General features: G+C 43.2%; 2 protein-coding genes across 2 annotated transcripts; both read right to left on the bottom strand.

Moving 5' to 3' along the window:
* Positions 1-12,219: 12,219 nt before the first annotated feature.
* Positions 12,220-194,251, bottom strand: LOC139279487 (signal peptide, CUB and EGF-like domain-containing protein 2). Its single transcript, XM_070898615.1, has 23 exons — positions 194,149-194,251; positions 192,765-192,887; positions 186,461-186,586; positions 170,538-170,672; positions 129,733-129,858; positions 129,034-129,150; positions 126,088-126,177; positions 123,205-123,321; positions 117,592-117,714; positions 111,021-111,137; positions 109,408-109,530; positions 108,732-108,848; positions 78,979-79,068; positions 69,613-69,735; positions 68,349-68,516; positions 67,594-67,797; positions 52,032-52,202; positions 32,597-32,764; positions 30,799-30,960; positions 21,278-21,475; positions 19,605-19,757; positions 17,370-17,449; positions 12,220-12,372 (listed from the first exon to the last, which is right to left on the bottom strand). The coding sequence occupies exons 1-23, from the start codon at positions 194,234-194,236 to the stop codon at positions 12,220-12,222; spliced, it is 3,072 nt and encodes a 1,023-aa protein (XP_070754716.1). The 5' UTR covers positions 194,237-194,251.
* A 76,052-nt stretch (positions 194,252-270,303) lies between these two features.
* Positions 270,304-280,567, bottom strand: sinhcafl (SIN3-HDAC complex associated factor, like). Its single transcript, XM_070898616.1, has 6 exons — positions 280,482-280,567; positions 279,428-279,585; positions 277,944-278,043; positions 276,984-277,107; positions 275,996-276,146; positions 270,304-270,457 (listed from the first exon to the last, which is right to left on the bottom strand). The coding sequence occupies exons 2-6, from the start codon at positions 279,553-279,555 to the stop codon at positions 270,304-270,306; spliced, it is 657 nt and encodes a 218-aa protein (XP_070754717.1). The 5' UTR covers positions 279,556-279,585; positions 280,482-280,567.
* Between the last annotated feature and the right edge of the window lie 7,791 nt (positions 280,568-288,358).

Genomic DNA, 288,358 nt, shown 5'->3' on the forward strand with positions numbered 1-288,358 from the left:
GTATCTGTCTTCACGGTAGAAGACACAAATAACAAATCTGGAAATAGTGGGGAAGCAAGGGTCCCGTGAGAATGAGAAACTTATGTATAGTAAAGTAATTGTACTGAATAAATTAATGGAACTTAAAATCTACAAATCCCTCGGCCTACATCCTCGGGCTTTAAAAGGGGCAGCTACAGAGATAGTGGATGCATTGGTTTTGAGCTTCCAGAATTCCCTAGATTGGAAGGTAGTAATTGTAACCCCGCTAGTCAAGGAGGGAGAGAGAAAACAGGGTACTCTCATCCAGTTAGCCTGATATCAGTAGTAGGGAAAATGCTAGAATTTATTATTAGGGATATGGTAACAGGGCAATTAGAAAGGGAAATCATGTTTGACAAATCTGTTAAGAGTTTTTTGAGGTTGTAACTAGCAGGGTAGATAAGTGGGGGCGATTAGTGGATGTAGTGTGTTTGGATTTTCAAAAAGCATTCGATAAGATGCCACACAAGAGGTTATTGCACAAAATTAGGGCTCATGGGATTGGGGTAATATATTAGCATAAATTGAGGATTCATTAACGGACAGAAAACAGAGAGTAGGAATAAATATAATTTTTGGGTTGGCAGGCTGCAACTAGTGGGGTACTGCAAGGAGCAGTGCTTGGGCCTCAGCTATTTACAATCTTTATCAATGACTTAGATGAGGAGACCAAGTGTAAAGTAGCCAGTTTGCTAATCATACAAAGTTATGTGGGGAAGAAAATAGAGAGGAGTAAAAGAGACTGTCAATGAATAAAGACAAGTTCAGTGAGTGGACCAAGAACATGCCAGATGGAATATAATGTGGAGAAGTGGGAAGTTATCCACTTTGGTAAGAAAAATAGAAAAGCAGAATATTTTTAAATGGAGGAAGGCTGGGAAATGTTGATATTCAGAAGGACGGATGTGCACTTGTACACAAATCACTGGAAGATAATATGCAGGTACAGCAAGCAATTAGAAAAGCAAAAGGTATGTTAGACTTTATTACAAAAGGTTTGGAGTAAAAGAGTAAAGACATCTTACTACAATTATATAGGGGCTTTTTGAGACCACACCTGAAGTACTGTGTACAGTTTTGGTCTCCTTCCCTAAGGAGGGATATACTTGCCGTAGTGGGAATGCAAAGAAGGGTCACTGGACTGATTCCTGGGATGAGGGGATTGTCCTATGAGGAGATCTCGAGTAGACTCGGCCTATATTCCCGAGAGTTTAAAAGAATGAGAGGTGATCTCATTGAAACATATAAAATTCTTAAAGAGCTCAAAAGCGTAGACGCAGAATGTTTCCCCTGGCTGGGGAGTCTAGTTCTAGGAGTCACAGTCTCAGAATAAGGGATCGGCCATTTAGGATTGAGAGGAGGAGAAATTTCTTCACTCTAAGGGTTGTGAATCTTTGGAATTCCCTACCCCAGAGGGCTGTGGATGCTCAGTCGTTGAGTATATGCAAGACAGAGATCGATAGATTTTTGGATACTAAGGAAATCAATGGATATGGAGATAGTGCAGGAAGGTGGAGTTGAGGTCGAAGATCAGCCATTATCTTATTGAATTGCGGAGCAGGCTCGAAGGGCCGAGTGACCCACTCCTGCTGCTATTTCTTATGTCCTTATGATCAATGACAGACCTGTAACTACAAATAAGTAATCCTATTTATAACATAAAATTCACTAATTAATATCCATATTTGGAAAGATAAAATCAATCAAGATGTTTTTTTTCCCAGATCAAATGGACCTGAATCAAAAATTTCATGTGCCCACCATTAAATCTTACTGAAATTCTAGTGTCAACACTGATGAAATGAATGTATAATTGAAGTGGGTACAATAAAGAGAGACCTGGTATTTTCAAACAAACCTAAATAAAGTGTGTAATAATCACCAATACAACAGTTTCAAGGTAAAAATTTGTATTTCAAGTGACAGTCAATATTAAACTTTGTCGGACAAACATTTGACAACTTTATACATAATTTACAGTTTAAAAGCATAAGGCGGCAGCATCTGTTCCAAATTAGAGCTGATTAAACAATATGCGTAGAGCACAAATAAGTCACTGAAAAGATGGAATGCATTTTCTTAAATCAGTATTAGATAGTTTTATCTATTGTATTTGGGCATTAAACTAGCGACATGACCTGCTGAAACCTTTCGAAGCAGAGCTTTTTGTAGAAACCTGGGATGACTTTCACAACTGAAACAGCTGGGGTCACTGTGACTCAATAAATATGCCATTGTTTCCAATCAACTAATCAAATTCAATTGCCTTCTTAAGCAAATTTATGCAGTGAGTTGGTGGTGGTCTTGTGCATCCCGGACTTCCGATGTTCCACTATTGCCAGCCAAGCCATCAGCTGTCTAGGACTTAAGCTCTGGAATTCTCTCCCTAAACCTCTCCGCCTCTCTCTTCCATTAAGAGGCTCCTTAAAATCTACCTTTTTGACCAAGCTTTTGGTCACCTGCCCTAATACTTCCTTGTGTATCATGTCATATTTTGTTTGTAAACGCTTCTGTGAAGCCTCTTCGGGTGTTTTACTGTGTAAAAGGCGCTATTTAAATTATAGTTTTGTTGTTGTAGAAACACTTTTTTGACTGTGATGTTCTTTCAGGGCAGGAGTTGGATTGCAAAAATAAAGCAATAAGCGCAACACGGTGCTTTCCATGATCTGCCTCAGGTACCAAAACATGTAGATCACTAATGTTTTTATCACACTTCCTTTTGGAGGTTTTGCAGATAAATTATTTGTGAAGTTGAAGGACATTTTATGACGTGCCTTGACCAGGAATTCATATATTTTTCCAGGTGACTATGTTATAAAGGCAATTTAAACAGATACACTCTTCTCACTGAAAACGGGAACAATAGTAAATGACAACCTATCTGGAGCAGATTCATTTTCCTGCAATTCTCACACATCCAGTTTTATGGTGGGAATATACACTGGGATGTAGTTTTAATGGTTTAATCTAACTTGTAACTGCAAAGATCACAATTTTTTTGGAAGGCTAGGGGTGGTGGAAGAGAACTACCCAGAGAACAAATATGTTCAAGACAACCAATATGGAACTCAGTGATGGAGAATTCAAACAGGCTGCATTTAGACAGGTTGAGAAAACACAGACTCCAATGACTACGTGCAGTTCAGCATGTTGCATTAAGTCATCAATCAACTTGACATTTTAGGACCCTTGGGTAGCGAGCCAATTAAAAGGTTAAAAGACGATTAATTGAGCCAATAAGGTCAAAGAAGGCGAGTTCTTTTCTGTAAATTGATCCAGGTATAAGTACAGCCATTTTGACCATGTGGTCTCAGAAGGACAAAGACCTGGCTTAAAGCCAGAAGCTTGTTGCTCTCTGCCAGAAATAAAGTTACATTAAAACTACAATCGGAGTTCGTATTTCATTGGAAATTAAGAGATCTAACACTCAGAAAATAACCAGATACTACAATACACTAGAACAATACTAAGCAGAAAAGAACTTTCCTTAGAAACATTGTGAAATATAAACAATGAAAGTACAAGTGCAAACATATTCATTGCCACATGTATGAAATTATTTTTTAGAATGTTTAACCAGTGATACCTGATGTTTTATGATTCAGTTTGTGAAAGAATCAAAGGGGGGATTGATAGAGAATTCAAACAGGTTGCATTTAGACAGGTTGAGAAAACACAGACTCCAATGACTACGTGCAGTTCAGCATGTTGCATTAAGTCATCAATCAACTTGACATTTTAGGACCCTTGGGTAGCGAGCCAATTAAAAGGTTAAAAGACGATTAATTGAGCCAATAAGGTCAAAGAAGGCGAGTTCTTTTCTGTAAATTGATCCAGGTATAAGTACAGCCATTTTGACCATGTGGTCTCAGAAGGACAAAGACCTGGCTTAAAGCCAGAAGCTTGTTGCTCTCTGCCAGAAATAAAGTTACATTAAAACTATAATCGGACTTCGTATTTCATTGGAAATTAAGAGATCTAACAATTTTGGCGTCACGAACACGATCGCTGAGGAAAGAAACTGAATTTTGGGCATCGGACCTACATACTGAGGTAAGGACTCCTCTTTCTAAAAAAGTCCTCGGTCAAAAGTCTAAATTCGCCTCTCCTTCTACGCGATTCCGAAAGTCTCCGGTTTGCGAACCCTCCGGTTGGTAGTCGGCTCGAGGTCCCATAGACGTCTAAACTTCGACGGTGTGTTAGTTAATTAATCACCGACCTATTGATCGGCTGGAAAGCCTACGACTCGAGACCCCAATAAAGAAATCAGTATTATGGCAGCAGGAGACAAGAGCAAATAATTGGCTACAACTGTTAAAGGTGGGCAGGCACCACCTGAAGTTTCGCTAGATTTAATTCTTGAACAGTTGAAAGAATACATAGAGCAACAATTCAATTTATCTAAAACCTATATTAAGATCGAACAAAAGTATGGAACCTCCAAAGGACAATGGTCCTTGGACGAGATTAAAAAGGTCTGGGGAAAAACGACCCGTATGAAAAATAAAGAGTGAACTAGATGGTCCCTAGCGGTTATGGGAAAGATCCGAAACCGGAATGAAATTATAACGCGTTCCCAACATGATCGAGAACTGACCAGTACAAAGGATCAATTGCAAGCAGTTTGTGCGCAGTTGCGACAGAAAATGCTTGAACTTGAAAAGCTGGAAGCGGAAGTTAAAGATCCTAAAGGTGAAATTAAAGATTGCAAAAAATCATTAGGTCAAGAGGCAGTAATAGGAAAAGGAAAATGTATCAGTCAATTCCCAGGGTACCCATGTTTGGATAAATTAAAAGTGCAAACCCGAAGACACGACCGAGGAATAGATACGAATTCTGAATCCTCCAACGATACAGGGTCGGAGGATGAAGAATTAGGGGTGCGCTTTGCCCCGTTTAAAAAAAGACGAGTTGTAGTCAAATCAGAAGAGACTGCGGATGAGGGCGGAACCAAAAAAACGAGGAAAAGGGTGTATGCAGAATACTTATTTCATGATCCGGCAGACCCAGAGAAAATTGATAAATGGTCCAAGGAATTGTCCAATCCAAAGAAAGGGGGAGTAAAAACGTGGGACCAATGGGACCGCTTAAGAAATATATATCAACTTCATCCCTGGGACGGAGTGCAAATTTTGACCATAATGGTGCCAAAAACACAGAGAAGAAAATTGCACGACAAGGTAGAAGAAGCTTTGGGGCAGGATGAGCAAGAATTAGATGCAGGATGGGAGGCGATTAAACAATGGCTGCAAGCCTTCAGTCCAGCTAAGACAGACTGGGGAAAAGTTGCAGCCTGCCAACAGAAAGGAACAGAGGAGGTCCTGGAGTATGACGAACGTTTTAGATGCACGTGGCTAGAACATTCGGGTATGAATAATATGGATGAGGAAATGGATGAACAATTGTTTGGACCCCTGAAAGCAGCTTTCGTGGCAGGTCTAAAGCCAGAACTGTCCAAAATGCTTAAGGTAGAGTTACCGGACTGGGAAGGTAGAGGAACTACCTTTGCAGCATTGGTGGATCGATGTAACCAATTAGATCGGGATATGGGAGCTAAAGTCAGCTATGGGATGGAAATCCCAGGATTCTGATAAACAGTCATTAGGAAAATTACCCGGAAAATGTCATTATTGTGGGAAAGAAGATCACTGGGCCAAGACGTGCAGGGCAAAACAGAAAGGTCGTGGCTGGGGAAGAGGACGCAGCCAGGGATACAATTCAGCCAACAAACCAGGCTTGTCACAAGATAACGACCTCATAGAAGCATTTAAGCAACTGACAATACAACAACAGAAGGAGTTACTTGGGATAGCAAAAAACGATTAGAGCCCACCCTGGCCCCCCTTCTCGCACTAATACAACAAAGGGGAGATGGGATATATATAACTGTGAGGGTGGGCGATAAGGATGTGGACTGTCTTTTAGACACAGGGGCGGAATTAACATGCTTACCCCTACAATATGGAGACTTTTTGTCGTTGGATGGTAGGGCACGTACAGCCTATGGAGTTGGGGGCTATAAAATAGAAATTAAAAGGACAACACCGGTACTTATAGGGCTGGGTCCACATGAACTAACCACGCCAGTCTGGATAGGCCCAGTAGATCAACCCCTTTTGGGAATGGATGTTCTAATCCAAGTAGATTCATCGTTGCATTTCGAGGATGGTCGGGTGACATGGTCAATTAGAACTTTGAAGAAAGAAGAATTGAAGGAACACCCGATATGGGCTAAAGATAAGAACGATTGTGGCCTACTCCAGATGGAGCCTGCGTCATTTACCGGGACCAAGCCTCCATGCACTAAACAGTATCCCATCAGTCCAACTGCTATCTCGGGAATCTTACCGGTTATTCAGCAATTGGAGAAACAAGGGGTGCTTATTAAAACGTATAGCTCCTCCAATAGCCCCGTGTGGCCGGTACAGAAATCTAATGAGACTTGGCGTTTGACTGTCGATTATAGGAAAGCTAACCAGTGTATTGATCAAAAAGCTCCTTGGTCGCAGATCCCTCCACCATTTTTAATGCCCTCAAACCGGAACATAAATATTTCTCGGTTATAGATATGGCCAACGGATTTTGGTCGGTGCCTCTGGCACCGGAGGTTCGACAGTGGTTTGCTTTCACGGTCCAAGGACAACAGTATACTTGGACCCGGTTACCACAGGGTTTCCACAACAGCCCTACGGTATTCCACATGGCTTTACAAAGCCATTTGTGAGAATTACCTCCCCTGTCATCCACAGTCATCCAATATGTAGACGATATCTTGCTAGCTTCAAACACGGAAGAACAACATGAACAAGATTTACGAGCTTTGCTGGACCACCTTCGGCTGAAAGGACATAAAGCCAGCATCGACAAAGCACAAATATCCCAAGAAGAGGTTGTATACCTGGGACAAAAGATTTCACAAGGAAAGAGAGAACTTACCCAGGATAGAACTGCAGCCATTCGGGCTGCTAAAAAACCCACCACTATTCAGGAACTAAGGTCTTTTTTGGGATTGTGTAACTTTAACAGAAATTGGATTGACTCCTTCACACAGCTTGCTCAGCCATTGAATGATATTTTAAAGGGGAAATGTGCCTCTAAAGAAGCCATCACCCTCACTAAGTAACAGCAAGAGGCCTTCCTGAGTTTGAAAAAGGCTTTGTGTTCGGCACCGGCTCTGGGAATCCCCGACAGTGGTAAGCCATTTACCCTGTTTGTCCATGAGAAAGAAGGATATATGACAGCTATACTGACACAAGAACATGGGGATCGGCAAAGACCTATTGGCTATTATTCGGCAAAACTGGATGCGGTAGCCCTCGGATGGGGAAGTTGCCTAAGGGCCATGGAAGCTACATGTCGAGCGGTAATGATCACTGCGGGTCTAGTCCTCGACCAAAAGCTGATTGTCAAGTGTCCCCACACCGTACACGCTTCGCTGTCTATGAATAGAATGTCTCAGGTGACGGCAGCTAGATGGACCCGCTGGACAGTAGTTTTGGAAGCTCCGAATCTCCATATCTTCCGGGCCAGCCCGATTAATCCCGCAACTATGCTCCCGATGTCAGAATCGAGGGAGCAAGAGCGGGGAGAATGTGAAGAGCATGACTGCGTGGAGATTTTAAAAGAAACAGAAGAAGCAGCCTTAGCAGCAGAGGAGCCTCTGCACAACCCAGACCTCATCCTGTTTACAGATGGTTCCTCCTTTGTTGACAATGGTACCAGAAAAGCAGGATGGGCAGTTACAACCTTATATGAGGTAGTGGCAAAAGAATGTTTACCCTCAGGAACGTCAGCACAACAGGCCGAGTTACGGGCCCTGTCAGAAGCATGTCGAATAGCAGAAGGACAGACAGCTAATGTCTACACAGATTCGCATTATGCTTTTGGAGTCGCTCACGACTTTGGTCTGTTATGGCAGAAAAGAGGGGATTCCTCACTGCTGCTGGTACACCTATCCGAAATGGAAAAGAAGTCCGAGACTTACTGGAGGCCATACAATTACCTCAGGAAGTGTCCATCCTGAAGTGTAAGGCCCATACCAAGGAAAATACCACAGAAGCACAGGGAAATGCCCGAGCCGACCAGGCAGCTAAAGATGCCGCCTCACAGGGCGTTGCCCCAGAAGAATCAACACAGATGTGCAGATTGAAAGCACTCAGGACTCTGACACGTGACCTTCAAACAATGCAAGGCGAGTGCTCCCGAGAGGAAAAATGGACATGGATTGAGGCAGGAATTAAGCTATGTGAAGATGGTGTCTGGAGACAAAGAGTTACCGACAAGCCAGTTGCGCCACAAGCGCTTATGCCTTTTTTAGCCCAACAGATCCACTCGTGCGGACACTTGGCCTCACAACAGATGACGGCATGGTTCCAGAAAAGCTGGTGGGGTCGAGAATTTAATAAACATGCCCAGCTGGTAACAGACCGCTGTGTGGTCTGCCAGAAAAATAATTCTGGACCCATCACGGTAATGCCCCAACTGAGGCCCCCTGCTCCTGTCGGACCATTCCAGCATCTGCAGGTCATTATATATCTCTTCCTTCATGCCAAGGATACACTAACATTCTTGTCATGGTCGACAGATTCTCCAGATGGGTAGAAGCTGTCCCAACTAAAAGAGCCACAGCCAATCACACTGCAAAGGTCTTGTGTAAGGATTACATTCCCCGATGGGGAGTCCCGAGTAGCATTGACTCAGATCAGGAAACACACTTCACAGGTGCTGTCTGCCAAGAAGTCTGTAGGTTACTGAACATTATGTGGGATTTACACTGTCCTTATCATCCACAATCATCAGGACAAGTAGAGCGAATGAATCGAACTCTGAAACAACGGCTTGCCAAATATCATCAAGAAGGAACACCATGGCCCCAGGCACTACCAATAGTGCTATGTAGCATTAGGGCAACCCCGAACAGAACTACAGGTCTAAGCCCATTTGAAATTATAACAGGAAGACCCATGTCGCTGCCAGGAACTATTGATTTACGGAAAGCTGATGTTCACTTAATGAGTGACACTTTGTTATCATACTGTCAGAACTTAACCAATGCTATTAGTTCTGTTTCCCGACAGGTATCGGCAGCTTGGGTAATCCACCCGAAGGAGGACACGACATCATCCCGGGAGTCTGGGTGTATGTGAAAAAGTTGCATAAAGAACCTTTGAGTGCCAAGTGGGAGGGACCTTATCAAGTGTTATTGACCACCCAGGCAGCTGTTAAAGTCCAAGGAAAGAAAGCCTGGATCCACGCTTCACACGTTAAACGAGCACCCGTAACTGAAGCTGAAATCTAATAAGGACAATTACTTTTTGCGAAAATGTATAAATTTACTGTATTTTTGATTGTAGGTATTCTAGGCATAGGCCTACTTCTTACTAGCTGACCCTCTGCACCAAAGGGAAATAGTAGGGTAGCAAGGGAATTACATGTAAATACCTTTTTATATATGTCATACATTTATGTCAAACAAGGTAACATTTCTAGTTGTTGGGTGTGTGCGCATATTCCTATTCATTCAAAGGGAGGGGTTCCCTTGAGGCCAGTTCCCTTGAATATCTCGGAATTGGCTGAGTGGATAATTAATCAAAACAAAACAGGCAATGCGTTTCAGGATACGGAAAACTGGGCACGTAAATGGAAGTCAGCAGGTTACAATCTGACTACCTTTGAAGGGTGATACTAACCGTGCTACAATAATTCCAAACGGCCCCCATTTTTTGTTGTCACTAATACAACGGGAATAGGAAGACCGGGGGAATCGGTCTGTCTGATTAGAAACATCAAAGGAGGCCAAAATATAGGGTATAGTAACTGCTCCCGGAATTATAATATAATCAAGCCACGGAACCGTCCAAACTGGGCCGATGTGGGAATTTTTAACGTAACGGGGATTCTGAATAAAACAGATGGAAAAGCCTGGACAGGCCCAGGAGTGTTGCTGACAAAGAAACAGCTGACATTCATTGCATATAATGGCACCTATTGGGTGTGTGGCCACAAGGCCTACCCTTGGCTGCCCCAGAATTGGACGGGATCCTGCTATTTAGCCTACATTGTGCCCTATATGTATCATATAAAGTCACTGTCGGAACATTTACACCGTCCTAAGAGAGCTATCACAGAAACAGAGAGGTTCTTTGCCATTCTGATCCCCAGGTATGGGACCGCCAGATTGGCAAGGGAATCCATTAACATGGCATCCGTTGTGGAACAGGTAGCCAATGGTACCTCAGAGGCCCTAGTTAAAATCAATGCAGAAATGGTAGCAATCCGCATAGTAGCCCTACAGAATAGACTGGCCCTTGATTACATCCTGGCTGAAAAGGGAGGTACTTGCACCCTACTCGGAAGTGAGTGTTGCACATATATCCTAGATAGCTCCGAAGAAATTACCTACTTAGCGGAGCATATCCAAAAGGAGGTAGAAAAACTTAAGCAACCCCCATCATTCACTTTGTGGAGTGGAGCCACTGAATGGCTAGGTTCAATAGGAACTTCATTGGTGGAAGGTTTAATTCTATTTGTTGTATTTGTTTTACTTTTATATTGTTTGTTTATGTTGATTAAATGTTGTTGTGACCAGGTGGCTGTTGCTGCTGTCCCGCAGGTGAGACACCTTGCAGGTCCCAGCAGACCATCTGTACATGGCACAGGGGTATGTTATGCTGAAGGGAAGGTTGTTTACTGGTTGAATCAAGATATTGATTTGGATTAAACTGGAATAAGGTTAATTAACCTACTAAAACCAGACTTCCATTGTGTGGAAGCTACTAGTCCGGACATGTGGCAAAACACATGAACAAATTTTGGAAGGAAACTCTATTAACATGTATGAAATTATTTTTTAGAATGTTTAACCAGTGATACCTGATGTTTTATGATTCAGTTTGTGAAAGAATCAAAGGGGAGATTGATAGAGAATTCAAACAGGCTGCATTTAGACAGGTTGAGAAAACACAGACTCCAATGACTACGGCAGTTCAGCATGTTGCATTAAGTCATCAATCAACTTGACATTTTAGGACCCTTGGGTAGCGAGCCAATTAAAAGGTTAAAAGACGATTAATTGAGCCAATAAGGTCAAAGAAGGCGAGTTCTTTTCTGTAAATTGATCCAGGTATAAGTACAGCCATTTTGACTATGTGGTCTCAGAAGGACAAAGACCTGGCTTAAAGCCAGAAGCTTGTTGCTCTCTGCCAGAAATAAAGTTACATTAAAACTACAATCGGAGTTCGTATTTCATTGGAAATTAAGAGATCTAACACTCAGAAAATAACCAGATACTACAATACACTAGAACAATACTAAGCAGAAAAGAACTTTCCTTAGAAACATTGTGAAATATAAACAATGAAAGTACAAGTGCAAACATATTCATTGCCACATGTAAGTATAATGACATAGAGACCATTGTGATATCCAAGTGGCTTAATTGATATATCATGTTCAATAAACATTGGAATGCAGAAATAAGGTATTTGTAACTTACAAAAAGCTGCACAACACTGATTAAGACTTACCACAATCTCATTTTACTGTTTTAACAGCAGAGGTTAAAATTAACAATAGTTCACCAGAATAAGACCACCAAATGTAACAAAGGACAAGTGGCTGTGACAGTGTGTCTGATCTGCTGGATCAGACAATGCATTTTGATGGCATGCAAGCTCTCTGCAGTTGGCTAGCACATAATGGAAGCTTCCTATGTATGTTTTACATGTCACTTCCAATAAACCCCTGTGTTTATGCAAGGTTTAGTTAGTTATTTGTAATTCTAATGATGGACAACCAGTGCATTTTTGCTATTGCAAGTCAGTGATCTTTGGCCAGCCACTGGTCCCATTGTTGAATGGTCCTCCAGCATTAATTTTCAGCTCTGCAACACTATTACTTTGTCAAAAAAATGGCAAGAGTGACTGTGTAGATGCAATATTTTTGTTGCTTAATGTAAATTAAAAAAGAAAATTAATATTGTCTTTTTTTCCCAATTGACCATATATTTCTATTCCACCATGAATGATTTACAGTGTTCAATGCTTCGGATACTTAACAGAGTGCAATGATGTGGGACATCCAAACTTTATGTTCCTATGTAAAGGAGTTCATACAAACTGCAGGTGAACAGATTAAATGGAACATTTTAAGTTTTTCTAATGAAATACCAAAGTGTTCAAGGGTGTCAAAAATGTTCCACTATTTGTATGGCCGTAGAAATCTGGAAACTTTTGAGCGCAATAGTCGAATAAATGACCTTGGAAACATTTCCCTGGATTCTTGTGCTGTGTATTTAAAGTAATTTTGTGGATGTGCTAATACGTCAAACAGAGCCTTGATGAGTTTCTTGTCCTGAAAAAATAGATTTATATAAGTGTTAATCAAAATCCAAGTTTTGTAATCGTTAACAGATAAAATAAAGAACATGGACTAATAGAGCATCCGATATGTAACTCTGATCTAAATAAAACTTGCGATTACACTCTCTAACTATGCAATTTTTGTACATTTTTATATATTGTAGCAAGTTTATCAGTTTCTTAATGTTCCTGGGCTTTTTAAAAAATGTATTTGTTCACGAGTTGTGGGCGTTGCTGGCAAGACCAGCAGTTATTGCCCATCCTTAATTGCCCTCGAGAAGATGGTGGTGAGCTGCCTTGAATCGCTGTAGTCCATGTGGTGAAGGTACTCCCACAGTGCTGACTTTGTTGTAGCGGTTTGGTATAATTGAGTGGCTTGCTAAACCATTTCAAAGGACAGTTAAGAGTCAACCACATTGCTATCGGCCAGACCGGATAAGGACGGCAGATTTCCTTCCCGAAAGGACATTAGTGAACCAGTTAGGTTTTTCCGATAATCCGGTAGTTTCATGGTCACCATTACTAGCTTTTCAAAAAAAAAAACCCAGATTTATTTAATTAACTGATTTTAAATGGAACTTGGTAATGGTAGCCCTCCAGCTTAAATGATTGCTGTCAGAAAAGGTTAAAAATAAATAAATCAAGGTCATTGAGAGCTTGGCAACACAGTATCATAATGGACTGATATTTTTGCAGAATCAATCAATAATGGCCAAATCTTCCTACAGAATAACAGTGTGTTAACAACGCACACCGTTAATAATGCACCAATCAAGCAGCATGTTCAGGGGAAGAAGAGATAAGCCTCGAGTTGCAAATCTCCTGAACTTGCTGGTCGATTCATGCCACTCCGCCGTCTGCCTTGCACAAACGGCATCTCACCATTAGCCTCTCCGTTACTTTTAAGAACTTGATGGATTTGCACATTAATTGCCTCTAAAACTTGCGGTAGAAAATTAGGGCTCAATGAACACTACCCTTTTAACAACAAGATAATTGTACGTGATTGCAAAAGACAAGGCTGAAGCATTTGCAACCATCTTCAGCCAGAAGTGCCGAGTGGATGATCCATATCGGCCTCCTCCTGAGGTCCCCACCATCACAGAAGCCAGTCTTCAGCCAATTCGATTCACTCCACGTGATATCAAGAAATGGCTGAGTGCACTGGATACAGCAAAGGCTATGGGCTCTAACAACAACCCGGGTGCAGTGCCAAAGTGGTGTGCTCCAGAACTAGCCATATCTCTAGCTAAGCTATTCCAGTACAGCTACAACACTGGCCTCTACTCAACAAAGTGGAAAATTGTCCAGACTTGTCCTGTTCACGAAGAGCAGGACAAATCCAACCGGCGAATTACTGCCCCATCAGCCTACTCTCAATCATCAGCAAAGTGATGGAAGGGATTGTCTATAGTACTATCAAGCCACATGTACTCACCAATAACCTGCTCACTGATGCTCAGTTTTGGTTCTGCCAGGACAACTTGGATCCTGACCTCATTACAGCCTTGTAATGAGACTAGAACTCGGGGGCACAGCCTCAAAATACGGGGGAGCCAATTTAAAACCGAGTTGAGAAGGAATTTCTTCTTCCAGAGGGTTGTGAATCTGAGGAATTCTCTGCCCAAGGAAGCAGTTGAGGCTAGCTCATTGAATGTATTCAAATCACAGACAGATAGATTTTTAACCAATAAGGGAATTAAGGGTTACAGGGAGAGGGCGGGTAAGTGGAGCTGAATCCACGGCCAGATCAGCCATGATCTTATTGAATGGCGGAGCAGGCTCGAGGGGCTAGATGGCCTACTCCTGTTCCTAATTCTTATGTTCTTATGTTCGTGGTCCAAACATGGACAAAAGAGCTAGATTCCAGAGGTGAGGTGAGAGTGAATGCCCTTGACATCAAGGGGGAAACTCTGGCTGAAGTCAAAGGAAGATGGTTGTGGCTGCTCACATCAAGTCCTGTTCACCCATCACCCTTATGTTTGCTGACTTATATTGGCTCCCCTTTAAACAACATAGAAACATAGAAATTTACAGCGCAGAAGGAAGCCCATCGTGTCCGCACCGGTCGACAAAGAGCCACACGGCCCTTGGTCAGCAGCCCTAAAGGTTACATATAAACCTATGAACAATGATGGAAAGGCAAAGACATCTAGCCCAACCAATCCGCCTCACTACAACTGTGACACCCCTTATACTAAAACATTCTACACCCCAACCGGAGCCATGTGATCTCCTGGGAGAGGCAAAAACCAGATAAAAACCCAGGCCAATTTAGGGAGAAAAAATCTGGGAAAATTCCTCTCCAACACATCCAGGCGATCGAAACTAGTCCAGGAAATCACCCTGGCTGTATTCTATTCCCTGCAGTACCATTATATCTGCTCCATCCAACAAAAGGTCATCCAGTCTAATCCCAATTACCAGCTCTAGGCCCATAATCCTGCAGGTTACTGCACTTTAAGTGCCCATCCAACCATTTCTTCAAAGTGGTGAGGGTTTCTGCATCCACTACTCTTCCAGGCAACGAGCTGCAGATCCCCACGTGAAGAAGCGCCCCTTCAAATCCCCTCTAAACCTTCCACCAACCACCTTAAAACGATGCCCCCTCATAATAGACCTCTCCACCAATGGAAATAGACCCTTACTATCCACTATGTCCAGGCCCCTCAATATTTTGTACACCTCAATGAGGTCTCCTCTCAACCTCCTCTGTTCGAATGAGAACAAACCCAACCTGTCCTCATAACTAAGATTCTCCATTCCAGGCAGCATCCTAGTAAATTTCCTTTGAACCCTCTCTAGTGTAATCACGTCCTTCCTATAATACGGCGACCAGAACTGCACGCAATACTCCAGCTGTGGCCTAACCAAAGTATTATACTATTTAAGCACAACCTCCCAAAAACGCCTCAACTTTAAAATTCTCATCCTTGTTTTCAAATCCCTCCAGACACCTCTCCCTATCTCTGTAATTGAACATTCCTGATTTGAATTACTCCACCATTAAAAAGACTTGCTTTTATATTGACCACCGGGTGTCCCAAAGCATTTTACAGTCAATGAAGTACTTTTTCACTGTTGTAATGCAGGAAATGCGGCAGTTAATTTGCACACAGCAAGCTCCCACAAACAGCAATGTGATATTGACCAGATAATCTATTTTAGTGATTGAGGGATAAATATTGACCATTAACTCTCCGGCTCTTCTTTGAATAGTATCATGGAATCTTTTATATCCACCTGAAAGGGCAGACGGGGCCTCAGTTTAACGTCTCATCCAAAAGATGGCACCTCCGACAGTTCAGCACCCCCTCAGTACTGCACTGGAGAGTCAGCCTAGATTTTTATGCTCAAGTTTCTGGAGTGGGATTTGAACCCACAACATTCTGACTCAGAAGAAAGAGCGCTACCCACTGAGCCACAGCTGACACATCGGCAGCTGTTCCTTCAAGCTCTAGAATGCTCTCCCTAAACTTTTCCATCTTTCTACCTCGCTTACATCCTTCAAGATGCTGCTTAAAATCTACCTCTTTGATCAAGCTTTTGGTCATCTACCCCAATATCTCCTTATGTGGTTCGGTGTCAAATTTTGTTTGATAATGCTCCTGTGAAATGCCTGGGGAGGTTTTACGATGTTAAAGGTGCTGTATAAATGCAAGTAGTTGTTGCTGATTAAGTCCTCCCCACACTCTCCCCTTAAATATGGGGGCCATATAGCTTAAACCAAAACACCCTCCTAGATCAAATAGTCAATAATCCTTAATTGTGACACTGAATAATACAGCCCAACAAAATTAACAGTATAGGCTTACAAACTAAGGAGGCAAAAAACATTTAAAGTGCCATTTTTCCCTGGGAAACAAGCGAGATAAACAATTTTATGATAAGGTTAGTATAAAACAAGCTGTGACCACCACTGCCAATATAGAGGGTGCTGAATAAGTAATGCATCTAATATCTGATTGATATGAATTATAATAGTACATGTTTGTGTACAAAGATGTGTACAAAGATACACAGAAATGACAATAAATTAGCAATGTTATCAGATTGAAAAATAACGGGGGGAAATGCTGAAAATTATTTGACTTTGGGGAAATTGAGCAATAAACAGGAAGCGAAGATGAAATTGATGAAGCAAATGGAACTCATTGCATTTCATGTTAGAGTATTCCATGATTGTGAGAAATAATTTAATTGCCAATCAAATTAATATTGCACACTTATAAAGATCTACTGATAATTCACCTGTCAAATTTTGTTTGATAATTGCTCCTGTGAGGCGCCTTTGGATGTTTTACTATATTAAAGGCTCCAAATAAATGCAAGTTGTTGTATGAAATTAGACATAATGCTGATTCAGCAGAAGTGAATGCAGAATGCACTCTAAAATAATTCACCAACAGTTCTACCAGGATCTGTGCAAAAACAAATTTAAAAACTCCATCTTCCACTAAAACACATTATAAAGTTCTAAGAACTCAGTGCTCAACTCCACAGGTCATATTTTATAGACTGTTATTCCTCATAGCAACGTGACTCATTGTAGCATGCAGAATACTCAGTTCCCAAGGATTACGTTATAATGAGGGTTAAACATTTCTCTTCAATAGCCACAGGTTCTCCCAGATGGTTCTGATGTTTTAATGTTAAAATAAACATTTTAACAATTCATAGTGAATGCCATAACTCACTGCCACCTGTGAGGTATCTTATATTTACTTATTTCAGAAAATAAGATTTGATGACGTGCTACTCCTAGCCTAGAAAGTATTTTCTAGTGCACCAGACTGAAAAATTGGACAGAATTCAGAGGTTGAAAATAAAAGTTATCACAAAACATATAAATGATTAATTATCATGATTCCACTTAACAAAGAATGCTGTTAATTATGAATGATGTGTGTAGCAATATTGTAAAATGAAAATTGAGAAAGCAGTACTTTCAAATACATTTTACTCCAATATCCATTCTTTGTAATCTACCTTCAGTATTTCTTGATGATTCTCAGATGCATACAACCGACCATCTCGAACTATATCCTCAATCAGCTCTTGGTAATCCTCTGTTAACAGAGAAAAAAAATCAGGGTTATTATGAAGTACAATTGCAAAAATATTCTAAACAGAGGTGATGTGACTGGACAACAGAAGATTTACAACATAATCATCAAAATTAAAGCACATTGGACTGGGGGTAATGTACTGACGTGGATAGAGAGAACTGGTTGGCAGACAGAAAGCAGTGTGTCGGAATAAATGGGTCCTTTTCAGAACGGCAGGCAGTGACTAGTGGGGTGCCGCAGGGTTCAGGCTGAGACCCCAGCTATTTACAATATATATTAATGAATTAGATGAAGGAATTGAGTGTAATATCTCCAAGTTTGCAGATGACACTAAGCTGGGTGGTGGTGTGATCTGTGAGGAGGATGCTAAGAGGCTGCAGGGTGACTTGGACAAGTTAGGTGAGTGGGCAAATGCATGGCAGATGCGGTATAATGTGGATAAATGTGAGGTTATCCACTTTGGAGACAAAAAGACGAAGGCAGAATATTATCTGAATGCTGGCAGATTAGGAAAAGGGGAGGTGCACCAAGACCTGGATGTCATGGTACATCAGTCATCAAAAGTTGGCATGCAGGTAGTGAAGAAGGCAAATGGTATGTTGGCCTTCATAGCTAGGGGATTTGAGTATAGGAGCAGGGAGGTCTTACTGCAGTTGTACAGGGCCTTGGTGAGGTCTCACCTGGAATATTGTGTTCAGTTTTGGTCTCCTAATCTGAGGATGAACATTCTTGTTATTGAGGGAGTGCAGCGAAGGTTCACCAGACTGATTCCCAGGATGGCAGGACTGACATATGAGGAGAGACTGGATCGACTGGGCCTGTAGTCACTGGAGTTTAGAAGGATGAGAGAGGATCTCATAGAAACATATAAGATTCTGACGGGGCGGGATAGGTTAAATGCGGGTAGAATGTTCCCGATGTTGGGGAAGTCCAGAACCAGGGGACACAGTCTTAGGATAAGGGGTAGGCCATCTAGGGCTGAGATGAGGAGAAACATCTTCATTCAGAGAGTTGTTAACCTGTGGAATTCCCTGCCGCAGAGAGTTGTTGATGCCAGTTCATTGGATATATTCAAGAGGGAGTTAGATATGGCCCTTACGGCTAAGGTGATCAAGGGGTATGGAGAGAAAGCAGGAAAGGGGTACTGAGGGAATGATCAGCCATGATCTTATTGAATGGTGGTGCAGGCTTGAAGGGCCGAATGGCCTACTTCTGCACCTATTTTCTATGTTTCTATGTTATCCTTTCCTCATAAGTCAACCCCCTCAGCCCCGGAATCAACCTAGTGAACCTTCTCTGAACTGCTTCCATAGTAAGTATATCCTTTCGTAAATATGGAAACCAAAACTGCACGCAGCATTCCAGGTGTGGCCTCACCAATACCCTGTATAGCTGCAGCAAGACTTCCCTGTTTTTATACTCCAGCCCCTTTGCAATAAAGGCCAAGATTCCATTGGCCTTCCTGATCACTTGCTGTACCTGCATACTAACCTTTTGTGTTTCATGCGCAAGTACCCTCAGGTCCCACTGTACTGCAGCACTTTGCAATCTTTCTCCATTTAAATAATAACTTGCTCTTTGAATTTTTCTGCCAAAGTGCATGACCTCACACTTCACAACATTATAATTCATCTGCCAAATTTTTGTCCACTCACTTAACCTGTCTATGTTCTTTTGCAGATTTTTTGTGTCCTCCTCACACATTGCTTTTCTTCCCATATTTGTATTGTCAACAAACTTGGCTATGTTACACTCAGTCCCTTCTTCCAAGTCATTAATATATATTGTAAATAGTTGGGATCCCAGTGCTGATCCCTGCGGCACCCCACTAGTTACTGATTGCCAACCAGAGAATGAACCATTTATCCCGACTCTCTGTTTTCTGTTGGTTAGCCAATCCTCCACCAATTTCACAAAACGGATGAAAAGAAAAACAGATTTAGCTGGGTTACTTGGGAATCAACAGGTAAATGTGGCTACACCACTCATCCATCCATCTTCGTGGTTTCAGCAAGCAGTCACATTGATGGTATCAATGGATCTGTCAGCTGGGTGGGCTGTTCCGCCTTCCTGATTGTGGAGGATAATGTGGAGCAGGAAGACAAATCAGACACATATTAAAAGAAAGTTTTATAAAGGAGGTATCTGTATTTACCATCATATGTTACATATGGAACCTGAAATCCTTTGCCACTATTCCCTTCATTGGACTTGAATTGAATCCATAATTTTCTTGATCTTGAGGTGAATGCTATGGGCCGTTCATAGGTTTGACAGGTTTCATAGGTTGTCACTGAATTAGACAATGCTGGTCAATTACACAACAAGAACAGACTTAGTCATTGATATACATCATTTTTGAGTATAAATCAATTAATTCAACACTCAGATCAAATTCTATTACTAAGCAATTCTGTACTATTAATATCGCTATAGTTAGTGTCAATAGATTAACTGAGACAACTATCATTAAAGAAAGGCTAGGTATGCAACATTTTAAACATTACATCTAATATTGTTGTGTTTAATTCAAAGCTCTCAATCAATTGCAAAATCTAACATTTGTTCCATTGGAAATTCTATGCGGTTGAAATTCCACTGTGCTATATTTACAACACATTAGTTAATGTATTCATGTGACATTCTTCATTATTTTAACAAAGTTGTTAACCCATTACACATTTCACACAAAAGAAATTCAAACCAGCTATGAAATTTCAATATCAAGTCAATTACTATTGATCAGTCAACTAGCTACAAAGTATGTAATTTCTCAGTAATCAAATGCAGATTATTTTTCAATAATGAGATTATAATCAGTACTGCATTTATGTGGCCAACATCATACCTGAAAGAGATGGAGTGCACTGAGAGTTAACATGCACAGGGACTGCATGGGAAGTGATCGGGGCCCAGGAGAGGCATGAGTTTGGGGCCCAGAAGAGGCAAGGGCCCAGGGGCAGCACGGGCCAGCCCACACTGCGATATGTGCGCGCACTAGGTCTGTGCAGCAGAGCTGGTCTCCCGTCGTCTTGGGTAATCCTTGCCACTGAACCAAGACCTAGCTGTCAAGCCTGTGTGGTGGCTGGTGTGCAACGGCCACCACACATTAAAAAAAATCCACGCACAGGCATCTTCCACCCTTCAAGATGCAGTTCAGGATCTGGAATATTAGGTCCTTCATTGAAACACCTGTGAACTCATCCTTTTTTGGTGTGGAAGCAAGTCATCCTCGCTTCGAGGGACTGCCTATGATGATGATGATATCTGGCAGTGATTTCATGTTAATAATCTAACACTGAAATGCACAGGACAGTTTGAATCTGCTCAAATTGCACTCTACTCTTTGTCAGCCAACATTCCCCAGAGACCTCAATGGTGAAATGTGGTATCGTACTGAGCTATACAGACCAGGAAGGTTTTAAGTTTGATCCTGCTGAGTTATCTGATCTCAGCTGAGGTGGCAATGAGGGGAGGGAAGAGGGGGGACTACAATTCGTCTCACTGCTTCTCTGACTAATCTCCAAACTCTGCTGTCTATGTGTCTGTGCATGTGCATATTCCAGCACACTGCATGAGCCTAGATTGAGCCCGACTGTAATGCTGGACTGAAGATGGTAATGTATTGTAGGGCTATAATCACCTATGGAACCATATTCCCATTGTGAATCCATCATCACCTTCAGCAAATTGCGAGTTGAGATTACAGCCTTGAAATCACTCAAAGCTATTGACTCTTGGATAGTGAACAGATAAGTGCACATTTATTTAAAAAATCTAATTGTGAAACATTATAACGTGAAGAAGTTTATTGCTGTTCTGACTTACAGCTTTTTCTCATGACCAAGTAGTCACCACACTCATCATCAATCGGTAGGAATATTTCTGGGACAACAATGAGAATGCGGCGCTTTGGAGGGGGGCTTAAGTTCCAGGTACATTCAACATTTGCAGGGTAGTCTCCAGGGTAATTTGGAGATTCAATATATCCAGTATAGTCTCCAAGTTCTCCTCCACATTGTCTGTCTGATACACAATAACCACAAAGAATGTAATTAAGAACAAGCCATCTCAAGCTAAAGAGTCAGCAGGCATTCCAAAATACAGGCAATCAAATACATGAGCACAAATACAAGCTCTTTGGGTGACTAAGAACATTAACCCATTCCCCTTCCCTCATCTGGACGGCTAGAAAACAAATAAGACTCCTGATTATTCAAAATTTTTCAAGTGTTTGTTTATCTTTCAGCATTTTCCCAGCGCACTTTTCTTGTGAATGTCAAAAGCTTAACATGCCAAATAATCACCACCACAATTGTGATGCAGTTAGTAAATAATAAATACTGTTTGTTCAGAGTGAAAGGGCTGGATTTTCAGTTTACTGCTGGCCCTCTTCGCGTCCCAGAGGGGTGGCGGCAATCACGCGCCCAGGCGGCCAGCTTCCAGCGACCCGCTGGGACATTCGGTGCCGGTCTATCGACAGGGCGCGGAGCATTAACGCCCAGAAGTGGCGAGCCGGTGTGCCGCGCCCCTGGTTGTGACACCGGCTTGATTTTGGCTTGCCGCCCGACATGTAGCGCGCCCTGGTGGAACACCTGTGAAAACAGGCGTTCCAAGTTGTAGCGGCCGCAGTGAGGTAAGTAATGCCGACATCAGATAAGTGTGATTGTTTAAAATATTTTTTTTTGCGATTTATGTTGTGGTGGCATGAGCTATGTTTTGAGAATGTTTTTGGTGTTTTCTTTTTTAAAATGTTTTACTCCCCCCGGCGCCCCCCTCCCCCCACTCCCCCAGGCCTCTGTAATGGCGCCCTGAGGCCACCTGCTTAGCTTGGGATTTTCCTTTGCTCAGCTGGCCCAGCGCCCTAAAAAAGGCTTGCAACGCCTCCCTTAGCGCCCCGCTCAAAACTCCGGGCTCAGCTGATGAATTTTGCGGCGGCAGACGCAAACCATTTGCCGGTGCAAAATTTACCGCTCCGCCCGGGACAGCGCCCCAACTGAGGCGCCACCCAATTTCTCCCCCTTAAGTATTTACAACAACAACTTGTATTTATATAGCGCTTTTAACGTAGTAAAATGTCCCAAGGCCCTTCACAGGGGCATTATCAAACAAAATTTGACACCGGGCCACACAAGGAGATACTAGGGCAGATGACAAAGCTTAGTCAAAGAGGTAGGTTTTACAGAGTGTCTTAAAGGAGAGGTGGAGAGGCGGAAAGGTTTAGGAAGTCAATTCCAGAGCATAGGGCCTAGCAGCTGAAGGCACGGCCGCCAATGGTGGAGCAATTAAAATCGGGGATGCTCAGGAGGCCCGAATTGGAGGAGCGCAGATATCTCGGAAGGTTGTGGGGCTGGAAAAGATTACAGAGATGAGGAGGAGCGAGGTCATGGAGGGATTTGAAAACAAGGATGAGAATTTTAAAATCGAGGCGTTGCTTAACCGGGAGCCAATGTAGGTCAGCGAGCACAGGGGTGATGGGTGAGCGGGACTTGGTGCGAGTTAGGACATGGGCAGTATTTAGTCACTGTTCATGGTTAATTTACAATAACAGATACAATTAAGTTTAAAAGCACTAGTAAAATATAAATATTTGAAGTTCACAGACCGACCATCATTTCACTAGCTGCCCATTAGACAGATGTGACAGTCTGTTTATCAATTCAATGTAGTGGAGGAAGACAGTTTGGGTGGTGGTGTAATATAGGAGCTCCTTAAACAATGGTTTAAAGATTGCTTCAAAGTGATGAAGATAGAATATATAATAAAAAATTATACACCACAACAAATGATTTTAAAAAATGCACAATGCAGTACATATGATACGCCTCTACTGTAATCAGTATAGCAACAAATGGGTTTCACGGATTGATGCAACATTCAACAAAGGTATGAAGGAGGGTTGATCAATCATTGCCACAGAATTATCATTGCAAGAAGACAAGCTCCTTCACATTGATTAACTACTGTACTGACCCATTGATGAAAATGGACACAATACTAATTCTTAAATTAATGGAATTTCACATGAGTAATATGTACCATAGAGCACATAAGCTGCATGCAGTATGCGAGTAGGCAGCAGCACAAGGTTGGGATGATATCAAGAATAACATGCCCTAAATCCATTGATTTAGCAATATAATTTCAACCACAGTCGGTGTTATGTCCTTGAAACACAATTTAATATGTGCTATGCTGCCTGTTATAATACATACAGCTGTTGAAACAAATTTCCTCCTTTTATGGCAAGCTCAGCAATCACAGATGACAGGCTACCACGATCGAATCATGTAATTTGAAGGGAATTGCTATTATATTCGACAATTTGAACTGAAATGCTATTGCACAGAGTGATCTACATTTCCATACAAAACAGTTTTTCACATTCATACAGGAAGAAGTTGGTCTCTGACGCACCTGATTTATGGGTGAAAAATAGTTGTTGGTGGGATCAATTTCTGGGCACAATCATTTCCTCGCCAACTTCCAGTGTTCCCTTTACGAACCGCTGGTTTCGTACTGGACCCAGAAAAACTGAGTGCCTGTATTTGTCGAATTTGGCATCGGGATCCTGAAACAGCTTTAGGTCGCTGGTTCGCCTATTCAAGGGACCCAAGGCCTATTCCAGGTGGGAGCTACAAGCACTCGGAGTTTAGCAGTCAGTGCATTTCTGTGGGGAGCGGGTGTGCGACAAGTACCTGGTCCAGTTTGCATGGGGATGCAATCATCACATCTCCAAGTATGCTATCATACAAGTAGAAATAAGGCAGTGCTGTGTGGCGGGGTCAGGTTGGTGGAGGACCTTTGTCTTACGGATGTTTAGTGAAAGACCTATGCTTTCGTGCACCTCGGTGAAGATGTTGCCGATGGCTTGGAGTTCAGCCTCTGAATGTGCACAGACGCAAGCTTATGGTCTACTCATCATCATCATAGGCAGTCCCTCGAACTGAGGATGACTTGCTTCCACGCCAAAAAATGGGATGAGTTCACTGGTGTTTCGAATGAAGATTCCGAACTACATCCTCAAGGGTGGAAGATGCCTGTGCGTGGATTTTTTTTAACATGGGGTGGCCGTTGCACACCAGCCACCACACAGGCTTGACAGAGCTAGGTCCCGTAGCAAGGATTACCCAAGACATCTGGAGACCTGCTCTGCTACACAGACCTAGTGCGCACACATATCGCAGTGTGGGCTGGCCCGTGCTGCCCCTGGCCCTGAACTCACGCCTCTCCTGGGCCCCGATCACGTCCCTCCACAGTTTACAGAGCAGTAGTGATACCCGCCCTCCTGTATGGCTCAGAGACGTGGATCATTTACAGTAGACACCTCAAAGCGCTAGAGAAATACCACCAGCGCTGCCTCTGCAAGATCCTGCAAATCCACTGGGAGGATAGACACACCAATGTCAGTGTTCTCGATCAGGCCAACATCCCCAGCATCGAAGCATTGACCACACTCAACCAGCTCAGTTGGGCGGGCCATGTTGTCCGCATGCCCAACACGAGACTCCCAAAGCAAGCGCTCTACTCAGAATTCTAATACGGCAAGTGAGCCCCAGGTGGGCAGAGGAATCGTTTCAAAGACACCCTCAAAGCCTCCTTGATAAAGTGCAACATCCCCCACCGGCACCTGGGAATTCCTGGCCCAAGACCAGCCTAATTGGAGGAAGATCATTCGGGAGGGCGCTGAGCATCTTGAGTCTAGTCGCCGAGAGCATGCAGAAACCAAATGCAGCCAGCGGAAGGAATGTGCGGCAAACCAGACTCCCCACACACTCTTTCCTTCAACCAATGTCTGCCCCACCTGTGACAGAGACTGTAATCCCGTCATCTGAGAACTTGCTTTCCCACCTATCTTTTAGAGTGGAAGCAAGTCTTCCTCGATTTCGAGGGACTGCCTATGATGATGATGAGAAATAGGGCAGTGTGAGTCAGCTCCTATAAAAGGAAGAAATTTAGACAACTTAAGGGTGCCATTGAATCCAAGAAGATATTTACCAAGAGATGTTAATCTGCATATTGCCAGTTATGTCCTCATTATAAAAAACAGTACTGAAAGAATAATTGCAAATATTATATATAATGGTGTAGTTATATATAGCAAGCTTGTCTCAGGGATACCTCGTATTCCAGCATTGCTGCGATCTATTGCACTAAATACAATGCTGTTGGTTTCAGCAGACATTGGCAGTTTAGTTCAGCTGTGAGATCACTTTGAGGATGAAAAACTGGTCTTGATGTCAGAGTTTATTTCACAATCATGCTCTAATCATGTTCTTTGAGGATATAATGAGTAGGGTGGATTAAGGGGAACCAGTAGATGTAGCGTATTTGGATTGCCAAAGGCATTCGATACAGTGCCACAAGATAAAAGTTCACGGGGTTGGGGGTAATATATTAGCATGGTAGAGGATTGACTAACTAACAGAAAAGAGAGTTGGGATAAATGGGTCATTTTCAGGTTGGCAAACTGTAACTCGTGGGGTGCCGCAGGGATCGGTGCTGGGGCCTCAACTATTTACAATCTATATTAATGACTTGGATGAAGGGACCGAGTGTAATGTAGCCAAATTTGCTGATGATACAAAGATAGGTGGAAAAGCAAGTTGTGAGGATGACGCAAAGAATCTGCAAAGGGATATAGACAGGCTAAGTGAGTGGACAAAAATTTTGCAGATAGAGTAGAATGTGGGAAAATGTGAGGTTATGCACTTTGTTTGTTAGAAAAAATAAAAAAGCGAATTATTATTTAAAGAGGAGATTAACGCATATAAAGGAAGGACATTAGCGTGGATGAGGTTGAATCTGTACGGGTAGAGCTGCGGAACACCAAAGGGCAGAAAACGCTCGTGGGAGTTGTGTACAGACCACCAAACAGTCATAGTGAGGTTGGGGATGGCATCAAACAGGAAATTAGGGATGCATGCAATAAAGGTACAGCAGTTATCATGGGAGACTTTAATCTACATATAGATTGGCCTAACCAAACTGGTAGCAATATGGTGGAGGAGGATTTCCTGGAGTGTATAAGGGATGGTTTTCTGGACCAATATGTCGAGGAACCAACTAGAGAGCTGGCCATCCTAGACTGGGTAGTTTGTAATGAGAGAGGATTAATTAGCAATCTTGTTGTGCGAGGCCCCTTGGGGAAGAGTGACCATAATATGGTAGAATTCTTCATTAAGATGGAGAGTGACACAGTTAATACAGAAACTAGAGTCCTGAACTTAAAGAAAGGTAACTTTGATGGTATGAGACGTGAATTGGCTAGGATAGACTGGCGAATGATACTCAAAGGGTTGACGGTGGATAAGCAATGACAAACATTTTAAAGATCACATGGATGAACGTCAACAATTGTACATCCCTATCTGGCGTAAAAATAAGACGGGGAAGGTGGCTCAACCGTGGCTTACAAGGGAAATTAGAGATAGTGTTAAATCCAAGGAAGAGGCATATAAATTGGCCAAAAAAAAGCAGCAAATCTGAGTACTGGGAGAAATTTAAAATTCAGCAGAGGAGGGCAAAGGATTTAATTAGGAGCAGGAAAATAGAGTATGAGAGTAAGCTTGCAGGGAACATAAAAACTGACTGCAAAAGCTTCTACAGATACGTGAAGAGAAAAAGATTAGTGAAGACAAATGTAGGTCCCTTACAGTCAGAAACAGGTGTAATGATAATGGGGAACAAAGAAATAGCAGACCCATTGAACAAATACTTTGGTTCCGTCTTCACTAAAGAAGATACAAATAACCTTCCGGAAATACTAGGGAACGAGGGTCTAGCGAGAAGGAGGAACTAAAGGAAATCCTTATTAGTCAGCAAATTGTGTTAGGGAAATTGATGGGATTGAAGGTCGATAAATCCCAGGGACTGATAGTCTGCATCCCACAGTACTTAAGGAAGTGGCACTAGAAATAGTGGATGCATTGGTGGTCATTTTCCAACATTCTATAGACAGTGGATCAGTTCCTATGGACTGGAGAGTAGCGAATGTAACCCCACTTTTTAAAAAAAGTAGGGAGAGAAAACAGGGAATGATAGACCGGTCAGCCTGACATTGGTGGTGGGAAAAATGTTGGAATCAATTATTAAAGATGTAATAGCAGTGCATTTGGAAAGCAGTGACAGGATCGGTCCAAGTCAGCATGGATTTATGAAAGGGAAATCATGCTTGACAAATCTTCTAGAATTTTTTGAGGATGTAACTAGTAGAGTGGACAAGGGGGAACCAGTGGATATGGTGTATTTAGACTTTCAAAAGGCTTTTGAAAAGGTCCCACACAAGAGATTAGTGTGCAAAATTAAAGCACATGGTATTGGGGGCAAAGTACTGACGTGGATAGAGAACTGGTTGGCAGACAGGAAGCAGAGAGTCGGAATAAATGGGTCCTTTTCAGAATGGCAGGTAGTGACTAGTAGGGTACTGCAAGGTTCAGTGCTGGGACCCCAACTATTTACAATATACATTAATGATTTAGACGAAGAAATTGAATGTAATATCTCCAAGTTTGCAGATGACACTAAATCTGGGTGGCGGTGTGAGCTGTGAGGAGGATGCTAAGAGGCTGCAGGGTGACTTGGACAGGTTAGGTGAGTGGGCAAATACATAGCAGATGCGGTATAATGTGGTTATCCACTTTGGTGGTAAAAACAGGAGGGCTGATTATTATCTGAATAGTGACAGATTGGTAAAGGGGGAGGTGCAACGAGACCTGGGTGTCATGGCACATCAGTCATTGAAGTTGGCATCAGGTGCAGCAGGTGGTGAAGAAGGCAAATGGCATGTTGGCCTTCATAGCGAGAGGATTCGAGTATAGGAGCAGGGAGGTCTTACTACAGTTGTATAGGGCCTTGGTAAGGCCACACATTGAATATTGTGTACAGTTTTGGTCTCCTAATCTGAGGAAGGACATTCTTGCTCTTGAGGGAGTGCAGCGAAGGTTCACCAGACTGATTCCCGGGATGACAGGGCTGACATATGAAGAAAGACTGGATCGACTAGGCATGTATTCAATGGAATTTAGAAGAATGAGAGGGGATCTCATAGAAACATATAAAATTCTGACGGGATTGGACAGGTTAGATACAGGAAGAATGTTCCCAATGTTGGGGAAGTCCAGAACCAGGGGTCCCATCTAAGGATACGGGGTAAGCCATTTAGGACCGAGATGAAGAGAAACTTCTTCACTCAGAGAGTTGTGGGCATGTGGAATTCTCTACCACAGAAAATTATTGAGGCCAGTTTGTTAGATATATTCAAAAAGGAGTTAGATGTGGCCCTCACGGCTAAAGGGATCAAGGGGTATGGAGAGAAAGCAGGAATGGGGTACTCAAATGCATGATCAGCCATGATCATATTGAATGGTGGTGCAGATCGAAGGGCTGAATGGCCTACTCCTGCATCTATTTTCTATGTTTCTAAATGGAGAGAGATTACAAAATGCTGTAGTACAGAGGGATCTGGGGGTCCTTGTTCATGAAACACAAAAAGTTAGCATGCAGATACAGCAGGTAATTAGGAAGGCAAATGGAATGTTGGCCTTTATTGCAAGGGGGATAGAGTATAAAAGCAGAGAAGTCCTGCTACAACGGTACCGGGCGTTGGTGACATCACACCTGGAGTACTGCGTACAGTTTTGGTCTCCTTATTTAAGGAGGGATATACATGCTTTGGAGGCAGTTCAGAGAAGGTTCACTAGGTTGAGTCCTGAGATGAAGGGGTTGTCATATGAAGAAAGGTTGAGCAGGTTGGACCAATCCTCATTGGAGTTTAGAAGAATGAGAGGTGATCGTATTGAAACATATAAGATTGACAGGGTAGATTCAGAGAGGATGTTTCCCCTCATGGGGGAATCTAGAACTAGGGGGCTTAGTTACAGAATAAAACAGAGATGAGCAGGAATTTCTTCTCTTCAGAGAGTTGTGAATCTGTGGAATTCTCCACCCTAGAGATCTGTGGAGACTGGGTCATATTTAAGGTGGAGATAGATTTTTGAGCGATAAGGGAGTCAAGAGTTATAGGGAGCGGGCAGAGAAGTGGAGTTGAGGCCAACATCAGATCAGCCATGATCTTATTGAATGACGGAGCAGGAGGGCCGAATGGCCTACTCCTGCTCCTATGTTCTTATGTAATCAGCATCGGTCCAGAGAATTATCATTAGGATTAAAAAGTGGGAGAGCATTGACTGTCCCACCATTTGTTTTTCTATTGCTGAACAGAGTTCTAAGCATATGCACACTTTGATTGCCCTAATTCAGAAAAAGCTTCCGATACCATACCATAGGAACATAGGAACAGAAGTAGGCTATTTAGCCCTTCGAGTCTGTTCTGCCTTTCAATGAGATCATGGCTGATGTGTGACCTAACTCCATATGCTTTGCCCCATATCCCTTAATATCTTTGTGTTGTGTATCTGTAAAGCATGCACTCCCATGTTCCGCCACCAGGGAGCTCATCCCCTGAAGTCCCAAGGGATCCCAGCATCCCTTGGGAGCACTGTATATAAGCCGGCTCATAAGGCCTGTTCCTCACTCTGGAGTGTCTTATTAAAGACTGAGGTCACTGTTACTTTAACCTCCCTGTGTGCAGCCTCATCTGTGTTAGGAATACAATACTTTGGTTAACAAAAATCTATCATTCTCAGATTTAAAATTAACAATTGATGTAGCATCAACTGCCATTTGCAGAAGAGAGTTACAAGCTTCTACCACCCTTTGCATGTCGAACTGTTTTCTAACTTCACTCCTAAAAGGCCTGGCTCTCATTTTTAGACCGTGTCTCTTAGTCCCCAACCAGCGGAAATAGTTTCTCTCTACCCCACCAGTTCCCCTTAATATCTTGAAAACTTCAATCAAATCACCTCTTAACCGTCTAAATTCCAGGGAATACAACTGTAGTTTGTGTAATCTCTCCTCATAAATGAACCCTTGGATTGTAGGTATCATTCTGGTAAATCTACGCAGCACTCTCTCCAAGGCCAATAAATCCTTCCTAAGGTGTGGTGCCCAGAACTGCTCTCAGTGCTCCAGGTGTGGTCTAACCAGGGCTTTGTATAACTGCAGCATAACTTCTACCCCCTTATATTGTAGTCCTCTAGATATAAAGCCCAGCATTCTTTAGGCTTATTGATTATTTTCTGTACCGATTCCTGATATTTTAACGATGTACAGGGATTCCCAAATCTCTTTGGACCTCCACTGTTTCTAGCTTTTCTCCATTTAAAAATTATTCTGATTTATCCTTTTTAGGTCTATCCCAGTCCAATAACTCATCTAGAAGTTGCACCAAAACAGATGCCTACAGATTGCAAATATGTATTATGTGTATGATAGATATTAGCACCTACTTTTACATTGAGTAATATTAGTTGATCCATCAAAATCTGTTGTAGTATTTCCAGGACAAGCAACGCAGTGATTCTGGCCAAACTCTGGCTGATACAACCCAACTGGACATCGTATGCACCTGTGCGTGTTTGTATCATAAAAATGACCAGGCGAACACTGAACTGTGGAAACAGAATGGAAGATCCAAACAAAATCTTAAACATTTAGCAAACGCAAAATTCCATGACCCTGAATTTCATGGAGGGTTCCACCGCACTCACATCATAACTCTGGCAGAATCCACTCGAACACCCACCTGGTTATGCCAGGAGTTCCCCGTCAGACTTTTAAGAGGTGAAACCACCATCACCCCCACCCACCCCTGCCCCATGCAAGGCCTAAGGGGACAGAGTTAGGGATTTTGTGACTCGGGAGGGAGGCCAAAAACACAGAAATGAGGCTTAGCGACTTCCAAATAGGTGCAAGTGGGCCCCACCACACGGGCCCAGGCAAGGCAAGTGGTGTGAACTCCCAAAAAAAGAGTTTTGCAAATACCCTTTTTACACAGAGAGTCAAGGGGGAGCTGAATGGTGTCTCAAGGGGACAAGGGGCTGGGCAGGGTCAGCACTTGAGGACACCAGTGGGGGTAAGGGTCAAGATCACGGCCTGTGGAGATTAGGGGCCTATATCTTCTTTTCCAGATTGTTCAACAATAAACATCTCACAATCCTTTAAGATGAGAATCCATTCCTAACAGCACTGAACATGATCTGGTACATGTTTTGAAATAAAGCAATTGAAAAGAAATTTATTGCTTATTTCCATCCCCCATCATTTCACTGGGCTGAAACTGAAATGTGGAATGGAACTGTTTATGAATTTTCACATTAAAGGTAGTATAAATCTGGAATTCTCACCCCTAAAATACTGTGGATGCTAAGACAATTGGAGCTTTTAAGATTGATAGATTCTTTTTAGCTTTTGGATTTTTATAACATGGCTTCAGACCACCTGAAATTCAGTGAACCCAAAGCTAAAGGTAAAACCAACTTTCAGGATTTCAACCCTGTTGGGTGTCAGTGTGAACAGTGCAGGTTGATTTGGCTTCCATTGTCCCCAGAGAGTAAACACAGGAAAAAATGCTCTACCAGTTCACTTTAATCCATCCAAAAATCTCCTAAAGCAGAGAAGATAGAGTAAATAAGGAGAAACTGTTTCCACCGGCAGAAGAATTAGTAATCAGAGGACACAGATTTAAGGTAATTGACTAAAGAGCCAGAGGTTAGATTAGGAAAATTTATTTTACACAGCGAGGTATTATGATCCGGAATGCACTGCCTGAAATGTATGGAAGCAGATTCAATCGCGATTTTCAAAAGGGAATTGAATAAATACTTGAAGGGGAGAACATTTCAGGGCTATGGGGAAGGACCAGGAGAGTGGGACTAATTGGATAGCTCGTTCAAAGAGCTGGCACAGGCACAATTGCCCGGTGGCCTCTTTCTGTGCTGTAAGATTCTAACATTTAAAAATATGATTCTAAAATAAATAAAAATTAGTTGCAGCAAACACAAAGATATTAATGTATCTGTAAGCACTTCATTGTGCTTCACCGTGGGTTATAAACAAGATGAAGTGTGCTGCAAAACTCTTGACAATGGCACTGTTCTGATAACTATAAGGGTGGCATTATTTTTTTCTTTAAAATGTTATTTCTCAACATTCACAAAGAAACACACGCCAAGCTTTAAGTTTTTAACTAATACATTCAGCAAGCCTCATCAGGATTAGAGGACATAGCTTACAAAATGCTCCTACCTTTAGTTTCACAATCCTGAAACGTTGCTGCTCCTTCACGTTTTGTTGTTAAACCTCCACCACAAGAGAAGCATGATGTCCGCCCAACCTCTGGCTGGTATGTTCCAAAAGGACATGGTTGGCATGGCCTGAATCCATCAGAAGAAAACTCTCCATCAAAACACTGCCCTGAAAACAAAAACACAAATCAACTATTTCAAGCTAAAATGTGCGTGCAGCAAAGACCATTTCACTAACCGAATTAAGTTACACAATATTGTTTCACACAAGTAAATTGCCTTAGAGGCTTGACTTCAAGCATACATTCTTATTTTTTGTTTCTTTATGCAAGCGTGTGGATTGCCCTAGTGTAATCAAATTAAATTCTGGTGAGAACAATCTGAAATTGCTGTACTTTAATAAATACGGCCCAAGTTTTGTTCTTTCTTCTAAAAAAAACTGGAAGAGAAACTGCACCCAAAGGAATGACTGAAATTGTGCTCAATGTGGATATATTCTTTGATTGATAATGTAAACATAGGAACATAAGACATAGGAGTAGGCCATTTGGCCCCTCGAGCCTGCTCCGCCATTCAATAAGATCATGGCTGATCTTCTACCTCAACTCCACTTTCCTGCATTGTCCCCATATCTATTGATTCCCTTAATATCCAAAAATCTATCGATCTCTGTCTTGAAGAGACTCAAAGACTGAGCCTCCATGGCCCTCTGGGGTGGAGAATTCAAAGATTCATCACCATCTGAGTGAAGAAGTTTCTCCTCATCTCAGTCCTAAATGGCCGACCCCTTATTCTGAGACTGTAACCCCTGGTTCTACAATCCCCAGCCAGAGGAAACATCCCCCCTGCATCTACCCTGTCAAGCCCTAAAAGAATTTTGTATGTTTCAATGAGATCAATAGTAAAGATGAAGAATTCCTGCTGGATCAGTCCAGAAAAGATGAGTGATGAAACTGCACTGTTTTGTGATGCCACATGTCTGAGTTATATAAAAAAAATTAACATGAAAATATATTTACTATTTAAGTAAAAGGTCCAGGAAAAATAAAGTATCTAATGAGTATTATTCAAGATTATACAGCAGAAGAATAGCATGAAACCATTTCCTAAGAATGTCCAGACTTCACTAAACAATAATGTACAGTTGAACAAAGCCCACAGCATACAATGAATAAAAAATGAGTTGATGAGTGAGTGGGAACAGCAGCAGTTTATGCTGCTTTAAAAATAAGCATTCTAAACCAAAATTTTGCTCCCCTAACTTTAAATAAGTAAATAGGGATATTTAATACAGAACTGTTTGGCATAGGGTGATGAGTGGTATTTTATATATGTTTTATGCACAAAAAACACACAAACTTCTATAAAAATAATGATTCCTTTTTCAAATTTCAATCCTATAACAATTCTGAAACTAGATTTAATCTTGGATAGGAAGGATATTAGAGTCAATTTTAGCTTGCCGAAATCGTTATTAAACGGGTGGTAACAGCCATGAAATCATTGACTTACGAACCCATTAATGCTAACGCTCTTCCCGCTGTCATTTTTAAAGGGGCCTATCGTTGGGTAACCAAAGTGCCTGCCTGTTTCAAACAGTAAACCCCTTTTAATATGAATATCGGACCCCAATTGTCACTTTTAGGACAGAATTCGTTTAAGTGTGCGCTGTGCTCTCTTTGACCAGTTATACTGACAATGCTTCCGAAGAGGCCCCAGAAAAGTAAAGTTTTAAATTATTTTTATGGGACCAGGAGGAGCAGGAGTCCATTGTTTCTAGTTTAATTCTTGCTTGACTGAAAATGTAAAACTAATCTAATAGGCAGGTGGCGGGGGGGGGGGGGGGGGAGGGGGTTGGTCCATGATATATCACGTAGTTACAAAATCTGACTAAAACATTTCATAGTGGTCTTAACAGCTAATATCATTTTCTGTCAAGCTGCAATTATTTCTGGTTGCAATTTTTCATTACCCTTTGGCAATGAGCTTTGGCAGTTCTCAGCCAGACTGCTAGGTGGAGCACTTCACCATGCAGAGAAGCTGACACGTGCAGTCTGGCCCCGTGGCCAAGCACCTTTCCTCACAAACTCAACAATCAGAATATTCGAAGCAATGGTGAAATTCAAGAGCTGATTTCCAGTCCCCAAGCTGGAGGGGGTGCATGTGGAAGCACCAGTAACAGGAAAAATATATAAATCAATGAAGATAAATTCAAAATAAATCAGTGTACACTTAAAAGTATCCGTACATATAATTTTATATCAGAATTTGTGATATGAAGATGGATAATATAGAAATTGCCAATGCATTAATGAAAATTCACTTTCCAGTTTCCTTCACAGGCAATGCTCGGGATATTTGCTAACTAATAGCTCAATACCATCTTCGACTAATTTCAGTTTGAATTGATTTCCTCTACTACTTGCAAATAATGCTTTGCAGATAATGCAGGAAGATGGTGGTAGCCAAAACCTTGACCACTAAGAACAAGAGCAGCAATATCATATGAATACAATCACCGACACATTCGCTTCCAAGTCACACACCAGATCTACACATCTATTGCCATTGTTGCTGCGCCAAAATCCTGGAATTGCTCAAGTAAAACCATCGTGGGCGCACCATAACCACAAGGACTGCAGCTGTTTGAGGCCTTGTCAGTGTCACCCACAGTGAGCAATTTTTAAAAAAATCCTCAGCCAGATGAGCTATAGGCCAAGTTCTCTGGGCAGGTTTTTCCTGAGTCTGTAGGGTCATTCAATTCAACTATGAGAAAGTAAGAACTTTATATAGCGCCGTTCATGACCTTGAGATGCCCAAAGCACTTTACAGCTAATGAAGTACTTTTGACATTTAGCCAACATTGTACTGTAGGAAATGAGCCATCCAATTTGCACACAGCAAGGTCCCTCAAACAGCAATGAGACAAATGAACAGGTAATCTGGGAATTAAATTAATCACTGTTATAACATTTGGTACTTTGGTAGGAATGTGGTTTTATAGCAGCTTCTGAGTTTATATTGTCAGTAAAACGCTTTGAGATGTCCGGTAGTCGTGAAAGGCGCTATATAAATCCAAGTCTTTCTTTCTTTCTGTCATTGATATAGAAGTTGACGAGATCAATGGGGAAGGTCACGTTTTGTCAGCCCTGGTAAACAGGGCTCTGATAACTTGCTTAATACAGTGGTGTACTGCAGAGTTCCCCTATAGCAGACCGGAATGAGCCACTGGAAAAGCATGACCCCCGCTCCCCCCCCACCACCCCACTCCAGTCCAACAGGCAGCAGGTCCTTTTGCAGGAGGCTGCTGAGATCTGCAACAGCCTACTTGAAGGAGGGCAGCCTCCTGATGCACTGCTTTTCAGATAGTTCCAAGAAACCCTGCTCTCCCTGGTGCTGGGTACGGCCTCCTATGAACAGCCTCACATCTGTCCTCCAATAGGCCCAGCTGCTGCTGCTCCTTTTCCGCCAACTGTTCCTCCATATAAATTAAACTGGCAATATCAGCGCCATGATAAGCAAACAGAGCTTACTAAGGCAATAAAGCGTGGGAAAGAAACAATCAGGAAGTTGGAAATTTAAACAGCACAATGGTACACAGATCCTGTGATCCAGTAACCTACAGCTGAGTGCCCTCCGAAAGTAAATGGATAAGTGTGTTCCCTTCTGGCTGGTTTTGCTGTTTCATCGCTGTAAGATGGATTTTGGTCAGTAATGAGTTGTAGAGGAGGTGAGGGGATTCCTGTTCTCCAGCAGTGTCAGAGGGTTGCCAAACACTCTGTCCACCAGGCATGGAGAGGCCGTCAGCTCCATGTGTCACCCTCCCAGGACCTGGATACAGTACAAGAAACGGGAACAGTAGCATAGTGGTAACGTCACTGGACTAGGGGTCATCAACCTGAAACGTTAACTCTGTTTCTCTCTCCACAAATGTTGCCTGACCCGCTGAGATTTCCAGCATTTTCTGTTTTTATTTCAGATTCCAGCATCCACAGTATTTTACTTTTGTAGAAATCCAGAGACTTGGATGAATGATCCAGAGACATCAGTTCAAATCCCACCACGGCAGCTGAGGAATTTAAATTCAGTTAACTAAATTAATCTGGAATAAAAAGCTAGTATCAGTAATGGTGACCATGAAACTATCGGATCGTCATAAAAATTCCATCTGGTTCACTAATGTCCTTTAGGGAAGGTCCTTACCCAGTCTGGCCTATATGTGACTCCAGACCCATAGCAATGTGGTTGACTCTTAACTGCCCTCTGAAATAGCCTAGCAAGCCACTCCGTTGTACACAACTGCCATGAAGAACAATAAGAATAAAATTGGACGGACCACTTGGCATCGACCTCGACACCGGCTACAGACACAAGAACGGCATACCCAGCCCCGTCTACCCTGCTAGAGCTGTCCCACAGACTAGTCAGCAATGGCCTGACATAGTCATACTCACAGATTCATACGTTCCAGTCAATGTCCCACTCTCCTCCATCACCATCCTTGGGTATGTTCTGTCCCACCGGCAGTGGTAAACAATCGGGAGGGAGTGGCCCTGGGAGTCCTCAACATTGACTCCGGACCCCATGAAATCTCATGGCTTCAGGTCAAGCATGGGCAAGAAAACCTCCTGCTGATTACCAACCACCGCCCTCCCTCAGCTGATGAATCAGTACTCCTCCATGTTGAACAGCACCTGGAAGAAGCACTGAGGGTAGCAAAGGCCCAGAAAGTACTCTGGACGGGGGACTTCAATGTCCATCACCAAGAGTGGCTCGGGAGCACCACGACTGACCGAGGTGGCTGAGTCCTCAAGGACTTAGCTGCCAGACTGGGCTTGCGGCAGGTGGTGAGAGAACCAACACGAGGGAAAAACCTACTTTACCTCGTCCTCACCAATCTACCTGTCGCAGATGCATCTGTCCATGACAGTATTGGTAGCAGCGAACACCGCACAGTCATTGTAGAAACAAAGTCCTGTCTTCACACTAAGGACACCATCCATTGTGTTGTGTGGCACTACCACCGTGTTAAATGGGAGAGATTCAGAAAAGATCTTGCAGCTCAAAATTGGGTGTCCATGAGGCGCTGTGAACCATCAGCAGCAGCAGAATTGTACAATCACTACAAACTGCAACCTCATGGCCCAGCATATCCCTCACTCTACCATTACATTCAAGCCAGGAGACCAACCCTGGTTCAAAGAAGAGTGTAGAAGAGCATGCCAGGTGCAGCACCAGGCGTACCTAAAAATGAGGTACCCACCTGGGGAAGCTTCAACACAGGACTACATGCATGCTAAACAGCTGAAGCAGAATGCTATATACAAGGCTAAGCGATCCTACAACCAACGGATCATCTTAAAGCTCTGTAGTCCTGCCACATCCAGTCATGAATGCTGGTGGACCATTACACAACTAACGGGAGGCAGAGGCACCATGAAATTCCCTATCCTCAATGATGGCAGAGCCGAGCACCGGAGTGCAAAAGACAAGGCTGAAGTGTTTACAACCCTCTTTAGCCAGAAGTGCTGAGTGAATGATCCATATCGGCCTCCGCCTGAGATTCCCACAAATACAGAAGCCAGTCTTCAGCCAATTTGATTCACTCCACGTGATATCAAGAAGCGACTGAGCACATTGAATACAACAAAGGCTATGGGCCCCGACAACATCCCAGCTGTTGTGCTGAAGACTTGTGCTTCAGAACTAGCCATGCCTCGAGCCAAGCTGTTCCAGTACACCTCCAAACTGGCAAAAATCGATTTGACAATGTGGAAAACTGCCCAGTTATGTCCTGACAACAAAAAGCAGGACAAATCCAATCCGGCCATTTACCACCCCATCAGTCTACTCTCAATCATCAGCAAAGTGATGGAAGGTGTCATCAACAGTGTTATCAAACGGCACTTACTTACCAATAACATGCTCACCGATGCCCAGTTTGGGTTCCTCCAAGACCACTTGGCTCCAGACCTCATTACAGCTTTGGTCCAAACATGGACAAAAGTGATTAATTCCAGAGGTGAGGTGAGAGTGACAGCCCTTGACACCAAGGCAGTATTTGACTGAGTGTAGCACCAAGGAACTCTAGTAAAACTGAAGTCAATGGGAATCAGTGGGAAAACTCTCCACTGGCTGGAGTCATACCTAGCACAAAGGAAGATGGTTGTGGTGAATGGCGGTCAATCATCACAGCCCCAGGATATCACTGCAGGAGTTCCTCAGGGCAGTATCCAAGGTGCAACCATTTTCAACTGCTTCATAGAAACATAGAAACATAGAAAATAGGTGCAGGAGCAGGCCATTCAGCCCTTCTAGCCTGCACCGCCATTCAATGAGCTCATGGCTGAACATGAAACTTCAGTACCCCCTTCCTGCTTTCTCGCCATAACCCTTGATCCCCCGAGTAGTAAGGACTTCATCTAACTCCTTTTTGAATATATTTAGTGAATTGGCCTCAACTACTTTCTGTGGTAGAGAATTCCACAGGTTCACCACTCTCTGGGTGAAGAAGTTTCTCCTCATCTCGGTTCTAAATGGCTTACCCCTTATCCTTAGTCTGTGACCACTGGTTCTGGACTTCCCCAACATTGGGAACATTCTTCCTGCATCTAACCTGTCTAAACCCATCAGAATTTTAAACGTTTCCATGAGGTCCCCTCTCATTCTTCTGAACTCCAGTGAATACAAGCCCAGTTGATCCAGTCTTTCTTGATAGGTCAGTCCCACCATCCCGGGAATCAGTCTGGTGAATCTTCGCTGCACTCCCTCAATAGTAAGAATGTCCTTCCTCAAGTTAGGAGACCAAAACTGTACACAATACTCCAGGTGTGGCCTCACCAAGGCCCTGTACAACTGTAGCAACACCTCCCTGCCCCTGTACTCAAATCCCCTCGCTATGAAGGCCAACATGCCATTTGCTTTCTTAACCGCCTGCTGTACCTGCATGCCAACCTTCAATGACTGATGTACCATGACACCCAGGTCTCGTTGCACCTTCCCTTTTCCTAATCTGTCACCATTCAGATAATAGTCTGTCTCTCTGTTTTTACCACCAAAGTGGATAACCTCACATTTATCCACATTATACTTCATCTGCCATGCATTTGCCCACTCACCTAACCTATCCAAGTCACTCTGCAGCCTGATAGCATCCTCCTCGCAGCTCACACTGCCACCCAACTTAGTGTCATCCGCAAATTTGGAGATACTGCATTTAATCCCCTCGTCTAAATCATTAATGTACAATGTAAACAGCTGGGGCCCCAGCACAGAATCTTGCGGTACCCCACTAGTCACTGACTGCCATTCTGAAAAGTACCCGTTTACTCCTACTCTTTGCTTCCTGTCTGACAACCAGTTCTCAATCCACGTCAGCACACTACCCCCAATCCCATGTGCTTTAACTTTGCACATTAATCTCTTGTGTGGGACCTTGTCGAAAGCTTTCTGAAAGTCCAAATATACCACATCAACTGGTTCTCCTTTGTCCACTTTACTGGAAACATCCTCAAAAAATTCCAGAAGATTTGTCAAGCATGATTTCCCTTTCACAAATCCATGCTGACTTGGACCTATCATGTCACCATTTTCCAAATGCGCTGCTATGACATCCTTAATAATTGATTCCATCATTTTACCCACTACTGAGGTCAGGCTGACCGGTCTATAATTCCCTGTTTTCTCTCTCCCTCCTTTTTTAAAAAGTGGGGTTACATTGGCTACCCTCCACTCGATAGGAACTGATCCAGAGTCAATGGAATGTTGGAAAATGACTGTCAATGCATCCGCTATTTCCAAGGCCACCTCCTTAAGTACTCTGGGATGCAGTCCATCAGGCCCTGGGGATTTATCGGCCTTCAATCCCATCAATTTCCCCAACACAATTTCCCGACTAATAAAGATTTCCCTCAGTTCCCCCTCCTTACTAGACCCTCTGACCCCTTTTATATCCAGAAGGTTGTTTGTGTCCTCCTTAGTGAATACCGAACCAAAGTACTTGTTCAATTGGTCTGCCATTTCTTTGTTCCCCGTTATGACTTCCCCTGATTCTGACTGCAGGGGACCTACATTTGTCTTTACTAACCTTTTTCTCTTTACATACCTATAGAAACTTTTGCAATCCACCTTAATGTTCCCTGCAAGCTTCTTCTCGTACTCCATTTTCCCTGCCCTAATCAAACCCTTTGTCCTCCTCTGCTGAGTTCTAAATTTCTCCCAGTCCCCGGGTTCGCTGCTATTTCTGGCCAATTTGTATGCCACTTCCTTGGCTTTAATACTATCCCTGATTTCCCTAGATAGCCACGGTTGAGCCAATGACCTTCCCTCCATAAAGGTCAGAAGTGGGGATGTTCGCTTATGACTGCACAGTATTCAGTGCCATTTGCAACCCTTCGGATAATGGAGCAGTCCATGACTGCATGCAGCAAGATCTGGACTACATTCAGGCTTGGGCTGATAAGTGACAAGTAACATTCCCGCCACACAAGTGCTAGGCAATGGCCATCTCCAACAAACGAGAGTCTAACAACCGCCCCTTGACATACAATAGCATTACCATCGCCGAATCCCCACCATCAACATCCTGGGGGTCACTATTGACCAGAAACTTAACTGGACCAGCCACATAAATACTGTGGGAACAAGAGCAGGTCAGAGGCTGGGTATCCTGCGGCAGGTGTCTCACCTCCTGACTTTCCACCATCTACAAGACACAAGTCAGGAGTGTGATGGAATACTGGCTGAGTGCAGCTCCAACACCACTCAAGAAGCTCGACACTCTCCAGGACAAAGCAGCCCACTTGATTGGCAGCCCATCCACCACCTTAAACATTCACTCCCTCCATCACCGACGTACCGTGACTGCAGTGTGTACCATCTACAAGATGCACTGCAACAACTCACCAAGGTTTCTTCGGCAGCACCTCGCAAACCCACGACCTCTACCACCGAGAAGGACATGGGCAGCAGGCGCATGGGGACACCACCACCTCCATGTTCCCCTCCAAGTCACACACCATCCTGACTTGGAAGTAGATCGCCATTCGTTCATCGTCGCTGGGTCAAAGTCCTGGAACTCCCTCTCTAACAGCACTGTGGGAGAACCTTCACCACATGTACTGCAGCGGTTCAAGAAGGCAGCTCACCACCATCTTCTCAAGGGCAATTAGGGATGGGCAATAAATGCTGGCCTTGCCAGTGACGCCTACATCCCAGGAATAATTTTTTTTAAATGCTTCAATGAGGGGAACAATGGTGAATACTGAATTCCTCTCTCTCTACAACACATGGCCACATTCAGCCCCCTCCCCCAGCACTCAACAATTCCCTTCCCTCCATTACATCCTTGATCACCCAGCACGAGCACATTCCCATTACCAACACACACTTGCATCTTCCTTTCTCCCTATACATCAGCCATAAATAAGCCCCATTCTCCTCTCACTTGGCAGCCTTTGCATAATCCCCAACTTCTGTCAGGACTCCTTCCTAACTTCAAACTTCAGTCACTTGATTCCCATTCAATATCTAGTCATCCTGCTTGCATATTGTCTCTTCTCCTCTCAGCATATGCTTGTATACAGCCACTCTGCTTAATTCCCATATTTAGAAGCTTAAAGTGATTAAATGGGATAATCCTGTCTAGATGTAAACAATCCCTTGACCAGAAAACCAAAATAGGCTATGAAAGAATTAAACAGAAATTTGAGAAAAGCCAAAAATGGTCTCTTTTATTATGGAAGACAGTATATTCAATAAAAAAAATAATGGAATACCAAAACTTAATTAACAGGAAATACTTTTTCAATCCGAGGGATGTATTTATAAATGAAACAGAAATGAATAAGGTGTTTAGTTAGGACAGGAAGCAAACCTTGTGAAGCATGATAGAAGCTTTCTACAGGGAATAACTGAAGCTGTAACACACGGTATCTAAATATGGCAACTGAGCAGAGTGGCTGTGTAAAGCCATCCTTCACCAATTATGGGAAGCAACGGGAGAAAGAAAAGCAGGGGCCACAACTGTTGGAGCAAGCAATATTTTTCAAGGTGATTCTTTAAAGAAAAACTAACTCAATTATTACCATCTGGACAAAACATTTACTTATTTCTCGTAAAAAATCCTTGGAAGAATCGCCTCCCCGTGTAATAAACCTGAAAATCAGAACTGGACAATCCTGAGTTTCCATGAGCAGCAGAGAAGAAAGCTTGGTCACTCATGCATCAATAATGTTCTTTCCTCATTTGAACAGATAAAGGGGAAATTTGAAATTCCTAAATCACAATTTTTCCAGTATTTGCAAATAGGACAGCACTTAAGTGTGTTTGAGCCTTAAGCAGGTTAAACCGGACAGATCAGATTTCAAGGAATGGATTCAGGCCACAAAGGACAGGAAGAAGCAGGTCTCCTGAACTTTTGCATTCCTCATTAGCAAAAAGCATCCAGAACAAAATGTTTTTTTTTAAGGCAACATTGGAAAAGGAGTTGGATTACCAACACAGCAGATGTCCAATAGCAAGTAGGACGAGGAGAGCCATACATATGTTATAGTATGAGGTTAAAGCTCTGACCCAATCTAAAATAGTCCACCAAGTAGTTTTCCTTCATAAAACAGTAGCCTGATATAACCTGATGAGCCACATTTATACATATGTTGAGGGCATGGAACCAGTGAAGAGTGCACTGGATAAATACTCCTGTACATGAAATATGTATGAAAGACAATGAAGCAGAGTAATACCCATTAGATTTCAAGTGAATTAGTTAGACATCTGGGTCGGTTTCACAATCCAAATGAGAAAACAAAAAACAGAAGTAATACAGCAGAGCGCAAGGATTTCCAAAGAGGCACAGCTTAATTCAATATGGAATGTCACAGTAACAACAACTTTTATTTATAGAGCACCTTTAAAGTAGTAAAACATCCCAAGGCGCTTCACAGCAGTGTTGTAAGACAAAACAGATAAATTTGACACCGAGCCACATAAGAAAAAATTACTGCAGTTGATCAAAAGCTTGGTTAAAGAGGTAGGTTTTAAGGAGCATCTTAAAAGAGGAGAGAGGTAGAGAGGTGGAGAGGTTTAAGGAGGGAGTTCCAGAGCTTAGGACCCAAGCAGCTGAAGGCACGGCCACCAATGGTTGAGCAGTTATAATCAGGGATGCTTAAGAGGGCAGAATTTGAAGAGCGCAGACAACTCGTGGGGTTGTGGACATAAAGGGTTTCTAAAACAATAACAGAGATTAAATTATATGATTATTGTGTGTGCAAAATGAAAAATCGCATAAAAGTGTTAATTGCAAAAAAAATTGTATCCGCCTTTTCTTTTCTTACTCCTGTACTGAAGGTGGTGACTTGTTCTGGAAGTTATGGTTTCATGGGTATTAAGAAGTTTCCTGCACTTCATACAAGTAGACCTCGGAGTGTATGTCCGCAGATCCTTAAAGGTAGGACATGTCGATAAGGTCGTTAAAAAGGTATATGGAGTGCTTTCTATTCTATGCCAAGGCATAGAATAGAAGAGCAGGAAAGTTATGTTAGAACTGTATACAACACTAGTTAGGCTGCTGCTTGAGTACTGCGTGCAGTTCTGGTCACCCTATTACAAGGAGGATGTGATTGCACTAGAAAGGGTGCAGAGCAGATTTATGAGGATGTTGCCAGGACTGGAAAACTTTAGCTATGAGGAAAGATTGGATAGGCTGGGTTTGTTTTCTTTGGAACAGAGGAAGCTGAGGGGAGATTTAATTGAGGTGTATAAAATAAAGATAAGAGTGGAAAGGAAGGACCCATTTCCCTTAGCAGAGGGGTTAATAACCAGGGGGCATAGATTTAAAAGTAATTGGTAGAAGGATTAGAGGGAAGATGAGGAAATATTTCTTCACCCAGAGGGTGGTGGGGGTCTGGAACTCACTGCCTGAAAGGGTGGTAGAGGCAGAAACCCTCATCACATTTAAAAAGTACTTGGATGTGCACCACAGGACTACGGACCTTGTCATGTATTCAACTATCATTGTAACCCATGTATAAGCTGACCCAAGTTGTACACCTTGAGAACATTGACCACATGGGGGTGAACTTGTGGGAGACACTCCTAACCTGGACCTTCAGGTATAAAATGGGAACCTCCACCCACCTTCATTACTTGAGGTCTTGGTAATAAAGGTAACTGGTCACAGAGTGATCTTCTCTCAAGTATGGGCCTCGTCTGCATTTATACTGTATAGTAAGGACGTATCATTGGCGACGAGAAACTGGGATTTAAACCACGTGAGCATGGCAGCACAGAAGAGAGGTACTGTGTTGGTGATGATTGGGACGACTTTATTGAGAGACTACAGCAAAGTTTTGTCACTAAAGAATGGTTGGGACAGGATTTGGCCGACAAACGCAGGGCTCATCTCCTGACAGTTTGTGGATCCAGAACGTACTCCCTGATGAAGGACCTTCTAGCGCCAGAGAAGCCGACGGACAAGACGTTCGAAGAGCTCAGTAAGTTGATCGGGGAACACCTTAAACCGGCGAGCAGCATGCACATGGGCGAGGCACCGGTTTTACACACACAGACGGGGTGGCGAGAAGGGCAAAGCGTTCCAGACTTCGTGGCAGATCTTCGGCGACTGGCGAGCCCATGTAAGTTCCCAGATGCATGCAGAGCGGAGATGCTGCGAGACTTTTTTTTATTGAGGGCATCGGGCACGCTGGGGTTTTCAGGAAACTGATTGAGATCAAAGACTTGACCTTGGAAGCGGCGGCTCTGATAGCCCAGACATTTATCTCAGGGGAGGAAGAAACCAGAATGATGTATGACAAAAATCTTGGCTCAAATGCGGCAAACAACCAGGAAGTCAACATTGTTAACGCGGCACACAGTTCTCTAGGCAGACAAGGGCAATCGGACATGCCCCAGCATGTAGTCGAACCCAAAGGGGGAATTCAACAGAGACAATGGCTTGCTGAACGGCGATTCATGCCATCGCAATGGACAATGCGGCCAGTAATGGGGCCATCAACACCTGTTAATGGTGCGCTTAAGGACAGTTACAGAGACAGTCTTGACGATCGACTGGTAATGGACCTTTTGTTTCCAACAACGGGGCCTCCAGCTCATGCTGGAGGTGTGGAGGCAAACACCCAGCCAGAGCTTGCAGGTATCAGCAATATACCTGTAGAAACTGCAATGTCAGCGGTCACTTGGCGTGTATGTGCAGGAAGCCTGCAGCCAGGTTGATCAACGAGGAGGAAGGGCCCGATGTAAGCCCTACGAGGCCAAATGAATGCTGGGGGAAATCGCTGGAAGCTGAAGTTCAGCGAGTTCATGTGGAGCACATATACAGTTCATATACCAGGATGCCACCGATAATGATGAAAGTGCTCCTCAATGACACCCCAGTATCAATGGAGCGAGACACGGGGGCCAGCCAGTCCCTGATGAGTATCAAACAGTTCGAAAGGTTGTGGTGTCCAAAGCCAGGAGGCCAAAATTATTGCCGATTGACGCACAACTACGGACATATACAAAGGAGATCATTCCGGTGTTAGGCAGCGTCACGGTAGTCGTGACCCACAAAGATTCGGAGAATAGGTTGCCACTCTGGATTGTCCCGGGGGACGGTCCCGCACTGCTGGGGAGGAATTGGCTTGCTGCCATGAACTGGAAATGGGGTGATGTCAATGCAATTTATTCTGTGGAGCGAGTATCATGCTCACAGGTCCTGGACAAATTTGACTCATTATTTCAACCCGGCATCGGCACTTTCATGGGGGCCAAGGTAGTGATTCACATAAACCCGGACGCCAGGCCAGTGCACCACAAGGCCGGAGCGGTGCCGTACGTGATGCAGGAAAAGATAGAATGCGAATTGGACCGCCTGCTGAGGGAAGGCATCATCTCGCCAGTCGAATTCAGTGACTGGGCGAGCCCAATCGTGCCGGTGCTCAAGGCGGATGGGTCGGTCAGGATATGTGGCGATTACAAGGCCACCATCAATCGGGTGTCATTCCAAGACCAGTACCCGCTCCCGAGAGCGGAGGACCTCTTTGCGACGCTATCCGGTGGCAAACTTTTTTCAAAATTGGACCTGACCTCAGCTTACATGACCCAGGAGCTGGCGAGTGAGTCGAAGAAGCTGACCACTATCACGACACACAAGGAGTTGTTTGAGTGAGTACAACAGATGTCCGTTTGGGATTCGTTCGGCCGCCGCGATCTTTCAGCGAAATATGGAAAGTCTCCTCAAGTCAATTCCAAGGATGGTGGTTTTTCAAGACGACATCCTCATCACGGGTCGCGATACTGAAGAACACCTCCACAACCTGGAGGAGGTGCTACGCAGACTGGACCGGGTAGGGCTGCGACTGAAAAAGGCGAAGTGCGTCTTCTTAGCTCCAGAGGTAGAATTCCTGGGGAGGAGGGTAGCAGCAGACGGGATCAGACCCACTGTGTCCAAAACGGAAGCGATCCAGAGAGCACCCAGACCCCGTAATACGACGGAGCTACGTTCATTCCTGGGGCTCCTGAACTATTTTGGTAACTTTCTTCCCAAATTGAGCACGCTATTACAGCCGCTACATGTGCTCCGACACAAAGGTCGCGATCGGGTCTGGGGGGAGAGCCAGGAAAGGGCTTTTGTTGGAGCATAACAAATTGCGTGCTCCAACAAACTATTAACGTTATATGATCCATGTAAGAAACTTGTTCTAATGTGCGATGCATCATCCTGTGGGGTCGGGTGTGTGTTGCAGCATGTGAATGCCAATGGTCAGTTATAGCCGGTAGCTTATGTCTCCAGAAATCTGTCCCAGGCAGAAAGGGGCTACAGGATGGTAGAAAAGGAAGCGCTAGCATGTGTATATGCAGTAAAAAAAATGCACCAGTACCTGTTTGGCAGGAAATTTGAGCTGGAGACAGATCACAAACCCCTAACGTCCCTTTTGGCCGACAACAAGGCCATAAATGCAAATGCATCAGCCCGCATACAGAGGCGGGCACTCATGTTAGCCGCCTATGACTACACAATTCGGCACAGACCAGGCACTGAAAATTGCGCCGATGCACTCAGCAGGCTCCCACTAGCCACCACTGAGGGGGCAACTGAGCATGCTGCTGAGATGATTATGGCTGTTGAAGCTTTTGAAAGTGAAGGCTCACCTGTGACAGCCCGTCAGATTAAAGTCTGGACAAATAAAGACCCGCTACTGTCTTTAATTAAGAAAAGTGCCCTGAATGGAGACTGGGCAGCCACATACGGGGCATGCCCTGAGGAATTTAAACCGTTTCATAGGCGCAAGGATGAACTCTCGATTCAGGCCGATTGTCTACTGTGGGGAAACCGAGTAGTCATGCCCCAGATGGGCAGAGGGGTGTTTATCAGAGAACTTCACAATGAACACCCGGGCATTGTCACGATGAAGGCAATTGCCAGGTCACACGTTTGGTGGCCAGGGATAGATGCAGACCTGGAACTTTTGTGTTCGCAGGTGCAACACATGTGCTCAGCTGGGCAACGCACCCAGGGAAGCCCCCCTTAGCCCCTGGCCCGCCAAGCCATGGTCACACATCCATGTGGACTACGCAGGTCTTTTCATGGGAAAAATGTTTTTGGTTGTAGTACGCCTACTCCAAATGGATTGAGTGTGCCATTTTAAATTCAAGCACATCCACTGCCACGGTAGAAAGTCTACAGGCAATGTTCGCTGCCCATGGTCTACCGGATGTCTTGGTCAGCGACAATGGCCCGTGCTTCACAAGCACTGAATTCCAGGACTTCATGGCAGGCAATGGAATCAACCATGTCAGAATGGCACCGTTCAAGCCGGCCTCAAACGACCAGACGAAATGAGCAGTGCAGATAATCAAACAGGGGATGGTCAGAATCCAAGGGGGTTCCCTAAAAAGCTGCTTATCACGTCTCCTGTTGGCCAATAGATCCCGACCACACTCGCTCACAGGGGTTCCACCCGCAGAGCTACTAATGAAAAGGATGCTCAAAACCAGATTATCCCTTATACACCCCACTATGAAAGAAATTGTTGAGAGCAGGCATCAGTCACAATGTGACTACCATGACAGGAATGCGAGGGCGCGATGTATTGATGTCAATGACCCTGCTTTTGTCCTTAATTAAGCTGACTTGCAGGCACTGTGATTGCCAAAGAGGGGAATAGGGTTTTGGTAGTTAAACTTACCAATGGACAAATCTGCCGCAAACACGTGGATCAAACTAAAAGGAGGTTCAGCAACCCCATAGAAGAAGCAGAGGAAGAACACGACGTAGAGTTTACTCCACCACAGGTGACCGAACACGGAACGAAGTGGAGGAGAGCCCAGTCACTGTGGGCAGTCCGGACAGGCCTGAGGCACCGCAAACAGCAGACACTCAAGCCAGTGCCCAACAACCGGAGCCCCAACTCAGGCGCTCTACAAGGGAGCGTAAACCACCAGAGAGACTTAACCTGTGATCCCAATAAGATTTTGCGGGGGAGGTTATGTCATGTATTCAACCATCATTGTAACCCATGTATAAGCTGACCTAAGTTGTACACCTTGAGAACATTGACCACAATGGGGTGAACTTGTGGAAGACACTCCTAACCTGGACCTTCAGGTATAAAAGGAGAAGCTCCACCCACCTTCATCACTTGAGGTCTTGGTAATAAAGGTAACTGGTCACAGAGTAACCTTCTCTCAAGTATGGGCCTCGTCTGCATTTATACCGTATAGTAAGGACATATCAGACCTAGTGCTAGAAGGTGGGATTCGGCTGGGTAGCTCTTTTTCGACCAGCCCAAACATGATGGGCCAAATGGCCTCCTTCTGTGACATAATTTTTCTATGATGATATCCTTCATGAGTGAGGCTACGTAGTGACTGTTGGTAGGCAATTTAACTATTGGTGTGGGGGGGGATAATTCTCATCAACTCTGATTGTCACACATGCACATTCTGGAGGGGGTCACAAAACAGCTGTCTGACAGAGAACTCTGGCTAATTTTTGCCCTCTCTAGCCCAGGGACACAGGCCAACAGCAGTACCCCACCACTGACTGATAATAGGAAACAACGTGCCTTGATTGTAACTACAACCTTCCTGTTCTCTATGGCTCACTAAGACACTACATAGCACATTTATGAACTGAACCACAAAAAATGATTTCTACCATTAATTTTCTGTTTTATCTTTCACATTTGTTGTGGTCTCTGTACGACAGAGCTGCCAAATCAGTTTTGGTTTAAAAACAGCTACTTTGTGCATGCCATTCGGAAGAACAAGCCTTTCTCCATATGGTTAAAGGGGCTTGCATCCAATCTGTCTTGTTAATCACAAATATGATTCAAAACAATTCCACAATGTTGACAGTTCTGATACTGTTATGACACTGTAATGGTTTGAGTGTTGCATGAGGAGGGTGGAAGTAAAATAGGTCCATCATTATGCTAGCTCAGAATCTGCTTCAGCTCATTTGAATAGTCATTGCTGCCCATGCAACTGTGGCCTTCTGGAGGGACCAAGCCCAACAGGGGAACTATAAATTCTCACCAGCAGACCCAAATCAAAAGGATGTGCACACTTAAAAGTATACAGGGACAACTAATTATTTCATCCTTGATCAAACTTCAAAAATCATTTTTAGATAATGGTCAGCATTGGCCAAGGCTGGGGAGGGGCCTGGGGGAGAAGGGACAGATTTAAATGAAGTGGAAGGAAATCCAATAGGGAGGCATAAATGAGAGTGAAGGAGTGGCATAACACCCAACCCCATTTGATGATGGCTAATTAGACATTCAGTGAAGTGAGTGAGAGGAGAATTGCTCAATTTGGCACTTCAAGGCACTGTCCCCAGAGGACAACAGTGCCCCATTGCTGGAGCTGGTGGTTAGCAAGCTCAACACCATGTATAGTAGCTGCAGGACCTGGGAACAGATGCAGAAGGAGCTGGCAGGGTTAACGGAATGTGGCAAGGAAATGCTACCCAACAGTGCGATGGATCGCATGTTGACCCAAAGATTGCTTTCTGCAAAGTGCTGCCTGTTTCATAAATACTCCTCACCCACACAAAGCCCTCACACAGCCTTGAAGCCAATTCTCTGCATCTCCTGCATACCCAGGAGATGCAACGTAGAATCAAAAACCTTACCACTCTCACACCTTTTGGGACCTTAATACCCTTAGTTCTTTTAAAGCAATCTAGCTGCATGATACACATTCACTTACTGACACCCCTGTTCCAAGCAGGTTGTGCACACGTCTATCACAACTTCTAACCACAACGTTTCTGCTGGTGCTACCATGTCCACCTCGAGGGCATAATTCCAAAAGGTCTCAGTGGTTATTCGTAGCTGCCCAAGGCACGTCTCTGCTGACATGTCCAAGGAACTCGGACAGAGTCTTTGGACCCACCTACATGGGTGCCCAGCTCAGGTAATGGCAGAGCTCCCTGTAATGAAACCTCTGAAAATCCTTGCTGTTTTCTAGCTCTCTGAGGGTAAAAAGAATTTCAAAAGGCGTTTCAATGCTATCCAGAGGGTACTGCTGCCTAACTCAGGAAAACTGCTTTCTCAGTGCTGCCCAAGTGCAAAACCCTGGGCTTTGAATTCAAACTGTGCTCACGGCATCTGCCCCAAGTCTGCTCTCCACCTCATGCCTAGTGTGTGCCTGCACCAATGGTGCACTTCAATGGAATTTCAAGTCCCACCTTTATAATATGTACTGCAGATTATCTCTGTCATCTGTGGTCAAATATAAACTATTTAGCTCAAGTTGTTTTTTGTCCCCCAATGGTACCTTTGAGAGCTACCCTTGAAACCACTCAAAAAAAGTATGAATAAAATTACATTAAAAATGTAAATTTAAGAAACAACTTGCATTTATACAAGTGTCATTGACATCCCAAAATGCTTCACGGCCAATGAAGTAGTTTTGAAGTGTAGTCACTGTTGTTATGTAGACATTGCAGCAGCCATTTTGTGCACAGTATGGTCCCACAAACAGCAATGAGATTAATCACCAGATATTCTGTTTTTGGTAGTGTTGGTTGAGGGGTTAATGTTGACCAGGAGAAGTCTTTTTTGAAAGTACCATGGGAGCTTTAACATTACCCGAGCAGGAAATTGGGATCTAGGTTCAATGTCTGAACTAAGAAATGACACCTTCATCAATGTGGCACTTCTTCAGTACTGCATTGATGTGTCAGCCTAGATTATGTACTCCAATCCTGAAGCAGGGCTTGAACCTACAACTTTCTAACTCACAAAGCTCGAGCTTCACTCTCATGGCATTTGAAAGAATTACTTTTAGGCTCTAATGAATGTTACACTTGAGATGACAATCTATCTTTATCTTTCAGAAGCCGAGAGACCTGCTGTGCATTTCCAGCATTTTAATTGTACCATATTTTATCACTGTTCCATTTGTATTAGCTTGTCAAAATACCTCACCTCCACATTCTGAAACATTACGTGCACCAGTTGACCTTTGGTTCCCTTGGCTCTCAGGGTTTGGGCAGGGCTCACACGAAAGCTGTCCTTCTTCATCCTGATATGTGCCAGCAGGACATAACATACACTTCTCCTGTTCGCCATCATAGTACGTGCCAACACTACAACTAACTAACAACAGAAATCAGAAGGAACAGTCACTATATAGATGGAAGAGAACACGTTTTTCAGATTTGACAGGATAATCTGCACACCTCATACTGACTTGTTGAAAAGCGTAAAAATTGCTTTTATGGAGCTATGTAAAAAATGCTGAAAGATAACTACAGCAGACTGCGAGACACCAGTAAATGTAATTGCAAACAGATTTAAATCTGCTTCGCATAGAGTCAAAAGCACATCTGACTCTTCATGCTGATTTTGAATGTGCTTTTATCTCAATATAACATTAAAGCTTAAGTTATTACATGCTGAATGTTTGTACGACAGTGGTACGCTTCTACTGTTTAATTTAATTTGTATTAGTTGTGTATGAACTACTAACATTTGACACAGGCTTAGATAATATCATATCTTATTTTAAATAACCAACCGATTCATTAATCGCAGCTACACTGTAATATGAATTGGTTGACTGCACATAGTGAAACTTAGGTTCTATTTGATGTTATTTACTATTCATTTCTACAGATTTATTTTCAAGTAGCTTGAACTGGCAATATTTTTAGTACTCCAATCACTATACAGTGAAAACATGTGGCAGTACATGCCCAAGAGATCCCACAAACCTCAATATAAAGATATCAAATGCAATACATATTTTTGATACATTATAACTTTTGATCAGAGACATTCTACTGTATTTGTGTCACTCCTCAGCAGAGAGAAAAAAAACATACATTTAGTATGTGTGCCCTTGACTATAATTACAATTCTTCAGGCTCCCAAAGACAGTGTTATAAAACGTTATTTTATATTTTGTATACCACAAGTGGCCTTTTAATTTTTATTTTACAAAGTATTTATTATAAACAAATGCATTCCTAAGATAACATATTCTCCCATAAATATATCTGACCGTACTTCGGTCTAACCATTCAGATTAGTTAGCAAAAGGAATATAGCCCTATGGGTCATCTCGTGACGATCTGAATTGGTGTATTGAATACTGTAATTGAGTCGGATTTGATATTGATATTAGCATTTTTAATATCAAAAGCACTCTGAAGATCACATCATTAATGCACTTCAATGTGATTCCACATAATGATTAAGTCCAATTGAGCCGGCATAGTACATTGATGCTTGTGTGCTAAGCTGTGCTGCAAAGTAACAGGATGTGAAATCACACCCGCAAATACCCATGCGCCAAGTTCCTGTGATCTTTGACAAATTGTCAAGCAAGTGACACCAAACATACTGAGCACTTCTTCACAAGGGTGGAGGAAAGGAAGGAAAATTAGAGGATGAGAAACTGGATCACTCTCATGCAATTCATAGTTGTTGACTCAAGTGACACTGCTATAAAGCCAAGGAGGAGGTTATCATGTGAAAAACTGTAAAAAAAAAAAAAATGGGGCTAAAAAATACATCTGTAACTTATGTTTCTACTTCCCTTTTTACAAGTGGCATGTCCACTTTTCCTCATTGTCTGTCTTCCATGCCCTGGAATATCAGTGTTGCAAATGCATCTCATGGAATTTTGTTTAATTAACTATATTCTAAAGAAAATAGTCTATTAAATAGTTCTACCAGAGTGACAAGCTGTATTAATTAATTTGGCATGATACCATTTGATGTAATTTCATGCTCCTCACAGTCAATGTGGTTACTGTGTAAATGGTACACCAAAATAATTAGCTTGTTCTGAGAGTTTGGTGTAAAGCAAACGTCCGTATTGGTATAAATTCTGCACCATATTCTTTTTTCTTCATTCTTTTTCTGAAAAAGTTCTTCCATTCCCAGTTGTCCTCTCCTGAAGGCATCACTCCTTGGTTAAAGAAGCATTCCAGTGTCTCACTCAAGTGGTCAATCTTCATGTGTTCGCAGGATAGTCACCCTGCCGTTTAGGCCAGCAAACCATGTGAGAGCTTCATTTTAATATATTCATATGTGGTAATAACATGGAAATCAATGCATGGAAATCAATGCATGGAAATCAATGCACGATTCCTCACCTTTTCAATAGAAATGTGCTTTGCGTCCACAAAGAAGCTGCTGAGCTGACAGCAAGTTAATGTTGAAAGAGGGACCAGCTTGTAATTTTATTTGGAACATGTACAAGCATAGGCTTTAGCGTCTGGTTTGTAAGAGTTAAATTTTTGTATATTATTTTTGTCACTTTTTTGGGGGGGGGACTTTTGTCTCTGATTTTTACCAACACAATAAAAAGTCTGGATATTATAACCCCAAGGGATATTACTCTCTTATATTCTTTGGAAGGGGAAGAAAAAGATGAAAGGAGAGATGTGCATTGGACTCAACTGCACCAGAGGCAGGAGAGAGAGAACAAAATAAAGAGAGAAGAAAAGTATATTTTATGCCAACTGAGAGGTTTAACATCTCATCTGCAGGATGGTAACTCTGACAGTGCAACGCTCTCTCAGCACTGCAGTGGAATGTCAGCCTAGAATATATGCTCAAGTCTCTGGAGTGGGGCTTGAACCTTCTAACTCAGAGGTCAGACTACTACCACTGAGCCAAGGTCGACACTTATCCATCCTTATGCCCCCATACCCATACAGCTGTCCACGTGACCCTGGCACAACTACCTTTCCGTCCAATCCTTCAGCATATTGAAGCTGAACAGGACAGACTCTCGAAGACTAGAGCCCAAGGCCTCTATATCAGCAGTGGGAGCATTCACAAGAGATTCTTCTACTGTTTGAAGGTCCGGAATCTCTCCAAGCTCTAATTTAGATGTCACTGGAGTTCATGGTAGACTGCAGTTGAACTAAGTAATAATGCACATCTGCAGACAGTGGACTCCTCCATAGCCATTGCCAAACCTTCCAGAATGTTTGACATGCTCTCTAATAATATTGTTCAGTTAGCATCCTTCTTTTAAATGCTTGCCCCATGAGATTCAAATCCCCATGCTTTGAAGTTGAGAAGGGCTTTCTGACCACGATGTTTCTAGTCCTCCACTATCACAAGCAGATAACAAAATGAACTGAGGAAGCACGATGTCCATGACGCCATCTGCAGATGTTTATATTTTACACCGCGCGTACTCAGAGATAGAACGCACCAGGAAAAACTCCTTCCAAAGGGCATGTTGATGCCTCTGACAACATGACCATCACTTTGCTTACTTTATAGGGTTGCCTTCAATGCTATTCCTGTCATTTACTATAAAGTAAATGGAACATTATAATCTGGCTTCTGACCACCTGAACTGCACTGAAAATGAATTTTTCATTCCTAATCAGCATAGACCTTTGCAAAATTATACTGAGTTTACTTTCTTATTATTCATTCCAGGTAACCACTCAGAATTTCTGCCCCTGTTCTAGTTCCTCAAACAGCGTTTGTTAAAATTTAAATCCATATTATGCAAAAACAGAATCTGCTCGATGGCATGATTAAGGCTTATAAAAAATGATTAAAGAACATGTTATCCCTTTTTCAGCACTTCAGCCTGCCCATCTGATGATATAGACACACACTATGGCATCACACTGATTGGAGATGAACCAAATAAAAGAGGTCATGGTCTAACATTTTACCACTTTCTTAATAGGAATCACACCTCGACGCGTCAAGGAAAATCACAACAGCTGATGCAGATTAATGCAGTGTCATCAGAGTCACCCCATCTGAACAGTTCACATGCTGAGGACATGCTGTGTAACCATGTGCGCAAGGCATCAATCACAAACTAGTATGAATGCAGAACCATTTAAAATTTTACATGGTCAATAAAAAAAATATATATCACATTTAACTTTGAGCATAGGAACTCTCAAAGAACAGACACTACTGCATTTAGAATAAAGGCCAACATGATCACTACTTGAACCGATGACAGAATCTAAACAGATTGAACAAAACAGGAAATTCATTATGTAGAATAATGAATGGCACATTATTACAGTTAATGCTTGCGAGATTAAGTACTTAAAATATAAACATTTTCTTTGGATTAAACCACAATCTTTTGAAGGAATGAGCCATTGCATTGGTTTGTGTATTAAAATGAATGCACACATCTGTATTTTCTTGAACCGAACCAACATTAGAAGGCCTCTGTAGTCTATTAGTCACAGTTATTCATTCATAGATAAACAAACATGGATGAAAAACAAGCACACCAAAGGCTACTGGAGACGATTCCTTGCACATTATTAGTATCTTGGGAAAAAGCTGGTACCACTCCCAAGGCTTGTAAAACAATCCTAAGCTCTGTAATGTTGTAGAGCTAAATGTAAATCGACCTTATTGAAAACATACCCTAAGTAAAGTTGCTTTAAATGGAGTGCCTGATGGATTGGCACATGATCTCTGATAAATCAGTTGCTCACAGCATAATATCCCAATAAAAATAGGTCGGCTTGGGGAAATAAATATCTTAAGACTGAATTGTTGTATCTTGTGATTCTTTCTAGAATTACCAGTGCTGATGTCCATTGTCTGTCAATACCTTAAACCATAATAAATGCAAACCACTTGATAATTATAGATTAAAACACAGATTGGAGATTATTAACATTATCTCAACTCATCAATGTGTTCCTGTTTTGCAACGTACTCCAAAGCGCATAACTGTATATATAACATATATAATTGTCGTGATTTCTTCTTTTCTCTGCCTTTCGCCCTGTTGGCTGGAGTGTGCGATCAAATTATAATTTGGCAAAGCAGTGATATTATAACTGTTGAAGTGGATTTTCGGACATAGCAAAGCAGGATGGGGTAAGCCACCACTAAATGAACTTTGTACCAAGAAGCCTATCTGCTGTCTCTGATATGAACTCTGCAGCAACAAGTGACTCCTGGCCAGATGCAGGCCACTGTTTCATAGAAAGCTTTGCAACAGAATAACTAACCACAAAAGAAGATACAGAGGAAGGGCCCCCAAACTCGTGCCATGCTATCAGGTTTCACTAAGACTAAAAAGTTGTATGTAAATGAATTGCGTTGCCATATGGATTGATTGGTTGTATGTAAATGAATTTAAATGATTGTATTCCGCCCCCTGTAAACTGCTTATAACCCCGCGGCACAAGGCACTCGGGGAGAAGATGTTCGCAGATCGCGGGATCTCAACTCTTCTCCCAGAGCTCTGTTAGCAATAAAGTTGTCTCTCTTACTTTACTAGAGTCTATGTGAATTTATTTTCATTAACAAATTGGCGTAGTCGGCAGGATACCGCGGAGCTGGATAGTCGTATGACCAAGTAGAATGGGACAGTAGTCAATTTCTGACCACCCAGAAATTATACTGGGGGAAGTGGCTGGCCGGCGAAGTGGTATCGAATGAATAAAATAGATTAAGTAAGTAAAGAGACATAACTTGATAGTATGTGATAGCATGTGATAGTATGTGATAAGAGTTAAGAAATTCAGACTGTAGTGGCATACAACGAAGACTGAAAGTAACGTAATTAGTGATGCGGGGGTTGATTATTTTAGTCCAATGTTCATAGAAGGTGATATAGAAATCGGTGCAGAAGGGAGTTGATCACTCCAACCAAGAGCCGGACTCCGGTGGTAAGGAAACACGTTAATCTTCGCAAGCAAGACAAGAGGTCTCTGCGAGGTGAATCGTGGCCGTAAGTATTTAAGTTCGGAAATTCCATAAACTAAAGGTAAATACAGGAACATAGAATAAACATCTTCAATGGCAGGTAAGGAAACGGACGTTACATGTGGACCGCCCGGGTCCCTAATTAACTCTTACATGACCGATCGACAAGTCTTAATTTAAAAAAATGCAGAAAGATGGCTGGGATGTATCCCAGACATTAGAACAACAACAAAATTGGATGGCAAAACAAAAGAAAGATAAAACCAAAAAGGCCGGAGTATTACTAGTACATCAGTTAGCAGGACTAATTGAGCAAGTAAAGGACGTTAGAGAGAAAAGGGAAGAGAAAAGTAAACAATTAAGTCAGCATAAGGAAAATGTAGGGAATGGGAAAAGAAATGCCTGGTGTTAGAAGATTCAGAACCGTTCCCAATGGTGGGGGGGGGGGGGGGGGGGGGGGAGAAACAGCCTCACTGTCCCCTTACGAAGATTACCAAGGTGAGGCAACAGCCCCGGGTCAGGAAGATCTAGAAACCTTCCCAGCGGCGCCAGTCACCAGGGGAGGAACTGCAGCGAATCCCACTGCAACCTATAAACCATTTACCCCCGGCGAGAGACAGCAGATAATGGCATCCCTGGGCAAATTATAACCCCGATGTGCGAATACCAAATTTTGGGCAGAGCTGGATACAGTTTGGATGGGCCACCAACTACACCTCAGAGATATCCACCAACTAGTCCGAGCGGCTTGCCCGACAGATCAGTGGAGAGTAGTGGCCGGAGAAGCCACGCTAGCAGCCAATGCCGACTTTTCAGGGGGACGTTGGACACACGCGGTACCTTTAACCACTGAAGTAGATGGTCAACAGGCGGCCTTTGGCCCTTTTAAAACCGAGATCCAACGAGTTTTAGGTAATGCCCCTACTAATTGGAGTAAAATTACTACAACCAAACAACAAAAGGGGGAAGGAGCCTCAGAGTATGGGGAACGATTATTCCAGATATATCAAGAATGCTCTGGACAGGGAAACCCGAGCCGCGGCGACCGAGTATTTATCCAGGCATTTAAGGATGGACTATCCGCTGCACACCAGACCATTATAAAAATGGGAGTAACTGTAACCCAGGATTATGATGAACTGGTCGAGTGGGCTCGTGGCGTCCAGGGAGGGGGCGATGAAAAATCCCAAACAAAGATAAAACAAGAAAGGGTTTTTGCAGCAGGGACGGGGGGAGAACAGAAAAAGGGGACATGCCATAACTGCGGGAAGGTGGGTCACTTTGCCAAAGAATGTAAGGGGAAACGCATGGAAAAACAATGCACATATTGCGGCAAAAAGGGACATTTAGACGCGACCTGCAATAGTAAAAATGGCTATCCTAATAAGGCAAGGACCCTGTCAGAACAGGAATACCAGCAGTGGCAGGAGTACAAAGCCACCCTGTGATGCCTGGCGGCCCCTGTACAAAGTAAAAAGGAGGGAAGGATATATGTGTCTGCACTAGTAGGGGGCCGACAGTGTGAGATGCTAGTGGACACTGGAGCCTCAATATCCATTACTAATCTACCCCTTCCCGTAACCAACAAAAAGGCTTTAATAAACGGAATAGATGAACGGCCAACACTGGCCCATCTGAGCACCACCCAAGTGGTGGAAATTGATAATTTATGTATACCCATGAGATTTTATATATGCAAGAATCGTGAGGGAACAATATTGGGGAATGACGTAATGAAGGAATTTCAGGCCCTGATTGATTGTGGCAAGGGGAAATTGGCCAAAGGCAGATGGCAGTAAGGTAGATTTGGGACAGATAGCTCACCATATGGAAAGTTTAGGTGTAGCAACAGCCACAAAAAACAACTGGCATACCGAGACTGGAGGATATGGCGGCATTTGTGCCTCTGTGCCCGGGGTTTGGGCACAGACAAAATTGGATACTGGAAAGGCAGACATGGACCCTATTAAGGTCCCTGGACCATCTCATAAACCACACCAGCAATACCGTATAAGACCCGAAGCCAGAACAGCAGTTGTAGAAATAGTAAAGGGACTAGTGGAAAAAGGTATCTTAAGAGAAACTGTTAGCACCACTAACTCCCCAACATGGCCAGTAGGGAAGCCAGATGGGAGTTATAGACTAACCATTGACTACTCCGCACTTAATAAGGTCACCCCCAAACTATACCCGATAGTGGCCAGTCCCTCCACAATCCTTAATGGATTATCCCCTGAACATAAAATCTTTACAGTCCTGGACATAGCCAATGGCTTCTGGGCACTTCCCCTCGACCCAGAATCACAAGAGAAATTCGCCTTCACGGTGGAGGATAAACAATATACTTGGACCCGATTACCACAAGGGTTCCATAATAGTCCTGCCATATTCCACCGAGTCATGAGCGACGTACTAAAACAAATGGAAGTACCGGCAGGAAATAGTATTTTACAATATGTCGATGACATATTAATAGCTTCAGAAACCAAGGAGGGACATCAGGCAACCCTATACCTGGTGTTATGAGCTTTGGAGACGGCAGGCCTTAAGGTCAACCCCAAGAAAGCCCAGGTAGGGAAAACCCAAGTCCTATACCTAGGGTACTGCCTTTCAAAGGGGTTGAAAGAAATGCCCTCAGATAGGAAAAAGGCTGTCAAGGACATGCCTAGACCAGTAACGGTAAGGGGGGGGTGAGGAAGGTACTGAGTCTCTTTAATTACAGCCGGAACTTTATCCCTGAGTTTGCAAAGATTGCCGAGCCTATACAAAGACTAGTAAAGGGAGGAAAACCGGCCCTAGACCTTATAGAGTGGGGCCCTGAACAAGAACAGGCGTATAATAAACTCAAGTCAGAACTAGTCTCCGCACCTGGATTGGGACTGCCTGACATGGGTAAAGATTTCCACATCCACTGTACCAATGAAGCTGGGTTCTATACGGCCGTGGTCACCCAAGACCATGGGGATAAAAGGAGACCTATAGCCTATTACTCCACCGCCGAAGGTCCGGTGGTGACCGGATTATCCAGATGTATAGCTGCGTTAGATTGCGCAGCTTGGGCAGTAAAAATAAGCGAGCCCGTGGTCATGACCGGAAACATCATTCTCCACACCAAACACACGTTGGTAGAAATGTTAAACACAGAAAAACTGATATGAGACGGGCAAAGTGGGAAGCAGTCCTCTTGCCACCCAACATAGCAGTAACTATAATTAGAGATGTAGGGGAAAAGCCCGCGGAGGGCCCCACGATTGCGGGGACGTGGATATGGCCATGGAAGAGGATAGAATAAAAGACACGCCCCTTCAAACCGCAGAACAAACCTTGTTTGTGGACGGCTCGCGAAAATACGTAGCGGGACTACCTCGTACAGGATGGGTTGTAGTTAACCAGGATCTAGAGACAGTCGAATCAGGGCGAATTAATGGGGGGTCGTCAGCTCAGGTGGCAGAATTGGTAGCCCTCACCCGTGCACTGGAACTATCAGAGGGTAAGATCGTTAATATCTATACGGACAGTAGATATGCATTCGGAGTAGTACACGATTATATAACACCATGGGGGAGGAGGGGTTTTATCACAACCAGCGGACATCCCATAAAACACCAGCTGAGAATAGAAGCTCCCTTCGCAGCCAGTAATAAACCAAAACAGGTAGCGGTCATTAAAATTAAAGCCCACCAAAGGGAACCGGACCGAACCAGTCCAGACTGGCTGAGTCACCAGGAAAATCAAGCTGTGGACTTAGCTGCACAAGAGGCATTAGAACAAGGGGAGTGTGAGGAAGCCTCAGTCAGCGCCGCTGGGGTCCGAGACGAACAGATAAGTATCGAGAAACTACACCAGGACACTTCTGAGGAGGAAATAGGTATGTGGACAAAGCAGGGCGCAACGCAAGGAAAGGATAACATTTGGAGACGAAACGACAAGGTAATGGCACCTGAATGCATACAGAATACCTTATTGGAGTTGCACCATGGCCTGTCCCATTCGTGACGAGAGGCCATGATCGGGAGTCTTGGAAGAGATTGGTGATGGAAGGGGATGGGGAGAGATATTGCCAAACATTGCCATCGATGCGTTACGTGCGCACAATATAATCCAGGCAGGCCCATTAAAATTAAAATAGGACACCAACCCCATCCACGGGGGCCATGGGAACATTTACAAATTGATTTCACAGGTCCTTTGCCTCCATCCCATGGAAAAAGATATTGCCTAGTTATTATAGATCAATTTACCCGGTGAGTGGAAGCTTTCCCCACACGTGATTGCACTGCCTCAACAGTGGCAAGGATATTGACCGAGCAGGTGATTCCCCAATGGGGAGTGCCTCTTCCGACAGGCACCCACTTCACCGGGAAGATTGTAAAAACAGTAGGCCAGCTGATGGGCATAAAACAAAAATTCCACATCCCCTACCACCCAGAGTTCTGGAATGGTAGAGCGCATGAACCGTACCCTTAAGAACGCCCTGGCCAAGGCCATGCAAACGTCAGGAAGAACGTGGACAGAAGTATTACCTATTATATGAATGAAGATAAGAGTCACGGTAAACCGGACAACCGGATTAACCCCTTATGAACTAATGACAGGAAGGACGATGCAATTACCAGAAAGCATCATCACAGGTGGGGCTGACGTAGGCCCATTAAAAGACAAAATTAAACGGTATGTTTTGGAACTAAGCACTCAACTCAAAGGGATGCGTAAATTGGTAAGAGACAATCAGGAAGAGAGAGATGCTCAGAAAGAGCTTGAAAGGCTCCCTGACGTCCCGATGGCGGGACGTCGCGTCATGGTAAAAACATTACCTGAAAAACCAGGGTTTGCACCAAAATGGAATGGCCCATATGAGGTCATAATCAATGGAGACACCTGTGCCTGTCTGGACATAAGAGGGAAGAGTGTATGGAAACATTGGACCCAATTGAAATTGTACAAAGAAACTAATGAGTAAACATAAGACATCTGATTTACGATAATGTAACCAGGATACTTGTTTATGCACCCCGAATAGGTGACGACTGCAAGCAAGTCCAAATTACGGCTACTGCTAATGTGTAAATATTGTATTGTTTGAGCGTAACAAACATTTCTAAGATAGCGTATATAATCTATGTTGTCACAGTTGTAAAGCTAATAGGATTAGAAGATAACTTGTTTTTCAAGCCCCATATATGTTTACACGGCAATCGAACCATGTGTTACCCACTAGCCCAATCAGTAGAGGCCCTGTTCGTGGCCACCCCTGGGTGGACCCCCTGTGACTTATATACGGCGGATACCTCGGACGCACCCTGTGAGGGACAAACGGGCGAATATAGAAGGGGTATACAGGGAAGATGCGTGGAATTAATAAATCCCACAGATCCTGTGTGCAGGGGGTCCCGGGAAAGGATGAAACCCGCTTTGCTTCTCGGGGCAAGGATGGGGGTGTGTATATGCCCTGGTCCCCGAGAACGCCACCTGAGTGCAGACACAGTGTGCCCGTCAGCACTGTCGAGTGCATAGAGGCCAGTTTACTTGCACCTGTAACGAGCAAAGATGCCTGAACGTGACCGCAGGGAGGCAAGTTATCTGCGGTCAGTGCAACGGAACTCATGTCAGCTCAGAAACATGGGCATACCCGTTTGATAGGATCCTACCCAATTGGTAGGATCGGGCTCAAATTCAAGGGAACCGAGAAATTGGTGGTATAAGCAGTTCACGAGTGTTAGCAACACTGATGTAGAGCTGGTTCAATAATAGGAGACAAATGTATAACGCATGTTACGGATGAATCATACAATATCACCAAAGCCATTGATGCCATAAGAAAGCAGCTTGACGAGTTCAGACAAGGTCCAAAAAGGGGGAATAGCTGGCTTGACTGGCTATTAGGGGGATCCTGGGGGTCCTATTTAACGCATGGAGCAGTTATTCTTGTTGTAATAATAATTACTTGTGGCTTGATTATCGGATGTTTTAATATCTGCTGTAAAGTCATGATGGCCCGACTAGTGCCGGTTGCCAGCGTGATCACCGGAAAAGAACATCTGATGGGAACACCCGGAGAAGCCGAGGAAGACGGAGTGGACGACGCAGGCACAGATCTCTACCTATGAAAGGTAGGCACTGAGCCACCTTCTTTGTGGTCATCTGGATTTCCTGAACATCCTCCAGGACCAACAGGGGGAACTGTTGGAGTGGATTTTCGGACATAGCAAAGCAGGATGGGGTAAGCCACCACTAAATGAACTTTGTACCAAGAAGCCTATCTGTGTCCCTGATATGAACTCTGCAGCAACAAGTGACTCCTGGCCAGATGCAGGCCACTGTTTCACAGAAAGCTTTGCAACAAAATAACTAACCACAAAAGAAGATACAGAGGAAGGGCCCCCAAACTCGCACCATACTATCAGGTTTCACTAGGACTAAAAAGTTGTATGTAAATGAATTGCGTTGCCATATGGATTGATTGGTTTTATGTAAATAAATTGCGTTGCCATATGGATTGATTGGTTGTATGTAAATAAATTGCATTGCCATATGGATTGATTGGTTGTATGTAAATGAATGTAAATGATTGTATTCCGCCCCCTGTAAACTGCTTATAACCCCGCGGCACAAGGCACTCGGGGAGAAGGTGTTCTCAGATCGCGGGATCTCAACTCTTCTCCCAGAGCTCTGTTAGCAATAAAGTTGTCTCTCTTACTTTACTGGAGTCTATGTGAATTTATTTTCATTAACAATCACACATGAAATTACAGCAGCGAATTTATTGTACAGCTTCAGTTTTATAAGTAGGGCAACCAACATGGCACATCCTGTAAACGGTTACAGTTATCACTATAACACTCATAGTTTGGTGCCCAACGCATTGTAATTTTGCATTAAAAGTTCTGGAGGCCATGAAAATATCAGTTGCCTTAATAATGAATATATATTAAGTGACTAAGTAGCTTTCCACACCACAACAGAAACCATTTTCCTATATCACCAGAACAAGTATGAATTGAGAAGACAGTGGAGACCACCCCCCGCCATTCATATTTCAATTGAACGTGATTAAATTCGCTTATATTATCTGGAAAGCTGCATCCATACGCCCTCCCCATGATGGCTCAGTGCGTAACGGCATCACCCGGTGTGGCACTTGCTGAGCCATGTGGATCAAAGGGGTCCCAAGTATGATCCTTGATCTGTGCTGAGTTAGCTGATCTCTCAGCTGAAGCACTGTGCTGGTACCTCAGTATCCCCGAGCTAGAGGGTTCCTGTTCTTGATCTCGTCGTGACTCAGGAGTAAAGAAAAGGGGAGAAAATATGAAATAAAAATGGATATAAAAATGGCATTCGGCATGCAAAAGGTTAACTGAGCATAGCCTACCGAATGGCAACAGTGAACTACTTTATTGTTGCTATAAATCGGAAGTGGGGGGAGGGGCCGTGGGAGGCAATTTTAAACCATTCTGCTCATCAGTAATGGGGCAGCTACTCAGTTAAAAGTGCATCTGAAAACTTACTACCCTGTATCTGCTCGATTACTTCCCAGCACTTTGTTTTAGGTGGTCGAGGTGACCACCAGAAGCAGGCAGGCACTTCATGAATACTTGCAATACGGTCATTTTTAACTCGAAAAATCATAAGTCCTGCCCAGCAGCCAACTTACCGAGTAAAAGCTACTTTCAGAGGTCCATTGGAAGCACTATTTAAAGGACACTCAGATACAGGTGCTCAGATCATGGGGATTCGTGCACTATTGTGCTCTTTTGGATTTCGAAGGGATTTTTCAGCTTGTTTCTGATTTTTTTTTAAACTCACCCTGACAATGCACTCACAGCTTATCATGGGTGCCATTCTTGCTTCTTTGCCTTGGATGGAGGAAGAGGAGCAACAACAGCAGCCCCAACAACCAGCTGGAGCAGCCGGTGAGCCTGTTAGAAGACAGTAGGTTAGGGGAGGGGGGGGGGGGGCGGGGGAGGGAGAGGGTGGTGCACGTAAAAGAACTTACCCAGCCCACAGGGTCTATAGGTTAAGAGTGAGTTTTCTGAATATCTCCGAGGAACAAGTGCATGACAAGACTGTCACTGCTCTCTGCGACGACCTGCTGCACCAGGTGCTCGTGCTTTGCCAATGGCTGTGAAAGTCACCAACGAACGTAACTTTTTTTGCTTCCGGCTCCTTCCAGACTGTTTCAAGGGACATTCCTGCATTTCCCAGTTTGCATTGCACAACTGCACCAAGCAGGTCATCAATGCCCTATTTGCCAGGGACAACCGATGGTGAAGGAGTGGATGTGCTGACATCCTGAGAGAGGGCATCACATACCGCTCCCCTGGGTCAGTGGCTCATCACTGCCACTGATCTGCGGGAGAGTGATGCCTTGAAAGCCCGATCCATGTGGACCACCAGTCTCTTCCAGGTGGAACACACATTATATCACTCAATATTCAATATAAAAAAAACCTACAACACAGAGAATCTGGTCAAAATTCGGCAACATTCTGTGATTCTATGAATGTGGGATTTAATTCAAACATTCAAAATTATTTTCTGAAATCACTAAAATCTACATTTTCAAAAATTATTGCAACCTCTGCCAGGCACAGGATGTTTGTGCCTTTGTTAAAATCTGCTCCTCTTAAGCCAGTATAACATCTCATCAAAAATTAAAACTTGCACTTTTTACCAATTGTAAAAATATTGGCCCAGATTTTCTTGTCAAAATGAGGCTAATGGTGCTCGCTGTTATTTATGTGCAAATTATACAGTAACTTCAGCCGAGGAGCAGATGCACAATTAAACGCAAAGATCCAGAAGTTGCTATCCGAGTTGCTTTGAAAAAACGGCATTTCGTTGTCTGCCTCACCATTGAAATACATTGAATGTCGTGAAGTTGCAGTATTTGTGTGGTAAATACGTACTAAACTTGCCTCAGAAAGTTAAATCTTGTACATTCCCGTCAAAAGCCCTTTTAACAGCAGGATAAGTGTTAATTACTGCCAATAAACCTCTCTGGTACTGAAAATTAACTATTCCAAGTGTAGATTTCATTCCTTCAGGTTTCATTGTTATTGGATATTTTAAAAATATAAAAAAACATTTTTACTTTTCCTTTCTGTCTCTTTCTTTCTCTCTTACTCCAATCTTTCTTTCCCTCTTTATTTCTCGCTTTGTATCTGATTTGACACACACTCTAATTCACTCTCCTTTTCAGTCCTTGTGCTGTTGATTACACAATCCTTCAAGTTGACTGTGTGTCTCCGCAACCAGTTGCTTGTCCTACTCACTCAGGTCCTGGATGCCCAGTTTCTCTCGCTCCGTCATTATCAGCTCACACTTTCAGTAACTTGCCACACACAAAAAAGTGTAAAACCAAACCTGTAACCTAAAGGCTAACTAATGGCAAATGCCATTAGATGATCTGCTGTAGCAAAATGTGGCCCATTAAATCTGGTCTATAATGCAAAGATGACTTTATGTATGCAATTAATAAATATAAACAGTTTGGTAAAAGGTCCATATGAGCTTCATATAAAAATGTCATAATTATTCCATACATGAGTTAAAGTTGATTAATACTGTAAATACATAGAAAGAATAGTCAAAACAACCATAAATCTGAGAATTGCTTGGTTTAGTGATAGTGATAGTGATAATACTTCAATATTTCAAAAAGCTACTTCAATTATATTGTGATTCTTAGACCAAAGTATTCCCCCTCTGTGCTGACCAGGCCATGAATGTCCAGCCTTTTTAATGAGTGAACAAATAATTGTGGAGTGGCAAGTGCAGAAGCTGAAAAACCAGGCATTAAGAATTTTGTACCCACCACATCTGTTGTTCTGAAGAACCTGGCCAGTTCCACATGGTTCCAGTAAATCCACTGCTTTTGCTGTTTTCTTCGCCACCTCATAGTCAGTTCCTGCTACACGCAGGTAAAACTGTTCCCGGTTGATTGATTTCCTCAATATTCTCGTTGTTTTTCGAAGTCTTTTCTCAGTCTTCCTCCGTATGCACCCAAAATCACAGGTTTCTACAAGAAAACAAGAGAGCCAATCATACAATTACATGAAATAATAACGGTCTGCTGAACAGAATCCCTGAGAACCGAGAGGAAAGCATCAATTCATCGCCATACCACTGACAATATAAACATGCTTTACTTACATCACCAATTCATTCAAAATACAAGACATAAGTACACCCAACCAGCACCATAGAAATAAGTTATACACAACATGGGAGTAGAGATGTTTCCTTCAGATGTTTGAAGGCAAATTAATGGTCTTCATCTCATTATTTTTTTAAAAATATTACATCCAAATAAATATTGCACATATGAAGCCTTTATTTAGCCTGGTAGAATACAAGATCAATTGTTAAATGAATTCTAGTTTTCTGAATTCAGCTTCTTCCAAGTTGAAGGCTACATCTCTCCTAGCCAAAAAAAACATTGACTTCTAAAAAAAAAAACAGGAGATACTTTTGTTAAGAACAGACAAAGGGGAAAAGAGATGAGAGGAAAATAAATAAAGCTCACAAGAAGAAATATATAAATGCACCTTCTGAATTCTTCAAACCAACCTGTCACCTCCTCGGGTTTCATTTCCACCTCAAATACAGCAGAAATGACTGATCCCTCGGTTCTCACTGCCTTGTGATTCCAATGGTCAGGGCTTTCCTTGGAGGAGCTGCACTTCACATTTACAAAGTTCAGCTGACAGTTCTTTGTACTAGGAAAATTAGGTTTTTCTGTGTATTGACATAAAGGCAAAAGTGCATGATTAGTAAGGGGAAAGGATTTTAATTTATTATCTGATCCATACTTAAGCAAGGTGGATTGGTTTGGAGGAAATTTAACATAATTGTCTGTGGTGGATGTCAGTACGTTTAGATAGGTATATAGAAATGTATATTATATTTTTTTTGTGTACACAGATGTCTCATAAATCATCACTAGCTTACAGGTGAGTTTTGATATTATTTGCTTTAGTCATGCATGGTGGAGCGGGCGAGGTGCGGAGATTGAATGCTGAATTTAACTGGGAGAATACAAATAGGTGCCGACAGCTGCTGCTTTTGCTTCACCTCAAGGGTGCCAGTCACCTTCCAGTACCTTGCCAAAGCATCCTTTCTTCACATATGAGCCTTGACAGTTAGTGATGACAAGCTATTTGCCCTCAGAGCAAATTAGCCAAGCATGATCCTGTCCTCACTGAATGTCTACATATGTACTTTCCAGAAAAGATCACTGGGCGACGAGCAGGAGCAAAACAACCAGCTATTTTTTTTTACGCCCATCCTAACTGAGGGAGGCAGAAGGCAATTGTTGCACCCCAGTTTACCTCGGGTAAGATCATCTAAGTCAGCACAAACCTGGAACCCCCTCTGCTGTATGGTGGGTACTTTCCACCACTACCAACTGAGCTATCAAGAAACTCAAGTGAAATGTTAATTAACTTCCTGTTCTGCTATTATCTGAGTAATCTGCACAACTAAATATGTGAAAAATGACTGTATCTGGTTTGGAGTCACGCGAGTTTTAATTTGAAGGACGATTAGTGAGGGCAATGATGAAAGACATGACATGGTTAATTTCACTTTGCCAGTAAGCAGCTGCACGGAGCAGAACACCACGAATGCTCCAGCGTTAATTACGGTCTTGACTCACTTTGTCAAGAAAAATTTATTTCTATTTCATCTTTTGGTTTTGTGCTTGGGACAAAAGCAGAAATTGTGCAGATGGAGCAGTAATACTCTGAGCAATTATTATCTGGTTTGATCATTAACAAAAGGCTGAACTGGCAGCCAAAAATGACTCATGTTCCTTAGAAATGCAACGATGTACCTGAAGAGACCTGCTTTAGACTATTTTTAAGCTTCTCTTTGATTCCTCTCAACTCACATCTTCCCGCGTTGATTTTAAAAGTTGCTGTTGTCTTTACCGTTGGCAGGTTTGTAGCATTCAACCCTGGAAAGAAAAAGGGCAACATTCCTTCAACAGCTGTTCAGGTAAGTACTGACAGAAATGTTACTATACAACACATGACAGGAGCACCGGGTATGCGCTGAATACTGAATGAAAAACTTCATGCTTATAGAACTCATTTTATGAAGTGTTTGTTTGCACTGGAAGTCAAAAGTGTTAGACTTATTTGAACTACTTCATTGTCTGAGAACATTCAAATAACGAAGTAACTGAAGCAATTAATGGTCTGCATTTTGCGGTAGAAATAACAGTGAGGTTAACATGTAGGTACAGTGAGCAATTAGGAGGGCAAATGGTATGTAGGCCTTTATTGCAAGGTGGTTGGAGTACAACAGTAAGGAGGAATTGCTGCAGTTGTACAGGGCTTTGGGGAGACCACATCTGGAGTACTAAGCACAGCTTTGGTCTCCGTACTTGAGGAAGGATATACTTGCATTAGAGAAAGTGCAATGAAGATTCACTGGATTGATTCCTGCGATGATAGAGTTGTCCTATGAGAAGAGATTGAGCCTAAACTCTCTGGAGTTTAGAAGAATGAGGGGTGATCACATAGAAACATGTGAGATTCTGAGAGGGCTTGACAGATTAGATGCTGAGAGGCAGTTTCCCCTGACTGGAGAGTCTAAAACTAGGAGGCATAGTCTCAGGATAAGAGGTTAACCATTTAGGACTGAGAGGAGGAGAAATTTCTTCACTCAGAGGGCTGTGGATGCTCAGTCATTGAGTACACTTCGGGCTGAGGTCGATAGGGAATCAAGGGATATGGGGATAAGGCGGAAAAGTGGAGTTCAGGCAAAAGTTCAGCCATGATCTTATTGAATAGTGGAGCAGGCTTGAGGGACCGTATGGCCAACTCCTGCTCTGATTTCTTATGTTCTTATTAAGGAGTAAATTGGACAGCATTTCCAGAATATGTACATGCACTGTTAAATTTGGAAATCAGGAAACTGCTGTCAAATTTGCTGTCCTCCTGCAGAAGCTTTGCTATAACTATATCTCGCTGAGAGACTCGACATTCACATACATGGAAGGGTGTGAATTTGCAGTACTTACCCACTAGACACCCACTAAACACACCAGAAAAAGTTAGGGGTGTCCTTTCAAGTGCAAGTAAATTTTTAATGCCGTGATAACTACTGCCAAACAACCTCTCTGGCACTGAAAATTTACTTTTAAAATTGTGGAGTCTCATTCCATCAGATTTTAATTATTGTTGGAGTTAAATAAAATAAAAAAATTAAAATAAAACCTTTTTTTTAAATCTTTTCCTTTGTCTCTTTTATTTCCCCTTTCTTAATCCCATCTTTCTTTCCCTCTCTTTATTTTGCTTTCTGTTCATGATTTGGCATTGAATTAAATATTCTAACTTACACTTCCTGGTTTTGACTGCCCTCAGTAAGAATTCTTCAATCTGATTGGTTAAGGAGAAACACTTTGGCTTGCCCTTTTCTCACAGGTCCCAGATCTCCTGTTTCAGATTCCTAATTACTGAAAGTCGCAATGCAAAAGTCCACAGAAAGTCTGTGGGCAAGTGTAAGTGTAATGAACGGCGATTCTGGGCCATTATGCTGTGTCCTATCCATAATCGGTGCTGAATTATCTAATTTCAGATAGGGCTTCCATTGGGTGCTACAATTGGCCTTAATGTCCCTAGGCGAGGAACGGAAGAATAAAAATTAGTGAAGTTCCTGCACCTGGTCACTGTCCAGTGACAATCGCTGGAAAGTGTATATATTTGGATGCTGGTTGAAGGCAGGACAGGATCAGACTCTGCTGTGGTGCTCTCCTGGTCAAATAACCTGCCAACACTCATTGCCCAGGCTCACAAATGAAGAATGTGATTTTAAGAGCGATACTGGAAGCAGCCAGCAATTTATGTCTAAAACAATCCTGTGCAAATTATCCTTTGGCAGTAGTTTATATCAAAGATCTGTTTTTGTAGATCAAAAGAGAGGATTAAAAAAAAAAAGAGTCAACCAAAGCACAGAAACAGATTTCTAAATGTAACATTCTTTGGAGTCGCAAAAAATAAAAGATTACATTTTGCAATTAAAGTTTGAAAATTAACAATTTTCTCCATTATGAAAAAGCTAATTTCATGACTTAAACAATGGTATCTTAGAAAAATCTCTGGAGTTATACTGAACATTTATATAGGATTATAGCGAATTGACAGCCTCTAATGTGCAAAATAAACGCATCTGTTTTTTGTGCCAATTTGATGTTATTTAACTTCGCTATCTGAAAATATATCTGCTGGTTTGCATACTTTTCTGAATTGCAAAGAGATCAGTTTTCTCTGAAATCTCAAGGACAAATTAATCATTAGCATCTGACAGCTGGGGTCATGCAAGACACGCTTCGGATACAATGGCCCAGATTTCCCGGGGCCCACGACCACATACACGGTGAGTACCCCACAGGTTCCCTGCTATGAGCGGCCTGCAAGTTCCGGGTTTCCACATGCGATACACAGGCGCGAATCCCTGTACTTTTTGTACGTTGGACGAAAAGGCGAGAGAAGATTCTTCATGAGGCCATAAATTTTCAGACCACAAACGGTGAGGAAAACCGTCCTGCGCTGAACTGCGTCAGCCTTTCCCTCCATTTTGTTGGCCACAAAATACTGATCCAGGCGGTCGATAAAATCCGCCCAATCCTCACCATCCGCGAATCTCTCCAGAATTCCAATAGTGCCCATTGTACATGCGAAGGTTCTTAATTTACCTCGTCACCAAATGCAATGAAGATAATGACTCAAAAGATTGTTACTGTAAACTGCCTCAGGTGTAAACCTGATCCAACTTTATTCGCGCCCAAAGTAACCCGCGTGACATGGTACTCGCTCTTATATACCAGTGACTGCGCATACGTGCGTACAGCTCGATGACCTCTGACAGTGGCGCCCCCTGGTGTCTGGTGACCCCAAGCATAAATACATAACAACATCCCCTTTCAAGATCTTAATATCAGTCTTTTTACAAATTAAGACAGTCTGGCACTTTCTGCTCACGAGTTGATCGTCTCAGTTCAACTTCAGTTCTAGGCGAGCGTTCTGAGTCAGTTGTGACTGAAGGCTGAGTAACTGATCTGATGGGAGTGGTAATAACCACATCAGGGACTGGAGATCCAGTTTCAATACTGACAGCAAAGTCCTCCGATAAATGAACAATGGTTGGTTGGTCACTGACTGCATCTTCCTCAAGCGGTTTCAGTTCATCCGTGTGCCACAGTTTAACCTGGTCAAGGTGTTTCCTGCATGTTTGCCCATTCTTGAGCACGACAATAAACACTCTGTTACCCTGCTTGGCGATCCACTTTGGACCTTGATCATAGTTCAGTACATAAACTGGATCATTGACAGAGATGTCACGTGACACAGCAGCACAATCATGATACCCTTGCTGACTTTAAGTCTGTTTTCTGAGGAAGGACGTTCTTGCTATTGAGGGAGTGCAGCGAAGGTTCACCAGACTGATTCCCCGGATGCAGGACTGACATATGAGGAGAGACTGGATCGACTGGGTCTTTATGCACTGGAGTTTAGAAGGATGAGAGGGGCTCTCGTAGAAACTTATAAGATTCTGACTGGACTGGACAGGTTAGATGCAGGAAGAATGTTCCCGATGATGGGTAAGTCCAGAACCAGGGGACACAGTCTTAGGATAAGGGGTAGGCCATTTAGGACTGAGATGAGGAGAAACTTCTTCACTGAGTTGTTAACCTGTGGAATTCCCTACCGCAGAGAGTTGTTGATGCCAGTTCATTGGATATATTCAAGAGGGAGTTAGATATGGCCCTCATGGCTAAAGGAATCAAGGGGTATGGAGAGAAAGCAGGAAAGGGGTACTGAGGGAATGATCAGCCATGATCTTATTGAATGGTAGTGCAGGCTCGAGGGGCCGAATGGCCTACTCCTGCACCTATTCTCTATGTTTCTATGTTTCTGTGTTTCATCACGATCATTCAAATCAGGATGAAGAGAGAGCTTGGTCTTGAAATTTCTCTTCATCAGTAGTTTAGCAGGGGAGACCCCAGTAAGCGCATGAGGTCTGGTCCTGTAACTGAGCAGTATACAGGACAAGCAAGTCTGCAGTGAACCCTGAGTTACACATTTCATACTTTGCTTGATCGTTTGAACAGCACGCTCTGCTTGACCATTAGAAGCAGGTTTGAATGGGGCTGACCTCACATGTTTAATGAACTCTTGAAACTCCAGACTTGTGAACCAAGATCCGTTGTCGCTCACAACAATGTCAGGCAAACCATGAGTAGCAAACATGACACGAAGGCTCTCAATAGTAGCTGTAGATGTACTGGATGACATAATAATACACTCTATCCACTTTGAATACGCATCCACCACAACAAAAAACATTTTTCCCAGGAAAGGGCCCGCAAAATCGATGTGGATTCTCGACCATGGTTTAGATGGCCATGACCAAAGACTCAGCGGAGATTCCGCTGGTACTTTACTTAGCTGCATGCAAGTATTGCACTGATGCACACATGATTCCACATCAGAGTCAATTCCAGGCCACCATACATGAGCCCTAGCAATGGCTTTCATCATGACAATACCAGGATGGTGCTATGTAGTTCACGTACCAATTTTTCTCTACCTTTCTTAGGTATAACAACACTATTACACCACAGTAAACAATCTGACTGAACGGACAGTTCATCTTTGCGACGGTTGTAAGGTTTGGTCTCATCACACATTTCCATAGGTATTGCAGACCAATCATCACTGAGGACACACATTTCACAACTGATAAAATAAGGTCATGGCTGGCCAGATCCTCACTTGTTGAGCAGTGACAGGAGTTCCTTCACTCTCAAAAGCATCTATTACTAACAGTAGATCTGCAGGTTGAGGCGTCCCCACCTCAGGTATAGGCAAAAGCAGATGACTCAGTGCATAGGCACAATTCTCAGTGCCAGCTCTATGACGAATAACATAATCATAAGCAGACAATGTCAATGCCCAGCTCTGGACACAGGACGATGCATTGGTATTAATACCTTTGTTTTCTGAAAAATAACGAAATGAGTGCCTTGTGATCAGTTTCAAGTTCAAAACAAAGACCAAACAGGTACTGATGCATCCTTTTGACCCCATACACAGGCCAAGGCTTCTTTCTCTACCATACTGTAAGCTCTTTACGTCTTTGACAAACTTCTCGTAGCATACGCAACAGGTTGTAGCTTACCTGACTCATTTGCTTGTTGGAGTACACAGCCAACCCCATATGAAGAAGCATCACAGGCCAACACAAGACGGTTACATGGATCATAATGAACAAGCAACTTGTTTGAACAGAGAAGATTCTTCGCTTTTTCAAAGGCTGTATCTTGAGACACGCCCCAGACCCAGTTGTTGCCTTTTCTGAATAGCACGTGCAGTGGCTCTAACAAAGTGCTCAATCTGGGTAAGAAATTACCAAAGTAGTTGAGTAGCCCAAGGAATGAACGCAGCTCCTGGGTGCATTTTTGATGGCCTTGGTTTTCGATGCCATGAGCAGCAATCTTCCTCCCCAGGAATTCAACTACAGGTGCCATGAAGACACACGCCGAACGTTTCAGCCCGAGTCCCACTTTGTCCAGACGATGTAGGACTTCTTCAAGATTGTTCAGATGTTCAGTAGTGTCGAGAGCTATGACCAGAATGTCGTCTTGAAACACGACAGTTCTAGGAACGGACTTCAGTAGACTCTCCATATTCCTCTGAAATATGGCTGCAGCCGAACAAATTCCAAAAGGACACCTGTTGTAGACAAACAGTCCTTTATGGGTGTTGATGCAGATAAGTTGCTTCGAAGTGTCGACAAGCTCCTGTGTCATATAGGCCAACATCAGATCCAGTTTAGTGAATGACTTTCCACCAGCTAGCATGGCAAACAGGTCATCAGCCTTTGGTAATGGGTACTGATCCTGTTTCGAAAATCGGTTAATCGTAACCTTGTAGTCTCCACAAATCCTGACAGTGCCATTACTCTTCAACACAGGAACAATAGGACTGGCCCACTCATTAAACTCGACCAGTGACATGACCCCTTCACATTGGAGTCTGTCAAGCTCAATTTCAACCTTCTCCTTCATCATGTAGGGAACAGACCGAGCCTTATGATAGACAGGCCTTGCATCAGAATCCAGGTGAATCTGTACCTTGGCTCCAGTAAAATTACCAATGCTCGGTTCAAACAAAGAAAGAAACTTCTTCAACACTTGAGCACACGACGTGTCATCCACCGATGTCAACACTTTGATATCATTCCAATTCCACTTGGTTTTCTCGAGCCAATTCCTGCCGAACAGCAATCCATAACGGTAGATTATGAACCACATCATATGACACCTTGACTACTGCACTGCCAATCACCTGTATGAGTTCCTCAGTATAAGTACACAACTTGACATTGACTGGACTCAGCTTAGGCTTCACAGCCTCAGTGTCCCACAGCTTGTTGAATGTCCTTTGGGTCATTATCGACTGACTAGCACCCGTGTCCAGCTACATTGATACAGGCCCGCCATTCAGCTTCACATTAACGATTATCAGCTGGCTCTTGCTCAGGAACGAATACAGTCCATTCACTTTCTCCTCGGGTTGTGTATCCGGGCCAGCACTGGACTGGTCACCACCAGCAATGTGATGAGCGGCAGCACGCTTGCTCAGTTGTGGGCACATACTCTGAAGATGCCCCACATTACTGGAGTACTGTTTAAACCGACACTGATGAGGCCGATGATTGCCCCCACAATGCCAGCAGGGTGAAATCGGATTCGTACCAGTTGGCGGACTTTGAGCAGCTACAGGTTTCACATAAGCAATTGAGTAGGCCCTGCCATAAGCAGCTCTGCCAAATGACGACACAATCTTGTTTACAATACTTGCCGTGGAGCTCCGACTCTTCGATGATATCTGCCTCAAATTATCATCAGTTGTCATGCATGCCTGGGCAGTCGCGATAGCCTTGTTCAAATCCAGCTTCTTTTCGGCCGATAACTTTCAAAGAATCGCATCATGGTTGATGCCTATCACGAAGAAATCTCGCAGCATGTCTTCCAACATGTTCCCGAACTTACACGGCTCAGCAAGATGTCGCAGGTTACCGACGAATCATGGCCCTCAGCACGAACATGCGTGTAGAAGCGATAGCGTGAGATGATGATCCCCTCTTTTGGCTTAAGATGGACACACACCAAAGCACACAAATCCCCGTATTCTTTATCCATTGGACATAAAGGCGAGAGAAGATTCTTCATGAGGCCATAAATTTTTGGACCACAAACGGTGAGGAAAACGGCCCTGCGCCAAACTGCGTCAGCCTCTCCCTCCATTTTGTTGGCCACAAAATACTGATCCAGGCGGTCGATAAAATCCGCCCAATCCTCGCCATCCGCGAATCTCTCCAGAATTCCAATCGTACCCATTGTACATGCGAAGGCTCTTAAGTTACCTCGTCAAATGTAATGAATATAATGACTCAAAAGACTTGTTACTGTAAACTGCCTCAGGAGTAAACCTGATCCAACTTTATTCACGCCCAAAGTAACCCGCGTGACATGGTACGCGTGCTTATATATCAGTGACAGCGCACACGTGCGTACAGCCCGATGACCTCCGACAATGGCGCCCCCTGGTGTTTGGTGACCCCAAGCATCAATACATAACATAAATAGTCTACAAAAGTGTGGTCCAATAAATTAGCCTCAGCCACATGCAGCTAATTGGGAATCCAGATGTTACTAATATAAAATAAGTAATAGATGCTGTCGTTGTGCATGCAATCCCAATACTCATTCACACGATGTATGCATGCAAAGTTTAACCTTATTGTACATTTGTTAGCTAATGCTAAGACAAAAAGAAGAATACGCAAGTAGTTTTAATGTCGTGTGTGCTTCACTTCCTTGGTTACTGCTTGTTGGCTATCTACTAAAATGGAAATACCAGTAACGTTGTTTGGAGAGGAGAACCAATCGGAATAACCACTCCAGGCCCGAGAAGAACGGCAATCAATAACGAGCAGCTCCAACAAGGCATGTCATGGCAAAGAGCAAACATCTTCCAACTGCGTTCTGGATGGAGAGCAGAGGCTGGATCTGCTGTGTCTCACTGTGCGAGTCAACATTCTCAGCAATCACTCTGGTAAAGTCAAAGTATCGCTCGCAACTGCTGGACAAAAACCTAGAAGCTGCACCAAGATGTGATGATAAATTCATGCCCTAAGTATGAACTTTGGTGAAAGAGAGAGTGCAAAGTTTCACACCAAATTGTAGTAGATGTTTACTTAAACATACAGGTGCAGTACTTTTACCTGTATTGTGTGTATGGCGTTTTCTACTAAAATTAGTGCATGTGGCTAAAATGGTTTCGCTGTAGCCATGCCTGTGGCTAGTCAGCAATTTCTATTGGACAATACTGCTTTGCAATATTAACACTCCAATTAAAATCCATTATTAACAGGTTGGAGAAAATTTTCAGCTAAAAATATAATTGTCACCTATATTGTCGATATTAAAAAAGGAAAAAATTATGAATTTAATTTGATGAATTCCTAATCATTATGCTGTGGCTGTCGATTTAGTGAATAGTAGAGTATTAATAAATCTATTACTGAATAGTAGATTCATAAATCTATTACTAATTGTAAGTGGCTTCAAAAACGTAGAAGAGCAGGATCAAATCATCAATACCGACTCACAGATCTCCCCTGGCATTGTTTATGGATATTCTGCAGCACAATTGCAATATTCAGCTGCATTGAACCTGGTTTCCCCCTTTACAATCTCTGCTCAAGTTCTCTCTGGGGGGAAGCGGTGGGGGGGCGGGAACGTGATCCAAAGAGGTAAATCATGTCATTGTAGCTGTCTGTAAACTCTGCAGCTCAGTTTCAGGCAATTGTAGCTGCTTATAAATTACTGGCTCCAGGTTAGAAGAACCTAGCCTAAAATGGCAGACTTTCTCTTTTTAAGGAATGTTTAATCTCAAATTTAAAAGAAATATAAAACTAATTTTCTTGTCCTTTCATTACCAAATCCAAATATAACACGGTTTATAGAGTGTATCTGGGGTTTCCGCCAATCTTCTCCTGAAGCTACGGAAACCAATTGGGAGAGCCACTGAGGAAATTCTTGGCAATCAGTCAAACCTTATGAAAAGCAATATGTCTTCAAAGGAACAAACGGTAACCACATGGAAATCCTTTTTTCACTTACCTGAACAATGCGTAACATTTTTTATGTTCTGGCCAAAGTGTTGGCATTGAGAAGACACGCCACATCTAATTGTGTATGAATCTTCAGACTCTGCCAAATACAGCACATTAAAGACAAATTAGTTCAATTAATAAAACTCTCTTCAAGCAAGAGTAACAACTTCATAACTTAAGACCAATAGGAGATCCTGGACATTTATAGTTATACATATTTCAAAACACTTAACGATTAGCTATTTAACACCTAAAAATAATAATCGGAACTTGTTAACATGGACACGACCAAAATTTGTCATTAATCATGGCGAAATGTCATCATCTGTTCAGTGGCAGTGTAGAAATCCCAAATTGAAAGGAGCTACAGATACACAGAAGAAACACAGGCTCGATTATCATCGTTGGTATACGTCAGACGGGCAGTGGGCAGAGCGATCTCAACATCTGCCTGATGTCGCCAGCAAGAGGCCCAAACCATTCTGCTGGTTGGGCCTCATTTGCATTCAACTGTTGAGGTGGCAGTGCGTGGCAGCTTGGTATTTTTTGGGAGGATGGCGATGGGGGGGAAATGGTGGGGGAGAATTCGGCAGGCCATCCACAGATCACAGGCTTGTGGTAAGGGATTAAAGTTGAGGCCAGGGTCAATCAGTGGATGGGGTTGAGGGGGGGTGCGACACAGAGCATTATTGAAGGGAGGGACTAGCAGTGAGGTGCAGGGAGTGCAATTATGCTCATCTTACTGCCTAAAAAAATGGCAAAAATAAATTATTTGTTTTAGCTGCTTATAGCGATCACTTTAAGGGATGTGATTTCTGGCCATTCCCCGTTCGATGATGCCAAGAGGCTGCAGGGTGACTTGGACAGGTTAGGTGATTGGGCAAATGCATGGCAGATGCAGTATAATGTAGATAAATGTGAGGTTATCCACTTTGGTGGCAAAAACAGGGAGGTTGAATATTATCTGAATGGTGACAGATTAGGAAAAGGGGAGGTGCTACGAGACCTGGGTGTCATGGTACATCAATCATTGAAAGTTGGCATGCAGGTACAGCATACGGTGAAGAAGTCAAATGGCATGTTGGCCTTCATAGCAAGAGGATTTGAGTATAGGAGCAGGGAGGTCTTACTGCAGTTGTACAGGGCCTTGATGAGGCCACACCTTGAATATTGTGTTCAGTTTTGGTCTCCTAATCTGAGGAAGGACATTCTTGCTATTGAGGGAGTGCAGCGAAGGTTCACCAGACTGATTCCCGGGATGGCAGGACTGACATATGAAGAAAGACTGGATGGACTAGGCTTATAGACACTGGAATTTAGAAGAATGAGAGGGGGTCTCATAGAAACATATAAAATTCTGACGGGATTGGACAGGTTAGATGCAGGAAGAATGTTCCCGATGTTGGGGAAGTCCAAAACCAGGGGTCACAGTCTAAGGATAAGGAGTAAGCCATTTAGGACCGAGATGAGGAGAAACTTCTTCACTCAGAGAATTGTGAACCTGTGAAATTCTCTACCACAGAAAGTTATTGAGGCCAGTTCGTTAGATATATTCAAAAGGGAGTTAGATGTGGCCCTTACGGCTAAAGGGATCAAGGAGTATGGAGAGAAAGCAGGAATGGGGTACTGAAGTTGCATGATCAGCCATGATCTTATTGAATGGTGGTGCAGGCTCAAAGGGCCGAATGGCCTACTCCTGCACCTATTTTCTATGTTTCTATGAAGAGGATACTTCCAGCTCAGCAGTTGCCACATTTAATTGCCCGGAAGTGGCATCGGTGTCCTAGCATCATCAGAAATCGGTTTGCATTGAACAATGAAGCTCCCACACATTCCCGGCAGGAGCGTTGGCCACCTAAATGGAGCCCCGCTCAAAAATGGCAGCGGGTTGGAAGTCGGCACTAAGGTTATTTTCACCCATTTCTTCTCACTACTACTTCATCGCTGCTGAAAAATGGAGTGGCAGAGACACCAAATTTGGGGCCTTGTTGTGGGTCTCTCAACAAATTTGCATAGTCAACTTTCAGAAGTCAAGACATTACCCTGTACTACAAAGTGGCTATTGTGAGTTCTCCTTCACAAGTCTATACCAGGTGATATGTTTGATTGGACATTGCTAGAGCTAGCGCTGCAGGATATTTATACTGACATCAGTAGATAAAGTATTGAGTACAGAATCTTACAACGCCTGAGATATTCCTTTCTATCTGGATTTTCCTGAGGCAATGTGACATTGACAGTTGCTAAAAGATTATAAGCATCTGGCACAACCAAATGAAACATTTATTCAACACATCACATGCAGGAGAATATATGAATATTGCAACTCTATCACAGAGAGCATTATTATATCATACTATTTGTTGTCCTGTGACATTGTTCATAATTAAAAATTCTAAATAAAATTTGTGTCTCTCTTAAATTATTTCCGTTTTCTCCAAATGCTTTTCCCTCCTTCTCCATCTTCCACTCTTTCTCTGTGAAGCATTTTTCATCTCCCTATCATCGTGTTCATGCTGAAAAACTGGGCGGTTGGCAGACATTTTTTTTTAAAAACCTACTGCAGACTAGCTGCACGAGTCCTGCCCGACTCAATTATCAAGCGGGTCTTGAAACGGCGGCCAACTTTTCCGCCCAAAACAAGCGGGAACCTCATTAAAAATAAATATTGCCCCTACGTCCCATGACTATTGTCGGGCCCCAGCAGGCTGAGCGTACATTGCGCATGGGCCTCCCATCAATACTGAACAGAGCACAGCCTGACCAGCAGTCCTTAAAAGGAATGCTGTAGGCCGCTCCAAAAACACTGGAAAAAAGCCTGTTACATTGATTATCCACCTGACCCCACAAAAATCTTCCAGCCTGTTGCCAGTCCTTCTTCACCCACCCACACCCCTGTCGTTGCCTTGCCTCCTTTTCCAAAGCACTTCCGCTTGGCTTCTCAGAGTAGCCACCAGATTTCCCGTTCCCTCCCGCGATTGGCGAGCTGTCAGTCAGCGCTCGTTGAGCAGCTTGTCGATATTATACAGATGAGGCCTGACCATGAAAATGCTTCAAGCCTCCCGCTAGTCCTGAGCCACGTGTACCAGACGCCCCCCCCCACTCCCCACAACGCCCGCCCATTGTCACCATATTTGAAAATCAACACCTATTTCTCTCACACATTCTTTTATTGTTCCTATTTGTCTCCAACTCTTTGTGTCACTCTACCTGTTTCGCTCTTTGTATAAAGCTGCTTTCCTTCCATCTCCTATATGAACGGTTCCCAAACTGTGCTCCTTTATTGATTTACTGAATTTATATCTTCGACCTTTCGGCTCAGTTGCCTCCATGCTGGCAGATTGCTCGTTCAATATCAATTGAATGATTCTCAACTCCCTGGAATAACCCTGGAACACGTGGGGCAGAATCTGCGGAGACAATCAGTCAGGTTCATGCAGGAGAGTTCTGAGGAAGGGTCATCGACCTGAAACGTTAACTCTGTTTTTCTCTCCATAGATGCTGCCTGACCCGTTGAGATTTCCAGCAGTTTCTGTTTTTATTACAGATTCCAGCATCCACAGTACTTTGCTTTTGTGCCATGCAGGAAAGTATTGTGCAGCTGTGGGCTAGTCCCAATTAATGCTGTTTATGAACCTGTCCCTAATCTTTCACACACTCACACACTATGTCACTCACTAACATGGCATGCACAAGATAAATAAGCTTTCCATTTGGTTATGTCAAAATGCTTAGAATCTGCACTGACTACATCGTATTTTCCACAGTAAAATTTAAATCTTCCTTGAACCAGCACTATCAGGCAGCGTAATAGAACACAACAGTTTCTTGTTCTTCTTTCCATTAAAGAGTATACCTTGATGTACTTAAGAATGGTAACCTGATGCTGTATTAATAGAGCCGAAAATGGGTTTATCACCAAAATTAAGCATTTTTAATAGCATTGTCCAGTCCTCCAACTAGGAATAACCAATTTAAAATCACTGAAAATATCTTAAAACAAGCTATATTGAATCATTTAATAGTTTCATTGGTGTATGCTAACACTCCTTTACTTCTAGCAGATTGTTTATACATAGAATATACGGCACAGAAACAGGTCATTCGGTCCAACTAGTCTGTGCTGGTGTTTATACTCCACACCAGTCTCCTCCCATTCCATCTGCCTCATCTCAGCCTTTCAGCATATTTTTCTATTCCCTTTTTTCTCATGTACTTGTCTAGTTTCCTTTTGAAAGCATCTAAGTTATTTTCCTCAACTACTTTCTGTGGTACTGAGTTCCACATTCTAACCACTCTGAATAAAGAAATTTCTCCTTACTCCCTATTGGATTTATTAGTAACTATTTTGTATTGATAGCTCCTATTTTTGTATTTCCCACAAGTGGAAACATTCACTCCAAATCGGTCTTGGTCTCGGTTGAGTCGGCATATGTAGTACTCCACTAGTTAGCTGTACTCAGTGCAGCAGAGCAGGTCTCCAGTCGTCCTGGTTCAACCCTTGCCACGGGATAAAGGCCTCGCTTGGTCAAGCCCATCTGATGGCTGATGTGCAACAGTCACCACACGTTAAAAAAAATCCACGCACAGGCATCTTCCACCCCCTCAATTGGAGTTCAGGACTGGAACATCGGGTACTTCATTGAAACAGCTGTGAACTCTTGTGGAAGCAAGTCATCCTCGTTTGAGGGACTGCCTATGATGAAATGACATATTTTTTGAAATAAAAAAAACCTTTCAACACACTTACATTTAAGATTGCCCGCTCTTTTACCCTAGTTCGGCCGATTCCGCCCAGATTGTGCTGATATTACTAGCGGAATCAAGTGGAAACTCCACCACCTTGTCCTTAAGTCTGGTTACTGCCTTAATCTTATAACTCTTTCCTACGTGACTTTTATTCTAGAGATATGTGAAATATTCAAATCTGCTTTTTGTATTACAATATGATGTGCAGTATCCATCTGTCCTCAGTAGACTGTTCATTTTAAAAACATTTCTAAAAGTTGAACTATGTCGGGGGAGTTTTATTCGTTTGTGGGATGTGGTTGTCAATGGCAAGGCCAGCATTTATTGCTCATCCCTAATTTCCCTTGAGAAGAGTGAGCTGCTTTCTTGAACCGCAGAGGGCAGTTAAGAGTCAACCACATTGCTGTGGGTCCGGAGTCCTATATAGGCCAAACCAGGTATGGACGGCAGATTTCCTCCCTTACAGGGTATTAGTAAACCAGATGGCGGTTATGGTGGTTTTATGACAATCCGGTAGTTTCATAGTCACCATTACTGATGCTAACCAACCTTTGTACATGGCCTTCTTTGACCTCACAAAGACCTTTGACACTGTCAATCATGAGGGATTATGGGGCATCCTCCTCAGTGTTGGCTGCCCCCAAAAGTTAGCTACCATCCTCCACCTCCTCCACGACGACATGCAAGCCGTGATCCTGACCAACGGATCCACCACAGACCCAATCAACATCCAGACTGGGGTCAAGCAGGGCTGCATCATTGCACCAACGCTCTTCTCGATCTTCCTTACTGCAATGCTCCATCTCATTCTCAACAAGCTCCCCACTGGAGTGGAACTGAACTATAAATCAATGGGAATCTGTTCAACCTTCATCGCCTCCAGGCTAGATCCAAGGTCGTCCATCCTCTGTCATCGAACTACAGTACGCGGACAACGCTTGTATCTATGCACAGAGGCCGAATTCCAAGCCGTCAACATCTTCACTGAGGCGTACGAAAGCATGAGCCTTACACTAAACATCCATCAGGCATAAGAATATAAGAAATAGGAGCAGGAGTAGGCCATTTGGCCCCTCGAGCCTGCTCCGCCATTCAATAAGACCATGGCTGATCTGACAGAGGTCCTCCACCAACCTGACCCCGCCACACAGCACTGCCCCAGTCAACAAAATCCACGGCATGGCCCTGGACAACGTGGACCATTTTCCATACCTCAGGAGCCTACTATAAGCAAGAGCAGACATCGACGATGAGGTCCAACACCGCCTCCAGTGTGCCAGCGCAGCCTTTGGTCACCTGAGGGAGAGAGTGTTTGAAGACCAGGACCTCAAATCTGGCACTAAGTTTATGGTCTACAGGGCAGTAGTGATACCCACTCTTCTATATGGCTCACAGATGTGGACCATATACAGGTAATGACTCAAGAGTCTGGTTACTGTAAATTCACTCAGGTGCAACCTGATCCATCTTTATTCCAGCCCAAAGTGCGAGCGTGACAAGGAGACCCCGCTTATATACAGATGACCAAGCACACATGCTACATGCGTACAGCCCGATGACTTCCGACTGCAGCGCCCTCTGGTGTCTGGTGACCCCCAAGCATGAATACATAACAACATCTCCCTTGTAAAATCTTAACAACAGTCTTTTTATAAATTAAGACGGTCTGGGGCTTTCCTCTCACGAGTTGATCGTCTCAGTTCAACTTTGGCTCTGGGCGAGCGGTCTGAGTCCGTTGAGACTGACGGCTGAGTAGCCGATCTGATTGGAGTGGTCATGATCACATCAGAGACTGAAGATTCAGAGTCGGTAATGTCAGCAGAGTCCTCTGATGAGTGAACAATGGTTGATTGGTCACTGACTGCATCTTCGTCACTCGGTTCCAGTTCATATGTGTGCCGCAGTTTAACCAGGTCAAGGTGTTTCCTGAATGTTTGCCCATTCTTGAGCACGACAATAAACACTCTGTTACCCTCCTTGGCTGTAACAGTGCCAGCAATCCACTTTGGATCTTGACCATAGTTCAGTACATAAACCGGATCGTTGACCGAGATGTCACGTGACACAGCAACACAATCATGACACCATTGCTGACTTTGACGTCTGTTTTCAACATGGTCATTCAAATCAAGATGAACAAAAGAAACATAGAAACATAGAAACATAGAAAATAGGTGCAGGAGCAGGCCATTCAGCCCTTCTAGCCTGCACCGCCATTCAATGAGTTCATGGCTGAACATGAAACTTCAGTACCCCCTTCCTGCTTTCTCGCCATAACCCTTGATCCCCCGAGTAGTAAGGACTTCATCTAACCCCCTTTTAAATATATTTAGTGAATTGGCCTCAACTACTTTCTGTGGTAGAGAATTCCACAGGTTCATCACTCTCTGGGTGAAGAAGTTTCTCCTCATCTCGGTCCTAAATGGCTTACCCCTTATCCTCAGACTGTGACCCCTGGTTCTGGACTTCCCCAACATTGGGAACATTCTTCCTGCATCTAACCTGTCTAAACCCGTCAGAATTTTAAACGTTTTTATGAGGTCCCCTCTCATTCTTCTGAACTCCAGTGAATACAAGCCCAGTTGATCCAGTCTTTCTTGATAGGTCAGTCCCGCCATCCCGGGAATCAGTCTGGTGAACCTTCGCTGCACTCCCTCAATAGCAAGAATGTCCTTCCTCAAGTTAGGAGACCAAAACTATACACAATACTCCAGGTGTGGCCTCACCAAGGCCCTGTACAACTGTAGCAACACCTCCGTGGCCCCTGTATTCAAATCCCCTCGCTATGAAGGCCAACATGCCATTTGCTTTCTTAACCGCCTGCTGTACCTGCATGCTAACCTTCAATGACTGATGTACCATGACACCCAGGTCTCGTTGCACCTTCCCTTTTCCTAATCTGTCACCATTCAGATAATAGTCTGTCTCTTTGTTTGTACCACCAAAGTGGATAAGCTCACATTTATCCACATTATACTTCATCTGCCATGCATTTGCCCACTCACCTAACCTATCCAAGTCACTCTGCAGCCTAATAGCATCCTCCTCGCAGCTCACACTGCCACCTAACTTAGTGTCATCCGCAAATTTGGAGATACTGCATTTAATCCCCTCGTCTAAATCATTAATGTACAATGTAAACAGCTGGGGCCCCAGCACAGAACCTTGCGGCACCCCACTAGTCACTGCCTGCCATTCTGAAAAGTACCCGTTTACTCCTACTCTTTGCTTCCTGTCTGACAACCAGTTCTCAATCCACGTCAGCACACTAGCCCCAATCCCATGTGCTTTAACTTTGCACATTAATCTCTTGTGTGGGACCTTGTCGAAAGCCTTCTGAAAGTCCAAATATACCACATCAACTGGTTCTCCTTTGTCCACTTTACTGGAAACATCCTCAAAAAATTCCAGAAGATTTGTCAAGCATGATTTCCCTTTCACAAATCCATGCTGACTTGGACCTATCATGTCACCATTTTCCAGATGCACTGCAATGACATCCTTAATAATTGATTCCATCATTTTACCCACGACTGAGGTCAGGCTGACCGGTCTATAATTCCCTGTTTTCTCTCTCCCTCCTTTTTTAAAAAGTGGGGTTACATTGGCTACCCTCCACTCGATAGGAACTGATCCAGAGTCAATGGAATGTTGGAAAATGACTGTCAATGCATCCGCTATTTCCAAGGCCACCTCCTTAAGTACTCTGGGATGCAGTCCATCAGGCCCTGGGGATTTATCGGCCTTCAATCCCATCAATTTCCCCAACACAATTTCCCGACTAATAAAGATTTCCTTCAGTTCCCCCTCCTTACTAGACCCTCTGAACCCTTTTATATCCAGAAGGTTGTTTGTATCCTCCTTAGTGAATACCGAACCAAAGTACTTGTTCAATTGGTCTGCCATTTCTTTGTTCCCCGTTATGACTTCCCCTGATTCTGACTGCAGGGGACCTACGTTTGTCTTTACTAACCTTTTTCTCTTTACATACCTATAGAAACTTTTGCAATCCGCCTTAATGTTCCCTGCAAGCTTCTTCTCGTACTCTATTTTCCCTGCCCTAATCAAACCCTTTGTCCTCCTCTGCTGAGTTCTAAATTTCTCCCAGTCCCCAGGTTCGCTGCTATTTCTGGCCAATTTGTATGCCATTTCCTTGGCTTTAATACTATCCCTGATTTCCCTAGATAGCCACGGTTGAGCCACCTTCCCTTTTTTATTTTTACGCCAGACAGGAATGTACAATTGTTGTAATTCATCCATGCGATCTCTAAATGTCTGCCATTGCCCATCCACAGTCAACCCCCTAAGTATCATTCGCCAATCTATCCTAGCCAATTCACGCCTCATACCTTCAAAGTTACCCTTCTTTAAGTTCTGGACCATGGTCTCTGAATTTACTGTTTCATTCTCCATCCTAATGCAGAATTCCACCATATTATGGTCACTCTTCCCCAAGGCGCCTCGCACAATGAGATTGCTAATTAATCCTCTCTCATTACACAACACCCAGTCTAAGATGGCCTCCCCCCTAGTTGGTTCCTCAACATATTGGTCTAGAAAACCATCCCTTATGCACTCCAGGAAATCCTCCTCCACTGTATTGCTTCCAGTTTGGCTAGCCCAATCTATGTGCATATTAAAGTCACCCATTATAACTGCTACACCTTTATTGCATGCACCCCTAATTTCCTGTTTGATGCCCTCCCCAACATCCCTATTACTGTTTGGAGGTCTGTACACAACTCCTACTAACGTTTTTTGCCCTTTGGTGTTCTGCAGCTCTACCCATATAGATTCCACATCATCCAAGCTAATGTCTTTCCTAACTATTGCATTAATCTCCTCTTTAACCAACAATGCTACGCCATCTCCTTTTCCTTTTATTCTATCCTTCCTGAATGTTGAATACCCCTGAATGTTGAGTTCCCAGCCCGGATCATCCTGGAGCCACGTCTCCGTAATCCCAATCACATCATATTTATTAACATCTATTTGCACAATTAATTCATCCACCTTATTGCGGATACTCCTTGCATTAAGACACAAAGCCTTCAGGCTTGTTTTTTTAACACCCTTTGTCCTTTTAGAATTTTGCTGTACAGTGGCCCTTTTTGTTCTTTGCCTTGGGTTTCTCCGCCCTCCACTTTTCCTCATCTCCTTTCTGTCTTTTGCTTTTGCCTCCTTTTTGTTTCCCTCTGTCTCCCTGCATTGGTTCCCATCCCCCTGCCATATTAGTTTAAATCCTCCCCAACAGCACTAGCAAACACTCCCCCTAGGACATTGGTTCCGGTCCCGCCCAGGTGCAGACCGTCCTGTTTGTACTGGTCCCACCTCCCCCAGAACCGGTCCCAATGCCCCAGGAATTTGAATCCCTCCCTGCTGCACCACTGCTCAAGCCACATATTCATCTGCGCTATCCTGCGATTCCTACTCTGACTATCACGTGGCACTGGTAGCAATCCCGAGATTACTACTTTTGAGGTCCTACTTTTTAATTTAGCTCCTAGCTTCTTAAATTCGTTTCGTAGGACCTCATCCCTTTTTTTACCTATGTCGTTGGTACCAATGTGCACCACGACAACTGGCTGTTCTCCCTCCCATTTCAGAATGTCCTGCACCCGCTCCGAGACATCCTTGACCCTTGCACCAGGGAGGCAACATACCATCCTGGAGTCTCGGTCGCGGCCGCAGAAACGTCTATCTATTCCCCTCACCATTGAATCCCCTATCACTATTGCTGTCCCACTCTTTTTCTTGCCCTCCTGTGCAGCAGAGCCAGCCACGGTGCCATGAACTTGGCTGCTGCTGCCCTCCCCTGATGAGTCTTCCCCCTCAACAGTACTCAAAACAGTGTATCTGTTTTGCAGGGGGATGACCACAGGGTACCCCTGCACTAGCTTCCTTGCACTACTCTTCCTGCTGGTCTTCCATTCCCTAGCTGGCTGTGGACCCTTTCCCTGCGGTAAGACCAACTCACTACACGTGATACTCACGTCATTCTCAGCATCGTGGATGCTCCAGAGTGAATCCACCCTCAGCTCCAATTCCGTAACGCGGACCGTCAGGAGCTGGAGGTGGATACACTTCCTGCACACATAGTCGTCAGGGACACCGGAAGTGTCCCTGAGTTCCCACATGGTACAGGAGGAGCATAACACCCGACCGAGCTCTCCTGCCATGACGTAACCCTTAGATACACTTAAATTGGCAACAACAATGTTAAAAGTTACTGACTGATATAAGAAGAAAAAGAAAAACTACTCACCAATCACCAGCCGATCACTTACCCCCTAGGCTGTGACGTCACCTTTGTTTCTTTCTTTGCCTTCTCCCTGTAGCTGCACCGGTACGCCTCTCGCCGACCCCGTACTCGCGCTGCTCCGAGCTCCCGCCTCCTCGACTGACTGCTCGAACTGCTTGACTCCCGCTGGCCTTTATAGGCCTCTCGCCGACCCCGGACTCGCGCTGCTCCGAGCTCCCGCCTGATCTTGAGATTTCTCTTCATCAGTAGTTCAGCAGGAGGAATCCCAGTAAGCGTATGAAGTCTTTGTTAAGTCCTGACTCTAATGTACTGACTTACATGAGACACATGCTGAAGTCAAGCTCACTCAGGACCTGCACCTTTAATTCCAGCTCTCCAGTGCTGCACTTGCCTGAGACCTCCCTTTATATACCTCAGGTATGGATTGTCCCCTGCAAGTGCACCCCTGGTAGTAAGGTATGCTTATTGTTACAGGTCATATCCAGATACAGTCATGTATAGCATGGTAAGATACAGTAATGTGAGATACATGACATCACCCTCCCCCAAGGTCTTATTGCCTTTATAGATTCAGTCTCTCAGGTGGGTCTGCGCTCTCACGTGGAGCGTCTTAGTTGTGATTCAGTTGTTTGCCTTGGTGCCTGTTTTTCATTCGGTGTGGTTGCTGGTATCTCGCCTGGGCTGTCTGTTGAGACTGCCCTTGCCTCAGGTTGTTCCACCTGTCTGTCCACCAGGTGTGGTGTGATTTCCACATTGTAGTCTGCCTCTGGTTCTTCAGTGTTATCAGTGAATCTACTTTTTACTTGGTCTACATGCCTCCAGCAGGTTTGGCCATTGTCCATTTGTACAACCAGTAGCCTGTTTCCCTCTTTGTCTGTTACTGTCCCTGCAAGCCATTTGGAACCCCGGCCATAGTTTAGCACAAACACTGTCCCCCATCTCATTTCACCCCCCCCCCCCCTCGAATTTCAGTCATGGTACTCAGTTAGCTTTTGACATTTAGCCTCAACAATTTCATGCATGTCTGGGAGGATTAACGAGAGCCTGGTCTTTAAGGTTCGTTTCATCAATAGTTGCGCGGGGGAACCCCAGTCAATGAATGCGGACGAGATCTGTATGCCAGCAGCAGTCGCGACAGGCGGCTCTGCAGCATGGGACCTTGGATTCTGAGCATGCCTTGTTTAATTATCTGCACTGCTCGCTCCGCTTGGCCATTGGAGGCCGGCTTGAAAGGTGCCGTGTTAACGTGATTTATACCGTGGTCAACTATAAAATCGGGAAATTCTGCGCTGGTGAAGCACGGACCATTATCACTGACCAATATGTCAGGAATGCTGTGTGTTGCAAACATGGTTCTAAGGCTCTCCACAGTGGTGGAGGTGGTACTCGAGTTTAAAATGATGCACTCGATCCATTTTGAAAATGCATCAACGACTACGAGGAACATTTTGCCCATGAATGGGCCCGCAGAGTCGACATGCACCCGCGACCACGGTTTGGTGGGCCAGGGCCAGGGGCTTAGGGGGGCATCCCTGGGGGCATTACTGAATTGGGCACAAATGGTGCACCAACGGATGCAGAGCTCCAAGTTTGCTTCAATGCCAGGCCACCAGACATGAGATCTGGCTATGGCCTTCATAAGGACGATCCCCGGGTGCTCGCGATGGAGCTCCCAGACAAACGCCCCCCTGCCTCGTAAGGGCATAACTACTCGGCTGCCCCACATCAGGCAGTCTGCCTGTAGTGGGAGTTCATGCATGCACCCATGGAAGGGTTTGACCTCCTCGGGGCAGGCATCACGAGCCTCTGCCCAGTCACCGGTTAAAACGCATCTTTTAACTAGAGATAACGTGGGGTCGCTGGTCGTTCAGGCTCTGATTTGGCGAACCGTCATGGGCGAACCTGTGGATTCAAAGGCATTGATTGCCATGACTATCACAGTCCTGTTCGTCGGACCCTTCTGTGGTCGCCAGGGGTAGCCTGCTAAGCGTGTCGGCAAAGTTGTCTATGCCTGGTCTGTGCCTTATCGTGTAGTCGTAAGCCGCCAGCATGAGTGCCCACCGCTGAATACGTGCCGAAGCGTTGCCGTTGATTGCCTTGCACTCGGATAGTAGGGACTTGAGGGGTTTGTGGTCGGTTTCTAACGCAAACTTGGCCCCGAAAAGGTATTGGTGCATTTTTTTGACACTGTACACGCACGCGAGCGCCTCCTTCTCAACCATACCGTACCTGCGCTCCGCCCGCGAAAGTGACCTGGAGGCATCATTGACGTGCTGCAATTTACCTGCATCATTGACGTGCTGTAAAAAGCACCGACCCCGTACGCTGACGCATCACACGTAAGGACTAACTTTTTACCTGGGTCAAAAAAGGCTAAAACACTGTTGGAACATAGAAGGTTGCATGCCTTGTTGAAGGCGCGTTCTTGGGCGTCCCCCCAAAACCACTCGCACTCCTTTCTGAGTAGCACATGGAGAGGCTCCAGCAGCGTGCTCAAGTTCTGCATAAAGTTCCCAAAGTAATTGAGTAGCCCGAGAAAGGCGCGCAGTTCCGAGACATTCCGGGGCCTGGGTGCCAGGCGAATCGCTTCAGTTTTGGATTTGGTTGGGCGGATTCCATCAGCGGCAATCCTTCTGCCCAAAAATTCAACCTCAGGCGCGAGAAACAGACACTTGGATTTCTTAACTCTTAGGCCTACCCAATCCAATCGACTTAGTACTTCCTCAAGATTGCGGAGATGAGAGTCGGTGTCCCTGCTTGTGATGAGTATGTCATCTTGAAACACAACCATCCCCGGGATGGACTTGAGCAGACCTTCCATGTTGTGCTGGAATATAGCAGCCGCCGACCTGATGCCGAATGGGCATCGATTGTACACAAAAAGGCCTCGATGTGTGTTGATGGTGGTGAGTAGCTTAGACTCTTCGGTCAGTTCTTGCATCATATACGCAGATGTGAGGTCAAGTTTCGAGAAAAGTTTTCCTTCAGCCAACGTGGCAAATAGGTCCTCCGCTCTGGCCAGCGGGTATTGGTCCTGTAGGGAGACTCTGTTTATGGTAGATTTGTAATCCCCACAGATTCGCACGGATCCATCAGGCTTCATGACGGGGATGATGAGGCTTGCTCAGTCGCTGAATTTCATGGGAGAATTTATGCCTTCCCGCAGAAGCCGGTCCAGTTCGTTTTCAATCTTTTCCCTCATCACATAAGGCACAGCTCTAGCCTTGTGATGACCGGTCTGGCATTCTGTGTGATGTAGATTCTAATTTTAGCCCCTTTGAAGGTGCCCACACCTGGCTGAAAGAGATGTTCAAAACGGCTTAGAACTGTTGAGCAGGAGGTCCGTTCCTCTGACGACATGGCGTGAACATCATCCCATTTCCAATTAAGTTCTGCTAGCCAGCTTCTCCCCAACAGGGCTGGGAGATCCCCGGGGACAATCCACAGGGAAAGTTGGTGCACCATCCCTTTGTGTGTGACCGAGAGCATGGCGCTGCCAAGGACTGGGACGATTTCTTTAGTATAGGTCCTTAGTTTGGTGTCGATCTTTGTGAGTTTTGGTCTATTGCTTTTGTAAGAGAAAAATTTGGCATTAGGGGTACCAGCAGGACAAGGGTTAAAGTGCTGGTTCCTGCACCGACCCATAAGGAGGTAAAAAGGCTCTCTTTGGCCTTGTACATTCCAGTACCAAGGCTCCTGAAGTTACCAATTCAATAATATTCCAACAGGATACGATGTGAGAACCTAAACAGACATTGATAAGACCTTGCGAAGAGGCTCGAGGCAGACTCATGGGCATCAAGGAGAATCAACAAATTCTGACCTAATGAAGTCATTCTAGTCACGGCCTAAGGTGGTCACAAGGGTCTTGGCCTGTCAATCCAAAGTAGCACTAATAAGGTAGTCCAATTAGAGAAGTAGCACTGATAAGGTAGTCTAATTAGAGAGCTAGGGAGGTCTTACCAGGGAACGGAGGGGTTTTTGAAATGTATAAAAGTTGTATGATTGTGCTGTTCGGGGAGCATCTCCACTCACAGGCGGCTGTGATGAGAGGTGTTCCCGGACATTCGTAATAAAGATCATTATACCTTACCATTCATCTCTGTCTGCTAACTCCGGGGGCTGTTACATGGGTTGGGGGCGAGCGTCGACCCTTTACATCAGAGGGTCCACTCGTGGGAGGAGAAGCCTTCCCATTTTCCCCTTACATTTGGCGCTGCGAGCAGGGTACGGACTTCCCGAACGGAACAATGACCCAGCTGTTGGGGCGAGTATGTTTTAATTTACCACCTTCAAGTTAGAGCTGTGGCATTGTAAACCTCAAGGGAAGGACATCTGTACAAAGAACCATTTGTAGCAAGTCCAGGAGGGACGGAGAAGGAGGACAGGGACGATCTAGGGGTGGAAGGGGGTCAAAAGGTGCATCCTAAAACGTGCGCATGTAGGTAGTGCGGCAGTGCGAGGGTACGATGCAAGGGAAGATATAGAGGAAGGTCTATTGACCCGAATCAGTATGAGCGCACGGTGCAAGGACGAGACATATTGACCCAAAGTGAGGCAGTATGAGTGTACGGCACCAAGGGAAGACATATAGATAGATTGAGGACATGGAGACGACATCCCCGCAGTGACGGGACATATTGACCCAAAGCGTGGCAGTACGAGTGTACGGCACCAAGGGAAGACATATAGATATAAATAACGTCCTGCATACCGAACACGAATTAAAGGGAGTGCCCAAGACCCTCATAGCCCCGAAGAAGATGGGTAACATGGCTATTAAAAAGGCAAATAAAACCAATTAATAAGCTTTGTTGAATAAAGAGATTTTTGTGAATATCTGTCGTTGAGTGAGAGTCCTTGTGTGATTTATTGACTGCGGAATGAACTTTTTCTGTGTCTGAAAGCCTGTTTGGAAAAATGGGGGAGCTGTCTGTTTGTTTTAGCTCCACCTACTTTTTCAGACAGGGTGAAAGTTTTTTTAACCTTTGTAGTGTTGTCCTGTATGTAGGAAGTTTTAAGTTAGAAACACAGGTGTAGATTTATTCGGATGATATTAAGAGAAGGCACAGCAAAATACTGAGATGGATTCAAACTAAAAAAAAAAAAAATTAAATCTGATCTCTTAAAAAAAAAGGAGAAATAAAACTAAAAGGTTTGGAAACAATCTAGAAGTACCTTCAGGGATCAGGTCAAACTCCTGGGCGAGTGGCGAGTTATCTGCGAAGGTGTAAAAGGGACTTTTGAAAAAAAAACAATGTTAAAACGGCAAGCTTTAGCAGTTTAGAAAAAAGGACATTGTAACAGCCTTGAAACTGGAACATTTGAGATAACGAAATGCAGCCCTCAAAGCCTACGTGCTAGACTTCGTTCTAGTTATGGAGAAAAGAAAAAAAGATAAAGACGCAGCTTTGAAAGAAAACAAATTGAACGAATTTGAAAGAAAAAGTGTCTTCGATTGTCTGATGATTTTAAATTAACAAATTTATGGAGACACGAGCCCTCCGTGTAAAATACAAAGCCTAATTTGAAGAAAGGAGATCTGAAAAAAAAAGACATAACGTACTAAATAGGTGCTGACAAAAAAAGGGGTGTTTGCGATGGAAAAAAATATAACTTACTAAATATTCGTTGATATCGGCTGTGAAAAAGATATTGGTTTAATTGAAAAAAAAAATAATTGAAGAGATAAAAGACACTCTCCATTGATAATGATTTTAAGTTTCGAGAAAGTTTCACTGCAGTTTGAAAGATTTCCAAGATGGACGTTGTTTATCAAAAAAAGTCCCGAACAGTCTAAACAAGCAGGAGGGTTTTGAAAATAACGAGGAGAAAAGATCTAAGCTATGCGAACTCAGCAGAGAAAGAAAAAAAACTGGGAATTAGAGAATCTTACTGAATTTTAAAATTCTTATAGAAAATGGAACTGGCATGGAAGTTTAGATTTTGTGCTGAGAGAGAAATAAAACACAAGAATTGCCCAGTGAACGGGACCGTAAAAAAAACCCGAAATGGTGGAATGTATACAGCTTGTGTGAAAATTGGATTTCAGTAAACAAAATAACTATTAAAAATGTGTGGTCCCGTTTTAAATCAATAAAAAAAAATCTTTGGCAAGTACTTGAATTAGAAGTTAAGAAAAAATTGGAGTTTAATCTAAAATGCCATCTTTCCTGATGAGAAGACTTTTATTATGACGGCTTTACTAATGATTTCTGCTGTTTTAACGGCTTCCTAGTTTCTAAGCAAGTTTTGAAGGCACAAAAACTTTTAAAAAAAAATTTCGGATGATTACGCGAAGTCACGTAATGACATCAGGCCTTTTTACAAACCTGTAAAGGAGTTAACCCTTTCCATTGACAGCTGTTTTATACTGGACATTATTAATTTGGATTTCTTAATAGAATAAAAAAGACTCACCTGACAGATAGAGGAAATGGTCAGAATTAAAATAAAAACAGAACTAGCCTATGTAATAATACTCGCCTGATACAAATAAAAGAAAGATACTCAAACAAAACAAATTCAAGAGTTAAAAGCTAAGATAAATAAGCTGGAAGAGATTTTTTTTTTTTAAATGGGACCAGACGGATAGTGCAGTGCGCAGCCATAGCACCATCACCTATGGCAATAGAGCCAATGTACCCCACGGTGGGTAAGTGTAGTCCACAAACTCAACCTAACCTTACCTCTGATTTCACAGAGTGACCGCAACATGCATGGATAAAAGATGAGTAGACCAGAACCTAACACCTGGTGACGACCAGGCTATCTGTTTAAAATTTGCAGATAAAACACTCACCGAGATGGGACCGCAGCAGCTACTTCAACTCTGGAGACTCAGGATACTGGGGACCTTGAGGCCCACACAGGCACTGGATAACGCAGCCGGACTACGAGAGATATAGCACACGCAGGAAAGACACAACTACATGAGATGGGGCTTTGTTTAATTTAACTGACAAAATATGCATCCCAACAGCCAAGGACTGGAGCAAGGACAGAACTTATTTTAACGCATGGCTATGTATGGTGTATTAAGTAAGGTTGTAAAGCAGCAGGCTGCCGATGCCATGGGCGCCAGAAGATTCCGAGGACAGGAGCAAGTTCATAGGACCAAAAGGGAAGGGCGCAGAAATCCAACTGGATGGAATTTCAGTTCTAGAAGCTCATGCCTGGGCGGACGAAGCTGCAAACAAGCAGCCAAATCCACCCGCAAGAAACAGAAGGGTGGGAACAGAACGGAGCAAAAAGGGGGGTGGGACCCCAGGATGTTTAGAAAAAATGGCCAGTGGGATAAAATGAAGACCAAGGGAGGTCTCTAGAATATAAAGTGTATGTCCCGAAGCGTGACACGGTAACAACATGGAGAAGCCGGTATTGATCATGCGCAGCGCAAACAAGGAGGAATACAACCTAAAAATGCGGGTGGATGGAGTGTGAAGGAAAGATGACAATGTAATGGACCCGAAATAAAGGTCCGGCTGGGACACCAAAGGAAGCCCCACCGCTGCCCCGACAGCCACCCTGGGGACAATAACTCTTCCCAGCACAACCACGCAAGTCCCCCCCATAAGCCCGTCCATAAAGACTGGAACCAAAGGGGGCCTAGTAATGAAAGAATCTAAAGTAAGGATATAAGTTGGTGTGCGTCAGCGACTACTCATTCTTCTTAACTTCTGTGGGAATGAAACTATAAGTCTATACCAGAACCTGACACAACGGATCCTCGAAGGCCCGGAACCCACTACCCTGAGATTTAATGTCAGAAAGGGAACAGGACAAGGTCGAACAAAAAGGGGAATACTGGAAACACTCGGCACGGGTTATGCGGCAGGGGTTACGACAATGAATTCCATAGACCTGTATGCAATAGACGACCGGGTTAACAACTTAACGCAAATCTTGAGTGGTTTAGTGGGGAGGGACTTGGATAACCAAGCCCTACAAGCGCGGTTGGGAGATGGCGCAGAAGGGGAACTGTTACAGGTGGCCCATACATTACAGAAACATGCCAAGACAATAAATTTGATCCACGCAATGGGGAACGATATAAGTAAACGATTACAAGCTGAGATAGTTTGCTCCGGGTATGGGGCCTGGATATTAAGTGAAGTACAACATAACTTGGAGCAACTCCAGAATGGGGACATACCAGATTGGATCCCAAACAGCATACTTAACAATGAATAACACGTGCAAGGTACGAATGAATAGTCACGCATGGGTGCCAAAATTCAGATGTATTACTGGGCGGGTGAATATGATCGGATTTGTGTTGTCCATACCACAGTATGATGTAACACAGGGAGACCCCTTATACCAGAGCGATAATATTGGTGAAGTAAGAAACCAAACTTGGTTGCATTACCATCGGCCTGCCAGACGGGTGATTAAAATTAAATTAGTACGAAAGGCATTGACATAACCGATTGCTATAAAAATAATCAAGTGATTTTATGTCGAGGTATGCCACGAATGACGAATGATGATTGCAGATTTCACCAAACAAACGGATGCATGCCTGAGTATCACTCCTCTCGAACACGATTCCGAAACAATCGCTGCTCCACAAGGGAATGGAGCACAGGAGCAGCCAACCCGACGATTAAGACCAGGGGAGGAGTCACCCCCTGTGTCATCACCAACCCTAACTTTCAGGCCCATGGGAAAAATAGACATAAATGGATACCACATACATCCCGAGACAACGGAAATCATCCACGGAACGGTCACGGATACCCTCCGAGAAGGGTACAAGGAGGCATAGAAAACATAGAAACATAGAAAATAGGTGCAGGAGCAGGCCATTCAGCCCTTCTAGCCTGCACCGCCATTCAATGAGTTCATGGCTGAACATGAAACTTCAGTACCCCCTTCCTGCTTTCTCGCCATAACCCTTGATCCCCCGAGTAGTAAGGACTTCATCTAACTCCCTTTTGAATATATTTAGTGAATTGGCCTCAACTACTTTCTGTGGTAGAGAATTCCACAGGTTCACCACTCTCTGGGTGAAGAAGTTTCTCCTCATCTCGGTCCTAAATGGCTTACCCCTTATCCTCAGACTGTGACCCCTGGTTCTGGACCTCCCCAACATTGGGAACATTCTTCCTGCATCTAACCTGTCTAAACCCGTCAGAATTTTGAACGTTTCTATGAGGTCCCCTCTCATTCTTCTGAACTCCAGTGAATACAAGCCCAGTTGATCCAGTCTTTCTTGATAGGTCAGTCCCGCCATCCCGGGAATCAGTCTGGTGAATCTTCGCTGCACTCCCTCAATAGCAAGAATGTCCTTCCTCAAGTTAGGAGACCAAAACTGTACACAATACTCCAGGTGTGGCCTCACCAAGGTCCTGTACAACTGTAGCAACACCTCCCTGCCTCTGTATTCAAATCCCCTCGCTATGAAGGCCAACATGCCATTTGCTTTCTTAATCGCCTGCTGTACCTGCATGCTAACCTTCAATGACTGATGTACCATGACACCCAGGTCTCGTTGCACCTTCCCTTTTCCTAATCTGTCACCATTCAGATAATAGTCTGTCTCTCTGTTTTTACCACCAAAGTGGATCACCTCACATTTATCCACATTATAATTCATCTGCCATGCATTTGTCCACTCACCTAACCTATCCAAGTCACTCTGCAGCCTCATAGCATCCTCCTCGCAGCTCACACTGCCACCCAACTTAGTGTCATCCGCAAATTTGGAGATACTGCATTTAATCCCCTCGTCTAAATCATTAATGTACAATGTAAACAGCTGGGGCCCCAGCACAGAACCTTGCGGCACCCCACTAGTCACTGCCTGCCATTCTGAAAAGTACCCTTTTACTCCTACTCTTTGCTTCCTGTCTGACAACCAGTTCTCAATCCACGTCAGCACACTAGCCCCAATCCCATGTGCTTTAACTTTGCACATTAATCTCTTGTCGAAAGCCTTCTGAAAGTCCAAATATACCACATCAACTGGTTCTCCTTTGTCCACTTTACTGGAAACATCCTCAAAAAATTCCAGAAGATTTGTCAAGCATGATTTCCCTTTCACAAATCCATGCTGACTTGGACCTATCATGTCACCATTTTCCAGATGCACTGCTATGACATCCTTAATAATTGATTCCATCATTTTACCCACTACTGAGATCAGGCTGACCGGTCTATAATTCCCTGTTTTCTCTCTCCCTCCTTTTTTAAAAAGTGGGGTTACATTGGCTACCCTCCACTCCATAGGAACTGATCCAGAGTCAATGGAATGTTGGAAAATGACTGTCAATGCATCCGCTATTTCCAAGGCCACCTCCTTAAGTACTCTGGGATGCAGTCCATCAGGCCCTGGGGATTTATCGGCCTTCAATCCCATCAATTTCCCCAACACAATTTCCCGACTAATAAAGATTTCTTTCAGTTCCCCCTCCTTACTAGACCCTCTGAACCCTTTTATATCCGGAAGGTTGTTTGTATCCTCCTTAGTGAATACCGAACCAAAGTACTTGTTCAATTGGTCTGCCATTTCTTTGTTCCCCGTTATGACTTCCCCTGATTCTGACTGCAGGGGACCTACGTTTGTCTTTACTAACCTTTTTCTCTTTACATATCTATAGAAACTTTTGCAATCCACCTTAATGTTCCCTGCAAGCTTCTTCTCGTACTCCATTTTCCCTGCCCTAATCAAACCCTTTGTCCCCCTTTGCTGAGTTCTAAATTTCTTCCAGTCCCCAGGTTCGCTGCTATTTCTGGCCAATTTGTATGCCACTTCCTTGGCTTTAATACTATCCCTGATTTCCCTAGATAGCCACGGTTGAGCCACCTTCCCTTTTCTATTTTTACGCCAGACAGGAATGTACAATTGTTGTAATTCATCCATGCGGTCTCTAAATGTCTGCCATTGCCCATCCACAGTCAACCCCCTAAGTATCATTCGCCAATCTATCCTAGCCAATTCACGCCTCATACCTTCAAAGTTACCCTTCTTTAAGTTCTAGACCATGGTCTCTGAATTTACTGTTTCATTCTCCATCCTAATGCAGAATTCCACCATATTATGGTCACTCTTCCCCAAGGGGCCTCGCACAATGAGATTGCTAATTAATCCTCTCTCATTACACAACACCCAGTCTAAGATGGCCTCCCCCCTAGTTGGTTCCTCAACATATTGGTCTAGAAAACCATCCCTTATGCACTCCAGGAAATCCTCCTCCACCGTATTGCTTCCAGTTTGGCTAGCCCAATCTATGTGCATATTAAAGTCACCCATTATAACTGCTACACCTTTATTGCATGCACCCCTAATTTCCTGTTTGATGTCCTCCCCAACATCCCTATTACTGTTTGGAGGTCTGTACACAACTCCTACTAACGTTTTTTGCCCTTTGGTGTTCTGCAGCTCTACTCATATAGATTCCACATCATCCAAGCTAATGTCTTTCCTAACTATTGCATTAATCTCCTCTTTAACCAACAATGCTACTCCACCTCCTTTTCCTTTTATTCTATCCTTCCTGAATGTTGAATACCCCTGAATGTTGAGTTCCCAGCCCTGATCATCCTGGAGCCACGTCTCCGTAATCCCAATCACATCATATGGGAACCGCAAGAAAAACAGATACCCGAATTAACAATTGGTGCAATATCCAGCTGATGGAAGAAAGAGACAAACCTACAAAGAGACACTAACGCGATGCTGGCCAACCAGCCTTGGTACTCAAAACTGTGCAACATTGGACTTAATATTCAGATCCACCCATGGATAAGAATTATATCACATGCACTTGTAGTAATTCAAGGCCTGGTCCTGATGATACTGGTAGGGCTAATCTATGCACGAATTAAACAGGCCAAACGATATGTCAGGGCACACACTATGATTAAGGCCATAAGGGATGAAAATTTAAGCAGTCCTACAGGAAGGACTTACCTTATATAACTCTGCGGGAAAGGTCTCAGGAGGTCCCGAAGCTTGTGAGGTGGCCACCCAGGTGAACGGACCTATCTGGAACTTGCCTACAGGGAGATAGTTATCGGGAACTATGGCCAGCTTGGTGTATAGCCAAGGTCCAAAAGTGGGGAAATGTAAGAGAAAAATTTGGCATTAGGGGTACCAGCGGGACAAGGGTTAAAGTGCTGGTTCCTGCACCGACCCATAAGGAGGTAAAAGGCCTCTCTCTTTGGCCTTGTACATTCCAGTACCAAGGCTCCTGAAGTTACCAATTCAATAATATTCCAACAGGATACGATGTGAGAACCTAAACAGACATTGATAAGACCTTGCGAAGAGGCTCGAGGCAGACTCACGGGCATCAAGGAGAATCAACAAATTCTGACCTAATGAAGTCATTCTAGTCACGGCCTAAGGTGGTCACGAGGGTCTTGGCCTGTCAATCCAAAGTAGCACTAATAAGGTAGTCCAATTAGAGAAGTAGCACTGATAAGGTAGTCTAATTAGAGATCTAGGGAGGTCTTACCAGGGAATGGAGGGGTTTTTGAAATGTATAAAAGTTGTATGATTGTGCTGTTCGGGGAGCATCTCCACTCACAGACGGCTGTGATGAGAGGTGTTCCCGGACGTTCGTTTAAAGATCATGAAACCTTGCCATTCGTCTGTCTGCTAACTCCGGGGGCTGTTACGCGGGTTGGGGGCGAGCGTCGACCCTTTACATCAGAGGGTCCACTCGTGGGAGGAGAAGCCTTCCCATTTTTCCCTTACACTTTTGTGCGGCCACGGCTGTTCAAATTGTTGAACGCTCATGAGGGATTGACTGGCGCCCGTGTCCAGTTCCATGTTGACGGGTATCCCGTTGAGTAGAACCCTCATCATAATTAGAGGCGTCTTGGTGTAAGAACAGTGGACATTGATCATGTTAACCCGCTGTACCTCGGCGTCCTGTGCACTGTTCCAAACGTTTTCTGGTCCGCTTTCCGACCCTTCCGATTCGTATACCAGCCGAGCTTCTGTTTTTCTGCACATGCAAGCCAGATGCCCTGTGTAGTTGCAGTTTCTGCAAACGGCATGCTGAAATCGACATACCCTGGTTGAGTGCCTTCCTCCACATCTCCAACACAGACCGTTTCCATTGCTTCCGAAGGATGAGCTGTGTCTGGCTGATCTCCCTTGAGCTTCTTTCAATCTGTTGTTGATTTCTCGCATTGTGGGTTGATGAGATGTGATCGGCCGTTCATGTGGCCCTTGATTTTGATGGCTTCTGGTGCCACTATCTGCTGTTGAAGACCTGCTCTCCTGCCTTTGTCTGTGTATGGGGGTAGCGGTTTGTTTCACAATGTGAACCCCTTGTTCCGATGCCTCATTGGTTGTCGTACCCGAAGTATAGATCAGCCTTGTTTCTTCTTCGCCTACCAAGAACGTCTGTGCTGCTGCCTCTAGAGTCAAGTTCTTAGTCTCTATAAGCTTTCGGAATATGCCTGCGTGGCCTATTCCTTCAATAAAAAAGTCTCTCAGTACTTCTCTCTTTAGTTCATCGGGGAGCTCACATGAACTAACCAGTCTCCGAAGTTCCGCCACAAAGTCGGGTATGCTTTGGCCCACACAGCGTCTGTCGTTGTAGAACCTGTGTGTCTGGCCATGTGTAGGCTGCTCGCTGGCTTCAGGTGGTCTCTCACCAGTGTGCTCAACTCCTCAAACGACTTGCTTGCTGGTTTCTCGGGTGACAGCAAGTCTTCCATTTAAGCGTATGTTTTCGAGCCACAGCTGGTCAAGAGATGGGCTCTTCTCTTGTCAGCCTTATCGTCGCCCAGCCAGTCTTTGGTCACAAAGCTTTGCTGGAGCCTTTCGATAAAGTCATCCCAATTGTCTCCAGCATTGTATTTCTCATCTGAGCTGTTGGTAGCCATTCTGTGATCCCGTAACTCATCGCCACTGTTAAGTCCTGACCCTAATGTACTGACTTACACGAGACACATGGTGAAGTCAAGGTCACTCAGGACCTGCACCTTTAATTCCAGCTCTCCCGTGCCGCACTTGCCTGAGACCTCCCTTTATATACCACAGTGGGACAGGTTTGGAGTGTCTTCTGCAAGTGCACCCCTGGTGGTAAGGTATGCTTATTATTACAGGTTATATCCAGTTACAGTCATGTTTAGCATGGTAAGATACAGTTATATACAGTAATGTGAGATACATGACAGTCTTGATCTGTAACTGAGCAATATACATGACAACTGTGTCTGCAGTGAGCCCTGAGTTACACGTTTCATACTTTGCTTGATTGTTTGAATGGCACGCTCTGCTTGACCATTAGAAGCAGGCTTGAATGGAGCTGATCTCATATGTCTGATGCCATTGAGTTTCACGAACTCCTGGAACTCAAGATTTGTGAAGCAAGATCCGTTGTCGCTCACAACAATGTCAGACAAAGCAGGAATGGGGTACTGAAGTCGCATGTTCAGCCATTAACTCATTGAATGGCGGTGCAGCTCGAAGGGCCAAATGGCCTACTCCTGCACCTATTTTCTATGTTCTATGTTCTATGTTCTATGAGTAACAAACATGATACGAAGCCTCTCAATGGTAGCTGTAGATGTGCTGGATGATATAATAACACACTCTATCCACTTAGAATATGCTATGACAAAAAACATCTTTCATAGGAACGGGCCCGCAAAATCAATGTGGATCCTCGACCATGGTTTAGATGGCCACGACCAAAGACTCAGCGGAGATTCCGCTGGAAATTTACTTAGCTGCATGCAAGTGTTGCACTGATGCACGCACGATTCCAGATCAGAGTCAATTCCAGGCCACCATACATGACACCTAACAATGGACTTCATCATGACAATACCAGGATGAGTGCTATGAAGTTCACATACAAATTTTTCTCTACCTTTCTTCGGCATGATTACACAATTACCCCACAGTAAACATTCTGACTGAATGGACAGCTCATCCTTGCGACGGTTGTAAGGTTTGGTCTCCTCACGCATCTCCATAGGTGTGGCAGACCAATCACCACTGAGTACACACCATTTCACAACTGATAAAATAGAGTCATGGCTAGTCCAGATCCTAACTTGTTGAGAAGTGACAGGGGTTCCTTCATTCTCAAAAGCATCCATTACTAACAGTAGATCCGCAGGTTGAGGCGTCTCCATCTCAGTTGTGGGCAACGGCAGACGACTCAGTGCATCGGCACAATTCTCAGTACCAGGTCTATGACGGATGACGTAATCATAGGCAGACAATGTCAGCACCCGCCTTTGAATGCAGAACGATGCATTGGTATTAATACCTTTGTTTTCCGAAAGCAATGAAATGAGTGGCTTGTGATCCGTTGAGAGTTCAGAACGATGACCAAACAGGTACTGGTGCATTGTTTTTATCCCATACACATAGGCCAAAGCTTCTTTCTCTACCATACTGTAAGCTCTTTCCGCTTTAGACAGACTTCTCGAAGCATACGCAACAGGTTGTAGCTTGCCCGATTCATTTGCTTGTTGGAGTACGCAGTCAACCCCATATGATGAAGCATCACAGGCCAATACAAGATGCTTACATGGATCATAATGAACAAGCAACTTGTTTGAACATAGCAGATTCTTGGCTTTCTCAAAGGTTCTATCTTGAGACGCACCCCAGACCCAGTTGTCGCCTTTTCTTAGTAACACATGCAGTGGCTCTCGTAAAGTGCTCAATATTGGTAAGAAATTACCAAAGTAGTTGAGTAGCCCAAGGAACAAATGCAGCTCCGTTACATTCTGAGGCCTGGGTGCATTTTTGATGGCCTCAGTTTTCGAATCAGTGGGCTTAATGCCATCAACAGCAACCTTCCTGCCGAGGAATTCGACTTCAGGTGCCATGAATACAAACTTCGAGCATTTGAGCCCGAGTCCCACTTTGTCCAGATGCTGTAGGACTTCTCCATGATTGTTCAGATGTTCAGCAGTGTTGCGACCTGTGACCAGAATGTCATCTTGAAACACAACAGTTCTCGGAACGGACTTCAGTAAACTCTCCATGTTCCTCTGAAATATGGCTGCAGCCGAACGAATCCCAAAAGGACACCTGTTGTAGACAAACAGTCCTTTATGGGTGTTGATGCAGGTGAGTTTCTCCGAAGTGTCGACATGCTCCTGTGTCATATTGGCAGACGTCAGATCCAGTTTCGTGAACGACTTTCCACCAGCTAGCATGGCGAACAGATTATCATCTCTCGGTAACGGATACTGATCCTGTTTCGAAAATTGGTTAATCGTAACATTATAATCTCCACAAATCCTGACAATGCCATCATTCTTCAACACAGGAACAATGGGACTAGCCCACTCGTTAAACTCCACGGGTGATATGATCCCTTCACGCTGAAGTCTGTCAAGCTCAATTTCAACCTTCTCCCTCATCATGTACAGAACAGACTGAGCTTTGGGATAGACAGGCCTTGCATTGGAGTCCAGGTGAATCTGCACTTTGGCTCCTGTAAAATTACCAATGCCCGGTTCAAACAAAGGAGGAAACTTTTTCAATACTTGAGCACACGAAGTATCATCCACTAAGGACATCTTGACATCATTTCAGTTCAGCTTGATTTTCTCGAGCCAATTCCTGCCAAACAGCGTTGGACCATTACCTGGGACAATCCATAATGGTAGCTCGTGAACTACACAGTCATATGACACCTCGATTGCTGCACTGCTGAGCACCGGTATGAGTTCCTTAGTGTAAGTACGCAACCTGGCATTGACTGGACTCAGCTTCGATTTCGCAGCCTTAGTGTCCCACAGCTTGTCAATTGTCCTTTGGCTCATTATCGACTGGCTCGCACCCGTGTCCAGCTCCATTGATACAGGCACGCCATTCAGCTTCACATTAACATCCATCGGCTGGCTCTTGCTCAGGAACGAATACAGTCCATTCACTTCCTCCTCAGGTTGTGTATCTGGGCCATCACTGAACTGGTCCTCATCAACCAAGTGGTGAGCCGCACTGCGCTTGCTCCTTTGTAGACACATCCTCTGAAGATGCCCCACTTACGAACATCCATTGCACGAGTATTGTCTAAACCGACACTGATGAGGCCAATGATTGCCCCCATAACGCCAACAGGGTGAAATCTGGTTCGAACCAGTTGGCGGGCTCTGAGCAGCGGCAGGTTTCGCGTAAGCAGTTCTGCCAGAAACGATGCCATCTTGTTTACAGTACTTGCCGTGGAACTCAGACACGTCGATGATATCTGCCTAAAATTATCATCCGTCATCATGCATGCCTGGGCAGGCGCGATGGCCTTTTTCAAATCCAGCATCTCTGCAGCCAACAGCTTCCTGAGGATCGCATCATGGCTGATGCCTATCACGAAGACATCACGCAGCATGTCTTCCAGCATGTTCCCAAACTTACACGGCTCAGCAAGACGTTGCAGGTCGGCGACAAATCCCGACACGACCTGGCCCTCAGCACGAACATGCGTGTAGAATTGGTAGTGTGATATGATGATCCCCTCTTGTGGTTTCAGATGGTTACCCACCAACGTACACAATTCCTCATACCCTTTTTCTGCTGGACATACAGGCGAGAGAAGATTCTTCATGAGGCCGTAAATTTTCAGACCACAAACATTGAGGAGAACTGCCCTGCGCTTAACTGCGTAGGCCTCTGCCTCCATGCCGTTGGCCACAAAATATTGATCCAGGCAGTCGACAAAATCCATCCAATCCTGGCCCTCCATGAATCTCTCCAGGATTCCAACCGTGCCCATTGTGCATACGAAGGTTCTTAAATTACCTCGTCGCCAATTGTAATGACTCAAGAGTCTGGTTACTGTAAACTCACTCCGGTGCAACCTGATCCATCTTTATTCCAGCCCGAGAGAGTCTGCTTATATACAGGTGACCAAGCACAAATGCCACATGCGTACAGCCCGATGACCTCTGACCACGGTGCCCTCTGATGTCTGGTGACCCCCAAGCATTAATATATAACAACACAGTAGGCACTTCAAAGCACTGGAGAAGTACCACCAGCACTGCCTCTGCAAGATCCTGCAAATCCACTGGGAGGATAGACGCAACAACATCAGCGTTCTCGATCAGGCCAACATCCCCAGCATCGAAGCACTGACCACACTCGACCAGCTTCATTGCATCGTCTGCATGCTTGACACGAGACTCCCAAAGCAAGCGCTCTACTCGGAACTCCTACACGGCAAGCGAGCCCCAGGTGGGCAGAGGAAACATTTCAAGGACACCCTCAAAGCCTCCTTAATAAAGTGCAACATACCCATCAGCACCTGGGAATCCCTGGCCCAAGACCGCCCAAAGTGGAGGAAGAGTATCCAGGAGGGCGCTGAGCACCTTGAGTCTCGTTACTGAGAGCATGCAGGAAACAAGCGCAGACAGCGGAAGGAGCGTGCGGCAAACCAGGCTCCCCACCCACCCTTTCCTTCAACCACTGTCTGTCCCACCTGTGACAGAGACTGTAATTCCCATATTGGACTGTAAAGTCACTGAGAACTCACTTTTAGAGTGGAAGCAAGTCTTCCTCAATTTCGAGGGACTGCCAAGGATGATGATTACTGATGCTAGTTTTTTTTTTATACCAGATTTATTTAACTAATTGAATTTAAATTCCCCAGCTACCAAGATGAGATTTGAACTTGGGTCTGGATCATTAGTGTAGGCCTCTGGATTACTAGTCTAGTAACATAACCACTATGCTACCGGTGATAAACCCATTTTCAGCTGTACTAAAGCTATATTGAACAGTTACAGGAATCTTTGTAACATCTACTTAATAAACTCACCAGCAGCAAAGTACACATTTGACTGGCAGCTCAAAGAGCACATATCAGCTCCACCTCTTTTACTGCAGTTAAGCAGGGCTTTGGCTGACACTTTAGTTGGTAGGAGCTTCTCTGCTTCTAAAGAGGATAAAAACATGACACACTCATGGGAAAAAATAATTACATGGTTAAGACAATAAGCTTTTAAGTCAGCTTTTACACTGCGTCCAAATTACTTTCAAATCCCATCACCACGAAAGGCAGTATGGTGGCAAAATTCATCTCGCATCAACCATCTTCTGCTGCCCAGTAAAGGAAAGTCAACAAGAAGCAAAGATAAACTGTACAAATTATAAAAGTACTATGTACACAAGAAAATGGTCCACACATATTTCAGAGGGAAAATACCAATGCTAAAGACAGAGAAAAATCACTTAGGATGATTGCTGAGAAATGAAAAATCACAAAGAAATTAGTGAAAAGTATCTCCTGTTCTCCACTCGCTATAAATACTAATGGGTAATAAAAATTACATGAAGAGTAAACATGTTCGAATAGGTAAAACTGAAGATCCATGAACTGGAGGAACTGGTCTGACTGTTCACCCAGACAGGACCCCATCGGTGGCTTCCAATGAAATTTAAAGATTTGGCAAATGAAAGGACACAGCAATAATCAACTCCGTACAGTTTCTTACCAACACAGTCTTTCTTGTTCCAATGTAGTTTATACCCAGGATGACAATGGCACTCATAACTTCCCACTGTATTTATACATCTGTGTTCACAACCTCCATTGTTGATGCTACACTCATCAATGTCTAAAAAACACAAACGATGTATTTTCAACCAAAAGTTGAAAACCATTTTTTCACAATTATAAAACGTAACTTTATACTGGCTCTCTCTTGGTGGCTCGTGGTGAGGCATATAGAACAGATTATATCCTTTGATTGATCTCAGCTGGAGTGGAGATGCTATAATTGGCCTCAGTATTCCTGGGATAGGGAGGGAATAATGATCAGCCCATGGTCCTGCAATTAATTTTTATCCAATGTCATTTGCTACAAAGTACTCATGTATGAACATTTGATGATGAAAGGATGTGATTTAGTTGTACTATTGAAATGTCCTCCATCACTGAATAGCCGGCCACAGATATCAAATAGGCTCACACACAAAGAGGACCACTTGAGCGAGGGACCAGAGGATCCCACAGCCGAGTATGAGCTGCCAAAACCCGGATAGAAGAGAAATTGGGAAGGAAAAATAACAGTTACTTATATTAAAAGTAAATAGCACGGCAAGTTGGTAATCCAACATACAGTGCCATGGAGATTTTTAAAAATTTGTTCATGGGATGTGAGCGTCACTGGCAAGGCCAGCATTTATTGCCTTCACTAATTGCCCTCAAGAAGTGATATGACACCAGTTCATACCCGCAACTCCCCACACAAAGAATAACTAATCTCAGCTGAGTCATCAAGAGGAGGTATCAAGCTTGGGAGGGATGAGTGCTTTCCCAACATAGAGAAAATCTGAACGGTAATTACAATTATTAACTCTTGTATACCTAGCGTCAAGTTATAGCGGAGACTAATTGATGTCCTGTTTCTGACTGCTCCATTTTTGATTGGGACAGAGGAGCAGTGAGAGACCAGGAGCATCATGATCGAGGTCCAAGAGAGGCGAGGGTTTGGGGCCCAGAAGAGGCGAGGGCCCAGGGGCAGCACGGGCCAGCCCAAACTTCGATCTATGGATAGTAGGAGCATGCGTGCGCATTAGGTCCGTGCAGCAGAGCTTGGTCCCCAGTCGTCTTGGTTAACACTTGCCACTGGAGCAAGACCTAGCTCTGTGAAGCCCGTGTAGTGGCCCGTGTGTGCAATGGCCACCCCACGTTAAAAGAATCCATGCACAGGCATCTTCCACCCTTTAGTATGTAGTTCGGAACCTAGATTGTCAGGTCCCTCATTGAAACACCTGTGAACTCATCCCTCTGTGGTGTGGAAGCAAGTCATCCTCGATACGAGGGACTGCCTAATACTATACTATAGCGCAGCATTGGTGCAGCAAATTTACAGTCCTTTCTCAGTCATGGTAAATGCAGGGCACAGAAATCTTGGGAGGTGTAAAGGGGGCAAGATAGCAACTTTAATAAATATGAACAATCACATCACAAACCATAACATATCTTTTCTGTAAACATATTTTCCTAATCTGTGCTCAAATTGTTAACAACATGGTCTAAAGTATTGAAATGAAAATATATGTAATCTGAAGAATATCCTATTTAACACTCATTGTGACGTACCTCCACAATGCGTCAGCCCATACAGAGTATATCCTTTCTTACAAACACACTCAAAATATCCTGGGTAGTTGATGCAAATGTGATCACATGCTCTTTCGAAGAAGCACTCATCAATATCTACAATTGAAAGCATACATATTTTGATAATAAAGGAGTAATCAATTACAATCTAAACACAGTAACTACTGAACAATAGAACAGCAACTCCAGCTCTCAGACAGCTTAGACAATAAGTGCATCATATGGCACGATACTGTGCAATACCAACCAAGGGTATCCCTGTTCTGATCCCCAGTATATGCTGATCACAATGTAAGGTGGCAGGAGGTTACTAGAATTAGTCCCAGCACCTCTGGGCCAGGAAAGGGAAAAAAAAAATCAACCTTCAGATCGCTATCTAGTGACTCCTGCTGCAATATGCCTGTGTTTGGACACAAGTGGGTTTAATTTCCTCTGACTCAACATCGTTTTTAACCATTTTGTTTTATAAGTTAACAGCTGTGTTGAGAGTTCCGACAGGAATTTGTGCAAACACATTAACACCCAAACCAGAGAGGAAATTAAACCCAAGTACATGGACAAAATCTAGCTTGGCTGCAATGTCCTACATGGATGTATAGACTATCAAAATTTAGAGAGGGAATTACAAAGAGAAAGATATCACCAAAATCGGTCTGTAAGCTTGTAATGTTTGTAGCTCCACACTGTGGATGTGGACGTATTGTGTACTGCAACTGCAGAGTTAATAATAAACAGAACCAGGCAGATTCCAGAGGCTTCCAAGAGAGAGCTGCCTGCCATGTAGGAAGCTGTGTGTGTTGTGCTCTGTCAATATATCACAGTTGGTGATCAGATGGGATTTTTCGGATGATTTAAAGCTTAAATTTTGTTGGGGAAGGATTCAGCAAGCCGACAGAGACTTTGGAAGTTTCTGTCTTTGGAAAAAAAGCTACAAAATCAGAGATAAAATACAGCACACGGTGTGAACAGCTAGAGATTAAAATGGCAGGTGTAATCAGACATTTGGGGGAATATAGACACGACCGGGAACGTTTTAAAGCGTATGTGGATCGGCTAGAAATGTATTTCACTGCAAATAACAATCGAAGTTCCAGACAATGCAGTCCAGAACCGGGCTGTGTTGGAATGTAAGAAACATAGAAACATAGAAAATAGGTGCAGGAGTAGGCCATTCGGCCCTTCTAGCCTGCACCGCCATTCAATGAGTTCATGGCGATCTTCTTATCGGAGGCGGGTCCGGCATTGTACGAAACCCTTGTAAATCTGCTTGTGCCTGATGAGCCAAATGACACAATGCTTAAACAGATTTTAATGAAGCTGGAGCAGCACTATAACCCCTAATCGTTAGAAATTGCTGAAAGCTATCGTTTTGCGATTCAGAATCAAAAGGCTGATGAAAGTATCAGTGATTATATCATAGCATTAAAAAAGCTATCGATGCACTGTAATTTTGGAAACTTTCAAAACCGAGCATTACGAGATTGTTTTGTTTGTGGGGTGAAAAATGATGCGATCAGAAGGAAGTTATTGACGACGGATGACTTGACTTTTGAGATCGCTTGTCAGACAGCGAGGTCGATGGGCATGGCCGAACAATATTCTCGAGAATTAAATAATAATTACGGTCGTCAATCAACCGAGGTAAATCACCTGCAGGTTCAAAGTAAAAGACGGTGGGGGCCCAAAGTCTCAGAAACTGGAAATTCTAATAGAGCGTCAAAGTTGTGCTATAGGTGCCTGGGACAACACATTGCTCAAAGTTGTCCATACGTGAAGGCAGAGTGTTTCTTCTGCAGGAAGACTAGGCATCTTGCGAAGGCATGCCGACTGAAGGGTAAACCAGCTTCCAAAGCTATGAGTCCAGCGTTCAAAGCTATGAGTAGAAATCCCAAGAGACTACATAGCATGGAAGAACAACAACAACAGGATGAGGAGATGTTAGAGTTACACGTCATCAGGAGCATGAGGTTAACGGACAGCAATTCGGAAAGCATCAAAATCCACATAGATATTGCGAGATTCAAGATACCAATGGAAATTGACACGGGTGCATCCGTGAGTGTAGTACTGGAGTCACTGTACCTCGACAAATTGCGTGATTTCCAACTGGAGAAATCCAAGATAGAGCTGCGAGGCTACTCGGGAGAGACAATTCCTGTGGTAGGTCATATCACCGTACCGGTGAAATATAAAGATCAATTTCAGAACTTGCCTCTAATAGTAGTGAAAGGAGACAAATCTGCCTTACTAGGAAGAAATTGGTTGAGCTCACTGAAGCTGGATTGGAGTGAGATTTTCTGTGAGGAAGCGAGATTTTCATCAACGGATGAGGTAATCAAGAAGTATCTGAAGGTGTTCTGCGAAACGGGCAGTTCGATCCAAGGCTTCAAGGCGAATGTCAGGGTACAGAAGGATGCTAGATCGGTTTACTACAAGCCACTCAAGGAGAAAGCTGAGCAAGAACTCAAAAGCCTAGAGACTCAGAACATTATTTGAAAGATAGATCGATGTAATTGGGCTACACCCATTGTTGTTGTCCCTAAGTCCGATGGTAAAGTAAGATTGTATGGTGATTATAAACCAGGTTCTAGAAGGTAATTAACGAATATAGAATATTTGTTCACAACACTGACAGGTGGTCAGATCTTCGCAAAACTGGATCTTACGAATGCCTACAGCTTGAACTAGATGAGTCGTCCAAGTCATGTTTGACTATAAATACTCATCTAGGCCTACCAATTTAATAGGCTACCATTTGGAGTGTCTTGCGCCCCTGCCATATTCCAAAAGGTGATGAACCAGATTTTGCAAGGTATTGAAGGGGTAGTATGTTATTTGGATGAAATACTAATTTCAGCACCAAATAAGCAAATTCTTAATAACATATTGAATGAAGTCCTCAAACGGCTAGAGAAGCACAGATACGAGTGTCTGATGGTAAGTGTGAGTTATTTAAAAATTCAGTGGAGTACTTAGGGTACAGAATAGACAAAGATGGTTTACGTCCAACCATGAAAAAATTGGATGCAATTAGAAATGCACACACTCCCAGGAATGTCACTGAACTTCGTTCATTCTTGGGTCTTTTGAACTATTATGGGAAGTCCCTACCAAATTTGGCTACAGTATTACATCCACTGAATGAACTTTTGGAAAAACAGGCCCATTGGAAGTGGTCAAAAGAATGCGATGCAGCATTCAAGGAGTGTAAAAGCAAATTGGTAGAGAGCACCATGTTAGTTCACTATGACATATCTAAGGAGATTAAGCTAGCATGTGATGCCTCTCCATATGGAGTTGGGGCAGTGATCTCTCATGTATCACGTAGTGGGGAGGAGAGACCAATTGCTTTTGCTTCATGCACTCTCAGTGCCAGTGAGAGTAATTATGCGCAAATTGAAAGGGAAGCTTTGGCATTAATTTTTGGGGTCAAGAAGTTTCACAAATACTTGTATGGTCGTAAGTTTACCATACAACGTTACGGACCATAAGCCCCGAACAGCAATCCTCCATCCAAAGTCCTCAGTTCCAACATTAGCTGCAGCCTGAATGCAGAGATGGGCTTTGATTTTGTCAGCATATACATATGATATTGAATACAGACGATCAGCTGATCACAGTAATGCTAATGCAATGTCTAGATTGCCTTCCCCATCACAAGTTACACCCGATAGGGAAGAAGTGTTTTATTTTTCATACATTGATGAACTGCCAGTCACAGCTGAAGAGATTGGTAGAGCAACCAAACGTGACCCAGTCATGTCAAAGGTGTATGATTATATTGCAAATGGATGGCCAAACCAGGTAACAGACAAAAATACACATCCATTCTTCATTCGTAGGAATGAATTATCAGTCGATAAAGATTGTATCATGTGGGATGCAAGAGTGGGTATACCAAATAAATTCAGGTCCAAATTATTCGAAGACCTCCATGACCAGCACCTGGGAATGTGCTTGACCAAGAGTTTTGCACGCCAGGTTTTGATAAAGATATAGAGTGCATCGTGAGTTAGTGTACGACATGTCAATTGGTAAGCAAGCAACCACCACCAGTACCATTACAGCCATGGAAATGGCCTCCCAGGGTGTGGCAAAGGCTACATATTGATTTTGCTGAGTTAGAAGGACAACAACTGTTCATTGTGATTGATAGCCATTCAAAGTGGGTTGAGGTGTTTCCAATGTGGAAAATAACAACAAGTAAAACATTGGACATTTTACGAAAATTATTTTCTTCATTTGGCCTCCCTGAAGAGATTGTTTTGGATAATGGACCACAATTTAGTTAAGAATTTGCACAATTCACGAGCAAAAATGGTGTGAAACATACCAAGGTTCCACCATACCACCCTGCTTTGAATGGTGCAGCAGAGCGCACTGTACAAATTGTAAAACGTGCCCTCAAAAAACAAATGTTAGATCCAAATCCAAGGAAACGACAGTTGTAATTAGATCACAAATTGGCTAATTTTTTGATTACATATCGAAATACTCCTCATACAACTACTGGTAGAACACCAGCAGAGTTGTTTCTCAAACGACAGCCACGAACCAGATTCTCGTTGTTAAAACCTAATTTGGCACAGTCTGTAGAAGAGACATAATTAAGACAGAAAGAGAATCATGATAGAGGCAGAGTAAAAGAGAGAAGTGTGAAATTAAACCAGAAGGTGAGAGTGAAGAACCATCACCATAAATGGTTAAAGTGGTTGCCAGGAAGGGTGGTGAAGATATGTGGTCCTCGCACATATTTGGGAAAGATGTTTGATAATGGACAGGTTAGGTTTGTTCATATTGATCATATTTTACCTACAGACATGGAAGGAGTTGAAGGTGGGAATGATTCAATTATTTCTGACTCATCAGATAGTTTTGATACACCAGTAGCAAATCCTAAATCCAATGTACTGGAAACAAATCCAGGAGAGAATCAGAATGAAAGTCTGAGTCCGAGTCAGGAAAACAAAGAGCCTGAAGTTAGAGTGAGTTCAAATGAAAATCAAGGAAATTCCATGGAGGAAAACGTTCCTCAGGATGAGCCTCGAATGAGTTTAGATTCGACACCATGTTTGGAAGGTTCTGTTCAAGAGTGAAGGTATCCTCTTCGAAACAGAAAACAAGTGGTAAAGTTAAATTTATAAATATGGAAAAAAAAAGTTTATATCCTGTGTTATGTATAAACATGAAAGTTATGGATGATGTTTGTTATAAAAACTTCTTCATTAAGGAGGGAGAAGTTTAATGTCTGTAAGCTTGTAATGTTTGTAGCTCCACACTGTGGATGTGGACGTATTGTGTACTACAACTGCAGAGTTAATAATAAACAGAACCAGGCAGATTCCGGAGGCTTCCGAGAGAGCTGCCTGCCATGTAGGAAGCTGTGTGTACTGTGTTCTGTGAATATATCACAATCAATGAACTTGAATATGATAAACAATAAAATGCCTTAAGCAACATTTCTAGTCAATCATTTTTGTTACTTGAAATGTAATTTTATAAAGCCAGTAATTGAGGATGATTTCCTCGGAAATTGCCAAACAAGAACTTGGTTCTCTCAGCATTCCACATCATAAACAATATGACATATTACAAGGTTACACATGTTCCCACCAAGGGCTTAAAAACCCTGCACTAATTCTGTAAGGTTCTTTACTCCCCATTTCTCCTGAATGCGATAGCTCATGATGTGTCTTCATGAATGACCCTAAACATATTCAAGCCAGGATCTTACTGGTCTGCACACCTCAGCAAAACACCAAGTGAGTGACATTGGTCGTGGACAGTAGCACAGAAGGGACAATAGAGAATTGGCTGCCCAATTTACAGCCTGCCTGATTTTCTTTTCCACTGACTTGAATGGAATAGAAAATTGGGCATTGTGTAAAACGGGTTGCCAATTCGCAATCGCACATTTTGCGCTACCATCCCAGACTAATTTCACCCCCAACAGTCCATTGGCTGAATAAACCATTGGCAAACTTAATTTTAAAAATTACAACTCCATGCCACAGTGTTTTTTTAAAAAGTAAACATTACTTCATTTGTCATCTGTAGTCTTCTGGACTAAACCCTGAGCAAAATATAAGCCCATTAAAAAGTGGCTGCCAGTTACAGCCCACCTATTTTGCTGTACATTCAGTTGAACTTCTTAATTTAAGTTTTCAGCCTATTCATAGATAACTGTATTATGCCAGCTGTTAATGTTGTCATTATTTTTTGATTCCCTGAATTAGTATTTATTCAACTGACTTTATATAGCTTTAAATTAATTTTTTCATTGACAACCCCTATGCTTGTTGGTGGTAAGTAAAGCTGAAGTGCTCTGAAATTAATTTTCAAGATTGAAAAGTGAAGGATAACTGAATAAGTAGACATAAACTGAAGTTTGGGTTTTAAAGCACATCAATTCTTAAATGGTAATCATTGTATGCAACATAAACTGCATAAAGACCTTAACCCTCATAGGTATCTCTAGACACACACCTTTGGTCTGGAAATCCTCGGAAGCAGATCATTTGAATAATCCCAAACATTTTATAAAACCAACCTTGGCAGGATTTTTCATCTGTTAAAAGTTTGTAGCCTTTCTTGCAGCTGCAGTCAAAACTGCCAATAGTATTCTTACAGAAATGATCACAATCACCATTATTGATCAGGCATTCGTCAATGTCTGCAAGACAATTGAAGACCAAAAGTACTTTTACATTTAACATCTTTGTTAAGCCATTGTTGGCCTTTATTACAAGAGGATTTTAGTAGAAGAGGAAAGATGTCTTACTGCAATTATATAGGGCCTTGGTGAGGCTACACCTGGAGTATTGTGTACAGTTTTGGTCTCCTTACGTAAAGGAAGGATATACTTGCCTTAGAGGGGATGCAATGAAGGTTCACCAGACTGATTCCTGGGATGGGGGGATTGTTCTATGAGGAGAGATTGAGTAGACTATGCCTATATTCTCGAGAGTTTAGAAGAATGAGAGGTGATCTCACTGAAACATACAATTTTTTTTTAAAACAGGGCTTGACAGGGTGGATGCAGGGAGGAGGTTTCCTCGCTGCGGAGTCCAGAACCAGGGGTCACAGGGCTAGAACCTGCACTTTTTTTGCATGCTTAACGCCCACTTAACTGCTGAAATGACGTATACCGCCCAGATAGCGCCCATTTAGCCACAAAATGGAAACTGATGTCATTTTTAGGAAACTTATCGCCGAGAGTTACTTTCCCCATGTGCTTAACACCGGGACAAAATAATATCGTCCGCCCACCTTTTTTTTGTCGTGAAGAGCATATTTGCCGAAACTAATGCCCAGCAGATCGCCCAGTGTCAATTTCACCACCTTGCAACATATCACCCATAATATCGCTCGCCCAAAAAACCACCCACAAAAAGTGGAACTGTTCTGATCGAATGCCAGCGGCGTGGCTGGCATTTTTTAAATCTCACTCTTACGTGAGGAGCTGATATCTGAACGATTTGCCTGAAAGAGCATTGATGCGAGTGACAACACTGACACACTGCTGTGTGTGTGCAGCTCAGACTTCAATGGTGCCCATTAGTTTAGTGCCAGTTAAAGTTTACATTGATTGATGTTAAGTTGTATTTAGCCCTTTCATGTTAACGAATCACCAGTGTGTAACGGTGCAGCTATCTGAGACAATGCGCAAAAAGGTTATGTTAAATAACAAAAATTTTACACCAGCATTGGTCTGAAATCATAAGCATCACAGGCAATAACACCCAAACCCGGCCCACACCCCACTTTTTCCACCATTGACATAAATCACATGCTCAACATGTCCAGCAACACAGAACACAAAGGCAAAGCAGGAGCGTGGTCCCCAGCCCCCATACATTGCAACAAATTGCATACACCCAGATGGAGATAAAATACAGCCATCTGCTGCGCACATGCACCTCACTTTCCTTCCCCCCCTCCCCTTCTTCTCCCCACCTCTATTCCTTCCCCTCCTTGCTCCATGGCGCCTGGCCGAGGAGCTCCACAAGCGGTGCCTCATTGGGGGGGGGAATGAAGGCAGATGCGGTGATTGCGTGGGTACAGGAGTGTGGGGTGCCGAGGGGGCAACATTCTGTAATGCCGAAGCAGGATCTTGGTCCTTGCTCTCATCTGTCGTTCGCAGTGGTGGTGCGGAACCGAGGGGTGGAGTGCCACACTAGAGGACCACTGGGAGGCCTGTGGCAGCAGTGTTCCTGGCTATCGCATCCAGGGACTCCGCCATCCGTGGAATGTACTCGATCACAGTGCCGGAGATGGTGGCGAGCTGTCAGGATATGCCCCCCAATGCTTCGATGAGCTGGTCACCAATGTCTACAGTCCTCCTGGACAACTGTACCATCTCTCCGCTGTCATGTGGTGCTCACGGCACAGACCTGCCCCGTCCACGGGAACTCCGCGCTGTTCTGGGGACAAATGGGGTGCCCTGTGGTGAGGTGCTTGGGCCTGGTACCTTCAGAGTGGAGGTGGGAATGACCGGAGGACCACTCGATGGCCTTGGGGTGGAATGGCTTCTGAAGCGTGGCGATACAGGTTCCTTGAAGTCCGCGCTCTCATCCGTGGAGAACAGACCCAGCGGATTGACGGGTGAGAATCAGACCTCCTCAGTACCAGATGTAGTAGGTTCGTCCATTGACTCCCGCCCCTGCGCCCCCACCTTCTGGCCTCTGTGGTTTTGCCTTGGGATGCGCTGCTGGCTGAGCTGCAAAACACAAATGAGGTTATTAGAGGAGAAGGGGGTGCTAGAGTGACAAGGTGAGTCCAGCGCTTCACACAGCATATGTACGACAAAAGCACCACTGCTATCAAAATCATCACAGACATCACATTTCATGACCATCAACACATTTGCATTCCAATGATTTTCATTGAGCCATCATTATTTATATGACAATTTTAGAAATCATCTATCATATATGATTGTTTGGATATGAGTGGGTGTGGCATCTATTGACTTTACATCACGCAATGGTGTAAGCTTTACTCACGTGGCATCACTTCAGAGTCTGCAGATGCGTCCGTGGCTGTCCAGGTGTGCATCCCCACGAGTGCGAGCACACGCTCTTCCATCTCAGTGATGTCACTGGGGACTGGTGGCCTCCCACCCGTCCGCCTCTGCACAGACCTCATCCTCGATAGTTTCTTCTGTAAAAGGTGACAGAACGACATGGCATGAGATCATTGTGTGATATCACTGCTAGATACTGTCACAGACACTGATACAACACATAATCATGATTACACATGTCGGTTATGATAATAATTATCATTGTTTACCTAAAGATGCACACCATGACTGCAGGCTTTGAGTAAAACATTCCTGGTAAAAGTAAAAGACCTCACATCTGATGATAGTCACTCATGACTGATACATAATATATGTAAATCAATGTAATACTTACTCTTGCGGATCCCACAAGGTCGTTCCATCGTTTGCGGCATTGGTTGCCCTCACGCACCTCATTGGTCGCCGACGAGACCACCTCTGCTATCTCGGTCCATATCTTCTGGTATGCCTTTGGGGTGGGCTTCCCACGCCCTCCCTGTGTCAAATCACCCCAACCTGACTCGACCTCCTGCAGGAGGGAGGCATTTGCCTCGTCCGAGAACCACCTGGCTCTTTTGCGTCCTCCAATTTGCTCCTCTCCCACCTCACTGCTCTCTCCAGCGTCAGTCTCCACAGCGTGCTGTGTAATCTCCTCCTTTCTCTCCATTATAGGCCAAATTCAGTCAAATGTGTGGCTGGTAACAGCTACTTTTTGTTTGCCTACTTCTGTGAAGCTCTTAAAGTCTCCCTCCTGCCTCCCAAAGCAGCCACACCACATCCAGCCACGCCTTCAGTCCCTCTCAGCTCCCTCTCTGTCTTCTCTTCTGATGATGACCTTTGACCTCCAGAATCGCGAGAATCGAGCGTTGCCATGCCACTGCTAAGGACGGCCACACTTTACGGCAGAAAGTCAAAAAAATGTAACGCTACCGTCCATTTTATATCACTCATAGTAACGGCCATTTTCAAAAGTAGAAACTAGTTGCTTTGAGAATGGGTAAGAAGCCGGCGATCTGAAAACCCTTTTTTAACGCCCATGCCCACGCCGGAAATATCGCCCAACCACAAAAGTGCAGGTTCTAGCCCACAGTCTCAGATTAAAGGGTAAGCCATTTAGGACTGAGATGAGGAGAAATTTCTTCACTCAGAGGGTGGTGAATCTTTGGAATTCTCTACCCCAGAGGGCTGTGGAAGCTGAGTTGTTGAGTATATTCAAGACAGAGATTAATAGATTTTTGGATATTAAGGGAACCAAGGGATATGAGGATAGTGCAGGCAAGTGGAGTTGAGGTGGAATATCAGCCATGATCTCACTGAATGGCAGAGCAGGCTTGAGGGGCCAAATGGCCCACTCCAACTCCTATTTCTCATGTTCTTATGTTATTATTTGAGAAAAGTCATTTGAAGTGAACATTTTGAGAGGATGGATAGGAGAGGGTATATAAACTAAATAAAGTTGAAGAGTAGAGAGACTTAGAGGTTCAGATATACAAATATTTAAAACATGGAAGGATAAAGATTTTATTTTAAAGCATTTGGAACCCTAGGTTTTATAATTTGGGGTACAGACTACAAAAGCCTTACTTTAGGATAGGAGGGCGCAGAAGAGATTCCCTAAGATGGTACAACAACAACTTGCATTTATATAGCATCTTTAACATAGTGAAACATCCCAAGACGCTTCACAGGAGTATTATGAGATTTTTAAAAATTGACACCAAGCCGTCTAAGTAGAAATTAGGGCAGATGACCAAAAGCTTGGTCAAAGAGGTAGGTTTTAAGGAACGTCTTGAAAGAGGAAAGAGGTAGAGAGGCAGAGAGGTTTAGGCAGAGAGTTCCAGAGCTTGGGGCCTAAGCAACAGAAGGCACGGCCACCAATGGTTGAGCGATTATAATCAGGAATGCTCAAGAAAACAGAATTAGAGGAGCGCAGATATCGCGGGGCTGGAGGAGGTTATAGAGGTAGGGAGGGGTGAGGCCGTGGAGGGATGAACATTTTGAAATTGAGGCGTTGCTTAACTGGAAGCCAGCGTAGGTCAGCGAGCACAGGGGTGATGAGTGAGTGGGACTTGGTGCAAGTTAGCATGCGGGCAGCCGAGTTTTGGATCACCTCTAGTTTACGTAGGGTAGAATGTGGGAGGCCAGCCAGAAGTGCATTGGAATAGTCAAGTCTAAAGGTAACAAAGGCACATATGAGGGCTTCAGCAGTGGATGAGCTGAGGCAAGGGTGGAGACAGGCGATGTTACAGAGGTGGAAATAGGCGGTCTTAGTTATGCTGCGGATATTGGTCGAAAGCTCATTTCAGGGTAAAATATGACACCAATGTTGCAAACAGTGTGGTTCAGCCTCAGACAGAAGTTGGGAGAGGGATGGAGTCAGTGGCTAGGGAACAGAGTTCGTGGCGGGGATTGGAAACAATGGCTTTGGTCTTCCCAATATTCAATTGGAGAAAATTTTTGCTCATCCAGAACTGGATGTCGGACAAGCAATCTGACAATTTAGAGACCATGGAGGGGTCGAGAGATGTCGTATTGAGGTAGAACTGAGATGAGAGGCTTTATGTATCAGAACAGACTGGAGAAACTGGGCCTCTTTCCATTAGAATAGAGACGGTTAAGAGATCTAAAATATTTAAAGTTACGAGTTTTCATAAAGTCAATCGGTGAGTCAATATCTAGAGGGCATGAATATAAGATTATCAAAAGTACGCAAAAACATAGGACATGGAGAAGGCCAAAGGTGAATGATCTCACACTTCCCCATCTGCCATAGATCTGCCCACTCACTTAGTCTGGTGTGTAGTGTACCCAAACTGCTGTATTTTAATACTTAAGGAACTGTATATTCTTACTCAGTACTGTCACAGATGACTGTAATTATGTACCACAAAACTAATACGCAATATTTAATAAGCAAACTTATTTTAACAGAAATATGTAAACGTAACTGAATAAATAGGGCATATATCACCACAAAAAGTTAAATTAACAAATTAGAATTTAAAAGATTGAACAAAGTCTAAATATCAAAAACTATAGGGTTTTAAATATGACAAGTTATTTAGCACATATAGAAGGGATTAAAAGTTGATGTCTAACCTTTACAAGTCTTTCCATCTGGTTGCAGTGTGAATCCTACCGGACAGCTGCACCGAACACCAGTAGAGGTGTCTTTACAGGTACGATCACAGCCCCCATTGTTAACTGCACACGTTTCTGTAGATAGCGGGAACATTACTTGCTACCAATTTCTACTGTATTTTTACTATCTGAACTCATTAAAAAATCATTATGAACTTAATGGGCTAGATTTTATAGCCAATCGTAGTAAATGGGCTCAAAACAATCGACAGTTATTAATTTATGAAAGGAAGAAGCACCAAATGATGCTTTTGAGTATTCCTCATCTAAATGAAAAAAACAGTCTGTACTATTACATAGTATTTATAGCATAGTAACAGACCATTCGGCCCAACAGGTCTATGTGATAATGCTACATACAAGCCTCGTTCCACCCTTCTTCATCTTATGCTATCAACATATCCTTCTATTCCTTTCTCCCTCATGTGCTTATCTAACGTTCCCTTAAATACATCTATGCTATTTGCCTCAACTACTCCTTGCGGTGGCGAGTTCCACATTCTAACCACTCCCTGGTAAAGAAGTTTCTCCTGAATTCCCTATTGGATTTATTAGTGACTATCTAATACTTATGACCACTAATTCTAGTCTCGCCCCCTGGTGGAAACATCATCTCTACGTCTACCCTATCAAACCCTTTCAAAACCTTAAAGACCTGTGTCAGTTTACCCCTCAGTCATGTTTTTTTCTCGAGGAAAAAGCCCCATGAACAGTCTTTCCTGATAGTACAACTTCTCAGTTCTGGTACTATTCTAGTAAATCTTTTTCACCTTCTCCAGTGCCTCTTTATCCTTTTTTATGATATGGAGACCAGAACTGTTCACAGTATTCCAAGTGTGGTTTATCCAAGGTTCAATACAAGTTTAACATAACTGCTCTGCTTTTCAATTCTATCCCTCTACAAATGAACCCCAGTGCTTTGTTTGCTTTTTAAAATTTTACTTTTATAGTGACCTGTATCTGTACCCCCAGATCCTTCTGCGCCTCTACCCCATTTAGATATTTATTTTCCAAGGAATATGTGGTCTCCTTATTCTTCCGACCAAATTTATCTAAATTGAAATTAATTTGCCAATTACACAAGTTCTAGAAGTTTATTAACGCCTTTCTATATCCTGTCACAGCCCCCCGCTATATTAACTACACCCCTCAAATTTTGAAATTGTACTTCCGATTCCTTAGTCCAAATTTTTGATTTAAATGATGAACAACAGTGGTCCTGGCACCGATCCTTGTGGATCACCACTTCCCACCTTTTGCCAACCTGAATAACTACCTTGAACCCCTACTCTCTGTTTTGTTTTATAGCTAGCTTGCTATCCATTCTGCTACCTGCCCCCTGATTCCACATGTTCTGATCTTAGTCATGAGTCTACATAAGGCCTTTTTGAAATTCAAATACATTACATTATCCTTATCTACCCTCTCTGTTACTTCCTCAAAAAATTCAAAAAGGTTGGTCAAGCATGATCTTCCCTTTTGGAATTCATGCTGACTACTTCTATTATATTCTCAGTTTCTAGATGTTTTTCTATTTCATCTTTGAGTAAGGATTCCATTATCTTTCCTACCATCGGCATTAAGCTAATTGGTCTATAGCTAGCTGGACTTGTTCGATCTCCCTTTTTAAATTTAGGAATTGCATTAACTGTCTGCCAGTCCTCTGCCACAGTTCCTTTTTCTAATGTATTGATATATATAATTATATATGTAATAATGCCTCTGCTATCTCTTCCCTAACTTTTTTAAATATGCAGATATAATCCATCGGGACCAGAGGTTTTATCCTCTCGAAGTTTGGTTAGTTTATCAATTATCTCCCCCGCTTTCTATCTTAAATGTATTTATATCTTTTTGATCTCATCTTCTGCCATGTCCACCAAGGTAGTCTCCTTGGTAAAAAGTAATTATTCAATATTTCTGCCATTTCACCATCATTACCTGTGAGTTTATTGTGTGCATCTCTCAGTGGCCCTATCCCTATGTGGCCCTATCCCTATCCTGATTTTTCTTTTGTTATTCATGTGTCTGTAGAACATTACTATTTATTTTTATATTCCTTGACAGTTTAATTTCATAGTTCCTCTTTGTCTTCCTAATTATTTTTTGTCTTTTTTCCTAACCTATTCATATTCCCTTTTGACATCCTCGCCTTTGTTGTCCATGCACTTAGTAGATGCCTTTTTCTTTAGTTTCAATTTTGCCCTTACTTCTTTATTCATCCTGGTGTGTCATTACTGGCGAGTTTGCTTTTGCTTTCTAGTGAAATATATTTCTCCTGGATTCCACTGGTCACCGCTTTAAATGTTTCCCACTGCTGTTCAATTTATTTGTTTGTCAGTAAATTTTACTAGAGACATTCAAATATTATCGTACTTGAATTAAACAAGGTCAATTCTCAGTTAATATGAAATGATCTACATCTTTCTGTCCATTGTTGTATCATCAAAACCCTTTTAAGAACAACTCTTTCCTCTTTTTGGTGAGGTGACTGCTTTCACATAGAAAAGGAAGATACACCTTGAGATCTTTCTAACCTTTCAATGTATTTTCAGCATATTTAGTAAGAGATTGAGATTGCAAGAAACATCTTAGGGAAAACAGCAGCATTTATTTGTTAGAATCCTTTGCCAGACACTGCAGAGACAATTATATGAGTCTTAAGTGTGCAAGGAAGTTAATACAACAATAGTTAAACATTGAAAAGAAACCCATGCACACCAACCCAAGTGACAGTGTGATGATGTTCAGATTCAGCTAAGAGAGTTAGGCTTGCAATGAAAAGATAAAGAGAGCAAAAAGAAACTAATCAGTGGACTAGAAGCTTTTTATTTTTTTTACCCATTAGCAGTCGGCGTTTCACCCGCTTGTCCACATCAGTTACTGACGTGGCATTGTATTCAGAGTTCTCAATTGCAGCCTCAGCCTTTTCTATAATACAAGCAAGCACAAAATATATTGCAATTGGTCAAACCAAAGCAGAAAAAGTTGCTTTTTTTCTCTTTTATATGTTGCAGAAAGGCATCTAAACAAAGCTTTTCTCTTTATTGCTTTGTCTTCCACACTGTATCAACAATTAGTTTTTACAGCATTAAAAACAGAAAGTACTGGAAATGTACAATAAAGATATTGCAGTTGGAACCTTTCTCTTTCAAACACTAACCAAGCTGCTGTGCATTTCCAGCATTTCCGATTTTTATTTCAGCTTTCCAGGTCTTTTTTTTAATCTGTGGTTTACAGCAATACATTTTCTTATGTTATTAATTCTGTTTTCCCAAGTACATGTAGCAGCTAGGCTTCCCTTTTCTTGGCAGAATAAGAAAGGCTGCAAATGAGGGCAGTCAAAAACACAGAAGTATGCAACAAAAAAAATCTTAATTGAGAAACAAACAGAAAAAGCATTCAAAAGCAACAGAAAGTGCGACTGAGATTTATTTTTAACGAAGCAGCCTCTACAAGCGGAGAAGCAATTCAGTGCTGGATAAAGTTGGTAACCAACTAGAAACATCTCCATGAAGGAAAAAGCAAAACAAAATGCATGCAATAAAGTCAATGTTTGCTGCAGTGGTGCTTAGTGCAGTGCTGGTTGACTGCTTGTCCAGAATTGATCAAGACAAAAATAAAAGCCAAACAATGTTTTGTTAAATAGCATTGCAGAAAAGAAAACAACAGACAAAATGAAATGGTAACTTTTTGACATGTTTTCAAAATTCGTAACATTATTGTTTCAATGTGGTTAAAAACAGCCAATTTCCAAGACAAATATGCAAGATCCTAATTTCTAGGACAAGAAAGTTAGTATCAATATACAGGGAAAGGATAAACTGTTAATGTATCTTTCTTTTGACAAGCATGTTTCTGTCAGCTTTTAATCAGTTAGTTGAAAAAATGAACAGACCACCTAAAAATATTTGCTTTTCATGCATTTGATTAGTGCGTCCAAGCAGGAATAAAATTACATTACTAGATGAAAACTGACAAACCCCTCTGTGTTCCGTTTAACGGAGTTTATGCCTCTCTCCAATCCCCCAGTCAGCTAAGAGAAGTCTCAGCTTCTTGTACTCTACGTGTGCAACAAATTAGGATTGTATAAAATGATGATGAAGCATGGCTGCAATAGAGATCATTATGTTGTAAATGTTTTGATTATTTTTAAGTGCAGTTTGGCTGCAGATAGTTCAGGCAATCAGAGTCATCACCAGAGCACAACAGCTTAGAAAGGAGAAAAGGGAATCGAGGAAAAGAATTAGTAAGCTTCTTGAAGAGAACAGAACAAAATCAAGTTGTGAGTTAAGCAAATAAATTCTCATACTTTCTGTTGCATTTGCATCATCAACCTTTGTAAGTAAATGCTAAATGATCTTAGTCTATGTACAATATAAAGATGATGTAATGTTTATTGATATATCTTTTTGAATATTTTACAGGTCATTAGGTTTTATGACTGAAAATACAGGTTATGAAGTTTCTGGTGTGCACCATTCATCAGAACTCACCTCTGCGTTTGGATATCTAAACTCTAATCTGATTATGGATACACATCCAAACTGTCATAACCTCTCTTTTCTCATTACAAATGCTGACCTGCTGTGCATTTCTAGCATTTTCTGTTTTATTTCAGATTTCCAACATTTGCAGTTTTTCCTTTTCAATAGCAATCATCTGAATTCAGAACAATTGAACATTTCTAAATTCGTGTCCAAGATCGTGCCAAATTTATAACAAATCTACTTTTAAAAAAATATTTTGCAAATATCAAAACCTAAGATGCACGAGCGTAAAATTAAATTGGATAAAACGCATGCCAGCTCTGGGAGTTTCCCGTATACTCCAATTTCCACCCTCTAACATGGTAGTCAGGTACAATGGGGGAAGGATCAAACTATCCCTAGAGCAAGAAGTGGTGCATCAACTGCTCGCCATGTCAGCGTCAACTACCTTTCACTCAAGAACTCATTTTTTGACTGAGTTTATAGCCCTTTTCTACAATAGCAATTTTTGTGGGGTGTTTTTTCTTACAAATTGTAATCTCTAAAATTTGTAAGTCATTTTTCTTTAGAATACAATAGAATCAACAACACTTACATTACCACTTTAGCTGCTAGTATCAAGTACGGTGAGAAGAACCAATGTGACCACTCAAAGCAGCTCAAGAGTTTTTTTTTAAAAAAGAGGGTATGTGACATCAATCATACGGGATAATATTTACCAGAATGCAGCGTAAATAACTACACTGTACAATTTTCCATGCAAGTATTTCGTCAAATGTAATACTTCTCACAATAAGTAGTTATATGCGGCTTACGATTGAAGAAAAACTGATCAATTTCCATTCATTTCAAATAACACAACTGTATTAAGATCATTTTAGCTTGTCACCACAGGTGGAGCTATAATTGCACAAAATAGTAGCCACTATGACCAATAGTCAGTTATCTGAACAATAACCACTTGTGACCTAAATTAATGTGTCTATCAAAAGAAAAATACACTGAATACATTCATATAGTCCTAAAATAGAAAGAGTTGTATTTCCTTTTACAAGGTTTTGAGGTAGTTGAACTTGCTTGGCTGAAATAACACTAAAAGGTTGGATGAATTTATAAAAGTACAAACATTTACTGCTCAGACAGGAAGAAGAGGGAATCAAATCTACCATCACAGCAAATGGAAATGAACTGTATTACAGGAGCATACTTCAAAATATAATTGGTCTTTGACTTGCTTCAAGACTCGCACAAACAGTTTAGAGTACACAGGTAAAATGGCAAGAGCCAGTTCACTTACCAATACAGATTTTCCCATCAGACAGCAAAGCATACTTTTGGTGGCAGCCACAAACAGGTCCATCATCTGTATCATCACAAGTATGATGACACCCACCGTTTCCATGGTTACAAGTTACTAAAAAAAAAATCACACACATCTAAAAGAAACAGCTGATCATTAAATATCACAATCATATAGAAGCATCTAGGACATCTTTATATTTATTTTAAAAAATGGACAAGCAATAAATTCAGATTTTTACTGAAATATTCGTCTCATCCACCAGCCAAACCGGTTAGTGCTAAAGCTCTTGGCATGGCAGATATTTTGAGACACACTCAAACTTAGATATGTATTGGTGAGGCTGTTATGCATATCTTCTTGTACAGACACTCCAACTTTTAAATCTTTATTTCAAGGATATGCAGTCAGAGTGACTGGTGCACTTGCTGCAATCCAAAATCTTCTATCCAGGTTCATACTCAGTCCATTTGTAAGCAGCAATTCTGCATTTTATATCAATATTGGGGCAACCCAGGAATAAAAACCAAATTTTATATAAGTGATACATTTTATAAGAGTCAACTTAAATCAAAGGTCAAACACTTAAGGGCAGAGAACAAGTTAAGGACAACTAGGAAGGTTGAATTTCTTTGCAGTGTTTTCAATAACCCAAAATATATAAATGAAACATAAAAATTAAAGGAATTTACATACATATGCATCCTCTCTGATTCCTGGCTAGTTCAAAACCAGGCCGACATTCACACGCTACTCCTCCTTTTGGTGTTTCTCTACAGATGTGGGCACATCCGTGGTCTTTGTTCATGCAGCTCAATCCTTCTGAAGCAGGATAATAGAACAATCAAAAATAACATTCATTAAGAAATTTTGTTCAAAGCAATTGTTTATACAGACAAAATGGGGCCAATCTAAATTAACCTCAAACAAACAGAACCAGAATGGTGTGATAACTCACTTTATTCTGTAAAGTTAGAATATTTCCATTTTTTTTTTTTAAAAGTGAGTTACTTTGGGAGAACTTTGGGTAAGTGTCAACGTTAGCTCAGTAGAAGAACTCTCACTTCTGAGTAAGAGGGTTGTGGGTTGAAGTTCCACTTCAGGCCTTGAGCACATAATCATGACTGATGTCAGTACTGATTGTCCATAGGTGCCATCAATTCGGATGAGACATTAAACCAGGAACCCATTTGCCTGTCAAAGTGGACATTAAAGAGCCCATGGAACCATTCACAGAAGAGCAGACAATTGTTCTGGTGAATGATTCTTCCTCAAACACCAAGCAAAGGATTAAGACCCTCCTTAAAACCCACTTCTTTGACTAAAATTTTGGTCAGCCCTGCTAACATTTTCTTTGGCTTGGCATCCATTTGTTTGATTATGCCTCTGTGAACTTCCTTGGGATGTTTTTCTAAGATAAAAGTATACACACACCCAAGTTGCTGTTGACAAACCAGTCACTTATCTTACTGCTGCTTGAGAGATCTTGTGCGATGTTGTAGTTGCCTAAATTTCAAAAGCTACTGCATTCTGAAACTTAATACATTGTGCATGAAGCACTTTGAGATCTGGTAAGTCTCTATATAAATGTAAGCTTCTTTAACTTTCTTTTACCTCCTCCATCTTTTTCTGACAATTTCTCTCCCCTCCTTTTATGAAAGGGCTGACTTTGTACTGGGGAACAGTTCCACAAGCCCCGGTCACCCTCCTGCTTCTTGCTTAGATGGCCATTCTTCAAGTATCTGCCAGCGAGCGAGTGTTTGGGAAGCTATGCGATTGCTGAGGGCATCACAATCGAGCCTCATGATCTTGCCCTCATCTGGCATCTAAATATGTAAGGGGTCACTGGTTAGCAATCAGCAAGAACCCTGACCAGTTTCCCCTAAGCCGGAGGTACCAAGGCAAACTGTAGCATCCATCCCACCCCTCCTGCTAAGAACAGCTAACAACACAGAGCGGGGAATAAGCCTGGACTTTCCTGCTCTGTTTAGCTCAGCTTTTCACTGTCAAGTAGCTGAGCCATCAAGGAAGCTGACATGACATCTTTAAATCATCATGTGATGATTACTGCTAATGTGTGACACTCAAAAGATCTGCATTTTATAAAAACGACCAAGAAGTGAGGTTAAGGCTATATCATAATCTTGGAGATCAGAGGACAAGCAATCTACACTTCAGTCTTGAGATTTATGATGTCATCTGAACTTCTCAGTGGAGTAAATCACTCTCACATATCCATTATTCTCGATGTAATTTGTGTCTCTGACAGTTGCATGCTGTTCACACCAGAGCTATTAATCTGCACACTGCTGGGATGAAAAGGAACCAGAAAACCTGACTCAGCAGGTTTTGACGAAAGGGCTATGATCAATTAAGCTATAAATGGATATGCCACAAGTATTCATTAAACCGTAGCTTTAACAATCTCTCAACTATGTAATTGTCAGACAACTATATTATACATAATTCAACATTGAAGCCCCAATTGTACAAAGCTGTGCTGATGGCACAGAGCTGGTCTGCTGGTGGGCACGGCTCACAAAACTGGACACAACACGTCACACGCCAAATTTTTCAAAGCACGATTTTCGGGGTATGAAAGTAGACAGCCTTGCAAGCAAATGGAAGCTAAATTTAAATATTAAAATGATTGGAATAAGGTCCCATGCTGAATTTTGTGATTTTGGTTGAAATTCCACCCAATTAAAATAGACATCGGAGAGTTCAATATTCCTGGTCTGCTTTAGCCTAATTCTTAATGCAAGGTTGCTGTTTTTTTTTTGAGTTGTTGGATGTTGAACGGTAGCTTTTTGCCAGTATGCATTTATCAACTACTGTTGTTAAAATTTTTATTGCTTTTTTGGTCAGTGCAATTCTGCTTAAGTCTTTAGTTGTTAGCTAAGACTTTTTTGGAGACTTGGCGATTGCTGCTGCTTTACAAGTTATAACGAACAAAGCTGGAACAAAAGGAATCCCTCGGGGTGTTCCAACCGTGCTACATGAATTTGATGATGACTATTTCATGGAGGGACAAAATCTACAGGATCAACAATATCTCAGGTAGTGTCACATCAACCACAATACATATATGAACAGGAAGGGTTACCAACTCAAATGTTCAGATGGTTTCTGACTGGGGAAGTATGATTCTGCACATTAACATATTATCTAGGGAGCACCCATGACTCATTTATTATGGCCCCTTGAGCCTGCTCCACCATTCAAGAAGATCATAGCTGATCTGATCATGGACTCAGCTCCACCTCCCTGCCCGCTCCTCATAACCCCTTATCCCCTTATCGTTTAAGAAACTGTCTATTTCTGTCTTAAATTTATTTAATGTCCCAGCTTCCACAGCTCTCTGAGGCAGCGAATTCCACAGATTTACAAACCTCTTGAGAGAAGAAATTTCTCCTCATCTCAGTTTTAATGGGTGGCCCATTATTCTAAGATCATGCCCTCTAGTTCTAGTCTTCCCCCATCAGTGGAAACATTCTCTCTGCATCCACCAAGTCAAGCCCCCTCATAATCTTATAAGTTTCGATAAGATCGCCTCTCATTCTTCTGAATTCCAATGAGTAGAGGCCCAAACTACTCAACCTTTCCTCATAAGTCAATCCCCTCATCTCCGGAATCAACCTAGTGAACCTTCTCTGAATTGCCTCCAAAGCAAGTATATCCTTTCGTAAATATGAAGGTGACCAAGAGTATGAATAGATGGTTGCTAGGAGACCGTTTTTGCAGCCATGGCTTAAAATCCTAATTAGACACCCAACATAACAGAAAAGCACAAATGCAATGAGGCCCAGCCAAACTCTCCAAAATCATCACCTTCTGCTGCACACTCCATTGAACTACATAGAATTTATAGCACAAAAACAGACCATTCAGCCCAACTGGTCTATGACAGTGTTTACCCTCCACACAAGCCTCTTCCCACCCAACTTCATCTAACCCTATCAGCATAACCTTCAACTACACGTTGCCATTTAATGAGTAGCGAACATGTGTAGGACAATAAAGTAAGTCCATGGGGCTGAGGCCCACAGGAGGAGGATAGCAAACAGAGGGATATCTACATGGAAGGGGCTGAATTACAGAAAGGGAGATTGGTGAGGAATTGTGAGATCGAGAACTGTTATGCCTCTGACCAAATTAGTTTTGCTACAAAAATCTACACACCGATCTCCCCCCCCCACCCAACCCGCCCCCACCCTCAGCCAAGAATACCTATCGCGACTGAAGTTGAATTACCATGGGCCCTGAAATTGCGTCTGAGGCTTCCCACGGGCGGATGCCTCCGACCACAAAAATATTTACGAATGTAGCTGGTGGTCCTGAAGGAACGAACACTTGCGCCACGAGGCCTCCAATCGCAGCCCAGCGCAGAGACTCACGTATTCCTGGACTATATGTGCAGCTTGTGATCACTTGGGCCGGACCAAGCAAAAAAAAGGCCTATCCCCATTCACAGTAATGGTCAGTTCCTTTTGTACGGAGATCACCATTTCTATCAATGGGGATACCCCAAAAACACAAACATTTTAAATAAATAAGAAAAACACTTCACATATTTAAAATTAGTTAAATTGAATTAAATTAAATGATTTAGACAAAAATTAATTTTTTTGATTTAAAAAAATATATATTTTAATAGGGGTAAAAGTAAAGTTACCTTAATTGACAGGGTTTTTAATATAAAAATTGTTAAAATTTTATTTTTCTATCTTTTAAAACTTTTACGCTGGTAAAAACAGACCTTACGCCTGCTTTTGCCAGGCGTAAGAGTTTGAAGGATATTCGCTGAGCAAATAGCCCAAATCTCCGCCCGCGAAGGCCCTTCTCCCGGGGATGCCTTGGAACGGTCAAAAGAAATTTTGACAGTTCGCAAGTGCCGGATTTCAGCGCCTGTGCATTGCGCGCCAAGAACCGGCACTTGTGGGGCCTCTATGGGTGTGTGTGCACATTGTACGTGCCGCGATATTTGGCCCGTTCAGCCTCTTTCCCAGCACTTAGTGCATTTCCACATCCATACACATATTGTTCACACAATGGAGAGATTAAAAAGATCAATATTTATTTACTTACATTAGCTTAAATTATGTGCTCTAATCCCTTCAACCATGCTTCCTCTGGTACCCTATATGTGTGCTTGTCTCACCAAATAATCTAAGGCTATGTCTAAGTGCTACACGAGTGGGAGGAGCAACTGTGATGGCAGGTTGCTGTTGGGTATTAGGGATCTGCAAGGCTGGTGACAGCCCTGAACCTCCAGGGTGCAGGGCCTTATCAACAGCTGGAGCCATATCCAACAATGCAGTGGCCTGCCAGCACCTATCCTCTCTCTGACACTTCACTAAGTATCGGAGGAGCCTGGCTGCAGCGGGAGGATGCGAGGAGACCTTACATGGAAGCAAAGTAAATCAAACCTTTCTCTTCCCACATCCCAGAGGCTGGGCACCACAGCTAGGACCAGTGCCACATGTGTTAAGCCAACCAGTACTGCTCTTTACAAACTATCACTCTGTCAGTCAAATCCAGAAAGTGACAGACTCATGGAAATGGATATACAATGCCATCAACTAAAAGTCTTCGGCTCGTATATTAACTCCAATCTGATGGTGGATCTAGTAGGATACCAATTCCTTGCCCATAAAGCAAATATATGACGTAAGATCCTTGCCTAATCCTTGCGGTAACCTCCTACCACCTCCACTCATTCCTGCTCACCTGTGAGGAGTGAATCACCTGCACCACCTACTTCAGAGACACAACCTACATTCTCTGGGGTGTCAGGATCTGTGCTAGTGCTTGGGGACAGGTGTGTGCGTGAATCAAGTTGCTGTGATGTGCTAAGGTCGGTGGTGCCACTTGTTCTGCCCTCGACATCTTCAGATGACCGGAGGAAGAGAAAAGGAAAAGGAATTACAATGCATCGCCTTCAAAGAGAGGTGCGATTGTAAGACATTTTCTCTCTCAGGCACCCCTGTTGAACAAAGTTTGCCCCTGATGTTGGGATTAAGAAAGGGAGTAAGTGGATAGATCAAAATAAATGGAGGATAGTTGCTGAGTAGTAGCACCTCCTACTCCTACAACTCCTCCCCAGATTTGTGGTCAAAAAGAAGCATGGCCAATCCCTTCATATTGGGACAGTTGCTTCAGCAAGCTGGTCTACTGCCTGCCTAGTCCTACATTCTGTAATTGTGTGCTGCCTTCACCTGTGGACAGAACACATTTATGAAGATATTAGCAACTGCCTCAGCACCACAAACACCACCCCTGTACCGAGTCTATCTCCTGCCTTGTGTCAATCCAAAGTAGCCTGCATGCCGTTTTTGATAACAGTACGCTCATGCTGAAGTTTGAAATACCTGCAAAAGGTCTTATTGTCCCCAGTATTGCTGTACCCTGCAGCTTGTGTCGTACGAAAGGGTATTCCTTGCATGCTATCGTCTTGACAATTCACTACATGAACATTTAGATTTCGTGCATGCCTTCATGGACAAATAATAAGCACATATACAAAAATAAGTACACTTAAATTTGCACTTCTGATATTGAACTTCTTTTGTATTTGCTCCCAGGTGCAGCGAACCTAGAAGACTTCATTTACTGGCTTTGAAAATGTCCATCCATGCATCTTAGTCCTCTGCTTTAACAGGTGGGTGCCCTCCAGCTCCAAAGAGAGCCATCCTCCTTTGCTACTCCATTTGCATCAGCACCTCAAGAAATCGTGAGTGTTCCCCACTCACTGCATTGCACATATTTTCCCACAAATAATAGTATACCCTCTACCTTCTAGCAAGTAAATTCCTTCAGGACAATGCATTAAAATATTAAAGAACTCCCTTCTAATGGTGAGCAGCAGCCCTTTAACAGTGCACATCTCCACTTAGGCCTGGCTCCTGTACACATTTGCATGTACAGGGAGAAAACTGGCATTAAAAGGAGGGTGATGCTTCACAAATTTGGTGAGACCAGCCCTCCCTGCTACCAACATGGATGCCCAACTTATCCCCAGTTCTACAAAATTCGAGATCAAAAGTAGAACAGCCATTTTGGAATAACAATGGGCTAGATTGTGCTGTAGTAGGGCATCTAACAGTATCTGCCATCAGTTCGACTTCCCCTTGCAGTCTCAGAATAAGAGGAATTTCTCCTCTCAGAGGGTTGTAAATCTGTGGAATTCTCTGCCCCAGAGAGCTGTGGAAACTGGGTCATTGAGTATATTTAAGGTAGAGATAGACAGATTTTTGAACGATAAGGGAGTGAAAGGTTATGGGGAGAGGGCGGATAAGTGGAGTTGAGGCCAAGATCAGATCAGCCATGATCTTATTAAATGGTGGAGCAGGCTCAAGGGGCCATATGGCCTACACCTGCTCCTATTTCTTATGTTCTTAGCAGAGGGGTCAACAACCAGGAGACATAGATTTAAAGTAATTGGGGAGAAGTTTAGAGGAGATATGAGGGGAAATTTCTTCATCCAGAGGGTGGTGGGGGTCTGGAACTCACTGCCTGAAAGGGTGGTAGAGGCAGAAACCCTCACCACATTTAAAAAGTACTTGGATATGTACTTGAAGTGCCGTAACCTACAGGGCTACGGACCAAGAGCTGGAAAGCGGGATTAGGCTGGATAGCTCTTGGTCGGCCGGCATGGACACGATGGGCTGAAATGGCCTCCTTCCATGCTGTAAATTTCTATGATTGCACCCTTCAGCTCAAAACGTATTTGTCCACTAAGAAGCTGAAAGTGAGAGCTGATAATGGTGCAGCAAGCAAAACAGGCCATCTGGTACCTGAACGAACAGGGAAAGCAACTGTGTATCTCCTTAACCAATCAGATTGAAGGATTAAGAAATAAACAACAGAATGACAGAGAAGAAAGTGTATTTTAGAGTGGGTGAATTCAATGTTAGATCAGGTGCAGGAAGATAAATGAAGAGAGGGAAAGTAACATTGGATTAAGAGAAAAAGAGAGAAAAAAAGACAGAAATTAAATTGTAAAAAAGATAAAGAATTTTAAATTTGACATTGTTTAAATATGCAGCAACAATTAATAACTGAAGGAATGAGACTCCATGTTTGTAAAAGTTAATTTTCAGTGCCAGAGAGATTGATTGGCAGTCAGTAACACCACGTTGTCATGCTTGAAACTCTGTGGCGAGTTTAGTTCATCTTTACCGAGCAAATACAGCAACTTCACACCACTCAAAGCATGTCACTGGTGAGACAGACAGCAAAATGCAGCAACATTTGGATATTGGCATTTAATTGCGCATCTGCTCCTTGCCTGAAGTTGCTGTACCATTTACACATAAATAACGTGAGTGTCATTAGCCTCACTGTTATTTTGATAGCAAAATCTGGTCCAATCTATTAAGAAGTGTCATCTGAATGGAATATCCTTTTGTTAAAAACAAAATGTATTCTAGTTTTCATTACGTATACAGCATCATAATCAGGAGCAGTGATGTTGTCCTGAACTACCGCCCCCACCTACTCCAAGATTAATAGCAATAACTACAAAAAGCTTCTAAAATTAACCCGAAGCACAGTCTATAAACAGTACGCTACAAACAGAGCTCTGTATTGGAACTGAATTTATATTACACTCAAAAAAACTGCAGTCAACCTCAGGTATTTGTGAGATCCGAGGACAGAATTTTGTAACTCTTCAGGAACAGGACAACTAGCCTACTGTTCTATTATTTACTGATGTATGTAATCATGAATACATCATTCCACAAATCAGAACAGGTCATTTTGGAATTATGAAAATTGCTTTATAGTTAAGATCACTTTTAATTTTTGCAAGATAATGTACTACATGGAATTATGACTAACCGTACACACTGAATAAACTTATTTCTTTCCAGCCTTCTCAGGAGTAGAATTCCACGAAGTTGCTATGTGTAGCAACATCAGAGATGCATTCTTGAAGTTTTCCTAGAGTTGGTATTTTTAGCAAAACACATTATCCTTGTTCACGCTCCTGTCCCACCTTTTTCAAAGCTGCCATCATCATTTCATTGCTAAAAAAATCCGCCTTCAACTCCTTTGTTCTCACCAACTCCAATGACCCTTTTCTCACCAAGACCTTGCTCCATGCCCATCTGCAACTCCCTGTTTGAATCCCTCCAATACAGCTTCCGCCCTTTCCACAGCATCAAATTGGCCCTGACCAAAGTCATGAATTACATATGACTATTCTATATGACTATCATGCCATATCTCCTCAACCTCTCTACAGTTTTTGACATAGACACCATCCTCCTTCAATGCCTCATCTCCGTTGTCAAGCTTGGTGGGTCTGCTCTCATTTCATGTCAATCTTAATTATCTGATCATAGTCAGAGCATTTCTAGCAATGGCATCTTTTTCCCACTCTGCACTGTCATCTGAAGAGCTTCTTCAACAAAAGTACCCTTGGCTTCCTCTGCTAGATTGTAGAAGGAAGTAAGGATTGAAGGAGGTTAGAGTTCTGAACAATTGGAAGTCATGGAAAAGAATCAATTAGAGTGGAAGATAGTGTGATGAGTCTAAATTTCAACACAGTAAGGATGCAGTGAGGTGGAAGAGTGCATAGGAGTTTAGAAGAAATTAGAGAAAAAAAATTAGGGGAGCAATTACTGATGTGAGAAGCACGGGGTTAATGAGAATACTGGTTTGAAATGCTGTATTTATGTTACAAGGCATGATGGGAAGCTTTGCCAAAACAGACAGAAGCATAGTGTCAGCAATTAATACGCAATAGTTGGTATAAAGACGTTTCATGATACATTGTTACAGAGGCAATGAGTAAAGATTAATCCCTGTTATAGAGACAATGGCTAAGGATGAAACCTTGTGACAGAGGCAATAGGCAGACAGAAGACAGTTGACATAACAGATGACATCTGCTGAGAGCTTATGTGATTAACAGTTGAAAGTTGCTCGGTTGCTGATCGCATAAGCTCTTAGTTGGTCAACTATCGAGTTTCACTTCTGCTGGATTATATATACATTTCCACGACTGCTGTAACGTTGAGAGACTTCGGGACTTGAATTCAGGATTCCGAACTCTCTCCCCTGCATGCTTGTATTAAATAATTCTCATATCGTGGACTATAAGTGACTTCGAGTGGTGGTTTTTTTCCCCCACAACAATTGGCATAGTCGGCTGGATCCGCTGAAGGTCCGGAGATCGAAACCCTCGGAGACCGACAGAAAAGAGGGTAAGTAAAATTAATATACTACTCATAGTTAGATCTGTCGATCTTCTCAGTGGTTTCACTGGGTCAACAGGGATTCGTAAACAATTCGGAGTCACGGTGACCACGTTCGAGAAGGCAGCACTGCGCAAAAGGGTTACAATGGGACTAACGTGACCAGACTTAAAAGTGTCGACGACAAGTTTAGACGTAGACTTGCGAGTAACTGGTACTGCGGTTGGTTAAAAAAATGACCGCTACATCAGGGGACCTTCAGGGTCAGACAACAGAATATCTGTTGAGAAAGCATGATAAGATTAAGGGAAAGATGGATTAAGGAGGATGGTGTCCGGAGGGAAGTCCGGAGTGCTAGAGGGAATGGTGGAATAAGGAAACTAAGCATAAGGCAGATAAAGCAATTGTAATACTCTGTCACGCACATTCAAGAATGTGTAGAGATGGGGAAGAACGTCAGGAAAGAATGACAAAAGAAAACGAGGAAAAAGAAATAAGAATAGAGTTAGAAAAAGAAAATGAAGAGCGAAACGAAAAATTAAATAAAGTAATAAGGGTAGGAGTCAAATGCACCACAGTACTACGAGGAAGATCAAAACCAAGTGCCCCAATAATGAAGGAATTATTTTAGAGATTGATATATTAGAAGAGGTGGGTGTCTTTATAGACCCAAGCCAGAGGAAGGTTATCTGGTCAAATACCACAGGGGACAAGAAACATCAATCAGGACTGCGAGAAAGCCCCAAAAAGTCAGATATAGGTCAGACTTCCTTGCAAAGGAGGCTTCACAGGTTGGAGAAGCACTCTGGAGACCTGCAATAAAAGACTACGGTCACACGTTACTTTGAGCTCAGTCAGTTCAGTCTGACTCTTTCTCTATATATAACTGGCGATGAGATATAGATAGCGAACCCAAAGATGCAGAGAACAGTGGGCATCCTGAAGAAATTCTCGGAGGGAGATGATTGGGAAACTTTTGTGGAGCGACTCGACCAATACTTCGTGGCCAATGAGCTAGATGGGGAAGAGAACGCTGCCAAACGAAGGGCGATCCTCCTCACCGTTTGTGGGGCACCAACATATGGCCTCATGAAGAATCTGCTCACTCCAGCGAAACCCACGGAGAAATCATACAACGATTTGTGCACACTGGTCCGGGAGCATTTGAACCCGAAAGAAAGCGTTCTGATGGCGAGGTACCGGTTCTACACCTAAAAAAGGTTTGAAGGCCAGGAAGTGGCGAGTTATGTCACCGAACTAAGACGCCTTGCAGGACATTGTGAATTTGAAAGACATTTGGAGCACATGCTCAGAGACTTTTTCAAACTTGGCATTGGCCACGAAACCGTACTTTGCAAACTTTTGACTGTAGAGACCCCAACCTTGAGTAAGGCCATAGCGATAGCCCAGGCGTTCATTGCCACCAGTGACAATACGAAGCAAATCTCTCAGCGCACAAGTGCTGCTACAAGTACTGTGCACCAAGTGATGTTGTTTTCGAATCGAAACATACAGGGCAGGTTACACATACCTGCAGCTGCACATCCACAGATGACTCAGAGTCCACCATCAAGGGTGATGAATGCAAGGCCATTAACACCTTGTTGGCGCTGCGAGGGTGATCATCGTTTCCATTCAAGCCGATTCAAAGAGTACGTTTGCAAGGGCTGTGGAACAATGGGACACCTCCAAGTGTGCAGGTGAGCTGCTAAGCCTGTTAAACCTGCAAACCGCCATGTTGCAGAGAAGGACAGATCCACGGAGGATCACAATGAACCAGAGCCTCAGGTACAGGAGGCAGAGGTACCTGGGGTGCACACATTCACCACGAATTGTCCCCCGATAATGCTGAATGTTGAACTAAATGGACTCCCGGTGTCAATGGAGCTGATCACGGGCGCGAGCCAGTCCATCATGGCCAAAAAGATTTTCGAAAGGTTGTGGTGCAACAAGACCTCAAGGCCAGTCTTAACTCCAGTTCGCACGAAACTAAGTACTTACACTAAAGAACTGATTCCTGTAATCGGCAGTGCTATCGTAAAGGTCTCCTACGATAGAGCGGTGCACAAGCTACCACTCTGGGTGGTACCGGGCGATGGTCCCACGTTGCTCGGCAGGAGCTGGCTGGGAAAGATATGCTGGGAACTGGGACGACGTCCGAGCGCTATCGCCCTCTGACGACACTTCGTGTGCCCAGGTCTTAAACAAATTTCCTTCGCTGTTCGAACCAGGCTTTGGGAAATTCCAAAGAGCAAAAGTGCAGATCTACCTAATTCCGGGGGCGCGACCCATCCATCACAAGGCGAGAGCAGTACCGTACATGATGAAAGAAAGGGTAGAGATCGAGCTAGATCGGCTACAAAGAGAGGGCATCATCTCACTGATCGAGTTCAGCGAGTGGGCCAGTCCTATTGTCCCAGTGCTCAAGGGAGATGGCACCGTCAGAATCTGTGGCGATTACAAAATAACTATCAATCGTTTCTCCCTGCAGGACCAATACCCACTACCAAAGGCCGACGACCTCTTTGCAACGCTGGCGGGAGAAAAGACATTCATGAAGCTAGATCTGATTTCAGCCTACATGACGCAGGAATTGGAGGAATCATCGAAGGCCCTCACCTGCATCAACACACACAAAGGTCCTTTTGTTTATAACAGATATAACAGATGCCCGTTTGGAATGCGATCAGCGGCGGCGATATTCCAGGGAAACATGGAAAGTTTTACTGAAGTCGGTCCCGCACACCGTGGTCTTCCAGGACGACATCTTGGTCACAGGTCCGAACACAGTCGAGCACCTGCAGAACCTGAAGGAGGTTCTTAGTCGACTCAACCACGTGGGGCTCAGGTTAAAACGCTCAAAGTGCGTTTTCCTGGTGCCTGAAGTGGAGTTCTTGGGAAGGAGGATTGCGGCGGATGGCATCAGGCCCACTAACGCGAAAACAGAGGCAATGGAGAACGCACTGAGGCCACAGAACGTGACGGAGCTGCGGTCGTTTCTAGGACTCTTGAACTACTTTGGTAACTTCTTACCGGGTCTCAGCACACTGCTAGAACCACTACATGTCTTACTACGAAAAGGGGCCAAATGGGTTTGGGGCCAAAGCCAAGAAAATGCCTTTCTAAAAGCGAGAAAATTGTTATGCTCAAACAAATTGCTTGTGTTATATGATCCATGTAAGCTTTTGGTATTGGCATGTGATACGTCGTCATTTGGCATCAGGTGTGTATTGCAACAAGCTCATGATTTCTGGAAACTGCAGCCAGTTGCTTATGCATCCAGGAGTTTGTCTAAGGCTGAGAGAGCCTTCAGCATGATTGAAAAAGAAGCGTTAGCGTGTGTCTATGGGGTAAAGAAAATGCATCGATACCTGTTTGGGCTAAAATTCGAATTGGAAACTGACCATAAGCCACTTATATCCCTGTTTTCCAAGAGTAAAGGGATAAATACCAACGCATCGGCCCACGTCCAGAGATGGGCCCTCACGTTGTCCGTATACAATGATGCCATTCGCCACAGGCCAGGCACAGAAAACTGCGCCGATGCTCTCAGTAGGTTGCCATTGCCCACCACGGGGGTGGAAATGGCGCAGCCCGCAGATCTAGCCATGGTTATGCAAGCATTTGAGAGTGAGCCATCACCCGTCGTTGCCCAGCAGATCAAAACCTGACAAGCCAGGACCATTTATTATCTCTAGTCAAAAGCTGTGTGCTTCACAGGAGCTGGTCCAGTGTCCTAGTGGAAATGCAGGATGAGATAAAGCCGTTCCAGCGGCGCAAAGATGAAATGTCTATACAGGCAGACTGCCCTCTGTGGGGCAATCGAGCAGTGGTCCCCAAGAAGGGCAGAGACACCTTCATCAATGACCTCCACAGTACCCACCCATGCATCGTAATGATGAAAGCGATAGCTAGATCCCACATGTGGTGGCCCGGTATTGATGCGGACTTACAGTCCTGTGTGCACAGATGTAATACATGCTCACAGTTGATCAATGCACCCAGGGAGGCGCCGCTAACTTTATGGTCTTGGCCCTCCAAACCGTGGTCTAGGGTACACGTCGACAATGCAGGACCGTTCTTGGGTAAAATGTTCCTTGTGGTTGATGACGCATACTCCAAGTGGATTGAATGTGAGATAATGTCGGCTAGCATGTCCGCTGCCACTACTGAAAGCCTGCGGGCTATGTTTGCCACTCACGGCTTACCCGATGTCCTGGTGAGCGACAATGGGCCATGTTTTACCAGTGCTGAGTTCAAAGAATTCATGACCCATAACGGGATCAAACATGTCCCATCTGCCCCATTTAAACCAGCATCCAATGATCAGGCAGAGAGAGCAGTGCAAACAATCAAGCAAGGCTTGAAGAGGGTAACTGAAGGCTCACTCACAGGCCTATCCCGAGTCCTGCTTAGCTACCGCACGAGACCCCACTCACTCACTGGGATCCCAGCTGCTGAACTGCTCATGAAAAGAACACTTAAGACAAGGCTCTCGTTAGTTCACCCTGATCTACATGAACAGGTAGAGAGCAGGCGGCTTCAACAAAGTGCATACCATGATAGCGCAAATATGTCACGCGAGATTGAAATCAATGATCCTGTATTTTTATTAAATTATGGACAAGGTCCCAAGTGGCTTCCCGGCACTGTCGTGGCCAAAGAGGGAAGCAGGGTGTTTCAGGTCAAACTTTCAAATGGATCCATTCACCGGAAACACTTGGACCAAATCAAACTCAGATTCACGGACTATCCTGAGCAACCCACCTTGGACCCTACCTTTTTTGATCCCATAACATACACACCAGTGGCAACTGGCACCACGGTTGACCACGAAGCAGAACCCACCATCCACAGCAGCCCTGCAGAGCCCAACACACCAGGCAGCCCAGCAAAGCCAGCTGCACGGCAGCCCAGCGAGGGCCCAACAAATGATTCAACAACACCAGCTTTCACACCGAGACGATCAACCAGAGCAAGAAGGGCCCCAGATCAACTCACATTGTAAATAGTTACACTATTGACTTTGCGGGGGAAGTGTTGTTATATATGTGGACTTATACTTACTCTGTACAGCCACCAGAGGGCTCATCCCCTGGAGTCCCAAGGGATCCCATAATCCCTTGGGAGCACAGGTATTTAAGGAGGCTTCACAGGTTGGAGAGGCACTCTGGAGACCTGCAATAAAAGACTAAGGTCACACCTTACTTTGAGCTCAGTGTTCAGTCTGACTCTTTCTCCATACACAACAGTCATTGGACACAATAAGCATCTCTAGGAATTCTAAAATCTTGTATTAATATAATGAGATTTGGCAGCAAGGTGATGACACCAAAATTCGTGATGAACATAAATTTCCCAGAAGCTATTATTTGATGAGCTGTGAGGAGGACGCTAAGAGGCTGCAGGGTGACTTGGACAGGTTAGGCGAGTGGGAAAATGCATGGCAGATGCAGTATAATGTGGATAAATGTGAGGTTATCCATTTTGGGGGCAAAAACACGAAGGCAGAATATTATCTGAATGGCGGCAGATTAGGATAAGAGGAGGTGCAACGAGACCTGGGTGTCATGGTTCATCAGTCATCGAAAGTTGGCATGCAGGTACAGCAGGCGGTGAAGGTGGCAAATTGTATGTTTGCCTTCATAGCTAGGGGATTTGAGTATAGGAGCAGGGAGGTCTTATTGCAGTTGTACAGGGCCTTAGTGAGGCCTCACCTGGAATATTGTGTTCAGTTTTACATAGAAACATAGAAAATAGGTGCAGGAGTAGGCCATTCGGCCCTTCGAGCCTGCACCGCCATTCAATGAGTTCATGGCTGAACATGCAACTTCAGTACCCCATTCCTGCTTTGGTCTCCTAATCTGAGGAAGGATGTTCTTGCTATTGAGGGAGTGCAGCAAAGGTTCACCAGACTGATGGCTGGACTGTCATATGAGGAGAGACTGGATCAACTGGGCCTTTATTCACTGGAGTTTAGAAGGATGAGAGGGGGATCTCATAGAAATGTATAAGATTCTGACGGGACTGGACAGGTTAGATGCGGGAAGAATGTTCCCGATGTTGGGGAAGTCCAGAACCAGGGGACATAGTCTTAGGATAAGGGGTAGGCCATTTAGGACTGAGATGAGGAGAAACTTCTTCACTCAGAGAGTTGTTGACCTGTGGAATTCCCTACTGCAGAGAGTTGTTGATGCCAGTTCATTGGATATATTCAAGAGGGAGTTAGATATGGCCCTTACGACTAAGGGGATCAAGGGGGTATGGAGAGAAAGCAGGAAAGGGGTACTGAGGGAGTGATCAGCCATGATCTTATTGAATGGCGGTGCAAGCTCGAAGGGCCGAATGGCCTACTCCTGCCCCTATTTTCTGTGTTTCTATATCAGACAAAAAAAAAAATCAGAATCAGTCTTTGCCAATCAAAGTTTCCATTGACACCAGGTGAAGAAAAGAAATGGCACTGCATCGATTTATAACGGTGCATTTAGTTTCTATCTTATGACCTCATCTGGTCATAAAAATCTTTGGTACCAATCCTAGTGAAGGGTTCAGCAATTTTAGAGCCTAGCCCTTCAGTGGAGTGCAGGTTTTCTCCTAGCAAGGCACTGAAAGAAAACAGACTTGGGGCTAAACTTTCACCTTCATTTTCGGCAGGTTTTCAGCGGTACAGCTGTTTTGGTAAAGAAACCGCCCAGCGAAGGTTTCCCCCTTAGTTTTTTAATGGTACTGCCCAAATCTCAAAACGCCTGCCGGGAGCAAACTGCCGACGTGCACCGCCGAGAAAATTGCCAGGGTGTAAGTTTGGCCTCAACGGAAGTCCGTCCAGATCGTCGAGGGAACTGCCCTGTGAAAGCTGCTTCAACAGGGCGGTCGGTGAGTACTCTGCAAAGGAAGGTAAGTTAAAGGTTCTTTATTTATTTCTTTCTTTTTAATTGTAAAATGGCGATTAGCTTTAAAAGTGTCTTGGGAATGTTTCTTAACTTCTTTTTTAGCGAATTTTTTTGTTAAAGCTTCCCCCTCCCCAGGCCCAACCGTAGCCTCGGACTAATTTTTTTTTAATTTTAAGAACCGCCCGTTTTACTTAGTTTCCCCTTTAACTGCTGAGAAAAACAGTGCAAGATCCATTTTCTCACCGGGCGATTATTTTTAACTTAATAATGGAAATTATCGCAAGCGTTACTTGCAAAACATTAGCGGTTTTCCTGCAGGCAATCGGGCGTTGAGGGGCTCTCGGGAAAGTCTAGCCCTTGGATTTATATAGCACCTTTCATGACCACCGGACATCTCAAAGCGCTTTACAGCCAATTAAGTACTTTTGGAGTGTATTCACTGTTGTAATGTAGGAAACACGGCAGCCAATTTGCGCACAAGCAAGCTCCCACAAACAGCAATGTGATAATGACCAGATAATCTGTTTTTTTGTTATGTTGATTGAGGGATAAATATTGGCCAGGACACCAGGGGAAACTCCCCTGCTCTTCTTCGAAATAATGCCATGGGATCTTTTACGTCCACCTGAGAGAGCAGACGGGGTCTTGGCTGAACGTCTCATCCGAAAGACGTCACCTCTCTGGGGTGAAATTGGTGTTGAGCAGGAGCATACAATGGGTGCTAGCGAATTGGAAGCCCGTATTACACCCCACCTGATTTCACTTCCATTGTAGGGTGTGTAAAATCACTATTGCCAGTTTTGTACTAGCGCCCAAAACCAATTTCACCCCCGTTTTAGTTTTGCCAGCATGTAGCCTGGAGGTACTGCAATTAAGATGCAGAAATATTGGGCTGCTCGAAGAAGATAAGGTCTAATTCCAATCAACAATTGATTTTACTGCAAGTGATGGCCAAGATGTATCCTCTTTTTTAGTCAGAGAAGCAGAGTACTCGGCTTGGTACTTTCCTTTCTGGGGAAAGCAGCACGAATGGCATCAAAACTAAACTGCGACACCATAAAACTTTATTGAATGGCACAGCAGGATAGACTGAGAGAAACAGAGCGAATGGAGAAGTTTAACTCACAAAACAAATAGAATCTCCTTTTTACACAGTGCGCATTCATGGTCAGTTTAATATGCGTGTTATTTGCAATCTAAAGTGCAGATCTGGGGCTCAATTTTCCCCGGTCATTTGCACCGTTTTTCCGGCGTTTATTTTTTTCCAAGTTTCCCCCTGCAACCTGCGCCAGCGTAACTGACTTAGCTACGAATTTTCTAGGCCAGTTTTTTTTTTTTAACGTCATGTCTGCGCTGGTTTTTTCCCCAATTGTTCGCAGTTTGGCCAACATGGTTTCCTCTGACATCGACGTATCTGACCACTCCTGAAAAACCTTTTGGGCACTAAAGAAAACCAGCGCACATTCACAACTCTGCACTGAAAGACACCATTGTTTTTAAATCGAAGATTTTGGAGAGAGTCAAGTACACTGTCAAAATCAATAATAAAGTTCAACTTTTTTTACCTGTCAACGTAGAAGTGTAAATTTGTTGGATTTCAGAAGTTTTCTCATTTTTTTTTTAAACTCACTTACACACCACCACTGAATGTCTTGAAGCAGGGCTGAAGGGTCGTAGCTTTGGCCGGCAGAATCGGCCCCGCGTCCAGACACAGGGGCTTGGGGCTTGGCTAGAAAACAAGCCGCGGGGGTGAGGGGGGTGGGGTGTTGGAGGGAGATAGAGAAGGGGAGAAGTCACAAGACTCCAATTAGTTAAGGGGGGTGGAAGAGAGGAGAAGTCACAAGACCTTTGGGTGTGGTCCATCCATACAGACCTTGGGGAGAGAGAACTACAAACCTGTCCTGCCAGCCTGCTTTCCTGCCATTCTGAGCTTCTTTCAAAGCTTAAATTTAACTATGGGGGCAATACTGACAATGCCATGCTTTGAGCGAGCCTTCTGCATCATGATGCTACATAGAAGACAATTGATTCGACTTCATCGCATCAGAGCCCATAGGGTGCTGGGCAGGAGGCCTTACTCACCTCGGGTATATCGAGACAGGCGTTCATATCTCCACCTGAATGATGCAGACTGTGTCAGAAGGCTGCATTTCCGCAAAGAAGTTTTAACTGAGATCTGTGAGTTGGTCAAAGCAGACCTGCAACCTAGAAGCATCAGGAGGACTGCTTTGTCAGTTGAAGTGAAGGTTACAGCTGCACTTTCATTCTATGCCTCCGGCTCGTTTCAAGCTACAACTGGGGATGTGTGCGCCATCTCAACATGCAACACATGTCTGCATTCACCAGATGACAGCTCCACTGTATCGCAGAGGAACATAAAGTTCCCTATGGCCGCCCAAGCAATCCATGACAGGGCTGGGGGTTCTCCAGGATTGCTGGCTTCCCAAAGGTACAGGGCTGCATTAATTGTACCCACATCACCTTGCGAGCATCTTTCGAGGATTCCGAGATGTACAGGGACAGAAAAGGCTTCCACTCTGTTAATGTGCAGCTCAAGTGTGACGATATGCATCATATCATGTCAGTCGATGCAAGATACCCTGGCAGCACCCATAATGTATGCATCCTACACAAGAGCTCTGTATCTGCCATGTTTCAGCAGCAGCAGCCCGAAGGGCAAAGCTGGCTACTGGGAGACAAAGGGTACGGCCTCGCCACCTGGTTCACGACGCCCCTACTTGTAATCCAGACAGAAGCTGACCGGGAATACAACATGTCACACATTGTGACGTGCAGCTTAATAGAGAGGATCATTGGCATCTCGAAACAGCGTTTCCGATGCCTGGACCATGCTGGAGGCTACTTGCTGTACTCCCCTAAGATTGTCGGTCAGTTCACTGTTGTGTGCTGTATGCTACATAACTTAGCCATCATGAGGCAGCAGCAGCTGGTAGTGGAAGATCCACCTGCGGTGAGAGTGGCTGATGATAATGATGTGGAAGATGCAGATGACGAGCAGGAGGATGATGACGAGGATGAGGAAACCATGCAAGTGCCCGACGACGGAGGAGGGCGGGCCATCGTGCCCCTTTTACAATTGCTCGAGCCTTGCACCAACAGCTCATCCGTGAGCGCTTTACTGGTGCCTGAGGGCTCAGTGACAACTATTCCACATGGACCATGTTTACTGTTTGGAGCTGTTGTGTAATGTTGTGCTGTGTTAATGGAACATGATTCACTTTTAATGTAAAATATTTTATTCAAAAGTTTAACAATGTACTTAGCTTAAATAAAATTATTCTTGTATCAAACTTTTCTTTAAGATCACTTAAAAATTTTATCATTTATAAACTTGTAAATTTACATAACTTACAAAAAACTTTTACTTTGAGAACAGTTATAACAGCAATAATAATAACAACAACAACAGCAAAGAAAGGCTGCTCCCATCTCTCCTCCCCCTTATTCTAAGACCACCCGCTGTGTTTGGCCTTGAACACTCCACCACTCCTGCCTGCAGGCGGTGCGCAGTGTTTCTGGGCTTGGTACCAAGCTTATTCTTTCTAACATCTCGGGTACTGCGCACCTCTTGAGGGGTGGCGGGGGAAGGAGGGGTGCGTCGATGTCAGGCGGCATGTTGAAGGGCCCGGCTTTGGGCTCTTCATAGGCTGGTCTGGGGATTGGAGTGGGAATGACAGTTGATTCTGTCAATGGGCACGGGGTCTGGGCGTATTCCCTTATTGCAGCAGCTCACTCCGACATTCTCTCCCTCATGCGCCCTGACAGTGTCTCAACGGCCTTCAACATTCCCTCCCTCATGTTGAGCAAAACTGTGTGAACTACCTGCAACATTCCCTCCCTCATGGTCAGTGATGTGGTTTGCACTACCTCTGACATTCTCTCCCTTAGGGCCACTATTCCCTCACTGATGGTCCCAGACATCGTTCCCATTTCTTGTGTCATTGCTGTTACTTCTCCCGACTGTTCCACTACCTCATCATTTACCCCACTGATGGCATCCAGGAGTGATCGGATAAGATCAATGCTCTCCGCACTCAATGACATAATCTCCAGGAGTGATCGGATAAGATCAATGCTCTCCGCACTCAATGACATCATCTGAACCACATCTGTTCGATCCTGCACCTCAGGAGAGCACGGTCAAGCTCTCCTTCCCCTCCTCCCCACGGGTATGCCTTGCTGCACACCACCACTGGGACCTGCAACCTTGGAAACATAGAAAACATAGAAACACAGAAAATAGATGCAGGAGTAGGCCATTCGGCCCTTCGAGCCTGCACCACCATTCAATAAAATCATGGCTGAACATTCACCTCAGTACCCCTTTCCTGCTTTCTCTCCATACCCCTTGATCCCTTTAGCCGTAAGGGCCATATCCAACTCCCTCTTAAATATATCCAATGAACTGGCATCAACAACTCTCTGCGGTAGGGAATTCCACAGGTTAACAACTCTCTGAGTAAGAAGTTTCTCCTCAACTCAGTCCTAAATGTCCTACCTCTTAGCCTTAGAATATGTCCCCTGGTTCTGGACTTCCCCAACATCGGGAACATTCTTCCCGCATCCAACCTGTCCAGTCCCGTCAGAATCTTATACATTTCTATGAAATCACCTCTCATCCTTCTAAACTCCAGTGAATACAGGCCCAGTCGATCCAATCTCTCCTCATATGTCAGTCCTGCCATCCTGGGAATCAGTCTGGTGAACCTTCGCTGCACTCCCTCAATAGCAAGAACGTCCTTCCTCAGATTAGGAAACCAAAACTCTACACAATATTCCAGGTGAGACCTCACTAAGGCCCTGTACAACTGCAGTAAGACCTCCCTGCTCCTATACTCAAATCCCCTAGCTATGAAGGCCAACATACCATTTGCCGCCTTCACCGCCTGCTGTACCTGCATGCCAACTTTCAATGACTGATGTACCATGACACCGAGGTCTCATTGCACCTTCCCTTTTCCTAATCTCCCGCCATTCAAATAATATTCTGCCGTCGTGTTTTTGCCACCAAACTGGATGGTGGGGCCTTGGGTGTGCCTCACTGCACCACACCACTGGGATCTGCGACCTCGAAAGATGGGGCCCTGGGCGTGCCTCGCTGCATCACACCACTGGGTCCTGCAACCTCGGAAGGCGGGGCCCTGGGTGTGCCTCGCTGCACTCCATCACTGGGACCCTCAACCTCGGAAGGTGTGAAACCATGGAATGTCCCACCAGCACTCAAACCACTAATCACGGAAGGGGCTGTCACCACAATGAGCGGCACCTCCTCCAAAGTCAGTAAAACAATGGGGGCTTCATCTCGCTCCATCCCCTCCCCCTCTCCCCCATGTTCTTGGTCTGGTGGGTTGGATTGGAAGATGTTCTCTTCAGGCTCGCCCTTGTCTGAAAATTCTTCTGCATCATCAGGGTTGGCCTCAAGTTCTGCAAAATATAACAGAACAGTCAAATGGTTAGCAGCAGAGGAGGGGGCAGGGTGGGTGGCATGAGTAGGTTCACACAGCGCAGGCCAGGCAGCAGACTGATTTGAAGGACCACGATGAATTTGCAGGACTTACCCTCTCCCTCGAGTGTGGGCCCAGCTTGTGCAGTACTGATTGCTTTTTTCCAGCCAGGACCCATCAAAGCAGCGACCCTCTCTTCCAAGCGTGTCAGTGGGTGCAGATTTGCCGGGCCTCCTCCTGTTCGAGTAATTACCCTTTTATTATGTGCCACCTTCCTCTGCAAATATGATAACCTAACTTTTTAAAGAGGATGTCTTTCTGTTGGGTGGGACATATACAGATGGTCGCATTTACAATTGCAATTGCATTGAATAAATGAAAATATTACTTACACGAACTACTTGACCAAGATCCTGCCACTTCTTGTTACACTGGCCTCCAGATCTCGTGGTGGTCACCATTGCACAGTAATCTTCTGCAACTTGGTTCCGGCGTTTCTTCATTTCTTTGGGTGGAACTTTTATGTGACCTCTGCTGGTGTCCAGCTCCTGCCATCTGTTCTCAATCACAGTAACTAGTGTCTCCACTCCTTCCTGTAAGAAATTCTTGGTCCTTGCACCGCCTTGCATCTTGTACTGCTGCAGCTGCGATTTTTCCAATACTCTCATACAGCACTCCTTCTCACACACACAACTGGCTCTTTAAAAATGGCCGATTGCATGCGCGTCTATTGCAACGACGTCAACAACGTAACTTTTTTTTTTCCGCGCATGCGCAGAAGGTGCAGCATCATTTATCGGCGCAGACAGCAGGCTCCACCCCCGAGGTGATTGGACACGCTGCGCGGTGCCAAATTCGAATTATACATCGGGGAAATTTTGGCAAATTATTTCTGGCGCATTTCTGGCCTAGAAAAATGAGCGTAACTCTGGCAATACGCCAGAAAACGGGCTTGGGGAAAATTGAGCCCCTGAAGTGGTGAAGAATTGAAATCCTGATAGCACCATCATATCCACCTGCAATAAAATTCAAACACGTTTGCAAAAAATGTATATACCATGGCAATCAAACACAAAATAAATGTTTTTAAATATAAAGGATTAACAATAAGTACAGCACTATGATTTCACAACGGCATTACTTTCTTTGCATATCATAATGGGCCCAAGTTTCCACAAGAAAAAAAATGGGCGCCCCTCCGAGCTGGGCGCCCGTTTTTCGCGCCTAAAACGGCACCTAAAAAAGATCCTCGGTAGTCTGTACCTACTTACAGGTCCTCTGGCCCTTGGCGCAGTCAGCACGAGCTGTGGGGGGGGGCGGAGCCAGGTCCCTGCGCTGAAAACAGTGCCGGGACCTCTGCACATGTGCGCTACAGTCGGCACGCAAGTGCAGTAGCTCCAGGCGCCGAACTGTGTGGGAGGGGCCCGAAGCACGCAGCACGCAGCCCCTAGCCCTGGCCCAATGGCCTCACTGGGGCTCCTCCCACGGCCAGCGCCTGCTCCCCGCCTGACCAGACCCGACACTCGCTCCCACCCCCCCCCCCGCCGACCAGACCCGACCCGACACCCGCTCCCCCCACCCCGACCCGACACCCGCTCCCCCCCCCCCCGACGACCCGAGACCCGCTCCCCCCCCCCGCACCGACCCGACACCCGCTCCCCCCCCCCGCACCGACCCGACACCCGACACCCGCTCCCCCCCCGCCCCACTGACCTGACCCGCGCTCCTGTTCCCCGACCCGACGCCCCCCTCCCTCCTCTCTCTCTCTCTCTCTCTCTCTCTCCCCTCCCCCCTCTCTCTCTCTCCCCCCCTCCCCCGCTTTCTCTCTCTCTCTCTCTCCCCCCCCCTCCCCCCCTCTCTCTCTCTCCCCCCCTCCCCCCCCTCTCTCTCTCTCACCCCCCTCCCCCCCTCTCTCTCTCTCTCTCTCTCTCCCCCCCTCCCCCCTCTCTCTCTCTCTCCCCCCCCTCTCTCTCTCTCTCTCTCCCTCTCTCTCCCCCTCCCGCTCAGCGGCACAAACGGCTGCAGAATTCTCCCTGGCTGAAGCACTTTCACACAGGTAGGAAGATGGTTTATTTAATCTTTTCGTGGCTTATAAATGTTCACTCAGGTTGGATTTATTTGTATAATATTTGTAGAAGTATAAATAAGGATTTATTGTCGAATATAATGAGTTCCCTTCCCCTCCCCTCCCCCCAACCTCGTTCTGGACGCCTAATTTGTAACCTGCGCCTGATTTTTTAATGTGTAGAACAGGTTTTTTCAGTTCTACAAAAATCTTCACTGGCTCCATTCTACTTTAGTTTGGAGTACATTTTCACTGTGGAAACTTTCAAATCAGGTGTCAGTGGCCGGACACGCCCCCTTTTGAAGAAAAAATTCTGTTCTAAACTAGAACTGTTCTACCTGACTAGAACTGCAGAAAAAAAAATGTGGAGAATTGCGATTTCTAAAATAGTCCGTTCTCCACCAGTTGCTCCTAAAAATCAGGCGCGAATCATGTGGAAACTTGGGCCCAATAAATGGTAAATTTGAGGCAATTTTATGAATGTTACCAATATCAGAAGCACCAACTGAAGGTCTACACTGACAATGTGTTCTGTTTGATGATATGTTCTATTTGGTGATGGTTGCAACTCCATACATATTTAAATACAATTAAAGCAGTGATGTGGCCATTGTTTGTACTGGGGCAAAGGCAATAGAATAGTACAGCACAGAAGGAGGCCATTCAGCCCATGGAGTCTATGCTGTCTCTTTCGGAGAACAATCCAGTTAGTCCCACTCTCCCACTCTTTTATCCCTGCAATTTTTTTTCCTCCAAGTATCTGCCCAATTCCCTTTGAAGGCTACTATTGAATTTATTGCTACCACCTTATCAAGCAGTGCATTCCAAATCCTAACTACTCGTTGCATAAATTTTTTTTCCCCATGTCACATCGGGTTCTTTTGCTAATCACCTTAAATCTGTGCCCTCGTGTTATTGACCCTTGAGGGATGACTTGAGCATATAGCCTGGAGGGTAAAGGCGTGCATTTTTACAAATGAGCGCTTACACTATGCCAACACGGTGCTATTCCTGAGTCTGATTGGGTCAATGCCCATATAACACCTAACGATTCACAGAAAACTGTTACCGGCACTCAAAGGGCTGTATGAATGTGTACTTTACTCGTCCTATAAAATCTTCCAGAAGCACAAATATGGGATGGAAGGGAATCATTTTTGTTGCACTACAGCTGTTCCTAGTGCTAATGTAGGACTAAGTTTTCAATATAGAAACAGGAAATATAATTGTTCACAAAAAAACAGGACAGACTTTTGGCGAATATTTAGCTCTGTAAATTACATTTTTGCATTATCAATCATTTTAAGGGTTAAGGCAGAAGGAAATATGTTAACTGTCTTTACTGTTTGCCAGGTTTCAGTGCAGTGCTAAGTTCTCTTTGAATAGCACAAAGCACATCAGCATAGTGGCAATATTACCACCAGTTTCCTACAGGTTCACACATTATTCATACCTGGCACAGCCTGAAATGAAGTTCCAATCGCCATAGCAACATGCTTCATTAGCGGTCTACAGAATTTCAAATGCACAACATCAAGTTAATAAAAAAGCCATGTTAAGCTCTGAGAGCCAGGTCCATCATTCAAAGTGATAAGTGCTCCAGGGTGCTCCAGCAGGAGTCTTTTGTTCTGTCTCAGCTGAAGGTCTATGAGGTTGACAGCTATGCCAAGATGAATAGTGAGGGAGGGGACGAACCTCTTTTTAGTCAGAAATCTGACTGCTTCAATAAATAACATTTATTGAGCAAGACAAAATCGTTTCTTTCCCCCCAAATTTCACACACACACACATTTAAACACAGACACATAAATAAATGTTAGAACTGTTACTTATCAGAACAAATATCAATACAATCTATGGTTTTTGCATTTATTGTAACAGCATTATTGTATTTTTTTTTAACATTTTTAAAGAATGTTCAAATAGAATAATTAGTGAGGCATGGAGTGAAGAATAGATACAATTTCATATTCTGTAATCAAAGTGATAACTCATCCTGTATTTCTAACTGTGCTACTTTCAAAAGTATTTTGTGGGCATTTACAGCTTTGCCCTGTTGGCAAAACACTCCTGTTTATACAATGAGCAAGGCTTCCGGTCTTCATGGAAAAACAGATAGAATAGCAGAATGACGTCCCCAAAACATGGATACAAATACCATAATCCCATGTAATAAAAATAGAATCTAGCGTAATAAGTCATGGATGAGACAGAATGTCTTTCAATTGAACATCAGGAGAATTGAAGCCATTGTGTTCAGCCCCCACTAGAAACTATGCTCCCTTGCCATAGATTCTGGTTTCTAAAGTGTAGTAGATGGAGAAAGAGTCAGACTGAATACTGTGAGCTCAAAGTAAAATGTGACCTTCGTCTTTTATTACAGGTCTCCAGAGTGTGAAGCCTTCTTAAATGCCTGTGCTCCCAAGGGATTATGGGATCTCTTGGGACTCCGGGGAATGAGCCCTCTGGTGGCTGTACAGAGTAAATACAAGTCCACATATATAACACAAAGCCTGAACCTTGTTCCGCCTTACCTCTCCAACCTGCTCGAAGTTTATGTCCCTCCTATGCCCTCTGACCATCTTTGATTGCCCTGCACTTAGACTGCCCCCTCCCCAATCAGTGGTAGAGTCTTCATTTCTCTCAGCCTCTTCTCTGGAACTTCTTCCCTGAAACCTCCTTCTACCCCTGCCTTTAAAAGCCTCTTCAACCGAGTCACCAGGCATCTCTCGGAGTTCCCTACACAGGCTCAGCACCTTTTCCTTTCTTCTTCTATGAAGCACCACAATTTGCGACATTAAATGTACTATATAATTGTACATGACTGTCGTTTTTGTTATTCAATCACCATAAACAGCCAGTGGCCTTGATCAGAGTAACTAGCAATCCCTTAGTGTACTATGGACAGAGCCACTGGTTTTCCCATTTTCACAGGAAAAAAGTAGACAATTCCCTCGGCCTCTTTGGAACTTCCTCCCCGAAATCTCCTATCTCTTGCTTTCCATGCCTTTAATACAGGACAGTCTCTGGCGTGATCCCTGATCTGTACAGAGTAGCTGATCCCAGCCAGGCTAGCTGTTCGAGTGCTACAATGCACTTTAGCCACCCTGAGTTGGGGTGGGGTGGTGGAGGATCAATCAGCCATGGTCCGTGCTCCTGATGCTTGCAGCCTCTGTGGAAGTACTTGTACTTGTGTGCTGGCTGAGGACATGGTGGATTTGGCAGTGATTTCCTCTCCATAACCATAACTAAAAGCAGTCAATTGCTTCATGAGAGGAAGAGAGGAGGGGAGAAAAGAGGGGGAAAAGTGAAAATTAAACCCCAACTACAGAAGCCTTTCAGCAGTGCAACTGAAGCAATTTTAGGAGGATTACTGGTGCTGGTGAATAATGGCTTCAAACTTGGAAAATAACAACATCTTTAACAAGATTTTAAAGATGCTACCCTGACAAGTGGGATTGGTAAATGCATTATATGATGCGCTAATAAGGCAAAAGAGCATGAAGCTGAGAAGAGGTGAGAGCTGGAGTACCTTCGGCTGCAGTGTCCCCACAGTCCAATAGCCTATCAACACAAAGGTAGATACTTGGCTGGGCAACACAAATGAAGCCATTCCCCCGAGATCAACCAGGGATCCAACTCCTGTTTGTTCGTGATCAATCCCGGCTGAATGTACTTCTGTCTATGTGGGATTTAGCCGAGCACAGGATGGATTTCACCCGCCCCCACCCTCTTCTGTGCTTTCCTGACAGCAAGGGATTTGAAATAATCTGCAGGTGCACCTGCCACCATACACACAACATGCTCATACAGGACATACACCTACCTTTAAAAACTATTTTCATATCTCTAGCTTGTCATACAGGAGCAACTGTGCTGGTTAAGTGCTCTAAAATTACTTTAATTTCCAAATAGGGGGTGTGGTGCCAGACAGTCAGACTGAAGGCAGACAAGTTTTCGAGACACCACCGACGGCACTTTTGCCACCATGAGAATTTGTAGTGGAAGTTAAAACTCATCTTTCAACAACATTTGGATAGCAACCAAAAGATGAGGTTTGCCTAAGACAGCCAGCTTTTTAGCAGTCACATTTAAAGTGGCAAACGGGATTTAAATTATATATTCCAATCCAATGCGCTCTACTAGTAGGGTTGCCAACCCTTCAGGATTGGCCGGGAGTATCCTAGAGTCGACGATTACTCTCCCAGACTCTACTGCTGGCAACCCGGGAGAAAATGTGGAAGTAAGGTTTGCAGTTTGCGCACACGGGACTTCTCACAAGGCAACTTCTCAATCTCTGGTGTTGAACCCTTCCTGCCCCCAGTGCCCCGAAGGAGAACTCAGGAAAGGCCAGTCAGCGGTGCAGAGCAGTCAACAATGAGGAAACAGCACGGACAGTACATGTGGGGTCGTCATGTTTTGATCAGTCCAAAACTGGACAAGAGGTCCGATAGATTCACAAAATATGTTAAGCTACATATAAAGAACTGGTTTAAACACATTTTTAACTTCAAACTATATTTCTTACTAGAATACAAAAAACCCATGCATAACCACTGGACTGCACTACACTTTTATTTTTATTTTCTATTTAAAGCACCTACTAAAACTAGGAATCTTCAATGAGTATTGGTTTAGTTTCAAGTATTTGTTTAGCTTAAACAATCTTCATTTGAAATAAAAGTCAGTCGGCAGTATGTCTACTGTAAAACTATCAACATTGACAAGAATGAATCACAGTAGATAGGAGATAAAACTGGACAAATCGGAGGCAATTTTGACTTTGCGTGATATTGTAAAATGGACGATATCAAGTCAGCCACCTATTAATCGGGGGAGATGCATAACGATATCAATATTGCCTATTTTACATTACCACCCAAAGTAAAATTATCCCCATTATATTTTTGGCTAAATAAATTTCTATAAATTCTAGTATATAATTCATATCTTCGAAATTTAGAAAAATGACTTGGACTGATGCAATTTCTATGTTTTTGCAAAGGAACAAGCCTAAAAATGTGAGTGCACTTTACTTATCCGGACTTTGCGATAGATAGTTACAAAGAAAAAGCAGAATACATGACAGTGTTCATAGGTTACTTTTACATAAAATCGGCATCCTTTAACTATTCTTATATGTTTAGCACAAAGACACACAACTACAGGGGCCCCAACTTTTTTTTATATGATAAATGCAAAAACATTTGCAAACTGCGGGCATATATCATGTGATCAAATATCACGATTTAAACATCACATGATCCAACCTCCAGGAATACGTCCAACCAGAGTTGGCAACCCTATCTACTAGAAACAATCTCCCAGTACAGATATAACAAAATATTTAACAACAGAAAGTGAGTCTCTGATGTTGGCACCAAGCTTTACTAGATTTTAAGTGCATTATTGAAGCTACAATATTGCAGCCCTGTCTCTGACGAAACGCTCACATCTAGGGCTCAATTTTCCCCAGTATTTGCGCCGTTTTTTTTTGGAGTAGGCTGCTTTTTCTGGCCTAACTTACCAATCCCCAGTTTCCCCAATCAATTTGTACCAGCGTAACTCAGTTACGGTTTTTTTAGCACGTTTTATTTTCCTCAAAAGGGGGCTAGGGGCGGGAAGCGGAGCGGACCTGGACCGGCACGAAATCGGGGGCCACAGAGTGGCGGGAAGGCACTGGAGAGGCTCGGGGTGAAGGGAGCTAGCTGGCCGGCACGAAAACAGGGGCCACAGAGCAGTGGGAAGGCACCGGAGAGGCTCGGGGTAAAGGGAGCAAGCTGGCCAGCACGAAATTGGGGGCCACAGAGCGGCGGGAAGACACCGGAGAGGCTCGGCAGGGGAGGGTACTCACCGCAGCTGACCAGGAAGGCACCTCATTCGGAACTCTACTGCACATGCACGGCCATTTCAGCGACGTCAAGAACGTCAGTTTTTTCTCCCACGCATGCACAGAAGGCCCGGCTCCTTTTTCCAACGCAGACCACAGGCTCCACCCCCCGAGGCGACTGGCCACGCTGCGCAGCTGCAGATTAGAGGCCAAACATCGGGGGAACTTCAGAGATTTTTTTCTGGAGCATCTATTCACCTAATTAAGCGCAACTCAGGCAATACACCAGAAAACGGGCTCGGGGAAAATTGAGCCCCTAGCAAGGAGGCTTCACATATTGACATAAGAATAAGAGAAATCAGTAATGAGAGAAAGCCATTCATCATATCAGTGAGAGTTTATATTTAAGATATGCGCAAACAATTTTGATTTCCACCCACCTTTAAAACAAGCCCTCTCTTTCTACAGCCTGTTGGATCACAAATATATGATTGTCTTTTTTCAATATTTTTAAACTTCATTCGCATTCTGAATAGATCCCTGATGCTTTAAGCTCTAATTTTGTTTCTAATTTCCTTAATCATAATAATCTCCTCCAGTTCTTCCAATATCAATAACTTCTTTATGTCCACTCCATTGATTACCTTCAAGAATTAAAAAATTGGATCATTTTTCTTCTCTTCCTTTTGCTCATGCTCAAAAATAACTATTTTTTTCTCTTTTATCTTATTTTGTGGCTCATTGACACACAACCCAGTGCCAACCTTGTTGTTTCTCTTTTCATATTCAGTGCCCCACCTTTACACTGGTACTGATTTAGTTTGGATTGATGAAGACTGACTCCCCGTGTTTACATTACTAAATCCAGCTCCTTTATACTGATGGCAGAATTATAGACCGGATTTTCTTCCAGAGTCCAAACTAAATCAACAGTAGTGTAAAAACAGTTTTAATCTTTTTGTAGATACAATAATCAAAATCGTACAACAATGTCTTGTCTCACTAAAAGCTTTATTATGGACCATCAATATTATTCTCTTAAACTTAAACTTCAAGAATCTGCTTGTACACACAATGTCCTATTTCCCGCAGCAATTTTTAATTCAGAATATGTAACATTCATTCTGTAGTCGGGTAGCACATCCAAATCTATACCATAATTACCATTGTGGTCTCCTATTTTGTTATTAAATTAAAACATTTTTGAGCCTCTTTGCCAGCATCGCCGTTGAAACTGGTTGGAGGATGTAGGCTGCACGCAAAGACCAATTTTGTCCTAAAATGGCATCAATTGCATATTAAAAGGGGCCTACTGCCTGAAACAAACAGGTGCTTCATTCACCCAGCCATGGGCCCCTTTAAAAGTGGCATTAATGGCGCAGTAAGTCCACTTAACTTAATTCTGAGGCCGTTATCGAGCTGTTAACGCCGATTTCAGCAGGTTCAAACCAGTCTGATTGTTAATAGTACTGGTTGGATAAAAAGTGAGTATTTATCATAAAAACATAAAGGACTAGATATGGAATCAATTTAATTGCACATTTAAGCAAGCAGCAAAGTTCTCTTTGAACTGCAGTCCAATATTTGCGGTCATCAGAATTTGTTTCAGTCCTATACAGTAGCATTGAGGATCTAATAACAACTGAACCCGAGCCATAGGTTCATTTCTAGCGACCTTCCCTAGCACTTTAACCAAAAACATATGATCCCTCAGCCATCTGAGCAAGCATTTCCGCACAGCATTTTTCAGTGAGAGTGAGAAATGGCACTTTGGCCTGTGGGAATTCATCACACTATGGACTGATATTGTCTCACATTTACATGCTCTAGCCCAACACTGCTCCTCCTGCCACAATGAGCATTTCACGATTCAATTCCATTTTTTTTAAACATATAGTTTAAACACGTAATCGCAGACAGCAGAACAACTCTGCTCTCACTATTCGTTTCATTGATTGTCTTCCTTAAATTAAAAAAGCAACAGTGGAGAAAGAAAATCATCTTAGTCTTGATAAACAAGCAGGACCTATTGTGAAAATAACTACGTTTATATACTGCCGTGTCGCAAGTGAAAGGAACAAGTACCATATTGAGGAATGGATACTCTTGTGAATCTGAAACAAGTTGTACTTCAAATCTCTTAAAATCATTCCTTTTTTGACTTCTATCATATATACTTGTACTTTGTAACAGGACAAGAGTGAAAATTTAATTTTTTGCAGTTATTGCTCATAGACTAGGGAGGACAGCTTCTATCTCCATAAATTATCACTGCAGTTCATATCTGAAGACAACCTCTGATCTCCTGACTTATGAGCCATTTACAAGGCAGATGTTGAACTAGTTGTAAAGCTAATGAACAGTGAATAATTACTTTCCTAATGCTATCAGCTGCTTCAGTTCCATCTCCTATTCAAATAAATCTCTTAACAACTCAGTCAGTGAAATTGAGTGCTGTTGTCTTTAATTCTAAAAGAAAGTTTCTGAATCAAACGATTCAAAAATGGAGGCGGGGGGGTGGGGGGAGGGGGAAGAGAGAGAAAACAGGGAACTACAGGCCAGTTAGCCTGACATCAGTTGTCGGAAAAATGCTGGAACCCATTATTAAGGAAGTAGTAACAGGGCACTTAGAAAATCATAATATGATTAGGCAGAGTCAACATGGTTTTATGGAAGGGAAATCATGTTTGACAAATTTATTAAAGTTTTTTGAGGATATAACTAGCAGATCAGCCATGATCTTATTGAATGGCGGAGCAGGCTCGAGGGACTAGATGGCCTACTCCTTTTCCTAATTCTTATGTTTCTTATGTTTATGAGTAGATAAAGGGGAACCAGTTGATGTAGTGTATTTGGATTTTCAAAAGGCATTCGATTAACATAAGAACATAAGAAATAGGAACAGGAGTAGGCCATTTGGCCCCTCCAGCCTGCTCCACCATTCAATAAGATCATAGCTGATCTGATCATGGACTCAGCTCCACTTCCCTGCCCGCTCCCCATAACCCTTCAATCCCTTATCGCTCAAAAATCTGTCTATCTCCGTCTTAAATATATTCAATGGCCCAGCCTCAACAGCTCTCTGGGGCAGAGAATTCCACAGATTTACAACCCTCTGGGAAGACATTTTTTTTTCCTCATCTCAGTTTTAAATGGACGGCCCCTTATTCTGAGAATATGTCCCCTAGTTTTAGTTTCCCCTATGAGTGGAAATATCTTCTCTGCATCCACCTTGTCGAGCCCCTCATTATCTTATACATTTCAATAAGATCACCTCTCATTCTTCTGAACTCCAATGAGTATAGGCCCAACCTCCTCAACTTATCTTCATAAGTCAACCCCCTCATCTCCGGAATCAACCAAGTGAACCGTTTCTGAACAGTCTCCAATGGAAGTATATCCTTCCTTAAATATGGAGACCAAAACTGTTCACAGTGCTCCAGGTGTAGCTTCACCAATATCTTTCCAGTTGTAGCAGGACTTCTCTGCTTTTATACTCTATCCCCCTTGCAATAAAGGCCAACATTCCATTTGTCTTCCTGATTACTTGCTGTACCTGCATACTAACTTTTTGTGTTTCATGCACAAGGACCCCCAGGTCCCTCTGTACTGCAGCACTTTGCAATTTTTCTCCATTTAAGTTATAATTTGCTTTTCTATTATTTCTGCCAAAGTGGATAACCTCTCATTTTCCCACATTATACTCCATCTGCCAAATTTTTGCCCACTTAGCCTGTCTATATCCCTTTGCAGATTTGTTACTCAGGTTGTTGCACAAGATAAGGGCTCATGGAGTTGTGGGCAATGTATTAGCCTGGATAGAGGATTGGTTAACGGACAGAAAACAGAGAGTAGGGATAAACAGGTCATTTTCAGGTTGTAATTAGTGGGGTGCCGCAAGGATAAGTGCTTGAGCCTCAGCTATTTACAAATCCATATTAATGACTAGATAAAGGGACCAAGTGTAATGTATCCAAGTTTGCTGATGATACAAAGCTAGGTGGCATGGTAAGCTGTAAAAGAGGACAGAGAGTTTGCAAAGGAACATAGAAAGGTTAAGTGAGTGGGCAATATGGTGACAGATGTGAGGTTATTCACTTTGGTAGGAAGAATAGAAAAACAGAATATTTTTTAAATGGTGAGAAACTATTAAATGTTAGGATTTAGGTGTCACTGTGAAAGAAACATAGACATTTAGCATGCAGATACAACAAGCAATTAGGAAGGCAAATGGTATGCTGGACTTTATTGCAAGGGGGTTGGAGTACTAGAGTAATGAAGTCTTGCGACAATTGTACAGGGCTTTGGCGAGACCACACCTGGAGTACTGCGCACTGTTTTGGTCTCCTTATCTGAGGAAGGATATACTTACCTTAGAGGGGGTGCAACAAAGGTTCACTAGATTGATTTATGTGATGAGATTGTCCTAGGAGGAGAAATTGAGTAGAATGGGCCTATACTGTATGGAGTTTAGAAGAATGAAGGTGGTCTCTTTGAAACATAAGATTCTGAGAGGGTTTGACAGGGTAGATGCTGAGAGGTTGTTTCCCCTGGAGAGTCTAGAACTAGGGGACACAGTCTCAGGATAAGTGGTCGGTCATTTAAGACTGAGATGAGGATGAATTTCTTCACTCAGACGGTTATGAATCTTTGGAATTCCCTACCCCAGCAGGCTGTGGATGCTCAGTGGTTGAGTATATTCAAGGCTGAGATAGACAGATTTTTGGACTCTAGGAAAGTCAAGGGATATGGGGGGAAAGTGGAGTTGAGTTCGAAGATCAGTCATGATCTTAGTGAATGGTGGAGCAGGTTCGAGACGCTGTATAGCCTACTCCTGCTTCTATTTCTTATGTTCTTGAACAGAAATGAATACAATCTGTTTTTCCAGTGATTTACAAATGCTGGAAATGCCCCCTGCAAAAGAATCAGCATCTTCGAGGCACAGAATATCACATCATAGAAAGAATGTGATATTACTTATTGTCCTTGTGCACAGGGAGCTCCACTCTCACTGGATGGCTGGGGAAATAAGGACTGCAGCAGCTCTTAAACTGGCTGCTGCACTGAAAGTGCTGCTGCTTAATTTTTCCTGGAGCCTAACCGTTGGGTCTAAGATGATGGCTGCAGCAAGTGGGAGAACTAGCCACTTCACTGAAGAAAATGTGGATGTGTTTCTGCAGAAGGGTGCACCACAGGAAGGTGGCCATTTCTGGTGCTGCGGGAATCCTCCAAACCAAAGTGTGCCCAGCATGTGCATGTACTCCAAGTCCAGAGGTTGTGGGAGCAAAGATGGAAATGTTCTCTGGACTGAGGAGGAGCAACAAGATAAGGTTGACTAAAGGATAAACACGCAAAGGAAGGGAATGCCTCTATTACATGCACATCAAGCAGTGAGCCCCCAACATGGTGCTACATTAGCAATGCAGCCTGGAAGTGTTGTCCTTCTCCTTTAATCCGACCTTCCATAACACAGACACAATGGGCTGGAATGGCCTCCTTCTGCGCTGTAAATTTCTATGTTTCTATGTTTACTCTGGCTGCAAAGTTACAGCTTCAATTTGGAGCTGCCAAAGAGAAAGACTTCATTTTATTCCCCATATAACTGATATACATTCCATCATCAAGTCTCTATGGCTCCTAAAACTACTTGTATGTACTATGCCCATCCTATTGCACCAGATGAAAGGTTACTAAGGCCCTTATGTTAAATGATTGCGTCCTTATGTAGACTTAAAAGTGTCTATTTGGTCTCATTGGGGGAGAACCCACATTGGTGGCAGGGGTAAGTAGGAGAAAAAAAGAGAGAGAGAGATAGGAATTCAAATCTAAGGTTGAGGGGGCTGGGAGTGAATTTGGCTTGGTCTGCAAGGGGAAGCGCGGCGGGGGGGTGGAACAGCAGAGGCAGCTGAACGGAGAGCCTCTGTGACAAAGAAGTCCATGAACTCCTCGCACTCATTAGAGGCGAGAATGAAGGGAAGAGGGGCTTGGTTGTAGAGAGCTGGTAGATCGAGGAGTCGAGCAAGGGTCAGAGTATCCACTGGCACTGGTGGAGGTGGTCCAATGGAATCAGGGAGCCACCTGGAGGAGTAAGCATTCTAAGTACTGAGAGTGATGAGACTGCAAAGTTATAGTTACTGATTATACCTGAAATCACAATGATTTGGAAGGATTCTATATTCTCTAGAGCAGTGCTTCCTTGAGTTGTTTCAATTTTGATTGTACCAAGTTGATTGCCGTACAAAGCAAGCTTTCCACTTTGTACGCCAGGAGTGAATGATTTTGTGCTGATAATGCAGTGCCAACACCTCTTGGGTAATTGAAAAAGAGTTGATTGCACTTGTTAAATGGATTTAAGCCTGGTGCTATTGAATGACCATGGGAGCTACTAGCCTAATTTGAGGGTTTATATGATGTGCAGTTAAGCGATATATGGCATAATAGCAGATTATAGCTTTCAAGTTGGCTTCTTCTTTCTCGAGGATTTAAAGCACCATTGTGTGTTTAGACTAGTGTGCCATTTGTGTTATGAGAAAAGCAGCCAAGAAGCCAGCAGATTACAATAAGTGAATAAGTCTAGTGTGTGATCTTTTTGTATACCAAGATTCCTTTTAGTAAAATTTAGGAATTTATAACATGTTGCTGAAAAAACCTCTCTCAATCATGTAAATCCAGACTGCTTTTACACTCTCTTCCCCCGCCCCCCACAGCTACTTATATTCTGCATACCACTCTTAGTATAGAAAATAGGTGTCAAATGAATTCTAATTTGTTTATGAATCCCACATCCAGTTCCCTGTTGGCACATAAAACCAACTTGACTACACTTATGATGTACATCATCTAATAAACTCTCAAATATCAAGCATGTCATATGAACTCTCAACTCACCGTCTTACCGGTTTCAGAAAAATAAAACAACCAATAGTTGCTGCTGCCAATCACCATCAACATTGTGGGGGCAGCACAGCCTAACTCAATCCTATCCCCCCCCCACTGGACTTCCCGCATGCTCCTTCGAGCACGGATCAGTGGATAACAATCAGAAGTGGAAACGCTGTCTGATTTTTCTCCTCCCTAGCCTAAGGACGATGAGAACAGCTGCCTCACACTTACTTCCACCGCAGCGGAGGTCAGCTAGCTCGGCATTGATCAGGGATCGAACCTGGGACCTTCCTCATCTATATCTTCATACCACACCAGACAGTGCATTTACCGAGCTGGCTTTTAGATAGCTTCTAAAATTACCGTTTCTTTAATCTGATGATGCGCTAGATCATATGTCCTCCTTCTGTCACTGCTCATGTTTACATTTATCTCGCTGTTTTCTCTTCTGGATTAACCCTCCACTTCATTTACACCCGTAGTTCATTAGACCCATTATTGTGTTATATTACTATCAGTCATATTGCCTCTAGAACTGCAGGTTACAAGGCTAGAAAATTCCAATCAAATTCAATTTCAGTACATTCTACAGACACAACCTCTGCAATGTTTGTTGTACTTTTAATGACGTTGAATACATTCAGGTAATCATAAAGGGGTAAAAGCTTAGCTTCTAATGCAGAAGGTTGGGGACAGTATTGGTACAGATGGAGTGTGTCTATACGAAACGTTTTGCTTTCATCTTCATCAACGATGATTAACTGTTCCTTACTTGTCTGTACAGGTTGAACCTCCCTTATCCTGCACCCGTGGGATCTGGCCTGTGCCGGATGAGGGATTTTGCCGAATGAGGGGGGATCATCGGTCTGAGGGGGGAGGGGGGGGTGATGGGGGGAGGAGGTCGCCCGAGGTCAGGTGTCGGCGGGCCGAGCGGGCCCCAAGGCGTCGGCGGGCCCCGAGGTGTCGGCGGATCGAGCGGACCCCGAGGTGTCGGCGGGCCGAGCGGGCCCCGAGGTGTCGGTGGGCCAAGCGGACCCCGAGGTGTTCTCGGTTGATGGAACTTCTGCTACTGCTGATCACTTTCTTTCCAGTAAGTGTGTTGATTTGCTGTTTAGGTGAATGATTTAATTAAATCATGAAGGAAAGGTATCACCGTTGTGCCTAAAAAGGGAATGGGAAACCTTGGGAGGAGGGGGATGGGCCGGACTTCTGCGCATGTGCTACCCGCCGGCCGAGAATGGTGCCAGATGAGAGAGTCCCGGATAAGAGAGGTTCAACCTGTAATACCATAGTGATTAGATATTTAGACAGTAATGTTGATGTCAGTAATTAAATGTATAATTTATCCAAGTTAATGAATTTGTTATCCCTAACTACCTCGCTGCATGTTGAACAAGGAAGAACAGGATTTGGGGAAAACGTATTAAAGTGTAATATGCAATTATCAAACTCAATGGAAAAAGGAAGATAAGGCAGAGTTTTCTGACTGTTTGAAACATAGGTTGTTGCTCTTAGGAATGTGTTAAGACAGATGGAAAAAAAGCATAAATCAAAAGTACTCGAGTTAGAATTCATAAACAAAACAAATTCTGCTGCTTTCATCAATAATCAATGATTAACAGTCTGCACATCATCATCTTGCCTATCATCATCATAACACAATATACTTAGCAGAGGCATGTCTAACCTTAGCACAGAGAGAAACACTTTGAAACAACCCAGTTTCTGCTTTAATATTAAGTACTAAACCAGCAGCACTAAAGCGAAGTGAGAATGCTTACAAATGATGAAAGTTTATTTCTCTGTTGGGTGTCCAAGATATCTGAGCCAGCAGGATTGATAAATAGAATAACCTTCAGTTGCTCTAATGAAGCTTCATAGACAAAAAAACAGCACTTCAGTGGGTTTCATTTATTTTCTTTCAGCACAGTTCCCTTACTGGAGCTGAGTCCATGATCAGATCAGCCATGATCGTATTGAATGGCGGAGCAGGCTCGGGGGCCGCATGGCCTGCTCCTGCCCAGTTAATTCTTCTGCCCATTTCCATTCATCACCATCAGAATTCCAAATCCCAAAGTGCTGCTTCCTACCCAGGTGTATTACTGATCCCACCAATCAAACCGGTCACTTCAAAGACACCAGAAGAAGCACATTTTTACAAGTCATCATCATAGGCAGTCCCTCGAAATCAAGGAAGACTTGCTTCCACTCTAAAAGTGGAAGGAGCGTGCAGCAAACCAGGCTCCCTGCCCATCCTTTCCCTCAACGACTATCTGTCCAACCTGTGACAGAGACTGTGGTTCTCGTATTGGACTGTACAGCCACTTAAGAACTCATGCTAAGAGTGGAGCAAGTCTTCCTCGATCCCGAGGGACTGCCTATGATGATGATGATGGTACTGACACCAGGCTTTTTATTATTCCCGATTTATTTAATTAACTGATGTGTGGTGGTATTTGAACTCGCATCTGCAGACCATTAGTCTAGACCTCTAGACTACTGGACCAGAAGCATAACCAGTATGCTACCCTACCCCTGTTAAGAAGATTCTTGTCAGATTGCAAGTTCCGGATTTTCGTGCATGCGCAGGGCATACGTAAATACGAAACTCGTGGGGCAATTACGGCTGCGTGCGCACCACGTACATGGTCATAGGCCCCGGAAAATCTGAGCCATTGTTTATCCCAGCTAATATATCCTTCTCTGGCTCGGTATCCATTATTTTGATTGCAACTCCATAAAGCACCTTGTAACATCATCCCATATTAAAGGCGTTAGATAAAATGCAAGTTATTGCTGGATGGAGTTCAGCTGTTATATTGTGAACGCTCACTGTCTAGATTAACACATAAATAATTGCTGTTGATTAAAGTCCATGGGATCTTATCCCAGTATAATTCCCTTAAGAGCTTTACTAAATTGTTGCTAATTGTACATGGCTCATGTGTTGGAAGCTGGCAGAGCTAATACAACAGTACAGCAATATTAAAGCAGCAATGTTGTGTGATAGACTGAGTTCCTCAATACTTGGCTCTGTAACCTTTTATAATTGAAAGATTTGAGTCCTTATTTTGTATTGATCAAACTTTGCTTTCTCTTTCCCACACTTCTGCTCTCACCCCTTCCCCTCCCTCTTAGAATCACGATAGTGTTCTTCTTGTCCTCAACCTTTCACCCCACCAGTGTCCACATTCAACGGATCATCCTCCGCCATCTCTAGAGTGATCCCAACAACAAATTGTATTCATATAGCGCCCCCCAACATAGAAAAATGTCCCAAGACACTTCACAGAGCATAAGGAAAAAGCCGATTTAAAAAGCTCTGATTGCACAGCGCAATTTCACGGCAATAACGCACTCATCCCCCTTTCATGGGTAACGATTAAAAATGGTAATGCAAGACCTGTTCAAAATATTTTCAACTCCCTCATTGCCATAATGGCTTATCATCAAGCTCATATCTGTACACTTCCTACTGAATCAGATGCAGCTCAACTTCTGTTCGGCTTAGAGCTCCTGTTTACTCAACATTAGTAAATCAGGTTAGCCACCAAATAACTACACAGTCTTGCATAATATTTACAGGACAGGAACAGGACATTCAGCCATGTTGTCCATGCCGATGTTTATACTCCACACGAGCCTCCTCCCACTCATTTTCATCTCACTCCATCAACATAATCCTCTATTCCTTTCTCACTCATGTGTTTATCTAGCTTCTCCTATGGAAGATAACATATGCGTAGCTTGTGGAGCAAAAACAGAGAAGCAACAACTACATTCATATCAATAAATTGGACAAGAAAAATTGAGAGAGCAGTTGTGGGCTAGAAGTGAGAGAATGATCTTCCATCGGGCAATGTATTAGCAAAAACATCATAATACAGAAGTTCTTAAGGTTCATATAAAGTTTGTGCATTCATGTATTTAAACAATCGATATTCAATACTATAGTAACTATACACAATTTCCATGAACTGAACCATAAAACAAGTCGCAAAGGAACTCCTACTGTTATCCTCCACTTGAATAATATTCATTAGTCCTAACTGTTATGAAGTAAATTCAGTAAAATTAGGTTACATATACGTACAGTTTTCAATTACAACGGCAAAGAATGAATATTGCTACACAAGGAGAATCAGAGTTCTATAATTGACGTACCTTCTGAACGATGAATACAGGTGTGCTGGTTGTCACTCAAAAAGAATCCTTCTTTACATTGACACTCATAACTACCCACTGTACTTACACATGTATGTTGGCAACCACCATTGTTAAATATACACTCATCCACATCTAAAAGGAGGGAAAAAAAGTTATTTTAGTACCAGTTTGTGATTTATTATTAATTCAGAGGTTGTAAATAGACACTGATATGAAATTATCTCTTGTATCTCTACCTTAATTTGTTAGCAAGCAGAATAATGATAACATTTACTTTTTAACATTGTCACACTTCAATTACTTACATGCATATATTACTCACTCGACAACAAATTGCAAACGAGTCCATATAACAAATAAAAAAGTGATTCATAATCATTGTCTTCTGCAGAGTTTGGATTTGTAAATGCTACATATAGTATAGAATACCACTAATTATATAATCTACCTCATGAATAGCCAAGTGTGAAAGGTGCAAATCGTTAAGTATTCTCTTGGTTTTAGAATAGCTCAATCAACTAAGGGCAATGCCTGTGTATTTCCAGTCATTTCAAAACTGAAGGTAATCTACAAGCACAGCTCAATGAATGAAAATGTAAATGAAACCGTATGAAACTAGGCACACCAGAAATTCTTGATGCACTCAATGCCATGTTGATGATACGACAATATATCATGACTTTTTTCCTTAAATAATCAGTGGAAATAATCATTATCTGCTTACTATTAACACAAATGATCCATTCTGTGTGATTTGATTTTAATAAAGGACAACAGTGATGAAGAATTCTCAAATCAAATAACTAAGTTATACTTAAGAATTGCTAATTCAAAGAAGGCTGACATTTATTATGCAAAAATTAAGCTAAGTCATGAAAAAATTTGGATCACTCAGCTCCCATTTACGACTGTAAATATAGCAGCCTCAAAATTCTCAGACTCATCATATGTTTTTGTCAACCTAAAATGTCAGATTTCCCACTGTTATAAATGCTGGCCAAATGCCCAGGTAAATCAACCCTTGGCTCCAACAAACCCTTCACCGTTTCCCCACCTGGTCATTTCACCGGTTCAGCTCCTACTTTCGCTCTTTAAAGTCCAAGGGGCACAAACTTGAGCATAGTCAGTACACACCTGGCTTGGCCAGCCATCGCCAGATCTGGCTCGACCACATCTATCAGGCATCTCTCTGCCAAAACTGCCCATTACTCGAGGATCATTCTAGAGGGCAAAGATAACTCAAGACTCTATTTTCATTACTAACTGCTTCCTTAAACCCTTCTCTTCTGTTCCCTCCACCTTCAGCTCTAACATGAGGACCTCATGGATTTCTTGGTTACCAAATTAAAGACCGTGGCTTAGAAATTCAACCGCACCCATTTCCGGTCACACAGGAAACGATTCTTGTGCGTAAATGGATAGGCCCGAGGCACACCTAATATTGGACCTTCGCTCTTATTACCATAGAACCAGCGAGCTGCAAACACTCAATAAGCATCCCTAGGCAGCTCTCCAGAGAACAGGCCTGGAAGATAGGACCGCTGAAATGCTGGTCACGTCCCTCAGGTAAGTCCTCAAAGGAGGCAGGGAGAGGAGCAATCAGAAGAGGGGCTGAACGACTGGAAGGGAGGCGATCGGGAGAGGGGAGCGACTGGTCAGGTGCTTCGCGGAAACCGGGATCAGGAAGGATGGGAAGCGGTTCAGGCATTAATCCAAGTTTCTCAAGCCCGCTAACTCAAAAGCCAGCTTGATACAAATTTACTGCAATCTGCAATAATCAAATTAAGCATATTCCAACATGTCCTTTTCATTCTGTACTATCAACACCTAGCAACAGAAAATAAACTTGTCTACTGTAATCTAACAGGAATTCCCTTCATCTTAAGCACAAGATCGAATTGAATGCTTAGTTCTATCTTTTCCACCAATGCTGGCCTTCCTCCAAATATACTGCAATCTATCATTGTCAAGTTTGTTATTTAGATCTGTTTCCCAGGATCCTTATTAGCACTAACAGTCAGTAATGATGGATAAATATATCAAGCAATGTCTTCTGACACTTTAACATTTTTACAACATTTTTCAAACTCAGGGTGGTTTGGCAGGGAAGGACAAGCTGCAGTAGTAGATCAAGCAGTTCTGTTAATGTATGTCTTAGATGAATATATTCAAATAATTCAATATTGATTTTCAAGGAGCATGAATGAATATCTAAACAGTATGGGCAAATGAAGCACTTGTTGTGTAATTTATGTTGTGCTGTGCTTGTGTCTCCACAGAAAATAAACAATTTTATCAAACATTTCTACAAAAAGTAGTAAAATTATATAATTCCCTGGATAATATGGGATTCATTTTCTATACTGTGCATACCTGGAAGCACATGTACAGTGGACCCCTCACCACCCTCCCCGTCTTTTTAAAAAGCCAAAGGATATTATCAATCAAGAATTCCCTGCAAACAGCATGGCTTACAGGTTAACAACCCTCCGAGATTGTCCGTGGGTCTCCCGGAATTGAGAATTGATCATTGATCTACTGAATACTGCTGTGAGCAGTTAGGATGATAAAAACGGCGAATGCGGGTAATAATGTAGGGAGAGGGGGTGCACGTTAGTTTAACTTCTCAAAATGCCTGCTGCATCCATCATGTGACTAGCAGATGAAATACTAAGCATTATTCCTCTGAATGGAAAACAAAAGAGTGCCTATCTTTCTCGATTAATGACCTGGTGATGAAATTTCATTCTCAGAAATCACAGACCTCAAAGCTTCACATTCCCACAAATTCATTGGCAGGTAGTTAATTATGAAATAATCAGGCAGCTACCTGTTTCTGGCTGAGGTGTAGATCACCTCTTATAGAAGGTAGGTACTGCAGGGAATTCAAGGCCAGTGATTTCGATTGCCTTGATGGGTCGGAAATGAATTTCCCAGATTTTCTTTCCCCCAAATTGGCCAGGGTTTTTTAAATCTGTTTCAATATCATCTCTCATTCTTCTAAACTCCAATGAATGTCGGCTCAACTTGCTCAACCTTTCTTCATATGACAACCCCTTCATCTCAGGAATCAACCTCATGAACCTACTCTGAATATATTACCCCCAACCTCATGAGCTCTTATCTTGTGCAGTCACCTTTTATGTGGCACCTTATTGAATGCTTTCTGGAAATCCAAATACACATCTACTGGTTCCCCTTTATCCACTGTGCTCATTACATCCTCAAAGAACTCCAGCAAATTTGTCAAACATCATTTCCCTTTCATAAAACCATGCTGACTCTGCTTGACTGCATTATGATTTTCTAAATGCCCTGCTACTACTTCCTTAATGATGGACTCCAGCATTTTCCCAGATGTTAGGTTAACTGGTCTATATCTCCCTCCTTTCTTGAATAGGGGTGTTACATTTGCAGTTTTCCAGTGCTCTGGGACCTCTCCAGAATTCAGGGAACTTTGGTAGATTACAACCAATGCATCCACTACCTCTGCAGCCACTTCTTTTAACACCCTCGAATGCAGGCCATCAGGTCCAATGGACTTGTCCACCTTTAGTCCCATTAGATGCCTAGTTCTTTATCTCTAGTGATAGTGATTATATTAAGTTACCCCCACCCCCAACATCTCCTTTATTATCAATTATTGGGATGTTTTAATGTCTTTTGCCATGAAAATATTTGTTCAAGGTCTCTGCCATTTCCCTGTTTCCCATTATTAATTTTCCAGTCTCATCCTCGAAGGTACCAACATTTACTTTAGCTACTCTGTTCCTTTTTATATACCCGTAGAAGATCTTACTATCTGTTTTTATATTTCTTGCTAGTTTACTCATATGCTATCTTCACTGTCTTTATCATTTTTTTAAGTCGTCCTTTGCTGGTTTTTAAAAATTTCCCAATCCTCTGGCCTTCCACTGTTCTTCACAACATTGTATGCCTTTGTTCTCAATTTGATACCATCCTTTACTTCCATAGTTAGCCAGGGATGGTTCATCCTTCTCTTTGTGTCTTTTTTTTCCTCACTGGAATAAATCTTTGCTGAGAGTTATGAAATATCTCCTTAAATGTTTGTCACTGCTTTTCTACAGACTTACACTTTAATATATTTTCCCAGTCCACGTTAACCAACTCTTGCCTTCATACCTTTGTAATTACCTTTATTTAAGTTCAGGACACTAATTTGAGACCTAGCTTTCTTACCCTCAAACTGAATTTGAAATTCTACCATCCTATGATCACTCTTCCCAAGAGGATCCTTCACTACAAGATCATTAATTAATCCAGACTCGTTACACATTACCAGATCTAAAATAGTCTGCTGCCTGGTTGGTTCCACAACGTATTGTTCCAAGAAACCATCCCGCATACACTCTATGAACTCTTCCTCAAGGTTGCCATTGCCAATTTGATTTGTCCAATCAATATGAAGATTAAAATCGCCCATGATTATTGCTATACCTTTCTTACAAGCCTCCATTATTTCGATTTATATTCTGTGCCAGAGTGGCTAACAGTTGGGGGCCTGTAGACCACTCACACCAGTGACTTATTAACATTATTATTTCTTATCTCCACCCAAACTGATTCTACATCTAGATCTTCTGAGCCAATATAATTTCTCACTACTGCACTGATTTCATCCTTTATTAACAGAGCCACCCCACCTCCTTTTCCTTTCTGCCTATCCTTACAAAATGGTAAATACCCTTGAATATTTCATTCCTGACCTTGGTTAGCTTGCAACCACGTCTCTGTAATGGCAATCAGATCATACCCATTTATTTCGATTTATGCCGTCAATTCATCTATCTTGTTATGAATGCTTTGTGCGTTCAGATATAGAGCTTTTAATTTTTTCTTGTGTATACGCCTTGTCCCTACTTGTCACACTCTGGTTATCATTACCCCTATCGCTACCCTGCATTTTTACCTTCTCCTTTCTCTTTGACTTTTTTAATTTCCGCCCACCGGACTCATCCCCCACACTTTAGTTTAATTGGTCCGTAATTTGCGGCCCCTACGGGCGCGTACGCTAAGAATCTTCGACAGATCTTCCGCATCCCCAGGAAAAAGGCATTCGCAGGCGGAAAGATCTGCCCAGCGAATGCCCCTGAAATTTTTCCGTAAGGCAAAAGCAGACATTGGGCCTGCTTTTACCAGTGTAAGAGTTAAAAAAGTGACAATTTTTTTTTCCAAACATTAAAAATTTTAAAACCTATACAACAAGGTAGTTATTTTAGCCCCTTTAAAACATTTAAATTTACTTTTCAAGAAATTAAATTTTCGTTTTAAATATTTAATTAAATGGCACTTTAATTAGTTTTATATGTAATGTTTTTTTTTATTTTCTTGATGTGTACATGTTTTTTTAAGGTATTCCCATTCATGCTTATGGGGTGTCTGTACATACGGAATCCCCATAAGCATAAATGGGGATTCCCTTCTATCGCTCATTGGGTCAGCCCACGTGATCCCAGGGATATGTGGGCCTCTACCTGCGGGTACCCAAAGAAGTCCAGGACTGCAAATCTCCATACCTCCAGGATCAAAGGCATTTCCCCATGGGAAGCCTCCAACCACAAATTCAGGGCCATTATTTTTGAAAATATTTTTTAACTCTCCATAGTACTCACAAAAAGAATCACAAGGACCCATCTTTCTTCTGAACCATAATTAATTTAGAAACCCAAATTGCTGGGTCAAAATCCTGGAACTCCCTACCTAGCAGCATTGTAAGAGTACCTTCACCACATGGACTGCACTGGTTCAAGAAGGTGGCCCACCTCCAGCACCTTCCGAATGGCAACTAGGGATGGGCAATAAAATTCCGGTCTTGCCAGCAACGCCCATATCCCAAGAATGAATAAAGAAAAATGTATTCAAAGATTGAATCATCTGATGAGACAACATGGAACAACAGAATGCTTCTCCTCAGTCCAAAATACCATCAGAACTCAGTGAGCAGGATATCATATAGCATGGCTGATCAGGACACAACTGTATAATCATGAGATCAACCCGACTAATCAAATCCCCTCAAAGATATGTGTGTGGGATCAGACCTTTGTGCAGCAATGAATTCTGTGAATTCTCTCAATCTGATTACCCAGCATGTTAAAGCCCAGACAAGGAAATCTCTTGTTGATTGCAGACCTAAGCCTTTAAATCAGTAGCCTGATCATTTGTAACCTTCTTGAAGATCAGTTCCACTGCGGGATCTGCTGCAAATGCCACATGTTCCTTGGTAGACTGCAGTACAGGCAACAATTCATCCATTACTGCATAGCGTGGATGAGGTGGAATCTGTATGGGTAGAGCTGCGGAACATCAAAGGGCAGAGAACGCTAGTGGGAGATGTGTACAGACTACCAGTCATAGTGAGGTTGGGGATGGCATCAACAGGAAATTAGGGATGCGTGCAATAAAGGTACAGCAGTCATCATGGGTGACTTTAAACTACATATAGATTGGGCTAAACAAACTGGTAGCAATATGGTGGAGGAGAATTTCCTGGAGTGTATAAGGGATGGTTTTTTAGACCAATAAGTCGAGGAACCAACTAGACAGCTGGCCATCTTAGACTGGGTGATGTGTAATGAGAGGGGATTAATTAGCAATCTTGTTGTGTGAGGAACTTCCCTTGTCCGACGTGCAAGAGACTATGTGCATCCAGAATTGGTCTATACAGCCACCTGAAGACACATGCCATTGATGATTAGCACATCAACATCTTTGTTGGATACGACAGACTACCAAGATATGTCCGAGGCCCCTTGGGAAGAGCAACCATAATATGGTAGAATTATTCATTAAGATGGAGAGTGACACAATTAATTTAGAGACTAGAGGCCTGAATTTAAAGAAAGGTAACTTCGACAGTATGAGACGTGATTTGGCTAGGATAGATTGGCAAACGATACTTAAAGAGTTGACGGTGGATAGGCAATGGCAGACATTTAAAGATCACATGGATGAACTTCAACAATTGTACATCCCTGTCTGGGATAAAAATAAAATGGGGAAGGTGGCTCAACCGTGGAAGGGAAATTAGGGATAGTGTTAAATCCAAGAGGCATATAAATTGGCCAAAAAAAGCAGCAAACCTGAGAACTGGGAGAAATTTAGAATTCAGCAGAGGAGGACAAAGGGTTTAATTAGGAGGGGGAAAATAAAATATGAGAGTAAGCTTGCAGGGAACATAAAAACTGACTGCAAAAGCATCTACAGATACATGAAGAGAAAAAGATTAGTGAAGAAAAATGTCGGTCCCTTACAGTCAGAATCAGGTGAATTTATAATGGGGAACTAAGGAAGACATAAATAACATTCCGGAAATACTAGGGGACCGAGGGTCTAGCGAGAAGGAGGAACTAAAGGAATCCTTATTAGTCAGCAAATTGTGTTAGGAAAATTGATGGGATTGAATACCGATAAATCCCCAGGGTCTGATAGTCTGCACCCCAGAGTACTTAAGGAAGTGGCCCTAGAAATAGTGGTTGCATTGGTGGTCATTTTCCAATATTCTATAGACTCTCGGTCAGTTCCTATGGATTGGAGGGTAGCTAATGTAACCCCACTTTTTAAAAAAGGAGGGAGAGAGAAAACAGGGAATTAAAGACCGGTCAGCCTGACATCGGTGGTGGGGAAAATGTTGGAATCAATTATTAAAGATGTAATAGCAGCACATTTGGAAATCAGTGACAGGATTGGTCCATCATTTATGAAAGAGAAATCATGCTTGACAAATCTTCTAGAATTTTTTGAGGATGTAAATAGTAGTGTGTACAAGGGGGAGCCAGTGGATGTAGTTTATTTAGACTTTCAAAAGGCTTTTGACAAGGTCCCACACAAGAGATTAGTGTGCAAAATTAAAGCACATGGTATTGGGGGTAATGTATTGACATGGATAGAGAACTGGTTGTCAGACAGGAAGCAAAGAGTAGGAATAAACGGGTCCTTTTCAGAATGGCAGGCAGTGACTAGTGGGGTACTGCAAGGTTCAGTGCTGGGACCCTAGCTATTTACAATATACATTAATGATTTAGACGAAGGAATTGAATGTAATATCTCCAAGTTTGCAGATGACACTAAGCTGGGTGGTAGTGTGAGCTGTGAGGAGGATGCTAAGAGGCTGCAGGGTGACTTGGACAGGTTAGGTGAGTGGGCAAATGCATGGCAGATGAAGTATAATGTGGATAAATGTGAGGTTATCCACTTTGGTGGTAAAAACAGAGAGACAGACTATTATCTGAATGGTGACAGATTAGGAAAAAGGAAGGTGCAACGAGACCTGGGTGTCATGGTACATCAGTCATTGAAAGTTGGCATACAGGTACAGCAGGTGGTGAAGAAAGCAAATGGCATGTTGGCCTTCATAGCGAGAGGATTTGAGTATTGGAGCACGGAGGTCTTACCGCAGTTGTACAGGGCCTTGGTGAGGCCACACCTGAATATTGTGTACAGTTTTGGTCTCCTAATCTGAGGAAGGACATTCTTGCTTTTGAGGGAGTGCAGCGAAGGTTCACTTGACTGATTCCCAGGATGACAGGACTGACATATAAAGAAAGACTGGATCGACTAGGCTTATATTCACTGGAATATTCTGACGGGATTGGACAGGTTAGAAGCAGGAAGAATGTTCCCGATGTTGGGGAAGTCCTGAACCAGGGGTCACAGTCTAAGGATAAGGGGTAAGCCATTTAGGACCGAGATGAGGAGAAACTTCTTCACTCAGGGAATTGTGAGCATATGGAATTCTCTACCACAGATGGTTGTTGAGGCCAGTTCGTTAGATATATTCAAAAGGGAGTTAGATGTGGCCCTTACAGCTGAAGGCATCAAGGGGTATGGAGGGAAAGCAGGAATGGGGTACTGAGGTGAATGATCAGCCATGATCTTATTGAATGGTGGTGCAGGCTCGAAGGGCCGAATGGCCTACTCCTGCACCTACTTTCTATGTTTCTAGCTGGAGGACTCCTCCATTCTCAGCCACACTTTGAAGGGTATTTTACTTAGACTGAAATGACTCCAGTCGACGATCCTCCTGAGATAGCAATCGGTTTTATAGGAAGGTCTTGAGGTCAGAATTCCTAGGAACAGCAGCAGAAGCACAAATTCTGCGGGCATCTACTCATCGGTCATGACCACGTGCTCCTCCTCATCGATAAACTGTGACTCGCCTGTTGCTAAATCAACAAGCTCACTATTTATATCCTCTGGGGTGCTGTAGCTGTGCTGTGCTTGGTAAAGGTGGTGAGAGCGACACAGGGTGCTGTGAGGTGCTAGTTGGCTGGGGACACAAGATTTGCTGGCAGTCTCTTCTTCCAGGCCTAGAAAAACTGAAGAAAAAAATGTTGATTTGCTACCTCAAAGAAGCACTTTCAAGAGGCTTTGCATTGCAATATATTGTGTGTGTGATGTTTCTGAGCTTCAATGCATGCTGGTGCGCAAATGACTGAGTAGAGACCAAGACATATGACTAGATGGTACTAGTCCCGAGCTTGGGGGAGGTCTCTAGTTTCACCCTCCCTACTCCTTCAATAGTATCACATTAAATTATATCTAGAGGAGCCTCTTCAAATGGTGCCAAGAACTTCTAATGCCTGCCTCCTACTCCAGTTTCACTCCGCTCTCTTTTATTATGTGACTTCCTATCATATACGCAGATAAATAGTCTCAAGACTTTGCTAGCTTAGGTAGCACAGACAGTAACAGATAGCTGTTCTTTTTCCAGACCATCTTGCCCGATACTAAATGAACATGCATCATGCAACTAGGTTGCCTTAAAAGGATTTCCTGTGTCAAACCGATTTAATACTTCTGTGAGACCATAGTTTGAGTTATGTATTGCAGTTTGCATTTTCTTCCATATTACATCATACAACTGGTTGTTTCTCTCATGCCAGGATTGCTCAGAATAAACCAATACTAAGGATAACTCAGGACAAAATGCTTCACAGATGACTGTTCTGGTGTCCACATTAAATAAAGAATATTGAAGCACTAGAGCAGGTGCAAAAAAAATTCACAAGAATGCTACCAGAACTGAGAGGATATATTTATCAGGATAGGCTGAACAGACTGGTGCTCTTTTCCCAAGAAAAGAGAAGGCTGAGGGGTGACTTAATAGAGGTCTTTAAAAATTTGAAGGGGTTTGAAAAGATAGACGTAGAGAAACTGTTTCCATTTGTGGGGGAGAGCAAAACTAAGGGCCTTAAATATAAGATAGTCACCAATAAATCCAATGGGGAATTCAGGAGAAACTTCTTTACCCAAAGAGTGGTAAGAATGTGGAACTCACTACCACAAGGAGTAGTTAAGGAGAATAGCATAGACAAATTTAAGGGGAAGCTAGGTAAGTACATGCGAGAGAAAAGAAGAGAAGGATATGTTGGTAGGGTTAGATGAAGAGGGATGGGGAGGAGGCTTGTGTGGAGAATATATGTCAGCATAGACCATTTGGGCTAAGTTACCTGTTTCTGTGCTGTAGACTCTAATTCTATGACATTTTGTGTACTGCCTACTTGAGCAAGTAAAGAAAGCTGTATTTTAGCCTCACCTAAACAGCTTTCTTCAGGTCAGCCATCCTCTGCTTGAATTGTATCAACGTCCTTGGATCCTGGACACAGAATTTATTCTCTCAGTATTCCGCTCCCAAGTCTGTTGGACTAATCGGACCTTCTGCACCACACACTACAACCCTCATTTTCCTTTCCTTGCTTAGTTGTCAAAGTTGGCCACTTACATAATTACCATCAAATGGCTCCGTAAAACCCTGGCCTGTTTTTCCTTGTGGAATAAAGAGGTTTAAATGCCTCCTAAATCCATTTAGCACCTGCGGCCTATTGTAATCAGTTCCACTGGTCAGCTCCAGGAATACCTGAGGTTACACTGCACGAGTAAATGCAGTCAGTTGCATGGCACAGAGTCACATAGACCCAGAATATCCCTGGTTCTGTTTCATGCTCTGTGCGGAGTTAGACAGTTGCTGATTCAACAGTACAAAGCCCACAACTGGGCTTTGAGAGCTCGGGTTACAGAGGACTGAAGCAGAACTTCCTGCTCCTGACTGCTACAGAGTGAACCCGACTTGAAAGTCCTTCTTCAATTGGAATTTTAGTTGCGAAGGAGACACAACCAACTTCCATGTGCCGCTGTCCTTCATTATTATCCTTTGCCACGGATTTCCTGTAGGCAAAATGAAAACCTGATCTTCCGCACATGCATGTTTCTCAAATTCGCTCTAATGAGCCCACAAGAGAGCAAAGGCAAAGCTAGATTCAGATGATGCTTTTTCTTTAAGTCCTCAATTTTAAAAAGTCCGAGTCGCAGGCCGAGCTAGTGAGATAGTCAAGCGCATCACGTGTGCCACAACACGACACCATCTTACACATTTCAGGTACCCGTAAACTCTACCCCTGCACAAATCAACACATTCAGGAGGAGAGGGAGAGATGCGAGGAAGAAAATAACCAGTAAATAGGGAGAGTGGAGGGAGGCCACATTATGCTTGTTTTCTCATTTTCTGGAGCTTAAGTGAATCATGGAAATATATTACCGCTGAAGATATCTGTTGGTCTGTCGTGCTGCCACACCAGAGACACTGGCTTCGCAATTAGTCTGGGTCCAGCACACACCTAAACCGAGGGCTCAGTGATTAGTGGAAACCTATTACAAACTCAAACTGGTCCATAGCAAGGTGCCAAGTTTATACAGCTATATTACTGAACTAAAATTAAAATTAAGTAAATTTAAACTCAAAAATATATATAATTAAAATTCCAATACATATATATTATATAAAAAGACGTGTATATAGCACACACCTCCTGTAAACATTACACTTGCTTCCTATCACACGTTAGCCAACACATTTTAGTGGATCCTCTGACTCACTAACAATGCGCTAGTATAGATTTATACAGAGAAAGATTTTACTATGCCCAACCATTGCTGGATTTTTTTTGGGGGGGGGGGGGGGGGTGAGTGGCGGTGGGATGGGCCTTTGCCTATCTGGGCAGAGCCAGTTTTGAGGGGAAGAGCAGGGAGAGTTTTGTTGAATATACCTGATGTCTGGATTCTAGTGTAACAGTATCAACCTCAGCAGGCAGGCACAGTGCCCCCAGTGACTGCTTCCTTCCCACTTACATGTGTTCAAGTTCTTGATTAAATTAGCAAAGCAGAGCTTGTGAACAAAATAACATTTAAATACCAGAACTGTATGTTGATCCTCGATTCTTCTAAATCAGAGATTCCATTTGCTCTAGACAACTCATATATATTCCTCCATTTGCTAATTTTAGACATGAGTGTGAAGCAATGTTCCTACATCCAGGGCTAGATTAACCCATAGGCTAATAAGGCTGTAGCCTTAGGCCCTCATATTTTTTTAGGCCCTCGACTTTAGGCCCTAATTTTTATATCATTAACCCTAAATCTTTGTCACACGGTTGGTTAAGCAATATCATATATAACTGCATAATTATATCTTCAGATATATTAAATTCTGCATAAAATTGTGAGACACCAAAAAAAATTCACCCGGAGAATTATGTACGCTGTTCATAGGATAAATGCATAAATAATATCAGGTTTGATAATTGTGAATGCTTACGAAAGGATGAAGAATTTGAATTTATCTTTTGAAAGTGGAAATGTAGTTGTCAAAGTCAAATGTAAAAGGTATTTAGTAGAGAATGTATGTCCGCATAGATACCCCTAGATATATATTCCTCATAGATTCCTCTAGATATCCTACTAGAAGCTACTAGAGGTAAAACAGAAATATTCCAAATGAAGTCTGAAAGTCTATATTGAAAGTATGCATTTTTTTTGGGGGGGGGTGGCTTCGATAAGCCCTTGTGACCCTTAGCTGCTCTCTTTTTCCTATATTCTTATGTTATTCTGACCTGTGGTTCTCAAGTCAAATAGATTTTGAGTCAAGATAGTCATCTCAATACTGTTTTCTTTGGGAAAAACTGATCACTGCATCAACCAGCCGTTGGAAGATTCTTACAGATTCACTACCAAAGGAATGTCTAATGACCAAATCACTCTCCAGGACACGGTGGAGTGCCAACGCTAAAGCTGTGAAGGCACACATTCTGGGATATTGCAACATCCTCGAGTCCCTAGAGAGTCAACGATGATGAATCTCAAAAGCCAACAAGAAAAGATGCAAAGATACTGAGTGACGCAATGCATTACTGGGAGACTGGTATTTTGTGTGAAGTCTAGAGTGATATACTTCAACCATTCAACAGATGCAGTCTAGTTTGCAAAGTGCCCAAATTGACCTTTCCACTGCTGTAAACTTACTGAGGAGCCTTGGAACTGTTCTTCAACAAATGCGGGACAATTTTGATGAGTACAAAGCTCAGGGGATTGCAAGGACAGCGAACCAGGAGTATAAATCAGCCAAACGCCGCAAAAGATAAAAGACGTGTGATGACGCAACTTCACACACATTCAACGACAAGGAAGGCCTCAGAGTTGATACATTCCTCACAGTCATTGACAAACTGAAGAGTGCATTAGAGTATCGAATCAAGACCTATGCCGATATTGACAAAGTTTTGCAACAACATCACATTTTTTAATTGCTCCAACAGTTAAAAAAATAAATGATGCGACACAAAAAGTAACAATTTTTGGATTTTAGTTAGATATCAGTACCACGAAGAAGGCCACTATTTTGAAGTTGCCACAAACCATTCCCAAACCACAACAGTAGGCAGAAAACCTGCCAATGTTATGCTGCCTGCAGTTTTTCCTCCCCATCATCTGCTCAGCCTCACCGTTCAGGAATTCACCAAGTGAAGTGGGAACCTACAATATCTAAACTAACACATATCAAATATAATCTTTATGGCTTTCTGTTTCTACTAGCTCCTGGTAAGTGCTTCCTCTCCAATCTCATAATTGGTTCTTGCTACCAAGGGACACATTTGCAACTAATTTCTGATACCAAGCATGGCTCTGGAGTGCAATCACCTCATGTTCGGCTATGATACAAAGATCCAAGCCTCTGTGGGTTTGCAGCTGTAGGCAAGTCTGCCTGCAGTTCATGCAGCCTAGCACTTACCTGTCTTAGCAGGAAGTACAAAAAACCTGCCAAATATATTTTGGGATGTCTGTGCCATTTACTAAATGTATACATACAGCTTCCATCTAATCCATCTGTCTTGTATGAGGCACAAGATTATGTGGCTATGGATTTGCTTTGAACTTGTCATAAAAAAACATTATTTTATCTTGGTAAATAGATCAGTTTTATTCATTCTGAAAGAGACTGCCAAAAGAAGTCCTCATGACCAGCATTTCGAAGGATAGGGAGTGAGTTTTTATTTTATAAAACAAGTCAGCAGAGATTTATCTGGATATGCCCAGTACACCTCCCATCAGATAATACAGAGTGTCTGTGACTATGGAAGAAATTTGAAAACTAAACAGCCCTGTCTTCCTGAATTAATTGAATGTGGTCAGAGAGAAGTCAACTGTCCACCCTCTATTTTTGGCTGAAGAACAGTGCAGAGATAGTAAGGAGGTAGAAATGGCAATGTAACAGGAGAGAAAATTGAAAAAGCATAAATTTACCAATAAATTTAACTTCATATAATTAATGGTCTGGTTGCCTAACCCCTTGTTTAGTCAGTAAGTATTAGGAGTTTGCTTTCTGGATCAAATAGGAAACACATTTTCCTGAACCCAATTTTCCTTTTATTCCATTGAAATGACGCAGACACATTTATGTACACTGACTTGACCCAGTTCAGTGTTATATGGGAACTGTGGAATAGATTTAAATCCAGTCATCAGTAAACTGTCACTTCATTCCTAACATTATATCTGTTGGGTCAGGAGTTAATCTTAAATAAGACACAGAACTTCCTCAAATGAACCAGGGAGACCTTTCTGCCTTATACCAATCTTCCTGCCACATTTAATGTAATGAAAAACAGATGATATTTTATTAAACAGATCATGTGCAACATTTTCATACCACTTGGCAATAATTTTACTTAAGAGAAAGCAAGACAAACCTAACATTATCTTAACTGAACTCATTTTTTATGTTTCGTGTTTAAAGAGTATAAGTTGCTAAAAATACAACTTGGATGAATTATTTCCACTTCTTTCAGCAGATTAAAGACTGAATAATCATTCAGTCAGATAGAAGCAACAACTATTTATAAAGTGCATCTTAAGAAATGACAATGAAAAAATCTTTGCTTTTTTTCCCCCCTTGAAACAAAGCGAAGCCTTTAGCTTTGAAGATCTGTTTAGGTTAACAGAAATGGAGAACAATACAAACTCTTTTGAAAGTATTCTTCACAACAAGAGATGATGGAGCAAAAGAGACCATTGTGTTTCTGCAGGTTGCCAGGCAGTTCAGTGTGTTCTCTAGAATTTCACATTCCAATTGAAAGCAAAATGCAATTGCGGTCTTAGAACTTTTTTCTGACAGCTAAATTCCAAAGGGACAGTCTAAATGTGGTGTCACAATAAGTGTATCAGTGTTTAATTGATCCCGTAGTCCTTTCACTGAATTCAACACTGATGTCTCTCAAACAATTTAAAGGGACCTTCATTTTAAAAAGTTACTTAGAAAAATAAACAAACCATAATTTAATCTTACATGCATATAACCAGATTTAAAAAGTCATGCTAGTATAATAACCTAGCATTTTGCTCAAGAGAATTCATTAATTATGAAATTATTCATACATATTGGATTTAAACCTTGCGCAAATGGCAAAATCTAACTTCAAATAATGCTATTGTTTATATAATTTATATTGCTATATAATTTGAACATTAAAATCTTTTGCGATACATTTTCAGATCCATTCACCATACTTATTCACTACCGTATTTATATTCGCTATATATGCAAATGTACAGCAATAAATTCTTCCTACCCAAACAATTGTGTCCATCATGTGCCAACATGAATCCATCATAGCAAGTGCAACGATAGTTTCCTGGAATGTTAATGCATTCATGTACGCAGCCTCCATTGTATTCATTATCACATTCATCAATGTCTAAGAGATAGAACACAAAACAGAATGATGGATGTTTTCTGTTAAAAAAGGACACGGACACAGCCAAAAATTGCCAATTGTTACAAAGCCATTTAAAGCCATATTAATCTCACTTAGAACCCCTCAGTCCCACCTATTCTCACTTCTAAAAAATCATCACTTAATATTAAACCAGGCACTGAACATGACAAGAGGTAAATATAAACTGGGAATGTGACACTGTTAAACCAGGTAGTGTGTGAAACTGGTCATAACAGGAACATATTTCAGGCAAGAGGCAGCCATTTAATCTGCTCATCCAATTGCTCCTTTCTATCCTGTAAGATAATATATATCCAATATAATAACGATGAATCTTTCTGATACCAGGAAATCGACAATTCCCTTTTTAAAACTGAAGGACTAACATTTTCTTTATCTTTATTTATTACAAGAGTATCCAACCTAGTAAGAGCCTAAAAAACAACCATTGGCAGTACAAGGGCTGGAAATTCCTCGGTTTTTCGGCGATATTTTGCCATTTTGGGGAAAAACGACGAATCGAGAAATTCGTAGAAGTCTTGCGCCGGCGGTTTTTAAGTACTGCTGGGGAGCAAACCGCCGGCGTGCAAGACTTGAAAAAGTGCTCTCGCCTAAAATTTGGCTCACCGCACACCCATAGATAGGACGGGGAAAAAAACTCCCGAGAAAACCCTGCGTTGCAGCCAGTGGTAGATATGAAGACCTGCAAAAAAGGTAAGTTAAAGTTTTTCTTTTTTTAATTATTTTGCAGCGATTCGATAGTTAAGGGGCTTGTGAATGTTTTGTGATTATTTGGGGGGTTTTGCCATTTTTGGGGGTGTTTTCCCCTTTCCCTAGGTCCAACTCGCAGCGGTATCGGCCTCGGATAAAAGGTGCAGAAAATTTGCGGTTTGCGCCACGAATCCTTGTGCATCTCTGATTTTTACCGCTGGGCGTATTTTTTTTCCCAAATGTTAGGCCGCGTAGCGGTGGCGGAGTCATTGCGGCTTTTTTTGACGGGAAAATACCGCTGTGACCAAAAATGGCATTTCTAGCCCCAACAGTGCAACATGAAATAATTCATATTTAGGTCACAATTCTTTGCGTGAAAATAGTTTTCACATCATTTTATCACAAAATGAATTGACACTATTGGACGTTGCATAAAAATTGTTATACAAAAATAGTAAAAACACTGATGACAGTAATTGGGCCAATGAGATCTATATCCAAAATATGTATTCTCAACAACCTCATGCCATGAAATATAGGTACGGTTTAGACCTTCTATAATATAATGCACGACTATTGAGTATTTCGGAGAGCAAATGTTCCAGAAAAGATCAAGAGTATGTCACGTTACCTAAAGCTGATGACTGATTCTATCATTACAAACCTTTGTAATTATAAGGTTTGGACTTTGTTTAAAGTTTTACCATTGAGCTGCGGGTGCCAAAGGGGCGTGACACAGAAGCTTACCAGTTTGGTGTGGTGGAGTGTCGAATGGCTGTTGCATACAGCTGGCTGTTGGGGGGGGGGGGTGTGGAGGCGCAAGGGCATGTTGGCAGTATGCTGGTGATTTTCATGAGGCCAGAAGGAGCATTCGTACTCGTCCTGGTCCAACAAAAAAATCTTTTAAAAAGCAAAAAAATGTAACTTTCTGGAGTGGCCTTCAACTATCTCCTTAAGGGCCACTGATTAGGCCGCTCAATGCTCATAAAAACTGGGAATAATCCACCTTGCATGCTCAGCCCATTTCTCCATGAACAATCGGCAGGCATAGCCTCACAATTCACATATTTAAGCAGCCTCTTACCTGTTTTGGGTGGGAGGGCCAGCCACCCATTTAAAAGCCAGCCTGAAAATGGAAATGGGTGGGAAAATGGGTGTCGGTGATCCCCACAAGATTTTCCTCTGTTGATCATCTGTTTTTCAGGCTTAAAACAGGTGCTCAACAGTTGAAAATCTCCCCATCCCAATGTTTTCAGCAAAATTATAAATGCATACACATTTTTACATGTCAAAAATGAAGATTTTTCTCCCACTAAATCATCCATTCACTTTTTGTCCCCTTGTGGTATTAAATTGTCAATAAGGAACGCTGAATTGTGATTTTCTCCAACAAGCTAGTTTATGTTTAAGGAGGTTGTTTTGGTCCTTGTGTCAATAAATACATGACAGGTAGAAGAAAATTACAGTTACTTCATTATTTCATTTTCTTAAACTAACAACCAAACACTAATATCTAATCTCTCTCCTGAATTCTCTTACTGTCCCACATACACAACAGTGAGGAAACACTCTCTAATAACATTATTGTTAATCAACCACAGAAAGGCAAGAAAATCAGAGGGAAGTACAAAATTAGCTGGACTGAGATAAAGCGGAAAGTGACTGGAACATTTAGACTACCAAGAAGAAAGAAATCTAGTAAAGAGCTGTTTAATGAATTACATTTCAAATTAATTTGTAGTTTTGATGACAATTATGTCCATTAATATTTACTTCACTTCAAAAATGTGAATTTTGTTTGGGAATCAAAATTCTTATATTGTACTAGTGAATCTCCCGTGGAATTGCCTGCTGAGGAAACAGTAGCCAGAGTCAAACTCAAGATGGAGTTACGTCAGGCTGACCATGGCGGAAAAGGTCAGGGCCCCGAGTTACGCATGCATAAACTGACAGTGAGCGGCAATGATTGTATGTGCATTCAAAGTGATCCCAAAGAATATCGAGAGGCACCGAGTTAGGACATGTATGGACCTGGAAAAGAAATTCAAGGAAACACTACTAGCTCTGGGCAAAGCACAACACTGAGGGCTTTTCCAGGTCCATACTTGAAATACCATAACCTACAGGACTATGGACCAAGAGCTGTAAAATGGGATTAGGCTGGATAATAGAAACATAAGAAGGAGCAGGAGTGGCCATTCGGCCCCTCGAGCATGCTCCGCCATTTAATAAGATCATGGCTGATCTGATCATGGGCTCAGCTCTACTTCCCTGCCCGTTCCCCATAACCCTTCACTCCCCGCTCCCCATAACCCTTCACTCCCTTATCTTTCAACAATCTATCCATCCCCGCCGAAAATATATTCAAAGACCCAGCCTCCACAGCTCCCTGGGGCAGAGAATTCCACAGATTTAGAACCCTCTGAGAGAAGAAATTCCTCCTCATCTCAGTTTTACATGGGTGACCCCTTATTCTGAAACTATGCCCCCTAGTTCTAGATTCCCCCATGAGTGGAAATATCCTCTCTGCATTTTTGCCGGCCAGCGCAGACACAGTGGGCCGAAATGGCCTCCTTCCGTGCTGTAAATTTCTATGTTTCTATAATAGTGGATCAGAAAACAACATGGATGCCACATTCACAGAAAAAAATCTTGAACAATTTGATTAGTCAGTACTGGAGGTTGTTTTGCTGATAGGCTGCCCTTTCCAATCCAAAATCAGATTTGTCAGTCAGTCAATCAATATTGTTCACTTGACAGACTATGGCTAGTCATTGCTTGGTCTATCAGCATGCTCCACAGATACTTTTAAGGTGTGACGACTTAAGCTAGAACATTCACTTTTGAGGTATGATGCCCTACAGATGCACAATATGTAGAGATAGATATAGAAACATGCAGGATCGATAAAGCCCCACAACATTCAGGGAAATAAAACCAAGTATCACCAAGTCACAAACTGGGGAACGTGCTATCTGTCCTATGACAGCAAACAAAAGGCACAAAACTGAATAAGCGTAAAGGAATTAGGTCTTAAAATATGAAACTCGTCAATGACCCATGGTGTTGCTCATAATAAGTTACTGTATATTGGAGCATTATACCCTGTAATGCTCAATGTATTATTCTGTTGCTAAGCTGCCCTGTCCACTTAAGACCACAGTGTGTAATTGTTGTGAATAAACACAGCCTCAGATCAGAGAATAATTATTGCTTGGTAAGGTAAGTTTCCAGACCTGAAGGGGCTTCTACATTCCCTCTTAGGGAAAGTAAGGTGATATATATATTTTTTTTTAAAACAACACATATTGGTTTTTATTTAAAACCAACACCACAGCTCAAGACTCAGATGGCATTAATAAAATCAATCCTCAGGTTTTTATCTTGGGTAGTGATTATATCTTACCAATACTATTATATCTTAGCCAATATCAGCTTAACTCATTGGACAGGATGATTTAATTTTTTTTCCTTCAATTTTCTAACTTTCTCCTCGTACCCCTATTCTCCTGAACATGCTGACGCAGACTGGGGCATGTTTGGACCAAAGCAGCCCGCTTCTTCCCCACCCAACTGAGGGATTCCTCCTGCATGAGTCAAGACAGTGATTGCTAGGAGGCTACCAGACAGAAGGTGGGGGTAATCATAGTGAACCTAATCAGTGAAACCTGATGTCTTCATATACCCATCTTTCAGCAGAAGTTACCAAGCGGAACGCACACCCTGCAGTGCACCTTTATTTTGCTAAGTATCTAAATAAATGATCGCGTGGCCCAGAATATCTAACAGAGAACCTTTATTCTGTCTACAGACTACGGAAATATAATACTGCCACATGAATTGTCCTGTCTTGAATAGACGGATATGTTGATAGGGTGTGATGAAGTAAGGTGAGGAGGTTCGTGTGGAGCATAAACACCAGCATAGACCTGTTGGGCCAAATGGCCTGGTTCTGTGCTGTAATTTCTACGTAATTCCTATCAGGAGTCAGAATCCTAAATGATATTTCCCTTCTCTAGCCCAAGGGTCCTAGGTCAGGTGTAGTATCAATACTACCACCGCAGCTGGGATCAGCAAAATCAGACTTTGATTTTCTTGGTCCCTGTAGTTCAGTTGCACACTGTGTGGTACACTTACCAACTGAGTTTTCTAACATGCAATCAAAGTGCAAAATGGCACCATAAATGTACTCTCTTGAGAATCCTATTCCCTAAATTTCTTAAAGCACAAATGCTGCATCAACGTTCCTGGCTATCCAGCTGAGCTGACATTAATTAACATTAAGTATAATCACATACATTCATGTTAGTGTCCGGCTTTGCAATATTCCAAAGCATTTGGATGTGGAACAGGTGCTTTTATGGCATTCTCCAAATTCTTTTGGCACATCCTGGGCACATAATTTCCCTTACCCACATTAGAAAGTATTGCAGTTATTTTGCAAAACTCCTTTAATGCAACATTACCTTTAATTTGCCATATTTCAGCTCAGAAGATTATGAAGACTTGTGCAAACAAGTATCTTATGTTCTAAGCCACAGCTAAATCCTAATCTTTTGAGGCAAAACCTTGTACAATCCACGAACTTCACAAAAATTACTTAATAAACCAGCAGTGATTAGAACTCCCTCAATGGCTTAGGGGGTAAACATACAATGCAGTGTAGTAACTAAGCCACAGAGACCAGAAAGGCACAAGTTCAATTTCTGGCCTGTGCTGATTAAGTCAATGTCAGTGGGATTGTTACTGCTGGTCTCGCTGTCTCTGGGTTTGGGGGTGGGGGGAAATGTCAGTTACTGCTCTTGATTGCTATCCAGTGCCCCTGCAGGGAAGAGACACACATACAAAGAGGAAGGGCAGGATCAGGTTTGTTCCCCAATCCCTTGTGGTCAAATAGCTTACCAACACTCATTATCTAGATTCACACATCAAGAGTGCCCATTTAAGTGAGGAGCGGAGAGGGATTTTAACGAGTCAGTAACTTTCTTTGGCATTTTACAGGATATATGTTGAACTGTCCAGAATCTCAGATCAGTTATGTATTGGATGCAGTGAAAACTGCCTGCGTATTTCAAAAGATACCAGACATATTCAGTGCTCAGAGTTTACATTTTTAGTTATGACTAACATAGTATGAAATTCCTCACCGCAAACAGTAAATGTGTATTTAAAGTGAATGACCGATTCTGTGTTTGATAGGATATGCACTAAGTAGGTGTTTTTTTATTGGAGATACACACAGTAAACATATAAAGCAAAATCATTTTTAAGGTTGAATGACCCTTGAAATGTTCACATTATCTTTATCCTGTAAAACAAACAGAAATTTACACTCTTACAAAGAAACTTGTTTTGTAGATTATAATTTGCCTGATTAAGGAAATCATTTCCCCCCCAAAATCTTGCTTCAAATCATGAAATGCTAGTAAAAGTAGGTTATGATCACCTTCACATTTCTTTCCATCACCCTTATAGCCCGGTTTGCACATGCATTTATACGACATCTGTGTATTCTGACAAAGTGCATCGACGTGACAGTCATCAGTTCCTTCTGTGCACTCATCAATGTCTGTAAAACAAACAGGAGGTACAGAATAACAAAGCAGAGGCTGAGAGAAGCCCCAGGGAATACAGTAATTACGTGTCAGTTCCACATTTTGATCCAACACTTAATATCGTTCGTTTGCACTCAAATGTGAAAAAAACACTTTTGAGCTGTTTATGATTAACTATAAAACAAGGTGAACAGAGCTGGAAATCCGTCAAGACAAACAATCTCAAAAAGGTGGCAAAATGTCATAAAGTAACTGCTTCTGTAAAATACACATCCGTACCACAATAAAGCAATGCATTTGAAAAATGTCAGACAACAAAAACAATTTAATTAGGGGCGTGTTTTAATCTGATAATTAAATTCACCAAAAGGCCAAGCAATTCAACAATAAAATACAGAACTAAATAAAATGTAGCCTACAATAACCAGTGAAAGACAATACCATGTGAAATACTGAGTAGAAAAGATATCACTGCAGAAGTACTATAAAAGTACTGCAAACTATTACTCTGGAGAGCTCAAAGCATTTTGTGAAATTTGCAATTAAAATTATGTCAGGACAACAAAAAAAAACACAACCCGATAACTCACCAATTTAATGCCAGTTATCAAACTTCAATGTGTTTTAACATATCTGTTAGAATTTACCACAAATCCAACTAAAATGCTGCAGTTATAGATTTAAATTATGTATAAGATCATTAACTCTTCTGTCTTATATACATCTACATCACAACTAAAAACAAAACTTCACATATAATACAAATGTTCTCGATGGTCTACTTCAGATTCCACATTACTCAATGTACTCCAGATAATTTCAAACAAACACTGTACCTGTTTTAATAACGGAAATAAACTAGTAAATGTGATAACATTTTGCAAACAGCAATATTGTAATAGTTTATTTCATACGACAAAGAGCCACTATTTTTACTTTGCTGGATATTATTCTAGCACCATTTAATACAACAATTTTCTTGTTCAGCTTTAACCTGTTACAAAAAGTATTTTTAAACAAACACAACTTGACACAATAGCTCAACAACCAGATTCTTAAAATTACCACGTCCTCGTAAAGCAGCCTATTAAGGAATATATTTACATTTTTATATAAAAGTTTGTAAATGAAATGAGAAACAAAAAAAATGTCAACTGTCTGATATTAGGTGCAAAAATTGTCTTCATCCACAGAAAAGACTAAACCAAATGCAGATCTTTCCGTCTTGAGGAGTGAAGTGAAGCAGGAATTTCACACCAGTGACTGCAAACTTACCTAGAATTCCAGCGCTTGCAGAGCTTTCACGAGTGTTTAACAAGAGGAAAAACCAACAAAAGTGCCATGCAAAACAAATAGCCCCCATGATGATATGATCCGATCCTTAGTGTCTCTTTGCAAAGACACGTTTGAACTGAGAAATAGGGTTGTCCTGACTGGCTGATGGATTCAGCAGGATTGTTTGTTATGCCTGCCCTTTAGCCTGTGACGTCATTAGGGTAACGGATTGATCCATGGAACTGGTCTGACTAACTTCCCCACTAATTAGAATAGCTAATTTAATTACCTGCAAGCAGACCTGTCAGCACTGTACTGATACTACCCTCTCTATAGCATAGTCTGCAGACCTCGTTCCTGAGCTTCTTGCAGTTCATCTGTAATGCCTTTTCCAATTAAGCAGGCTTCACATTCTGTGCTTTCTTGCTCCTTCAGTCTTTTTATGAAGCAATCTTTAGAACATTATTTGCACTTTCCATTTTAATCTTAGTCTTCGTTCTGGTCTCTCATAATCTGTAAATGTAATCCTTTGTCCATATTATTTTCATTCACACTCTCGTCATTTATCTAATCCGGTTGCTTTCACTCATTTTTTCCTCTGTATGCTTTTTTTTCTTTCTTCCTCATGTTTACCCTAATTTTTTTTACTTACTGCATGTTTACCCTCATTTTTACTTACTGCAACAGTCCACTAGTGCCTCTGTAACAAAACTGTCCGGTTCTGAAGCCTTGTCCCACTAACTACAGCAGGTGTTTCAAATCTAAACTCCGAACATTGCAGATCTAGAAATTTGGAAACAGCATCCCATAACCATGGATCAAAAAATGTTTCAATTTTAAATTAACAACTATGGCTTCAAAGTCACAATACCCATACTTGGCCTATCCCACACAACCATCCATACCCACTTCAGCATCATCAATCACAGTTACCAGCATGTAAACCCCAATACAATTACCACCATCTGCAAAAGATCACAATTATTGCAATGACTACACCACAGAAAGTTTTACACTGAAACATTATGGGGCAGTGTTGCTAAAAAAAAGGCTGCTGAAGAGCACACGCGTTATTAATGCAAAAAGCAGCCAGTAACGTTTAGCAAAAAAAGAGATATCCCGTGAATTGCCATGATTTGCAGATTGCCAAGTGCTGCTGGTCGATTTGGTCCGTTATTAGCTTTGCAAAAATGGCATCTCGTGCTTAACCTACCCATGATTTTTATGAAGTTGCTGCATTTGCACATTAATTACCCATTAAACTCGCCACAGAAAGTCAAGTCTTGTAATTAACAGCACAAGTACCCTTTTAACAATGTGATAATTTTTAATGACCACCAATCAACCTCTTGACCAGAAAGGGAACAATTATAAGTCGAGTCTCATTACTTCAGGTTGCAAAATGTTTGAGGAGATCTTAATATCAAATTTTACTTTTTTTTTTAAATGTCTTACTTTTCTCTTCTGTCTCTCTCTCTCTCTCTCGATCCAATGTTTCCCTATTTCTCTTTCTGTAGATTTAATTCACCCACTCTAATTCACGTTCCTTCTCAGCCCTTCCTCTTTGTATTTCTCAATCCTTAAATCTTATTGTTTAAGGAGATACACTGTTTGTCCCGTTCTTGATCAAAGTCCTAGATGCCCTGTTGCCTTCGCTGTGCTTGTACTTCGAGAAAAAAAATTTAAAACCAAAACTTGAACAAACAGGTCTAACAAGTGGGGCACTCCGCAAGATGCCTCGTTCCAGCAAAAATCTGGCCCATTAAGTATGGAATACAACACACACAGATGTCAAATACTTTTTTCACTATAAAGAACAGTATGTTACCACTTATAATGAAATTCCTAATGTTGAATATAACAGCCACAAAATTAAGGATAATACATATTAGTGTGGAATTCTGATGTCCCGGGTCCGTACATATCTCGCGCATATCAGGAGTGAGGACATTTGCAGGGCAAGATTTCCGATATTTACTGATATCTTGCCCAGCAAATGTCCTCAAAAATCTTGCGCCTGAAAAAGCAGGTGTATAGCCTACTTTTACAGGCGCAAGTGTTTAAAAATACACAAAAATATTTTAAAATAAAGTTATAAAAACACATTTTATTCTTAAAAACCCTCCCCACTATAGTAAGTTTATTTTTAACCATAATTTAAAAAACTTTTTTAAAAATCGGAAAAATATTTTGTTTTTATAAGACATCTTTAATTTCAATTAATTTTAAATATGTGTTCTGTTTTTTTATTTTTTATTATTTTATGATTGCTTTTGTTCCCATTAATAGCACCAAGAATGTGTAGATACGTGATTCTCAGTGCTATTAATGGGAACCTGTGAAACACTTATTTGATTGGCTGAGCAGTCACACATGACTGCATCTTCTGCGTCGGGACCCTCTGCACGGGAGCGTGCTTCGCAGCGCGGGAGGAGAAGGCCTCCCCATCGGAAATCAGGGCGCCTCCTAGACCACCAGGTAAATTCGTCAAAAATATCCAGCGAGGAAGCAATTGCCCGCGGGAAGACCCCCAGAGGAATTTCTGGGCCATTATCCTATCGTAATACTTCACAATTAGGGGAGGTATCGGAAGAATAATTAAAACTGTTGTGCAATTAATTATTTCATATTAAAATGTTAATTCTTTACACCCCACCAAATCAGATTATGGCACAGTTTAGAGTTAAAAACATGCGTCAGGCAAATCCGCAGAGGGAAAAGAAAAATCACAAGGACACTGCTCCCTTTAAAGAGATTTATACCTTTTCCGACTTCCTCGAAAGAGCAACCCCAAATGGCCGTCATCAATTAATTCATTTCCCGTGGAAGTTTAGTCTCATTTTCTGGGGGGGGGGGGAATTCAAAATTGGTTGTATTCCCCTCTTTAAAGGGCTGGATTTTCGGTTTTGCCGTTTTCAGGGCGAAAGCGGAGGTGGAGGGGGGGAAATTAACGTTTGCACTGTGTGGAGTAATTTTTGCCATCTGGGCCCTGGGAAAAGGGAGGCGTTGTACGACTTTTGCGGCGCAAAAGCAGAAACCTCGCCAACTAAAGTGCGGGGCCGGGAGCGCTCTGAGAGAGGCCTTGGGAGGGGAAAAAACATTCACAAAAACATTCAAGAAACATTGGCAACACCCTTACAACACAAATCGATACAAAAAAAAAGAAAACAAATCTGGAATTTACGTTTTTTGCAGTTTATCCACCTCACCACCGCTGGCAGGGCTGGACCGCTGTGTTTTCGTGGGGCACATTTCGAGGCATACGGGTCAGGTGCAAGTCAAAAATTTCTGCCGGTGTCGCAAGGAGAGTCATTGCACACCCGACGTAGCTCTCCCCGGCGGTGCTTCAAAGCGCCGGCGCAAAACCCGACCCGAGGATAGCGCCCAGACGCAAAAGAGCTCGCCGCTCCATTTTTCGCAGCGGAGGGTCAAACCCCGGTGAAACCCAGGTCGCAAACAACCCAAAAATCTAGCCCAATAAGTCACAAATTGTTTAACTCTGCATCTGGCCTACAGGTGAAAGAAAGGAATGCATCATGCCAGTGGTACATACTTGTAACGTTTCCAGATGTCATGCCAGCTATCCTGCTGAGGAAGAAATAATGAAATTGAAGATGAAACTGCATCTGGTTTATGCCATATCTGACCAGGGAGGCTGACACTTGGTGCCAAAATTCTTCCATTCTCCATTCACCTGATGAGAACACAACTTTACTGGGGGGGAAACATCTGAACTCTGTAACAAATGAATCTTTCAGCGTTCAACGTACACACATCTATTCATCCACAATATAAATTGGTTTTACAAACTTTCTGAAGACAGATGTAATAAAGCATAACCCAAATTCAAACTAACAAAAAGTGAAATGTTTCCTTATTTAAAATGGCTTGTCCAATATGATGAGGATAGGCAAAAGGTTGTTAGCAGCTGAAAAATGCTTTTTATCCCCCAAAAAGGACATTTCACATTATAATATAAATCAACTAGACTATATCTGAAAGAGATTTATAACAGGTTTCAAAATGTTTTCCGAAACCTTCTTGCCAATGATGTTCGTAATAGAGTCCTACTGTGAGACGGAGTTGCTCAAGATATGGCCTTGTTCCATCACAGAATTCCTCACAACACCAGAGAGAGATTGAAGACATTGCTTTATTTAGAAATGTATGGTTTCCTGAGAATGACAGCCATGCAGTAACCCAAATTTAAAAGGTTATTAACAGTGACAGCCCTGCATTCAACTCATTTGCAAATAAAACATTTCATCTATGAAAATGTGTTTGCTCTTAAGCAACATATGGTTCTCTTTGAACAGAAATGGGTGCAGAATACTTCACATATATCTACCAAAAGTTTTTTTTTAAAAAGAGGCGAGCGTATTATTTCTTAGTCCTAAGAATGCAGTATAACTACGTGTTTTGGCGGTTGCACCAAATCTTAGGGTGATACTTGAATTCATTTGGGAACACTATACACAGCTGGTGATTGTTACATTTCTAGTATTCACTCCAGTAGGTTATTCTTAATCATCACTTGCTTGGCAATTAAAATAATGTCCAATCCCATAGATCAAATACATTATATATTGAACTGTACATCGCTAGCTTTATTTTATGAAGAGGAAAAACGTAAAACTCACCAGTTAAATCAATCCAGTGATACACTGCTATCTGCACAGTATTCTCACCATTATGCATCAGCTGCAACATGAAAATATCAGGTTCGATCCCAAGTCTATGCTGGGTGAGATGATCTCAGCTGGAATGGCAGGAAAGGCTCTACAAGTGGCCGGGACACCCTTACATTGGAGGAGAAACTTTATGCACTATCTAGTCACCATTGCTGGAAAGTGTGTGAGAATCCGGTGAGGGCAAGATCAGGATTATTTCATTTTAAAAACGACATCGTTGAACAAATATAGCTTCAAATATTAAAACTTGTCATTTCTCCCTTGTTTAGGTTTAACATTTAAATTATTTTAATATGTAATGTCTAGTTCTAAAAATAGAACCACACTTTTAAATGGATTTTCAATGTCTGATTATAAACCCGCCCAAACCACCACCATATTGTTAACTTTAAGGTGCTATACCTTTTTTTGCAACTTGTATTTGATCTTTTTATCGTACGGCATTTTGAATATAGAAGCTTCTTTGTTTACAATGTTTTCTATTTCTATTTCTCTCGTACCACCCTCTTCAACAAGAGCCCCCCCCCACCACTCCTCCAGGGTCCCTGTGAAAGGGACACTCCCACAGACCAATATCCCGCTCATTGCTGCCCCGCCGGCCCCACCCGGGACACGTGCACAGCAGCCACACACTCACTTCCTGCCAACACCGCTCGTGCACCAATGATACTGAAGTTGCGCCGCACCGTTTCAGAGGGTTGGACTATTTCCACACTCTCCTTTCAAAAATAAATGTGCAAAATACGTTCTTCTTGATTTCCACAGCCCAAGTAAGAGATCGATTTGAAATAGGATTCAATGTTCCGACAATAATAGATTTGGTTGACTGGGAATAAGTGCTTACGGTTGTTATTTTTTTTAAATGTTCTCCTCAGCTGAAGATTCTTACTCGGCTTGGCCTGTCATCCTCTGTTATGCCATACACAGGATTGTGAGTTGGGGAGTGGGAGAGCTATATACTAAACAAAAAACAGACAAGGCTACATATAAAGATCACTGCCTGTGAAAATGGATTGGTAGTACACAAGGCCATAAGAATTAGGAGTAGGAGTATGCCATAGGGCTCCTCTAGCCTGCTCTGCCATTCAATAAGATCATAGTTGATCTTTGACCTCAACTCCACTTTCCTGTCCAATCTCCATAGCGCTTGATTCCCCTAGAGTCCAAAAATCTTATCTGTCTCAGCCTTGAATATACTCAATGATTCAGCATCCACAACCCTCTAAGTGAAGAAATTCCATCATCTCAGTCTTAAATGGCCACCCCCTTATCCTGAGACTATGTCTAGACTAGTTCTAGACTCTCCAGCCAGGGGAAACAACCTCTCGGCATCTACACTGTCAATCCCCCTCAGAATCTTACATGTTTCTATGAGATCACCTCTCATTCTTCTAAACTCCAGAGGCCCAATTTATTCAATCACTCCACATAAGACAACCCCCTCATCCCAGGAATCTATCTAGTCAACCTGCTTTGCACCGCCTCCAAGGCATATATATCCTTCCTCAGATAAGAATGCCAAAACTGTGCACTGTACTCCAGGTGTGGTCTCACCAAGGCCCTGCACAATTGTAGCAAGACTTCCTTACTCTTGTACTCCAACCCCCTTGCAATAAAGGCCAACATGCCATTTGCCCTCCTAAATGCATACTAACTGTGTTTCCTGAACAAGGACACCTGAATCTCTCTGAACAACAACATTTAATAGGTTCTCACCATTTAAAAAATATTCTCTTCTATTCTTCCTGCCAAAGTGAATAATCTCATATTATATTCCTTCTGCCACCTTATTGTAGTTGGAAAGAATGATTTAAAGATCCTTTCCCCAAAAGAAAGAGACTGTGATTAAGTGCCCAGCATATATTAAATTCACATAAGCATAGTCACTGTCCTATTCTTGAACTCGATATTTACTCCATCATTTCACAGCTTTTAGCTGAATTTCATGTGCACTTGTTTCTCTCTATGGGCGATTATTTTTTCCATTTCTATATCTAATTTATACTTAGACTCATGATACGTGTAAATGATCAGATCCGCATCAATGCCGATGGAATGCAAATCACCCCACAATAAAAGTGAGACAAATTCCACAGCAACCAAGCACAATATTGAATAACTGCTTCAAGAATCACTTCTGGACTATAACTGGGACATAAAGATTTCCTGATGGTGTTTCTTATTTGCAGCAAGTACTGCCACATCAGGCCCTGTTCATGTCAAGGCACCTAACCCTAGTATCTATTCAAATGATACATTCTTTGCACTGATTTGTAATTTTTAAATGGTAATTTCAAAATTATTTTTTTGGCCAGCACAAGAACTCTTTTTATTAGCTAGGAAAATAAAGAGCAGGGTCAGCTCACACCAGTGACCCTTTCTGCCATTGAAAACAACGAGAGCGTGAACAAATGTGTAAATGTCATTTAGCCTCGAGGCATACTATACAGTCCCTACTCTCAGACAGAAACAAGTGCTATTAATAAGTATATAAGCATTTGTTGCAGACCAGAAGATTCTGCTTGATGCAATAATGTTGTTACTTAGCATTATAAATATTGGTAGGACTAGCTAATCTCTTTTTTTGATTCAAAGTCACTTAATCCTTTTCATACTAGTCGAGGTGCAATGACCCCACTATTAGGCTGTATTAGCATATGAACAGCTTCTAACTACTGAACTAATCCTCTAATCCCTTCACACCTGTTTGGCAACATTTTTTAACTTTTGGTCATTTCTTTATTTCCTCCCCTTGCTTTTCTTACTCCTTTCTATTTCATTTGAGGTTTGTTTCAATCTATCTTTGTATCTGTTGCAATACATCAGATTAATTTCACATAGATAATAAAAGCATTCCTGACGATTATACGCCCCTCCAAAATTATTTTGGGAGGTAAAGATATTCAAAATCTTTTTTGGATTAAATTGGTAAAGAATGGCTTCTAATTGGCTCGATAAACATGCTTATTTGCAGAATCAGGATAAACAATTCTGAATTTTTAATGACATTTCTGTCATTACAGAACAATGTTAACCTTTTTCAAAAAATGTAATAGTTCCCATTGAAATGAGTTCAGTGCGATTTCATACAAACAATTTTGTTAAAACGGATTTAATTGGATTTCCAAATAGCAGCTAACCTGCAATAATTCTCACTTAAATCTGAAGCAGTTCAATTAAATTAGAAAGTTTGGTAATTAGCCTTTGATTGAACCAATAATGCACATGTATCACACAATCAAAAGTGACAAATATCTCCACTTACAATGTTCAACAAGTAGTCGGATACTTCCTTTTAATTATCCACTTCTGACCCATCCTCAGCCAATCTCTGCTGAAACCCTCATCCATGCCTTTGTCACCTCTAGGCTCAACTATTCCAATGCTCTCCTGGCAAGCCAGCCGACCTCTGTAAAGTTCCGCGCATCCAAAGTCCTGCTCCCTGTACCATCCGCACCGTCCAACTCGCCAATCACCCGTCCTTTTTGATCGACACGGGTTCCTGGTCTCTCACGACCTTAAACCTAAAGTTCTCATCCTCATGTTTATACCCCTTCATGTCCTCTCCCTTTCTCTGCAACTTCTTCCAGACCTACAAGCCCTCCCCGAATTCTCTTTTCCTCCAATTCTGGCCTCCCGTGCACCTCCACCCACCCCCAACATTGGCCTTCAACCATCTATGTTCCACACACTGGAATTCCCTTCCTAAACCCTTCCACTCCTTCTTTAAAATACTCCTTAAAATCAACCTCTTTGACCAAGCTTTTGGTCATCCCTCTTAATATCTGCTCCTTTGGCTCAGTGCTTATTTTTATTCTGATGTTGCATCCGTTATTTTCTCTCTGCACCAACATGAAGCACCCTGGGACATTTTTCGATGTTAAAGGTGCTATATGAATGCAAGTTGTTGTAGAAAGAGTTGGATTAAAAGCACAAAAAAGGTGACAGGATGTTCAAATTATAAATCAATTCAGAAATAGACTATTTAAAAAGGGAATCTGCATCTTTACATAATATTTTTTCTTTACAGATTTTTGCAACACTACATACTTCAGCATTAATTATTGTAATTTTTTACAACTTTCGGAGAATGAAGTCATAAAACATGAATCAACAAGGTATACAGTGCAACAAGTTTACAAAAGTTGACACTTGAGCTTAAACTTTGTGAGCATACCACGGACACAGATTCAGAAAACTTACCCTTTAGTGAAACCAATTTTTTAAATCAGTAAGTGTAGGTACCTGCTTTTTGGAACCATGGAGGTTTACAGTTCAAAAACTCAGTGTCCATGTTGGCTCGTTGCTAAAGCAATCCAAACTAATCCCACTGCCCTGCTCTCCTCCCATAGCCTTGTATCTTTCTATGCATCAAACATTTATCAAAGTTTTCCTTAAGAACATAAGAACATAAAAAATAGGAGGCGGCCATTTGGCTCCTTGAGCCTGCTCCACCATTCAATAAGATCATGGCTGATCTGATCTTGGGCTCAGCTCCACTTCCCTGCCCACTCCCCATAACCCTTCACACCCTTATCTCTCAAAAATCTGCCTATCTCGACCTTAAATATATTCAATGACCCAGCCTCCACAGCTCACTGGGGCAGAGAATTCCACAGATTTACGACCCGCTGAGAGAATAAATTCCTCCTCAACTCCGTTCTAAATGGGCGACCCCTTATTCGGAAACTATGTCCTCCAGTTCTAAGTTCCCCCACGAGGAGAAACACTGGGTTTAAGTTTCAGACCCCCGCGAGAACAGCGCACATCGGAGAGGCTCGCCTAATTTGTGGAACAGAAATTGCGCTGAATATTTATCTCGTGATTCTCGGATATATGTCGGCCCGTTTCCAGCTCGGCACGGCGCAGCAGGAGCTGCTGGGGGCGGAGATACAACCCTGCGCCAAAAAGAGTGCTGGCAGCTGCACGCGTGCACAGTGGGGGCTGTGCGTGTGCGCAGTAGCTCCTGGCCCTCCCAGCGCGTCATGTCTCCGGGCGACGACCCTATCCCTGGCCGAAGGGACGTTGCCCCGATCCCAGGCCGAGTGGCCTGACTGCCCTTAGCTCTTCAGCGGCAGGGCCTGCCCGACCACCTCGGCGGCAGGGCCCACCCGACCGGCATCTCCTCGGGGGCGGGCCCCGCCTGAGCAGCTCTTCAGCAGGCTGTTGGAGGGCTCCGGGTTCTGCAGTAGGGGAGTAGAAACTTTAAATTTTTTATTTATTGATTGATTTTTTTAAATTATTTTTTAAATTTTTAATATTTTTTGATTGATTTATTGGTTGATTTATTGATAATTTATTATTGATGATAGCTCTTTATTGGTAAAAGTGAAGCGTTTAATGCTTTGTAAAATCCCCTAACTTCCCTCTAACTTCCCTTCTCCCAGCTATCTCTCGCTACCTGCGCCTAATTTATAAAGTGTAGGCAAGGTTTTTCTGAGCGTACAATAATCGATACTCCATTCTAAGTTTGTTTGGAGTAACCTTTCGATGCCTAAAATTGCAAAACAGGCGTAAAGTGGCTGACAAAGCCCCCTTTTGAGAAAAAAAACTGTACTAAAACGAAACTATTCTAACGAACTAGAACTGGAGCAAACTAAATGCCGAGAATTGCGAGTTCTAAGATACTCCATACTAAACAAGTTGCTCCAAAAAAATAGGAACAACTCGAGCCGAAACTTGAGCCTATCTTCTCTGCATCTACTTTATAGCTTATATGTTTCAATAACATCACCTCTCATTCTTCTAAACTCCAAAGAGTATAGGTCCAATCTGCTGTACCTTTCTTCAAAGGTCAACCCCTCCATCTCTGGAATCAACCTAGTGAATCTTTTATGAACTGCCTCCTTTGCAAGTATATCCCTCCTTAAATAAGACGACCAAAACTGTACGCAGTACTCCAGGTGTGGCCTCACCAATAACATGTACAGTTGGAGCAGGACTTCCCTGCTTTTATACTCTATCCCTCTTGCAATAAAGGCCAAGATTCCACTTGCCTTCCTGATTACTTGCTGCACTTGCATACTAACATTTTGTGTTTCATGCACAAGGTCCCCCAGGTCTCTCTGAACTGCAGCATTTTGTAATTTCTCTCCATTTAGATAATAATTTGCTTTTTTATTTTTCCTGCAAAAGTGGATAATCTCACACTTTCTCGCAGTATGCTCCATCTGCCAAATGTTTGCCCACTCACTTAGCCTGTCTATATCCCTTTGCAAATATTTTGTGTCCTCCTCACAACTTGCTTTCCCACCCATCTTTGTATCATCAGCAAACTTGGCTACATTACACTCAGTCCCTTCATCCACGTCATTAATATAGATTATAAATAATTGAGGCCCCAGCACCGATCCCTGCGGCACCCCACTAGTTACTGTTTTCCAACCGGAAAAAGACCCATTTATCCTGACTCTCGGTTTTCTGTTAGTTAGCCAATCCGCTATCCATGCCAATATATTACCCCCAACCCCGTGAACTTTTATCTTGTGCAGTAACCTTTTATGTAGCACTTTATCGAATGCCTTCTGGAAATCCAAATACACCACATCCACTGGTTTCCCCTTATCCACCCTGCTTATATACCTGTAGAAGCTCTTACTATCTGTTTTTATATTTCTTACTAGTTTACTCTCATAATCTATCCTCCCTCTCTTTATTAATTTTTTAGTTGTCCTTTTCTGGTTTTAAAAAATTTATCAATCCTCTAACCTCCCACTAATCTTGGCAACTTTGTATGCCATTGTTTTCAATTTGATACCATCCTTTACTTCCTCAGTTAGCCATGGATGGTTCTCCCTTCTCTTAAAGTCTTTCCTTCTCACTGGAATATATTTTTGTTGAGAGTTATGAAATATCTCCTTAAATGTTTGCCACTGTTTATCAACCGTCTTATACTTTAATCTATTTTCCCAGTTCATTTTAGCCAACTCTACCTTTATACCTTTGTAATCGCCTTTATTTAAGATCCGGACACTGGTTTAAGATCCAACTTTCTCACCCTCCAACTGAATTTGAAATTCAACCATTTATTAGTCCTGTCTCATTACACAGTACTAGATCCAAGATAGCATGCTCCCTGGTTGGTTCCGCAACATACTGTTCAAGGAAACCATCCCTGATACACTCCATAAGCTCTTCCTCAAGGCTACCTTAGCCAATTTGATTTGTCCAAACAATATGAAGATTAAAATTGCCCATGATTATTGCCGTACTGTTCTTACAAGCCTCCACTATTTCTTAATTTATACTCCGTCCAACAGTGCAGCTACTCTTAGGGGGCCTATAGACTACACCCATCTGTGACTTCTTCCCTTTATTATTTCTTATCTCCACCCAAACTGATTCTACATTTTGATCTTCTGAGCCAATATCATGATAAAGTTTGATCTTCTGAGCCAATATCATGGAGTGATGGAGGCTTTGTGTCTTAATGCAAGGAGTATCCGTAATAAGGTGGATGAATTAACTGTGCAAATAGATGTTAACGGATATGATGTGATTGGGATTACGGAGACGTGGCTCCAGGATGATCAGGACTGGGAACTCAACATCCATGGGTATTCAACATTCAGGAAGGATAGAATAAAAGGAAAAGGTGGTGGGGTAGCATTGCTGGTTAAAGAGGAGATTAATGCAATAGTTAGGAAGGACATTAGCTTGGATGATGTGGAATCTATATGGGTAGAGCTGCAGAACACCAAAGGGCAAAAAATGTTAGTGGGAGTTGTGTACAGACCTCCAAACAGTAGTAGTGATGTTGGGGAGGGCGTCAAACAGGAAATTAGGGGTGCATGCAATAAAAGTGCAGCAGTTATCATGGGTGACTTTAATATGCATATAGATTGGGCTAACCAAACTGGAAGCAATACGGTGGAGGAGGATTTCCTGGAGTGCATAAAGGATGGTTTTCTAGACCAATATGTCGAGGAACCAACTAGGGGGGAGGACATCTTAGACTGGGTGTTGTGTAATGAGAGAGGATTAATTAGCAATTTCGTTGTGCGAGGTCCCTTGGGGAAGAGTGACCATAAAATGGTGGAATTCTACATTAGGATGGAGAATGAAACAGTTAATTCAGAGACCATGATCCAGAACTTAAAGAAGGGTAACTTTGAAGGTATGAGGCGTGAATTGGCTAGGATAGATTGGCGAATGATACTTAAGGGGTTGACAGTGGATGGGCAATGGCAGACATTTAGAGACCGCATGGATGAACTACAACAATTGTACATCCCTGTCTGGCGTAAAAATAAAAAAGGGAAGGTGGCTCAACCGTGGCTATCAAGGGAAGTCAGGGATGGTATTAAAGCCAAAGAAGTGGCATACAAATTGGCCAGAAATAGCAGTGAACCTGGGGACTGGGAGAAATTGAGAACTCAGCAGAGGAGGACAAAGGGTTTGATTAGGGCAGGGAAAATAGAGTACGAGAGGAAGCATGCAGGGAACATTAAAATGGACTGCAAAAGCTTCTATAGATATGTAAAGAGAAAAAGGTTAGTAAAGACAAACGTAGGTCCCTTGCAGTCAGAATCAGGGGAAGTCATAATGGGGAACAAAGAAATGGCAGACCAATTGAACAAGTAATTTGGTTCGGTATTCACGAAGGAGGACACAAACAACCTTCTGGATATAAAAGGGGTCAGAGGGTCTAGTAAGGAGGAGGAACTGAGGGAAATGCTTATTAGTCGGGAAATTGTTGGGGAAATTGATGGGATTGAAGGCCGATAAATCCCGAGAGCCTGATGGACTGCATCCCAGAGTACTTAAGGAGGTGGCCTTGGAAATAGCGGATGCATTGACAGTCATTTTCCAACATTCCATAGACTCTGGATCAGTTCCTATCGAGTGGAGGGTAGCCAATGTAACCCCACTTTTTAAAAAAGGAGGGAGAGAGAAAACACGGAATTATAGACCGGTCAGCCTGACATCGGTAGTGGGTAAAATGATGGAATCAATTATTAAGGATGTCATAGCAGCGCATTTGGAAAGAGATGACATGATAGGTCCAAGTCAGCATGGATTTGTGAAAGGGAAATCATGCTTGACAAATCTTCTGGAATTTTTTTGAGGATGTTTCCAGTAGAGTGGACAAGGGAGAACCAGTTGATGTGGTATATTTGGACTTTCAGAAGGCTTTCGACAAGGTCCCACACAAGAGATTAATGTGCAAAGTTAAAGCACATGGGATTGGGGGTAGTGTGCTGACGTGGATTGAGAACTGGTTGGCAGACAGGAAGCAAAGAGTAGGAGTAAATGGGGACTTTTCAGAATGGCAGGCAGTGACTAGTGGGGTACCGCAAGGTTCTGTGCTGGGGCCCCAGCTGTTTACATTGTACATTAATGATTTGGACGAGGGGATTAAATGTAGTATCTCCAAATTTGCGGATGACACTAAGTTGGGTGGCAGTGTGAGCTGCGAGGAGGATGCTATGAGGCTGCAGAGTGACTTGGATAGGTTAGGTGAGTGGGCAAATGCATGGCAGATGAAGTATAATGTGGATAAATGTGAGGTTATCCACTTTGGTGGTAAAAACAGAGAGACAGACTATTATCTGAATGGTGACAGATTAGGAAAAGGGGAGGTGCAACGAGACCTGGGTGTCATGGTACATCAGTCATTGAAGGTTGGCATGCAGATACAGCAGGCGGTTAAGAAAGCAAATGGCATGTTGGCCTTCATAGCGAGGGGATTTGAGTACAGGGGCAGGGAGGTGTTGCTACAGTTGTACAGGGCCTTGGTGAGGCCACACCTGGAGTATTGTGTACAGGTTTGGTCTCCTAACTTGAGGAAGGACATTCTTGCTATTGAGGGAGTGCAGCGAAGGTTCACCAGACTGATTCCCGGGATGGCGGGACTGACCTATCAAGAAAGACTGGATCAACTGGGCTTGTATTCACTGGAGTTCAGAAGAATGAGAGGGGATCTCATCGAAACGTTTAAAATTCTGACGGGTTTAGACAGGTTAGATGCAGGAAGAATGTTCCCAATGTTGGGGAAGTCCAGAACCAGGGGTCACAATCTAAGGATAAGGGGTAAGCCATTTAGGACCGAGATGAGGAGAAACTTCTTCACCCAGAGAGTGGTGAACCTGTGGAATTCTCTGCCACAGAAAGTTGTTGAGGCCAATTCACTAAATATATTCAAAAAGGAGTTAGATGTAGTCCTTACTGCTAGGGGGATCAAGGGGTATGGCGAGAAAACAGGAATGGGGTACTGAGGTTGCATGTTCAGCCATGAACTCACTGAATGGCGGTGCAGGCGCGAAGGGCCGAATGGCCTACTCCTGCACCTATTTTCTATGTTTCTATGAGCCTCAGCCCTTGCTCTTGAACAACAGATTGGAGGCTCTTGCTCCCTGTGTGTACGAGAGCAGGGACTGCAGAGAGGATGTTAAACTGACCTTAGCACCGTGGTACAGGGGGCCATTCGAGTGGGGGGAGTAAAAAGAAACATTGTAGTGGTAGGGGACAGTATCATTAAGGTGACAGATAAGATTCTCTGCAGCCGAGAGCGTGCGTCCCAAAGACTGTGTTGCCTATCCGATGCCAGGGTTGAGGATATCTCCTCAGGGCTAGAGAGGAACTTGGAATGGGAGGTGGAAGATCCAGTTGTCATGGTCCATGTGGGTACCAATGACATAGATAGGACAAAGAAAGAAGTTCTGCTGAGGGAGTATTAGCAGTTCGAGGCCAAATTAAAGAGCAGAAACACAAACGTAATAATTTCTGGATGACTACATGAGCCATGAGCAAATTTGCATAGGGTAAATAAGATCAGAGAGTTAAACACATGGCTCAAATACTGGTGTGGGAGAAATGGGTTTTGGTTCATGGGACACTGGCACCAGAGGGAGCTGTTCCGTTCGGACAGACTCCACTTAGACCGTGCTGGGACTAGGGTCCTGGCGAATCAAATAACTAGGGCTCTGGCGAATCAAATAACAAGGGCTGTAGAGAGGGCTTTAAACTAATTACTGGGGGGGTGGTGGGGGGCTGGATTCAGGTGAACGAAAATCTTAAAAGTCAAAGAATAAGGAGAAGGCAATAGAGCAGGGTATTACTGGGGGAAATGAAAACCAGAGTGTGCCAGGAAGGAACAGAATGTATAAACATGAAGGTGAATCAGAAAGTGGGGTCAAAGCAGGAAAATAATGGTAAAAAAAACATTTAAAAGCTCTTTATCTGAATGCATGTAGCATTCGTAAAAAAATAGATAAGTTGACGGCATAAATAGATACAAATGGGTATGATCTGATTGCCATTACAGATACATGGTTGCAAGGTGACCAACGCTAGGAACTAAATATTCATGGGCACTTGACAATTCGGAAGGACAGACTGAAAGAAAAAGGAGTTGGGGTAGCTCTGTTAATAAAGGATGAGATCAGTGCATTAGTGAGAAACGATATTGCCTCAGAAGATCAAGATGTTCAATCAGTTTGGGTGGAGATAAGAAATAATAAGGGGACAATGTCGCTGGCACCCTTAGTCTATAGGCACCCTAACAGTAGCTACACTGTTGGACGGAGTATAAGTCAGGGAATAATGGAGGCTTATAATAAAGGTACAGCAGTTATCATGGGTGACTTTAACCTACATATAGATTGGGCTAACCAAACTGGTAGCAATACGGTGGAGAAGGATTTCCTGGAGTGTATTAGGGATGGTTTTCTACACTAATATGTCGAGGAACCAACTAGAGGGCTGGCCATCCTACACTGGGTGATGTGTTAGGAGAAAGGACTAATTAGCAATCTTGTTGTGCGAGGCCCCTTGGGGAAGAGTGACCATAATTCTTTATTAAGATGGAGAGTGACACAGTTAATTCAGAGATTAGGGTCCTGAACTTAAGGAAAGGTAACTTCGATGGTATGAGACGTGAATTGGCTAGATAAGACTGGCGAATGATACTTAAAGGGTTGACGGTGGATAGGCAATGGCAGACATTTAAAGATCACATGGATGAACTTTAACAATTGTACATCCCTGTCTGGAGTAAAAATAAAATAGGGAAGGTGGCTCAACTGTGGCTAACAAGGAAAATTAGTGATAGTGTTAAATCCAAGGAAGAGGCATATAAATTGGCCAGAAAAAGCAGCAAACCTGAGGACTCAGAGAAATTTAGAATTCAGCAGAGGAGGACAAAGGGTTTAATTAGGAGGGGGAGAATAGAGTATGAGAGGAAGCTTGCTGGAAACATAAAAACTGACTGCAAAAGCTTCTATAGATATGTGAAAAGAAAAAGATTAGTGAAGACAAACATAGGTCCCTGGCAGTCAGAAGCAGATGAATTTATAATAGGGAACAAAGAAATGGCAGGCCAATTGAACAAATACTTTGGTTCTGTCTTCAGGAAGGAAGACACAAATAACCCTCCGGAAATACTATGGGACCAAGGGTCCAGCGAGAAGGAGGAACTGAAGGAAATCCTTATTAGTCAGAAAATTGTGTTAGGGAAATTGATGGGATTGAAGGCCAATAAATCCCCAGTGCCTGATAGTCTGCATCCCAGAGTACTTAAGGAAGTGTCCCTAAAAATAACAGATGCATTGGTGATCATTTTCCAACAGTCTATTGACTCTGGATCAGTTCCTATGGACTGGAGGGTAGTTAATGTAACACCACTTTTTAAAAAAGGAGTGAGAGAGAAAACGGGTAATTATAGACTGGTTAGCCTGACATTGGTTGTGGGGAAAATGTTGGAATCAATTATTAAAGATGAAATAGCAGCTCATTTGGAAAGCAGTGACAGGATCGGTCCAAGTCACCACGGATTTTTTTTGAGCATGTAACTAGTAGAGTGGACAAGGGAGAACCAGTGGATGTTGTGTATTTGGACTTTCAAAAGGCTTTTGACAAGGTCCCACACAAGAGATTAGTGTGCAAAATTAAAGCATATGGTATTGGGAGTAATGTATTGACATGGATAGAGAACTGGTTGGCAGACAGGAAGCAGAGAGTCGGGCTAAACGGATCCTGTTCAGAATGGCAGGCAGTGACTACTAGGGTGCCGCAGGGCTCAGTGCTGGGACCCCAGCTCTTTACAATATATATTAATGATGATTCAGATGAAAGAATTGAGTGTAATCTCTCCAAGTTTGCAGATGACACTAAGCTGGGCGGCGGTGTGAGCTGTGAAGAGGATGCTAAGAGGCTGCAGGGTGACTTGGACAAGTTAGGTGAGTGGGCAAATGCATTGCGGATGCAGTATAATGTGGATAAATGTGAAGTTATCCACTTTGGTAGCAAAAACAGGAAGGCAGAATATTATCTGAATGGCGGCAAATTAGGAAAAGGGGCGGCGCAACGATACCTGGGTGTCATGGTACATCAATCATTGAAAGTTGGCATGCAGGTACAGCAGGCGGTGAAAAGGGAAAATGGCATGTTGGCCTTCATAGCTAGGGGATTTGAGTATAAGAGCAGGGAGGTCTTACTGCAGTTGTACAGGGCCTTGATGAGGCCTCACCTGTAATATTGTGTTCAGTTTTGGTCTCCTAATCTGAGGAAGGACGTTCTTGCTATTGAGGGAGTGCAGCGAAGGTTCACTCGACTGATTCCTGGGATGGCAGGACTGACATAAGGACAGACGGGATTGACTGGGCCTGTATTCACTGTAGTTTAGAAGAATGAGAGGGGATCTCATAGAAACATATAAAATTCTGATGGGATTGGACAGGTTAGAGGCAGGAAGAATGTTCTCGATACTGGGGAAGTTCAGAACCAGGGGTCACAGTCTAAGGATAAGGGGTAAGCCATTTAGGACTGAGATGAGGAGAAACTTCTTCACTCAGAGAGTTGTTAACCTGTGGAATTCTCTACCGCAGAAAGTTGTTGAGGCCAGTTTGTTAGATATATTCAAGAGGGAGTTAGATATGGCCCTTACGGCTAAAGGAATCAAGGAGTATGGAGAGAAAACAGGAAAGGGCTAATGAGATGAATGATCAGCCATGATCTTATTGAATGGTGATGCAGGCTCGAAGGGCCGAATGGCCTACTCCTGCACCGATTTTCTATGTTTCTATGTTTCATATTGGTTGGACAAAGCAAATTGGCCAGGGTAGCCTTGAGGAAGAGTTCATAGAGTATATCCGGGATAGTTTCCTTGAACAGTACATTGCGGAACCAACCAGGGAGCAGGCTATCTTAGATCTGGTACTGTGTAATGAGACAGGATCAATAAACGATCTCCTAGTAAAGGATCCTCCAGGAATGAGTGACCATAACATGGTTGAATTTCAAATTCAGTTGGAGGGTGAGAAAGTTGGATCTCGAACCAGTGTCCTAATCTTAAATAAAGGAGACTACAAAGGTATGAGGGCAGAGTTGGTTAAAGTGGACTGGGAAAATAGATTAAAGTGTGGGACGGTTGATGAGCAGTGGCAGACATTTAATGAGATATTTCATAACTCGCAACAAAAATATATCCCAATGAGAAGGAAAGACTGTAAGAGAAGGGATAACCATCTGTGGCTAACTAGGGAAATAAGGGATGGTATCAAAGTGAAAACAAGGGCATACAATGTGGCCAAGACTAGTGGGAGGCTAGAGGATTGGAAAACGTTTAAAAGCAAGCAAAGAACGATTAAAAAAATGATAAAGAGAGGGAAGATAGATTATGAAAGTCAACTATCACAAAATATAAAAACAGGAAGAGTTTCTACAGGTACATAGGTCCCCTGGAGGATGAGACTGTGGATTAATAATGGAGAAATGGCAGAGACATTGAACAAATATCTTGTATCGGTTTTCACGATAGAAGACACTAAAAACATCCTAGTCGTGGATAAACAAGGGGCAATAGGGAGGGAGGAACGTAATACAATCACTATCACTAATGAAATAGTACTCGGTAAAATAATGAGAAAGTGGATGCATTGCTTGTAATCTACCAAAATTCCCTGGATTCTGGGGCGGTCCCAGCAGATTGGAAAACCGCAAATTTAACACCTCTATTTAAAAAAGGAGGCAGACAAAAAGCAGAAAACTATAGACCAGTTAGCCTAACATCTGTCATCACAGTATGAATTTTGTCCACAATGGGGCACAACGGACATGATTTTTACAGCGTGACAGCTGCAGGAAAAATGCAGGAAACAGCACCAGCCCTTATACATTGCCTTCGTTGACCTTACAAAGGCCTTTGACACTGTAAAGTGCGAGGGTCTATGGAGCGTCCTCCTCCGTTTCAGATGCCCTCAAAAGTTCGTCACCATCCTCTGCCTGCTCCACAACGACATGCAGGCCGTGATCCTTACCAACGGATCCATTACACACCCAATCCACGTCTGGACCGGGGTCAAGCAGGGCTGCGTCATCGCCCCAACCGTCTTCTCAATCTTCCTCGGTGCCATGCTCCACCTCACACTCAACAAGCTCGCCGCTGGAGTGGAACTAAACTACAGAACCAGTGGGAACCTGTTCAATCTTCGTCGCCTCCAGGCCAGGTCCAAGACCAGCCCAACCTCTGTTGTCGAGCTACAGTACGCGGACGACGCCTGCGTCTGTGCACATACAGAGGCTGAACTCCAAGTCATAGTCAACGTATTTACATGTGAGGCCCCTTGGGGAAGAGTGACCATAATATGGTAGAATTCTTTATTAAGATGCAGAGTGACACAGTTAATTCAGAGACTAGGGTCCTGAGCTTAAGGAAAGGTAACATCGATGGTATGAGACGTGAATTGGCTAGAATAGACTGGCGAATGATACTTAAATGGTTGACGGTGGATAGGCAATGGTAAACATTTAAAGATCACATGGATGAACTTCAGCAATTGTACATCCCTCTCTGGAGTAAAAATAAAACGGGGAAGTTGGCTCAACCGTGGCTAACAAGGGAAATTAAGGATTGTGTTAAATCCAAGGAAGAGGCATATAAATTGGCCAGAAAAAGCAGCAAATCTGAGGACTGGGAGAAATTTAGAATTCAGAAGAGGAGGACAAAGGGTTTAATTAGGAGGGGGAAAACAGAGTATGAGAGGAAGCTTACTGGGACCATAAAAACTGACTGGAAAAGCTTCTATAGATATGTGAAGCGAAAAAGATTAGTGAAGACAAACGTAGGTCTTTTGCAGTCAGATTCAGGTGAATTTATAATGGGGGACAAAGAAATGGCAGACCAGTTGAACAAATACTTTGGTTCTGTCTTCACGAATTAAAGACACAAATAACCTTCTGGAAATACTAGGTGACTGAGGGTCCAATGAGAAGGAGGAACTGAAGGAAATCCTTATTAGGCTGGAAATTGTGTTAGGGAAATTGATGGGATTGAAGGCCGATAAATCCCTGGAGTCCTAATAGCCTGCATCCCAGAGTACTTAAGGAAGTGGCTCTAGAAATAGTGGATGCATTGGTGATCATTTTCCAACAGTCTATCGACTCTGGATCAGTTCCTATGGACTGGGGGGAGCCAATGTAACACCTTTTTTTTTAAATGGAGGAAGCGCGAAAATGGGTAATTATAGACCGGTCAGCCTGACATCAGTAGTGGGGAAAATGTTGGAATCAATTATTAAAGATGAAATAGCAGCGCGTTTGGAAAGCAGTGACAGGATCGGTCCAAGTCAGCATGGATTTATAAAAGGGAAATCATGCTTGACAAATCTTCTGGAATTTTTTGAGGATGTAACTAATAGAGTGGACAAGGCAGAACCAGTGGATGTGATGTGGTGTATTTGGACTTTCAAAAGGCTTTTGACAAGGTCCCACACAAGAGATTGATGTGCAAAATTAAAGCACATGGTATTGGGGATAATGTACTGACATGGATAGAGAACTGGTTGGCAGACAGGAAGCAGAGAGTCGGGATAAACGGGTCCTTTTCAGAATGGCAGGCACTGACTAGTGGGGTGCCGCAGGGCTCAGTGATGGAACCCCAGCTATTTACAATATACATTAATGATTTAGATGAAGGAATTGAGTGTAATATCTCCAAGTTTGCAGATAACTAAGCTGGATGGCGGTGTGAGCTGTGAGGAGGATACTAAGAGGCTGCAGGGTGACTTGGACAGGTCAGGTGAGTAGGCAAATGCAGTGTAATGTGGATAAATGTGAGGTTATCCACTTTGGTGGCAAAAACAGGAAGGCAGAATATTATCTGAATGGTGGCAGATTAGAAAAAGGGGAGGTGCAACGAGACCTGGGTGTCATGGTACATCAGTCCTTGAAAGTTGGCATGTAGATACAGCAGGCGGTGAAGAAGGCAAATGGTATGTTGGCCTTCATAGCTAGGGGATTTGAGTATAGGAGCAAGGAGGTCTTACTGCAGTTGTACAGGGCCTTGGTGAGGCCTGACCTGGAATAGCGTGTTCAGTTTTTGTCTCCTAATCTGAGGAAGGACGTTCTTGTTATTGAAGGAGTGCAGCAAAGGATCACCAGACTGTTTCCCGGGATGACAGGACTGACATATGAGGAAAGACTGGATCGACTGAGCCTGTATTCACTGGAGTTTAGAAGGATGAGAGGGGATCTCATAGAAACATATAACATTCTGACGGGACTGGACAGGTTAGATGCAGGAAGAATGTTCCTGATGTTTGGGAAATCCAGAACCAGGGGACACAGTCTAAGGGTAAGGGGTAAGCCATTTAGGACTGAGATGAGGAGAAACTTCTTCACTCAGAGTTGTTAACCTGTGGAATTCTCTACCACAGAGAGTTGTTGATGCCAGTTCATTGGATATATTCAAGAGGGAGTTAGATATGGCCCTTACAGCTAAAGAGATCAAGGGGTATGGAGAGAAAACAGGAAAGGGGTAGTGAGGTGAATGATTAGCCATGATCTTATTGAATGGTGGTGCAGGCTCGAAGGGCTGAACGGCCTACTCCTGCACCTACTTTCTATGTTTCTATGTTTACTGAAGTGTACGAATGCATGGGCCTTGCGCTAAACATCCGTAGGACAAAGGTCCTCCACCGACCTGTCCCCGCTGCACAGCACTGCCCCCCAGTCATCAAGATCAACGCGCGGCACTGGACAATATGGGCCATTTCCCATACCTCGGGAGCCTCTTATCAACAAGAGCAGACATTGATGACGAGATTCAACACCATTTCCAGTGCGCCAATGCAGTCTTCAGCCGCCTGAGGAAAAGAGTGTTCGAAGACCAGGCCCTCAAGTCTGCCACCAAGCTCATAGTCTACAATTCATTCATAGATAGTCCCTCGGAATCGAAGAAGACTTGCTTTCACTCTTAAAATGAGTCCTTTGGTGGCTGAACAGTCCAATACGAGAACCACAGTCTCTGTCACAGGTAGGACACATAGTCACTGAGGGAAGGTTTGCCGTCGGTTCTTTCCACTGCCTGTGCTTGATTTCTGCATGCTCTCGGCGATGAGACATGAGGTGCTCAATGCCCTCCCGGATGCACTTCCTCCACTTAGGGCAGTCAGGGCTGTAGTAATACCCGCCCTCCTCTTTGGCTTAGAGAAACGGACCATGTACAGTAGACATCACAAGTCGCTGGAAAAATACCATCAACGATGTCTCCACAAGATCCTACAAATCCCCTGGGAGAACAGACGCACCAACATTAGCATCCTCGACCAGGCCAACATCCCCAGCATTGAAGCACTGACCACACTTGATCAGCTCCCCTGGGCAGGCCACATTGTTCGCATGCCTGACACAAGACTCCCAAAGCAAGCGCTCTACTCGGAACTCCTTCGCGACAGACGAGCCAAAGGTGGGCAGAGGAAACGTTACAAGGACACCCACAAAGCCTCCCTGATAAAGTGCAACATCCCCACCGACACCTGGGAGTCCCTGGCCAAAGACTACCCCAAGTGGAGGAAGTGCATCCGGGAGGGCCCTGAACACCTCGAAACTCATTGCCGAGAGCATGCAGAAATCAAGCACAGGCAGCGGAAAGAGCATGCGGCACACCAATCCCACCCACCCTTTCCCTCAACGACTATCTGTCCCACCCGTGACATGCACTGTGGTTCTCGTATTGGACTGTTCAGCCACCAAAGGACTCATTTTTAGAGTGGAAGCAAGTCTTCCTCGATTCCGAGGGACTGCCTATGATGATGATGATGATGTCGTTGGGAAAATGCTGGAGTCCATTATTAAGGAATCAGTAGCAGGACATTTGGAAAAGCATAATTCAATCAAGCAGAGTCAACATGGTTTTATGAAAGGGAAATCATGTTTGACAAATTTGCTGCCGTTCTTTGAGGATGTAACAAGTAGGGTGGATAAGGGGGAACCAGTGGATGTGGTGTGTTTGGATTTCCAGACGGCATTCGATAAGATGGCACTTAAAAGATTACTGCACAAAATAAAAGTTCACGGGGTTGGGGCTAATATATTAGCATGGATGGAGGATTGGCTAACTAACAGAAAAGAGAGTAGGGGTAAAATGGGTCATTTTCCGGTTGGCAAAGTGACTAGTGTGATGCCGCAGGGATCGTTGCTGGGTCCTCAATTATTTACAATCTATATTCATGATTTGGATGAAGGGACCGAATGTAATGTAGCCAAGTTTGCTGATGGTACAAAGATGGGTGGGAAAGCAAATTGTGAGGAGGACAAAAAAAAATCTGCAAAGGGATACAGGCAGGCTAAGTGAGTGGGCAAAAATTTGGCAGAAAAAATAGGAAAGCAAATTATAATTTAAATGGAGAAAAATTGCAAAGTGCTGCAGTACAGTGTGACCTGCGGGTCCTTGTGCATGAAACACAAAAAATTATTATGCAGCAAGAAATCAGAAAGGCAAATGGAATGTTGAACTTTATTGCAAAGGGGTAGAGTATAAAAGCAGATAAGTCCTGTTACAACTGTACAGAGTATTGGTGAAGCCACACCAAGAATACTGCGCAGTTTTGGTTTCCGTATTTAAAGGAAGGATATACTTGCATTGGAGGCTGTTCAGAGAAGGTTCACTGGGTTGATTCCAGAGATGATAGGTTGAGTAGTTTGGGCCTATACTCATTGGAGTTCAGAAGAATGAGGTGTGATCTTATCGAAACATATAAGCTAATGAGGGGGCTCGACAAATTGGATGCAGAGAGGATATTTCCACTCATCGGGGAAACTAAAACTAGGGGACATAGTCTCAGAATAAGGGGCCGCCCATTTAAAACTGAGATGAGGAGGAATTTCTTCTCTCAGAGGGTTGTAAATCTCTGGAATTCTCTGGCCCAGAGAGCTGTGGAGGCTGGGTCATTGAATATATTTAAGGCAGAGATAGACAAATTTTTTGTGTGATAAGGGAATAAAGGGTTATGGGGAGCGGGCAGGGAACTGGAGCTGAGTCCATGATCAGATCAGCCATGATCTTATTGAATGGCGGAGTAGCCCCGAGGGGGAAGGTGGCCTACTCCTGCTCCTGTTTCTTATGTTCTTATAAAGATCTCTATTTTAATCACTCCATGTGGCACATCATCACATGCTCCAACAACCCTCTGTGTAAAGACCTCTTTCCTCATCCTTTTAGTGATCATTTTAAATTTATGACCCTTCATTACTGATTCTCCAACCAGAAGGGATCGTCTTTCCTTGCTCAGAAAATAGGAACAATGGAAGTTTACAGCTCACATCGTGTCTGTGTCGGCTTTACTCTATCAAAAAATTATCATTTTGAAAACCTCTAATATAACGCCTTTCAACATTCTCTGTCCAGTGGAAACAGTCCCAGGACCTCATGGGCTAGAACCTCCACTTTTGTGGAAATGGGTGATATTTCCGGCGTGGGCAGTAAAAAAGGCTTCTCGCCCATTCTCAAAACACCTAGTTTACATTTTTGAAAATGGGCGTTACCGCGAGCGATGTAAAATGGGCGGTAGCATTACAGTTTTTTGACCTTCTGCTGTAAAGTGTGGCCGTCCTTAACAGCGGCATGACAACGCTCGATTCCGGAGGTCAAGGGTCAACATGACATGCGCAGAAGAGAGAGAGAGAGAGAGGGAGCTCAGAGGGACTGAAGGCGTGGCTGGGTGTGGTGTGGCTGCTTTGGAGGAAGGAGGGAGACTTTAAGAGCTTCACAGCAAGTAGGCAAACAAAAAGTAGCTGTTACCAGCCACATATTTGCCCAAATTTTGCCTATAATGGAGAGAGAGGAGGAGGCATCACAGCACGCTGTGGAGACTGATGCTGGAGAGAGCAGTAAGGTGGGAGAGGCACACATTGGAGGCAGCAAAAGAGCCAGGAGGTTCTCGGACGAGGCAAATGCCTCCCTCCTGCAGGAGGTTGAGTTACGCTGGGGTGATTTGACACAGGGAGGGTGTGGGAAGCCCACCCCAAAGGCATACCAGAGGATATGGACCAAGATAGCAGAGGTGGTCTCGTCGGCAACCAACAAGGTGCATGAGGGCAACAATGCCGCAAATGATGGAACGACCTTGTGGGATCCGCAAGAGTAAGTATTACATTCATTTACATGTACTTTTGTATTTATATAATTTGATTTTTAACAGTCATGAGTGACTATTAACAGATGTGAGGTCTTGCACTTTTACCGGGAATGTTTTACTCAAAGCCTGCGGTCACGGTGTACGTCTTCAGGTAAAGAATGATAATTAGCATAATAATCATGATTACATCTGTCGGTTATGTGTTGTATCAGTCTCTGACAGTATCTAGCAATGATATCACACAATGATCTCATGCCATGTCTTTCTGTCACTTTTTACAGAAGAAGCTATCGGCGATGAGGTCCGTGCAGAGGCGAACAGGTGGGGGGGCCATCAGTCCCCAGCGACATCACTGAGATGGAGGAGCGAGTGCTCGCACTCGTGGGGAAGTACCCCCGGACAGCCACGGACACACCTGCAGATCCTGAAGTGATGCCACGTGAGTAAAGCTTACACCATTGAGTTAGGTAAAGTCGATAGATGCCACACCCACTTACATCCGAACAATGATAGATGATCTCTAAAATTGTCATAGAAATAATGCTGACCTAATTAAAATCATTGCAATGCACAATGTAATTGACAGTCATGAAATGTGATGTCTGTGATGATTTTGATAGGGGTGGTGCTTTTGTCGTGCATATACTGTGTGAAGCGCTGGACTCACCTTGTCACCCTAGCACCCCCTTCACCTCTAATAACGTCATTTGTGTTTTGCAGCTCAGCCAGCAGCGCGGCCCCAGGCAAAACCAGAGGCCAGAAGGTGGGAGCGCAGGGCATGAGTCGGCGGACGATTCTACTACATCTGGAGCGGAGGAGCTCCAATTCTCGCCCATCAATCCGCTGGGTCTGTTCTCGACGGATGAGAGCACGGACTTCGAAGAACCTGCATCGTCACGCTCCAGAAGCCATTCCACCCCAAGGCCATCTAGTGGTCCTCCAGTCATTCCCGCCTCCACTCTGGAGGTACCGGCTCCAAGCACCTCTCCACAGGTCTCCCCATTTGTCCCCAGGACGGTGCCGACCCCGCGGAGGCCTCGTGGACGCGGCAGATCTGTTCCACAAGCACGACATGACAGCGGAGAGATGGTACAGTTGTCCAGGACTGTAGACATTGGTGACCAGTTCACTGAAGCATTGGAAGGCATATCCCGACAGCTAGTCACCATGAACGAGTACATTCCGCAGATGGCGGAGGCCTTGGATGGGATAGCCAGGAACACTGCTGCCACAGGCCTCCCAGTAGTCCCCGAGTGTGGCACTCCACCCCTAGGTTCCGCACCACCACTGCGAATGACAGAGGAGAGCAAGGACCAAGATCCTGCTTCTGCATCAGAGAATGTTGCCCCTTCGGCACCCCCTGCTCCTGTGCAACCACCGCATCTGCCTTCATCCCCCCCCGAAATGAGGCACCACCTGAGGAGCTCTTCGGCCAGACGCCGTGGAATGAGGAAGTGAAGGGGTAGAGGTGGGGAGAAGGGGAGGGGGGGGGGGGGAAGGAAAGTGAGGTACATGTGTGCAGGTGATGGCTGTGTTATATCTCCATCTGGGTGTATGCAATTTGTTGCAATGTATGGGGGCTGGGGACCACGCTTCTGCTTTGCCTTTGTATTCTGTGTTGCTGGACATGTTGAATATATAATTTATGTCAATGGTGGAAAAAGTGGGGTGTGGGCAGGGGTTGGGCATTATTGCCTGTGATACTTATGATTTTAGACCAATGTTAGTATTCAATTTTTGTTATTGAACATAACCTTGCTGCGCATTGTCTCAGATAGCTGGACCGTTACAAAACTGGCCGATATCTGGGCCGATAACCCTTACCATGAAAGGGTTAAATACAACTTATCAATGAACGTAAACTTTAACTGGCACCAAGGTGATGAACACCATTGATGTCTGAGCTGCACACACACAGCAGTGTGCCAGCGGTATCGCTCACATCAGCGCTCTTTCAGGCAAACCTTTCTGATATCAGCTCCTCATGTAAGAGTGGGATTTAACAAATGCCAGCCACACCACTAGCATTCGTTCTGGTTAGTTCCACTTTTTGTGGGCGGTTTTATGGGCGAACAATATTGTGGGCGATGTGTGCAAGGTGGTGAAATTGACGATGGGCAATCTCCATGGTCGCTAGTTTGGGTAAATCTGCTCTTTACGATATTGAACCTTGGCATTAATTCTGTGCGGTAAGTAACGCTGGGTGATATTATGGGTGTTGATTTTGCCCATTCTGCTCATTCCGCCCCAAAAAAGTGGGCGGGTGGTAATATCTTTTCCCGGCGTTAAGCCCATGGGGAAAGTAATGTATGGCGATAAGTTTCTGAAAAATGCCCGTCAGTTTCCATTTTGTGCCAAAATGGCCGATATCTGGGCCATTGTCATTTCAGCGGTAAAATGGGCATTAAGCATGCAAAAATAAGTGGCGGTTCTAGCCCCAAGTCTCTCCCCGTCCCTGGCAACTATTATATATTAATGTCTTTGTGTGTTTTATACATCACAAGATACTTGTGAATCAGGAAGATCATTCAGCCCATCTTAATTCATTCATCCAGAATGATTCTACATTCCTCTCATTACTGCATCTAACTGATTCCCGTGTTTTCACCTCTGCCATTCTGCACAAGGTCTATTCCATGTATTGATCATTCTCTCAATGGAAAACTTCCCAATAGCAATCCTAAAATTACCTTTTACTAGTCTGAACTTGTGTCCCCCTTATCCTATTCCCACAATTTATAGTATTCCAGAATAACTTTTATCCATACCACTTCCCTCTCAGATGCCTCTTTCCCACATCTTTCCAATCTTTCCTCATTAGTTAGACCTGACACTAGAGATGGCCCTTGTGGCTATTCTCTGCACTCCCCTCCAATGCTTGAATGTCTGTCTTGTTTCTTTGCAACTAGGGCTGGATACAGTACTCGAGATACAATCTGATCAGAGCAGTGTACAGTTTGATCACAATTTTCTCCGATTTGTGTTCTACTGTTTTGGCGATGAAGTTCAACATTATGGTGGCTTTATTGATTGCTGCTCTGTATTGGGTGAATATATTTAGGATTGAATCTACCAAGAATCTCAGGTATCTTTTAACTTCATATTTCGCTATTTCAGCACAACTCGTGGTTTACGTACAATCACCCATTTTTCTTTCCTAGGTGCAGTACTTTACATTTGTCTACATTAAATTTCATCTGCTATTGTTGAGCCCACTCACATGTTATGTTCTTATGAATTACAGAATGAGGTACACAAGAAATAGGAGCCGGAGTGAGCCATTTGGCCCCTCGAGCCTGCTCCGCCATTCAATAAAATCATGGCTGATCTGATCCTGGCCTCAACTCCACTTCCCAAGCCCTCTCCCCATAACCCTTTTGTTCAAAAATCTGTCTATCTCCACCTTAAATACATTCAATGATCCAGGCTCCACAGCTCTCTAAGATAGAGGATTCCAAAGATTCACAACCTGCTGAAAGAAGAAATTCCTCCTCATTTCCGTTTTAAATGGGCGATCCTTTATTCTGAAACTTAGCCCACAAGCTTTAGAGTCCCCTGCTAGGGGAAACATTCTCTCTGCATCTACCCTGCAAATCCCCTCAGAATCTTATACGTTTCAAAAAGATCATCTCTCAATCTTCTAAACTCCACTGAGTCGAGGCCCAACCTGCTCAACCTTTCTTCATATGACAACCCTTTCATCTCAGGAATCAACCTAGTGAACCTTCACTAAACTTCCTCCAATGCAAGTATATCCTTCCTTAAATAAGGAGACAAAAACTACACAGTACTCCAGGTGTGGTCATACCAATACCCTGTACAGTTGTAGCAGGACTTCCCTACTTTGATAACTCATCCCCCTTGCAATAAAGGCCAATATTCCATTTGCTTTCGTAATAACTTGCTGTAGCTGCATACTAACTTTTAGTGTTTCATGTACAAGGACCCCCAGATCCCTCTGTACCATAGCATTTTGTAATTTCTCCCCATTTAAATTATAATTTGCTTTTTTATTTTTCCTACCAAAGTGGATAACCTCACATTTTCCCACATTATACTCCATCTGCCAAATTTTTGCCCAGTCACTTAACCTGTAGTATATGTAGGCACCTTTAGTAATGACTCCACGAGGCAGGGTGTGATACTTAAACTGTGCAGACCTGCAGTCCTTTATTTGCAGCTCCTGAGTGACGACAAGCTGTGAGTTCCCTGCCGTGTGCAGGCAACCCCTAGGTCTCCAGCAGCAGCACGTTCTGGTGTACAGGCAAGGTGTGTACAGTGTAAGGGTACATTCAGTGTTGCATAACAGTGTTACAGACATCACACAGTAAACAGGCATGCATACACAACATAACCTATCAATATCCCTTTGCAGATTTTGTGTGTCCTCCTCACAATTTGCTTTCCCACCGATCTTTGTATCATCAGCAAACTTGGCTACATTACACTCAGTCCCTTCATCCACGTCATTAATATAGATTGTAAATAGTTGAGGTCTCAAGCACTGATCTCTGCAGCACCGCACTAGTTACAGTTTGCCAACCTGAAAATGACCCATTTATCCCAACTCTCTGCTTTCTATTAGTTAGCCAATCCTCTATCAAGGCTAATATATTACCCCCAACCCCGTGAACTCTTATCTTGCGCAGTAATCTTTTATGTGGCACCTTATCAAATGCTTTCTGAAAATCCAAATACACCACACCCATTGGTTCCCTCTTTATCCACCCTGCTCATTACATCTTCAAAGAACTTGAACAAATTTGTCAAACATGATTTCCCTTTCATAAAACCATGCTGAATCTGCTTGGCTGCATTATGATTTTCTAAATGTCTTGCTACTACTTCCTTAATAATGGACTCCAGCATTTTCTCCAATGACAGATGTTAGGCTAACTGGTCTATAGTTTCCTGCGTTCTGTCTCTCTGGGCTAACTCCTTCAAATCCCCTAGCTCTCCTGTTTTGGTATTATCTGTAAATATCAAGAAAGATAGTATAGTGGTTATGTTACTGGAGTAGTAATCCAGAGGCCTGGACTAATGATCCAGGTTCAAATCCCACCATGGTAGCTGGGGGAAATTTTAATTCAGTTAATTAAATAAAAAAGTTAGCATCAATAATGGTGAACATGAAAATACGGGATTGTTATAAACACTGATCTGGTTCACTAATAGGAAAGAAAATCTGCTGATCTGGCCTGTGTGACTCCAGACCCACAGCAATGTGGTTGACTCTTAACTGGCTCCTAAACAAACCACTCAGTTATAACTGTCATGTATTCAATGGTCATTGTAATCGATGTATAAACTGACCTAAGTTGTACACCGTGAGAACACTGACCACTAGGTGGTGAACTTGTGGGAGACACTCCTAACCTAGACTTTCAGGTATAAAAGGGGAAGCTCCACCCATCTTCTCCACTTCAGTGCTAGCTAATAAAGGTTACTGGTCACAAGTATGGGCCTCGTGTGCATTTGTACTGTACAGTAAGGACATATTATTGGCAACGAGAAACTAGGATTTAAACCACGCGAGCATGGCCACTAGCAGCACAGACGAGAGGTCCTGTGTTGGTAATGATTAGGACTATTTTATAGAGAGACTACAGCAAAGTTTCGTCACTAAGGAATGGATGGGCCAGGATTCGGCCGACAAACGCAGGGCTCATCTCCTGATGGTTTGTGGATCCGGGATGTAATCCCTGATGAAGGACCTTCTAGTGCCAGAGAAGCCTGTGGACAAGACTTTTGAAGAGTTCGGTAAATTGATCGGGGAACACTTTAAACCAGCGAGCAGCATGCACATGGCGAGGCACCGGTTTTACACGCACCGGCGGCAAGAAGGGCAAAGCATTTCAGACTTCGTGGCAGACCTCTGGCGACTGGCGAGCCTATGTAAGTTCCCAGATGCATGCAGAGCGGAGATGCTGCTCGACTTTTTTTTTTTTAAATTGAGGGCATCGGGCACGCTGGGGTTTTGAGGAAACTGATCGAGACCAAAGACTTGACCCTGAAAATGGCAGCTTTGATGGCCCAAACATTTATCTCAGGGGAGGAAGAGACCAGAATGATGTTTGACAAAAATCTTGGTTTAAATGCAGCAAATGGACAGGGAGTTAATATTGTTAACGCGGCACACAGTTCTCCAGGCAGACAGGGGCAATCGGACAAGCCCGAGCATGTGGTCGAACCCAAAGAGGGAATTCAACAGAGACAATGGCTAGCTGAACGGCGATTCATGCCATTGCAAGGGACAATGCAGCCAGTAATGGGGCCATCAACACCTGCCAATGGTGCGTTTAAGGACAGTTAGAGACAGTCCAACACGATCGACTGGTAATGGACCTTTTGTTTCCAACAACGGCTCATGTTCGAGGTGTGGAGGCAAACACACAGCCAGAGCTTGCAGGTATCAGCAATATACCTGCAGAAACTGAAACCTCAGCGGTCACTTGGCGCGTATGTGCAGGAAGCCTGCAGCCAGGTTGATGTACGAGGAGGGGCCCGATGTAAGCCCTACAAGGCCAAATGGACACTGGGGGAAAATCGCTGGAAGCTGAAGTTCAGCGAGTTCATGTGGAGCACATATACAGTTCATCCACCAGGACGCCACCGATAATGATGAAAGTGCTCCTCAATGACATCCCAGTATCAATGGATCGAGACAAGGGGGCCAGCCAGTCCCTGATGAGTATCAAACAGTTCGACAAGTTGTGGGCGTCCAAGGCCAGGAGGCCAAAATTATTGCCAAGTGACGCACAGCTACGGACATATACAAAATCATTCCGGTGCTAGGTAGCATCACAGTAGTCATGACCCACGAAGATTCGGAGAACAGGTTGCCACTCTGGATTGTCCCGGGGGACGGTCCCGTACTGCTGGGGAGGAGTTGGCTTGCTGTCATGAACTGGAAATGGGGCGATGCCAATGCAATTTCTTCTGTGGAGCGAATATCATGCTCACAGGTCTTGGACAAATTTGACTCATTATTTCAACCCGGCATTGGCACTTTCATGGGGACCAAGGTAGTGATTCACATAAACCCAGACGCCAGGCCAGTACACCACATGGCCAGAGCGGTGCTGTACGTGATGCGGGAAAAGATAGAAGGCAAATTGGACCGCCTGCTGAGGGAAGGCATTATCTCGCCAGTCGAATTCAGTGACTGGGCGAGCCCGATTGTGCCAGTGCTTAAGGCGGATGGGTCGGACAGGATATGTGGCTATTACAAGGCCACCATCAATCGGGTATCACTCCAAGACCAGTACCCGCTACCGAGAGCGGAGGACCTCGTTGCGACGCTATCCTGTGGCAAACTTTTTTCAAAATTGGACCTGACCTCAGCTTACATGACCCAGGAGCTGGCGAGTGAGTCAAAGAAGCTGACCACCATCACGACACACAAGGGGTTGTTTGTGTACAACAGATGTCATTTCGGGATTCGCTCGGCCGCCGCGATCTTTCAACGAAACATGGAAAGTCTCAAGTCGGTTCCAAGGACGGTGGTTTTTCAAGACAACATCCTCATCACGGGTTGCGATACTGAAGAACACCTCCACAACCTGGAGGAGGTGCTACACAGACTGGACCGGATAGGTCTGCGACTGAAAAAGTCGAAGTACGTCTTCTTAGCTCCAGAGGTAGAATTCCTGGGGATGAGGGTAGCAGAAGATGGGATCAGACCTACTGCGTCCAAAATGGAAGCGATCCAGAGAGCACCCAGACCCCGTAACAAGACGGAGCTGCTTTCGTTCCTGGGGCTCCTGAATTATTTTGGTAACTTTCTTCCCAAATTGAGCATGCTGCTAGAGCCGCTTCACGTGCTCCTATGCAAAGGTCGCGAATGGGTCTGGGGGGACAGCCAGGAAAGGGCTTTTGATAGAGCAGGCAATTTGTTATGCTTCAACAATGTTAACACTATATGACCCATGTAAAAAAACTTGTTTTAACGTGCGATGCATCGTCTTATGGGGTCGGGTGTGTGTTGCAGCATGTCAATGCCAAGGGTCAGTTAAAGCCGGTAGCTTATGCCTCCAGAAGTCTGTCCCAGGCAGAAAGGGGCTACGGGATGGTAGAAAAGGAAGCGCTTGCATGTGTATATGCAGTAAAAAGAATGCACCAGTACCCGTTTGGCAGGAAATTTGAGCTGGAGACAGATCACAAATCTCTAACGTCCCTTTTGGCTGACAAGGCCATAAATGCAAATGCGTCGGCCCGCATACAGAGGTGGGCACTCACGTTAGCCGCCGATGACTATACAATTCGGCTCAGACCGGGCACTGAAAACTGCATCGATGCACTCAGCAGGCTCCCACTAACCACCACCGAGGGAGCAACCGAGCATGCTGCTGAGATGGTCATGGCTGTTGAAGCTTTCGAAAGCGAAGGCTCACCCGTGACAGCCCATCAGATCAAAGTCGAGACAAATAAATAGAGACCCACTGTCTTTAGTCAAGAAATGTGTCCTGAATGGGGACTGGGCAGCCACGTACGGCGCGTGCCCTGAAGAATTTAAACCATTTCACAGGCGCAAGGATGAACTCTCGATTCAGGTCGATTGCCTACTGTGGGGAAACTGAGTAGTCATGCCCCAGATGGGCAGAGAGGCGTTCATCCGAGAACTCCACAATGAGCACCCGGGCATTGTCATGATGAATCCAATTGCCAGGTCACATGTTTGGTGGCCAGGGATAGATGCAGACCTGGAACTTTGGGTTCGCAGGTGCAACACGTGTGCTCAGCTGGGCAATGCGCCCAGGAAAGCCCCCCTTAACCCCTGGTCCTGGCCCGCCAAGCCATGGTCATGCATCCATGTGGACTCCGCAGGTCCTTTCATGGGAAAAATGTTTTTGGTTGTAGTAGACGCCTACTCCAAATGGATCGAGTGTGACATTCTCAATTCAAGCACATCCTCTGCCACGGTAGAAAGTCTACGGGCAATGTTCGCCACCCATGGTCTACCGGACGTCTTGGTCAGCGACAATGGCCCGTGCTTTACAAGCATTGAATTCCAGGACTTCATGGCAGGAAATGGTATCAACCATGTCAAAACGGCACTGTTCAAGCCGGCCTCAAATGGCCAGGCGGAACGAGCAGTGCAGATAATCAAACAGGGGATGCTCAGAATCACTACAAAGCCGCTTATTACACCTCCTGTTGGCCAATAGATCCCGACCATACTCGCTCACAGGGGTTCCACCTGCAGAGCTGCTAATGAAAAGGATACTCAAAACCAGATTATCCCTTATACACCCCACTATGAAAGAAATTGTTGAGAGCAGACGCCAGTCACAATGTGACTACCATGATGGGAATGCGAGGGTGCGATGTATTGAAGTCAATGACCCTGTCTTTGTCCTCAACTACGCTGCAGGGCCCAAATTGCTCACAGGCACTGTGACTGCCAAATACAGGAATAAGATTCTGGCAGTTAAACTTACTAATGGACAAATCTGCCGCAAACACGTGGATCAAACAAAAAAAGGAGGTTCAGCAACCCCACAGAAGCAACAGAGGAAGAACACGATGTAGAGTTCACTCCACCACAGGTGACCAAACACCGAACCAAGTAGAAGAGAGCCCAGTCACTGTGGACAGTCCTGACAGGCCTGAGGTACCGCAAACAGCAGACACTCAGGCCAGCGCCCAACAACCGGAGCCCCAACTCAGGTGCTCTACAAGGGAGCGTAAACTACTAGAGAGACTTAACCTGTGATCCCATTAAGACTTTGGGCGGGGGGGGGGGGGGGGGGGGGGGGGGGGAGAAAGGTGATGTCGTCATGTATTCAACTGTCATTGTAATCCATGTCTAAACTGACCCAAGTTGTATATCGTGAGAACGCTGACCACTATGTGGTGAACTTGTGGGAGACACTCCTCACCTGGACTTTCAGGTATAAAAGGGGAAGCTCCACCCATCTTCTCCACTTCAGTGCTGGCAAATAAAGGTTACTGGTCACAAAGTGACTTTCTCTCTAGTATGGGCCTTGTGTGCATTTGTACTGTATAGTAAGGACATATTAATAACAAACCAGTAACAAAGTATTCTTCTTCTTAGGCGGTCCCTTGAATCCACGCCAAAAAGGGATAAGTTCACAGGTGTTTCAATGAAGGACCTGACATTCCAGGTCCCAAACTACATGTTGAAGGGTGGGAGATGCCTGTAGGTGGATTTTTTTTTTAATGTGTGGTGGCCGTTGCACACCAGCCACCACATGGGCTTAACAGAGCTAGGTCTTGGTCCAGGGCAAGGATTAACCAAGACAACTGGAGACCAGCTCTGCTGCACGGACCTAGTGCGCACACACATCGCAGTGTGAGCTGGCCCGTGCTGCCCCTGGGCCCTCGCCTTTTCTGGGCCCTGAACTCGCGCCTCTCCTGGGCTTCGATCACATCGCTCTGCAATCTCTCGCTGCTCCTTCACCCCGACCTCGCCGCTCCTGCTGAACCAGGTCATGCTCCAATCAGCTTATGGTTATGGTGACGTCCAATCCAGTAGCCTCTTCACAGCCTGCAGCGGTTCAAGGTGGCGGTCAAGTAGATGATAAATGTTGGCCTTGACCGGCGACATCCACATCCCAGGAACGAATCAATTAAAAACAAAATTGACCATATATCTTTCTGTACTCTTCTGTGAATAGAGTGGCTTTTATAAAATCATGTCAAGATCATCAGTACAGAGTATGTAAATACAACAAAGATTTGTCATTAAGGCTGCTACCTTCTGACGAATCCAAAACTGGACAGGGGAGGCAGAATAATGGATAGAAGGGATCATGTCTTCAGTTCTGAGATTTAGTTTACCCGTGGTGCAATTTAATCATAAACTTTAACTGTCTCAATCGTTAGTAAATGCAAAAAAATGGACTTATTTGAAAACAGTTGTCTAAAAATTGCTGCACAGACCCCTCAGAAACTGGATTCAGTAATTGGCAACTCTAATTATGGGGAAGACACGGTTGTGGCCTGTGTGTCAATGTTCATTGGCCATCTTCTCATTCTTGATAAAAAATAGCTTGATGTGTACGACTAGCACCCTCTACCAGCAGATACCTTTAGTGACAAGGAAGCACATACTTCGAACAGGCAAATGCAGCTAAATGCAATGTTACTTTGTTAGGAAATGTTATCGTTGCATCTGAATTTAGATGCAACGATAAAACTTCCCAAGAAAGTAGCATTGCATTTAGCTGCATTTGCCTGTTCTAGCTAATAACAAATTTGCTAAATTCAATCAGTCATTCAGCAATTCATTTAGATAAAACCTTAAACACTTTCTTTACGGGGCTTGGAGATGGACTCTTGCCTCCTCCAAACACAAATTACTCGATCCTGGAACTTGGGATGGGCACAGTAGCCTAGCAGCTAAAAGTTCTGTCACGCTTGCAGCAGCAGAGTGGGGCTCCAGGAATTACAAGCCCAAAGGACTAGAAATTTGCTATCGCCCCAATTGGGGCATTAACTTTTGAGAAGTTGGAACGTTAGTGCAAGGTGCTAATCAATCTTGCTTCCTGCTAAATTCAGTCTCAGCGCTCAAAGAATGCAGTTAGGCACAAAATCAGGCGCTATTGGCGTAGGTGAGTGGCGTTAGACTCCAAGTGATAACGAATATGAGGTTTTGTGTAATTGGAAGTGAGCATTGGCGAAAGTGCCTTCCAGCCATTAAAAGGGAAGGTGACTGGAGTCTGCACACCAGCCCCCAATGATTTGGGGACTGAAGAACAGCAATATGCTGTGGGATGAAATTCAAAGTCCTTTGACGGCCCGCAACACTCTAGGGACTAAGCAGCCTTTATTTGGCTAGATATATCCCGCGCTCTCTGCCACTCATAACCGACCTTTGGAACGGAAGTTTCTTGCCAGCTGAGGCACATCCCTTTAAGTAATGCCCCGCCAGCCGTCAGTTTCACGCTTCCGCTCCCTGGAGCTGTCGCCGTGAGACGATAAAGCGGGGGCACATTTAAGTTTGCAGATCATGCACCCAGTAAGCATTGCAAAAGGTACTGAGGCGGTAACCGTCGTCGCCGGCGCTACGGGGCCGGTGAATCTGCCATGCGGTGCGGGATTCGCCCCACCGCAGCACGACTGCCTGAGCACCCTTGTCGGGCGCTAACTGGGGAGCGCAAACGTGTCGAATTTCTCCCCCAATGTTTCTTTGCAGTTCAAACGTTCCCACATTCTGCTCTTGTGGCAAGGTCAGTTGCTATAAAGACCATGAGAAGTACATGCCTTTCCCAAAGGTGATGCTCCAAACATGACATTCCTGTATGAGGAAAATTGCAATTTTATTCTGTCCTTCGATCACAGCTCAGGATCTAAAATATGTGCTTATTTACACTGAGCCAGAATATTCCAGTATGCCCTGCCCAAGTGAAAACTCTTTTCAATCTCAGGTCGACTGCAAATAAAGAGCACCATCTACTGGAAAAGTATATCTACACAGACGACGACGCCTGCGTCTGTGCACACACAGAGGCTGAACTCCAGGACATAGTCGACGTATTTACCGAGGCGTATGAAAGCATAGGCCTTATGCTAAACATTAGTAAGACAAAGGTCCTACACCAGCTTGTCCTCGCTGTACAGCATTGCCCCCCAAACATCAAGATCCACATGGACCACTTCCCCTATCTCGGGAGCCTCCTATCAACAAGAGTAGTCACTGATGATGAGATCCAACACTGCCTCCAGTGCGCTAGTGCAGCCTTCGGCCACCTGAGGAAAAGAGTGTTTGAAGATCAGTCCCTCAAAACTGTCACCAAGTTCATGGTCTACAGGGCCATAGTAATACCCGCTTTCCTGTATGGCTCAGAGATGTGGACCATGTACAGTAGACACCAAGTCGTTGGAGAAATACCACCAACGATGTCTCCGCAAGATCCTGCAAATCCCCTGGGAGGACAGACGCACAAACATTAGCGTCCTCGTCAAGGCCAACATCCCCAGCATTGAAGCACTGACCACACTTGATCAGCTCCACGGGGCAGGCCACATAGTTCACGTCAGACACAAGACTCCTAAAGCAAGCGCTCTACTCGGAACTCATCCACGGCAAACAAGCCAAAGATGGGCAGAGGAAACGTTACAAGGACACCCTCAAAGCCTCCCTGATAAAGTGCAACATTCCCATTGACACCTGTGAGTCCTTGACCATAGACCGCCCCAAGTGGAGGAAGTGCATTCGGGAGGGTGCCGAGCTCCTAGAGTATCGTCGCTGAGAGCATGCAGAAATCAAGCACAGGCAGCGGAAGGAATGTGCGGCAAACCAGGCTCCCTGCCCACCCATTCCCTCAATGACCATCTGTCCCACCTGTGACAGAAACTGTGGTTCTCGTATTGGACTGTACAGCCACTTAAGATCAGTAGTGCCTATGATGACGAGATCTACAACAGACCAGGAACTAAACCTGGGACCTTTTTTCCGCCACCAACGGAGTCACCAGGGACCCCACGATATTTAATGTAGAACTGATATCCAGTTTGTTGTCTCCTTAAAGGAATAAAATTGGAAGACACAAATATTCTGCACTGAAGACCTTCCTCATCTGTAAGTACCTTGATATTGTGCCACCTGCTTGAAAGAATGTGTGTAGAAGCTCAAGTGAAGACAAGAACAGGATGGCCTGCGATGCCCTCCCCGTCAAATGGCCTGGTAACACTCACTGTCTACATTTACATGTAAAGAATAGCACTTGCACGAGGAGCTGCACCCCAGCATTAAAGGAGGATGGAATATTAGGAGGAAGCATTATCTTATGTATGTCACTGCAAAGATATGATGGACAACTAAAGGTTTGTGAAAACAGTTTAAACCAGTAATTTCATTCCTCTTCCATACTAAACTTTTAAACATAGGAATTGCTAGATAAAAAAGGTCATAATCCATCTAGTTTATCTTCGACCATCCTGGAAGTCGCATAATCCTAGTATGCATCAAATTACTCATACTGTATCCCAAAAAGTTATTGAAATAATTTTTCTCTTCCCACTGGAAGGTATTGCATTCAATAAGGTGCCACACGAAAGGTTGTTCCACAAGGGCTCACAACCCCGTGAGATAAGAAATAATAAGGGGAAGAAGTCACTGGTGGGCATAGTTTTTGGCCCCTTAACAGTAGCTACATTGTTGGACAGAGTATAAGTCAAGAAATAATGGAGGCTTGTAAGAAAGGTACGGCAATAATCATGGGCGATTTTAATCTTCATATTGATTGGACAAATCAAATTAGTCAAGGTAACCTTGAGGAAGAGTTCATGTGGGAAGGCATGAGGTTATCCACTTTGGCAGGAAAAATAAAAAAACAAATTATTATTTAAATGGAAAGAAATTACAAAATGCTGCAGTACAGAGGGACCTGGGGGTCCTTGTGCATGAAACACAAAAAGTTAGTATGCAGGTACAGCAAGTAATCAGGAAGGCAAATGGAATTTTAGCCTTTATTGCAAGGGGGAAGAGTGTATAAAAGCAGGGAAGTCCTGCTAGAACCGTACAGGGCCACGCCTAGAGTACTGCGTACAGTTTGGGTCGCCTTATTTAAGGATAAACTTGCATTGGAGGCAGTTCAGAGAAGGTTCATTAGGTTGATTCCGGAGATGAAGGGGTTGACTTAAGAAAGGTTGAGCAGGTTGGGCCTATACTCATTGGAGTTTAGAAGAATGAGAGATGATCTTATTGAAACGTACAAGATACTGAGGGGGCTTGGCAATCTGGATGCAGAGAGGATGTTTCCATTTGTTGTGTAATGAGAGAGGACTAATTAGCAATCTTGTTGTGTGAGGCCTCCTGGGGAAGAGTGACCATAATATGGTAGAATTCTTTATTGAGATGGAGACTAGGGTCCTGAACTTAAGGAAAGGTAACTTCAATGGTATGAGATGTGAATTGGCTAGGATAGACTGGCAAATGTGACAAAGGGTTGACAGTGGATAGGCAATGGCAGACATTTATAGATCACATGGATGAACTTCAACAATTGTACTTCCCTGTCTGGAGTAAAAATAAAACGGGGAAGGTAGCTCAACCGTGGTTAACAAGGGAAATTAGGGATAGTGTTAAATCCAAGGAAGAGGCATATAAATTGGCCAGAAAAAGCAGCAAACCTGAGGACTGGGAGCAATTTAGAATTCAGCAGAGGTGGACAAAGGGTCTAATTAGAAGGGGGAAAAGAGAGTATGAGGGGAAGTTTGCAGAGAACATAAAAATTGACTGCAAAAGCTTCATAGATATGTGAAGAGAAAAAGATTAGTGAAGACCAACGTAGGTCCTTTGCAGTCAGAATCAGGTGAATTTATAATTGGGAACAAAGAAATGGCAGGCCAATTGAACACATACTTTTAATCTGTCTTCACTAAGGAAGACACAAATAACCTTCCGGAAATACTAGGGGACCGAGGGTCTAGTGAAACAGAGGAACTGAAGGAAATCCTTAAATAGTCAGAAAATTGTGTTAGGGAAATTGATGGGATTGAAGGCCGATAAATCCCCAGGGCCTGATAGGCTGCATCCCAGAGTACTTAAGGAAGTGGCCCTAGAAATAGTGAATGCATTGGTCATCATTCTCCAACATTCTATTGACTCTGGACTGGAAGGTAGCTAATGTAACACCACTTTCTTTTTTAAAAAAAGGAGGGAGAGAGAAAACAGGAAATTATAGACAAGTTAGCCTGACATCGGTGGTGGGGAAAATGTTGGAATCAATTATTAAAGATGAAATAGCAGCACATTTGGAAAGCAGTGACAGGAACGGTCCAAGTCAGCATGGATTTATGAAAAGGAAATCATGCTTGACAAATCTTCTAAAATGTTTTGAGGATGCAACTAGTAGAGTGGACAAGGGAGAACCAGTGGATGTGGTGTATTTGGACTTTCAAAAGGCTTTTGACAAAGTCCCACACAAGAGATTAGTGTACAAAATTAAAGCACATGGTACTGGGGGTAATGTATTGACGTGGAGAGAAAACTGGTTGGCAGACAGGAAGCAGAGAGTCGGAATAAACGGGTCCTTTTCAGAATGGCAGGCAGTGACCAGTGGGGTGCCGCAGGGTTTGGTGCTGGAACCCTAGCTATTTACAATATACATTAATGATTTAGATGAAGGAATTGAGTGTAATATCTCCAAGTTTGCAGATGATACTAAGCTGGGTGGTGGTGTGAGCGGTGAGGAGGATGCTAAGAGGCTGCAGGGTAACTTTGATAGGTTAGGTGAGTGGGCAAATGCATGGCACATGCAGTATAATGTGGATAAATGTGAGGTTATCCACTTTCGTGGCAAAAACAGATTATCCGAATGGTGACAGATTAGGAAAAGGGGAGGTGCAACGAGACCTGGGTGTCATGGTACATCAGTCATTGAAGGTTGGCATGCAGGTACAGCAGGCGGTGAAGGCGGCAAATGGCATGTTGGCCTTCATAGCGAGGGGATTTGAGTATAGGAGCAGGGAGGTCTTACTGCAGTTGTACAGGGCCTTAGTGAGACCTCGCCTGGAATATTGTGCTCAGTTTTGGTCTCCTAATCCAAGGAAGGACGTTCTTACTATTGAGGGAGTACAGCGAAGGTTCACCAGACTGATTCCCGAGATGGCAGGACTGACATGAGGAGAGACTGCATCAACTGGGCTTGTATCCACTGGAGTTTAGAAGAATGAGAGGGGATCTCATAGAAATATATAAAATTCTGATGTGACTGGACAGGTTAGAGGCAGGAAGAATGTTCCCGTTGCTGGGGAGTTCCAGAACCAGGGGTCACAGTCTAAGAATAAGGGGTAAGCCATTTAGGACCAAGATGAAGAGAAACTTCTTCACTCAAGAGAGTGGTTAACCTGTGGAGTTCTCTACCGCAGAAAGTTGTTGAGGCCAGTTCGTTAGATATATTCAAAAGGGAGTTAGATATGGCCCTTACGGCCAAAAGGATTAAGGGGTATGGAGAGAAAGCAGGAAAGGGATACTAAGGTTGAATGATCAGCCATGATCTTATTGAATGGCGATGCAGGCTCTAAGGGCCGAATGGCCTGCTCCTGCACCTAATTTCTATGTTTCTATGGGGGAATCTAGAACGATGGGGCATAGTTTCAGAATAAGGGGTCGCCCATTTAGAACTGAGGATGGATTTCTTCTGAGGGTCGTAAAGCTGTGGAATTCTCTGCCGCAAAGAGCTGTGGAGGCGGGATCATTGAATATATTTAAGGTGGAGATAGACAGATTTTTGAGCGATAAGGGAGTGAAGCGTTATGGGGAGCGGGCAGGGAAGTGGAGCTGAGCGTAAGATCAGATCAACCATGATCTAATGAAATGGCCTACCCTTGCTCCTAATTCTTATGTTTTTATGTTCTTATAAATCTTCACGTTCTCAGCTTCCGTGGGAAAAATTAGAATATTTCCTCAAATATACTTTCCCATCTCTGGCATTATCCTGGTGAATTTGTGCGATACACTATCTATGGCTATGTCTAGTTGCCTCTAACCTGCACACAAGCTGTAGGCTAGGAATTCCCTTGTACAAATTTAACAAGCTATTTGGTCTTATACTTCATGCCCCCAGTTATACAAATCAAAAAGAAGATTGGCCTTTCTTGCATTTGATCCACCTGCATGCAGGCTTAACAAATTATCTATGTGCATCCAAAGGCTACTATTCCTCGACACTTCATCATCTTTCCAGGAAATGTGCGCGCTCCATTCCTTGTTTTCCACCCAAAATGCAGCAACTCACTTCTTCACATTCTACTAACCTGTCCATAGCCTCCAGAAATCCTGTATCGTCCTCACCACTTGTCAACCCTCCTACCTTTATGTCATCTGCAAATTGATACTTTGCTCCCTGTACACATGACCAGATGATCTATATACAAACCAAACAAAACTGGACCCAATACTGGCTCCTGGAGTACATCACTTCCAACAATGCTGCATTCCTTCTTGTACTAGACACACAGCCTTAGGAAGCAGTTTTGATTGCATTCTGAAAAGCATTCCCCACTTGACCAAGTACATTACCTTTATCTGTCTACCTTGGGATAGTTAAATCGCTCAACACAGAAACAGGCCAATTTGTGGCGAAGCTTACCCTCCATTAGGAATAAATAATTCTGATTACATTTACTCACTCTGTTCACATATCTCCTCAACCCCTTCATCTACTTATTGAATCAAATCTTGAATGTTAACAATTTCTGCCTCAACCACTAACCGTGAAAGTTAATGCCACAGCCTCGGCTCTGACAAAGTTTCTCCTGCCCTCCATTCTGAAGCTTTTACATTTAATTTTGTATGATGGCAAAAGGATCGGTAACCAAAGGACACAGATTTAAGGTAATTGGCAAAAGTACCAGAGGCGAGATGAGAATATTTTCTTAATATAATACACAACAAATTATGATAATTTGGAATGTACTTGTGAATTACGATATGGAATGCATTGCTTGAAAGGGTGGTGGAAGCAGATTCAATAACTTACAAAATGGTTATTGGATAAATATTTGAAGGGGAAAATTTACAGGGCTATGGGAAAGAGCAGGATAGTGGGACCAATTGCATAACTCAGTCAGCAGAGGCACAATGCGCCTCCTTCTATGCGGTATCATTCTACGACTCTATGATGGGCCAATTGCACCTCTAGACTGAACTCCTACCGAGGCTAAACTCCACACTCTCTCAGCCTTTTGCACTCCACCGATTATCATTGTTCAAGATTAATCTAGACCAAACCATCATGAGTAAACTCAAATTTACATTGTCCAATACACAATAGCCCAAATGCCACAGGAAAAAAAAAGCCAATCATACCACTTATATAACCAATAAATTAATCTTTTAACATCTCAAACATCCAAGGCAAGACACCAAACAAACAAGTTCCCCATGTTGAACAGCAAGTAAGTTAAAGTTAGGATGCAATAAAGCAAGTCGATATTTCAGTACTTATGCCCCAATCACTCCCAGGGGCTAAACACACACTCCACTGGCATTTTAAAAAATTTCAAGACTTGATTTACATCCAAGTTCTATTACCCATTTCATCTTTTAAAAAGTCTTGAAAATAAGCAAAGAAAAACCCCAGAACTAATGTAGTTATAAAAAAAGGCAATCTCCCCTACTGATGATTTGGTGAGTAAGTAGGGAAGTCCTGTTTCAACTGTACAGGGCGTTGGTGAGACCACACCTGGAGTACTACGTACAGTTCTGGTATTATTTAAGGAGGGACATATTTGCATTGGAGGCTGTTCAGAGAAGGTTCACGAGGTTGATTGCAGAGATGAAGAAAGGTTGAACAGGTTGGGCCTATAATCACTGGAGTTTAGAAGAAAAAGAGGTGATCTTACTGAAACATAAAAGATTCTGAGGGGGCTTGACAGGGTAGATGCAGAGGATGTTTCCCCTCATGGGGAATCTAGAACTAGGGGGCATAGTTTCCGAATAAGGGTTCGCCCATTTAAAACGGAAATGAGGGGAAATTTCTTCTCTCAGGTCATAAATCTTTGGAATTCTCTACCCAGAGCGAGCTGTGGAGGCTGGGTCATTGAATATATTTAAGGTGGAGATAGACAGATTCTTGAACGATAAGGGAGTCAAGGGTTATGGGGAGTGGGCAGGGAAGTAGAGTTGAGGCCAGGATCAGATCAACCATGATCTTATTGAATGGCAGAGCAAGCTCGAGGGGTCAACTGGCCTACTCCTGCTCCTAGTTCTTATGTAAGTATACTGCATGATGTGGTGTTGAGATATACATATTCTGGAAGATTCCAAATTTGATGCTTGGTCGATGCTGAGCAACCTAATCTCAACCAGGGTAGTTGAGCAACTAGCCTCAGCATCCTTGTACCATTTATTTCTACAGGATTGTGCATTAAACAAAAAAGCTGCTGAAGACTGTCACTTTATAATCAATTACCTTACAATGCAGTGACTGTATGAAAACATCTCTCCCATTTTGTGCACGACAAGAAGCCACAAACAGAGAGTAATACGTAGTTAATTATTTTCTGAAGAGACTTTCCTATCTTGCCACTGAAACCCTCATCCACTCCTGTCTACCTTCCAGGCCCAACTCTACTTTTCCAATGTCGTCCTCCTTCTTCCTATACCCTCCACCTTTCATCACTTCAATAGAGGAAAGCTTCCTCTAAGGATATGTACTCCACGTTCTTTTATGCATTTTAGTGTAGATCTTATGGAAAGTATCCAAAAATATCTGGAGTAGCGCCACTCAATACAAATAATAATACTCAGCCTCCATCTAATCATAGCACTAAGGAGGAGGTGCATCAGGGATGATCAAACATTGAGGTTAACAGTTGCAGCTACATTCAGTGTCCAATCAGAATGCTACAGAAGGGTTTGTTTTAATAGGAATAAGAGTGGCTTTGGAAAGGAAACAGTTAAACTATTAGGCCAAGTAATTAAACCTTTTGTCTTGAAATACAGAAGCAGAACACAATTGGCAGAAAAATGTACTGTACCATAAAATATATCAAACCAATTTATGCCCACTATTTCCCACGGAGATATTCCTGATCATAGATAGACCATCAAGAAGTATTTTTAAAAAGTCATAGCCACTGGATGCCATGAAGTGGCGATGCAGATTCGATCTACATTGTCCAGATTATGTAATCTCAGGTTTTCAGGTAATCTTATCAAAAGATTGTCTCGAGATTTTTACTCATCTTCCATTGCATGTTTCAGGTAGTGGCCAGGTTATCAATGCAATTTTTTTTTAAAGTTCATAGGCAAGGACACAAATATCTCCAAGAGAAAACTATCGATTCGCTATTCTTAACTACACTTTCCTAACTAGAATGTTAGAAAAAAATCCCATTTTGTGGTGTCATTTTCCTGTTTCTATCTTGCATCTTAAGTTGGCATCCCATTAATTACTATTCATATTCATGTGCTCTGGAGAAACCTCACTGTACAAAATAATATTAAAGATTAACTTTTTAAAAATTCTTTATAACCAACTATATTGTGCCCGAGTCCATTTTATCATTTCAAACTTATCACAAATCCAAACAACCGTATTGTCTGGCACTGACAGATTTTGTCCATGTTCAATTTTATTTTCCCACAAACTTTTTCTCTTGATACACAGCATTTAGTAGGATCACCTAGACTGTTCTCAAACATTTTCCCTTTAAACTTCAGTTAGATTTTCCCTTCTCAAGTGCTTGAAACAGTAACTCATATCAATTTATCTTTATCAATTCATCTTACTAATTCCAATTTCAGAAACAAGTTTTTGCCAAGCTTGGTAGTTCATAAGGTGTCTTAACTTTCAAGACAAAAGTGCGAGACATTTATTTACAAGGTAACTTCCATATCATGTCGACTCCCCACCTCAAGCACGTCTTGTCACTCAGAGAAAACAGCATTTTAAATTGTGTCTTATTTCTTTTAAAAAGGTTTCCAAACACAAGATTTTCCAGTACAAACAAAATATTTGACAAGGAAAAAATCACCTCAAATGTCTCAAAATTCCAATACCACCAATCTTTTTAAATTTAAAATAACCAGAATTTATCTTAACAGCACTCAAATGGTTAACAGCTTCAGCTCTCGGTACAGAAAAGTGGGTGGAGCTGAAACAAAGTAACAAAGTGACACCTTTTTTTAAAAAGACAGCTTTCAGACAAAAGGAATATTGTAGCTTTTTAAACATTCATACATGCTTTGCAAAAAGACATTAACATTCACACTAAAAAAAACTGTAGAACATCAGAAAAAGATCTTTCCTCTTCTCCTTTATTCCATCATAACTATTCTATCCTTTCTCCCATAAGCCAACTTTCAATTTCTGATGTTTCCTACTGAATCCCTTTCTGTAACCAGCAAAACATGGTAGCAGCCTCCATGACCAGTAGCCTTGACGTACGTCGTCCCCGACTCAGACAGGAGCAGATTTGGTCACCATGTGACCGTCACTGGGGCTGTGAGTCTGGGAGTGAATCTCCGCTACGAGTAACAGATGAAACATTTTGCCCCCTTGTCTGATCGCGTTTCATGGCCGCAACTGCTGCCAAAAAGGCTTTCTAGCTGCTGCAAAGTGTTACAATTAGACCTGTTACTTTCACGGATTGGGGGTTGGTAACATGGGCCATTATTCGGATATCGACTATAGCGGCATTCACAGTTATGACAAATTCAGTTGCGTCCGTCTCCCGGCTAGGGAGGGGGTCTGTGGAATCCACCACCAAAACTTTGGACTCAGTAGGGGCGAGGGATGATTTACCTCGGTCCCAAGCTCGAGTGCAAGAGTCCAACAGATCAGCCCACGGGGTTCCTTGATGGACTGTAATAGCAAGAATGTCCCTTATGGGATGGGGGTGATGAGGGGGGAGGTTTAAGAGAGCATTGATGAATGTCAGTTTAAATCCCTCAATTTCCCAAAGCTCTTGACCACGGTTTTCCTGGGAGTGGTTATACAAATCATACAATCGATTTGCAAAAGCCATGTGGTATTTGTTAGCCTCTTGCCGGGCAAGTTGACTGATTTCAGGCCTAAACGGTTACAAATTTCATCTGTGACATTCCACCAACCCTTACTGTTATCATAGATTTCTCGTGGGAGTGACGCCTTGAGTTGCCATGAGGCACTTGCCAACAGAATTTGTTTTAAGTCTTTAAATTCTAACTTGGGGTGACAACAACGGAAATCACCCGAGTCACTTGGTTAGGGCAACTGGGTTCATCCCCCAGTTAATTTGCCTCAAGTCTTTGGCCAGTGCTTTGCACTCTGGCGGGGTCAAACTTCTACTGGTAGTAGATATTTCCTCATTTGGAGGTAGGTTGTAGGCTGCAGAGGAGGTATCAATATCGAATTCATCGTCCGAGAGTGTAAGGTCCCCAAATCATGTGGTAATAGTTTCTACCAGGGCAGTGGGTGCAGTGACTATATCCTGTTGTGTTTCTACTAGGGCAATTTGTCCTGGATAGGGAGGGGGATGTGCAGAGATTGAAGGACTATTTTGGAAGATGGGGTTATTATTGCACTGGGCCTTTCTTATTAGATTGTCCTTGTTATGTATGCATGTCAATGGTGTACTGTAACACTAGACCTGAATGTACCTTCACCCTGTATATACCATACCTGTACACCAGAGGGTGCTGCTGCTGGTAGACCTACGGGTCACCTGTACACTGCAGGTAACCAAATATAAAAGGGTGTTCGCCTCTTGGTGTCCTCACTCGAGGAGCTGCAAGGATTACAGTCTGTACAGTTCAATTGCCATACCCCTGCCTCGTGGAGTCATTAACAGAGTGCTTACATACACAATAACTGGCGACGAGGTTACGAATTCCATGCACATGTCTAATCTCAGCAACTTCCAACAATTCGTTGATGGGGAAGATTGGGATGCCTTCGTGGAAAGGTTAGAACACTTCATCGCGAACGACCTGGCTGGGGACTCACCGATCTCGCTGGCGAACAAGCGTAGGGCCATCCTGTTCAGCAGTTGTGAGCCCACTATCCATGGCCTCGTCGGGGACCTGCTAGCCCCAGCAAAGACAACAACCAAGAGCTATGGGGAACTCGTAACTTTAATACAAGAGCAACTTAAACCCAAGGAGAGCATCCTCACAGCCAGGCACCGGTTTTACACTCACCGGCGACCCGAAGGCGAAGAAATTGATAAGTATGCTGCAGATCTAAGAAGGTTGGCTGCACCATGCGACTTTGGCGACCACCTCACCGAAACACTAAAGGACATTTTCATTATTGAAATCAGCCACAAGAGCCTCCTCCAGAAACTGCTCTCTGCGGACATTATGGTCACCCTGCAGAAGGCAATCAAAGCGAGTCAGGCCAACATGATTTCAGTCTGCAACTTCAAACGAGTGATGACCCACACCCAGGACTCGAAACTGACGAGCACAGTGAACAGAATGGCGACTTTGAGGCAAGAATGTAGCCCCGAATCCCGCAACCGAGTCCGCCACATGGGACCAACCAGTAGCCCCGTGCTGGCACTGTGGTGGAAACCACAGGGTCCACCAGTGCCGATACAAAGATTATACCTGCAAAGGCTGCAACGCGAAAGGTCACCTTCAGCGAATGTGTAGAAATAGTTTTACTCACCACATCGCTGATCACGTAGGTTCCGACACTGAAGACGACGAAGCTGCTCAGCCCCTGGAAGAAGAGTACGGAATATATACCTGCTCCACCAAGAATTCCCCGTGGAAAATGGAAGTGGACGTCAACGGGGTTCCAGTTTCAAATGGAGATCGACGCAGGGGTGAGCCAATCGTTGATGAGTCAGACGGCCTTTGAAAAACTCTGGAACAATCCCGCCGAACGACCAAAACTGTTCCCAATCGAGGCAAAGCTGCTCACCTATACAAAAGGTACCATTCCAGTCATTGGCAGCGTGGACATCCAGGTGTCCCATGGCGGCGCGATGCACAAGCTTCCCCTGTGGATCGTTGCCGGTGATGGTCCAATGCTGCTGGGAAGAAGCTGGATGAAACAGGTCCAAATCGGTCGGAGCGACGATGGTCTCTGTAGGACATCCTACGCGGCCCCAAACTTGGATCCATCGCAGCACCTAGAAATCCTACCAGCCAGCTCAACTGCGTGGTGACGACACAGACTGCACAACATCGTGGCGAGATGATCCAACCCAAACGATCAGACCTCACCTTCCGGGCCATGGCAGGACTCCGAGGGAAGATGATCGATGTAGAAGGTGGATTCCCGACGTCTGTGGCCAAACCAGTGGAAAAAAGGATCACCACAGCCTACCTCGAAGAGAGTGAGAAGATGGCGGTCGTACCATGAGGCAAAGAACCTGGAATCAAAATGGCCGCGACCAGACCACAAGGGGCAGCGTTGGAGGAGCAACACGTGGCACCGAGCGGCGAACTGGATTGGAAGGCCCTCTTAAAGGAGACCGGCAATCCAAGGCAATTAAAGGGACAGTTCCACTCTAGGCACAGCGAAGCCAAGGACATTAAAGTTAAAAGTGCAGTAAGCGAATGCAGGTATACAAGTGTAATGTTAAATGATGATGCTGAAAAAACTAATGAAAAAAATGTAATGAATGTTCTTAAAAGTGATGTAAGTAACAAGTTGTACCGTTGAATAGTGATGCCAGAAGTGCTAATATGATAAATGTAACCCTGTATGGAGACACCGATATACAAGGAAGTGTTGTAAGTGCAAAATGTGAAGAGAGATAACAGTGTAAAGTCGACTGGTTGCGATTGGAGCCAATGTGTCATGCATGTGAAAAGTAGAATGTTAAATGACACCGGGTTCTACAGATATAAGGTCAATGCCAGAGGAAACCCCCAGTGGGAGACCCCCAGGTCCAGCGGGCTACCTGACCATGTAGCCTCGGCTTTTGGAACAAATGTGATACCCCAGGAAGGGCTCACACACACCCAGTGGGAGCAGACCCACTGCAGGGACAGCGGTCAATGGGCAGCACAGGCACCACCACTGGCAAGCTGCCCCAGATCGGCCCTACACCCCCTGGCCACCAGCACCGGGAGCGAGAGGCCAGTACCCTCCAGCTTTCCTGGCGGACCCTGGGATGACCAGACTCCCACCACCAATGGAGGACAAGGAGCCCACACAGCCCTGTGGTCCTGCCCACCACCTACCCACTCTACAGACTATGTACCTTACCCTTGCACTGGCTCCACCACTGAGGAATCCTCCAACAGTGACACCCACATGGTCTTTGTGTGAGGGGGGGGGGGGGGGAAATGGATGAGCGCAGGGATCACACCTGGCACACACACAACCCTCACCACAACCTCCCACAGCCCACTATTGATCACTTCCCCATGTCATGGCAATAAGGACTTGGGAAAAGCTTAGGGGGGAGTGTTATGTATGCATGTCTATGATGTACTGCAACACTAGACCTGAAATGTGCCTTCACCCTGTATATACTAAACCTGTTAAAATGAGAGGAACAATCCCACCGAATGACCAAAACTGTCCCCAATCCAGGCAAAGCTGCTCACCTATACAAAAGGGACCATTCCAGTCGTTGGCAGCGTGGACGTCCAGGTGTCCTATGGCGGCGCGATGTACAAGCTTCCCCTGTGGATCATTGCGGTGATGGTCCAACGCTGCTGGGAAGAAGTTGGATGAAACAGGTCCAAATTGATCGGAGCGACGACGGCCTCCGGGCCCCAGCGATCGACATCCTACGAGGCCACAAACTTGGATCCATCGCAGCACCTAGAAATCCTACCATCCAGCTCGACTGCATGGAGACGACACTGCCATAGTCGCCCGGGAGCTTAGACTCTTTGACATCGACATCGCCACCCTAAGCGAGACCCGGCGGGCAGGGGAAGCCAGCTTAAGGAACATGGTAGAGGTTATACCTTCTTCTGGAAAGGAAAACCAGGAGGAAGAACGCCGCCTTCATGAACTGGTCAGCCGCTTCAAAGACTCCCCCTGCAGGATTAACAAACGCCTGATGACCCTTCGCCTTACCCTATCCCGAAACCAATGCACCACAGTCATCAGTGCGTACGCCCCAACACTTGATGCAACGGATAAGGCTAAAGAGAGTTTTTATTCCAACCTCGAGACATCCCTGTCCTGCGTCCCCAAGGACGACAAATTGATCCTCCAAGGAGACTTTAATGTTGGGGTCAGCAAAGACACAGCCCTCTGGGGAGGCGTGATTGGCAGAGAGGGGGTAGGGGAATCAAACTCCAATGGCACCCTACTCCTGACAAAATGGTCTAGAACACAAACTCATCACCAACACCATGTTCCGCCAGAGGGACAAATACAAGGCATTGTGGCGACACCCTCACTCCAAACACTGGCACCTGTTGGACTGTCATCATCCGAGCCAAGGATCCCAAGGATGTGCGCATCACCCACACCATGACAGGAGCTGATGACTACTGGATGGACCATCGCCTAATTTGATCCATCATCAATATTAACATAGCCCCAAAGCAGAAGGGACAGCAGAAGCAGTGCCGCAAAAAAATTAATGCCGGGGCACTTAAAGACCCAGCTAAGAGAGCCCTATACAGCCAGCGCCTCACAGCCAATCTGGCGTGCCTTGATGACCCTGAGATGCTCAATGTCCACAGCGCTTGGTCTGCCCTCCAGGCCTCCATAACCAGTGCCTGTGAAGAGACAATTGGTTACTCAACCAGAAAACACCAGGACTGGTTTGATGAAAACGATCTGGAGGTCCAAGAACTAATAGATCGTAAGCGCAGAGCATTTTTGAGCCTCAAGCAACAACCAAACTCAGGAGCTACAAAGCAACGTTACAGACGGCTCAAGGCTGAGGTCCAACAAAAAACCCAGGACCTGAAGAACAGGTGGTGGATGGAGAAAGTGCAGGTGATACAACGAGCCGACAGCCACGACATACGAGGATTCTTCACTGCAGTCAAGGCCACCTACGGTCCAAACTCCCAAGGCCCCACCCCACTCCTGGCAAAGAACAGGGAAACACTCATCAAGGACACTGAGGCTGTCAGGGCCCGCTGGAAGGAGCACTTTGAAGATCTCCTCAATAGAGACTTTGCCTTTGACTCGAGCGTTCTCAACTCAATCCCGCAGCATACAACCCGTCACCACCTCAGTGAAACTCCAACGCTGCAAGAGGTAGACAAAGCCATAAAACAGCTCAAGAATAATGCTACGGGTGCAGATGGAATTCCTGCTGAGGCGCTAAAATATGGCAGAGAGGCGCTGTTTACGTGGATACATGACCTCATCTCTCTCATTTGGAGAGGAGGAGAGCATGCTGGGAGATCTCAGAGATGCAGTGATCGCGTCCATTTTTAAAAAGGGGAACAAATCCGACTGTGGCAACTACAGGGGAATCTCCCTGCTATCAACCACGGGGAAGGTTGTCGCTAGAGTCCTCCTCAACCGTCTTCTCCCTGTGGCTGAGGAGCTACTCCCGGAGTCACAGTGCGGACTTCGTCCCCTACGGAGAACAACGGACATGATCTTTGCAGCACAACTGCAGGAAAAATGCAGGGAGCAGCGCCAGCCCCTATACATGGCCTTTTTCAATCTTACAAAGGCCCCAAAAGTTTGTCAACATCCTTCGCCTACTTCGTGACGACATGCAGGCTGTGATCCTTACCAGCGGATCCGTTACAGACCCATTCCACGTCCAAACCAGGGTCAAACATGGCTGAGTCATCGCTCCAACCCTCTTCTCAATCTTCCTCGCTGCCATGCTCCACCTCACAAATCAATAAGCTCCCCGGTGGAGTGGAACTAAACTACAGAACCAGTGGGAAGCTGTTTAACTTACGCCGCCTCCAGACCAGGTCCAAGATCACCCAAACCTCTGTCGTTGAACTGCAGTACGCAGACGATGCCTGCGTCTGCGCACATTCGGAGACTGAACTCCAGGACAGAGTCGATGTATTTACCGAGGCATATGAAAGCATAGGCCATATGCTTAACATCCGTAAGACAAAGGTCCTATACCAGCCTGTCCTCGCCGCACAGCACTGCCCTCCAGTCATCAAGATTCACGGCATGGCCCTCGACAACGTGGACCACTTCCCATATCTCGGGAGCCTCTCGTCAACAAAGGCAGAGATTGATGCGAAGATTCAACATCGCCTTCAGTGTGCTAGTGCATCCTTCGGCCACCGGAGGAAAAGAATGTTCGAAGACCAAGCCCTCAAACCTACCACCAAGCTCATGGTCGACAGGGCTGTCGTAATTCCCACCCTCCTATATGGATCAGAGGCTTGGACGACTTACGGAAGACACATCAAGTCGCTGGAGATATATCACCAACGATGTCTCTGCAAGATCCTGCAAATCCCCTGGGAGGGCAGACGCACCAACATCAGTGTCCTCGCCCAGGCTAACATCCCCAGCATTGAAACACTAACCACACTAGATCAGCTTTGCTGGGCAGGCCACTTAATTCACATGCCAGGCACGAGACTCCCTAAGCAACTGCTATATGTGGAGCTCCTTCATGGCTAACGAGCCAAAGGTGGGCATCAGAAGCATTACAAGGACACCCTCAAAGCCTCCCTAATAAAGTGCGACATCACCACTGACGTCTGGGAGATCCTGGCCGAAGACCGCCCCAGGTGGAGAAAGTGCATCTGGGAGGACATTGAGCTCTTCGAATCTCAATGCTGCGAGCGTGAAGAAGTCAGGCGCAGGCAATGGAAGGAGCGTGTGGTAAATCAATGCCACTTCCCCCCCCCCCCCCCCGCCCCCGATGAATGTCTGTCCCACCTGTGACAGGGTCTGTGGCTCTCGTGTTGGACTGTTCAGCCACCAAAGAACTCACATTAGGAGTGGAAACAAGTATTCCTCGATTTCGAGGGACTGCCTATGATGACCATATCTGTACACCAGAGGGTACTGCTGCTGGAGACCTAAGGGACACTTGTGTACTGCAGGTAACCCAGTATAAAAGGGAGCTCATCTCTTGGTGTCCTCACTCTAGGAGCTGCAATAAAGGACTACAGTCTGTACAGTACAAGTGCCATACCCCTGCCTCGTGGAGTCAACAGAGTGCTTACATACACAATAGTCCCAATTAACAATAAGATTCCAGGTTTAAGACGACTGACGGCTGCAACAGCTGCCGTTTGTCTCCCCAGTTTTCCCTTCAGTTCCATGATTTGTAATTCACATTGAGTATGGTCAGCACTCGCCACAGGGGGTTTCTTGAGTAATTCTCTCAGGGCTCCCCTGGCGTCCCCAAGTTGAGAGATCAAGGATTCATTTTTAATTTCTAAAGCCTTGTTATCCTCAGACTTATGGTGGTGTCTTGAAGCAAATTGTGCTTTATTTGCCGAAGCTTGCTCTTGATGTAAAAGCGCACAGGTTGAGTTGTGTCGGTCCTGCAACTCCCTTTCAAGTTGTGCATTTCTCTCTTTGTCTCCCAAGCGAGTGGCACACAAGTGGGCTGCATGTGCCAAGCGATTTCTGGCTTCCTTAACTTTACATTTCTTCGCATCTATCTGGGACGCTACCTCACCCCAAATCTCAGTAACTCTTCTCATCACCCTGCACTCTCTCGATTACCACTTGGGTCCCTGGGGCCCCCAACTTATCCGAGAGACTGTTCGCAACTTTGTCTCTAAAATATGCAGCTGCCTTCCCAATACCACCACCTAGTATTTCTAGAAACCAAAACCGTTGTCAACTCTTTTCAACCACAATAACCCTTTTTCACTCCTGGCTGGGCTCGATAATTTGTTAAAAATTGCCGCTTTACGGCTATTTCTGGTCACTTTAATGATCAGGTTCAAGTGCAAACCAATATGGTGAATAACTGTGTTTAATCAGAGTATAAGACAGAATATAACACATTAGTTATACAGTAAAAACTTACGACCGTAACAATAATTGGAATTGATCCGATCGGACAGACGGTTGAAACAAGTGAGCAGTTCTCTTCTTCCTATCGTCTAAGGCTTCCTTCACTCTCTCTCGCTTTCGTCTGTGTGCCTCTTTTTCTCTCTCCTGTCTGTCGACAAACTTCCAGGAGATCACTTTTAACTTATTTTTAGGGGTGGGCCTGAACCTGGTCATTGACAAGACCTTTTAGGGGATCCTATAGCGGTTCCCCTAAAAACTTGATATCCAATAAGACTTCTAGTTCTTTGTCTCGTATCTTGTTTTAAAAACCCGCCCTAAAGATGGCTTACAATTTTGGTCACATGTCATAACTCATCGAAGTGGCTTTTCTGTAGAATTCCTTTCATCTCTCTGTTTATACTAACCCAGGGTTTCTTCCTGTGGAAAACGTTTCATCTATCTTGTTCCTTTCCCCTCAATACAAAGCCTAATCCTTTGAACTATGAAGCCCAAACCAGAGATTTGTCACCTCAACTAGTCTTTACGACATAGCAAAACACCTGTGTTTACACTAATTGCTACAAACGTCCTTCGATTCTAAGCCTTTCCATCCAAATAGTCTTAAGGTACATAAACAAACTGAAGATTTTACTTGAAAACCACAGATAATTAGCATTTTTCTATCATTCTAAGCAGACAGTTCAGAACAACGATTTAAAACACAGTATTACGTGTCAGTCATACACATTTGTATCAGTTTTATACATTTTTCGACATCCTTAGTTTCTAACAGTGTACTCCAGCTCTGGCCTAACTAGGTGTCTGATATAGCTCAAGCATAACCTCCCTGTTCTTGTATTCTATGCCTTGGCTAATAAAGGCAAGCATTCCGTATGCCTTCTTAACCACCTTATCTACCAGCGCTGCTACCTTCAGGGATCTGTGGCTATGCACTCCAAGGTCGCTTTGTTCCTCTACACTTCTTAGTGTCCTACAATTTAATGTATGTGCACTTGCCTTGTTAGCCTTTTCCAAATGCATCACCACACATCTCTGGATTGAATTCCAGATTGAACCTGATCAATTAACTGATACCATCCTGCAGTCTACAGCTTTCTTCATTATCAACCACACAGCCGATTTTAGTATCATCTGCAAACTTCTTAATCATACTCCCTACGTTCAAGTCTAAATCATTGATATATACCACAAAATGCAAGGGACCTAGTACTGAGCCTTGCGGAACCCCACTGGAAACAGCCTTCCAGTCACAGAAACACCCATCAACCATTACTCTTTGCTTCCTGCCTCTGGGCCAATTTTGGATCAAACTTGCTACTTTGCCCTGGATCCCATGGGCTTTTACTTTCGTGAACAGTCTTCCATGTGGGACCTTATCAAAAGCCTTCCTAAAATCCATATACTCACCATCATAGGCAGTCGCTTGGAGTGGAGGATGACTTGCTTCCACTCTAAAAGTGAGTTCGCAAGTGACTTAAGAGTCCAATGCGGGACCTACAGTCTTTGTCCCAATGGGGCAGACAGTGATCGAAGGAAAGGGTGGATGGGGAGTCTGGGTTGATGCACACTCCTCCTGTTGTCTACGCTTGGTTTCTGCTTGCTCTCGGCGATGAGACTCGAAGTGCTCAGTGCCCTCCAGGTGCGTTTCCTCCACTTAGGGCGGTCTTGGGTCAAGGATTCCCAGCTGTTGGTGGGGATGTTGCACTTTATCAAGGAGGCTTTGAGGGTGTCCTTGAAGCATTTCCTCTGCACACCTAGGGCTTGCTTGCCGTGTCGAAGCTCCGAGTAGGGCACTTGCTTTGGGAGTCATGTGTCGGGCAAGTGGATGATGTGGCCCGGCCAATGGAGCTGATCGAATGTGGCCAATGCTTCAATGCTGGGCTGAGTGAGAACACTGACATTGGTGCGTCTATCCTGCCAATCGATTTGCAAGATTATGCGGAGGCAGTGCTGGTGGTACTTTAAACACACTACCCTCATCGACCCTCCCAGTTACCTCCTCATAAAATTCAATCAAGTTAGTCAGACATTACCTTCCCATAAGAAATCCATGCTAACTGTCCTTGATTAATCCATGTCTTTCTAACTGAAGCTTTATCCTGTCCCTCAGGAATTTTTCCAATAATTTTCCCACCAGAGGTTAGGCTGACTGGTTTATAATTACTGTGTATCCCTTTTGTTGGGGTAAAAGAAAGACTTCTCTTCAAGGTGGACTCCGATATAAGGAATCGACTCCTGCCCGTATTGTGTAGCGAACACGAAATCGCTCAGACGGAACCTCGGTTAACTGGTTTTATTCAAACTTGCTCGGGAAGGTTCCAATGAACACTTCCTCGATCAGAGGTTTTACAAATACAATTACAGTTTTGAGAGGTGTGCGACCCTCCTACAAAACCACTGATTGGCCGACTGCTTAGACTGGCTGAGTGGTTCCCCCCACCTGTCCATCTCCCATGGTGTCAACTTTGCCTCAGTTTCTCATGGTGTTGATTAACTTTGTTTTCCAGGGTGGTGCTTCCTTATCCCTCTTCCAAGAACTTTAGTCAAAACTACTAGTCAATATGTTCCCAAACATTTGTGTCCTTGTTCTGTACTGAATGAAAGTTCTAAGGTTAATCCAATGGATGGTTCATTACCCATTAGGCTTCGCTACTCCCCCCTTAATAGTCCAATGTAAGAGTGTATAAGCGTGCTTTACATATGTAAGCGGGTTATACATAAATCGGCCAATATTACAATCCATACCGCAAGACAGAAGAACTCTGGATTCCTCAGAACCTCCTAATACTGATAAGCCCATTTAATCTGGACCATTTTGTGTGTCCAATCAATTCACTACCTTCAGTATCTCCATTTGTGACCCTCAGTCTGTCTCCACCCAAATGACCGTTTTTTATCCCCTTACACCTTTCTCCCTTTTTAAACAAAAGGTACAACATTAGCAGTCATCCAGTCCTCCAGCACGACACCTGTAGTCAGTGAGGATTGGAAAATAATGGTCAGAACTTCTGCTATTTCCTCCTTTTTTTCTCTAACAGCCTGGGATACATTTCATCCGGGTTTGGGGATTTATCCACTTTCAAAGCTGCTAAGCCCCTGAATACATCCTTTCTCACTATGTTTATTTCATCAATATTTCACACACCTCCTCCCAGATTGTAATGTCTGGATCGCCCCTCTCGTGAAAACAGATGCAAAGTATTCATTAAGAACCATACCCACATCTTCCGCCTCCACACACAGGTTACCTTTATGGTCTCCAATAGGTCCTACTCTTTCTTTAGTTATCATCTTGCTCTTAATGTACATCTTTGGGTTTTCCTTGATTTTACTTGCTAAAATGTTTTCATGCTCTCTCTTTGCTTTCCTAATTTCCTTTTTAATTATACCTATGCACTTTCAAAATCCTCTAGAGTTTCTGCAATATTGAACCCTCAGTACCAGTCATAAGCCTCCCTTTTTTTCTTTCCTACCCTGCATGTCCCTCGACATCCAGGGGGCTCTAGATTTGTTAGTCCCACCCTTTTTCTTTATGGTAATGTACTTGTTCAGAACCCTCAGGATCCCCTCCTTGACTGCCACTGCTCCGCCAACTGATTTACCTTCAAGTAGCTGTTTCCACTCCACTTTGGTAAAATCCCATCTCAGCTAAGCAAAATTTGCTTTTCCATAATTGAGAACTTTTATTCCTGGTCTATCTTTGTCCTTTTCCATAACTACCCTAAATATAAACAGAATTCTGATCACGAGCACCAAAATGCTCTCCCATTGATGCTCCTTCCACCTGCCCCTCTTCATTCCCTAAAACAAAGTGCAGAACTGCCCCCTCCCTTGTTGGGCTTGTTACATATTGATGAAAAAAATTCTCCTGAATACATTTTAGGAATTCTGCACCTTCTATACTTTTCACCAAATTTTGTCCTATAGTTTTTGCACCTCAGAAATTTGTCTACATATTTGTTCTTCTATCTCCCGCTGACTGTTTGGGGGTCTATAGTACACACCCAGCAGCGTGATCACCTCTCTTGTTCTTCAATTCAACCCATATAGCCTCATTTGATGATCCTGCTAACATATCATCCCGCCTCACAGTTGTAATTGTTTCTTTAAATCAATACTGCGACCCCCACTCCTTTTTTACCCACCTCTATCCCGTCTGAAAACCCCATAACCAGGAATGTTGAGCTGCCATACTCGCCCTTCTTTCAGCCACGTCTCAGTAAGCGCTATATCGTACTCCCAACTGCCCATCTGTGCTCTCAGCTCATCTGCCGTATTTCCTCATCATCATCATCATAGGCAGTCCCTCGGAATCTAGGAAGACTTGCTTCCACTCTGGAAGTGAGTTCTTTGGTGGCTGAACAGTCCAATACGAGAGCCACACTCTGTCACAGATGGGACAGATAGTCGTTGAGGGAAGGGGGGAGTGTCTGCGCTTGATTTCTGCATGCTCTCGGCGTTGACTTGAGGTGCTCAGCGCCCTCTCGGATGCACTTCCTCCACTTAGAGTGGTCTTGGGCCAGGGACTCCCAGGTGTCAGTGGGGATGTTGCACTTTATCAGGGAGGCTTTGAGGGTGTCCTTGTAGTGTTTCCGCTGCCCAACTTTGATTCGTTTGCCATGAAGGAGCTCCAAGTAGAGCGCTTGCTTTGGGAATTGTGTCTGGCATGTGGACTATGTGTCCGAAGGCTATACTCCTTGCATTGAAGTATACACTATTTAGCACTGCCAAACACCCTTGTTGCCTATTTTATAGCCCTAGTTTCCTGTCTTCCAAATTAACTTTCTACTTTAAGTTATGCTTCTCTTTATTCTGATTCTATTTTCAGGGGTCTCTCAGTCTCACACTCACCCCACCCGTGCAGCTGAGCCACCCGTGTTCCTGTGGCTGCACTCCCCAGAGGAACCATTGCCCCCACCAGTACTCAGTACAGAATACTGATTGGAGAGCGAGATGTACTCAGGGGCCTCCTGCACTAATTGCCTGGTCCTCCTCTTCTGTCTAGCAGTCATCTATTCCCTCTCTGCTTGCACACTCTTAAGCTGCAGGGTGGCCACCTCGAGAAACGTGCTATCCACAAAATTCTCAGCCTCGAGGATGTGATGCACCGCAGTGACTCCAGCCGCCATTAACGCTCCGAAACCCAGAGCTCGAGGTGCTGCAACACTTCTTGCACGTGGTCATAGAAACATAGAAACTAGGTGCAGGAGTAGGCCATTCGGCCCTTCGAGCCTGCACCGCCATTCAACAAGATCATGGCTGATCACCCACCCAGTCACCCAGGCTACGCGAAGCATTCAGGACTTCCTACATGGCATAGGATGTGGACTCCATGGGACGGAGCTGCCCTGCCTCTAGTTATTAAATTATTAATTTTTTTTAGTACACTCCTGCCCTTAAAGACTAAAATTTTGAACTGGTGCTCTCCACTCTGTCCTATGACAGTTTGAACAAGCGATCTCCACTCTGTCCTGTGACCGTTTGAACTGGCCAATCCACAGAAGGCCATCATGTTCGTGCAATCTCTGTAGAAGTGCCCCCATTGTGATTACAGGAGAAAAATAAAGGCAGCATTACAGCAGTGGTAACACCTTTTCTTGGTTTATTGAGAAAGCCATTGACAAAAAAAAATTCACTAAGCTAGTGGTGCAGTTTAAGTGCACTCTACCATTGAACAGTATGCCTGCATTGCTTCCCCATCACATCTTTGATCGATATTTGCGATCAGTAGTTTCTACAGCAAAAACAGTTGTATTATACACTGCATCTAATTTTCCATATCCATTCAGCAACTCCACCATTTGCCAAACATGTGCTGATTAACATATCAATCCCAGATTACGTTCTTGAATGGGTTCATGAGCAGCAACCACTTTCCTTCCCTCTCCGGCGTTATTCATCTATGAATCTCTACAGTAGTCGGAAGACTTTTGGTCCTCTTTCCAGCCTATGTTTTGGAGATTGAGCTATTCTTCTAGTGTCATGAATGGCAGCAGCCCAAAATTTGTATCTTTCCGGGATCATTTTTATCCAGTGTTGCTTAGGGAGAAAATGCAAAGATTGCAGCTGATTAGGATGGTGTGGCAGGTACCATCCTAATCAGCTGCTAGCTTTACATTTCTGGAAAAATGAGCAAACATGACAGAAAATCAGCAGCAGAGTTCTGGATGGTTGGCGTTTATGCAGGGTGGTGGACATAGGAATGAGGACAATGACAAATTAGAATCTGGAATAGAAAAAGGAGTGGATGAAGGTTGCAGTGGCAAGATAGGCAAGTCTCTTCAGAAACCAATTAACTAGTTATTAATTTTATAGCTGTCTGTGACTTCTTACTATGCATAAATTAGGAGAGATGTTTTCATATTGTCACTGCATTGATTATAAAAAGTGATCTTAAAAAAAAAAAAAAAATTTAAGTAACATTCTAGATATATTAGAAAAAGGAACACAAATGAAAAGCAGTTTTTCCTTTTCCTAGGACAGAATGTGAAGGCTTTCCCCTCCTAAGAGGGAAAAAAAAGGCTATTTCTGGCATACGAGAACAATGGACCAGCCATGGCCAATCACAAAGAAATCCAAGAGTAAAACATTTACAATCTTTCCAAATGAAACCTCAGGAATGGAATTATTTTCAAACTATAACTGTGATCATGATAAATTAAGCAGGACAGATTAGATTCTAGCAGAGGCAGAAAGATACCCAAACATCTGAAAATATAGCTTTATACCAGGATCAATAGGAAGCAGGTAGCCTCTGTCCATCTATCCATTTGATGCAGAAAAAACTATCCTAAATTCTAACAAGTTAAAGACTAAAACAATATTCTCCCCTACGAAATAGATCCAAGGACAAAATATACTTGGCATTAAATTCTCAACCTGTACCAAATCCATCTCACTTTTTAAAAACGGACTTTTTTTAAACTCCTTTTCCTAGATGATGCAGGTCAGGAGCAGATGTAACAGGACACCCAACAAGATACTGTTAGGCATACAATAGCTTCCTCAGATCAGCACAGTGGAGATCAAGTCAGCAATATACAGGGAGAGACCATGGGTCCAAGTTTCGGCCTCAGTTGCTCCTGATTTTTTTGAGCAACTGGTGTAGTACGGAGTATCTTAGAAATTCAAATTCTCGGCATTTAGTTTGCTCCAGTTCTAGTCAGTTAGAACAGTTTCACTTTGGAACAGAATTTTTTTTTCAAAAGGGGGCGTGTCCAGCCACTTACGCCTGTTTTCAAAGTTTCGGCAGTGAAAACTTACTCCAAACTAACTTAGAATGGAGTAAGTGAAGATTTTTGTACATTCGAAAAAATCTTGTCTACACTTTAGAAAATAAGGCGCAGGTTACAAATTAGGCGTAGGGAATGGGAGTTTACAAACATTAAACACTTCAGTTTTACAAATAAAGAGCCATCATCAATAATAAATGATAAATACATCAATAAAATCAACCAAAAAAAAAAAAATGTTCTACTTACCGACTGCAGCACCAGGAGTCCTTCAACAGCGTGCTGGGACAGTCCCCCCAGTGTGTCTCTATCTGTCTGTCTCACACTCTCTGTCAGTGTCTGTGTTTCTGACAGCATGGGGAGGGGGAGAAGGGAGGTGGGGGGGGGGGGGAACATAGAAACATAGAAAATAGGTGCAGGAGCAGGCCATTCAGCCCTTCTAGCCTGCACCGCCATTCAATGAGTTCATGGCTGAACATGAAACTTCAGTACCCACTTCCTGCTTTCACGCCATACCCCTTGATCCCCCGAGTAGCAAGGACTTCATCTAACTCCCTTTTGAATATATTTAGTGAATTGGCCTCAACTACTTTCTGTGGTAGAGAATTCCACAGGTTCACCACTCTCTGGGTGAAGAAGTTTCTCCTTATCTCGGTCCTAAATGGCTTACCCCTTATCCTTAGACTGTGACCCCTGGTTCTGGACTTCCCCAACATTGGGAACATTCTTCCTGCATCCAACCTGTCCAAACCCGTCAGAATTTTAAACGTTTCTATGAGGTCCCCTCTCACTCTTCTGAACTCCAGTGAATACAAGCCCATTTGATCCAGTCTTTCTTGATATGTCAGTCCCGCCATCCCGGGAATCAGTCTGGTGAACCTTCGCTGCACTCCCTCAATAGCAAGAATGTCCTTCCTCAAGTTAGGAGACCAAAACTGTACACAATACTCCAGGTGTGGCCTCACCAAGGCCCTGTACAACTGTAGCAACACCTCCCTGCCCCTGTACTCAAATCCCCTCGCTATAAAGGAAAGAGAAGAAGGAGAGGGGAGGGAGGGAAGGAGAGGAGGGAGAGAGAGAGAGAGAGGAGAGAGAGGGGGTCGGGGGGGGGGGGGGGGGGAGAAGGAGGCTGAACGGCCGGGCCCCAAGACCTCGGGCTAGATTTACAGGTAGGTGACGTCGGGTCTCGGGGGGGGGGAAAGACAGGGAAGAGAGAGTCACGGAGGTCGAGTTGGGTCGGGAGAAAGCAGGAGCTGGGCGTGGGAGGAGCCTTATTCACGCAGCCCCAGTGAGGCCATTCGGCCAGGGCTAGGGCCTGCGTGCTTCGGGCCCCTCCCACACAGTTTTGGGCGCCTGGAGCTACTGCACATGCGCGCCCACTGTAGCGCGCATGTGCAGAGGTCCTGGCACTGTTTTCGGCGCAGGGACCTGGCTCCGCCCCCAACAGCTCGTGCTGCGCTGCGCCCGGCTGCAGAAGACGTGCAGGGAGCCGGAGAATCTGGAAGTTTTTTTTTTAGGCGCACTTTTTGGCGCGAAAAACGGGCGTCTTGGTCCGGGCTGCGCCGTTTTCGGCGCGTCCCGAAACTTGGGCCACTTGATTCCACATGACCTGAAGCAGGTTATGACCATACACTGCAGTACTTATTTTAAGTGAAGGCACTGATTAAAAAGACACAAGCATCAACCAAATTGATTAAAAGAGGGTGCAGACAAAAAAAAACACAAATCGAAACTAGAATGCAGAGAGGTTCTTTTTCTTCTTTACTGGGAGAGAAATCAGCAACCTGCTACTGACAGGGGCAGAACCTGGCATCTGATTCAAGAGCATGCAGTTGCGATTCAACTTTAGATTGCAAACACCCCCTTATTAATTGCTTGAGACACACACACACACACTATTTTTCATTAAAAAATACTTAAGCCAAACACTATCCCAAGTTCAGAACACCTTCAAACTAGATCATAGCTAAAAGACGACATCACAATGGAATAGAGACTGACCAAATGCATGCTCAACTAAGTGACCGCTCCAAACCGCAGCTTTTTGATGGAATTTCAAAAAGGCATTGTAGGCAGAAAAGAGCATGGCAGCAATCTTTCCAGCTTCAGTGAAAGAAAGGTGGATTTCTTGCAATCCAAACAGAATACTCATTCATTTCCATGGGAATGTAATTTAGTAGTTAATTTCATGCTTAAAGAACTGTTCCAAGATTAAAATGGTTTCAATTATTGTGTAAGATTAATATTGTTTGACCACTTAGGCATTACTACATGCATTTGATTTCCACATGATTTCAAGCAAAAGCAGTTTAAGTACACTAAACTCAACACACTGCACCCCAAAACAATACTAAGACATGTCATCCAACCTTTCAACTCCACTGATGGAGAATTTGCACAGGTGTTCAACTGGAGTAGGTTGGTTAATCTCCCCACTGAAGAACTGTCTCAGCAATGTCACACCAGCTGGATGATAGGTCAATCAAAGGTGTACTCAGGAGGAAAAATGGATGAGGAAGAATATCTGTTAATGATTTAATGCATGCATCTAATTATCAGATATGTATAAAATAATGAATACAATTAAAGTTTGATTGAAAAGGAGGAACGCAAATTTAGCTATGAAATGTTCAAGATAGAGAAATAAATTAAGGCCGTATCAGATGCCAATTTGTAGTATTCAAATCACTACTCCTACCTAAAAATATCAAATATAATTTGTAAAAAAATAAATCAGTTTGTTCACTAGAGGTGTGAAAGTTTCAGATGTTTTGTGGGGGGGAAAAATGTGCCAACTTGTTTATCAGTAGGAGTAAGACATGGTCATCTTTTATATAGTGGTACACAGTCCATTCAAAATACCAAGCTGAAGAAACTATTCAGTCAGTCCAAAGCAAAAACTCGTTATAGGACAAAAGACAATTTTGCTTGTTTCCTCTTGCATTACATCTTTATTTAAATACAAAAAGTATCACAAGTGTCTATAAAACTGCAGTCATATGAAAGCTGTTGGTCACAAAAAAAGTGAGTCTCATTTGGTAAAAGTGCACAAGCTTGAAGACTTTGGGATAAGTATTGGACTCTGGTTAGTAACAGTGTATTCATGGAATGTTCAAATAAATAAATAAATAACAATGGACAAAACAGTTTCTGCCAAATCTCTGCAAGGAAATAAAAGCTATAAAAAAAAACCAAATCCTACATGCTTCTTCATTGGTTTTTAATAAGGCACGGCTACAAAAACTTCCATTTGGCAAAATTTTACCAGAAAACCAGATATGACTGAATCATTAAAATATTACTATTTTGCCCAAAGATATAATTGAACTTTAAAATTATTTTCTTGCAGAATATTCAGCATCTGGAACAAGGCATCACAATATGCAGAGTTGAGACTTTAGCTGCAAAAGCAGAAGTTAAAAAAAACCCGAACCCAGAAGTACAGATCACAGTAATGTAGGGATCAAGTAACCAGGGAGCTTGGGAGTTTTCGTATCTGAATTAGCATTTGTAGAATTACCTCCATACCATCTAGAACCCTTATACAGGAAGGCTTTGTAAACCTGCAAATCAAAAGTTGAAATCAAATCAATTGTATGTTGTATATTTCTTTTGAAAACTATTTAAGTGAAGTATACAGGTCACCAAAATGAATCTGCTCCTGTAAACAAAAAGTTTTTTGGTACCGTTAAGCAAGTGCAAAACAGAACTTATATTTATATTCAAACAACCGTACTCTACATTTCAGAATGCAATACACTTCAACAAATGGTATTTAAATTAATACTGGCACTCCAGACTTTGAAAAATAAGTTATTAAGTACAGCCATGCACCTAATTTTTCGCAGTCTGTCAAAAATGCCAAAGTATCATCGTGTTTAACTGTTGCATTTAGTAAAAATAGGGATCATCCCACTGGATATGGACATTTACAATGGAGAGAGATTGCCCCATAAACCTATTTAAAGAAGAGTGCAGAATTTTTAATGTTTGTTTCACATAGCAGCTCTTCTTCCCGATTTCTCCTTTGCAATTCCAGCTCTCAATATTCCCTTCTCCTAAAGACACAAACCTATATGAGGGTACAATTCCACAGGTGCCAGCAGGCCTCCAGTATCTTGCCCAAATAGCTTTTCCTGATGAGCCCAATGTCTGTTAGTAGACTATTAGACTGGGGGAAGAGCATCACAGCAGATTCCAATCCTATTTTCCATCATGCACACGTGCACCTTCCAGCAGCTATCACCAGTTAGTAAATAAATTCAGAAACCCAAGTCACTTCTTTCCCAGCCCCAGCTCAAGCCCAAAGTAAAACACCAAAATGTTGTCCTTGAAGTAAACTAATTCAGCACTGATAAATGATTAAACTATAGATATTCCTGGCTTGCATAGCTTAGTATTACACCACTCGGTGCATTTATCTACTAAGCAATCCTCTCGCTCTGTATCTTCCTTTTAGAGATTACAAAGATAGCCTTCACAGGTCCAGCCTCTTAGTATGAAGTCCAGGCAAGAATTTTGTAATGATACTGGCAAGAACTACCAAGTAAAAACATTTTTTTAAGTGGATTTGGAGAATTTACTATAATTAATGGCTAGAAGTCATTATTCCTTACAAAAACAGAAGTGACTTAATTTAGTAGATAGTTACCATTACCATCTCAAATAGGGCTTAAAAATGTGATCAATCCATTCTCCTGCAAGGGGCAGTTCCTTTAAAGTGTGAAGAACGTTGTTACAATTTTATATAAAATTCAAATCGTATTTACAGTTTAAATGCTTAAAATACACAAGGATCGATTAAGACCACATTTTCCATTTTACAGGCATATAAAAACATATGGTACAATGAAACATGTTTTTCAAATACATTTAAAATTAATTTTCTTCAACCATACATACATAATCATTGGAGAGTGTAACTTGCAGGGAGTTACTGAGCTGTAACAGTTTACATTCACATCAGTCTGGTGCTGCATGCTGAAAGATTGTCACACACGCACCATTTAATGGGGCAGAATGTTGGCCTAATCCCTCACTCCATTCAATGGAGCAATCGGTGCTGTGTTGTTGGGGGCCGGAGGGGCAGAGGGAAAGAGGCAAAGAAAAAAAAAAGAGAAAAGAAACGAAAAGGAATCAACAGAACCAGTTGGTTAGTCCTCTCCGGGTAAAAAAAAAAAAGAGGCATAGGACATGGTTAGGTCACTAGCAGTAACCTATCAGCATAATTCAGTGGCAGCACTCACTCCCGAGTCAGGTGATCGGTTCAAGCCCCACTCAAGATTTCAGCATGGAATCTAGGTAGTCAATATCAGCACCAAGGGAATGCTGCACCTGAGATAACTTGATCCGATGAGATGTTAAACTGCGTTCCTACCCTCAAAGATGGACATAGTAATCCCATGGCACTATTTAAAGAGCAACAGGGGAATTCTCCCAGCTCAAAATGTATGTATCCCTTAACCAACACATCAAAAACAGATTAACTAGTCATTATCTCAATTCCTTTTGCAAGATCTAGCTGTGAAAAAAATTGTTGTGAATGCTTACAAAACAGTGATTACACTTCTTGGTTATATAGAGGATGGGAAAGGCATTTGTGCTTAGAAAAGGACTTTGGGGGCGGGGGGGGGCGGAAAGAGAGAGAAGAGAAAGAGAAGGAAGGGAGAGGGAGAGGATGAGAAATCCCAATCCAAAAGAATTGCATCTAGCATTGGTTAAATTAAAATGGGAAGGGGAAAGAAACTCGTCATCGGGAAAAAGTGTGAAAATATACTCTTTGGAAGAGTTGCCACCAATGACACACACTGAAATCAGTCATCATTCAAGATCTGGGGAACTCCAATCTGGGGGTTGGCAAAGAGAGGAGACTTGCTTTAAATGGAGGCAGTTTATTTATATATTAGCTATCTTCAAGTATTAGGTTGGAATTTTAGCATTTCACCCTCAGCGTTTTGGCAATGTTTCTTTTGAGGAAAGCAGATAATTTAAATGAGTAGGTAAATGTTCAAATAATTTTAGGCAGTTTAGCCATCTTCACACTGGCAGTTCAATAATTATATTTAACTGAAAAATGTTTGATTAAAGATTATATTCAAAAGATTATGAATTTTGTATGGCTACAATAAAAAATGAAGTTCATATTGCTCACATGTGGAGAAGTTGTTTGGTTTGGATAGCAACATTCCCATTGATTCACCGGAAATTCTGCTGCATCTCCTATTAATTACGTGGGCCCGGAATTTATGATCGGGATGATGGAGAACTGGCAACATTCGCTGTCATTCCACCTTTGAAACAGAATGCAACTTCGGGATTTGGCCCATGTGGAAATCCTGAAATTGTGGTCAGTCAGTGACAGCTCCGAAACAGGGTGCACTGTGACACTGACATTTGGTGGAGATTTTAATGCTCAGACAAAACTACGCTGTTAAATTGCACAATAATTAGCTTGACTGAAAGGGATTTGGTGTAACTGGGGGTTTTAACAGTATTACTGCTAAACAAATGTTAAGGGGCTGGAAAACTAATCTTAATTCTGTGAAATTTGTCCATTGTAATAAATTAAAATTTAAGAAAATGTTCACTTTTTAAAAAAAGTTTGTCTATCTTTATATCAAGTCTCTTTCCTTCTCTACCACCCATCCGCCATGAGCGCGCGCCTTTGGTGCGAGATTACTCACTTCCTTGTGCGCTGTCTGAGAATTCTGCATTTTGATTGGCTGCTTAGACAACACAGCCATTGACATCACAGCAGTTCACACAAAGGGGATCCCTAATATACGCCATTGATTTGACTTCAAGGTCGTAAAATCCAAAGGAATCATATGATTCTTCTGCGAAACATAATTTGGGGCCAGCAGCGAATGCTGCTGCGGACCGCAAATTCCTGGCCGTGGTTTTCAGCAATATGGTTGCCCAGAGGTCGCAGCCTCTGGTGTCTCAATGTTATTTACATGATTATGTTGAAGCCGGATTTACTGAGTAAGAGAACAAATTGAAAATCTTTCCAATACATAAAGCTTGAGATTTAAACATGTCGAATTGATTCAGTTTTGTTTTATAAAAAAAGTGTATATAAGACGCTAGAATTTCAAGTCCAACCAGTTAATTAAATGTCAGTATTAAATTAGACTCTCGAACATTCGTAGTCTACAGTGTAATGAACGCAGAGGGATTACTTCAAAACAGGTTAATGACTGCGATAAAATGGTGCGCATCAAGAGGAAGTTTAACCCTCAAACTATTCATACACGTTCATTTAATCATTGTCTGATCACCTTAAAGCGATCATAATCGTCACGGACCATGAAAGTTTGTTTTTTTAAATGGGGATACTTGAATTTACACCCAACTCAAATAGATTTTGGTCAATTGTATTTCAGTTGTTGATGCTGATCTCTTCTACACCGGTTAGTCTTGCACTTTCATTCTTGGTATATTTTATTTAGATTTATATTTTAAAAATAGCATTGAATTATAGCTGGGAATTATAGACAAGTTAGCCTGACATCAGTAGTGGAGAAAATGTTGGAATCAATTATGAAAGGATGAAATAGCAGCACATTTGGAAAGCAGTGACAGGATCGGTCCAAGTCAGCATGGATTTATGAAAGGGAAATCATGCTTGACAAATCTTCTAGAATTTTTTTGAGGATGTAACTAGTAGAGTGGATAAGGGTGAACCAGTGGATGTGGTGTATTTGGACTTTGAAAAGGCTTTTGACAAGGTCCCACACAAGAGATTGGTGTGCAAAATTAAAGCACATGGTATTGGGGGTAATGTATTGATGTGGATAGAGAACTGGTTGGCAGATAGGAAGCAAAGAGTGGGAATAAACGGGTCCTTTTCAGAATGGCAGGCAGTGACTAGTGGGGTACCACAAGGTTCAGTGCTGGGACTTGTTATTTACAATATACATTAATGATTTAGACGAAGGAATTGAGTGTAAGTTTGCAGATGACACTAAGCTGGGTGGCAGTGTGAGCTGTGAGGAGGGTGCTAAGAGGCTGCAGGGTGACTTGGACAGGTTAGGTGAATGGGCAAATGCAGTATAATGTAGATAAATGTGAGGTTATCCACTTTGGTGGCAAAAACAGGAAGGCAGATTATCTGAATGGTGACAGATTAGGAAAAGGGGAGGTGCAACGAGACCTGGGTGTCATGGTACATTAGTCAATGAAAGTTGGCTTGCAGGTACAGAAGGTGGAGAAGGCGGCAAATGGCATGTTGGCCTTCATAGCGAGAGGAATGGAGTATAGAAGCAGGGAGGTCTTACTGCAGTTGTGCACAGCCTCGGTGAGGCCACACCTTGAATATTGTGTAGAGTTTTGTCTCCTAATCTGAGGAAGGACATTCTTGCTATTGAGGGAGTGCAGTGAAAGTTCACCAGACTGATTCCCGGGATGTAGGACTGACATATGAAGAAGGACTGGATCGACTAGGCTTATATTCACTGGAATTTAGAAGCATGAGGGGGGATCTCATAGAAACATATAAAATTCTGATGGGATTGTACAGGTTAGATGCAGGAAGAATGTTCCCGATGTTGGGGAAGTCCAGAACCAGGGGTCACAGTCTAAGGATAAGGGGTAAGCCATTTAGGACTGAGATGAGGAGAAACTTCACTCAGAATTGTGAACTCGTGGAATTCTCTACCACAGAAAGTTGTTGAGGCCAGTTCGTTAGATATATTCAAAAGGGAGTTAGATGTGGCCCTTATGGCTAAAGGGATCAAGAGGTATGGAGAGAAAGCAAGAATGGGGTACTGAAGTTGCATGATCAGCCATGATCATATTGAATGGTGGTGCAGGCTTAAAGGGCCGAATGGCCTACTCCTGCAGCTATTTTTCTATGAAATCACTCTGTGGTTAAAATGGGTATCCCAGTCTGGCATTCTGGCTACTAAACTATCTGTTTGCAACACTTGCTGTAAGAAATTACACTCAAATTTGAGCTCACCATCGCCCACCCCCCGGCCCACCCCAATAAATTGACCATTCACATTCTTGTGATACTTGCTCAAGAATCCAGGCACATGTCTCTGAACACTGCAATGCTGCCAGTAGTCCCACATTGGCATGACACTTCTGTCTCACCCAATACCAGGGTCCTGAATCCCACCTTGTACTCACTAAGGCCTCACGCCACCCTTTAATCTTCTGAACAAGGTTGGAATCAGTAAATAATTACCATTTAAAAAACATGGGTTTGCGAGACAGGCACAACTACAACAGCAAGCATTACAATCTCTGTAAAATACCAGTTAGACAACAACCACCAAATGGCAGTGGCTAGTCAAGGAAGATAAAGCAAAGTCCCCAACACAAGTTCAAATTTTAGCTTCTGATATGTGTGAATAGTAAACATTATGAAAGTTCATAGTTGAAAGTAACCCAAAACTTGCAATATTCAAATTGAGGACTATTTCAAAACACAAGAATTCAGAAAGGCTTGTGGGTGGGTGTTGTGGGGGGCGAGGGGGAAAGAAAGAATAAAATTGAAGGGAGACGAAAAGATGAAGCCAAGGGAAAACAACATCTGGAGTTAACCAAGAAACTAAACTGTGTTTTTAGTTAACTAATGTAAATTATTTTTTCCTAAACCAAATTTAGTGGAGATGGCACGTAGCAAAAAAAACAAAACTCTGTCCACATGGAAATTTACTGCAGTTCTTCCCTTGCTGCAAGAAAAAAAATGACCTATACTGAATGAATTCTGCCCCCTTTTAAATTCACTAAACACCATTCAAGACATTAAAAATGGGCCATAGTATGTAATTTTATATTATAAAAAGTCTCCCACCTCCCCATAATTCTATAATGTGGTAAATGTAATTTGCTGTTCAGTTAACAGGGCAGTCTATGACAGCAGGACGAGTTCAAAATTTACTTATTTCACAATGAAATTATGCTAAAGAGCAATTTAATTCGATTACTAGTATTAAAGCACTCTACCTAAACGCACGCAGCATTCGAAATAAAGTAAATGAGTTGACGGCACAAATCATTACAAATTGGTATGATTTGGTGGCCATTACAGAAACGTGGTTGCAGGGTGGCCAAGACTGGGAATTAAACATAGAGGGGTATCTGACAATTTGGAAAGATAGACAAGAAGGGAAAGGAGGTGGGGTAGCTCTGTTAATAAAGGATGATATCAGGGCAGTTGTGAGAGACGATATTGGCTCTAATGAACAAAATGTTGAATCACTGTGGGTGGAGATTAGAGATTAGAGATAGTAAGGAAAAAAAGTCACTGGTGGGAGTAGTTTATAGGCCCCCAAATAATAACTTCATAGTGGGGCGGGCAATAATCAAGGAGGCATGTAATGGAACGGCAGTAAGCATGGGGGATTTTAACCTACATATCGATTGGTCAAATCAAATCGCATGGGGTAGCCTTGAGGAGGAATTCATAGAATGCATACGGGATTGTTTCTTAGAACAGTATGTTACAGAACCTACAAGGGAGCAAGCTATCTTAGATCTGGTCCTGTGTAATGAGACAGGAATAATAAACGATCTCCTAGTAAAAGATCCTCTTGGAATGAGTGATCATAGTATGGTTGAATTTGTAATACAGATTGAGGGTGAGGAAGTAGTGTCCCAAATGAGCGTACTATGCTTAAACAAAGGGGACGACAGTGGGATGAGGGCAGAGTTGGCTAAAGTAGACTGGAAACACAAACTAAACGGTGGCACAATTGAGGAACAGTGGAGGACTTTTAAGGAGCTCTTTCATAGTGCTCAACAAAAATATATTCCAGTGAAAAAGAAGGGCGGGAAGAGAAGGGATAACCAGCCGTGGATAACCAAGGAAATAAAGGAGAGTATCAAATTAAAAACCAATGCGTATAAGGTGGCCAAGGTTAGTGGGAAAGAAGATTGGGAAAATTTTAAACAGCAAAGAATGACTAAGAAAGCAATAAAGAAAGGAAAGATAGATTACAAAGGTAAACTTGCGCAAAACATAAAAACAGATAGTAAAAGCTTTTACAGATATATAAAACGGAAAAGAGTGACGAAAGTAAATGTTGGTCCCTTAGAAGATGAGAAGGGGGATTTAATAATGGGAAATGTGGAAATGGCTGACACCTTAAACAATTATTTTGCTTCGGTCTTCACAGTGGAAGACACAAAAACCATGCCAAAAATTGCTGGTCACAGGAATGTGGGAAGGGAGGACCTTGAGACAATCACTATCACTAGGGGGGGTAGTGCTGGACAGGCTAATGGGACTCAAGGTAGACAAGTCCCCTGGTCCTGATGAAATGCATCCCAGGGTATTAAAAGAGATGGCGGAAGTTATAGCAGATGCATTCGTTATAATCTACCAAAATTCTCTGGACTCTGGGGAGGTACCAGTGGATTGGAAAGCAGCTAATGTAACGCCTCTGTTTAAAAAAGGGGGCAGACAAAAGACAGGTAACTATAGGCCAGTTAGTTTAACATCTGTAGTGGGGAAAATGCTTGAAACTATTAAGGAAGAAATAGCAGGACATCTAGATAGGAATAGTGCAATCAAGCAGATGCAGCATGGATTCATGAAGGGGAAATCATGTTTAACTAATTTGCAAGAATTCTTTGAGGATATAACGAGCATGGTGGATAGAGGTGTACCGATGGATGTGGATATTTAGATTTCCAAAAGGCATTCGATAAGGTGCCACACAAAAGGTTACTGCAGAAGATAAAGGTACGCGGAGTCAGAGGAAATGTATTAGCATGGATAGAGAATTAGCTGGCTAACAGAAAGCAGAGAGTCAGGATAAATGGGTCCTTTTCAGGTTGGAAATCGGTGGTTAGTGGTGTGCCAGGCTCGAGGGGCTAGATGGCCTACTCCTGTTCCTAATTCTTATGTTCTTATGATTATGGAATCAAAAATACATTGGAGTGAATGTCGCATAATACTTCCTAATTTGCCCGTGAATTAAGGAACAATAAAAAAGTCTCCACTGCATGACAGATACCAACCAAAAAAGTTGCTATTGCACATCAGAGAACAATTCTGCAACCCCTGGTTATTAAGAACTTGGGATATTCTGTAGGTTGAGCCAAAGTCTGAGGAGGGTGGGGGGGGGGGGAAGAGAAGAGGAGGAGATGAACAGTGGAAACTAATGATGAACTACATACACTATGCTCCATTTGGCAATAGGAAATCTAATTTAAAAATAGTAGTGACATACATTTCCAGAAAGACTACAATTTAAACAGGTGCTTAAACTTAAAACTCAGCCATTATATAAAAAACATTGCAGCAATAAAATTCATTCCAAAGTATTCAATGTCTTGAGATCTCAAACAAAACTGCGAACGAATAATCATCTTACTTTTTTTTTTAAATGCAAGGACAGTGGAGATTTATAAAACTGAGATCATGGTTTCAAGCAGTCATCGACCAAGAAAAAAAAAAAATCATAATTTATCCCTTCAGGTGATTTGGCTTATTAAACAAAATGATATCAAATTCTTTCATTAAAAATAGAAGTCTGCCACTGGAGACAAAAGGATGCAAATACAGGTGAAATGACCTGAGACGAACTTCAATTTCGAGCTGCTGCAGTGCACATTACCAATCTTCTTTAATAGCCTGAAGTGGCGTTTCTGGCCGTGTCGCAGATTCAGAGTCCTTTTTTGTGCTACAACAAGGTGTAAAAAGACGAGGATCAATCAGCACCTCACCAAAACGACCCTTGTAGATAATGCCACAGCAAACCTTTTGCCTGCATTACAGAAAAAAAAGAAAACATTTGCAGTTTGAACAGTGTTGATTTTTATGATTGAACTCCAACTTGCGACTTGACTAACTACAGATTCGCACTGTAATGTTCAACAGCTACCAATCTCAAAAGTGGCAGCATGTTGAAATAGATCCACTTTTACTATTTGGAGATTGATATTGGTTTCAAAAGTAAAATCAACAGCATTGCTCTATTTACATGCATTTTTGTCAAGCTACCAAAGTTCAAGTATCCCAATGGGCTTTTAAGTTTACATTTCTATGCTACAAATTGTTTATAGAAATTCAGTTGAAGCATCATAGGTACAGCACCCTATATTTTATTAATGTCCTCGGAACCACGTCTTGACAGCTTGCTGATCAGACCAGAGATTTTAACACTTACCGACAACCACTGCAATGTTGAACAGTGTGTGCACACAATGTCACTTGCTCATATGTAGAGTAAACAATAATTACACTGTAGCTACCAGTTTAAATCCACCTGTATACACTGCTTGATTTACAATGTAAATGCACCTTGACTGATTTCAATGCTAACATCTACATGAAAAAAAATTTTTTGTGGTGGGGTAGGGGTGGGGAAAGAGAAAGAAGAAATAGTAAAAGAAAATAAATGGTATTATGTATAAACACACACACACCACTCAACTAGTGGATTTTGCTTTCCATTGCATCAATGACTTGAAACCAACTCAGACTGCAAGCATATTTCAACCAATCCAAACAATTCTTGACATAAGATCAAATCCCTTTGCATAGGTCTGTTAAATAAAACAATTGTAAATACTCAATTCTGACAAAGTACCATTTTGACACTTAAGATTAACGCAAAACATACAGCAGTTGTTTGAATTCCAAATGTATTGGCACATGCGGTGGAGCCTGGTCTCCAACCGTCTTGGATCCCCTTGCCACCGGACCAAGACCTTGCTCCGTCACGCCCGTGTGGTGGTTGGTGTACAGCGTCCACCCCATGTTAAAAGAATTCATGCACAGGCATCTTCCACCGTTTAAAATGAATTCATCAGTCACTTGAGTACTCATTTTTTAGTGTGGCAGCAAGTCATCCTTGACCCCGAGGGACTGCCAATGATGATGATGATGATAGAGTGACCACAATGTAATACGCTTTAAGATGATAATTGAGAAGGACAGAAGTATGATGAAAACCAGGTTAATAGATTGAAGAAAAGCTGAGTGAGGGGGATGAGAATGGACATTTGGAAAATAAAATGGGGGCAATAGTATTGGCAGAAAACAATGTAGAACAGCAATGGGAAACATTTAAAACAGTGTTCAGAGTGCAGGAACAATATATTCTGCTAAAAAGGAAAGAACTAAACACGAATGAGGCTCCATGGATGAATAAAGCCATAAGGGAACAATTGAGGGCAAGGAAAGATGCATACATTAAGTACATAGACAGCAGGGGAGTGCATGATAAGGAAGAATACGAAGAGGAACCATGAAATTAATTATTTTTACAGGCACATCAATTAAAAAAGTATGGTTGGGATGAGAATGGAGCCATTCAGGGATATACAGGATAATCACAGGTAACAATGAAGAGATGGCAAAAAAAAATTATTTTGTTTCAGTATTTACCAGGGAAATAGAACAGGTGGACACGACATTGGATGATGAGATTAGCAATGAGTTAAGTTCATTTAAAATAAAAGGAGGGGATATATTAAATAAACAAATCAAACTCAGGACAAAACTCCTGGTCTGGCTGTATTGCATCCACACATTTTAAAAGAATCTAGGGAAGAAACAGAAATTTACAGCACAGAAGGAGGCCATTTCGGCCCATCGTGTCCACGCCGGCCGATAAAGAGCTGTATGTCCCTTGGTCAGTGGCCCTGAAGGTTACATATAAACCTATGCACAATGACTGAAAGGCAAAGAGCACCCAGCCCAACCAGTTTACCTCACAACTGCGACACCCTTTATACTGAAACATTCTACACTCCACCCCAACCGGAGTCATGTGATCTCCTGGAAGAGGCAAAAACCAGATAAAAACCCAGGCCAATTTAGGGAGAAAAAAAATCTGGGAAAATTCCTCACCAACCCCTCCAGGCGATCGAAACTAGTCCAGCAGATCACCCTGGCTGTATTCTATTCCCTGCAGTACTTACCATTATATCGGCACCGTCCAACAAAAGGTCATCCAGTCTAATCCCAATTACCAGCTCTAGGTCCGTAACCCTGCACTTTAAGCACCCATCCAACCATCTCTTAAAAGTGGTGAGGGTTTCTGCATCCACCACTCTTCCAGACAGCGAGTTCCAGATCCCCACAACCCTCTGTGTAAAGAATCCCCTCCCCCCCCTCAAAACCTTCCACCAACCACCTTAAAACTATGCCCCCTCTAATAGACCGCTCCATCAATGGAAATAGGCCCTTACTATCCACCATGTCCAGGCCCCTCAATATTTTGTACACCTCAATGAGGTCTCCTCTCGGCCTCCTCTGTTCCAATGAGAACAAACCCAGCCTATCCAATCTATCCTCATAATTAAGTTTCTCCATCCCAGGCAACATCCTAGTAAATCTCCTCTGCACCCTCTCGAGTGCAATCACGTCTTTCCTATAATACAGCGACCAAAACAGCACACAATACTCCAGCTGCGGCCTAACCAAAGTATTACACAATTTAAGCATAACCTCCCTGCTCTTGTATTCTATGCCTTGGCCAATAAAGGCAAGCATTCCGTATGCCTTCTTAACCACCTGGCCTGGCCAGGGATCTGTGGACAAGCACTCCAAGGTCCCTTTGTTATCTACACTATTGAGATAGCAGAGACATCACTACACATATTTAATAATTCATTAGAAAAAAAGTGTAGTGCCAGAGGACTGGTGTACAGCTAACGGAATACCTTTTTAAAAAAGATTCCCGGGATGGCAGGACTGACATAAGAAAGAAAGACTTTCTTCTGGGGAAGTCCAGAACCAGGGGTCACAGTCTAAAGGATATGGGGTAAGCCATATAGGACCGAGATGAGGAGAAATGTTTTCACCCAGAGAATTGTGAACCTATGGAATTCTCTACCACAGAAAGTTGTTGAGTCCAGTTGGATATATTCAAAAGGGAGCTAGATATGGTCCTTACAGCTAAAGGGATCAGGGGCTATGGAGAGAAGGCAGGAGTGGGGTACTGAAGTTGCATGATCAGCCATGATCATATTGAATGGTGGTACAGGCTTGAATGGCCGAATGGCCTGCTGCTGCACCTATTTTCTATGTTTCTATGTATCTATGTATCTATATACTTAAGGGGGATAGAACATGTCCAGGGAATTATAGGCCAGTCAGCTTAACATTGGTGGTAGGAAAAATGGAATCCCTACTAAAAGGAGAAAATACAAGAACATATAGAAACCAAAACTCATGAATAGTCAACACGGATTTCAAAAGGGAAAGTCTTGCTTGACCAACCTTAGAATTTTTTGAAGCGGTAACAGACTCGACAATGGCAATGCAGATGATTTAATTTATCTGGATTTTCAGAAGGCCTTCAATAAAGTACCCCATAATAGACTGATGAATAGAGCAATATATGGTTCCTGCACTCTGTTGAACATAGTTTTAAATGTTTCCCATTGCTGTTCTACATCATTTTTTTGCCAATATTGTTGCCCATTTTATTTACCCCAATTTCTATTCTCAGCCCCTCAAAAATCAGCTTTTCTCCAATCAATTAACCTGGTTATCATATTTTGTGCGGAGTCAGGGAACAAGTAGCAGAATGGATTACTGGCTGGCTTCAATACAAAAAGCAGAGAGTAGGAGTAAAGGGCAACTATTCACAGTGGCAGAATGTGTGTAGTGGTGTTGCATGGAGACCACTGCTGTTCACAATTTACATTAGCGATTTAGATTTTGGAATCAAAAAACACAATTTCTAAATTTGCGGATGACACCAAATTGGGGTGAGGGAATCGTCAACACTGAGGACGACGGCATCAAATTACAGGAGGACATTAATAAACTTGCAGAATGGGCATATAATTAGCAAATGAAGTTCAACACATAAATGTAATGTCTCACATTTTGGTAGGAAGAATAGGGAGGTCACTTATTACTTGGAGGGTGCAAGTCTAGGAGGGGTAGAGGAACAAAGGGATCTTGGAGTACAAATACTCAAATCGCTAAATGTTGCGACACAGGTTAGCAAAGCCATAAAAAAAAGCAAACCAAGCACTAGAGTTAATTTCTAGGAGGTACAGAATTGAAAAGTTGGGAAGTTCTGCTAAACCTGTATCGAACCTTGTGTACAGTTCTGGTCGCCATGTTATATAAAGGATATAGAGCCACCAAGAGGGTGCAGAGAAGATTTAAAGTTATACTTGAAATGTGGGGCTATACACATCAGGAAAGGATGAACAGGTTGGGTCTCTTGTCTCTTGAAAAAATGTGGCGGAGGGGTGACCCAATAGAGATCTTTAAAATTAGGAAGTGTTTTGAAAGGAGTGGATGCAGAGAGAATGTTTCCAATTGTGGGGAAGAGCATACATAACTAGAGGCTATCAATATAAGATAGTCACCAAGAAGTCCAATAGGGAATTAAGAAACTTCTTTACCCAGAGTGGTGAGAATGTGGAACTCGCTGCCATGGAGTGGTTGAAGCGAATAGTATAGATGCATTTAAGGGGAGGCTAGACAAGCATAGGAGGGAGAAGGAAATAAGAGTGTCAAGCTGATAGATTTAGATGAGGAAAGATGGGAGGAGGTTTGAGTGAAGCATAAATGCCGGCATGGACTGGTTGAGCCGAATACCCTGTTTGTGCCATATATCCTATGTAATCCTATGTTCGACAAGGGTGTCAACAGATATGGGGTTGAGGTACAGATCAGCCAGGATCCAATTGAATGGTGGAATAGGATTGAGGGATTGAATGGCCTGCTACTGTTCCTATCCTGGGCAATGCGTAATTTCTGCTACAGGCCAATTTCCTTAGGATCTCCGGAAATCCAAATATCGATTAGTTTGGTACCAGAAACAGTTGTCACATTACTAGCTAGCTTTTACACATTAATATTTATTTTAAAAGTATATTTCTGGGGTCTCTGAAGAGCTAAATAAAATGTCAGTATTAACATTGCAAGAAAAAGGCTATATTTTGATTTGGTATTTTTCTCCCCATTGCTTCCCTCCCAGTCAAAAAAAATTAAAATCTGGCAGACAGCTCACTTTAAAAGCTGACTACAGGAAGAGGACACATTATCACTATATTGTCTTGGGTAAATTTTCACGCAGAATATTCCCAACACCATGAAGGCCACTGAAAATTTTAAGCAAAAAAGGCCTGAAACACAAATCAGTATTGTGACTGGTTGTTAAATGCATTACACTATATAGATGTGCAACAGATAAAAACATTTAATTAGACAAATAGGATTCTGCAAAAACAAATCGGATATAATTACTGGCAATATATGACAAGTTACGTCCTTTTAATAAATTGCAAGCCAAGATAAACTGAAATAGCAATCAAATCAAAAAGCTCACCTCTTCCAATAAGTCAGATCAAGGAATGAAAAGACTGGTTCTAAGGAAAGGCTTTTCTGGGTTTCTGTATCCGAGCCTTCATCAGACTGGTTACTGTGGCTGGGCGATTGGGAAGGAGAAATACTAGATGTTGTGCTATGTGCATCCGAATCTGTGCAATATAAAGAACATACACAATCAATTTGATGCTACCAGATTTTATACATCTAGATTACACAAAGTACGAGCAAAGACAAAATACAAAAAATGATTCAACTTTGCAAGATATTCAGTGAGACTGAAGTGAAAACTCGACAGTCAAAGACAGTAAATCATTTACTTTGTCAGCATGTGTGGGTGGGAATATATTCGATGTATTATCGTGGACTACATTCAGAAACAAGATTTCCTCGAGGAAGGATGAAAGAAAATAACTTCATATTAAAAGTAGAGATTTTTCAGGATTGGAAAAGGAAGCACCATGGTATATTTGTTCTTCCCCAAGCCCCTCAATGTTTCAGCTACAGAAATAGCCAGAGAATAAATGGACAGAATTTCCACAGGTGATCTGCAATCAAACTGAGGACTCAGTACCATATCCCATTTAGTTTTAAATTGTTTGCAACTCAATTTTTTTTTTAAATAAATGGTGCTAATAATCGCAGATGCTACAGGTGGTGTACAATCCACTGCACATCACGCTGTATGACATTTTAGTTTCGCAATTCTGACACGGAAGTGCCACTTATTTCAAACACAAGGGCCCTACAGCCAACCGAGGCAGATTTACTCAAGAACTCTGCAATGTGAATAATCCTTTAAGAGTCTGAACTAACATTCCTATTTCAAACAGTATTTTTAAATTGGTAACTCGATCAAAGCCAACCATTACCTGTCAAAGCATTCAAATTTGGCTTTTGGGGGGGGGGGGGGTGAGGGGAGGGGAGGAGAAAGAGAAAGAGAAAAAGAGAAACAGACGACAAACACACTAGCAATTAAACAGCCTTACTCTGTCGTTTTAGCTTTTGCTGGAGTCTCCTCAATTTGTTTTTCTTTTTGCCATCACTGACAGATTTCATTTTCTTAGGTTTCACAAATGTTTTTAGACCTGGACCAGCTCGTGCATCAACCACCTGTGAAGAAGAAAATAATTTTCTTTCCCTCAATTGCAGATATTAAACAAATTGACTATTAGATAGTGTTTCAAACAGATTAAATGAAAAAGGTTGAAGAGTAAATCTGTGCAACTGGCATGCCAATGGCAACCACATAACTGTTTAGATTACACATAGATATCACTTCACTGAGAACATGTAGTTGCACAAAGCTTTTGCGCCAATAGGCAGCATAGCTTTTGCTTTACAACCCTTGTGACAGCACATCCAGATCATATGGTCACAGGACAAGCACAGCAGCCCAAACATTTGTGCACTCACATGCTATCGGAAGATTGGTCTCCTGCAATTTATAGTTCCTTGGTGCTTTTCTGGCTCAATGGGCTTTCTCCAATCCTACAGAAATGGAAAGCTATTTCATTGAATGACCCATCAGGAAGCAGATAAATTCAAACACCAAACCGTAATGAATTCCGCCACAGTCGAGGGGCTGTTTCAAATCCAAATCATCTGGCCAAGAATATTTACCATCAAAGATACTAAAGTATGCACAAAGTACATGGCAGTTTACTGACATGAAATATTCTCCACAATTGAAATTCTACCACTAAACTAAATTTGATAAAAATGATAAATGCAAGCAAAAATCTTCAGGTTGTTCTGAATGCATTTTACAAGTCACAATAGATAGCCAAATTCCTAATCTTCAGAAAGGTAAAACAGCAAATGCCACAAGGAAGATACACCGCACTCCATGTCAACTACTTAGACACTTGTAAGTATAGATTCTAACAGGTGTTGGATAGCAGCACACCAACATTGTGTCTATTCGGCTCAACACTTCACACACTTACATGACTCCAGTTCTTTTTGGATCCAGCAGGAAGTTTCTTCCATCTCTTCACCAAAAGAACACATGCATTACAGATATCGCCTGCACGTGCCTCTATCAAACTGTATGAAAGCAAAGACACATCAGATTACTACAGAAACAGATTTTAACTTACACGCTTGCTGATTACTTTTAAGTATATTACATGTTAACTTTGGGCCCCCCTTAATTTAGTGCAGTTGTTTTTGTACTAATTTTTAAAACTTAGTTGAATGAGATTAAATTGATCCGTTTAAAAATAATGAACTTCCAACAACTGTTACACCTTCAATGAACATTTCTGAAGCATCTAGCACACTTTTCTACACCAAGATAGCCAGGTTTCATTGACTTGTCATTCTGGTTCTTTAAAAGCCATTTGAAAGGTTCATAGCAAAATATATTTTTGAACACATTCCAACCCTCAATGTTCAAAGGCTTTTCCCAGTTATATTTCATCCCACAATATAGCCTCCAGCTCAAAAGGAAGCATTCAACGCCCAAGCACAGTTGAGAGTCAAGTGTGACGTACATGAGATGAAAGAACTCTGATTGAGCAATATGATCATAAAACATCCAATACCATGAACAGATTCTCCAGCCATGTCAGAGCTGACATATTTTCATTCAGCTTCCAGAAACTTAAACTTGTTTTACAAAGCTATGCTGAACCACTAAGTATGTCGTACTATTCAGAGCTTATTCACAATTGTGTGGTATGCAGAGCTTCCAATTTCATTGTAGTACGAAAGTCTCTCTAAGTTACTCATTTCTGTTGAAAGCCATTAGTGTAACAGTCCCTAATTAACTACCTTCATCCAGTTGAGTCTCACCACAAGGGGTGGAAATCTGCTCACAGGTATCCACTAACCAGTCCCTCAGATTGGCTGTCAGCAATAGCACTACAATGGCCCAGGGACAAAACATAGATTTTTCCTCTGTCCTTGTGAGGAATAAAAACTTGAGAATGGTCAGAAAATAAAAATTAAATTTACCAGTTTCCTAGTGTCATGTGAAAATTAAAGTTTTTTTTTTGGGGGGGGGGGGGGGGGAAAGAGGAGTGGTGTGGGAAGAGGCGGCGAGGTTAATGTCAATCGGATCCAAAATGCAATACTACCCTATTCACATCTACAAATAGTGTCTTGATTACTGGAGCTGACACTGCGATTTCTTCCAAATGCGGGGCCGGTTGACTTCGGTTAGACTTCGCTTCTGCCCATCTTCCTAACTGTTAATCCCCATTTGCTGGTTTCTGATTAGCAATGGCTCACCCCTTGGTCAGTTATCAAATTCCAGAAAGATGGGGAAATTAGACAGACTGAACGCGCAAAGTTTTTTTTTCTCAAATAGCCTACGACGTGTTATTTCTGCAGCAATAATAAAGGAAGTGGACCCAAGGACTCAACAGCAAGAAGCTATTCCGGAATTGCGGGGGGGCAAAGAGATTAAACATCGATCGGCTCTTACCCAAAACAAAGTTTAAAGCTTTCCTCATATCGTCTGCTGTCGGTGAAACGAGAGCTGGAAGATTTGGTCTTGCAAATACAACAGCCTTCCAAGCTCCGGTAGATTTTGGATTTGTGGAAACCAAACATCGTCTTTCACCGTCTGTCAAAGTCTCCGTTCTATTTTTTTAAAAAAAGGCAATTCAAGCGGATACGGTTTACTTTTCAAAAAAAACGTGGCTGTATTAAGACAACCCCCACTATCAGTTCATACGTTTAGTGGCCTCAAGTTTTATTGTGCTCGTGCTAATTAGAGGTTCAGACCACAAAATAACAACATGATTGGTGTAATTATTATCTATGTATAGCAGTGGCTTGAAGTTTCAGGTCACTGCGAAATCGGCAGTGAATCAGATTTTTTCCTTCACGACATGACTGAACAACAGCAAAAGGTCGCAGATTTTAGCCAATGTCTAGCGAGTGAGTGGACACACCCGTGCCAAAAAATTAAAACCTCAAAAAAATGCTCAACACTTCTAATTTGCAAGAGGGGAAAATAAGATAACCACAATTAATTTTAAAAAAGGAAAGTTTTTTCGTCTCCATATACAAAGCCTGCGACATCACATTCTCGGTGCAAACTGACCTATTTTCACACAATGTGTCCAGTAGCAACAGCCAGACAAAACAGCCGACAACTCCACCACAAAAAGACATCTAGTCTGATCCAGAGGAGCATCAGACACCGGGATTAAATCATCCCACTGCGTGTATCCAGAGCACCCTCGCCGATCACCGTTATGTCGAATGGTGCCGACCACACTGGCTGGGAATGGTAGCTTTCTTTACCTTTGCCTCGGTCTGTGACATCGTGTTGCCTGACTCAATGCAGTCAGAAAAAAAAGGCCACACACGTTTGCGCTCTCTCCATTAAGCGTGGCGTGCTTTCCCCCCTCCCATTACAAAAAAAAAGACCGGAAAGCTATTTTTTTTTTTAAAGAGGGAAAACCAGCAACACCAACCTCACAATCTGGTTATAACAACATCCATGAACAAAATTATAATCTTTCCCGTACCTGCGGTCTCAGACCATTAAAAAAAACAGCGCCAACACGTTGTGATGAATGGATTCCCAACAATAAACTCAAGACTGGAGCAAAGACTTGGAAGAGTGGTGAGGAGCCGGCGCCGCTGGCAGCAGCTGAAGTTTAGTTCAGCCGGTGTGGAGCAGTGTGGATAGATGTCCGCCACACTGTAGCGCCTGCGGATATCCGAGGCGCTTGCAACGCAACAGCCTGGAAACCGAAAGTTGCCGCGTTCACTGCAGACACATTGTAGACTTCTTGTTTGAAAAAAAAATCAAGATTTCCCCTGACGGCGCTGCCCTCCTCTTCTCTCCCCCCCCCCGGTGTTCAGCGGGTCCTGAGCGACGCCAGCAATGCGGAGACCACTCGACAAGAGATACAAGTCTCATTTAAACCGACTGCGGCAACTCTGCTCCTCATCCCCCACCCCCAAATACTTACTCTCCCTGTCACTGCTTTGTATCCCAGACGCTGCAGTGCAGTGACCCACCAAAATGGGAGGTACTCTTGGAGACGGTATCAACACAGCAGAATGAAAGAGAGAAAGGGTTCAGGAGATCACAATTGATGGACAAGATGTGGAGCATCGTCCGCGAGCGTGGAAGGAGGAAACAAAGTCAAGCCACACGTGTTCCTATTGTCTCTCAATTTCAAACACCTTTACTTTTCTTCCCTCGCATTAATTCAACTGCGAACTTAGACAATACACAGCCCCAGGAGGACTGGAGTGCAGCCTGTAACTTTTAAGTGCAATATTTATGTCTCTTCAAAAAGGAAACGTTTAACTATTTGAAAACAAGTGCGCTCACCCAGCAAAAAAAAAGCCAAACTTCAGTCACCTCGCTGTTAGCCCTCTGCTGGGCTGCGCATGCTTACTACCCAGTCAGCCTACAGCTGGAATTTATCATAACATTTACATACGAGAGCTGCCATTATCATCAGGCCCCCAGCACCATATTTGGGCAATGGGCCCCGGTTCCCCGCGGGGATCACTGGGCAGGGGAGCCGTGCAGCATGTTGGGATTTGCAGTCTGCTCCCGCTGACATTCCTCTGCTCCAGATACAAACCGCGCCAAATGTCCAAACTCCAAATCCCAGCGCCGTCCAGGAACAAAACATCTCCACATTTAATTGTTCACGGCCCGAGCGTGAAATGGCGGGAATAGTGATAATGTTCTTTATTTAGCAGTTAATGATTACCATGCTGCTGCAACAAGGTGGGATGTTGCAGATCAGCTTGCAAACTATAAAAGCTTTTACTTGTTCGCGATTGTTTCCCATCCCCGTGCAGATTTTTTTCCCCCAAACAAGTCGCTTCCCCCTTTTACCCGACGTATAAGCACGCAAGCTACGTGCGCGTTTAAAGGTATCACAGCAAACTGCTGTAAATGTGAGCAAACGTGGGGCTGTGCATATCGTATTTTTAGATCTGAATTTCAGTGAAATTATTTGCAAATTTTGAATTTAATCTAAACTCGCTTTCTGCATTTACACACACTTGCAGATTTGTTGTCGTACGGTAGTGATTTGTCATCATTGCAAAGGTTTCTATGTCGCGTGTTGTGATCCAGCTTTTTCAAAACAAAGGGAACGTGCTGCTGGGAGCAGTTGCCCAACGAAAATGCAGCACTGTAATCATCAGGTTAAACTTTTAAAAATCGTGCATTTAAAAAGTGAATGGTTCGAACTACTTCGAACTTTTTTGGATTAAAAAAAATATTACCAACAACCACACATTTTCCTTCGGAAATAGTTATGTTTTGAACGATTAAGTAAAAGTGGCATTCTGCATAAAGGGGGACCATTAACCAACACACAGAAGCAAAACTACTAATGAGAAAATAAAACATTTGTTTTTTATTGCAAAACAATAGTAGAGGCAAAGAAAGATTACCTACCTTGGTGGAGCATTTGACTTCTAAGAAGCATTCTCTGCACACCACTTGGGTGTTCCACTACCGGGGGGCAGTCTTCGGGAAGATTCATGAAAAGGAATATATTTTCTTAGAAGACTTTCAGTGGCATTATAAGATCACTAAATCTGAGTAATCGGCCTTTCCTGGCGACCTGTCTGCTCGGTAACTTATGAAAGGAAAGCATTGGTTAGGTCACAATTAAAATACACGCCATTATAAAAAGCCTATTGAAGTCACAGAGAGTACAGAATAAACTCACCAGGATGATGCCAGGGATGCCTGGACAATTTCCACCTGAACAGAGGGCTATGAGGAGAATTAATAAAGGGTTTTAAAATAATGAAGAATTTGGATGGAGTGAATAGGGAAAGACTATTTCCTCTGGTTGCAGAGTTCGTGATCAGGGGCAATCAATTTATCATTGTCATTAAGAGAGCAGAGAGGTTAGGAAAATATATTTACGCAAAGGGTTGTTAGAGTCTGGAAATCTATGCCACAGAGGGTAGTGGAAGCATTGCTCTGAAGGAAAAATTGGATAAATATTTGAAGCAAAGGAAGTTACAGAGCTATAGGGAAAGAGATTAGTTTGGATTGCTCTAGTATAAAGCCAACACTGACAGACACATGGCTGAACGGCCTTCTGTGCTGTAAACTTCTATGTTTTAAGTGCCTTGGGACGTACTACATTAAAGGTACTTATAAATGTAAGTTGTTATTGTTGGTTCTATACTTAATTTCTATCCCTCCAAAAAGATTAGATTTATAATCTTCTGAGTGGGTGAACATTTCTGAGAGTTCTGATCGAATTGATTCAGGGAGATGTACAAACATCAGTAAAACCAGGATCTTATTATTTCTTTTTAAGTTTATGGCAGAGAATCTGAAATGAATGGCAACATTTCATAGACCGTATAATATAGGGTTAAATACTATGGCCCCAAAATTCCATGAGGTGACTTGTGCCAATGTGTCTGGAACTGTGCTTGCTGGCACTTTAAAGAGCTGAATCTACAGAATTTCATGAGTCTGCTAATGTGTGTATCTATTGGAGGATTTCCAGCACAAATCCCATGTAAAACGGGAGTAATGCACTGAGGGTGCTTCGACATTAGAGTGCAGCCTTTAAAAAGCCAAGTCTGGCCGAAGAATGTAGTAGCACGCAATATTCAGCCAGATTTGGCTTTTACACTTGCAAAGTACCAGCTCAGAAACTTGTATCCCACGACCTTTAGATAGTGATGTGGAGGGGTCAGCACTTTAGGATGCACTGAGCATAAATGTCCAGGAGCAAGGGTAGGAGGAGAGGTATTAGTATTAGGCAGTCCCTTGTATCGAGGAGGACCCGCTTCCACACAAAAAAGGGATGCGCTCACAGGTGTTTCAATGAGGGACCTGACATTCTAGGTCCCGAACTACATACTGAAGGGTGGAAGATGCCTGTGCGTGGATTCTTTTAACGTAGGGTGGCGGTTGCACACCAGCCACCACACAGTCTTGACAGAGCTAGGTCTTGGTCCAGTAGCAAGACGACTGGAGACCTGCTCTGCTACACGGACCTAGTGCGCACACATGCTCCTACTATCCATAGATCGCAAGGTAGGGGCCAAGGAACAGTAATGTTGCAGTGACTATGCAGCCGATAGCTTTAATTTTCTCATACAAATGCATTAAAATATACTGGAAAATGCTTCACCAGTGTAACTATATAAAAAGCAACAACAGAAGCAAATTTGTTCTTTTTGAAACTCATCTTGTGAATGTGAAACATAGAAACATAGAAAATAGGTGCAGGAGTAGGCCATTCGGAACTTCTAGCCTGCACCGCCATTCAATGAGTTCATGGCTGAACATGCACTTCAGTACCCCATTCCTGCTTTCTCGCCATACCCCTTGATCCCCCGAGTAGTAAGGACCTCATCTAACTCCTTTTTGAATATATTTAGTGAATTGGCCTCAACAACTTTCTGTGGTCGAGAATTCCACAGGTTCACCACTCTCTGGGTGAAGAAGTTCCTCCGCATCTCGGTCCTAAATGGCTTACCCCTTATCCTTAGACTGTGACCTCTGGTTCTGGACTTCCCCAACATTGGGAACATTCTTCCTGCATCTAACCTGTCTAACCCCGTCAGAATTTTAAATGTTTCTATGAGGTCCCCTCTCATTCTTCTGAACTCCAGTGAAAACAAGCCCAGTTGATCCAGTCTTTCTTGATAGGTCAGTCCCGCCATCCCGGGAATCAGTCTGGTGAACCTTCGCTGCACTCCCTCAATAGCAAGAATGTCCTTCCTCAGGTTAGGAGACCAAAACTGTACACAATACTCCAGGTGTGGCCTCACCAATGCCCTGTACAACTGTAGCAACACCTCCCTGCCCCTGTACTCAAATCCCCTTGCTATGAAGGCCTACATGCCATTTGCTTTCTTAACCACCTGCTGCACCTGCATGCCAACCTTCAATGACTGATGTACCATGACACCCAGGTCTCTTTGCACCTCCCCTTTTCCTAATCTGTCACCATTCAGATAATAGTCTGTCTCTCTGTTTTTACCACCAAAGTGGATAACCTCACATTTATCCACATTATACTTCATCTGCCATGCATTTGCCCACTCACCTAACCTATCCAAGTCGCTCTGCAGCCTCACAGCATCCTCCTCGCAGCTCACACTGCCACCCAACTTAGTGTCATCCGCAAATTTGGAGATACTACATTTAATCCCCTCATCTAAATCATTAATGTACAGTGTAAACAGCTGGGGCCCCAGTACAGAACCTTGCAGTACCCCACTAGTCACTGCCTGCCATTCTGAAAAGTACCCATTTACTCCTACTCTTTGCTTCCTGTCTGACAACCAGTTCTCAATCCATGTCAGTAAATTACCCCCAATCCCATGTGCTCTAACTTTGCACATCAATCTCTTGTGTGGGACCTTGTTGAACGCCTTCTGAAAGTCCAAATATACCACATCAACTGGTTCTCCCTTGTCCACTCTACTGGAAACATCCTCAAAAAATTCCAGAAGATTTGTCAAGCATGATTTCCCTTTCACAAATCCATGCTGACTTGGACCTATCATGTCACCTCTTTCCAAATGCACTGCTATGACATCCTTAATAATTGATTCCATCATTTTACCCACTACCGATGTCAGGCTGACCGGTCTATAATTCCCTGTTTTCTCTCTCCCTCCTTTTTTAAAAAGTGGGGTTACATTGGCTACCCTCCACTCTATAGGAACTGATCCAGAGTCAATGGAATGTTGGAAAATGACTGTCAACGCATCCACTATTTCCAAGGCCACCTCCTTAAGTACTCTGGGATGCAGTCCATCAGGCCCTGGGGATTTATCGGCCTTCAATCCCATCAATTTCCCCAACACAATTTCCCGGCTAATAAGGATTTCCCTCAGTTCCTCCTCCTTACTAGACCCCCCGACCCCTTTTATAACCGGAAGGTTGTTCGTGTCCTCCTTCGTGAATACCGAACCAAAGTACTTGTTCAATGAAAGAGAGGACAGCTCACTGGAAGGCAAGTTAGTACCTTAGCCCGACTGTAGACGACAGAAATGATGTCTTCCAAGGCAAAGCTTTAGAAGATAAGTATTAGTGGCGTACCATGGAATTTTCAGGTGCAGTGGGCTACTTTTTAAGGGGCTATGAAACATGATTGAGAATGTGGAGGAGTCTACTTTCAACTTATGTGTGGCAATCACATATGGCATCAAGTCACTGCACTACAAAAGAGCATATGGTGATCTCAATGCAAACTGCAGTGGACTCACTATGTAGTTGGTTTTGTCAACAGTGGTAGCATCTGTCAGGAATACACATACTGAGGCCATGCAAGCTGTGGGCTCCATCATTTCATCCAGTTTACTAAGCTTGAAGGAAATCACGGACTGAGGATTCTAAAATACCGCAACACTCCTACTACAGTCTGTTCTTCCACAGATCAGTGTGAGTGTTAGGCACTGCCCATTTGAGTGGAGTGGCACCACGGGAGAGGAGCATGTTGATCTCTTTGAGCATGCCTGGTCCCCCCCTGTTACATCCTCGTCCAGTGGCAGTCATTGTGCTGCAAAGTCAGTTGGACTAGACTGCCCCGGCAGCAGTCAAGGTGCCACAGGCTGTAGCCAAGCCTTCTCCAGTTCGAGGTCCTCGTCTGCGGCCAACTCCAGTTCTTTCATTGGAAGCCCAGCAACCTTCCACATCCCAAGCTGAAGCCATTCAGGGAACACCACCCAGGAGCACTAGAGCTGCCGGTGCTATAACTCGCATCAAGGCCCGTTCACCCATCACCCCTGTGCTCGCCTCTCCCTATCTCTGTATCTCCTCCAGCCCGACAACTTTCCAAGATCTCTGCACTCCTCCATTTCTGGCCTCTTACACATCCTGGATTTTCATTGTTCCATCATTGACGGCAGTGCCTTCAGCTACCTAAGCGCTAAGCTCTGAAATTCCCTCCTTCGACCTCTCCACCGCTCTCCTCCTTTAAGACACTCCTTAAAAACCTATCTTTTTGACCAAGCTTTTGGTCACCTGTCCTAACATCAGTGTCCAATTTTATTTGATAATGCTCCTGTGAACTGCCATGGGACATTTTACTACGTTAATAATACTATACAAATGCAAGTTGTTATAAAGCAGGTAGAAGAGCACTTAAGACAGGCACTATGTCGTTGCACTAGGGTGAACAGTAGTTAATGATAGGTGTAACGATCACTGTAAATTACGTTCTTTTTCAAAATTCTTCTGTGCAGTTTGTTTGCAGAATATTTGATGACCACACAATGGCCTGGAATTTGCGGTCAGCAGTGAAGCGAAGGCTTTCATTCACTGCTGGCCCCAAGGTACCCTTCGCACAGGGATCTCGCAATCCTTGTGTCGAGAACTTAAGTTTTTCTGACACTCAATTCAAATCAGCGAAGTATAGTGGAGATCCCGTTGTGCGAACTGCTGCGACATCAACAAGCTGTCTGAGCAGCCAATCAAAATGCAGAATTCTCACAGACAGCAAACTAGGAAGTGAATAAGCTTTTACAATTCTAACTTTTAAAAATTGTTAGAGAGAGAGCAAAACAAAGATTGGGGCTCTCACATGGGGAAAAGGCAAACATGAAATAAAGATGGACAAACTTTAAAAAAAACATATTTTAAATGTTTTTATAAGTTTCTTAAAAAAATTTATTTTTATTAAAATAGACACATCTCACACTGCACAAAATTTAAATTAGTTTTTCAGGGTCCTTAATATTTGTTTAGCAGTAATAATGCTGTTAAAACCCCAGTCACATCTAATCCATTTGGGTCTAACATTTAGTAAGGAATTTAACAGGGTGCTTACTCAGGAGAGACAAAGTTTTCATCAGTTTCCCTGATTTGAGTGATTACACAGATTACCGGCTCCGTGGTGGGGGGCATAGCCAACCTCTTTCAGAGCTGTCAATGACTGACCGCAACTTCAGGGTTTCCGTATACGCCAAATCCCAGATTTGTGGTCAGTTTCAAAGGTAGGATGACGGCGAACACTGTCAGTTTGATGTTATCTCAACCCCAAATTCCGGGCCATTATGTTTTGTCTGAAAGCCCTGCTTGTGTTTGGGTTCACTGCAGTCCTAAAGATGGTGGAAACATTGGGACTGATGTTGGGAGGGTCTGTTGGTGCAGGCAATTGCACGTTTACAGTATAATGTGGATAAATGTGAGGTTATCCACTTTGGGAGCAAAAACACGAAGGCAGAATACTATCTGAATGGCAGCAGATTAGGAAAAGGGGAGGTGCAACGAGACCTGGGTGTCATGGTACATCAGTCATTGAAAGTTGGCATGCAGGTACAGCAGGCAGTGAAGGCGGCAAATGGTATGTTGGCCTTCATAGCTAGGGGATTTGAGTATAGGAGCAGGGAAGTCTTACTGCAGTTGTGCAAGACCTTGGTGAGGCCTCACCTGGAA

Source organism: Pristiophorus japonicus, chromosome 14 (genome assembly GCF_044704955.1).
Source record: "Pristiophorus japonicus isolate sPriJap1 chromosome 14, sPriJap1.hap1, whole genome shotgun sequence".
Lineage (NCBI taxonomy): Eukaryota > Metazoa > Chordata > Chondrichthyes > Pristiophoridae > Pristiophorus > Pristiophorus japonicus.

Excerpts from the sequence above, each read along its gene's own strand:
- LOC139279487 (XM_070898615.1), bottom strand. The coding sequence starts at position 194,236 with ATGGGGGCTATTTGTTTTGCATGGCACTTTTGTTGGTTTTTCCTCTTG. Across the intron at positions 67,798-68,348 it reads GAAACCCGAGGAGGTGACAG|AAACCTGTGATTTTGGGTGC; the intron begins GTTGGTTTGAAG and ends GTTTTCTTGTAG. Across the intron at positions 52,203-67,593 it reads TCTTCAGAACAACAGATGTG|TTAGTTGTAGTGTTGGCACG; the intron begins GTGGGTACAAAA and ends TTCTGTTGTTAG.
- sinhcafl (XM_070898616.1), bottom strand. The coding sequence starts at position 279,555 with ATGTTTGGTTTCCACAAATCCAAAATCTACCGGAGCTTGGAAGGCTGT. Across the intron at positions 278,044-279,427 it reads AGCTTTAAACTTTGTTTTGG|TTTGATAGAGGCACGTGCAG; the intron begins GTAAGAGCCGAT and ends GCTTTCATACAG. Across the intron at positions 277,108-277,943 it reads CCAAAAAGAACTGGAGTCAT|GTGGTTGATGCACGAGCTGG; the intron begins GTAAGTGTGTGA and ends TCTTCTTCACAG.